General features: G+C 46.9%; 3 protein-coding genes and 1 long non-coding RNA gene across 4 annotated transcripts in view; 2 read left to right on the plus strand and 2 right to left on the minus strand.

Moving 5' to 3' along the window:
* Positions 1 to 27331: 27331 nt before the first annotated feature.
* LOC140393478 (coiled-coil domain-containing protein 154-like) lies at positions 27332 to 135634 on the plus strand. Its single transcript, XM_072479803.1, has 14 exons — positions 27332 to 27363; positions 31781 to 32299; positions 42619 to 42811; positions 48164 to 48246; positions 53420 to 53515; positions 54555 to 54672; positions 68781 to 68882; positions 71344 to 71469; positions 73139 to 73260; positions 77456 to 77579; positions 87514 to 87593; positions 91580 to 91688; positions 125101 to 125267; positions 135346 to 135634. Exons 1-14 carry the CDS (start codon positions 27332 to 27334, stop codon positions 135449 to 135451), a joined length of 1977 nt encoding a protein of 658 aa, XP_072335904.1. The 3' UTR covers positions 135452 to 135634.
* An 8698-nt stretch (positions 135635 to 144332) lies between these two features.
* Positions 144333 to 145573, minus strand: LOC140393586 (protein PERCC1). Its single transcript, XM_072479860.1, has one exon. The coding sequence runs from the start codon at positions 145556 to 145558 to the stop codon at positions 144818 to 144820; it is 741 nt and encodes a 246-aa protein (XP_072335961.1). The 5' UTR covers positions 145559 to 145573; the 3' UTR covers positions 144333 to 144817.
* A 62999-nt stretch (positions 145574 to 208572) lies between these two features.
* On the minus strand, positions 208573 to 218159 carry LOC140394254 (uncharacterized). Its single transcript, XR_011935840.1, has 3 exons — positions 218094 to 218159; positions 216390 to 216886; positions 208573 to 209238 (listed from the first exon to the last, which is right to left on the minus strand). It is a non-coding gene; the product is annotated as an uncharacterized lncRNA (long non-coding RNA).
* The window catches only part of pgap6 (post-glycosylphosphatidylinositol attachment to proteins 6), a 43494-nt gene continuing 42115 nt past the window's right edge, over positions 217749 to 219127 (plus strand). Inside the window, exon 1 of the mRNA XM_072481294.1 lies at positions 217749 to 217994. Coding sequence (XP_072337395.1) covers positions 217910 to 217994 — 85 coding nt within the window. The 5' untranslated portion in view covers positions 217749 to 217909. The remainder of the gene's footprint in view (positions 217995 to 219127) is intronic.

Below are 219127 nucleotides of genomic sequence, written 5' to 3' on the forward strand. Positions count from 1 at the left end.
AGCAACCCAATTTTATACAGCAGCAAATGACTTTCAACAAAACTTTCAGAACCATTTGCTAGTTACACTGGTCAAGTGACTTTCTTTTCTAAATAAATTTAAAACAATTAATATTAAACTTTAAAACATACTTATTATTGTACTTGTACCGAAAAGAACTATTTTAATTTTCCAAGAGCTGCCCCAAATGCCCACAAGTGAAACATTTACTGTAAATTTGCAACGCTGATTAATTCAATCTGGGGTGTGACCATTTGTGTGTGTGGGGCCAACATCGGGAGTGATTGTCTTTGAACTAGTGCAAAAGAGCCCTTTTTTTGTTATGTTTTGCACTGTTTTGGTCAATGTTGGGCACTTTACTGATAACGTCAAAAAACCGAGCGGAAATGCCGTTCACTTTTCCTTTCTATGACCTTTCTCCTCCATCTTTAAGCCATTTAAAAAATATTCCATACATTTATTGCCTCAATGCAGAAACCCTCCCTCTCGCCTGGCACACACCAGTCCATCTATCTCTTGTTATTAAAGTTGCTATATCTTGTTGCAATTTCTCACAGCTACTGTTTAATTTTCAACACATTCTCCTCCTCATTAGTTCTGATGAAGAGTCAAATTGTCTCGAAACTCTGTTTTCTCTCCCTACAGATGCTGCCAGACCGGCTGGGTTTTTCCAGCATTCTCTGTTTTTGTTTCAGATTCCAACATCCACAGTATCTTGCTGACTCTTATCTGAAGCCCAGCCAGTGATTTTATAAAGGTTTAGCGTAACTTGTTTGCATTATGTTCTATGCTTCTATTCATAAAAGGTAAGATTCACATAAGACTTTCCACAACCTTAAGGCAGCTCAAAGAACTTACAGCCAATTCAGCATTTCTCATGTATCGTCACTGGTGTCATTCAGGATATGAGGCAGGCAATTTGTTCGTGGTAAGATCCCACAAACAGCAAGGTGATACTTGCCAATCTTGTTTATTATGATTATACATAATGCTCATCATTGGCCGAGACAATGGGAAGAACTTGTCTGCTGCCCTTCGAAATATTGTGAACAAGGGCCTCCATTTTAACAGAAGTCTATTGAATGCATTCAGACTGAACCAGACTGTTCATAACCCCAGTGTTCCTGTTTGACCATAAACTTGAACTTCTGATCCCTTATTCCTTAGATCACAAAGACAGCATCCTTCCAGTTCCATGACATCACTGCTTTCGATACCAACCTGTTGATTCCCAAATTTCTTTATCCGTCAGTCTGGCCTCAATAAAAGTCGAGATGGATTTGCAAGTAAAAAGAAGTTATTTTATTCAGCTTGCAAGCTACCTAATCCACAGTGATACAGATAACATGTTGCTTTCTGCAGCCCCGGGAACTAAGTGAAGGTCCCAGACAAAGAGATCAGTACTTATACATTCAAATGGCATCAAGTTTCACATATTCGACACCCATAGGTCATCCTATGTCCCTCCTGACTTGTTTGATCTATTCTGATTGGCTCACTTCCAATCCCTTTCTCCGGCCCCTATCAATGCAGCATCACTCTCATAGACACACCTCTTCCTGCTTTTTCCATGCGGTCTAAAATCCTTTGTCTCTACTTGCCAGAATCAAAGTGGCTTATTTCTACATTATATTAACTAATATCTCTAAAGTAACTATTTTATATCACATTCGTCATTCCCTCCTTTTATCATTCCATGATAACCAAACTATCCAATCCATAGCTACGGTTCCTCATCTAAAAAGATCCGTCGCTGCATTTCCAATTCCTGTCTTAGCCCCCCTTCATCTGCTTCACCCTCATGGATTTTAACAGTTAAATTTTTTTTTTTGGTTAAATTTTACCCATCACACATTTAAGGATGGCCAGGCCCACAAAGATGCAGCCGATAGCTACCACTAGATACATGGCCATATTTATCAACCAGTCCTTCCAACCTCCAAATCCCCAGTTACCCCAAGAGCCAGGATCCTGCATTCTGTCCAGGTGATCCCGTATGTGATCCATAAATTTAGTGATGTTAGCGGTCAAGTCCTGAACTCCCATGATACACTTGCCCTGCACTAGGGTGCATACCCCACCCTCATGGGCCAGAAGATAGTCAAGAGCATACCGGTTCTGCATTGCAAACAACCGTAGCTGAGACAATTCCTTGGTTATTGCCCCGAGGGCTCCCAAGGTTTACTACCCGGGTTTTCCTCAGTTTGGCCTTTAACTAACTTAAGTGTATCTCCCGGTAACCTACGTTCTAGCTGTACTTCCCTTCTCATACGCCCCGTCCTCTCTCTAGTCCCTTTCACTTTCTCATAGCCTCTTCCTACGCTCTTCTGACAGCCTGATATTACCTTTATTGCACCACTCTTAACACATCCAAAATCGAATTTACATGTATTCCAAAAACAAGGCAATGTCCATATAATATTCCCTTCCCATCGCCGGGACCGGTGCAACTGCTTCCTGACTCCTGCATTCTCCTTAACTTTGATGACCTTCCATGAGTCGATACCATGTCCTCGTATATGGGGGCAGCGAAGAACATCACCTTTGCAGAGGTGATGTAACCTTGTAGATTGGTTGGGGCTACACAGATACATAATATTTCCCTTTTCCATGTCCATCGCCAATAACACGCCAAGCGAAGTGAGGCCAAATATTAGACAGACGATGCGTAGCCACTCCATCATGCTCCACATCTGTAAAATAGCACTGGAGAAGGGAGGCAGGTTAGTATCCGACCTTTTACAGTAGTGGAGATGGACTCAATTTACAGTGATGTAGGTGGACCCAAGCACTTCGCCCCTCCACTTTAACTGCTGTGGGGGTGGTAAGGAGAACTTGGAAGGGCCTGTCCCATCGCGGCTCCGACCCCTTCCTAGTCCAATTTTTGACCATGACATAACTACCGGGCTGGACTGAAAGTGAGCTAGGTACTGGGGGCAATGGCTGGTGAGCCGCGCGGACCTGGCCATGGAGTTCCTTGAGCACTTGCGTGAGGGCTAGAACATAGGTGGTCATCTCTTCAGTCATCTGATGAAACTGAACCAGTCTGGGGACCTGCAGGCTCCAGGGAGTTCTAAGAGGCCTGCCATAAAGAATCTCGGCGGGAGAGAGCCGGGCCGGTCCCGCAGGTGTAACCCGCAGCTGGAAGAGGGCAACGGGGAGCAACTTAAGCCATGTCAGTCCCGTGTCTGCTCTTAATGTAGCCAATTTAGTTTTGAGGATCTGATTGTGTCTCTCAACCAACCCGGCCGCCTGCGGTCTATAAGCACAGTGTAACTGCTGGCGTATGCCCAACTGGGAGCAAAACTTGTTAATTTGTCCAATAAAATGAGGCCCATTATCAGAACTTAACTGAGCTGGTATACCGTACCGGGGAATGATTTCCCTCATCAAGACTTTAACCACAGTAGCAGCTTTATTATCGATAGACGGATACGCCTCAACCCATCTGCTGAACACATCCACAATGACCAAAACATATTTATAACATTGACACATTTCCAACTCAATGTAATCCATTTGGAGCGTCTCAAAGGGACCACTGGGCAACGGGGTTTGCCCCATCCCACAAGGGATACCTTTTCCGGTGTTATATTGCTGACAAATCAACCACCGATTACTGATACTTTGGGCCAACCCCTGCATTTTAGGGTGCCACCAAGTGTCCAGCAACAAATCACTAGTCCCTCGAGCCCCACAATGAGTTGCAAAGTGTACACATTCGATGACCCATAAAGCCAGTACATCAGACATACAAGTCTGATGTGCAGGCGTGGTCCATAAAGAGGAAACAGAATCATATGTACAACCTAACCGTTTCCACATTTATTTATCACTCTCAGGAGCGTCCTCCTGTAACCTTATGACGTCTTGGATAGTTGGCATTGACTTGTCAGAAGCAGACATATTTATAGTAGATCGTTTAGTCTGACTTAACATCTTAGGCACCATCACTTGCTGAATTTGGGCGGCTGTTCGCGCTGCACAATCTGCTCGTTCATTACCAACGTCAACTGGGGTTGTACCATTCGTGTGGGCAGCGCATTTAATAACGGAAATCTGCGCGGGCATAAGGAGGGCCTGCAGTAGGTCATTAACTAAACCCCGGTGGGATATTTGACCACACATAATCATGTCAGGTTGTTCTGACGAAATGTCACTCAATTCGCCCCTTATTGTGGTAGTTTCCTGAATCAAGGCTAAACAGTCGTGGCCAGGTGCATCTTCATGGACAGGGGGAACCACTAAGAAAACAGGCTGGATTGATAGTGGTACAGTATTTAAATGTCAGACGTGGATTGTTCAAAAGGTATATCTCATACCTATTCTGACGAGCTGCGGTATGATGCTGAGTCTGCAGTTGCCTCAGTAGTGCGATGACCGAGTGGGAGCTATACACCGTAATATCCTGTTGGAGGGTGAGAGCATGTAACGGCTATGCGATGGCATTGATTGAATGTAAATCCTGTACTAATCGGTACTGGTCTGGTTTGGCTGGTTTAGGCACAGCAAGTATGGGGGTGTTACATTCTGATTGGCAAGGGACCAAAATACCCTGTTTCAACAGCTCTTGAATTAATTTATCTATTGATGGAGCAGCTTGAGATTTCAGGGGGTATTGTCGAATGGAAGGTAGCTTTACATGATCCTTAATCATCACCTTAATAGGTGTAACATTTGTCTTTCCCACTTGTGATGGGTATTCCGCCCAGACCTGTGGATTGACATATTCCAACACATCATGTCCCCTGTGATGCTGCAGTCGAGTGTTAATCGTTTCAGGGACCTCAAAATATTTTATGGTAGTGCCGTCCGGCATGACTTGAAGTGCGTAGTCTGTTGGATCTGAATGATCCACTGCCCTCCTTACCATTCGCCCCATATCCCTGGCATGGTACTGGTCATGGACCTGACGTGTAATATGAGGGCTTACCGAAGCTGACTGTGGCCATTAATGTGGTGATATTGTAACAAAATCGGCTGTACCTTCTTTTCCTGTGACTGTGGCTGTAACCTTGACTAGCCATTCGGTCTCAAGTAATGGCCGGTGTTTGTCCTCCAACTCCCTGTTTCGTCCAGTTCTGTCATAGGCCAGGGTAACGTGATGCAGTGACTGTTCAATGTCTAACGTCCACCACTGGGGGGGGGGGGGGTGATAGAAATATAGCACTGTTGTCTCATCCTCCATGGTGTAACCGTTACCCCCTCATCTCTGCATTCTAGCTGGAGCTGGAAGATACACAGTAAATCTCGGGCCAACAAGTTACAGTCCAATCTGGTAGTCACTACAACCTGATGCTCTGCAGACTTATTCTCGTAAGTGACTGTCACAGGTTCAGAAATAGGATACTCACACACCTGTCCTTGGAACCCTGACAATTGCTGCGTGTGGTCGGATAATGGTAATTTAAGTGCTGATTGCACAGAAGACATGGCTGCCCCGTCCTCCTCTTCCAGTAGACCAATGGCCCCTCAGAGGGGGCTGCGGTTGTAGAGCTATTGATTCATTTGGTGGACCATAAAAAGGGGGTGAGGGTCCCTGTGGGTGGGTTTGGTAACCTCCTCTTCGCTGATTCACCCACCCAAAGTCACTATATTGGGGCTCCTGCTGGTAAACTACCATTTCTGCCGCTTGTTGGGGTCGCAGATCATCCTTTTTCATTACATACTCAGTCTTAACCTTTGTAACTGAGCCTCCTTCTTGGCCTACACCCTCCTTCCAATAAAATCTGACTGCCCTTGCCATCTGGGAAGGGTCGTTCTCTGTCCAATTCATGTTACTACATTTCACAGCAGTAACCACAGAAGGTGGTAGGCAATGCATTAACATAGCACAATATTGAGGGGAATTCTGACCATTTTGATACAGCAAATCGCCTGACTGCCCCCGGTAGATTTCATGAAAACGCTCCAGAAATTCCTCTGGCTCTTCAGTCTTCTTAGGTTTTAGGTCTAAGATAACAGAAAGATTTATGGGCCTTTGAAATGTGCTATTCAACGCATTCAAGATCTGTGTCCTTCTATCGTCGTCTAACGCATAGGCCTGCTGAAGTGCGGCATGACTAGCATAATTCAGGTGGTTAAGATAATTGCGGTACTCTGCTGGGGTTAAAATCTGCTGGACTAGGGCCCAGAGGTCCCTTAAATCAGCTTGATAAATTGAGATGGTAGTTCTCAAGGAATCCATGAAGGCAGCAGGAGATTTTTTCTATCTGGGATTGTAGACATAATAGCCATCATCTCACTGGGTGTCCATGGGAAGTAAACGTCTATCGTGGGGTTCGCTCCCACAGTCACTGCGTCGGGGTTTCGCATCTTCCTAATCGGTAACTGTCTCCGAATGTCACTAGGGGGCACTCTAGCTATTTCCCCTGGTTGTTCCAAGACTTCAACGTCTCTCCCTGTCACTAGGGGGAGTTCTTTCTCTTCAAAAGAAGTTGTTTCAGCTTCCTTTGTTCCCGAATCTTGTGGTTTCTCCTTAGTTTGGGGAGACTTAGGTGATATGCTTAATTGTTTCTGGTGAGCGTCAAGCCCCTCTCTCGCTGTCCGAGATCTTGTCCTAGAGCTAACTGGGCTTGTGGGACAGAGTTCCTTTTGCTCTTCCGGTTGTGAAGTTGGTAAATCAGGACCCACACTATCATCCAAAAGGGCTTGAGTTTCTGGCATATTTGAAATCTGGGGAGTAATGACTGGGTATATATTATTGTACTCTGGTGGTTCTGGAATGAGCGCAGACCATGCTATGGGTGCAGATGGAACTTTTACTGACTTTTCCAAATTATTGAATTTTTCTTCTTCTGTCAATTCAAGGCCAGCCATTGAACTACGTAGCTCATCTCTTGTGTGACCCGTGTCCTTCCTCTACTTGCGCTTTTTTAAAAGAAACTTAATAATGTTTGAAAATTCAAATTGAATTACTGCAACTTGCAAGCTTAGCTCTGATCTCAACTCAGAACTAAATTTACAATTTGCTTAACACAAACTTGTACAACATTTACAACTTAATTATTTCTTTATCTTAACAATTTTTCTTTTAACAAGTTTTTTTTCTTTTACATACACATAAGTATTAGCAAAATCAACTATCATCTCCAGATTTACACTTTTTAAAATGGTGTCCATGATCTTCTTTAAGTTTCTATTAATCTCCAGATAAAATGAGATAAACCTTATTTCAAGTAAGTAAAACTTAAGATTCTGGCAATTTCAATCAATTGCTTTCGAAAATAATAACTTTTATCAAAGAGGTGGCGAAACCCACTGGTTTCCTTTAATTAATTCAAAACGTAACTTTGCTGGTGTTCACTGACTCAAAGGAAAGGTATCCGATTACACTACAGACTGGTGCTGTTATCTCAAGGCCTGAGTGAGAAGCACTGTCTGTCTTTAACTTTGCCTGCTGCTGTTAACCCTTTGAGAGACTTCTGCTTCAACCAATATGCAGCATTCCCCACAATCTCAACTAGTCCTCGGAACTGCGTTTTTCGCCAATACAGTCCAAGGAGACAATTTTAGCTTAATCAACTATATTTTTAACACACACACACATAGAGGTGAACCATTTTCAATTTCAAATGTCGCATCGACCTCCCATAACGTAACCCAACCGAATTAACTCACAAATGAAGTTGAACCATTTATATTTTAAATGTCACATCAACAATACAGCCTACCCCAGCCGAATTAACTCACAAATTAAGTTGAACCATTTATATTTTAAATGTCACGTCAACAATACAGCCTACCCCAGCCGAATTAACTCACAAATTAAGTTGAACCATTTATATTTTAAATGTCACATCAACAATACAGCCTACCCCAGCCGAATTAACAATATGAAATCCCATCAATTAAAATGCGAATCCCCAGACTGACCTGTGATTTCGTCGAGGCGGTCTTTCTGTGCTAACCGCGAGTGACTAGACTAATCAGACGATAAGAAGAGGGGAACAATCAATGCGCGGTCATTTTCCAGTTCTACATTGAGGGCCCTCGTTCCCCATCCTCCTGTTCATAATCAGTCTAATTCTGATTTCGCAGTTGGACCAGGATCGCCCTGAGAAATCCCAGTTTTCGGCACCAAATGTTGATTCCCAAATTTCTTTATTCGTCAGTCTGGCCTCAATAAAAGTCGAGATGGATTTGCAAGTAAAAAGAAGTTATTTTATTCAGCTTGCAAGCTACCTAGTCCACAGTGATACAGATAACATGTTGCTTTCTGCAGCCCCGGGAACTAAGTGAAGGTCCCAGACAAAGAGATCAGTACTCATACATTCAAATGGCATCAAGTTTCACATACTCGACACCCATAGGTCATCCTATGTCCCTCCTGACTTGTTTGATCTATTCTGATTGGCTCACTTCCAATCCCTTTCTCCGGCCCCTATCAATGCAGCATCACTCTCATAGACACACCTCTTCCTGCTTTTTCCATGCGGTCTAAAATCCTTTGTCTCTACTTGCCAGAATCAAAGTGGCTTATTTCTACATTACATTAACTAATATCTCTAAAGTAACTATTTTATATCACATTCGTCAAACCATGATCCATCTGCTGTTTGGGCTGAATTAATCCACAGTTCTCCTGTCCTTAACCTATTCCACACTCAGTCCCAGTGGCTCATCACATTGTTCTCACTGACCTACATTGGCCATATTGCTCAGTTGAAACTTTCAGCCTCGTCTTTATAACTGCCCTTTCCTATCTATGCAACATCCGCCAGCACTGCATTCTCCTCCACTACTGGCTCAAATATTCCTCTCTGTGCAATCCCTTGTGCATTTGTTTTCCTTGGCACAATCTTTAACCACCATGTCTGCAGTAGCCGATAAGCTATGCCATGGATTTCCCTACCCAAACATCACCACCTATCCTCTCATGTCAGGAAACCCACCCGCCAGAATCATCCCATTCCCCCACACTGGAAAAATCCATCCACGAGGGTGTGACTGCAGAATGGCGTGAAGCCCAACTGGTCTCCAAAGGCATGCATCTGGTGAGCACATCTCCCAAGGGAGTTCAGGCAATTGCAGCGCTAAGGGGGTAGAGCGCCGTACCCATGTTCAGCCGTGGGTGGGGGGTGGGGGGGGGGGGTCCAGGGTTAACCGATTTTGGTGGCCTGACGTGCATATGTTTTAATGCAAGAAGTATTACGGGTAAGGCAGATGAATTTGAGCTTGGATTAGTACTTGGAACTATGATGTTGTTGCCATTACAGAGACCTGGTTGAGGGAAGGGCAGGATTGGCAGCTAAACGTTCCAGGATTTAGATGTTTCAGGCGGGATAGAGGGGGATGTAAAAGGGGAGGCGGAGTTGCGCTACTGGTTCGGGAGAATATCACAGCTGTACTGCGAGAGGACACCTCCGAGGGCAGTGAGGCTATATGGGTAGAGATCAGGAATAAGAAGGGTGCAGTCACAATGTTGGGGGTTTACTACAGGCCTCCCAATAGCCAGCGGGAGATAGAGGAGCAGATAGGTAGACAGATTTTGAAAAAGAGTAAAAACAACAGGGTTGTGGTGATGGGAGACTTCAACTTCCCCAATATTGACTGGGACTCACTTAGTGCCAGGGGCTTAGACGGGGCGGAGTTTGTAAGGAGCATCCAGGAGGGCTTCTTAAAACAATATGTAGACAGTCCAACTAGGGAAGGGGCGGTACTGGACCTGGTATTGGGGAATGAGCCCGGCCAGGTGATAGATGTTTCAGTAGGGGAGCATTTCGGTAACAGTGACCACAATTCAGTAAGTTTTAAAGTACTGGTGGACAAGGATAAGAGTGGTCCTAGGATGAATGTGCTAAATTGGGGGAAGGCTAATTATAACAATATTAGGCGGGAACTGAAGAACATAGATTGGGGGCAGATGTTTGAGGGCAAATCAACATCTGACATGTGGGAAGCTTTCAAGTGGCAGTTGAAAGGAATTCAGGACCGGCATGTTCCTGTGAGGAAGAAGGATAAATACGGCAATTTTCGGGAACCTTGGATGACGAGAGATATTGTAGGCCTCGTCAAAAAGAAAAAGGAGGCATTTGTCAGGGCTAAAAGGCTGGGAACAGACTAAGCCTGGGTGGAATATAAGGAAAGTAGGAAGGAACTTAAGCAAGGAGTCAGGAGGGCTAGAAGGGGTCACGAAAAGTCATTGGCAAATAGGGTTAAGGAAAATCCCAAGGCTTTTTACACGTACATAAAAAGCAAGAGGGTAGCCAGGGAAAGGGTTGGCCCACTGAAGGATAGGCAAGGGAATCTATGTGTGGAGCCAGAGGAAATGGGCGAGGTACTAAATGAATACTTTGCATCAGTATTCACCAAAGAGAAGAAATTGGTAGGTGTTGAGTCTGGAGAAGGGTGTGTAGATAGCCTGGGTCACATTGAGATCCAAAAAGACGAGGTGTTGGGTGTCTTAAAAAATATTAAGGTAGATAAGTCCCCAGGGCCTGATGGGATCTACCCCAGAATACTGAAGGAGGCTGGAGAGGAAATTGCTGAGGCCTTGACAGAAATCTTTGGATCCTCACTGTCTTCAGGTGATGTAGCGGAGGACTGGAGAATAGCCAATGTTGTTCCTCTGTTTAAGAAGGGTAGCAAGGATAATCCCGGGAACTACAGGCCGGTGAGCCTTACTTCAGTGGTAGGGAAATTACTGGAGAGAATTATTCGAGACAGGATCTACTCCCATTTGGAAGCAAATGGACGTATTAGTGAGAGGCAGCACGGTTTTGTGAAGGGGAGGTTGTGTCTCACTAACTTGATAGAGTTTTTCGAGGAGGTCACTCAGATGATTGATGCAGGTAGGGCAGTGGATGTTGTCTATATGGACTTCAGTAAGGCCTTTGACAAGGTCCCTCATGGTAGACTAGTACAAAAGGTGAAGTCACACGGGATCAGGGGTGAGCTGGCAAGGTGGATACAGAACTGGCTAGGCCATAGAAGGCAGAGAGTAGCAATGGAAGGATGCTTTTCTCATTGGAGGGCTGTGACCAGTGGTGTTCCACAGGGATCAGTGCTGGGACCTTTGCTCTTTGTAGTATATATAAATGATTTGGAGGAAAATGTAACTGGTCTGATTAGTAAGTTTGCAGACGACACAAAGGTTGGTGGAATTGCGGATAGCGATGAGGACTGTCGGAGGATACAGCAGGATTTAGATTGTTTGGAGACTTGGGCGGAGAGATGGCAGATGGAGTTTAATCCGGACAAATGTGAGGTAATGCATTTTGGAAGGTCTAATGCAGGTAGGGAATATACAGTGACTGGTAAAACCCTCAAGAGTATTGAAAGTCAAAGAGATCTAGGAGTACAGGTCCACAGGTCAATGAAAGGGGCAACACAGGTGGAGAAGGTAGTCAAGAAGGCATACGGCATGCTTGCCTTCATTGGCCGGGGCATTGAGTATAAGAATTGGCAAGTCATGTTGCAGCTGTATAGAACCTTAGTTAGGCCACACTTGGAGTATAGTGTTCAATTCTGGTCGCCACACTACCAGAAGGATGTGGAGGCTTTAGAGAGGGTGCAGAAGAGATTTACCAGAATGTTGCCTGGTATGGAGGGCATTAGCTATGAGGAGCGGTTGAATAAACTCGGTTTGTTCTCACTGGAACGAAGGAGGTTGAGGGGAGACCTGATAGAGGTATACAAAATTATGAGGGGCATAGACAGAGTGGATAGTCAGAGGCTTTTCCCCAGGGTAGAGGGGTCAATTACTAGGGGGCATAGGTTTAAGGTGAGAGGGGCAAGGTTTAGAGTAGATGTACGAGGCAAGTTTTTTACGTAGAGGGTAGTGGGTGCCTGGAACTCGCTACCGGAGGAGGTGGTGGAAGCAGGGACGATAGTGACATTTAAGGGGCATCTTGACAAATACATGAATAGGATGGGAATAGAGGGATACGGACCCAGTAAGTGTAGAAGATTGTAGTTTAGTCGGGCAGCATGGTCGGCACGGGCTTGGAGGGCCGAAGGGCCTGTTCCTGTGCTGTACATTTCTTTGTTCTTTGTTCTTTGTTTGATTTTGTTGCTGTGCGCTGGCGTGACTTTTTGTGGTAGTATGTATTGGGGGTCATGTGGGACTGGAAGCCCTAATGTCATTGGCTGACAGATCCCGGGTCCTGGTTGGCCGTTGACCTCATGCTCCGCCCTGAAGGTGAAGTATAAGAAGCCGGTGCCTTCCCCCGCAGGCCAGTTTACTATCGGGCTGCTGGGGAACAGACACGCTTAATAAAGCCTCATCGACTTCACTCTATTCGTCTCACGGAGTCTTTGTGCGCTACAATTTATTAAGCGTGCCTAAAAAGGACTATGGAGCTCAGGATCATTCCAGAATGCCTGAGGATCAGCCCCCATGCAGTGAATGCGGCAGCAGCCTTCAAACACTGGCAGACTTGCTTCGAGGCCTACATCAGATCGACCACAGGCCGAGTCTCAGACGAACAAAAACTGCAGGTCCTGCACTCGAGGGTGAGCACGGAGATTTTCACCCTCATTGAAGACACCGACGATTTCCAGATGGCGTTCACAGCACTGAGAAGTCTCTACGTTCGCCCAGTTAACCAAATCTACGCTCGCTACCAGCTCGCGACAAGACGGCAAGCTCCCGGAGAATCGATGGACGAGTTCTACGCCGCGCTGCTGATTTTGGGAAGAGCCTGCAGCTGCCCGTCGGTGAATGCAAACGAACATACGGACATGTTAATGCGCGACGCTTTTGTGGCAGGTATGCAATCCTCCCAAATCCGCCAAAGACTTCTAGAAAAAGAGTCGCTAGGACTCTCAGAGGCACGGGCCCTGGCAGCCTCACTGGACGTAGCCGCGCGTAATACCCGCGCCTACGGCCCCGACCGCGCGGCAGGCCATTGGGCCCCGTACGTACCCGTCGCGGCAAACCCCCTACCCCCCCCCCCCCCCGGACACCCCACAGGCTTGCGCAGTCCAAACGCCGAGTCGCACTGGGGGCGCCCGCTGTTATTTCTGCGGCCAGGCGAAGCACCCCCGACAACGCTGTCCGGCCCGCGCAGCCATCTGCAAAAGCTGCGGGAAAAAGGGCCACTATGCGGTGGTGTGCCGATCCCGCGAGGTCGCCGCCGTCCCGGGGCCACAGGGAGCCCTACAGGCAGTCTATGCCTCCCAACCCCCCCAGCATGCCATGTGCGACCCGCAGACGCCGCCATTTTGGGTCCCGACCACCGCGGTCCCGGGAGAACTAGGAGCCCTGCACGCCGCCTACGCTCCCCAACCCCCCTCCCCGCAGTCCATGTACGACCCGCCGCCGGCGCTCCCGATTTGGGTGCCGGCCAACACTCTCCACGGAGAGGAGGGTTTTTTTCGCATCCCTAACGCCACCCTCACCCCCGTCCCGCGCCCCACGCCTGACCCACCGGCGCAACCTACCTGGACCCCGACCACCGCTGTCCCCGGCGAGGGAGCTCCGCACGGTCCCAGCGCTCGCGGCCCCACGACTGACCCGCCGGCGCCACCGACCTGGGCCCTCACCCCCGTCCCGCGCCCCACGCCTGACCCGCCGGCGCAACCTACCTGGACCCCGACCACCGCTGTCCCCGGCGAGGGAGCTCCGCACGGTCCCAGCGCTCGCGGCCCCACGACTGACCCGCCGGCGCCGCCGACCTGGGCCCCGACCACCGCTGTCCCCGGCGAGGGAGCTCCGCGTGGTCCTAGCGCCCGCGGCCCTGGCGCTCGCAGTGAAGGAACTCCGCGCGGTCCTAGCGCCCGCGGCCCTGGCGCTCGCAGTGCAGGAACTCCGCGCGGTCCTAGCGCTCCCCAGACCCCCCAGCACACCATGTGCGACCCGCAAACGCCGCCATTTTGGGTCCCGACCACCACGAGGGGAGGAGGGGCGCCGCCATCTTGGACCACCCCCGACCTGTACGACGCATGGGGGCGGCCATTTTGTCCACCCCCGACGCCATCGTGTGACCCCTCAGCCACGTGCGATGTATGGGTGTGGCCATTTTGTCCATCCCCGACGCTATCTTGGATGGCAACAACGGACCCCACCGCACTACTACAACCACGGCTCGCTTCGGTTACGCTCGATCAGGCTCGGCCCCGGACTCTCCAGACGACGACGACAACGGTCCTAATTAACGGCCACGAGACGCCATGCCTAGTCGACTCCGGGAGCACGGAAAGTTTTATACATCCCGACACGGTAAGACGCTGTTCCTTAACTACCTACCCCAGCGCACAAAAGATTTGCCTAGCTACAGGATCCCACTCCGTACAGATCCAGGGATTCTGCATAGTTACCCTAACGGTACAGGGGAGGGAATTCAAAAACTACAAACTTAACGTCCTTCCCCAACTCTGTGCCCCCACCTTGCTGGGCTTAGATTTTCAATGTAACCTACAGAGCCTTAAGTTTAAATTCGGCGGCCCCATACCCCACTCACTATCTGCGGCCTCGCCACCCTCAAGGTGCAACCCCCGTCCTTGTTTGCGAACCTCACCCCGGATTGCAAACCCGTCGCCACTAGGAGCAGACGGTACAGCGCCCAGGACCGGACCTTCATTCGCTCCGAGGTCCAGCAGCTACTAAAGGAGGGCATAATCCAGGCCAGCAATAGTCCCTGGAGAGCGCAGGTGGTAGTAGTTAAGACAGGGGCGAAACAAAGGATGGTCATTGACTATAGCCAGACCATCAACAGGTACACACAACTAGACGCGTACCCTCTCCCCCGCATATCCGACATGGTCAATCGGATTGCCCAGTATAAAGTCTTCTCCACCGTGGACCTCAAGTCCGCCTACCATCAGCTCCCCACCCGCCCAAGTGACCGCAAGTACACAGCCTTCGAGGCAGACGGGCGATTATACCATTTCCTACGGGTCCCTTTTGGCGTCACAAACGGGGTCTCGGTCTTCCAACGGGAGATGGACCGAATGGTTGATCAACATAGGTTACGGGCCACGTTCCCGTACCTCGACAATGTAACCATCTGTGGCCACGATCAGCAGGACCACGACGCCAACCTCCAAAAATTCCTCCAGACCGCCAAAGCCTTGAACCTCACGTACAACGAGGACAAGTGCGTTTTTAGCACCGATCGGCTAGCCATTCTGGGCTACATAGTGCGCAATGGGATAATAGGCCCCGACCCCGAACGTATGCGCGCACTCATGGAATTTCCCCTCCCGCACTGCCCAAAAGCCCTGAAACGCTGCCTGGGGTTCTTTTCGTACTACGCCCAGTGGGTCCCCCAGTACGCAGACAAGGCCCGCCCCCTAATACAGACCACGACTTTCCCTCTGTCGACAGAGGCTTGCCAGGCCTTCAGCCGCATCAAAGCGGACATCGCAAAGGCCACGATGCGCGCCATCAACGAGTCCCTCCCCTTCCAGGTCGAGAGCGACGCCTCTGACATAGCTCTAGCGGCTACCCTTAACCAAGCGGGCAGACCCGTGGCCTTCTTCTCACGAACCCTCCACGCCTCAGAAATCCACCACTCCTCAGTGGAAAAGGAAGCCCAAGCCATAGTGGAAGCTGTGCGACATTGGAGGCATTACCTGGCCGGCAGGAGATTCACTCTCCTCACTGACCAACGGTCGGTAGCCTTCATGTTCGATAATGCACAGCGGGGCAAGATCAAGAACGACAAGATCTTGCGGTGGAGGATCGAACTCTCCACCTTCAACTATGAGATCTTGTACCGGCCCGGAAAGCTGAACGAGCCGTCCGATGCCCTATCCCGCGGCACATGTGCCAACGCACAAATTGACCGCCTCCAAGCCCTCCACGAGGACCTCTGCCACCCGGGGGTCACTCGGTTTTACCACTTCATCAAGTCCCGCAATCTCCCATACTCCTTAGAGGAGGTCCGTACAGTCACAAGGGACTGCCACATCTGCGCAGAATGCAAACCGCATTTTTTCAGGCCAGATGGAGCGCACCTGATTAAGGCTTCCCGCCCCTTTGAATGCCTCAGTCTCGATTTCAAAGGGCCCCTCCCCTCCACCAACCGCAACGCGTATTTCCTTAATGTAGTGGACGAATACTCCCGCTTCCCTTTTGCCATTCCCTGCTCCGACATGACCGCGGCCACAGTCATTAAAGCCCTGAACAGCATCTTCACGCTGTTCGGTTACCCCGCATACGTCCACAGCGACAGGGGGTCCTCTTTCATGAGTGATGAGCTGCGCCAGTTCCTGCTCAGCAAGGGCATAGCTTCAAGCAGGACGACCCCCGGGGGAACGGGCAAGTAGAAAGGGAGAACGGCACGGTCTGGAAGGCCGTCCTACTGGCCCTACGGTCCAGGGATCTCCCAGTTTCACGGTGGCAGGAGGTCCTCCCGGACGCTCTCCATTCCATCCGGTCGTTATTATGTACAAGCACTAATCAAACACCTCACGAGCGTCTCCTTGTCTTCCCTAGGAGGTCCTCCTCTGGAACATCGCTGCCGACCTGGCTGGCGGCTCCAGGACCCATCCTGCTCCGAAAGCACGTGCGGGCACATAAGGCGGACCCGTTGGTCGAAAGGGTTCACCTCCTCCACGCAAACCCCCAGTACGCCTACGTGGAGTACCCCGACGGCCGACAGGACACGGTCTCCCTGCGGGATCTGGCGCCCGCCGGCACCACGCACACCCCCCCGACACCATCAACCCAACCGTCCCCCTTCCTGCCACCGCCGCACCCCGCGACCGCCCCCTTCCCAGGAGGATCAGTACCCCTCCCCTTTGCACCGACAGCTGAAACCGTGCGGCTCCCGGAGGCGACAACGCTGGTACAAGCACCACCACCACCGCCGGGGCCGAGGCGATCGACACGGACGACCAGACCGCCCGACCGACTCGTGGCGTCGATGTAAAACAAAGATGGACTGTCCAATGAACATTTTGTTTTTCCTATACCCTCTGTAAATAGTTGTAACAGGACGATACTGTCCAATACTGTACTACCATGTAACTGTTCTATCCTCCCAGGACCAGCCCTGTAAACCCTTACCACCATACGAAGCATCACCCCGCCGGGTTCATTTTTGACAAGGGGTGAATGTGGTAGTATGTATTGGGGGTCATGTGGGACTGGAAGCCCTAATGTCATTGGCTGACAGATCCCGGGTCCTGGTTGGCCGTTGACCTCATGCTCCGCCCTGAAGGCAAAGTATAAGAAGCCGGTGCCTTCCCCCGCAGGCCAGTTTACTATCGGGCTGCTGGGGAACAGACGCGCTTGATAAAGCCTCATCGACTTCACTCTATTCGTCTCACGGAGTCTTTGTGCGCTACACTTTTGAAAATGGTTGCTGGTATGTTGGGCGAATCAGAGATCACTCCACCAGGGATATGTCGCGGGACCCGTCACTGCCCAAAGCATTTACTGATATTGCAGCATTCTTTTGATGAGTCATGTATTTGTGCGAGTTTCAGTGAAGGCAACTCAAAGCTAATTTTGGGTATTTATGTCCAATATTTGAATGGCAGGTCATTTGAAAAGATGTAGTTTCTGGGGTTAAATAAAGTAACAGATGTGTAAACATATTAGAAAGTCGTCATAGAATCCCTACAGTGCAGGAGGCCATTTGCCCCATTGAGTCTGCACTGTCCCTCTGAAAGAGCACCCTACTGAGGCCCAATCTCTCACCCTATCCCCATAACCCCAACTAGGGGCAATTTAGCATGGCCAGTCCACCTAACCTGCACATCTTTGGACTGTGGGAGGAAACCGGAGCACCCAGAGGAAACACACGCAGACACAAGAAGAATGTGCAAACTCCACACAGACTCACCTGAGGTCGGAATCGAACCCGGGTCTCGTGCTGTAAGGCAGTAGTGCTAACCAATGTGCCACCCTATTGTAGCTGAATGGAGGAATGTAGCACAGTGTTGCTTCATTCACATACCAAGGATATTGAGTAAATGAAAGAAGCAATTGTTATCTATTTGAAAATAATTAAGAGATGATCAGGCAGGTCTGTCAATATGGCCATGTGAGACCTAGGCACATAATCATCCCAATGTGTGCAAATCAGCTATGGGAAAGGCAAAGTTTGGAAAACACATACTTCCTCTCCGATCCCTAAAAGGTAATTATACAAGTTACAGAAAATCCTGGTGACTAAAAGACTCATCCCTCATACCCAAACACCTTCTTTGCATAGTTATATCAGAATCATTCCTCATTTAGCTCCGTATCCATTTATATTTGATAAACCCCTGTGAAGCACTTTTCTTCCTACATTCAAAAATGAAATGTGAGTTGTTGTAACAATATTTTTTTTTTTTTTTCATCTACCATGCTGTGAGGATATGAAAGAGAAGAAAATGTGACTCAAATTTTCAAATTGCGAATTTTGGAAACAAATATTCCAATTGTACTTTTATGCCATATTAGATTATCTGAGTTCTCATCATGTTGATTTTAATGGGAAATATAATATTAGTCTTGTGGAACCTTTCTGTCAACTTAATCCGTAGCAAATAGCACTACCTGGTGGTCAACATTGTTACAGAATGACTAGAAAAAACATCCTGGGTGGATTCTCTGATTTTGAGGCTATGTCCAGAGGATGTATATGGTTTTATGATGAAAAGGCTGATGCTGCCCCGCACCGATGATCCGATTAAGGTAGCCGTGCCACGTAAAACACACGGCCTACCCGATATAAACGGCTGGAGAATTGCCGGTTCAGTGGCCGCGCATGCGCATGCCGATGACCTGCAGCGGTCGCGCCGCACAACATGGCGCTGGCTGCGTGTGGGCCCAACCTGTCAGATAGTGCCCACCTGGACACATCCTTGCCACCCCAGCGAACCCCTCACCAGTCCCCCCAGCCCTCGTCAAAGCCCCCCCCACCGGCAGCAGCACGGCTACCCTCCGCCCTGACTGTGGCGGTGCTGGATACAGTCCACAGCCGCCGCACCTTGTTCCCGAAAAGCACATGTCCCTTGCGCCATCGGGAACTCGGCCCATCGGGGGGAGGGCCTTTAGGTAATGTCCTGAGGCCGCCCCAATGGCGTGCGCCGTACTCCTCGATGATGCCATTTTGGAGTGGGTGGAGTATCCAAAAACAGGCGCTGCCCCGATTCGGTCATAAACCGGGATTCTCCACCCAATTACGATATCGGGCAATGGAGAATCCCACCCCTTTTACTTACAGATGCCTACGAATTTAATGTGTATTTCCAGCCCTTGTTTTTGTTCTTTGCTGGTAACATGCAACGTTTTTTTTTTACAGTTGATTTATGGATTAATGTAATGAAACTGAATTTGATTGAAGCCTTCAAATGTCAAAATTCAATCGTTAGAAAATCATGGACTTATTTTATCCCTGCTTTGATATTAAAAGTTAGGCCCTATATATTGACCTTGATGGCAGGATGAGCTGTAGATTTTCTTTTTTTTAAAAACCCAAATCATTTTGATAATGGATTGAAAGAAAAAGTAATTGTATGCTTATCTATTTGTTGCTTGATCTACTTTTCATGATCCTGCTGTCCATCTGAATATATAATAATTCCAGAGAATAATTTGGAGCTGCTGTGAAGCAGAGTTCATATGCATATGGGCCGGGATTCTCTGATCTGAATTCACTCCTCCTACCACTGCTTGCGAGAATTTACTGCAGTGGGAGTGGAGAATCCCACTCATGGTCAATCGTCACCTAAGGTGCTGAGAAAATACGATATTTTGAAAACTGAGGAACACTTTTGTCTCTGAAACTACTAATTTACTTACTCATTCACTTATACCGGGAGATATACACACCGTGGCAGATAAGTTGACTCCTGAAAAATGACTGCCATGGCTACAAATATGCCCACATTTAATTTGAAAATGCATCGTAGTAATAAGGAATTAGCCCATATATTACGATGGGAAGAATCAGTCACTAAATTTTCCAAGAGCTTAATCAAATATTTATCTTGGATATTGTTGGGCTCCTATGATACTGAAAGAGCCAATACTATTATTAAAAAATTATCCTTGTTCCTATTTTATTTTAAACTGGACTTTTTCTGCTAAACAAAGAACATTAAGACGGCTGCCACAAGTCACGTGATCACAAGGTTGAGTTTCTGTTACGGTGTTATCCCCAAGAGTTTCAAGGATAAAATTATTTGTTTCTCAGTTTCTGGAATGTCGTGCCTCATTATGCCCAGAAAGCTACCAACAAATTCATCGCACCTAGAACTGTTCAGGCCAATTTCAAAGTGAAGGATAAGGATGGCATTTACATTTGATAAGCCAACCTTGCTAGCAGAGTCATTGGGTGTGTTTGAGACAATGGCTTTCCCAAACGACAGGCCTTCAACAGAGATGACATCCCTTTCAGCAATCAATGACTGAGAAATTATCAGTCCTGAAACCAAAGATAATTCAAGATGCTGGATAAACATCCCTTTTGAAGTCATTGTGGAGAAGGAATGTGGGCAGCACGGTAGCATTGTGGATAGCACAATTGCTTCACAGCTCCAGGGTCCCAGGTTCGATTCTGGCTTGGGTCGCTGTCTGTGCGGAGTCTGCACATCCTCCCCGTGTGTGAGTGGGTTTCCTCCGGGTTCTCCGGTTTCCTCCCACAGTCCAAAGATGTGCAGGTTAGGTGGATTGGCCATGATAAATTGCCCTTAGTGTCCAAAATTGGCCTTAGTATTGGGTGGGGTTACTGGGTTATGGGGATAGGGTGGAGGTGTTGACCTTGGGTAGGGTACTTTTCCGGGGGCCGGTGTAGACTCGATGGGCCGAATGGCCTCCTGCACTGTAAATTATATGATATAACTATGAAAGTCACATAACCCAGCCTATGGTCTTTCAGTCTTTTTAACATTACATCTCGTCTTCACAGCCAGACCACTGGGTTGGGTAAGCATCCCCAATTCTTCAAAGTCCATTTGATTTTTACAAGTCTCTGACCAACCTCTGCCAAGCAGTCCACACAGAAAAGTTATTGGAGCAGTAGAATCATTTATTTTGAGGATTACCGTATAGTTTGACCATCCAGAAACTCATCGGAATTGAACCCCACCATGAATGAAACACCCTTGACTCTGACTTTGGATTCAGGAATTCACTTGAACTAATATTCATGTGTTTGTGGTCTTTATACTGTAAAACTCCTCCCCCCCCGGCCCCCCGTTTCTTACTGTATGTGTGTGGAGTGTGAAGCGACGAACACTCTTTGTGTTTTGAATGTGTAAACTAAACTAACCTAAGTTAACCCTGACTAGTTTGTTGTGGATTATGAATAAAAGTTAACCACAAAAATGGAACGATTAGGAAAACATGTCCTGGCCGTTTAAAAACAAATTCAGATCATCATCTGCCTATGGTGCAAGAGTCCTTCCTGTTTGTGCCTTTTTATTCCCTTATTTTCCTTTTCTTTTGTTCTTCCCATTACATTTTTGATCCATGGATGATTTATGGACATGTGCCTTTAAGGAAGGTGGCCATTGCCCTTAATTCAAGCAGAAGCCTGTGTTGGTTTGGACTGGTGTGGTGGACTGACCAGCACCAATGACAGAGATTGGTTGAGTCTTGGTTTGATTGATTTAGCTGATGACCAATGAATTGGCCCTAAAGGCTGTGTTCTGCCCAGTAACAGGCGGTGATTGAATCTGTTCCCACTGAAATATTTCAGAGACCGAAGGAGCTTTCAGTTACGTATCTGGCAGTTGAGAAAGAGAACCTACTCTTTCCACTCCGTTTTCCTCTAGAAAGACTGTTTCTGAACTGGAAGAAAGCCTGGATGAACCTGTGTACAGATCCATTACAAGTGGTGCAGGAAAGGTTTAGAATCTGATACATTTCTCCAGAGAAAATGAACCACGAACTGAGAGCAAGGTTTGATGAACAAGGGACTCTGTCTATCCAGGCAAAATTATGAGTACAAGCTGCAAAACAAGAACAGATTCCCAAGCTTACTTGGAGAAAGTCTGCAAGGAGCATCATCTAAAGAAGGGCTTTTCAAAGTCAGAGTCACAACCCGTGGGTGGATCTTGGATGGGTGTCAGGAAGGCTGTGGGAGTGGTAGGTTCCTCCATTCACATGGTGGTCCTGATTGGGGAGAAGTGCCGTACAGCCACTACTGGCTTTTACATGGAGAGTTGCGGCTGCTGCTATCTTTAAAAAAATAAATTTTAGAGTACCCAGTTCATTTTTTCCAATTAAGGGCAATTTTGTGTGTCCAATCCACCTATCCTGCACATCTTTTGGGTTGTGGGGGTGAAACCCACGCAGACATGGGGAGAATGTGCAAGCTCCACATGGACAGTGACCCTGAGCTGGGATCGATCCTGGGACCTCGGCGCCGTGAGACAAACATGCTAACCACTTGCGCCATCGTGCTGTCTTTTAAATGGCAAAACAGATTAGGCTGCATGGGGTCCTCCGGCCAGAAGCAGTAGCAGGTGCCCTGCATATAGAATTGACATGAAACATCGTCCAGTGTCGTGCTTTTGGCACCAGAGCAGAGTTGCTTTGATTTAGCAGCTGCTGGCAAGCAAGACAAGTGAACTGTGAAGATTGATGTTTTTTTTTTAATAATAGACAGCCAGAGACACAAATAGTCAGTTTATCTAAAGAAGAAGATCTCGCAACAAAATCTGCTGGAGAGAGCTGCCCAGGAGAGTCCAGAGCAGGACATAGCAGTGGTAGTGTTAAGAACCCCAGGGATTCTGATTAACGGCCCTGAAAAAAGAAACATAATTCGGAACAAAGAGGTATAAAAATGATTTCTTGAGGTATGGTTTTGTCAATTGTGACAAGGCAAATAAGGAGGCAGAGCCCATGTGTGTTACATGCAGGGAAGTACTGGAAAATGAGAGAAGTTTCAGAATTTGAAGAGAAGTGGTGTGTGAAAAATTCCTTTTCAGGTTGAGACCCCAGAGTCAGTTATTAACTTAGAGCGGACTCCAAATTAAAAGACAACGCTACTGCAGCTTACCTGTAATGTCACATTTAAAAACATACCAAAATAAGGCAGTCAGCATTCTGGTGTAGCATCTCGCAGGAGTATCCAGTGCTGAGTAAAATGCACATTTCATTGCTACTGCACTTCACGATGACCTTTGTGTGAGGTTGGAATTTACATGTTCATAAAGATGAAGACAGCGCAAAGAAACTGGCTGAAGTTTACACCTGATATGCGCATTGGCCTCTGCTCCTTTGATCCGGATTCAAGTGAGTGTGAGGACAAAGCAGTCTCCCCTTTCATATTAAAAGGTAAGTAAACATGGCATGGGTTGCGAAGGTTGGCCAGTTGCCAAAAGTGGGTCCCGGGAAAAAGTTTGAAAAACACTAATCTAAAGCAAAGACCGGTTTCTCTATCATTTACATTTATTTCCTTTTTTCCCTCCCCTCCCTGCGTCTTTGTGTCGTCTCTGTATGTGCATATGTATGTATATATGTATAAAGGGTGTGGGGGGGGGGGGGGGGAGGGAAGCTACAGTACTTAATATTAAGAGGTTAAGTATTTAATATTTTACCAACTATCTGCTGCGTTCTTCACCATTAATCTTGTAAATAAATAGTAATTGTGTTTCAACTTACAAACCTGTTGACTGTAATTATTGAGCAGCCAAAGATTTCAGAAATTTTTATAAGAATCATTGGTTAGTTCACTTGTGTTGTGACTCCGGGACACGTGGGGCTGGAATTGACCACACGTTTGCTCGGGGTGGCAGGACAATGGACAGATGGGTCAGAGGAAATTACGGCTGTTTTAACTATCCCTTCTCCATAACATTACTGTCAAAAGCCATTCTTTTAACCCTGGGGATTAAGGATCTTAGAAATGTTTAGTGCTAACCATGAGGTCAGTGCTGAAGTTTCTGTCTCGCAATTAATTTCCTTGTTATATGTACATGTAACTTGTTCAATTTATGCAACACAGTTCCCTCCACAGTTTCCTGGGGAGTTCATTTCACATCTTTGCCAATCTCTGTAAAGTAATTAATTCCAAATTGTTCGCTTTCCTTCTCCTGAACTTCAGTCAGTGCTCCTGTGTAAAGCTCCTCTAATTTAAGCATGCTATGAGCTAGCATGCTGAGAGGTGACCTCAGTCGATGGTTTCTGCAAGGGCATGTCCAACTATTTTGATGGAGAACAATTAAACTAAAATAAACTGAAGGACAAAGTAAAAAGGTCAGCACCTTAAAATGATACTGCCTTAAACAAAAACAAAGAGCAAATGAAACTTTAAACATCAAACCAAAATGTGATTAAAAGATCAATAAAGCTTATGATCAAGTGGAATGTGAGTAGATGGCACAGAAATAGGACTGTCGCTAGTTGCAAAGAGAAACATATGCAACAGTTTAGTAAGTTAAGCAGTTACATATCAGATGAAATCCATTGGAGGAAACGTAAGGTCATGGATAATAATGGTAAAACTTTATAAGTAGCTTTGACAAATAGTCACCCAGGCTCGAAAAGGTAGCTCCCTCCTCTCTCCACCAAAGCTGTCAGACATGCTGAGATTGTCCAGTATTTTCTGTTTTTGTTTCAGGTTTCAGCATCTGCAGTAATTGATTTTTATTTCAATAAGTCTTACAACACCAGGTTAAAGTCCAACAGGTTTGTTTCAAATCACTCAGCTGAGGAAGACTTCTTACTGTGCTCACCCCAGTCCAACGCCAGCATCTCCACATCATGGTTTTTATTTCAAAGTAGAGAGTTGGAGTTCAGGCATATAAATTGATACGCTGGGTATGGATAAGTTGGGTTAATGAGTGGGTAACAGGACAATTCTAAACTCGTTACAATACACCCAAAGGTTGTCGAATTTTGTCTCATGCAGGGTGTTAAGATAAGGCTGTGGAATGGTGAAAACAGAATTCATATCAGGGTTACAGGATAAGGGCATTCGGTGAATTGCTCATGGGCCCAGAGCCTCCTTTCTGTTCTGTGACAATTGTGAGATTTTTTTCAGAAAGGGGAATTGAATGATTCTGTGAAAACACAAGAACGGTCAAAGGGAGTAGAGAGTAAGCAGAGAGTTCACTCAAAGGCAGCAATAGGCCTGCAAAGGCCACGAGAGCCAGCCTGGGGGGATTGTTACAAGACGCTTGCACGTGATACTCACCTGTGCTCGCTCCGAATCTCCAGGAGCTGATTGTGACGTCAGCCCAGCACAGGTAACAGCTGCAAGAAGGGGGCGCCATGAAAGTTCATAGGTGAGCGGCAGCCTTGTTTGCTCCTTGGTGGAAGGGAGTTGCCGGTTGCTGTGGCAATTTTGCGTTTCAGCCCTTTAGTAAATAGCACCCGTCTTTTCAATGAATGAAATTCCGTGTTTCGATCGCAGTGAATCCCGTTACCGACCCTCCGACCCTCTGCAATACAGTGAGCATGAGGCAGAATTATGGGTTCCTGTTCTGGGGGGGGGGGGGGGGGGGGGGACTTTTATACGTGATTTTTGAAGTCACAATATCTCAAGTGCTTGTAAATCTTGTTGTAGCACATTGGAAGATTGTGCCACTGACAATGAAACGTTGAACAAGTCGCCTTCTGAAGTGGCAATTAATCTTTCAGTGAATTTCTGACACCCAAGAGGATTCAAAACCAGTTTAAAGAACGGATTCAGAGGAAACCCGTTTCATTTCTAAGCAATAGAGATGAGCAATCATCAAAAAGTAGTTCTAATTCAGATTATTTTCTAGCTTTAGGAAGATGAGAATTTAATTCATCCTCAGTTTTAAAAGTTAAGTACATTGTTTAGAGCGAAGCCTTTTTAATTTTTTTAGTTTCCACTTTAAAATAAAACTAATATACATATGAAGCCACAGAATTACAAAAGTCAATTATTCAACATATTCTCATAACCAACACCTTAATTAAGTGTCCTGATAAAATGTTGATCCTTGTGTGTGGTAGTCACCACTAGCAGTATTATATGTATTACGGTAAGGCACATATAGTAGAGGTACATGGGTAAATCACTGCCTGCTGGCTCCGCCCAGTAGGCGGCGTATAAATGTATGTGCTCGCCGGTGCTGCAGCCATTCTGGTTCCAGCTACAGGAGGCACAACGAGCGGGATTCTCCGCTCATGCGACTAAGTGCCCATGCTGTCGTGAACACCGTTCGAGTTCCACGACGGCGCGAAACAGCCCCGATCTCGACCGATTCAGGGCCCGAAAATCGGCTAGGATCGGGGCCGCGAGAAACTCGGGGGCGTGTTGCTAAAGCAGCGTCGTCAGCGCGCGCCGGGCATTGGCGGCACATAAAGGCGGTGCTGTGTCATCCGCCACCTAACTGGCGCCAACCCGCGCATGTGTGGTTGCCGTACTCCCCAAGGCCGCCCCGCAAGAAGATGTCGGATGGATCTTGTGGGGCGCGGAGGAAAGGAGGTCCTCCTTCAGAGAGGCCGACCCGCCGATCGGTGGCCACTGATCGCGGGCCAGACCCCTTTTGAGTGCAACCCCGGTGAAAGAACCCCCCTCGCCCCCCACCCCCAAACAGGCCCCCCCCCCCCCCCCCCAGCGTTCCGGCAGCGACCAGGTGTGGATGGTGCCGGTGGGAAGCCGTCGTTTTGGGCAGGCCGCTCGGCCCATCCGGGCCGGAGAATAGCGGGTGTAGCATCGCTATTTTGGGTGTCCCGGGCGATTCTCCGGCCTGTGCCGCGTAGAACTTGATGGGGCCATTCCTGCTGCTTGTGTGATTCGCACAAGGGCGTTGGACCGGCGTCGCGGGGAAAAATGGTGCGCCAGGCGATTCTCCAAAGCGGTGCGGGAGCGGAGAATCACGCCCAACATCTTTGCTCAATAAAGCCTCAATTATTCCACTACTCTCGTCTTTGTGGTAATTGATAGCGCATCATTGTAGAACATATAGAAGTGGATGCACTTCTAATTACATGTATGATTCAACAATGTCTGTTCAGTATTGCATCTCCATTATCAATTTTCATGAAGCTGCAGTTCACTGGGACCGCGACCTATGTTTGTCTATGGATTTCAAAACTGGATTTCAAAATTATTGTCATGTTAGTCATAACACATTGTAAAGTATATAGTAGCCCATAGTTAAAAATGAATTATGTTCTCATTTAAAAGAAATAGATTGATTCCAATTTATTGAAGGCAAAAGGCTTGTATTGATTTGGAGTTTGACGTTCAAATGAAATAATGATCGCAATATATCTGCATTTGACCAAGTATTCAAAAAAAATGCTTTTACTTTATTTAGTTTGGATTGTGGAAAATTGTATTCTTAATGGTCAAATGCATGATTGTGATGCAAAGTCACAGCAATTGAATCATATACCTAAGAAAGGTTCCTGAATCATATTGTTGCATGTTAAGTAGCATTTCTTTGACGTACTTTTCCCTGAACTATTTAATATTTGGGCCTAGTTTTTGCACTGAGAAAGACTGTGAGACTAACAATGTTGTCCATTATTGCAAAGTACATCAGATTGTAATTTTTGAAGTCTGCACATGTGCAGTTGAATTGTGCAGAGGGAAGTAAGAGACTGCTGTGTGCTCTGTTTCACAGAGACATGGCTCACCCCTGCCTCACCGGACTGTGCCATACAACCTGAAGGCTTCTCAATTCACCGGGCGGACCGCACGGCATCATCAGGCAAAGCGAATGGTGGAGGGGTTTGCCTCCTCATCAACTCCTCCTGGTGCTTGGATGTGGCGACTCTGGCGACCTACTGCTCCCCAGACCTGGAATACCTGACCGTGAAGTGCCGCCCATATTATCTTCCACGTGAGTTCACTTCAGCCATTAACACAACGGTCTACATCCCATCCCAGGCAGTAGTGAGGAAGGCGCTGGACGAACTATACACAGTAATAAACAACTACGAAACAGAACACCCGGAGGCCTTGTTCATCGTGGCCGGAGACTTCAACAAGGCCAACCTCAAGAGTGTACTGCCAAAATTCCACCAGCACATCTCCTGTCCCACCAGGGGCGACAACACTCTTGACCACTGCTACTCAAAAATCAAGGGCGCCTACCGTTCCATCCCCCGACCGCACTTTGGGAAATCAGACCATAAGACGGTGCTCCTTCTCCCGGCATACAAGCAGAAACTCAAGCGGGAGAATCCAGCTAAGAAGGTTGTGCAGTGCTGGTCCGAGGAGACAGAAGAGCTCTTATGTGACTGCTTAGAGACAGTGGACTGGTCCATATTTAAGAACTCAGCGACCAACTTAAACGAGTATGCCACCACCGTCACAGACTTCATCAGCAAATGTGTGGACGACTGCGTGCCAAAGAAAGCAGTACGTGCGTTCCCCAACCAGAAACCATGGCTCAATCGCGAGATTGACTCCCTACTGAAGGACAGATCTGAGGCATTCAAGGCAGATGACCCTGACCTATATAAGAAGTCCAGGTACGACCTCCGCAAAGCCATCTGGAATGCCAAGAGAGAATATCAAACCAAGCTAGAGTCACAGACAGACTCTCGGCGGTTGTGGCAAGGACTAAACAACATAACGGGCTACAAAGCGAAGCCGAACTGTATCTCTGGCAGCAGCGCACCCCTCCCCGATGAACTCAATGCATTCTATGCTCGGTTCGAGCAGGTAACCAACAATCCGCTGGCGAGTGCCCCAGCAGCCCATAATTCACCCATACCCACCATCACAGCTTCCGAAGTCAGATTGGCCTTCCTGAAAGTGAACCCTCGGAAGGCGACGGGCCCAGACGGGATCCCTGGTCGTGCACTCAGAGCCTGCGCGGACCAGCTGGCAGAGGTATTCACGGACATCTTTAACCTGTCCCTACTCCACTCCGAGGTCCCCACCTGCTTCAAGAAGACCACCATCATACCGGTACCAAAGAAGAACCAGGCAACGTGCCTCAATGACTACCGACCAGTGGCCCTGACTTCAGTCGTAATGAAGTGCTTCGAGAGGTTGATCATGAAGCGCATCACCTCCATACTCCCAGAACGCCTTGAGCCACTGCAATTCGCATACCGCTGCAACCAGTCCACATCAGACACCATTTCCCTGGCCCTACACTCATCCCTAGAGCATCTCGAAAACAAGGGCTCCTACATTAGACTCCTATTTATTGACTACAGCTCCGCCTTCAACACCATAACCCCAGCCAAGCTCATATCAAAGCTCCAAAACCTAGGACTTGGCTCCCCACTCTGCAACTGGATCCTCGATTTTCTGACCAACAGACCACAATTAGTAAGAATGAACAACAACACCTCCTCCACAATAGTCCTCAACACTGGCGCCTCGCAAGGCTGCATACTTAGCCCCCTTTTCTACTCCCTGTACACACACGACTGCGTGGCAAAACTTGGTTACAACTCCATCTACCAGTTTGCTGACAATACAACCATAGTGGGCCGGATCTCGAATAACGATGAGTCCGAATACAGGAGGGAAATAGAGAACCTAGTGGAGTGGTGTAGCGACAACAATCTCTCCCTCAATGCCAGCAAAACTAAAGAGCCGGTAATTGACTTCAGGAAGCAAAGTACTGTACACACTCCTGTCAGCATCAACGGGGCCAAGGTGGAGATAGTTAGCAGTTTCAAATTCCTAGGGGTGCACATCTCCAAAAATCTGTCCTGGTCCACCCACGTCGACGCTACCACCAAGAAAGCACAACAGCGCCTATACTTCCTCAGGAAACTAAGGAAATTCGGCATGTCCACATTGACTCTTACCAACTTTTACAGATGCACCATAGAAAGCATCCTATCAGGCTGCATCACAGCCTGGTATGGCAACTGCTCGGCCCAGGACCGGAAGAAACTTCAGAGAGTCGTGAACACCGCCCAGTCCATCACACAAACCCGCCTCACATCCAGCTACACCTCCCGCTGCCTGGGGAAAGCGGGCAGTATAATCAAAGATCCCTCCCACCCGGCTTACTCACTCTTCCAACTTCTTCCATCGGGCAGGAGATACAGAAGTCTGAGAACACGCACGAACAGACTCAAAAACAGCTTCTTCCCCACTGTCACCAGACTCCTAAATGACCCTCTTATGGACTGATTTCATTAACACTACACCCTGTATGCTTCATCCGATGCCAGTGCTTATGTGGTTACATTGTATATGTTGTGTTGCCCTATTATGTATTTTCTTTTATTCCCTTTTCTTCTCATGTACTTAATGATCTATTGAGCTGCTCGCAGAAAAATACTTTTCACTGTACCTCGGTACACGTGACAATAAACAAATCCAATCCAATTGGAAGTTGCAGTATGAGATCCTCCACAGGTTGAGCTATAACAGTTCCTTGCAGATGGACTTGGCATTGAAATCCTTGCAAAGGTGTAAAGTTGTAATAGTTTTACATGTTGGGGCTTCTGCCCAGTATACTAGCAACCATTGGGGTCTGGTCCAGAATTGTAATTCAGCCAATAAAGATATGAGCAAGTTGCAAGATCATCAAGGTTTTGAATGCAAAATTCACAAATCTCAAACAACATATCAGATTTTATTCCCTCAAGTACATATTGGATATTTATAATATCTTGATGAAGAAAGTTAATTTATTACAGGTTCCCCTTTGATTGAAACATATAAAATTTTGAATAGGCTGGACAGACTAGCTGCAGAGAGTTTTCAATCATCGGGGAACCTAGAACGAGGGGATAGTCTCAGGATATGTTGTAGACCATTTAGGACTGAGATGAGGAACGTGTTGGGAACCAATGGAATTCTCTACCATAGAAGGCTGTGGCGGCCAAGCCACTGAATATATTCAAGAAAGAGATAGATAATCTTTCAGATTTTAATGGCATCAAGGAGGTTGGGGAGAAAGTGGGAAGAAAAAGTGGGAATCATAGAATCACAGAATTTACAGTGCAAAATGAGGCCATTCGGTCCATCGAGTCTGCACCAGCTCTTGAAAAGAGCACCCCACTTAAGCCCACATACCCCTATTGGCCAGTAAACCCACCTAACCTAAGGACAATTTAGCATGGCCAATCCACCTAACCTGCACATCTTTGGACTGTGGGATGAAACCCACGCAGACACGGGGAGAACATGCAGACTCCGCACAGACAGTGACCCAAGCCGGGAATCGAACCTGGGACCCTGGAGCTGTGAAGCAACTGTGCTAACCACTGTGCCGCCCATGTGCCATTGACATAGAGGTTCAGACATGACCTTATTGAATAGTGGAACAGACTCGAAGGGCCGAATGGCCTACTCGTGCTCCTAGTTTCTATTACATTAGAAACTGTATTTTGGTGTTTAGCTCTCACTCACAGAAACTAATTATCTTCCTTGTTTCCACCTTAGCCTTTTAAGATTTCCAATGAATAATGATTTCAGTTAATTTGCTGCTAGGAGTTTTAAATATTTTGTTTTTAAAACATTTTATGATGGTCACTTAATGATTTGGAAGGAAGGATGTAGAGATACAAGATAACATAATTAGATGAATTGGACATCCTGAATTCTCCCTCAGTGTACCCGAACAGGCGGTGAAGTGTGGCGACTAGGGGATTTTCACAGTAACTTCATTGCACTGTTAATGTAAGCCTACTTGTGGCACTAATAAAGATTATTATTATAACAGCACCAGTCAAAAATAAGTTTAGCAAGTTCACTGAAAATATGCTTGGATAATCCATGTTTCTGCACATTTAATAACTACAGGTACAAATTAGAGTGTTTTGTAAATTACAGCCTGCATCACGATACCTTATACTTACAATACCAAAAGAATTCATTCTTGAGTATACTTTAATTAATCTAATCTTGGAAAACCTATGGATCAACCAAAACCAGAAAGTTAGGAATACAATTTGTGAGTGATAAAAGTTCTTTGCGTGTTCAGAAAATGAAAAACATTTTCTCAAAGATAATTCTGATTTTTAAATTACATTTTTTAGATCAACTAGTAAAGCTGTCCCTCGGGGTGGCATCCTCCCGCATCTCTATGTGTCAGATCCCAATAAAGCGAGACAATATGGTGCAGGTAGACGGGGCCAGCACTTACAGGACAGCGATTATAACAGAGAAAAGCTACCGTCCCTTGAGACTGAAACTCCAGACAGTGTTGATGAAAGTTCAAAGATATCTTTGTTAGAATCCAGAGTGAAATCAGTAGAAGATGCAAATTATTCCTTACGCGAGGAGGTTATACAACTTCAAAATGAACTCAAACAAATTGGAACCAACGGTATTAATTTCCAAGACCAGCATAGCCCATGGTCAACTATTATGGACAGTATTGGAACCAGTAATAACATGATTTCAAAGATTGTGTCTCGTTTAAAGGAAGCAGAAGGGATGCTTTACTTTGAGAAAAGGACAGTTGATATGATATTAGATCATATGAGTCAACTGGATCAAGTTATCAATGATCAGCAGGAAGATATGAAAAGACAAAAGAGTAATCTTGAGGACAGGTGAGAATAATTGCCATTAATCCAACTTGTCTTAAAGGTGCAATGCAGAATCCTACATTTGGGTTGATTGTAATTGTATTCATTTGTTCACAGATCCTAGTGAGTCCTAGTGAGTTTTTAATAATGTTCCAATCACGGTAGGGGAAGATAACTTTTAAAAGGAGAGTTGAATACCCAGTAACTGACTCAAAGGACCACGCAATAAGATGTCCCATTTTAAGATTTTTACTGTAACAAACATACTTAAGAACAACATCGACTAAACATAACATTGACTAAACATTACTAAGTAGGCAACTAACACATTAAACTACAGAAAATATATTCTCCATAACTTCCCAACACAACAAAGAGTCCTATACAACATTTATACATTACAATTCTTCAGAGTGTGATGTAGACCTTATAGGAATCTGGCCAAAGTTGCTCCCAGCTTCCAACATGTTTACTTCTTCCTATTTCCTGAAACCATAACACTCATTGTCTATCGAAAGTCGTTCACATAGAAACATACATAGAAAATAGAAGCAGGAAGAGGCCATTCGATCCTTCGAGCTTGCTCCACCGTTCATTATTATCATGGCTGATCATCAAGTTCAATACCCTGTTACCGCCTTGCCCCCATATCCCTTGATTCCTTTAGCCCCAAGAGCTATACCTAATTCCCTCTTGAAATTGCACAATGTTTTTGCTTCAACTAATTTCTGTGGTAGTGAATTCCACAGATTCACCACTCTCCGGGTGAAGAAATTTGTCCTCCGCTAAAAGATTTCCCTTAGACATCTGAGACATTCCTCAACAAACTGCAGAGGAGATACACTAGGTTAATCCCAGAGCTGAAGGGGTTGGATTACGAGGAGAGTTTGAGTGGACTGGGACTGTACTCTTTGGAATTTAGAAGGATGTGGGGGGATATTATAGAAACATATAAAATTATGAAGGGAATAGATAGGATAGATGCGGGCAGGTTGTTTCCACTGGCGGGTGAAAGCAGAACTAGGGGGCATAGCCTCAAAATAAGGGGAAGTAGATTTAGGACTGAGCTTAGGAGGAACTTCTTCACCCAAAGGGTTGCGAATCTATGGAATTCCTTGCCCAGTGAAGCAGTAGAGGCTCTTTCATTAAATGTTTTTAAGATAAAGATAGATAGTTTTTTGAAGAATAAAGGTATTAAGGGTTATGGTGTTCGGGCCGGAAAGTGGTGCTGGGTCCCAAAAAGATCAGCCATGATCTCATTGAATGGCGGAGCAGGCTCGAGGGGCCAGATGGCCTACTCCTGCTCCTAGTTCTTATGTAAAAGTACTTTATTGTCTTGTAAAGTGCTTCGAGGCATCCAGTGGATGTGATAAGTGCTGTATAAATGCAGTTTTTAAACACTCATCATCCCAATGCACTTCACAGGAGATTTATAAAACAAAATATGACAACAAGCCACCTGAGGAGCTAGGTCAGATTATCTTCATCAAAGAGATAGTTTTTAAGGAGTGTCTTAGAGCAGGGTTTTTCAAACTCAGGGTCGTGACCCGTGGGTGGGTCGCGAGCGGGTGTTGGGAGGGTCGGGGAACAATCGGCCATGAACAGCTTTGAAGTTGAGAATGCTGGCCGTGACCGGCCTTTAAATACAAACTGTGGTGATATGCATCACTGTAGATACACAAGGGGTTAATGTAGATACACTAGGACTGAGTAAACACTAGAGGGCGCACCAGAGACATCATGACACACAGACATTCAACCAATAGGTCAGTAAGATAGGACACGACCAATGGGCAGTGTAGACATACCCAGAGGTGACACGACCACAAGGGGGCTACCCATATAAAAGGACAGGACACACATGCTCTTCCTCTTTCCACAGGCGACACTCAGAGAGACAGGGGCAGATCAGGAAACATCACATCCACCGCATGGATTAGAGCAGACTGGTTAGTTAGATTGAGTTACTATAGTAAGATCAGCAGGAGAGTCGAACTCAAGTAGGAGAATTGTTAACTGTTCAATAAATGTGTTAAACTTATCTCCAAGTCTGAACCTTCCTTTGTCAGAACATCAAGGAAGCAGCTTATGCTACATGAAGAGGCATAACACAACACAAACTATGGACCCTTCCCACCAGAAGTGGTGGTAGAGAGCAGGTCATGCACCCGGCACGTAGACTGATGTCAAGCGTCCTGTACGTCCGTGCTTTGACACAAAATCACAGAGAAGAAATTCCTCCATTTTGTAGCTGCCAGCAAGTAAGTAACAGAACTGCGCGACGAACTGAACATGGGTCATTTTGTAATAAAGAAGAGAGGGCCAGAGACACAAACAGGCCAGGATCTCACAACTGAATGTGCTGGAGAGAGCTTACCAGGAGAGTCCACAGCAGGACAAAGCAGTGTTGGTGTGAGCTGTAAGCAGAGCTCCAGGGTCTCCGGTGAACAACTTGGTGGTGCAGTGTGCATCTGGAAGATGACCATCATTGAGAATGTTATTCTGGATGAAGATCTCAGCTCTGTGGTGCAGGTCTTCAGGGCTTACTTTGAAGATTTGTGAGCTATCCTTGGAAGAATGGTTGAGGCGCATGAGAGAGTTCTTTCATTTGGAAAAGCACTTTCCATGGTAATAGCCCACCTTCGAGACATTGATATCCTGCTGCATGGTGTGTCGTTTATCCTGACGGGTTCAGGAGGTAGGGGCCAGGAAAGGTAAGTCAGTGAGCTTGGTCCCTGGAGAGAAGTGGGGTCTAGTCCACCCCCCCCCCAACCCCCCCCTCCATCCCTCAAAGCCGGGTCCTAGGCTGTGAGTTGCTTGGGCGCTGGAGTCGTTCATTGGAATCCTTGAGAGATCCTGAGGAGCGTTCATTGATCCAGTCTTGGCGCCAACCTTCTCGAGCAACATAGATGGTGTCACTATCCTGCAATTCTTCCATAATCTTGGATGTTACTCCTTATGTTGTCGATTATTACTGTCTTTTCTCCTGCAGGAGCGTGCGAGATGTGAGCATGAGGGTGATTGCTGTCTGTTATCTTGTTCTCGCAAAAATCCCCCCCCCCCCCCCCCCCCCCCCCCCAGCCGTATCAGGTTTTTATTTTGGCCTTTTGTCATTTTGAATTTAAGAATCCATGCCTTTCTCCTTCGATGGTCTGGGCAGATTGTGTATCCTGGGAAGAACTGAGATGAGAGACTGGGTTCGTTCTGACTCTTTCTCAAGGTTGGAATTTTCCCCCCAGGTCTTTTCTTTGTAGAGCTAATTAGAATGGGAGGATATGAGTGGCGGCGCACGGGGAGGTAGGTTTGGTTAATACCTGGCTGGTCTGTTGAAGAGAGAGCTTGTTCTTTGTGTCTGTGGTGGCACGAGGCAATACCAAGTAGATGATAGCAATGAAGAATGAAGTGTTTATTGACAACTGACAAGGGTAACTTATGTATTGGCACAGAGTCTATAATGTAAACGTTAACACTCTGGCTCCTAGGTTCACTTTGACCAGATTCCCGCTCAATGGGACCCACACTGATCCCTTATTGGCCAGGGTTTGGGCACACCTGCACAATAGGCCTCGAGCCAGTAACATGTGTGGTGTTGGGTGCTCTGGTGCACAGATGAGCCAACACAGTTGTATGTGGTACAACTCTATTTTATTTTAACTCTTATAATACAGTTCGTTCTGGATACTCTGCACGTGCTGTCTCCCTGAGTGTGTTTGGTGGCAGATGTGTCCTGGTCCTCCTCTGCAGCTAATACTGACCACCGGGGGTCGTGTCTGTGCTTTTATATCTTTCTGTCATTGGTTGTGGTGTTGTGTGTTCTGATTTGTCTGTTGGTGTGTCTATCATGATGTGTGTGTTTGAATATCATGACATCCCCCCTTTTTACAAAGATATGTGCCTACGTGGTTATAAATATAATTGTGTCGTGAGTGCATCTAAGAGTGTGTGTGTGTGTTGTGTACAGCGTGTGTATATGACGTAACTATTTACATGGGGCGATGTCGGGTGCGTCACACTAACAAGGTTGTACCATAACAAAACTTGGATGCGAGAGAAAAAAAAAAAAAACTTGAACATTGGTCCGGTCAGACGATATCTGGAACAATAAACAACAACAGGTTATAATACAGAAGTGTTTGACTTTTTGAACGTATGAACAGCGTTATAAGTCCAGTCTAATGGGTGACCGCCTCAAGAGTGGGCTGGTCCTCAAGCCGGTTCAGCTGTGGAGATTTGGGGTCACACTGGTTCACCTTGGACTGTTGGAGGTGATGCTGTTGCCGAAGTCTCTACTTTACCATTTGTTGTACTTCGTCCAGTGCTTGGTTTTTTCATTCGTGCAAATATAACATTCAACATCTTTGTTAGTGGTGCCTTGGCTGTGGTTTGGTTCTGGTGGCGATGGAAGGGGCATGATCCGTGGCATCTCCACGAAGTCATCCTTGGGAACCAGTGGAGGATCCGGCGTGTGCGTACGGTTCAGTTGCGAGCGTGGAAGGCGGCGCAAAGCTCGCTGATTGCGCCTACGCACCAATCCATCCGCCCTGCATGCCAGGAACAAGGTGGAGTCTTTTTTCTTTTTATGTTTGTGGTGGACGGCATCTTGTAGCCGATGGGTCGTTGCCATCGAAGTAGCACCATCACTAATATCATGCAAGGCGATGACTGTGCCAGATGTGGAAGTTGGCCGAGACCGTGCACGCTGGTTCCGGCCACCTGCTGTGCCGGAAGGGCGACTCCGCAGAGAAACGTCGAAGCATGTCGCCTTGGAGAGAGAATTGTTGCTCGCATCAACGTCTGGCGATGGCGCGAATTGGTGTGTCCATCTTGGACCGCCGGTGCTGGTTGCCACTGCCGACCCAGTGGGACTGCCACGCGATCCATTCCCTGTCGCCGTGGCATCCGCCGTCACCCTGAGCGTGCCATCACCGAGGCCGCGACACCGCCCGTCCGGAGCAAGGTCTGGCGTGCGCAAATCAGAGTCGGCGCTTGGCTGCTCCCCATCTGGAGTCCGGTCTGCCTTCCGTCGATGCCCCCCGTCCGGAGTCCCAACAGGTTCACTGGAGGCAGCCGAGATTCCCTGAAGCTGCACTTCTGGAGTCGGAACATGCAGGAATGCACCAACCAGTGGAGAGGCTCGAGCCATCGAGGGTGGAAGCGGTGCGCCGCCACCGCAGTCGTCAGTGGTCCCACCGTGATCGTCGAGTGCCTCGGTACGCACTCGGCGAGGTCTGTCACCTTGCACCTTTTGCATGGGAAGTGGGATGCTGTCGTCACTCGTCTCACATCCCGTGGATAGATCCTCATTAGCAGCTTGCTGTTCACTAGGGTTGGATAAATTGTCAGAGTTTTCATCTGGTGGTGCACACCATGTCGGTGGACTGTCATTGTCTTGCCGTTGTCCTTCATTTGGGCTTTTCTTCTTTGGAATTTTAAATCTTCCCCCAGACATTGCAGAACCTTGTTTATTACCCCCAAATTCTCCCATACGTATGGTCTCGAATATAGGATCCAATGTTTCTATCGACATTGTACTATTTTCCAAAGAACATTCCGTTTCACTTTTCTTCTCAGGTGCCTCATATGTATCTTTGTCTAATGTACATGCCTTCATGGTCTCTGGGTCTGATTTTGCTGGGACTGGCATGGTCACAGTCTCTCTTTTACTGTTCTCAATTGCCCACATTATACTCCCCATACATAACTGCTTAATCACTGGGGTTAGTGTGGTACAATGGATAATCGGGTCGAGCTTATCTGCATCTTCACCATTAGTGGAAAGCACACTTGGTTCACTTGAAACTGCTGTGGGTTTTAAATTCGTTATCTGGCTACTCGATGTCGGTGTCCTCAGGATTCTTGCTCCAATGTTCTGCTCATTTATCAGTGGAGTGTGTATAGGTTCAATGCAATTAATGTTCCCCTCAAGGTTTGAAGAGTCATTACTGACTAACTGCTGGTCTCCGAAGTTGGGATTTTGCGGCGTTGTGTTGAAGGGAGACATTTGTCCCTGCTGTAGATATGATTCAGGTTGTGTTATTTCCATTACCTGAGGATCAATGTCTTGTCCATTTTTTCGATCCGTACTAAAACACTGGCAATTCTCAGTCTGCTCCTTGCAAGTTAAACATTCAATAAATTTCTTTAGCAAATCCTCAGCATCCTTCTGTGGCCGTGCAGCATTATTAATCTCTGTTCGGCTATAATGATCCTGAAGGTCAGCGCATAAACCTTTTTTCTTCGGGCTTGGACGAGGCGATTCCTTTGGCTTGTCTTCAGTTGGGCTTGAACAGTCATCAGCGCTGTGCCCTTCATTGTAGCATGAGAGACCTTCATGGTCATGCTGCTGTGTAGTGGAGCATGGTAGGCTGTTATAGCCTTCTTGCTGTTCACGTGAGCATGGCAGACTTGCATCATCTGCCGCTGGTTGGTCAGGAGAGGTTGCTAGACCCTCATGGTCTTGTTCCTGCAAGGACTGCACATTGGAGTCTTGCGTTGCTTCTATCGTGGAGGCTGTCCACGAGCTCTCTGTGGAGGCTTGTGACACTGGAGTCACTTCTTGTTCGTGCAAGGACTGCGCTCTGGAGTCTTGCGTTGCTTCTATCGTGGAGGCTGTCCACGAGCTCTCTGTGGAGGCTTGTGACACTGGAGTCACTTCTTGTTCGTGCAAGGACTGCGCTCTGGAGTCTTGCGTTGCTTCTATCGTGGAGGCTGTCCACGAGCTCTCTGTGGAGGCTTGTGACACTGGAGTCACTTCTTGTCCGTGCAAGGACTGCGCTCTGGAGTCTTGCATTTCTGCAATTGTGGAGTCTGTCCACGAGCTTGCTGTGGAGGCTTGTGACACTGGAGTCACTTCTGGTTCATGCGAGGACTGCGCTCTGGAGTCTTGCATGTCTTCTTTCATAGAGTCGGGAACGTTGAGCGGGACGTGGACCACGCTCTGTGTGGCAGCAGGGCGCTCTCCGTGTGCTTGCACCGCTCCCTGTCTGTTAATGTCAGGCTGCAGCATCATCCGGTACTGATAAGTTGGAACGTCATATCTGCTGGATTGAAGATCCTCAAATCCGAAAAATGAATCCGCATCTGCGTCGGATTCAATGTGGGGGCCGCCAATGTGCAACACGAAAGGTTCGTCCGAGTCATAGTCGTATAGGACCACGGAGCTATCATTGGGCTCGCGAGGTCCGGAAACACTGTAAAGATTGTCATCGAAGTATTCGAGGTCGGAATCATCGGCTTGTGCGTAGGTAACTGCTTGTCGGAGGGTTCTTCGGAGGTCAAATTCATCTCCTGGGTCAATTTGCGGCACTGTGCTGTCATTCCAGGTGAGGGAAGGTTGTTTTACAGCTTTAACAGATTTTTGTTTTTTTGATTTGGGACGTTTCCCTTTTAAATTGGATTTGGGACATTTCCCCTTTAAATTGGTGCAGTCTGGGGCCTCTGACATCCTGACGCTCGGTATGTAGCACGTAGGAAGCGACTGCGCATGCTCAGATCGCTCTTCCTTTACCGATGGCCGTTTTCTTGACTGCGCATGCGCAGCATCTCGCGCATGCGCAAACGAAACTTCCGGTTCTGCGCACTGCTCGCGCAACTGTGCTAGCGTGATACCTTTAGCAAGATGGCCGCCGACCTCGACCCAGCCCTCTCTCAGGCCCGGGATTTCGGCCTCTGGGAATTCGGGCTCCGGGATCCCAGCCACGAGGTGAGTACTGCCGCTTTTCTTACCTTTACTTGCCGATTGGATTGCGTTTTCTTCACAGTACTTGGAGAATTTGTCCAGGACTGCCTGGTAATCGTACCTTTGCTGCCTCCTGAAGAACCTGAACCTTCTGAATATTTCTCTTGCCCTTGCACCGGCGATGGTGAGGAGAAATTCAATTTTTTCGCTATCATCCAGGTCTTGGAGTTCAGCTGCCACCAGGAACAATTCGAACCATTGCCGGAATCGCCGCCAGTTTTCGCGGAGGTCGCCGTGGCACTGGAGCGGCTGCGGAACCGGGAGCTCTATCATTTTGCCTGGGCACTGCTGGTTGTCTGTGTACACTGAGGTATGCCGGCAGGTATCGATCCACTCCTGTACCATGTGGTGTTGGGTGCTCTGGTGCACAGATGAGCCAACACAGTTGTATGTGGTACAATTCTATTTTATTTTAACTCTTATAATACAGTTCGTTCTGGATACTCTGCACGTGCTGTCTCCCTGAGTGTGTTTGGTGGCAGATGTGTCCTGGTCCTCCTCTGCAGCTAATACTGACCACCGGGGGTCGTGTCTGTGCTTTTATATCTTTCTGTCATTGGTTGTGGTGTTGTGTGTTCTGATTTGTCTGTTGGTGTGTCTATCATGATGTGTGTGTTTGAATATCATGACAACATGGACTGTGAGGGCATGCCCCTTAAAGGGGCCAGTCTATCACACCCACGCCCTTTAAGTCCTTTATTGGCACATTGGCACAAACAGACTACATACAATATAAGACTGAGAAATAAAAGGGAACAGAGTCCAAAAATCCATCAGTGCATTCATTGATCAGGAGATTCCTGAGGCTCATGGGCCGTCTTAATCCCCAACTGGCTCCTCCAACTTGCAGGTCGGAATATAGGAATTGGGAGCAGAAGTAGGCAATTCAGCCCTTAGAGCCTGTTCCACCATTCAATCAGATCATAGCTGATCTCTTCTTGGTCTCAAATCCACCTCCCCACCTGTTCCCCATATCCCTTTAACCTTTTTTTAAAATCAGAAATCTATCTACCTATATCCTTCTTGAAACCATTTAATGACTCGGATTCCACAGCATTATGGAGCAGCGAGTTCCACAAATTCACCACCCTCTGCCTGATCTCAGTTCTAAACCTTCCGCCTCTCAAACTATATCTGTGACCTCTAGTTCTAGATTGCCCTACAAGGGTGAACATTTGGTCTGCGTTTAGGTTACGTTATTCATCGGGCAGTTTCAAAACATTCCTTGCAGCATGTCGTTAGCAGACTTCAGTTAAACAGTGGCTGACTTAACCTGGGCCAGAATTTGTGTATATACTTGAGGCGTTTGCCCGATCTGGAAGCGTGTAACATCAATCGTGCGAAAAGATGTCGGCCGCGTGTCCCAACGTCATCATGCGTTTTTGGCCAGCAGGTGTTCGCATGAGTAGGAAGCTTATTCACCAACAATCAGGAAATCAATCTAAATTATTTAAACGGCAATTGACTGGGATTTTACATTGCCCGAGAGCCTTTACAGTTGGCAGGTGGGAAGATTGGCCTGGCATTTTACAACAGGGCAGCACGGTAGCATTGTGGATAGCACAATTGTTTCACAGCTCCAGGGTCCCAGGTTCGATTCCGGCTTGGGTCACTGTCTGTGTGGAGTCTGCACATCCTCCCCGGGTGTGCATGGGTTTCCTCCGGGTGCTCCGGTTTCCTCCCACAGTCCAAAGATATGCAGGTTAGGTGGATTGGCCATGATAAATTGCCCTTAGTGTCCAAAAATTGCCCTTAGTGTTGGGTGGGGTTACTGGGTTATGGGGATAGGGTGGAGGTGTTGACCTTGGGTAGGGTGCTCTTTCCAAGAGCTGGTGCAGACTCGATGGGCCAAATGGCCTCCTTCAGCACTGTAAATTCTATGATAATCTATGATTGAAGCTGCAACCTCACTCCAGGGCCGGATGAAAGGTCAGGGCTCAAATAAAATTAACAGGTCTGGGGTCTAAAGATGATTTACTGCCGAGACACCCATAGTTTTAACATTGATATTTATTTTTCCCGGGTCAGCAGCTCCCTGAGCCAATTCTGCCCCGGCTGTCCCCCTGAGGGAGCACATTGGAAGGGCCAGCCCACATGTTGCCTTTGCTCGCCACCCTCCCTCCCTCTTCCTGCGTTCCACGACAGTGCTCAGCCTTTCACAGAGCACGTTTCATGCTGGGTGGCTGTTAATTGGAACACATTTAACACCCACTTTTGGGCCCACCGAGTGTGCACTCCCGAGCGTCGAAAAACCAGGCCTTGGTAAGATTTTACTATGTCCCGATAACAGTTTCTGTTTCATAGTATTTGCCAATTTTTAATTTCGCTACAGTTGCAGTAGCTTCAATATTTGCTGTGATACTTTTAGCCCTGTCGATTACTTTTTTGTTATCCTTTCAATTACATAAAATTGTTCTATATTAAGAGTTGCATTCCATTTTTTAAATTATCGGTGACAAAACCTGTGACTATTTACTGTGCCAATTCGATTACGTTTCACGATATTTGAACATATTAATATTGTATGCAAAGTAACTCATTATGTTACTTCCAAAGCCAAGACATCTCTAAATTTTACCGTATAAAGTGAGTTGTGTTTTTGTAGGATGGGAGAACTACAGACTGCAGTGCGTGAGATTGAAGACCAGAGAAACCAGACCAAGCCAATGGTTTCAACTTTGCTCAATGACCTCGGGCAGGAAAAGAATAAAATGGAATGGCAAAACTCTGAAATTAAACTAATCAGAGCAGAGATGGAAAAAGTTTCTAAAAGAATGGTAAATGATATCAACATTATTGTAAGTATTGTTGAAAATATGTTTTAAATTTTAGGATTAGATTAAACACTTTAGACCAGACAGTCCTCATGATTTTCAAGGATGTATAAATTCACAGACTAAATATTTTTCAAAAAATCCAGTGGTTCAGATTTAGCTTATCTCCCTTTCTCACATGAAAATGGCTTGCCTAAGGTTTCCATAAGCAAACTATTTTCTTACCGGCTGAAATCTGCATATTTTCCTTCCGGCTGTACTGATTTAGCATAGGTCTTAATGAGGAGACCTCCAATGCTACTGTACTCAAAGGACATCAGAGAGGTTAGACGACTCTGGAGGAGGCTTGCAACTCTCAGCTGTGCGGGTATCTAAAAACAGCCCTTGCCATCGCCCATCAGGTGAGGAACTGGTGGGGAAAATGCAATAGCAATTTGGAAGAGGAAGGACAGCTACAATGTCCTCTTTTTGCCCTGGCTCTACATAATTAAATAATTAATGACTGATGCCAGTAACATCAGCCACGCCTCCTCATCCACCAACAGTTCCACACTTTTTTTTCCCCTTCATCTGATGGCCCTCTTTCATTCAACCTGAAATTAAAACCCACCAGAAAATGCACATTCCAATACATATTTATAAATTCAATCATAATATAATTCATGCAGAAAACTACTAATCACCCTTGTGCATGGGCTTTCCAGTTTTCTTTGTGTTTTTGCCTTCTGCTGCTATGAGGTGCTTCCTCAGTCGCTGCAAGGTGGGAGATGAAAGATTGCTGACCTCCAATTGAGGAAACTGCAGATTTTTTTGTACGTCAACTTTGAGCAACTCTGGGCCTATAAGGAGAGCTTCAGACTGCACTATGGCTGTCTGGGTTGGCCAGCTGATGGACAATAAGGTCATTGACTGAGTAGCAGAAGTGGGAACACAAGTGCTGGCCTATTAAGAAAGGAAAGTGGTTTGACCTCCACAGACACTCTCCCAGGTGTGTGTTGGGAGTGTTGCAGCTGAGTAATCGTATTCGCAAATGCATGAACTGAACTGTGTGTGTAAGCTTTGAAATGTTGTTAAGTGAATGTGGGTAAAGTAAAGCATCTCAACTGTAAGATTGAGTTCTGATTGTTTAATCTTCCAACAATTTCTATCAATGTGGCTGTAATGAACAGAGCACTGAATGAAGCAGTTGGTAGGATAGGCCATTTTAAGATAATGTCATGACCATGGTCAACTCAAGATTGTTAGTTTCCTGCGCAGATTTCATATTTTTGGAGCACTGGTATTTTTGCCTTTGACCAACTGAGAATTGGTCTGGAAGCCAATCACCATCTTGATTGTTTGAGCAACACGTTTAATAAACCTCGCATCATGTTTTACAAGTATCCAGAGTGTAGGCACCTCCATACCTTTTCTCTTTGCGGCATCATCATAAAACGTTGCTGTATGCTTTCTGTGCAAATGCTCCCTCCACATCTTGCAGCCACAAGGAACTTCCCCTTTAAGAGGAGCAGGCTACCTTTAAATAGCACTAGCCACTCGCACTATACATGTCATTTTCACCAAATTTATTGTTATGCTTGTGTTATGGACAGGAGGATGGTTAAACTAAATAGCTCTAACTTCTCCGCTCACCACCCGCCCCTAAACAAAAATGTATTTTAATTTGTTTCCCTCTACATGTTCACATAGTTCTCAACCCTTAGAACATAGAACATAGAACATAGAACAATACAGCGCAGTACAGGCCCTTCGGCCCACGATGTTGCACCGAAACAAAAGCCATCTAACCTACACTATGCCATTATCATCCATATGTTTATCCAATAAACTTTTAAATGCCCTCAATGTTGGCGAGTTCACTACTGTAGCAGGTAGGGCATTCCACGGCCTCACTACTCTTTTCGTAAAGAACCTACCTCTGACCTCTGTCCTATATCTATTACCCCTCAGTTTAAAGTTATGTCCCCTCGTGCCAGCCATATCCATCCGCGGGAGAAGGCTCTCACTGTCCACCCTATCCAACCCCCTGATCATTTTGTATGCCTCTATTAAGTCTCCTCTTAACCTTCTTCTCTCCAACGAAAACAACCTCAAGTCCATCAGCCTTTCCTCATAAGATTTTCCCTCCATACCAGGCAACATCCTGGTAAATCTCCTCTGCACCCGCTCCAAAGCCTCCACGTCCTTCCTATAATGCGGTGACCAGAACTGTACGCAATACTCCAAATGCGGCCGTACCAGAGTTCTGTACAGCTGCAACATGACCTCCCGACTCCAGAACTCAATCCCTCTACCAATAAAGGCCAACACTCCATAGGCCTTCTTCACAACCCTATCAACCTGGGTGGCAACTTTCAGGGATCTATGTACATGGACACCTAGATCCCTCTGCTCATCCACACTTTCAAGAACTTTACCATTAGCCAAATATTCCGCATTCCTGTTATTCCTTCCAAAGTGAATCACCTCACACTTCTCTACATTAAACTCCATTTGCCACCTCTCAGCCCAGCTCTGCAGCTTATCTATATCCCTCTGTAACCTGCTACATCCTTCCATACTATCGACAACACCACCGACTTTAGTATCGTCTGCAAATTTACTCACCCACCCTTCTGCGCCTTCCTCTAGGTCATTGATAAAAATGACAAACAGCAACGGCCCCAGAACAGATCCTTGTGGTACTCCACTTGTGACTGTACTCCATTCTGAACATTTCCCATCAACCACTACCCTCTGTCTTCTTTCAGCTAGCCAATTTCTGATCCACATCTCTAAATCACCCTCAATCCCCAGCCTCCGTATTTTTTGCAATAGCCTACCGTGGGGAACCTTATCAAACGCTTTGCTGAAATCCATATACACCACATCAACTGCTCTACCCTCGTCTACCTGTTCAGTCACCTTCTCAAAGAACTCAATAAGGTTTGTGAGGCATGACCTACCCTTCACAAAGCCATGCTGACTATCCCTGATCATATTATTCCTATCTAGATGATTATAAATCTTGTCTCTTATAAACCCTTCTGTTTTGATGTAATGCCATTTTCTATTAATAACCCCATAGCAAACTCAAGATGGATACACTCCGAGTTAATTTATTTGCATATGCAAAAAGAAGGTTCGAAATGCCCTCCTCACATTCAGATAGTAAAGAGAGAGAGAAAGAAAATAAATATTTACAGTAAAGGCCATAGAGAAAAGAAAAATTGTTACATGTGGTTCCAGAGACTAGAATCAACGTCCAATAAAGTACTCCTTCATGGAGATTTGTGTGTTGAAAATCGATGCTGGATAATTCACTTTTCTGATGGTGTTGACTTCACACGATGTTCAACAAGGCAATATTATTGGTTCCACAAGCCAGAGGCCCATGTCACATGGTTTCCATAAATATGCTCATTGTTATTTCTAAAATATATATATATTTGATGTATATTATAAAAGCACACAGTGTGTGGTCTCAGTCCCTCACACATGCAAATTGTGATGAATGTAGGAATTTCAGATACATTGTATTATATGTACAGTGTGTGACTGCTGCAGTGGTGTTTTTAAAAATCCTGGTTTGTAAGACAACTTAGCTTTTTGGGAGCCAGAGGTGCAATTAAGGCATCACAAAAGCTTGGGCTAATGGATTTTTGTTTGGATTAAGAGGGTTTCCTGTGAAGTATTTAATTAGGGACATTGTGGTCAGATGATGTCGTTAATGGGAGGAGCCAAGGGCTGAAGCAGTCAGATGTTTTTTTTTAAATTTAGAGTAACCAACATTCTTTTCCAATTAAGGGGCAATTTAGCGTGTTCAATCCACCTACCCTGCACATCTTTGGGTTTGTGGGGGTGAGACCCATGCAGGCATGGGGAGAATGTGCAAACTCCACACGGACAGTGACCTGGGGCTGGGATCAAACCCGGTTCCTCGGTGCCATGAAGCAGCACTGCACCACCATGTCACCCTGAAGCAGTCAGATGTTGAGGTTACAGTTTAGGTTTTAGATTGTGATGTGAACAGAAGTCAAGCATCTGCTCTCAATGCAGTTCAGTTAAAGATTTGTCTGTAGACAGACTAGCAGATTCTTTCCAAACAATTCAGAGTTTTAGTTGGGCTATGCAAATCGAGCTATGAAGACAGTTTCTGCATTGCTCTGACAGGATCAGGTCTCTTTCTTTAAAGCAGACAAAAGATTTCCCTTTCTTTAAATCACTCAAAAGATCTCGCTTTCTCAAAGTGGAGTATCCCGACATCTCTGTACAGCAAGTACATTAAAAATGGATTAGAATCTGAGATGGTTCTGTTGTTTGAATGGAAATAAAGATAGCAGTTAAGGGTTGTTCTGTCATTGTATTGATTAGCATTGTTTAAGAGGTAAATGTAAGCTATTTTTGTGTGTGATGCTAAAGATATTTTAATACTGAGTTAGTAAAAATGTTGGTTTAAATATGCCATATTCCTATTTTGCAAATGGTGTTTTGGCATTCATTGCTGCTAGAGTAGAGTATAAAAGTAGGGGGTGCTGTTGCAACTGTATAAGACATTGGTGAGACCGCACTTGGAGTACTGTGCACAGTTTTAGTCCCTTTACTTGAGGAAGGATGTAAATGTATTAGAGGCGGCTCAGAGAAGGTTCACTAGATTGATTCCAGGGATGAAGGACTTATCTTATGAAGAGAAATTGAGCAGTTTAGGCCGTTACTCACTGGAGTTAAGACAAATGAGAGGAGATGTAATGGAGATAAACAAGATGCTAAAGGAGATTGACAGGGTAGACATAGAGCGGATGTTTTCCCTTGCTGGACATTCTAGAATGAGAGGCCATAGTTTTAGGCTTAAGGGTGGCAGATTTAAAACAAATGAGGAGGAATTACTTCACTCAAAGGGTTGTGCATCTGTGGAGTTCTCTACCCAGAGTGCAGTGGATGCCAGAACACTAAACAAATTTAAGGAGGAGATAACTAGGCTTTTAATTAGTAGCGGGATGAAGGGTTATGGGGAGCAGGCAGAAAGGTGGACATGAGGCCGAGATGAGATCAGCCATGATCGTATTGAATGGGGGAGTGGGCTTGAGGAACTGAATTTCCTACTCCTGCTCTTAGTTCTTATGTTCTTATATCGATTGTGTGCCTTGCCCTGGTCACTCATTTCCACTGAAATATTTATTATAAGTTCACCTTAAAATGTTATGTTAGTGCTAATGCCTAATATGGAAGTGACAAGAAAATATTTGTACTTTTAGTGGAACATGAGTGAAATGTTTATAATATTTATAATTTGATCTTGTCACAAAATTATAAACCATGCCAGAAAAAGATTAATTCTGAATTTTCATATGGACTTCCTCTGGCAGGAATTTAAGAATGTATTCATATGTATTACAGCTGTCCAGTATGCAAAAACAAAACGAAATTCAAAGACAAGCTGAACTGTCAGTTATGCAAATAAAAACCACCTTCGAACAGAGGTACCTATATTATTGATGTATGATTATGTGGTTCATAGGCAAAAATATTAGACAGAGCCTACAAAATCTGTGATACTGCCCAATTATTTATTTTGGCTTTGCGTTCCCCATGCCAAAATATTTGAAGTTTTTTCTTCTCCCAATATTGAACTAGGGGCTGGTTTAGCACACTGGGCTAAATCGCTGACTTTTAAAGCAGACCAAGCAGGCCAGCAGCACGGTTCAATTCCCGTACCAGTCTCCCCGGACAGGCGCCGGAATGTGGCGACTAGGGGCTTTTCACAGTAACTTCATTGAAGCCTACTTGTGACAATAAGCGATTTTCATTTTCATTTCATTCATTTCATTTCATTTCATTTCATTCATTTCATTTCATTTCATTTCATTCATTCACGTGCTTAGTTTTAAAAGGAACCCAGCGACCATTCTTTCTTGCTCATTTCCCTTGTTTCAAACTAGGCTTATTTTCTAGCTGACTTGTCTTTGTATTTGTGGCTATGATTGTAAAGTATCTATCCGTGTCCCTGAACACTATGCATTTTAGATGAATTCTCTTTAAGGTTTTCATTAACAAAATCAATGTCTCCACTTCTTTCATATCAGAGAGAAAATTACCTGAGCCACCATAGCCAAATGTTTGTGAGGTCAGGTTCGTGTCCATTGGCTTCCATTTGTATTACACCACCTCAGAATATTGGCTGGCCAGTCAAAGCTCAAAGAAAATTTGGGCAGGTTCACCCAAAGTTGGAGATGCTCATGCCCAGGGTTGTGTTTGATGCACTATCAGTTACCACTGTAGTGGAATAATCAAGGCTTTATTGAGCAAAGATGTTGTGCCTCCTGTAGCTGGAACCAGAATGGCTGCAGCACCGGCGAGCACACACATTTATACGCCGCCTACTGGGCGGAGCCAGCAGGCAGGGATTTACCCATGTAGCTCTACTATACGGGGAGTGCCATAATACATGTAATACAACTAGTGGTGACTGCCACAGTGTTTGTTTGCAGGTGGGTTGGGGGCAAGTGTTGAAGCGGGGATGGGGGGCGCAGAATGGTTGTTGGTGGAGTATTTGAAAGATAGAATGATACTTTTTCCTAAGTAAAATCACATTCTGAGAAATAAGTTTCCAAAATGTTATTAGATATTTGGTCCATTCTTACTGGGAAGAATGTGTTTTGCACAGTGTATTTAAGAGGAACTTTTGGTGTAGGGAGTAACAATATGATTAGTGAGATAAGTAAAGTGGAAAAGATTAACAAGTAAAAGACTTACTGCACATATTTATCGTTTAGGAAAACAAAAGTTGGCATGGTGATGCCAAACACTGAGTCCAAAGTGGCTATTGCACATGTATAAGTATTAAATGGGTGAAGGTTTCTCACATTAGTGTAGCACGCTCTGTAGTTGTTAGTGGGTTGAAAATGAGAAAATAGCAGATGATGTATGATTACTTCAGTACTATTTTTTATTAATTTGGTTAGGCCAAATTATTCATTGAAAATAAACAGTAAAATTGGAGGAAATTGAATATTGGTGCAGTAAAATTATATAGTTATGCTTGATTTATATGCTGTCTTTTGGACAAAGCTCTTGATTAAATATGTACACTGAAGATTAATGAATCGGTATACCATATACCCATATCTGATAATCTATCAGAATTCATTTAGTATCTTTAGTTCTGTGGTGCAGGATTTATATTAGCTGCTGACAATTCCTCTTGGACCTATAAAGAAAGTGGAGATTTTGTTTTGTATGAGAACTCTGACACAGAGTTGGGTGATCGGGGGTTTGTCTTATCGCGAAAGGCTGAGTAAATTGGGCCGAGATTCTCTGGAGTTTAGAAGAATGAGAGGCTGTCTGATTGAATCCTACAGGATTCTGAGGGAGCTTGATAGACTTGTTTCCGCTGGTTGGGGAGTCTAAAACACGGGGGTACAGTCTCAAGAAAAGAAGCCAATCATTTAGGATTGAGATGAGGAGAAATCACTTCACTCAAAGGGTTGTGATTCTTTGGAATTCTGTACCCCAAAGGATTGCGGATGCTCTATTATTGAATACGTTTAAGGCTGGAAGAGAAAGATTTTTGTTCACAGAGGGAATTAGGGAGACAGAAAGCAGGAGGAAAATGTTGAAGCCCAAGATTAGCCATGAACGTATTGAATGACGAAGCGGACTCGACTGGTCTACTCATGCTCCACTGGTGTTTGGCAACAAATTCACCAATCCCTCAAATTCTCCAGTGTGATAAAGGTTATGCTGCCTCTCCTACTACCTTTTTTGAAAAATTGTTGTATGAGTGTGAATATTCCTTGCATTTACAAACATACAGATAATGTAGTATGAACTGTTTACAATGACTGAATTTTCATGTATATCAAATGCATGTTATTTTTGCATCATCATACAGTATGGCACAGTGCATTGTCTGCTGAGATGGACAGATACCTAATTAACTAACAATATATTTATAGTAAACCCCAAAATAATGTTATAGAGTTGAAAATACTATTTTTCAATAACTTTGAAATTAAAATGTATCATTAGTCTTTGTAGCAATTAAATAGCCGCTTATTATAATTGATATAGAATTTACAGTGCAGAAGGAGGCCATTCGGCCCATCGAGTCTGCACCGGCTCTTGGAAACCCAAGAGCCACACCTCCACCCTATCCCCATAACCCAGTACCCCACCCAACACTAAGGACAATTTGGCATGACCAATCCACCTAACCTGTACATCTTTGGACTGTGGGAGGAAACCGGAGCACCCGGAGGAAACCCACGCACACACGGGGAGAACTCCACATAGACAGTGACCCAAGCCGGGAATCGAACCTGGGACCCTGAAGCTGTGAAGCAACTGTGCTAACCACGATGCTACCGTGATACCAGTATCTTACTTGATTTTATATTTGGACATCAATAAGACACCTGAGTTGGATTTTAAAATAAAAACCTCTTTTCATATATTTCTATTATGAATTTGTCTAAACAATGATTGCATCTTTAAAAGTAGTTGTTAGTGAATTATGTTGATTCAGTATGTTATAAATTAATAATAAAAAATTTCTAATGGGCCATAACTTCATTGGAGTGGAAATCAACGTTGGATTGCCATTCTGTACCCATTTTCCAAATCTTGTCCGAGCCTGTCTCGCCTGACCCTCCTGATTCATGCCGGAGGCGATCCTAGCAGTGCAGCAGGCCAGCGGCTCCAGCACAGAATCTAAAAGAATCTGAGAAAAGTTGGCAATGCTCCCATTTTACAGCACTAGCTGGGATGGGAGAGAGGGTGCCTCGAACATGGTTGTGGTCAGACATCGGGGGGGGGGTTTGGAAATTGTGGAGATGGTCGGACATCAGGGGGGGGTGAAATACCTTGGAGGGGATACTTTTTAAAAAAAAATATTTTTATTCTCCTCCTTTTTCACATTTTCTCCCAAATTTATACCCACCAACAACAAACAATAATCAGCAAATATGTCAATCACCATAACAATAACAACGATCCCATCCTCCCACCAACCCCTAAACATTAGTCCCCATGTTTACATAAACAAATGACAAAAAGGAATCGGGGATTACCCATAGTCACCCTTAATACACACAGCCCCCCTCCCCCCCCCAACCCTCCCACCCATCCACCCCAACTAATGTTCGATGTTATCCAGTTCTTGAAAGTGCATAATGAATAATGCCCATGAATTGTAGAACCCCTCCGTCCTTCCCCTCAGTTCAAACTTAACCTTCTCAAGAGTCAAGAATTCCAACAGATCCCCCCACCATGCCAGGGCACAGGGTGGAGAGGCTGCTCTACATCCCAACAGGATCCGCCTTCGGGCGATCAATGAGGCGAAGGCTACGATATCTGCCTCCGCCCCCGTTTCCAACCCTGGCTGGTCCGACACCACGAATATGGCCTCCCGGGGACCCAGGTCCAGTTTCACATGCACCACCTTGGAAATTACCCTAAAAACCTCCTTCCAGTAATCCTCTAGCTTTGGACAGGACCAAAACATATGAACGTGATTAGCGGGGGCCCCCCCACAACGCTCACACACATCTTCTACTCCTTCAAAGAATCGGCTCATCCTCGCCCTCGTGAGGTGTGCTCTGTATACCACCTTCAGCTGTATCAGCCCCAACCTCGCACATGAGGTGGAGGCATTTACTCTCCGGAGCACCTCATACCAGACCACCTCCTCTATAACCTCTCCCAACTCTTCCTCCCACTTTGCTTTGATCCCTTCGAGTGGTGCCTTATCCTCTTCCAAAATAGCTCCATACACCGCTGACACTACCTCCTCCAGCAATGTGGAGGCTGGTTCCTCTGGGAAACTCTGTATCTCCTTTCTGGCAAAATCTCGAACCTGCACGTATCTAACAGTTCTCCCTGCTCCAGCCCATACTTCGCTTCCAGCTCCTTCAATCCTGCAAACCAACCCCTAAGAAACAAATCTTTTAGCGTCCTAACCCCCTTCTCTTCCCATTTCCGAAAATTTCCATCCCACCTCCCTGGCTCAAATCTGTGGTTCCCCTGAATCGGCATTTCCCTTGACCCTGCCCCCAACCTGAAGTGTTGGCGAAACTGCCTCCAAATTTTCAATGAAGCTATTATTACCGGGCTCCCTGAGTATTTCCCCGGTGCTATCGGGAGCGGTGCTGTTGCTAGTGCCTTCAGTCCCGACCCCCTGCACAAACTCTCCTCCATTCTGACCCATTGGGAATCAACCCCTCTGACCCAGCTCCACACCTTCTCCACATTTTTGGAGGGGGGGATATTTAATGGGAGTTGGGATTGCGAGGCGAAGCCCCTTGTGGGTGTCCGTCTGGGTATTGAAAATAGTTAGATTAGTTGAAGTTCAAAGTGGTTTTATTTCTTCTAACTTTTTCAGAGTAATATTACAGATATTAGTAATATCTGTCAGAAATATCCAAAGTTGGCAATTGAAATTGCTTTGTCAGATGATTCCCAGTGTCGCGTAATTGCCCAGCGGATGTTAGCGCTTAAATTATATATTTGGTCAGAATGGGACTTTATTTTGGTGTCCAGCAGTTATACTATTTTAATATTTAATTAATTGACTTAGATATCTTGATGTATCTGAAGCTAATACTAAGATATCTTGATGTATCTGAAGCTAATACTAAGATCTACTTAAAATTGTAGACTACTGCAAATTGAAGATGCATTCTCCTACATCATGAATAAGCAAACTGATCTTGAATCAGAAGGAAAAACTCTTCAACAAAAGATGAATGCGCGGTAACCTCATTTCTATTTACCTATGACTGACTGAAATAATCTAACTGTATCTAAAAAAATGGGTTCCACATTCCTTTCAGAAAGCTCATTAGTATGTTAGTGTGTAATCTTTCGAGTCCTAGATTGCCAAAATAGGTTTTGAATTAGTCGACTATATCAACTTGTATAGAACTACTAAGTAGTCAGAGAAAGAACTGATACAAAACCACCATATGCTCAGAAAAAGAAACAAACATTTTGAATGAAAGTTTGAGACATACTCCATCTCTTGAGGTATAGTTATTCAAAGAGGCAACTGACTTTTACATGGAAGGTTTAAAACTCAACATTTGAGTCTGGAAAGAAATGTTTTATCATAAGGTATAATAACAGGAATAGACCATTTGACCCCTTGAGCCTCCTCTGCCACCCAAGGTGCCCGAGTGGCATGGCAAAGCCAGCAGGAGCACTGCCAAGGTACCAGGATGGCAGTGCCATGGTGCCCGGGTGCAAGGATGGCACTGCCAAGCGTCAGGGCCGGGGAGCCTTGCCCATAAAAGGAGAGTGGAGGGGGGTTGTGATGGGTTGGGGGGGGGAGTGCAGGGCAAGTATGAAGGTGCCTCTGGAAGGTTCCCCCAATCTTGGGGGGGTGGGAAAGTGGGTATAGGAAGGCCAGTAAAGGGGGCCCCTCAATGATCCCATAGCGGCGTGCCATCACTTGGGGATGTGTGGGGTAATGTCCATAGTGTGTGGGGAGTGACATTGCCCATGGATGTGGGGTGTAAGTCCTCTCGGGTCACCCTTTCAAAATGGCGGCCCGATCTCTGAGGAGCTGGTCTGGCCAGCGAGTTCAGCTCTCCAGTGATGAAAATAATTCTAAATGTGGGCATGACTGGGTAGAAACTCCCCAGGGCCCAAAAATGTGACACTTGAGCTTATGTTCATTGGTTTGCATGAAATCGTGAGCCCAATTTCACCTCAGCCAGACAGGTGCAGTGCCACATGTATTTTGGACGTAATTTGCTGATTGTACCTTTGAAGGAAACCCTTTTTGTTCAAGGCTTAATGAGTTGACAGCTACAGTAGCTCAGCAAGACCACAAGAGGGAGGACGACCTGTATCAATTGCACCAAAAAGAAATGGATAGGAGCTATTTCCCAGAAAGTATTTACCCCCAGGTAAGTTGATCTGTGTTGTTTTCATATCATTTATAGTAATTTCTTTTGATTGCTTTTCCTGAAATTATTGCTTTGTTTTTTGAAAACAGTGCATGTAGAGAAATAAATCAGTGGCCCTTAAAACTAAATATAGAGTCACGACACAGTACCCATTACTGGAATTGGAATGCATTTTCTGTAAATGAGCTGCTGTGCTTTGTGCAATATATTTTAAACAGCAACATACAACATCATATCATGTGGAGTGCAGTTCTTTGGGGAACTGACTTGTGCCAAAGAATGGTATTCCGATTTCGTTCCCAACTCTGTGCAACAATATTGCTGTGGAAATGGTGATTCCTCATAAGGGAACAAAGAAAACCAGGAAGTTGTCTATTGTCTGCTATCATGCACCTCCATGCAGCACTGTTTCTGTGAAACATCTGAGGAGCTGTCTGTCTGCCCTCTTCCCCCACGGCAAGTGTGTGACCCAAGAAGACTAGGGTGAAATAATAAGCACCATTCACTTTTTTTAAACAAAAAGTAAAGAATAATATCAAAGTACAGATTATTAATTGCTGGGATAACTCAGCTACCAAGTATCAATGGTGTCTTTGTGTCATTAGCTGCACTTTTGTAATAAACATGATAATTACTGATTGAGAGAAAGTGAAATGTAATCATATTTCAGTAGGTATATTAGAAATAGCTGCTTAAATATATGTATTTTAAATCTTGAAATGTAAGTATAAAGTATTTATTTAGTCTTGGTTGCTACACAATAATTTAGTATTAATGGAAAATATAATTTTATGGGAGTTGTGGAAAAAAAATTTTGTGTTCCATATGTTGATGGACATTTCATTTTAAAATGTTGGTTTATTGCGATAAACGTCGTGCCAGTAAATGCACTAAAGAATGTTATTTTTAGATCCAAATATGTGATAGATGGAGGGCAAATAGATCAGAGGGCCTCTTTGATCCTGCAAGAGATCAGTCTAATTCTTGGGACTGATGCGACCATCAATTCACTCGAAGACACGTGGAGAAGTAAACCGTGGTTTTAATCAGCTTAGAACTGAGCCAGCCCGTGACCGGTACAACACCGAAGGTGGCCCCGCAGGTCAGCAGCTCTTATACTTCCTGTAAAGGGGGTGGAGCCATGGGCGGAGCCCGTACATGCCCTAACATATCCCCTGTGGGCGAAGCCACACAATGGCCCATAGGTAGAGCCCACAGGATTAATAACATAACACAGTGCACTGGTGAATTATCAGTAATTATACATTCACCACATTCACCCCCTGTTTAAAAATGAAGTCCGGCGGGGGTGAAGGGCTGATAGATTCATTTGGTCTGGTGCCCGGATCGTATGTTGCGACCGCCGAAGCACTGGTGTTGCAGCCGCTTCGGGTGGCTGTGGAAGTGGGTCCGGAGCAGGCACAGGCGTGGACTCCGGGAGCGGCTCTTCCGGAGCTTCATTCCTGTGGACCGGTGCGGCGGGTGGGAGGGAGCGCGGGAACCATATTGGGGTGGGGACGCTGAAAATGGGAGGTTGGACGGGACATAGTGTGGGGGGATGCAGTAGTGGGAGTGGTGTTGGATCCTGCGGGCGCCAGGTCCCGGAGGGAGACGGTATCTTGCCGGTCATCGGGGTGTTCGACGTACGCATAGTGTGGGTTGGAGTGCAGGAGCTGGACCCTCTCTACCAGGGGGTTGGTCTTATGGTTCCGAACATGTTTTCGGAGGAGGACTGGACCCGGTCATGAGCCAGGGCGGAAGCGAGGCCCCTGTGGTAGCCCCTTAGTGAAAACAAACAAACGGTCATGAGGAGTCTGGTTTGTGGCTGTGCAAAGGAGGGACCTAATAGAGTGGAGCGCATCGGGGAGGACCTCCTGCTAGTGAGAAACTGGGAGATTCCTGGACCGCAGGGTCAGTAGGACGGTCTTCCAGACCGTCGCGTTCTCCCTCTCCACCTGCCCGTTTCCCTTGGGGTTATAACTGGTAGTCCTGCTGGTGGTATGCAGACTTCAGATCCACCATGGAGAACATGTGGTAGTGCGCGATCTGATTTACCATGCCTGCAATCCGGGGAAGGGGGTACGCATCGAGTTGCATAAACCAGTTGATGGTCTGGCTGTAATCAACCACCATCTGGAACTTTTCCCCGGTCTTGACGACCACCACCTGAGCTCTCCAGGGGCTATTGCTGGCCTTTATGACCCCCTCCCACAAGAGACACTGGGCCTCGGACCTAATGAACGTCCTGTCCTGCATGCTATACCGCCTGCTTCTGGTGGCTACTGGTTTGCAATCAGCGGTGAGGTTTGCGAAGGGGGGGGGGGTCGGTTTTTAGGATCGCGAGGCTGCATATGGTGAGCGAGGGCAGGCGCCCCCCGAACTTAGGCTCCTGAGGTTGCACTGGAAGTCGAGTCCCAAAAGGGGAGGATCGCAGAGGTCTGGGAGCACATATAGTTGAAAATTAGCGTATTCAGCGCCCTGTATCGCTAGGGTTGCAGTAGTGCACCCTTGGATTTGCACCGAGTGCGACCCAGAGGCGAGGGATCTAGTTTGTTGCGTCGGGAATATTGGGAGCGAGCAGTGTCTTACCATGTCCGGGTGAATGAAGCTCTCTGTGCTCCCGGAGTCGAAAAGGCAAGGTGTCTCGTACCCGTTAACCCGGACGGCCATCATTGAGCTCCAAAGGTGCTTAGGTCGCGACTGGTCCAGGGTGACCGCGCTGAGGTGTGGGTAGCCAGCGGCGTGATTGGAGGTGCTGGGGTGGCCCCGCGATGGCTGTCCATGTAGGTCGTACGCATCGAGCAGCGTAGCAGATGGCGGCCAAGATTGTGGCCCCCGTTGCTCTAGCGTGGCGGGCGGTGAAGAAGATTGCGTCCAAGATGGCGGCCCCATGGATTGCACTTGGACGGCCACGTGGGGAAGGATGATCAAGATGGCGGCCCCCATGAGTCGCACATGTTATGCGGAGGCGGAGTCGGCAGACACGCTGCCACCTTGCGGGGTCTGCGGGCCTGTGAGTCTGTGGATCGGGTCTGTGAGTTTGATTTCTTAGACCTGGCCAGGCAGACCTTGGCGAAATGTCCTTTTTGCCCGCAGCTGCTGCAGTTCGCGTTGCGGGCTGGGCAGTGCAGTCGGGGGTGTTGGGACTGGCCGCAAAAGTAGCAGGGTAGCCCCCCATGATGGGCGGGCGGCCGCGCGGCACAGGCCTGGGGTAGTCTCGGGTCGGGGGCCCACGAGGGGGTCGCGTGATCGTCCGGGAACGCAGTAAGGCTCTGAAAAGCGGCCTCCAGAGAGGTAGCCAGTTTTACCGTGTCATCCAGGTCCTGGGCCCCTTTTTTGAGCAGACGCTGCCTCAAATAGTTTGATCGGACTCCCGCCACGTAAACATCTTGGATGGCGAGCTCCATGTGCTGAGTGGCCGTAACGGCCTGGTAGTTACAGTTGCGCGCGAGGGCTTTGAGGTCATGTAGGTAATCATCTAGCGACTCCCCGGGGTGCTGGCGGTGAGTGCTGAAGACGTGTTGCGCGTATACCTCGTTCACAGGCCGCACATAGAGGCGTTCGAGTAGTGCGAGGGCCTCTGTATAGGAAGCGGCTTCGTCGAGCTGGACAGAAATGCAATGGCTCACCCATGCGTGGAGGAGGCTCAGCTTCTGTTCGTCAGTGACGGATGGCGTAGACGACGCGGCGAGATAGGCCTTGAAGCATCAAAGCCAATGTGAAAAAATGTATTTTGCCTCCGCGGCCTGTGGATCGAGTTCCAGTCTGTCAGGTTTGAGGGCTGATTCCATAGTAGTATTTTAAGCTGATTAAATGCGACCATCAATTCACTCAAAGACACGTGGAGAAGTAAACCGTGGTTTTAATCAGCTTAGAACTGAGCCTGCCTGTGACCGGTACAACACCGAAGGCGGCCCCGCAGGTCAGCAGCTCTTATACTTCCTGTAAAGGGGCTGGAGCCATGGGTGTGGTGTTGGGTGTTCTGACACACAGATGAGCCAACACAGTTGCATATGGTACAACGCTTCTTTATTTAAACTCACTATTTACAACTTGGTCTTTGCACTCTGCACGTGGGGGGCTCCCTGCTTGTGGTGTTTCAACAGCTCTTTCTTGTTTCCTTCTCCCCAGACCTACCGACCTCCAGGTGTCGTGCTCGTGCTTTTTATGTGGTTGGTGTTCTTGTCTGTGATTGGTTGTGGTGTTGTGTACTCTGATTTGCCTGTTAGTGTGTCCATCATGATGTGTGTGTTTGAATATCATGACATCCCCCCTTTTTACAAAGATATGTGCCTACGTGGTAATAAATATGATCGTGACGTGAGTGCATCTAAGAGTGTGTGTGTGTCGTGTGCAGCATGTGTCTATGACGGAACTATGTACATGGGCCGATGTCGAGTGCGTCACATGAATCCAGTTGTACCATAACATAACAGAAATGCGAACGAGAGAAGAAGAAAAAAAATTTGAACAGTTGTCCAGTCAGACGACATCTGGAACGATAAACAACAACAGGTTATCATGTAAAATTGTCCAACTTATTAAACATATGAACTGTATTATAAGTCCATTCTAATGGGTTTGCGACGAATTCGGGTTGACCGCCTCAAGGGTGGATCAAGAACCACCGGCTGCTGTGCAGGCATGGCCATGGGTGGCGATGGAAAGGGCGTGATGTGCGGCAGCTCCACAAAGTCATCCTCGGAAGCCTGTTGAGGATCTGGCGTGTTGTGTGGCTGTGAGCGTGGAAGTCGGCGAAGGGCGCGCCGATTGCGGCGACGCACGGAACCATCCGGCATGCGAACCAGGAACGAGCGGGGAGCCACTTGTCGGAGGACTTCGGCCGGTGCTGACCAGCCACCATACGGTTGATGGACGCGTACTTTGTCTCCGGAGGACAGGGGGGGCAGGTCCGTCGCTCGTGTGTCGTACCGACCTTTCTGGCGATCACGCTGCAGTTGCATGTTCCGAAGAACCGCCTCATTGTCTGTTGTCGGTGCCAGGACGGAAGGTACCGTCGTCCTGAGGGAGCGACCCATTAGTAGCTGCGCTGGCGAGAGGCCCGTGGATAACGGGGCCGATCGATAGGCCAGCAAGGCAAGGTTAAAGTCCGATCCGGCATCAGCCGCCTTGCACAGGAGCCGCTTTGCGATGTGGACACCCTTTTCAGCCTTCCCGTTCGATTGTGGATGCAGAGGGCTGGATGTCACATGAGTGAAACCATATGCTGCGGCAAAGGACGACCATTCACGGCTGGCAAAACAAGGTCCATTGTCTGACATGACAGTCCTTGGAATGCCATGGCGAGCAAACGTTTCCTTGCAGGCCCCAATGACTGCGGACGACGTCAGATCATGGAGAGGCATGACTTCCGGGTAGTTTGAGAAGTAGTCTATAATAACAATGTGATCTTTGCCGAGCGCGTGAAATAGGTCCACACCCACCTTCACCCAGGGGGACGTCACCATCTCGTGTGGTAGAAGTGTTTCCGGAGGTTGCGCCGGCTGAAACCTCTGACAGGTTGTGCAGTTGAGCACCATGTTGGCTATGTCTCCATTAATACCCGGCCAATATACCGCCTCCCGGGCCCTTCGTCTGCATTTTTCGACGCCCAAGTGGCCTTCGTGTAGTTGACGAAGAATCATCTGGCGCACACTGTGTGGAATAACGATTCTATGCGATTTCATAAGGACCCCGTCTATATTGGTGAGATCATCTCGCACATTATAAAACTGGGGGCACTGCCCTTTTAGCCACCCTTCCGTCATGTGGCGCATCACTCGCTGCAGCAGAGGGTCAGTCGCCGTCTCTGCGCGTATGTGGGCCAGACTAGGATCATCAGCTGGCATATTTGCTGCTGTCAGAGTCACGTGTGCCTCAATTTGACGCACGAACCCCTCTGCATCTGGTGGTGTGCTCACTGCTCGGGAAAGAGTGTCCGCCACGATGAGTTCCTTCCCCGGAGTGTAGATCAGTTCAAAATCGTACCTCCTGAGTTTGAGTAAGATGCGCTGGAGGCGAGGAGTCATGTCGTTCAGGTCTTTGTTAATGATGTTGACCAGGGGGCGGTGGTCAGTTTCGACCGTGAATCGTGGCAGGCCATACACATAGTCGTGGAACTTGTCCAGTCCAGTTAACAAGCCCAGGCATTCTTTTTCGATTTGCGCGTAGCGCTGTTCGGTAGGGGTCATGGCTCGTGAGGCATACGCAACCGGGGCCCATGATGACGTGCTGTCTTTTTGCAGGAGTACCGCTCCAATACCAGATTGGCTGGCGTCTGTTGAGATCTTTGTAGGGCGAGTCGTGTCAAAGAAGGCCAGCACTGGTGCCGTGACCAGTTTGTGCTTGAGCTCCTCCCATTCCCGCTGATGCGATTGGTGCCAGTTGAATTCCGTCGATTTTTTTACGAGATGGCGCATGTTTGTTGTATGAGAAGCCAGGTTGGGAATGAACTTTCCAAGGAAGTTGACCATGCCCAGGAATCTTAAGACAGCCTTCTTGTCAGCCGGTCGTGGCATGGCTGTGATGGCGCTAACCTTGTCTGCATCGGGACGGACCCCGGACCTTGAGATGTGGTCCCCGAGGAATTTCAGCTCCGTCTGGCCGAAAGCACACTTCGCACGGTTGAGACGCAGGCCATTTTGCCGTATGCGGGTAAAGACACGTCGAAGACGATGCATGTGTTCCTGCGGAGTGGTGGACCAAATGATGATATCGTCCACATATACACGTACCCCTTCGATGCCTTCCATCATCTGCTCCATAATGCGGTGGAATACTTCAGATGCCGAAATGATGCCGAATGGCATCCGGTTGTAGCAGAATCTGCCAAAAGGGGTGTTGAATGTGCATAGTCTTCGGCTGGCCGGGTCCAGTTTGATCTGCCAGAATCCTTTGGACGCATCCAATTTAGTGAATATGTTGGCTCGCGCCATCTCGCTGGTGAGGTCTTCTCGTTTCGGGATGGGATAGTGTTCCCGCATGATGTTGTTGTTCAGATCTTTTGGATCTATACATATACGGAGCTCGCCAGAGGGCTTCTTTACACAGACCATGGAGCTGACCCATGGCGTGGGCTCCGTGACCTTGGATAGGACCCCTTGGTCCTGAAGAATCTGCAGTTGTGCCTTGAGGCGGTCTTTGAGAGGCGCAGGAACCCTGCGAGGTGCGTGAACGACAGGGATGGCGTCCGGTCTGAGTCGAATCTTGTACGTGTGTGGCAATGTCCCCATGCCTTCAAAAACCTCCTGGTTGTGAGCGAGGAGGGAATGGAGATTCGCGTGGAACTCAGCATCCGGGAAGTCGGATATCTCATCTGGAGAGAGAGACATGATGCGCTGTACCAGGTGAAGGACCTTACACGCTTGTGCGCCCAGTAACGAGTCCTTTGATGAGCCCACAACTTCGAAGGGGAGTGTGGCCGTGTACCTCTTGTGAGTCACCTGTAGCTGGCAAGATCCTATGGACGGGATAACGTTCCCGTTATAGTCAACCATCTTAAGCCGGGATGGTGTGATGGGTGGTTTGACCTTCATGGCCTGGACTGCAGAGTAAGCAATCAGGTTGGCGGATGCGCCGGTGTCCAGACGGAAGGCGACGGGCGATCGGTTGACCGTCAGGGTGGCACACCACTCATCGTCTGGATTGATGGCATTGACCTTGTTGACATCAATGACGGCAACTCGGAAGTCATCCTGGTCATCTGCATCACTTAACTGGAAGTCTTGATGCGTGGGCTGGACGGTCCTGACTCGTGTGCGAGGTTGTCGAGGATGCGCCGGATCCATGGGTTGAGCCGCACGACAGCGGGCTGCGTAGTGGCCTATCATGGCACATCTGTTGCACTGTCGGTTTTTTGCAGGACATTGCCCTTTTAAGTGTAGACCTCCACAATTGCTGCACGTCATGACGTCACGGCGTTCGTTGCGCCACTGCGCATGCGCAGTGCGATCTTGCGGTGGGCGCGCCTGCGCAGTGCGTCCCTCGTTGTGGCCGTTATTTTTGGCGCGCACCTGCGCGGGAGACCGCGAAAAGCGCGGGAAGCGGCCGCTGTCGTCCGGGCCGTGGGGCGGGAAGAAATCGACGGCCTGGATGCGTTCAACGTCGTGGGCGGCCTGGCTTGCCGATTCGACGGCTGGGGACCCCCTCCGTGCCAACTCGGACGCCTGAAATCGGGCAAAACGGCAGGTAGCATTTTCATGGAGGACACAGGCTTCCACAGCAGACGCTAAGGTGAGGCTTTTCATTTTAAGAAGCTGCTGGCGTAGGCCACTAGAGGCAACGCCAAAAACAATCTGGTCCCTGATCATGGACTCTGTAGTGGTGCCGTAACCGCAGGACTGCGCTAGAATCCGGAGGTGCGTCAAAAAGGGTTGAAAAAGTTCCTCCTTACCTTGCAGGCGTTGCTGAAAGATGTATCTTTCGAAACTTTCGTTTACTTCAGCTTGAAAGTGCTGGTCCAGTTTGAGGATGACCGTGTCATATTTGGCCTGGTTTTCGCCTTCTTCGAACACCAGTGAATTAAAGACATCGTTTGGGTGGGGGCCTGCGTAGAAGAGGAGCATTGCAATCTTCGAATCATCCGAGGCATTCTGTTTTTCGGTGGCACGGATGTACAGGTCAAATCGCTGCCTGTAGAGCTTCCAGTTGGTGCCTAGGTTCCCCGTGACTTGCATCGGCTGCGGTTTGCCGGTGTGGTCCATGTCCAGAATGGCAGGTTAGTAGGCAGGTATCGATCCACTCCTGTACCATGTGGTGTTGGGTGTTCTGACACACAGATGAGCCAACACAGTTGCATATGGTACAACGCTTCTTTATTTAAACTCACTATTTACAACTTGGTCTTTGCACTCTGCACGTGGGGGGCTCCCTGCTTGTGGTGTTTCAACAGCTCTTTCTTGTTTCCTTCTCCCCAGACCTACCGACCTCCAGGTGTCGTGCTCGTGCTTTTTATGTGGTTGGTGTTCTTGTCTGTGATTGGTTGTGGTGTTGTGTACTCTGATTTGCCTGTTAGTGTGTCCATCATGATGTGTGTGTTTGAATATCATGACAATGGGTGGAGCCCGTACATGCCCCAACATATCCCCTGTGGGTGAAGCCACACAATGGCCCATAGGTAGAGCCCACAGGGTTAATAACATAACACAGTGCACTGGTGAATTATCAGTAATTATGCATTCACCACTGGAACTTTATTTATCTTTTAGTAAATTGGATTGAAGGCATGATCTTAGTTTGCAGATTGCTCTGAAGTTGGTGACAGAACCATCAATATGAAAAATGCAACAGGATTGGAAAATTGAGCCATCAGCAGTTTAATGGGTTGAGGTAAAACAATTAGTTTGGAACAAGGAACCAATGCTGACTATTGGTGGACCATAGTGGATAAGTGGTAGACTAGACAAAGTAAGGTTTTGTTTATCGCTGTGGTAGAATACAAAATGATCAAGGGGTTGGATAGGGTGGACAGTGAGAGCCTTCTCCCGCGGATGGAAATGGCTGGCACAAGGGGACATAACTTTAAACTGAGGGGTAATAAATATAGGACAGAGGTCAGAGGTAGGTTCTTTACGCAAAGAGTAGTGAGGCCGTGGAATGCCCTACCTGCTACAGTAGTGAACTCGCCAACATTGAGGGCATTTAAAAGTTTATTGGATAAACATATGGATGATAATGGCATAGTGTAGGTTAGATGGCTTTTGTTTCGGTGCAACATCATGGGCCGAAGGGCCTGTACTGCGCTGTATTGTTCTATGTTCTATGTTCTATAATAGTTGGAACCATCAAATTGGTATGCAGTAGCAATACACAGCTAATAGTGCTGAACTGGTTAGCAACAAGGGAAGAGAGTAAAGAGGAGCCAGAGAAAGATAAGGATGAAGAATATTTACTCTGCCTTGTGAACTCCTGCAACTTATTTAATGTATAAGTCTGAACCAGACAATTTTCAAATGAATGTAATGCCTTGCCTACGTGACTTATAATGTATAAATATTGCCTGATTTCTCAACCGAGCAGAGTCGGCTCCAGAGATCCTACTCTGCGGTTGTACTCTCCCCACACATTGGCTAATAAACGATTGTTCTGTACCTGGGTCTCCTGAGATTATTTTGTATAATAACCTGCTCCACAGCAGTAAGGATTCACAAAAGAGTTGCATTTAAATGTTAGGGTTTTAAAGCAAACTGTATGCACACAGTTTGTCTCTCTCAAAGAAAATGTTGAAGGTGGTTTAAAATGCCCTGGGGTTGGCCATTGACGGTGTTTCTCCAAAGACTAAAAACAACAAATACTAAGACTATCTCAATAATAGAGAAGCACCTTGCAACCTTTTTTTTTTGTGGGGGGGGGAACCCTCTGTTTATAGGAGATAAAATACAGCCAAAACACAGATTAACATGTCTGGATCCGAGAAATTGTGAGGACAGGCTTTGTCCCAGATTTCGAAGCATAAGAAGCAGGAGGATATGCAGAAGTTATGTTATACCAAGTAAAGCAGGATGTCCCACTGATTTCTTTATGAAATCAGGGTTCAAGAGTCCAAACTCGGGAGCAAGGCCAAGGAAGCTGGTCTTGTTTTCATTGGAGAAGAGAACACTTCAAAGCAGTCTAATAGGATTTTCAGAATTATAAAGGGGATTAATAAAGTTCACCTTGAATTATTCAAAGTAATGAATAGTTCAAATTGAGGTTGGGTAGGATTCTCCATTTGTTCTCTCGTCGGAGTTCAATTGCACCATATTTGCACTCGCACTGGGAGTGCAAATCAAGAAGTGAATCCCAATCCTTTGACATGCAAATATTTGCATGGCAAGAATTACAAGGGATTCCCTGGGGAATCCCGCTATCGGGCTGCTATTTTGAGTGGGTGATCCAATAAGGAGGTCTGGTGGCTAAGCTCCCTTCCTCCCGAACCACTCCGCCGCAACAAAATCCAGCACTCCAGGAGTTTCTTGGTCCCACCCTCCAAGTATGATGGTGACCTGACCCTCCACCACCCCCACCAGAGGACCCCTAATTAGAGAGACCCCTATCACAGCCCCTCACAAGAGAGACTCCTACTGGGAAGCCACCCAGGAGAGACCCCTGCCTGGAAGTTAGAGAGCAGTCCAGACAGAGGCGGTGAAAAAAAAAACTCTGCTTTAAATCTCACCTGTGCAATACACCTGCTGGCTCAGGCAGAGGAAGCAGCATTTGTCAATTACTGGAAAGGTAAAACTAGTCAGCTGGGTTTAAACCCCCTCAGATCTTTGATCTGCAATCCTTTACTTCTTTTCTCTGTGAAATTGTTTTCACTAGGCTGTGATTGACAGCTTACACACACACCCATTTGTCTGCATGGTTTTATTCACTCCCTTCATGCTTGATAGTTTTGAAGTACCAAGCTGTGAAATTGACCAGTTTTTGTTTTTCCTGCTTGAAACTCTTAACTGTCCTTGATATGGTCCAGGAGCTGTCAATCATAGCTATGGACTATGAAGTACCCAGTTGTGAAACTAACAGCAATGTTTACAAACATCTACAGGTATACCACCTGATTCCTGACCCAAAAGGACGAGAGAAGCATGCAGGCCTGGTCTGTAAGGAGCTCGGCCCATTAATAGGATGCAAATGGGTCTTAATGACCCATTTTCATCCTCCTGCTGGCATGGGGCGTGAACTTCAAGAATAAATGTGAGGAAGAGTTGGTGGAAGTAGGTTAAGGACTGTAGTGCGAGGCAATATGGTGGGTGAACTCAACCTCCTCCTGCGCGAGGATGAGCTTGATTTAGTTCAAGGAGGTGCATGGGGTACGCATGACTCGGGCGAGGATGAGTGGATTCTTCCAGGGGTGGCCGTTGGGTGCGAGAAGTGTGGACGGGGACTGTCGAATCATGCGCATGTTCTGGGGTTGCGAGAAGCTGGAGGGATACTGGGAATTGGTGCTTGGGACGCTACCTACGGTGGCGATTTTTGGGGCAGCGGAAGTGCTGGAGCTTTTGGAGGGGAAGGGGGCTGATGTTGTGGCCTTCACCTCTCTAATTACCCGACGAAGGATCCTCTTAAATTAGAGTTCAGATATGTCGCTCGGAGTGGCGGCATGGCTGGGGGATTTGTATTACTTTCTCCGGTTGGAGAAGATTAAGTTCAAGTTGAGGGGGTCAGTGGAGGGCTTCAGGTTGTGGTGGGTTTGTTCATGATGCAATTTGAGGAATTATTCATCGAGGGCGAGGGAGTGGGAGGGGAGGGGATGAAAGGGGAAACTGTGGACTGTGGTTGTATGGAGTGTGTATTTTATATTTTGCTGTTGTCATATGTGTTTGGAATAAAATACCTTTTCTTAAAAAAAATAATGTTTGTTCAGAACCTTTGGCTATAAGTCCAAACAAATTGCTCTAACTCGATGTTACAACAGTGGTTGGCTCAGTTCGATTCTGACCACGAGTGACTGCCTGTCTGGAGTCTGCACATTCTCCCCTTGTCGGTGTGGGTTTCCTCCGGGTGCTCTGGTTTCCTCCCACAGTCCAAAGATATGCAGGTTAGGTAGATTGGCTGTGCTAACTTGGTCCTAGGTGGGGTACGGGGATACTGTGGGGTTTGGGCCTAGGGAGGATGCTGTTTCAGAGGGCAGGGACAGACTTGATGGGCCAAATGGTCTCCTTCTGCACTGTAAGGATTCTATGATTCTATTTTATGATTCTATGACGCTTCATCATTAATGAGGTCCTATTTGTAATAAGCTAGGCAATTTTACTTTATATAGATAGGGTTTATGGACCCCAACATGGTTTAGAGCTATAGGTGATAAAACTTGAAGAGGTGACTGTATTTTTCATTGGAAAAAATAAAATAAAAGTGATATTGTGATCAAGTTTAATCTGGATTGTTTAGATTGGAGGCTACAGGGATGGGTGGAGAGTGAACTGGTTGGGATATTTTTAAGGTAATTGTTCCTATAATGCTGTACTTGATTAACCTGAGGATCAGGGAATTTTTCTCATCGCTGATCGAAGTTAAAGTTTAAATCAGATTCTTTTAATTCTATATTCATATCTTTACCTGAACTTATTGTTCAAAGACCTACATCATTCTTCCTGTACTCTCCGAACCTTGGACTCCATTTTACATGGGTAAGGGTCGGTTGGCTTGTACCCCCCACCCCCCCGGAAGGTAACCTGACTTTGTGCAAGCCTGCCCCGCAACCATAACACACTGAAAGTGGGATAACTTGGCTTACAGTGGGACATCTGTCCGTCACTGCTGAGGATATCCTGCCCTCGGGAGAGGCCGGCAATCTGATTGGTGGGCAGGTCCTAGAGCTCAGTGGAGGCTGCCTCCAGGACTTCAACGAGTCCCAAGAAGGCCAAATGGATCCTGGGGTGAGGTAAGCCAGGTGTGTTGGGCGGGAAGGGTTAGGCCACCTAAAGGAGGGGGATGGAAGTGCAGGATTTGGAGAGCTGGTGAGTTAGAAGGAAGATAGTAACTACCCTTTCCACCCTTTTAAAAATCAAGCCTTTCACCTGTCATAATATGCACCCATGCACATCATGAGGTAAAAGCAGGCAGTGACAGACACCCAGGTGAGCCAATCAACATTCAGAACAGAACACGACCAATCACCAGACAGAACACCAGAGGGGGGCTTCCAACTATAAAACACACAAGGCATCAGCACTCTGTCCTTTCCACTGGTTACAACTGTAGTGACAGTCAAGGTGTACAAATCATTCAACACCTTCTACACGTGGATCAGAGCTAGCCTGGTCTAGAAAGTTAATGTTAGTTTACTTAGAGTAGTAGAGTCAACCCACAGGCAGCTATGTGCTTTGTTACAGAAGTTCAATAAATCTTATTGAACCAATGCCTACGTTTGGTGTATGCTTGATCATTTAACTGCATCGTTTTGCAGTCCGTGTTACCCCAGGGTGAATAACACGACATCACCGACAAAACATTTAACTCTGTCAGTCTCCCCTTGTAAGTCAAACCTGATCAGAACCATCCTAGGGCCAAGTATGTTTTATATGCAATGTAGGAAGAGAAATCTCATTTTGCTAAAAGTTAACCTTTTCCGAGTCTTTGCTTTTTTATTGTTATTGTTTTGTTGAGGATTTGGAATGTTGTTGCAGGGCAAAATGCATCAACTTCTGGAAGATCTCAGCAACAAACTATTTCAGAAGGAAATTCAGCTTCGTGAAGAGATACAGAGGAAATTTTTAGATCTTGAAAAGGTGAGCCTTCAAGAAGTACTGGTAAAATACTGATATCATTTGCACTTTTATTTTGGCTTCGAGTTTCTTAAAAAATATGTTCTCTGGTTGTGAGTGAAGGTAGCAAGGCCATATTTAATGGCCATTGCCAGTTGCCCAGACAAGATTTAGGTGGGTCTGAATAAATCCTTACAACAGGAGGTGCTGCATTTGCAACATGGCCAATGTTTTCTTTGTCCTCTGTGGGATGTCAATGATATATAATGCGTACCCTCATCTCAGTGAGGTTGGTTATCTCAGTAAGTAGCCAAGATGAAACCTGGCCCCTCCCTAGTCTGTATGAGTGCCACACTCCATCTGCGAAATTAAAAGAACAAAATAATTTGCACCTCGATAAGCAGGTAAAAAACCTATTTTTTCCCATATTATGTCATGAAAAACATTTTGCTAAAGAAGTGTTCATTTTCAAAATTAAATTAAGCAATGCCACACCATGGAGATGCTACTCTTTAAAATACGCAGAATCCATTTAAATGATTACAGTCACTGCCAATTCGAAATGTGTTTTTGCTATAACGGAAGCAAAAATACGCAATACTCAGCAAGTCAGACAACATTGAAGGAGAGAGAAACAGAGTTAACCTTTCATCAGAACTAGGAAAAGTTACAGATGTAATGAGTTAAATGAAGAAGGGTTAAAAAAGGGACAAAGGGCAGGACTGTGACAGGTGGAAAACAGGAGAGACTGATTGATAGAGCTGGTACTGCATGAATAGAGGGAGTTAATGAGACAAGTAAAGGAAAATGGAAGTGACTAGAGGAAGCATGAATGGCAAAATGAACAACAGCCATTCCTAAAATTAAATGAGAAAAAACAAGAGCTTTGTAAGGGGCAATGGAAGGCGTCCACGCCGAGTAGTCAAAGAAACAAAACTTATTTAACAAAGTTAACTATATACACAACTTCAGTAGTTCCTTACTGGGTCTTCTCTAGTCGGTGCCGACTCTACTTATACAAATGCACGGCACATTCGGGAACTCGTATTCTGTAAGTTCCATGAGGTAGTGAACCCTCCCTACCCCGTGAGTCCCCTGTGGGTCATAACAGAGAGTAAACACAAAGAAAAGGGAAACAAAATGGGGCAGAGATTATTATCTGAAATTGTTGAGCTCCATGTCAAGTTTGTGTTGTCGAAAAATGAGGTGCTCTTCTTCGAACTCGTGTTGAGCTTCATTAGAACACTTCAGCAGGCTGACATTAGAGAGGTCGCTGTGAGAACAATTAAAATAACACGTGACTAGAAGTGAGGGGTAATGCTTGCCGACTGAATAAAGGTGTTCAGCAAAGTGCTGACCCAAACTGCATTTGCTCACCTGAGTGTAGGGCAGACTGCATAGTGAGCAATGAATATAGTACATTAAATAGAAGGAAGTGCGTGCAAATATTGGAAGGAGTATTTGGGGCTTTGGATGGTGAGGGGAGATGAGCTGAAAGGGTAGATGTTGCAACTCGTACACTTGCAAAGTATTTTGCTGATTAATGTAATTTTTAATATTAATGACGTTCACCTTGTTTAATCTCAGAGGCAATATTGCTTCTTTGCCTTTTTAAGAGCCAAACCTACAGATGTAGTCCAATAGTTTAGTAGTTATATCATTGGATCAGCAGTACAGAGGCCTGGACTAATAATCCAGAACATGAGTTGAAATCCCACCATTGGTGCTGTGAGAATTTGAACTCTGGAAATAAAAATCAGTACAAGTTACCACTGAACTGTTAGTGAACCAGTTTACACAAATCTAATGTCCCTTAGGGTGAGAAACTTGCTGCTCTTACCTGGCCTCATCTGCAACTTCAGTCACACCATATAACACAGCGTTTATAACACAGAAGGAGGCGACTCAGCCCATCACTTTTATGCTGTTCGTGAAGAAGGCCCGCCAACATCTTCTCAACACATTACGCAAGGGCAAGAAATTCTGGCTTTGCCATTCAAGAATGAATAAAGCAAACACTTTTTTTCACTGCTGAAACACCCAAAACTGGCCCAGGCCAATACCACACCACAAAAGAACATAATTGAACTCTACTTGTAGACTGATCAATTGTCACAGAAGAACTGACGATCATCAAAATGTGTCCGACAGAGATTATCTGATGGTTGATAAATCACCTTAAATTTACATTGTGATAAATTCTGGTTGCCTGCAAGAGTCCGCAATTTCCTTGCACTAACGTAAGGATGAGCAAGCAATAAATATTGTTGTTCGGCTTTTGGCCCTTGCCTAGTTCTCAGATGTGAGTATTTACCAGCTCCAGTAAATAGAAATATATGGTTTGAAAACTAGTGGTCGGCCGAATACGACCTAAGTGCATGATGCAATGGCATAGCATTATATATTTGTGTTAATAGCATTGAGCTTTAAATTATGCTACACTTTTGTTCTTAAAGGAAATGGTACTTTTTCTTTTGTTCTGAAGAATCTGCGCAGATTAGAGAATGTGAGAGATGAGCATGAAAAGGTCCTCAGGGAAGAAAACGAGAAAAATCTATCTTCTCTTCAGCAGTTACATGTGGAAGAAATCGAAGCACTCAAGGACAAGCAGGTATACGGTATAATATAATTCATTATCTTTTTGTTTTATTGTTTATTTGCATTATTTGGGAACATATCATTAATCTGGATTTGCATGATGAACAAGTCAAAATGTTACAATACTGGGCTTTCCAGAATTCTTTTTCATGGTGTTTCATTTTACCCACCTCCTTGCTTTTACATCTCGAGAGCCAGAAGGCCGACCTTGCATCAAAAAGCTGAAGTCTACTTAGCATTGGAAAAATCCAGATTCCAGTAAGGCACTCGGGGAATTGTCAGAAGCCTTCTTATTTGCTTGATACAGTCTCGTGATTCAGATAGATACTACGGATTCCAGGATGCTTTGTGAAGTGAGTCCCTCAATCAACAAAACACAAACAAAGTGATGGTCATTCATCTCATTGTCATTTGCAGTGCCTTGCTGTGCAGAAAATAGCAGAAACAGTCTCAGCATTTCTAAAGTAATTCATTTTACATGAAGTGATTGGGATAGTTCTGAAAATGGTGATTGTCATGATATTCAAACACACATCACAACACACACATCATGATAGACAGACCAACAGACCAATTAGCACACATAACACGACAGCCAATCACAGACAAGAGCAGATACAGTATAAGACAAGAAACACGACACCTCCTGGTCAGTCCATCTGGAGACAGGACAAGGCCAGGACCTCATTAACAAGACACTCACACAGTCACCACGTGCTGAGTACCAAGTCAGATGTGTAAATAACTAGTTGGAATAAAACTGCATTGTACCAATCGCAACCGTGTTGGTTCTTCTGTACCTCAGAGCACCGAACACCACAGTGATGAGGTGCTAATTAGCAGGAAATCCAGAACTGATGCATTAATTTGTTTGAGCAGTATTTTTAGCAATATTACAATACTCCCCTGGCTGGCCTCCTACTTCTTCAAGCTTAGCTCACTTAAATTCTGCTGGCTGTATGTATCCTCTCCTGCTGGCTCTATGTAGTCTTTTCCTCCCACTGAGCACTTCTCCTTGCTACACTAGAGTGGTTTCCAGTCCAACAATGCCTCCAATATCAAATTCTCTTTCTCAAGTTTGAGTTCTTTTGTTTCCTGCCTCATCCTGAACCCCCCTAATCTCCTCCAGCCTTACCACCTCCTTAAGTTCTCTGTTCACTGACTCTGGCCGTTTATGAAATCCTCTTCGATCCCACAATTCGCAGCCAGACTTTCACCTATTTAGGACACGTTCGAGAGATTACTCCTGAAATCTCTCCATCTCCCTTCAACCGCCTTAAAGCCAAACTCTTTGAAGCATTTGAAAATCCCTCTTAGTACCTCATTTTCTGGCACAGTGTCCATGTTGTGACATTCTCTTCTGTGTGAATGCAAGCTGCTGCCATTCATAGATTCTTGGCTACCTAGCATTTTAATAGTTTTAAAGCACATCAAAGGCATGCTGTTAGGTAACTTGGACATTCTGAATTCTCCCTCTTTGTACCCAAACAGGCGCCGGACTGTGGCAATTAAGGGCTTTTCACTGTAACTTCATTGCAGTGTTAATGTAAGCGTACTTCTGACAATAAAGATTATTATTATTATATTGTCTTTGAGTCTAATAAAACATATAGTTGCCATATTAGATTTATTTGCAACTATTAAAAAGCTGACTGTTTAGTCTAAAAAAAATTTCTTTGAAGTCAAGACACAGACCGTCAGAACACTACGTGAAGACAGATGAGGATGTTAAGAAGTTAGCCGATACGTTTGCCTATGATTTCAGTTGGATACAACGAGTCCTCAAAGCAGAAATACAGGAACGGTTAGGAAGCATGTTTTTTTTCTCCAAATTGCAGGTTTTTAAAAAAGATTTCTGTATATTTTCTTATAAATTCTCTCAATAAAGCATGGACTAAAGTACATAATTACGGTTATAACGAATGACTCATTTTAGGGTAAGGTGCAGGTTGAAATATTTTTGCTTTAATCCCATTAACTTACAAATGTATTTTTGTTACATTAGAATACAGAAACATATGCCAGAGAAGGAAGCCATTCAGTCCATCGTTCTGTGCTAACTCTCTGAGGGGGCTAATAATTAATCCCACATCCCCTAATAGCCCTGTAAATGTTCACTTTTTTAAGCATGGGTGCGACCCTCTGGCCACGCTGCACCGGCAAAGCAGCTCGCCACAGCGCAGAATGGCCGTTCAAAGCCGGGAGACCTGCTTCCGTGATCGACCAGGCTCACAATGCCTCGCGAGATTCAACATAATCGCACGAGACATTGCAAGGTGAATCTCACCTATAATGGGCGGGATCATCTTTTGGCAAATCTGCATATTGGAGCAAGGCAGTAAGCCTATATCTCAAATTCCCTTTGAAGGTTATGATTTAACCTGCTTCGCTACTCTTTCAGGCAGCGCATTCCTACTTGTAACAGCTCACTGAGTAAAAGATTTCTTCTCCCAGCCCCAGCCCCTGGCTTTTTCCAATTATTTTAAATCTGTGTCCTCCTGGTTATTAACCCTTCTGACAGTGGAAACCAATTCTTTCTGTCTACTCTATTAAAACACCTTTTACTTTTGAATACCTCTATTAACCTGTCGTTTAACCAATTTTTCTCGAAGGGGAGCTATCCCAAGTACATTTATTGCTCCAGATATCTGCAACCCCCCATTCCTGGTACAACTCTAGTAACCTCTGCATCCTCTCCAAGGCCTTGAATTTCATTTGAACATGTAACACAATGATGATTAAAGCTTTAAAAGGCAGTTTTTGCATGCAGATATCTAATATTTTGCTTGTGCTTTGGTTTTCATGGGTTGATTTTGATTGAAATTTATTTTTGTGAACATTCCAATTACTGAAAGCTAATTTGTTGTTGAAGCAAAAACTTTGGTGGGAAGGGCTTCAGAGTTTAGTTAAATCACAAAGGTTTGATACTGTGATAGAGGTGAACCAGGATACATGCAATTAGATTTCACACAAACGAGATGGTACATGGGCTTCATGATTTTAAAAAGCGATGTAGCCACATGAAAGTCTCAAACAAGATAATTAAATTCAATATATTGCAGGATCTGTTAGTACCATTGCTGGAAAAGAGTGATAATGTAAAAGTGTCAGAAATTTGGCCTGAGAAACCTGTGGTGCCACAATCAATTTTGGGGTGTTAAGCTGGCAATAAAGCATGCAATAGAATGGCTGGCATGTACGCTCCAAGCTGTGTGTAGCCATTTCAGACAGCAAGAATTTTAAAGAGATAATCCACTGCTTTCAAGCTAGTTGCTGGTTTATCCGTGTGGTTTGCTGGTTAACTCTTGGCATGTTTTTCTCACTTCTATTACTGAATTCTGATTTCTGGTACAAGGTTTTACAGGGCTCTATGCTGCTCTTGTCTATCCTGGAAACTGTTTCATTGTAGTTACGGGTGATCTGTCTTGGGTTGGAGGACCTAGGGGGAATAAAGATGGAAGAGTACAGGATCTCACCCCCTGCATTCAATTCAGTTTTGCAATCTGCAGCCTTTTCTTTTCCTGTCTCCATACTGCCTCCAAAGGGAAAGGTTATTATGCAGTAGGATTATTGTGCTATGCATCCAGATCATTTCTCCCTCATGCTTTCGTGTCTTGAAGGAGGGGAGAAAACAGTGGGTCTGGGGGATGGAGAAGGGGATTGGGTGATGAAAGAGGGGAACATTCTTCTGTCTCATTCCTTGGTTTTAGGATCTTTATTCGGTTCTTTCATTTGGGGCCCCGCTCTCTGCACTCTCCCTTTATGTTGCTGCCATTTTCAACAGTTTCTGTGGATTGGTGTTTTTCTTCTAGGTCACCTTGTTACAGCTGAACTCAAAAACTACCTTTGCTCTCTCTGTGGACCTCTGGTTGCTAGGCAGCAGTATATTGTTTCATACCCTGTGTTTGTTTTAAAGTTGTAAAATGCAGGCATTTTTAAAGTTATACGCAAACTGATGTTCTTCCCCTTTCTTAACCCACAAATTCAGAAACACAAATTAAACTTAAAACTATACCTTATTCCTAACACATGCAAATACAAATATAAACTACTTAAACTATATCTATTCCCTAACACATTGCTTTAAAAGGTACAGCGTTCCAGAAAGATGAAGTTGACTTTTGCCAAATAGAACAAGGATGTCCAGTCAGTGGCAAGTATGGGTTCTATGGGCTGTGGGTTATTTTTGTTCTCAAGAACTCTTATTCATCCTGTCATGGGAGTGTTCCTTTAAAAAGGGGGTTTTGTCTTATCACATGGCTTCAATGATATGGCTTCAATGATGTAATTTTTGTGGGTGGAGCTGAGCTGTGGTTGTGAGCTGCTTTGGTTTCGTTTTCCGATTTGACTGCTGTGGACTCAGACAGAGAACTGGCCTGTGTCTCTCTAGTTTCATTTTAAATATCTGTTCCAGTAAAAATCACCTTGGTGGTGGCTTTTAAGATATAGTTTGCTTTCTGGAAGGGTTTAAACCTGCTGGTGAGACGGGGTCAGAATCTCAGGAAAAGCCAGTCTTATTCAAATGAGAATGATAAGTGCTGGGCTATGCCCTTGAAAAGGGGTTTTAGTTTATGGAATTTTGTGTTTGAATTGGAACAGTTAAGGGGGAATTCATTAAGTGTTATACATATATTACTGTAGCTGTGGGGTATCTGTATGTTTGTAATTGATAAAGTTCTTGCTGTTTGGTTATATATAAATTGTATCTAAGTTCTTAGAATAAAGCTTATTTTGATTAAAATCATGATGTGGAGATGCCGGCGTTGGTCTAGGGTGAGCACAGTAAGAAGTCTTACAACACCAGGTTAAAGTCCAACAGGTTTGTTTCGAATCACTAGCTTTCGGAGCACTGCTCCTTCCTCAGGTGAATTCAAAACAAACCTGTTGGACTTTAACCTGGTATTGTAAGACTTCTTACTTTGATGAAAGTGTCTACGAAGGCTGTTGAATAACACCTGAAGGGTAGGCTCTTGTGCTCATCCTAGCCAAATTCAACAAAAGGTTATAGGTCAGCTGAAGCCCACAATATACTTCGGAATTTTAAAACCCTGGCCCATAACAAAATGTAATAAAAATGAAAGAAGATGAAAGCACTCAGAAGGTCAGGCAGCACCTGTAGCGAAAAACACAGCTAACTTTTCAGGTCAAGGATCCATCTTGTTCGTCCACCAATTTATGTAGCCATTTTTGCTATTATTAGTTTTGACACAATTGATTACATGATTAAAAGCCAAATAAGAAAGTCTGAAATTTCTTTTGATTAGAAATGGTTGGGAAAACCATTACTTTTTTCAGCAGCTATTCAATTACACTGTTTCCTGCAAATAGAGGATGGCCATTGATGTGCACCTGCACATATGCAGAATGCCAATGACTTGACTTTGCTGTGCCGAACTCTGCCAGAAAGCTTTAGATAGAAATGTAACACTGCAATGCTGATGACCCTTTAATACCTTGTTACTTGAACAGTGTATGGACTTGATGTATTTAACCATGAAGCAGATTGTTAACAGTGGCATCCTCTGAGAAGTAGCAACTGGGAATTATTCACTTAAAGCTTTCCCGATTCATTGCCTGTGTTTATGTAGCATCTATTAGTCTGCAACCTTAATTCTGAGCTGGGAGAAACTGATTTATTGCCCTGATGTCATTGTGTATCCCAGTGAGTTTGTTGTCATTATTTTGCACTCATGAGTGGAGACATTGATTGTAGGTCCAATCCGTAAAGTCAGGAACCCTGTAGCTCACAATGACGTCACCCGAGTATAACAGTACAACCGTGCCTGCATGCTATTGACAGAAAATGCAGCTATTCAATTAATCGTCTGTGTAATTAGTATTTGGGAATGCATAATTCTGTAAGTTTCAGTCTGCCATATTTATGTTACTGGTGATCTTCAAATGAGAAATTAACCATTCTGCTGAAGATATAGTGACTGTATTGCTTTAATAGCTGCTTCTGAATGCAAAATGGACTTAATGCAACTTTCCCACAACAGAATGAAACAAGGAACCCAACTGGGAAAGAAAATTGATGATTTACATGAACGTTTGAGCCTTGCCTTAGTAACTCTTCAGAAAGCAGTAGCCATCTTGCAAGAAGACCTTAATAAGATAAAAAAGGTAAAGGTTTTTGAACATACCTGCTTGCAGTTATTCTACTATGAACCCATTAGGGAAACATTTCGAACTCTCTTACTTTAATTTTGGCTAAAAATTCACTGATCGATTACTTTGTGGTGGATAAGACTCTGTTGGTTGACTTGGGGTACTCCGCGGCTGTGGTTTCTGACCACGTGCCGCACCAGGTGGACTTGCAAGTGGATCGGGGAGGGGTTGGGGGTGCTGATCACCTGCACCTGCACTGGAGATTAGACGTGAGATTGTTAGCAGACGAGGAGGTCTGCAAGCAGATGAGGGCTGCCATTCGGGATATGTGGAGATGAATGACACGAGGGAGGTATAGGCTGCCACGCTACGGGAGGCGCTTAAGGCAGTGGTCAGGGGGAGCTGATATCGATTTGGGCATACAGGGACAGGATGAAGCGGGCAGAGATAGCAAGGCTGGTGAAGAGGATTCTGCAGGTAGAGAGGAGATATTTAGAGGCCCCGGAGGCTGGGTTATTGAAGGATCGGCAGAATCTCCAGATGGAGTGTGAGTTGGTGTCCAAGGGGAAGGCAGTGGGGCAGCTGCGGAGGGCCAAGGGGGCAGTGTTTGAACATGGGGAAAAGGCAAGCAGGATGTTGGCTCACCAAGTTAGGAAGCACGATGTGGCGAGGGAGATCGGAAAGTTGAAGAATGGGAGGGGAAGGGTGGTCCTCGACCCGGTGGAGGTGAATGGGGAATTTGAGGAATTTTATAGGTGGCCTATATGAATCGGAGCCTCCGGTGTGGTGGTTGTGGGGGGGGGGGGGGGGGGGGGGGGGGAATGCGATGCTTTTTGAATGGGCTGGAATTCCCCAAAGTGGAGGAGGATTTGGTACAGGGGTTGGGGACACCCAGTGGACTGGTGGAGGTGCTGGAGGGTATGGGAACGATGCAGGCAGGGAAGGCCCTAGGTCCAGATGGGTTCCCGTTGGAATTTTCTAAGAAGTTATCAGGGGACCTGGGGCCCGTGCTGGAAAGCACAAATGATGAGGCGAGAGAGAAGGGAGGCTTCTCCCTATGCTATCGCAGGCCTCGATCCACTTTATTCTGACGAAGGATAAGGACCCGGAGCACTGTGAGTCTTATTACTCGATCTCGCTGCTGAATGTGCACGGCAAACTGCTCGCAAAGATCTTGGCCTCGCTGATCAAAGACTGTGTGCCGGGGCTGATAGGGGAGGATCAGTTGGGATTTATTGGCGAAAGTCAGGCGCTTATTGAATGTGATAATGATGTCCCCGGTGGGACAGGAGGCAGAGATGGCGGTAGTTATGGATGCGGAGAAAGCCTTTGATTGGGTAGAATGGGAATATTTGGGAAGTTCTGGGATGGTTTGGGTTTGGGCAGGTGCTTGTGGATTAGGCACCAGTAGCAAGTGTAAGGACAAAGCGGGTGAGTTCGGGGTATTTTGGATCACATCGTAGGGCAAGGCAGGATTGCCCACTCTCCCCATTACTATTTGACCTGATGATAGAGTCACTGGCAATGGCACTTAGAGCATCGAGGAGTTCGAAAGCGATAGTGCAGGATTGGGTTGGAGCATAGAGTTTTGTTATATGCAGACGACTTGCTACTTTACATTTCAGACCCATTGGGTGGCATTAAGGGGATTATGAACATTTTGGAGGAATTTGGCTGATTTTCCAGGTATAAATTAAACATGGGGAAGAGTGAGGTTTTCCCGATTCAAGCCAGGGGACAGGTGGGGAGGCTGGGAATCTGATGTTTAAAGTGGTGTAGATGAACTTTAGATACTTGGGTATTCAGGTGGTGTGGGGATGGGAACATTTGCACAAACTGAACCTGGCACAGCTGGTTGAGCAGATGAAGGGGGGATTTTAAGAGGTGGGATGTGCTCCCATTGTCACTTGCGGGGCAGGTACAAACCGTGAAACTGACGGTGCTCCCGAGGTTCCTATTCGTTTTTCAGAACCTCCCGATTTTTATCCCAAAGGCCTTTTTCTCAGAATGTTAATGCCCTGATTTCAGGGTTTGTTTGGGTGGCGATGTCACTCCCGGGTAAGGAAGGTGCTGCTGGAGCGGGGATGTTGGAGTGGGGGAGAGGGGTGGGGTGTGCTGGCCCTGCCAAATTTAAAGGACTACTACTGGACAGCAAATATAGCCATGGTTAGGAAGTGGGTATTGGGGGAGGGGTCGATGTGCGAGTGCACAGAGGCAGCTTCTTGTAAGGGCAGTAGCCTAGAGGCACTGTTGACGGCATCTCTGCCGTTCTTGCTGGCCAGGTATTCCATGAGCCCGCTGGTAGTGGTGGCCTAAGGGTGGAGGGACAGTGGCGGCAGCACCTGGGGTTGGAGGGTGCCTCGGTTTGGGCACCGATTTGTGGGAACCACAGGTTTGCTCCTGGGGGGGGGTCTGGATGTGGGGTTCTGGGGGTGGTGGGGATTGAACGGTTTCGGGACCTAATTTGTGGGGGGCAGCTTTCCAAGCTTAAAGCAACTGGAAGAGGAGTATGAGCTGCCCAAGGGGAAAGGGTTCCGGTACTTGCAAGTACGGGATTATGTTAGGAAGAAGATGTTGTCCTTTCCCGATCGACCACGCCCATGGCTGCAGGACAAGGTGGTGTCGAAAATAGGTTGGTGAGGGTTAGGGTGTCGAAGATTTATAAGAAATTGATGGACTGGGATGGTTCCCCAACAGGGGAAGTTAAATGGAAGTGGGAGGAAGAGTTTTTTTGGGGGGGAGGGTGGAGATGGGGATGTGGATTATGGGAGGAGACTGTGAGGCGAGTGAACGCATCCTCTTCGTGAGCTAGGCTTGGCCACATTCAATTTAAAGTAGTCCATAGGGCGCATATGGCGGTGGCCAGAATGAGCAGGTTCTTTGAGAGAGTGGAGGATAGGTGTGGGCGGTGCACGTGGAGGCTCGCGAACCAGGCCCACATGTTCTGGGTTTGTCCGGAACTGGAGGGATTCTGGCGGGGGTTTGCTGACATTATGTCTGAGGTCCCGAATCCAGAAGTGCCGACTTTCAGAGTGTCGGAAGACCCGGGAGTCCAGTGGGGAGACAGGTCACCGTCTTAACCTTTGCCTCGCTGATAGCCCGGAGATGGATCTTGGTGGAATGGAGGGACTCAGGGCCACCAAAACCGGAGGTGTGGATAAGTGACCTCGTGGAATTCCTGAATCTGGAAAAGATTATGTTTGCCTTGAGAGGGTCTGTGGAGGGGTTTGTCCAGAGCTGGAAGCCGTTTGTTGACTTCTTCAAGGATAGTTAAGATGCCAGCCGTGGGTGGGGCGGGGGGAGGGGGGGGGGGCGGGGGGGGGGGGGTGGGGGGCGGTTATAGGGGTTAAAAACTGGGGAAGCTAGGTGGGTGGATGGGAACGGCAGGGAGTGTGAGATGGCGGGGTGTTATTTATTGGCTATGTGATTTCCTGTTTGTTCTTTTTTTCTTGGTTTTGGATTGTGTTTTATGTATATATTTATAAATGCCTCAATAAAAATATTTTTAAAAATTTACAAAAGATGTGGATAAAATTAAATTGTTCTAATTAAGGGGGAACGAAAGTAAAGGAAAATATATGAATCAATGTTTTGATGGAGCCTCACTCGGCAACTACAATAATCATAAAACAAAACTTTGATTTATGGTCACATGTTAACCGTATTGCTGCCATTTATGTCCCTCATGATGCAACGTGCCAATATTGATATAGTAATTTTGCAACTATAGGCAGATATCACTAATGCATAACTAGCACTGTTTACAGAAATTAACAAAGCATGTCTTTCATTTGGGTAGTGTATATATATTTTTAAAACACACACAGGAGTAGAGTTTCACTTTCACCACCTGTAATCTGACAAAGTTGATCTCCTACCCCCCCAACACTTTATGGAACCAGACAGCTTTTCTCCCATGGGGTTCCATGTGAATAAATGGCTCGTTAAAACTGAAAGCTGGCACATCCCTGCTGTACAGACATGACTCAGTGAAAACATATCAGCCTCTATGGTGATGGGGTTACGATTCACTCCAGGGATTTCAGTGGGACCTGTGTACAAATTTCATAGAATTTTTGTTACAATGCAGAAGGAAGCCATTCGGCCCGTCAAGTCTGCACGGCCCTTGGAAGGAGCACCCTACTTAAGCCTACACTTTCACACCAGCCCCGTGACCCAGTATCCCCACCTAACTTTTTGGACACTAAGGGACACTTTAGCATGGCCATTACACCTAACCTGCACATCTTTGGAATGTGGGAAGAAACCTGAGCACCCGGAGGAAACCCACGCAGACATGGGGAGGACATGCAAACTCCACATAGACAGTCACCCAAGGACGGATTGAACCCGGGTTACTGGAACTGTGAGGCAGCATTGCTAACCATTGTGCCACCGTGCTACCCCAATTGGCTGCTGCTTTCTCTACATTTAAAAACACTTGCCTTTTTCATCTTTTGCTTCCTGAAGAGTTACTAAAACTAGACTCTCGCATTCCTGTAAATCGTCCATTTTGTGTTTTAGTTGGGTCCCTTGTTCGACCCTTATGAGGGAGTTGCACAATGTCCTTTTTGTACTGGGAAGCAGCTTTTTAAAGCTATATAGCTGCCGTATCTTCCGTGAATGGTACAACTTCAAAATTATTTAATACTCTTAGGGACCTCCTGACGTTGTGATAGGTGCTATATAAGTGCAAGTTTGTTCTTTTTTTTCTTTGCTGTTGCTTTTGACACTCCAACGAAGAAGCTCCAGACCACTTCAGTTTGAAAATATTTAAGCATGACACTCATAATTAAATTTGTGTGTTTAAACTGTAATTGTTGTCCTTAATCCCTGCCTTGATTGTGAGGGAATACTTAGATGCTACCATTAGCATGGTCAGAGTTTACTGGACCAATTGTACCTTTGTCAGTTCTTTGAAAGAGCTATTCAATTAGTGCCGCTACTCTGCTCTTTCCCCAGGGCCCTGCAAATCTTTCCTTTCCAAGGGCGTATTATACTTAAGGCAAAGGCCACACCAACAGATTGGGTGGGGGGTGGGGGAGATTTTGAGAGGAAGAGAATGAACATAGAACATAGAACATTACAGCGCAGGCCCTCGATGTTGCGCCGACCGGTGAAACCACTCTAAAGCCCATCTACACTATTCCCTTATCGTCCATATGTCTATCCAATGACCATTTGAACACCCTAAGTGTTGGCGAGTCCACTACTGTTGCACGCAGGGCATTCCACGCCCTTACTACTCTCTGAGTAAAGAACCTACCTCTGACATCTGTCCTATATCTATCTCCCCTCAGTTTAAAGTTATGTCCCCTTGTGCTAGACATTACCATCCGAGGAAAAAGGCTCTCACTGTCCACCCTATCTAATCCTCTGATCATCTTGTATGCCTCAATTAAATCACCTCTTAACCTTCTCTCTAACGAAAACAGCCTCAAGTCCCTCAGCCTTCCCTCATAAGATCTTCCCTCCATACCAGGCAACATTCTGGTAAATCTCCTCTGCACCCTTTCCAATGCTTCCACATCCTTCCTATAATGCGGCGACCAGAATTGCACGCAATACTCCAAATGCGGCCGCACCAGAGTTTTGTACAGCTGCAACATGACCTCATGGCTCCGAAACTCAATCCCTCTACCAATAAAAGCTAACACACCGTACGCCTTCTTAACAACCCTCTCAACCTGGAATGGAACTAGAGAAAATAAATTGAAAACTAAAGCAAAGGGCTGATGCTAAGTAAAAAGACCATGGGCTGGATTCTTAAGCCGCGCCCGGCACAAAATCACCATGGACGGGAAGGGGACCTTGTAAAGGCCCATTGACCTCGGACGGCAATATCATGTCGCCGGGCAGGCGTGGACGAATAATCCCACTCTATGAAGGAGAAAATGTCAAATGGGAAAATTAAGAGGTTGGGAAAGAAGTTAGAAAAACAATTAGAAAGGCAAAGAAGAGCAACATTAGCTTATCGAGGAATATCAAAAGAAACAACTAAGTGATCTTCTGGCTCCTCCTTCAGATACCATGCCCGAAGAGAGCATTTGCAACCATAGACGTTCACTGGATTGGTCCCTGATTATACTTGGCAACATACTGCATTGTCATTGCCTTCTGCAGTATTGCTGACCAGGAAGCTCTCCCCCGTTTGCTATGCCTTTTTTAAGGATTTAGAGGCTGAAAATCAATCTTTTTGTCGTATAGTGAACACACCTTGCATGGCCATCGCGCCTTGAAGTGGGAACTGATACGGAGCTTCTGGCCCAGAGATGGGGTTGCTACCCACTGTGGCAGAAAACCTTCAAAGTGTTCTACAGACACTTAAATAACAAAAAGGAAAATCAGAATAGGGTAGAGCCATCAAGGAATGTACAAGATAAACCTGTAGGTAATGACTGTGAAATGGCAGAAATATTCAGAGAATCAAAGAACCCTACAGTGACATTCGGCCCATCGAGTCTGCACCGGCCCTCTGAAAGAACACCCTACCTAGGTTCACTCCCCCACAAAGTCAAAACCATACATAAGCTAATGGGCAATTTAACATGGCCAATTCACCTAACCTGCACATCTTTGAACAATTACTTTGCCTCATTATTTACCAGAGAGACTAACAGAGTGGACAATTACATGAGGAGAAAAGATTAAAAGAAGAGATAAAGTCATCTAATTGATTTAACATCAGTGGTATGAAAAATAATAGAATTTTTATTGAAAATTACTTAATACTGTGGCACAGTGGTGCATGGTTAGCCCTGCTGCCTCATGGCGCTGTGGACCTGAGTCTGATCCCGGCTCCGGTTCACTGTCGGTGAGTAGTTTGCACATTCTCGCTTTGTCTGCATGGGTCTCACCCCACAACCTAAAGATGTGCAGGGTAGGTGAATTGGCCACCCTAAATTGCCCCTTAATTGGAAAAAAAAGAATTGGGAACTCTAAATTTCAAAAAAAGAAGAAAAAAAAATCTTTTTAGATCCAATATGCTTTTTTTTAATGAAGAATAGTCAGTACTGATTTCAAAAGAGATCATGCTTCACCAAACTTATTGAAATCTTTGAAGGAAAAACAGAAGGGGTAAAGAAGAGTAATATAGTGAATGTAATATATATGGATTTTCAAATAGCCTTTGGTAAGGTGCCACTTAGTTGGCTCATGACTACAATCAGAGTATGTGGAATCAGAAAACAAGTAGCAGAATGGGTTACAAGCTGACACTAAAACAGGAAAGCTCAAGTAGGGGTTAAGGGTATCTACCTGAACTAGTAAAATATGGAAGTGGTGTTCTAAATGCTGTGGTTGGACTACAGTTTGTAATTCGCATAAACAATATGGACCTGAGAATTAGAAGCACAATTTCTAACGTTGTCAGAAACCTGCCTCTGATGGGAAACTGATAAAAGTTTGGATTTCATTGGGGGTGAGCTCTTAATTGATATGGATATAGGTTTCCTATTTGCTTAGAGACGGTGAGGCCAGAAATTGAATCATGTGAGTCTCGTTTAGCCATTCCATGGCATCCATCACTGAGATTGCTGTTTGTCCAGAGGGAGAGATCTACGGTTGGTGCCAACGTCCTCCATGGGACCAGAGAGAAGTGCAGCGTGACAGCTGTAGGAGGCTAGACTCTTGCTTCATCTCTGTCAGCCTGGATCTAATGCTGGAGGCCTTGAGGGACAGAAGGGGGGTCTTTCTGGAGGATGGGAAATGGAGCATTTTGCAGCATGGGCAGCACTCTGTTCAACATTATCGCTCTACCTCCAATTATTCTTCCTCTATTACCTTCTGCTTTTATTTGTGCTTTCCCCACCTGATGAGCTATCTCCTTCAAGGGTTCACCCATCCTGCAGGTTCACACCACTCTGGAGAGCCATGTTATGGAAAGCACAGCAGGCCATCACAATGACTAAGATGCTTGCAGGAGAGTATTGGAGGATACCATCAAACTGGCACTGCAATCCAATCTTTAGATGCCTAATGGCCCGCTTAATGGTCGTCCTGTTGAACAGGTGGCATTGGTTTCATTACCTCTGTGCCTCTGCCTGGCGCACCCATAAGAGGGTCAGTAGCTATCTCTTCAAGGGATTTACTTTGTCCTTTGGATCTATCCATCCATTTTGGGGGTTGGAGTGAATCTGAGATAACTTGAATTGGCAGAGGAGGAAAGAGCCATGGCAGCTTCAAGAAACTGATTGCATACATGGAAGAATCTCTTGTTGTGGAAGACCATCAGACATTGAAAAAGTGGAAACCCTGCTGATGGATCTCACTGGGCAGTTGTTTGGTGTCTTTGGTGACCACATGGGTGCAATCGGCAATGCCCTGCATCTGGGGAAATTAGGCAATGGAGGTGAAATTCAGTGCCCTCCAATCCTACAAGGTCACATCTGTCGTTAAAGTGTTTGCTGCCCAATTATGAAAATGAGGGCATCAGTAACCACCGAAATACAGTGATGTGCAACAGTTTTTGAGATGGCGCTGAGGTCTCCAGCTAATCTTTGGAAGAAGCCAGAAGCAAAGGTGCTCAAGGCCACAATTACTTTGATGATCACATGATGACCAGTGCTGTGACGAGGCTGCAGATGTCTTTGGCCATCTGCCTGCAGATTTTTCAGTCTCCTACATCACTGGTTTTTAGTTATCTCCAGGTACTTTGATCTTCTGTAGCTGATCCTGTGTTGTGGGTTTGATTTCTGTTGCTTTCTTGCCTTCCTCTTCTTTCCTCTCGTGTGACCTCCTAATGCATTGGGTTCTGCCCTTCCCGCAGAGGCTTTTGCCACTGGGACCAAAACCAGACAGTCATGCCCTAATTATCAGCTAAAGCCTTCCTTCTGGCAAAGTGGCTGCCCAGTTGTCCTTGGCAACCCTGACATTGTTCATCATGTTGCCATTCAGATGTCAACCCCATTCAAAGCTTGAGTACCCTCTTACCAAGTCATTTCCCTGCTAACCCTGTTATGGAAGCAGTCTGATCCTCTAGGACTGCCATAACTGGCTCCCCACTCTTTATCTGGCAGTCTACAGCTGGTCAGTTTCTGAAGGCGCAGGTAACTTGTCCATCCCTTTAAAAATGTAATCACAAATCACCCCGCTTTATATAGAGATTGTTGAATTTGAATTCTGATTACCAAACTAATGGACTTGTAAAAGTCCAAAGTACCTCAACATAACCTAATGATTAGATTTTTTTCTTAAAGTAGCATATGTAAGGAATAGAAATGAAATGAAAATTGCTTATTGTCACAAGTAGGCTTCAAATGAAGTTACTATGAAAAGCCCCAAGTCGCCTGTTCGGGGAGGCTGGTACGGGAATTGAACCGCGCTGCTGGTCTGCCTTGGTCTGCTTTCAAAGCCAGCGATTTAGCCCTGTGCAAAACCAGTCCTTAAGTCATGGCAAAAGGTGTTCTGTGGCAAATAATTCCTTTTCTACAAAAAAAAGCTGTATTAATTTCTGTTTAAGAATGGAATTGATGAGGAAGAATTGGGTTTTCGATGATCTGATACTCACTGGGTGAAATTCTTTATGTAAAGCTTCTTCCTCCTAGTCCCCACTCATATTGGGTAGGAGAAACACTTTTGAATTTTAAAGATCAAAATGAAATGCAAGAGTCTGGTGAAGTGGTTCTCCTGGTGAAATGGTTATCCATTGAGCGTTCATGTGTACTATTGCATTTCAATCTCTTCCCTGTGAAACTCCCTCCATTCCTTCTGGAAATAGGGAAATGCCTGTTGCAGACTGTAATTGATATAGGAATAAATTATTTGGTTGTCATCCAGATAAATGGCTAAAGAGGAGGAATAAAATGTTAAAGTGAAAAAGTTGAATGAAAAAGGTATCCACGAATATTTGTTCTCTTTAAAGTTAGAAAATTACAAGATTTGCAAGAGACATAGAAGGAAATTAAAATATGCCTTGTTCAGTGAGGATTAATTCTTAACTTTTGCACAGGAGCCTGAAGCACTGCAATCAAAATATGCTGAGTCAAAAGCCGAACCAAATGCGAAGACTAAGGAAGATTTTCAAGACAGGTAATCAGACTAGATCTGTTTTGGTAATCTTTTAAAAAAGGATTTTTTAAAATCTACATAGTTAAATAAATGCTATAAACTTCCACGTTGAGACATTAATCTGAATCTAGAGAGAAAGAACAAATGTCAAACTCTAACTTCAATTCACAAGGTTTCAAGGTTGAAATGTTAGGTTGTCAACAGCCACCACTATCAATTTTCATAGTTCATCAGTTACATAGTACATTGTATTTAGAGATTGCTCTCGGAATATTGTGGACAGTTGGTCTCCAAATTATGAAAAGGATAGGGAGGCACCGAGAAGGTACAAGAATGATTAGCTTGGAGATACCTCGCAGAAGCAGACAACCAGATCATGTTGGTATTTACATCCCTCCCTCTTACTCTTCATCTAACCTCATCAACATTGTCATGATATTTAGATCAGCATATCATGGTGCAATCACACACACACTGATGGACATGCAGTAGGACCAACCAACACACACACAACATCGCAGCCAATCACCAGTGAGAGCACACGCACTATAAAAACGGGACACTACAGTTCCCGCTCATTCCAGCAGCAGCCAGCTCAGAGCACCGAGCTCAGAGCCTGCCCCTCAGACATTCACCATGTGCTGAGTGCCTCACCCAGATAGTGATAGGACAGGGTCCACAGATTAGCTGGTAATGCACGTACCCAAGTTAGCAGTGTGCTGTTACAGTTGATTAGTTAATAAAATTGAGTTACACCATCTCCAGCCGTGTTGGATCGTTTGTACATCAGAACACCCAACACGACAAACGTGTCTTACCCTTCCTCATGTATTTATCTAGTTTCACCTTAAATGCATCTGAGCTAGTAACCTGAATTGATTCTAAGTTCCAGATTCTAACCACTCTGAGTAAAGAAGATCCTCCCGAACTTCCTACTGGATTTATTAATATCTATCTTGTATTTATAGTTCCCAATTCTTGTCTCATCGGAAGTAGAAACATAATTTTTAAGCCTACATTATCAAACCCTTTAAAACCTGACATCTATTTTGCTATCCCGAATATTGGGCGCGATTCTCCGACCCCCACCGGGTCGGAGAATTGCCGGTGGCCGGCGTGAATCCCGCCCCCGCCCTGTCCTGAATTCTCCGCCACCGGAGATTCGGCGGGGGCGGGAATCGTGCCGCGCCGGTCAGCGGGCCCACCCCCGGCGATTCTCCGGTCCGCGATGGGCCGAAGTCCCGCCGCTGTCAACCCACGCCAGCCGGCGTGGATTGAACCACCTTTCGAACAATGGGACAAGGCGGCGCGGGTGGGCTCCGGGGTCCTGGGGGGGGCGCGGGGCGATCTGGCCCCGGGGGGTGCCCCCACAGTGGCCTGGCCCGTGATCGGGGCCCACCGATCCGCGGGCGGGCCTGTGCCGTGGGGGCACTCTTTTCCTTCCGCCTTCGCCATGTTCTTCACTATGGCGGAGGTGGAAGAGACCCCCTCCACTGCGCATGCGCGGGGATGCCGTGAGCGGCCGCTGACGCTCCCGCGCATGCGCCGCACGGCAAAGTCAGTTTTGCGCCAGCTGGCGGGGCACCAAAGGCCTTTCCCACCAGCCGGCGGGGCAGAAATCAGTCCGGCGCGGGCCTATCCCCTCAAGGTGAGGGTTCGGCCCCTCAAGATGCGGAGAATTCCGCACCTTTGGGACGGCGTGATGCCGGACTGATTCGCGCCATTTTTGGCGCTGGTCGGCAGACATCGCGCCGATTGCGGAGAATCCCGCCCATTGTTTCCAATTCAGTCTTTCGTGCTAGGTATAACCTTTCAGCTCTGGTATCTCCTAGTGAATCATTCTTGCACCTTCCCCAGTGCCTCCATATCCTGTTCGTAATTTGGAGACCGACGGTCCATTTCTTTTTCTTAGAAAATATTTTATTGAGGCATTTATAATTTTAACAATTTTCAACATCAAAATGTCAACAAAAACAAAAACACAACAATATAACCAAGAAATCCCAGCCAACATGGCTTACACAAACAGTGCCACCTTCCCCAGCCACCCCTCCATTGGTTCTCCTGTCCTCACTCGCCTCTCCCATGCCTCCCCTTTTCACCCTCTCTCCCCCCCCCCCCTACTGACAGCTTAATTTTTCTCAAAGAAGTCGATGAACGGCTGCCACCTCTGAGCAAACCCCTGCAATGATCCCATCAAGGCGAATGTAATTTTCTCAAGTCCAGGAATCATTAAAAATATCCATTAGGCTTGTCCTTTTACACATGAGCATGGTTGAAATATGGATGCTCGGTTTTGCAATGCCATAATTAATCCTTCTGTAGCCACGGTGTCCGCCTGTCTTTTAAACCAGGATTTAAAAAAACCTATCACTGCAGCAGATGCATACATACACAATAACCCAGGCTTTTTAGCCACTACTGCACCAGATATAAATAATACAATATATATAAGAAATTGCCACATTCATCACATCATGTTTTTGGAAGTGTGGAGGATAATGGGCAGCACGGTAGCATAGTGGTTAGCACAATTGCTTCACAGCTCCAGGGTCCCAGGTTTGATTCCCGGTTGGGTCACTGTCTGTGCGAAGTCTTCACTTTCTCCCTGTGTCTGCGTGGGTTTCCTCCGGGTGCTCCGGTTTCCTCCCACAATCCAAAGATGTGCGGATTAGGTGGATTGTCCATGCTAAATTGCCCTTGGTGCCTAAAAAATGTTAAGTAGGGGTTATTGGGTTACAGGGATAGGGTAGACACTTGGGCTTCAGTAGGGTGCTCTTTGTAAGGGCCGGTGCAGACCCGATGGGCCGAATGGCCTCCTTCTGCACTATAAATTCTATGATTCTATGATCATGATCCCAACACTCTTATGCTTAAATACTTCCCACCTTTTTATCTTCAGCACTATCTCTAAATTGGCTACAAAAGCAAAAATGAAGTCTGTCTTATTAAAGTTTTTATTCCTGTTTTGGCAAAATACTTTTACTGACATAATCTTAATTTAATCTAAATTCAATTCATAGTTACGTTAATTAAATGAAAGATTATGGGCCTTAACTTTTGCTTTTTTTTTGTTTGCTTCCTTCAAGAGATATTAAATTCCCTCCAAGTGTTTGTTATCTGAATTCATTATTAATATAAATGCTGAAGAATACTTTCACTAATCCTTCAAATTTTTGCAGTATATTAATTTTGCTGAAAGTGGGCGAGTTATTTTGCTGAGTAAAGTCTGTGCACCTACTTAATAATGCTTAACACACATTCTTGTTGTTTCTTTTGTGTTTTCATGAGATTCTTTTTGCATTATTTATATTGGGTTAATTGTAGCAATATCATGTAGAATGATGCAAAAGTATTAAAGTAGTCATGTTTTCCTGCCAATTTTGGAAAAATAAAGTTTGTGGAATTATATGTTCAGAATCTATTTAACACTCTAAAAGTTCATTGGGCAGGGCAGAATTGAGATAAAAGTATTTGTAGTAGGTTCTCAGTGACAGATTTCTTGTAAATAAAGGAAAGGTCAAACTTCTCCTTGATCAACTCAGCCACAGTTATCTTGAAGCAGATGTCAATACTGTTTATATAAGGAGTTTAGCGTGATTACTTCCCGACATTTTGCTAATTGTCTGTTTCAATCTTTGTCTTCTTTGTCTAAGCCACATTTTAGCTTACATCGTGACATTCAGGTTTTTATTCTCCACGCATGAAGACTTCAAAATTTTGATTTCACTTTTCTTATAGTAGTACAGGTCAATGAAAATTAAATCATATGCAAATATTTTGTATCTTATGAACAATGTGAAAACCACATTTTTATTTAGATGACTGCTATCTTACTATTTATCTTTTGCTCATAGATTGTTAAGGATTTTTAAGGTAACGCTTATTAACTTTGATAATTTTGTGCACTTTATTGGACAGTATAAAATGCTTTACTGGACAGATGAATCCAGTAACTCTAATGCATAAATGGAATAAAAAATGTTAATGCAGACCTGTATACTTAGGGATGTTGAGTCATTGAGCCGGACCATGGGAACATTGTTGGCTGATATCTATCGAGTTATAGAGGAAACACCAGGAGAAATTGCAAAGATCAAAGAAAATTTGATGGTTGTAAGTTCAACATCTAATTATATGTACTTTGCTTAACCATAAGTTCATACGTTCGTAAGATATAGGAGCAGAATTAGGCCATTCGGCCCATCGAGTCTGCTCTGCCATTCTATCATGGCTGATATGTTCCTCATCAGTTACCTCCAATGCTACAGACCAAGAGCTGGATTGCATAATCAGCCAGAGCATCTCCTCCCTAGAACACATGATCTAGGAGTCGGCAATTTAGTCTTCCGAGCCAAACACCTTCAATGTGATCATGGATGATCCCATCCTGGCCTCAACTCCACTGTCCTGCCCGTTCTCCATATCCCTTCAAACCATTACCAATTCAAAATCTGTCTAACTCCTCCTTAAATTTACTCACTGTCCCTGTAACCACTGCACTCTGGGGTAGCGAATTCCACAGATTCACAACCCTTTTGGGAGAAGTAGTTTTTCCTCAAATCTGTTTTAAATTTGCTGCATCTTATTCCAAGATTGTGACCTCTCATTTTAGAATGCCCACAAGAGGAAGCATCTGCTCCATGTCTACTTTATCCATACCTTTTAGCATCTTGTATATATTGATTTGATCTCCCAATTCTTCTAAACTCTAGAGAGTATAGGCCTAAACTGTTCAATCTCTCCTCATATGACAAACCCCTCATCTCTGGAATCAATCTAGTGAACCTCCTCTGAACTGCCTCCAATGCCACTACATCTTTCCTCAAATAAGGGGAACAGACAGTACTCCAGGGGCGGTATTACCAATGCCTTATATATAGTTGCAACAACACTTCCTTACCTTTACACTCAATTACTTTAGCTATAAATGCCAACATTCTATTTGCTTTCCTTATTATCTGCTGCACCTGCATGCTCATTTCCTGTGGCTCATACACGAGGACACCCAGATCCCTCTGCATCGTAGCCCCCCAAAGTCTCTCCCCATTTAGATAATAAGTTGCCTTTCCATTTTTTCGACCAAAATGCATGACGTCACATTTACTGTCTACCACAGTTAGATTCAATTTTGTAACTGATTTTTGTATAATTATGAGTTTTGTCTGCCCTTAAGTAGTTTATATGCATCAGACTAATAGCGACATTATTAAGTGTATTTTTCACTGTGGCAGTTAGTGAATTGGTTCCTTTCTCTGACAGAAACAATTTGGACAGAAGTTTTGTGATATAAGTGTAGTTATACTGGTAAGTTCAGGATCGTGGTATGTAGATGAGACCACGTGAAGGAGTTTTTTTCACAATGCTTTCGCTTCTCGCCGTACAACAGTGCAAAGTTTAAGCTTTAAAAGACTGTACGTAGCTTCCTAAATGGCACTTACACATTTGGCAACTGGATTTTTACTGGCAGTAAAATTGTCTAGAGTCTCAGATTCAAGCAGTATCTCCGGGCCCTGATAGGACGAGCGGCCGTCGGTTTCTGGACAGTCCCGCCAGCGTGGATTGGACATGGTCCCAGACAGAGGGACATGGCAGGTAAGTTGGCTGGTGCGGTCCTCGGGGGGGGGGCGCGGGGGGGGATCCAACCCCAGATGTTGATCAGTCTTGCACCAAAAGCAGATTCGAGCAGAAGACGGTGATGTCGTTCATGTACTAGGAAGCTTTGACCCGACACTGACTGCCATTGTCGCTCTCCTTATGCCCAAACCCTTCCTGATGGATTCAGCAAAGCGTTCTATGCAACATACAATCAAGACAGGAGAGAGCGGGCGGTCCTGCCTGATTTCAAATTTAATTGGAAAGCTTTCTGATTGTGATTCATTCATTGGAACTACATTGCCATTGTTTGTGTAGAGTAGTTGAATCCAATTGCGGATTCCCTCCCTAAACCCCATTTTGGAGAGCATGACCATCATGTTGGTGTGTGATATTTTGTCAAAGGCCTTTTCCTGGTCCAGGCTGATGAGGCAGGTGTCCATACCCCTGTCCTGCATAAAATTGCCTATCAGAGTTCCTCCTGCCGGGTGTAGCACAGATCTGGTCAGGGTGGATTAAAGCAGACCTGAATAATAACTGAAAGTAACTTCAATAACTCAGTACAAGATAGGGTTTTGACATAAATAATATCCCAGATAAACATTATAGAACCACAGTACAAAAGCTTGTCACTTAGTAATCTTAAACCTGCAACATGTTTTGCAACATTAATGGTGTCATAGCTAATAATCTTGACAGACACTTGTCTGCTTATGGCTTTGAAAACTATTCTTCAGAAAATCAGTCAAAATTTGAATTGTGCATGGTAATCTTTCATTGGCCCTGAAACAGTCAGTGCATAAGAAAGTTGCTGGTGAGTAAATTCATGAGACAGTGCACTGTAGTTGAACCACAAAAATAACAGAATCAGGTTATCTTGTGTAAAAATGTTATCTTAAGCTTTAAAACAAACAGTTTAAATGGAAGTCAACATGATAATTGAAATGTGTACTGCACCTTATGAGATTTATAAAACTTAAAAAGACACCGACAAGAAACAACTGTAAATAGTCTCACAGGTAAATTTGCTCCAGTATTAAGCCAGTTGAGATGTAAAAGAAAACCCCAAGTGTGCATCTAATCGACTATTCAAACTGAACAATTAAAAATTGCTGTAAGTGCAGACTTCAAGCAACATTGCGTAAAAGCCAGCCAGCTGCTATATCATTGGTTTGTGTGTTCAAATTAAATAGCTAGGTATGATTTATTACAAATCATGATGCTTTTGATCTTTAGAATCTAAAATTGTCATTGAAATTTCTTCATTTGAAAGGATATAATTTAACTATATGCTGTAATAAATTTATAATTAAACATTATTTGACGTAAAATGTTTGTGTTTAATGGATATAGTTTCCTTCGAAACATTTTCATATGAAAACTGCACAACCTCTGTTCTAAAATCATTGATTAATTAATTTGAAAAGATTTTATTGCTGAATGGAGCTCTAAATGGTTAGGAATGCGACTGATGTTTCAGAAAAGAGTTCAGACACGTGATGGCTCATTTGGTCCTGAAATTCTGATTGATGTTACTGTCATGATATTCAAACACACACATCATGATGGACACACTAACAGGCAAATCAGAGTACACAACACCACAACCAATCACAGACAAGAACACCAACCACATAAAAAGCACGAGCACGACACCTGGAGGGCAGTAGGTCTGGGGAGAAGGAAACAAGAAAGAGCTGTTGAAACACCACAAGCAGGGAGCCCCCCACGTGCAGAGTGCAAAGACCAAGTTGTAAATAGTGAGTTTAAATAAAGAAGCGTTGTACCATATGCAACTGTGTTGGCTCTTCTGTGTGTCAGAACACCCAACACCACATGGTACCAGGAGTGGGGTCGATACCTGCCTACCAACCTGCCATTCTGGACATGGACCACACCGGCAAACCGCAGCCGATGCAAGTCACGGGGAACCTAGGCACCAACTGGAAGCTCTACAGGCAACGATTTGACCTGTACATCCGTGCCACCGAAAAACAGAATGTCTCGGATGATTCGAAGATTGCAATGCTCCTCTTCTACGCAGGCCCCCACCCAAACGATGTCTTTAATTCACTGGTGTTCGAGGAAGGCGAAAACCAGGCCAAATATGACACGGTCATCCTTAAAATGGACCAGCACTTTCAAACTGAAGTAAACGAAACTTTCGAAAGATACATCTTTCAGCAACGCCTGCAAGGTAAGGAGGAGCTTTTTCAACCCTTTTTGACGCACCTCCGGATTCTAGCGCAGTCCTGCGGTTACGGCACCACCACAGAGTCCATGATCAGGGACCAGATTGTTTTTGGCGTTGCCTCTAGTGGCCTACGCCAGCAGCTTCTTAAAATAAAGAGCCTCACCTTAGCGTCTGCTGTGGAAGCCTGTGTCCTCCATGAAAATGCTGCCTGCCGTTTTGCCCGATTTCAGGCGTCCGAGTTGGCACGGAGGGGGTCCCCAGCCGTCGAATCGGCAAGCCAGGCCGCCCACGACGTTGAACGCATCCAGGCCGTCGATTTCTTCCCGCCCCACGGCCCGGACGACAGCGGCCGCTTCCCGCGCTTTTCGCGGTCTCCCGCGCAGGTGCGCGCCAAAAATAACTGCCACAACGAGGGACGCACTGCGCAGGCGCGCCCACCGCAAGATCGCACTGCGCATGCGCAGTGGCGCAACGAACGTCGTGACGTCATGACGTGCAGCAAGTGTGGAGGTCTACACTTAAAAGGGCAATGTCCTGCAAAATACCGACAGTGCAACAGATGTGCCATGATGGGCCACTACGCAGCCCGCTGTCGTGCGGCTCAACCCATGGATCCGGCGCATCCTCGACAACCTCGCGCACGAGTCAGGACCGTCCAGCCCACGCATCACGACTTCCAGTTAAGTGATGCAGATGACCAGGATGACTTCCGAGTTGCCGTCATTGATGTCAACAAGGTCAATGCCATCAATCCAGACGATGAGTGGTGTGCCACCCTGACGGTCAACCGATCGCGCGTCGCCTTCCGTCTGGACACCGGCGCATCCGCCAACCTGATTGCTTACTCTGCAGTCCAGGCCATGAAGGTCAAACCACTCATCACACCATCCCGGCTTAAGATGGTTGACTATAACGGGAACGTTATCCCGTCCGTAGGATCTTGCCAGCTACAGGTGACTCACAAGAGGTACACGGCCACACTCCCCTTCGAAGTTGTGGGCTCATCAAAGGACTCGTTACTGGGCGCACAAGCGTGTAAGGTCCTTCACCTGGTACAGCGCATCATGTCTCTCTCTCCAGATGAGATATCCGACTTCCCGGATGCTGAGTTCCACGCGAATCTCCATTCCCTCCTTGCTCACAACCAGGAGGTTTTTGAAGGCATGGGGACATTGCCTCACACGTACAAGATTCGACTCAGACCGGACGCCATCCCTGTCGTTCACGCACCTCGCAGGGTTCCTGCGCCTCTCAAAGACCGCCTCAAGGCACAACTGCAGATTCTTCAGGACCAAGGGGTCCTATCCAAGGTCACGGAGCCCACGCCATGGGTCAGCTCCATGGTCTGTGTAAAGAAGCCCTCTGGCGAGCTCCGTATATGTATAGATCCAAAAGATCTGAACAACAACATCATGCGGGAACACTATCCCATTCCGAAACGAGAAGACCTCACCAGCGAGATGGCGCGAGCCAACATATTCACTAAATTGGATGCGTCCAAAGGATTCTGGCAGATCAAACTGGACCCGGCCAGCCGAAGACTATGCACATTCAACACCCCTTTTGGCAGATTCTGCTACAACCGGATGCCATTCGGCATCATTTCGGCATCTGAAGTATTCCACCGCATTATGGAGCAGATGATGGAAGGCATCGAAGGGGTACGTGTATATGTGGACGATATCATCATTTGGTCCACCACTCCGCAGGAACACATGCATCGTCTTCGACGTGTCTTCACCCGCATACGGCAAAATGGCCTGCGTCTCAACCGTGCGAAGTGTGCTTTCGGCCAGACGGAGCTGAAATTCCTCGGGGACCACATCTCAAGGTCCGGGGTCCGTCCCGATGCAGACAAGGTTAGCGCCATCACAGCCATGCCACGACCGGCTGACAAGAAGGCTGTCTTAAGATTCCTGGGCATGGTCAACTTCCTTGGGAAGTTCATTCCCAACCTGGCTTCTCATACAACAAACATGCGCCATCTCGTAAAAAAATCGACGGAATTCAACTGGCACCAGTCGCATCAGCGGGAATGGGAGGAGCTCAAGCACAAACTGGTCACGGCACCAGTGCTGGCCTTCTTTGACACGACTCGCCCTACAAAGATCTCAACAGACGCCAGCCAATCTGGTATTGGAGCGGTACTCCTGCAAAAAGACAGCACGTCATCATGGGCCCCGGTTGCGTATGCCTCACGAGCCATGACCCCTACCGAACAGCGCTACGCGCAAATCGAAAAAGAATGCCTGGGCTTGTTAACTGGACTGGACAAGTTCCACGACTATGTGTATGGCCTGCCACGATTCACGGTCGAAACTGACCACCGCCCCCTGGTCAACATCATTAACAAAGACCTGAACGACATGACTCCTCGCCTCCAGCGCATCTTACTTAAACTCAGGAGGTACGATTTTGAACTGATCTACACTCCGGGGAAGGAACTCATAGTGGCGGACACTCTTTCCCGAGCAGTGAGCACACCACCAGATGCGGAGGGGTTCGTGCGTCAAATTGAGGCACACGTGACTCTGACAGCAGCAAATATGCCAGCTGATGATCCTTGTCTGGCCCACATACGCGCAGAGACGGCGACTGACCCTCTGCTGCAGCGAGTGATGCGCCACATGACGGAAGGGTGGCTAAAAGGGCAGTGCCCCCAGTTTTATAATGTGCGAGATGATCTCACCAATATAGACGGGGTCCTTATGAAATCGCATAGGATCGTCATTCCACACAGTGTGCGCCAGATGATTCTTCGTCAACTACACGAAGGCCACTTGGGCGTCGAAAAATGCAGACGAAGGGCCCGGGAGGCGGTATATTGGCCGGGTATTAATGAAGACATAGCCAACATGGTGCTCAACTGCACAACCTGTCAGAGGTTTCAGCCAGCGCAACCTCCGGAAACACTTCTACCACACGAGATGGTGACGTCCCCCTGGGCGAAGGTGGGTGTTGACCTATTTCACGCGCTCGGCAGAGATTACATTGTTATTATAGACTACTTCTCAAACTACCCGGAAGTCATGCCTCTCCATGATCTGACGTCGTCCGCAGTCATTGGGGCCTGCAAGGAAACGTTTGCTCGCCACGGCATTCCAAGGACTGTCATGTCAGACAATGGACCTTGTTTTGCCAGCCGTGAATGGTCGTCCTTTGCCGCAGCATATGGTTTCACTCATGTGACATCCAGCCCTCTGCATCCACAATCGAACGGGAAGGCTGAAAAGGGTGTCCACATCGCAAAGCGGCTCCTGTGCAAGGCGGCTGATGACGGATCGGACTTTAACCTTGCCTTGCTGGCCTATCGATCGGCCCCGTTGTCCACGGGCCTCTCGCCAGCGCAGCTACTAATGGGTCGCTCCCTCAGGACGACGGTACCTTCCGTCCTGGCACCGACAACAGACCATGAGGCGGTTCTTCGGAACATGCAACTGCAGCGTGATCGCCAGAAAGGTCGGTACGACACACGAGCGACGGACCTGCCCCCCCTGTCCTCCGGAGACAAAGTACGCGTCCATCAACCGTATGGTGGCTGGTCAGCACCGGCCGAAGTCCTCCGACAAGTGGCTCCCCGCTCGTTCCTGGTTCGCATGCCGGATGGTTCCGTGCGTCGCCGCAATCGGCGCGCCCTTCGCCGACTTCCACGCTCACAGCCACACAACATGCCAGATCCTCAACAGGCTTCCGAGGATGACTTTGTGGAGCTGCCGCACATCACGCCCTTTCCATCGCCACCCATGGCCATGCCTGCACAGCAGCCGGTGGTTCTTGATCCACCCTTAAGGCGGTCAACCCGAATTCGTCGCAAACCCATTAGAATGGACTTATAATACAGTTCATATGTTTAATAAGTTGGACAATTTTACATGATAACCTGTTGTTGTTTATCGTTCCAGATGTCGTCTGACTGGACAACTGTTCAAATTTTTTTTCTTCTTCTCTCGTTCGCATTTCTGTTATGTTATGGTACAACTGGATTCATGTGACGCACTCGACATCGCCCCATGTACATAGTTCCGTCATAGACACATGCTGCACACGACACACACACACTCTTAGATGCACTCACGTCACGATCATATTTATTACCACGTAGGCACATATCTTTGTAAAAAGGGGGATGTCATGATATTCAAACACACACATCATGATGGACACACTAACAGGCAAATCAGAGTACACAACACCACAACCAATCACAGACAAGAACACCAACCACATAAAAAGCACGAGCACGACACCTGGAGGGCAGTAGGTCTGGGGAGAAGGAAACAAGAAAGAGCTGTTGAAACACCACAAGCAGGGAGCCCCCCACGTGCAGAGTGCAAAGACCAAGTTGTAAATAGTGAGTTTAAATAAAGAAGCGTTGTACCATATGCAACTGTGTTGGCTCTTCTGTGTGTCAGAACACCCAACACCACAGTTACCTTCAGAAGATGTACGTGAGGTTAAATAATGGATGCTGTTATGGTAGAATTGCTTAAGGTCAGGGAGATAGTTCATGTAGATGATTGGTTCTGTTTGTTTCTATTTCTACTGGGTGCTTGACTAGTTTAGTTCATTTAGTTCAGGAGATCAAGTTGTCAATACTCAGATAGTCAGGCGGTGAAGGATAGAACACTGGAGCCCAGTCTTTATTCATTTGCAGGCCTGTCTTTACAGAAAGACACATTCCATTCCAAGGAACTCCAATGCAAAAACCCATTTTTTGCCAGCTCCTCTATGTATGTGCATACTTGAGTCTACAATTAATATCCTGGCTACAATTAACATCTAATTGATATGCAATTGAACCAAATTAGTTGGACAAACTCCATGGGAGTGAATTTCCTCAATTTCTCCTACTCCGCCACAGTAACTTTTGAAGAAAATTTTATTTTAGAGTACCCAATTATTTTTTTTTTCAATTAAGGGGCAATTGTGCACAATTGTGTTTTATCTGCAAATGTGTTGCATATGTTCGATGTTACAGACAGGAAAGGGGCGGCGCGGTAAATTTAAATAATTTCTCCACTTGCCACCTATCTGTAAACATAAAGGTATTTTGATTTGTTTATTTCTTTACAAATGATGCTGTATTTTCCAACCTGTATTTCTCAGACTCCCATTTATTGACTACAGCTCCGCCTCAGACTCCTATTTACTGATGACAGCTCCGCCTTCAAAATCATAATCCCAGCCAAGCTCATATCTGTTGCTAACTTGCTGTTGTTTCTTAACTTGGCTCTGTTCAATTACGTTTGCTCAAGAGTCGCCAGGTATCTTTCGATACCGCCACAAGGTTCGAAACCGAATACTGATCAAAGACTCGATACACCAGTTAGTAAGTTCAAAAGCAATGCTCATTTATTTACACACAGTCAAATCTACTCATGCATAAAACTCTACAACCTAAACTATCACTATTATTAAAAGCCTATACTTAACTTTGGGTGCCCACTCAGTCAGAGGAACATGGCCGTTGCTCGGTTCTGAGGCTGCTGGGTCGAGCTGTTTACAGGATAGCAACTAGGAGCGTCTATCTCGTAGCATGCGTTGACTTGGAACTTACTTGGTCTGGAGCAGCTTTGGCGGGTCTCTCCTCGCTGAGAGCCAAGGCCAAGAGAGAGATTCGCTCTTGGGGATTCCTTTTTATACCCAAAAGGGCTTCACGTGCTTTTGGGCGGGCCTTGAACTTAGCTCCAATGAATTGGGCCGTTTCCCAATCGTCCTTATCGATTTTCCTCCAATAGAAGGGTGGGTTCCCTGGTTGCTGGGCGTGTCCTAGGTGGCCGTTGGTCTGCTTTGTTTTAGGCTCCTCTGGTGCCGGGGTGTCTGTCTTAGCATTGTTTACCTAAATGTTGCCTTTTTTCCCTGGGGATGGCTCATTAGTATGTAGGTGGTTCTGCAGTACCAGTCCTGTCTGAGAGCTACAGCTCTAATCAACAGACAGACCTTGCACCTGCTTGCATTTTCGATATTGTCCAATTTTCCCTGCATTCTTTGCAAGTGTCCATTTTGTAATCAGGACGTGGCCATCCCAGATGGCTACATATCAAAGCTCCAAAACCTATGACTTGGTTCCTCACTCCGCAACTGGATCCTAGACTTTCTGACCCACAGACCACAATCAGTAAGAATAAACAACAACAACACCTCCTACACAATAGTCCTCAATACCGGGGGCCCGCAAGGCTGTGTACTGAGCCCCCCACTGTACTCCCTGTACATACATGACTGCGTGGCAAAATTTGGTTCCAACTCAATCTACAAGTTTGCTGACAATACAACCATAGTGGGCCGGATCTCGAATAATGACGGGTCAGAATACAGGAGGGAGATTGAGAACCTAGTGGAGTGGTGCAGCGACAACAATCTATCCCTCAGTGCCAGCAAAACTAAAGAACTGGCAATTGACTTCAAGAAGCAAAGTACTGTACACACCCTTGTCAGCATCAACAGAGCTGAGGTGGAGATGGTTAACAGCTTCAAATTCCTAGGGGTACACATCTCCAAAAATCTGTCCTGGTCCACCCACGTCGAGGCTACTACCAAGAAAGCGCAGCAGCGCTCAGGAAACTAAGGAAATTTGGCATGTCCACATTAATCCTTACCAACTTTTACAGGTGCGCCATAGAAAGCATCCTATCTGGCTGCATCACAGCCTGGTATGGCAACTGCTCGGCCCAAGACCGCAAGAAACGTCAGAGTTATGAACACAGCCCAGTCCATCACACAAACCTGTCTTCCATCCATTGACTCCATCTACACCTCCCGCTGCCTAGGGAAAGCGGGCAGCATAATCAAGGACCCCACCCACTCGGCTTACTCACTCTTCCAACTTCTTCCATTGGGCAGGAGATACAAAAGTCTGAGAACATGCAGAAATAGACTCAAAAACAGCTTCTTCCCCGTTGTTACCAGACTCCTAAACGACCCTCTTATGGACTGACCTGATTAACACTACACCCCTGTATGCTTCACCCGTTGCCAGTGTTCATGTAGTTACATTGAGTACCTTGTGTTGCCCTATTATGTATTTTATTTCTTTTCTTTTCATGTACTTAATTATCTGTTGAACTGCTCGCAGAAACATAATTTTCACTGTACCTCGGTACACGTGACAATAAATAAAATTCAATCCAATCCAACCCCTAAGTTTTCAGGCAATCCAATTTTCTATCAATAACTCCACAGCAAATTCGAGATAGGATGAACTCAAAGGGTTAGTTAATTTGCACACGCAGAAAGCTTGAATGAGGGTTTGCAACTTCCCCCTCGTATTCAGATAGTAAAGAGAGAGGGAGAGAAAATAAATATTTACCGAGAAAAGAAGAATTTTTTAACGTTGGTTCCAGAAACCAGACTCAAAGTCCAATGAGATATTCCTTCATGCAGTTTGCTAGGTTGAAAACCAATGCTGGATAAACTACTTTTCTGGTGGTGTTGACATCACAGGATGTGATAGGCATGCAGCGATGAATCAGTCTTGTGGGATGTGGTGCAGAAATTCCAGCAGAAGTAGTGTTAATGGAGCCAGGTATCCAACCTAGGCCAGATCTCCTTTGGTGTAGAGTTCTAATTAGATGTTAAACAGAATGAAAAGGAAGGTTACAGGGCCCTTTGTTTTCGCAGACAAGCAGACTCCTGTTGACCAGCCTAGGTTATAAATTGCAGTTGGCCTTTGTATAGCACTTTTTGAATTTGGATTGTACAGCCCATTAGGGTGTCTTGTTGGCTCCTATAGAAAATGATATTGCTGTTTCCCTCATAGTGCCGGGCAGTTCCTTCTGTTCCCGGGTCACGGACAGACATAGATTCAACTATTTTAAGGATCCTCGTTCAGTTGTTAAAATTTTAGAAATGGTCATGAGGCAATATATATCAATTATATAAAAATATATAGTGTGAGTCTTAGTACCTCACTATGCTCGTGGTCTTGGAGAAAGAAAATTAATTCTATTTCATTTTTTTCTATGTGGCGTTATAATTATCATAGAATTTACAGTGCAGAAGGAGGCCATTCGGCCCATCGAGTCTGCACCGGCTCTTGGAAAGAGCACCCTACCCAAGGTCAACACCTCCACCCTATCCCCATAACCCAGTAACCCCACCCAACACTAAGGGCAATTTTGGACACTAAGGGCAATTTATCATGGCCAATCCACCTAACCTGCACATCTTTGGACTGTGGGAGGAAGCCGGAGCACCCGGAGGAAACCCGTGCACACACTGGGAGGATGTGCAGACTCCGCACAGACAGTGACCCAAGCTGGAATCGAACCTGGGACCCTGGAGCTGTGAAGCAATTGTGCTATCCACAATGCTACCGTGCTGCCCATTATGTGACCTTGAAAGATCCAGATGTCTTTATGGGAAGTCTCATCGGGGTTGGATCTCTGAATTTTTCTCCATCGGGATCAGGCCGAGGCAAAGCCATTGATTTCAGAACTAACCGTCCAACTCCCTATTAAGTGTCCTCTGAAGGATCTGGGGGGGTTGACAGAGTGGTTAGCGCATAGGGAGTGAGTAATGGTCAAGTTGATCAGAGCAATATGCAGAAGAATGTCGTATATCTCACTCTGTGAGTGCCAGGTCCTTTGATCATATGGTTGAGCAGCTCTGGTCTAGTGTAGCTCCTCCCTGTCCACGTCCACCTTAATTTGTGAATTTCAGCTGTTCAAATCCAGGGACTATGGTGAGGCTGGTTGTCAGGAGACTGGGGTGTTTCAATGGGACTTTGGCCTCTTTCAGGGATTCCAGTTGTGTTCTGGCTCAGGCGCTAGCATCACATGGGCATTCCAGTTACTGTTGCTAGATGTTATGGGGTTGGCCCAGCAACAGGCAGGCAATCTGGGTCAGCCTTTCTGGGCCCAGATGACAAGAATACTGTCTTCAGTAAGGGGCCTTTCCTGCATTCATACAGGTTAAGTCTACAGTGTGGCAGCCTGGTAGGTTGTTACGGTTCATTATAAATGCAGTCCAGTTGCCTTGCAATTCTGCACTAAGGTGGGTGGGATCCAAGGATCCAATGTGGGTGCAACTTCTCTGCTGGTCGGCTGCGTGTTAAACTCCAGGTCTCTTGGAAGACTACTGCCTTTTGGTGGATGATCAGCTCTCGCTGTAGCTCATGGTAACTTTTCAAATAAGTGAGGCATCACCCTCTCTTCCTGGGCCAATTTTGGAAAATTCCTGGTCCCCATTTAGATTTGCCATAAAGCTGCCAGCCAGACCAATCAATGGCTTCTTTGCCAGGGCCATTGAATTGGGAGGGGACGTTCTTCTAACTTGTCCCATGTCCCCTGGAACACCACTTCCCTCAAGTGGGGGTGCAGCTCCTGTGGCTTTTCGACTGGGGGAGGCTCCATATCGCTAAAAGAGATCTTCCTTTGTCTCTATTTAATATCAGAAAGGAGGTTTCTACCAACCATACTTCCAGCAATTCCTTAACCTTTGCCTTTCCCGGTTAAATAGTTCCCCTTCCTTCAGACTCTTCAACTATGTGGAGCATCCCACTCACTAGCCCTTTCCCTCTCGGACATCTCTAATCCCTGTTGAATTTGGGATATTTTGTGGCGCTATTTCTTCTTTGAACTTTACTGGCCTGGCTTCGGCTTTGCTATATTTGGGCGGCTCTCACTCAGTGTTTGTTGGTGCCAATTCACCCTCTAGGGCCTCTGGACCTTCCCCAGCTCCCTCCAGATTTTTGCTGGCAGATGTGAGCCTCTTTTCTTTCAGAGGTGGCTAACACCTTGCTGCCAGCCAAATCTTTTCCAAGAAGTAAATTATTTCCAGCCACTGTGGTAGTTCAGGGACAGTTTCTACCATGGCAGTCTAGGTGGTCCTTTATGGAGGGGTGCAAACACAGACCCTCCTCCCCTCTACCGCTCAGGACTTTGACTTTCAGGGATGACTCGGGGACCACAGACCTGGTGCCATCATTGGATATCACATCTTGACCTGGCATTTAACAGCCATTCACATTGAACTGATGTCACCACTAACTGTGATGTCATGAGATGCACAATGTTAATTTTAACCCTTTTCCTATGTTAGCACCAATTTATATCTTTAGTCTTCCAAAGGCCCCTCAAGGCTGACAAATGAGCTTCCTGCCTCCAGCTTTGCTGAATTAAGCCACAGGGATTACACCACATAAGGTAATAAAAAACAGTTGCAAAAGACTTTCTTTTGTTCAGGAGGAGTCACTTGGGTTTGCATTGCAATGTTTATGGCGTTATGTTAACGATAATTTCAATGGGTGAAAGAGTTTATTTGAATCCACATTCTCCTGGCCTCTATTTTGTTGCATCTCTCATTTTCCCCAGACAGTTCCCATCGGGTGAATGGTATGTTGGAATGGCTTTGATGAGGAGGAAAGAGAACGTGCTGATTGGATTATTGACTGTTGGAATGAATTGTATTGGTCAAGGGGTTGTGGGGACCACAGGATTTCTACCAACACTGTTCCATTCCCTGAGACTATATCCAGTTATTATGGGGTTCTCTGGAAGTCAGGTAAGCACCGTGGCTACATCTGGTTCTTCTTCCTCCTTCTGGTCGGGCTGCACATTCCCCTTTCTGCCGCTCAACCTTTCTCTGCAGTGCAATGTTGTGAAGGGACAGCAGACCACAACCATTCTGGACATCATTGATGGAAATTACTGAAGTGCTAACTGGATCTTCGGAAGGACCTGAAGTGTATCTTGAGCAAAGCAATGGCTATCTCCGTCATGGCCCATGTGATGATGTGGCTCCTGTTGTATCTCACCTCTGTTCAGGAACCATTTAGTAAGGTCATTTAACTTCAAGGAATCAGTCACTGAGTCTGTGTGGAGAAGTAAAAACCTGCAGGAGGTGTGACTGCCAAAGAATAATTGAATCACAGCAGCTCCCAGGACACCTTGTTCAACCAAGTATGATAACCTGCTAGTCACAAACTATCTGAAAATAGAAGGAGTGGAATTCCCTGTGACTACTGAAGACTCTGGTTGATCAGAGGGCACCTTGATTACCCATGGGAATTCAGTCAATGCAGCAAAACCAATACTCCTCTGTATTTGACTGACCTTAACCAAATTAATGTGGACATAAACGGTAACATGGCAATCATGGCATATTTCACAGGAAATCCACTTATGGCAACAGATTGTGCAATCATGCAGATGTCACCATCTGATCCTTGGAAGAAGCCAGAGGTAAAGAAATTTAGGGCTGTTGTTACCTTGATGGCCCCTTGGGAGGGGGGCTTTGTTCCCAAGACACTGCAGACGCCAAAGACGCCCTGCCATGAAAGGCCGACTCTCCTGAGGCAGTTACTCTGTCAAGTTGAGGAGGTCCATCCTCTGTATACTCTGTGTATTATCTCCTTCAAGTTGGAGCTGTGTCTAACCCCTCTCCTGTGGAGCAAAATGTGATCAAAACAAAGGTAGCTGCTGCTGGTGTTGTTGACGCTGTGGCTCCTGATGCTGCAATTGTTGGTGTAGCTGCTCCCCTTGGACCTCGATTATTAGAGTTCCAAGCTACTTCTGCACAAAATGGCCCACTGCTGCAGCGAAGGCTGATATTAAGACCCAGGAAGCTGAGCGGTAAGGTGAACATTGCTTTATTACGGTCTCAGAAAGCAAATATATTTAGAGTTTAGTCCCGTTGGGACAACCAGCATGCTGGTCCCTGTCTGGGCAGGCCTTTATACTGAGTTCTTACGAGCCCCAGGTGGACGGGCCTCCGTCCCCTCTCGCGGGGAAGCTCATAAATGAAGGTATCCCTGTGGACCTCATGGGTGTTATTACAGCTGACAATAGGGAAGTTGTGATTGAGATGAGTAAACTCCAACGTAGGCGAACCTACTTCCAGATAATTGGATACGATCTTCAAAGCAATGAATCGAGGCTCTCTGAGCTAATCCTGTGAGCACAGCCCTTTCACCAAGGCTTAGCCGCTACCTTTGCAATTTCATTTTAAAGCAAGCCTTTTGGCGTTGGGGGAGCCATATTTGCATATTTTCCACACTTAAGGGTCTGATGAGCAAATGTCAGAAAGATAAGGATTGGCACAACAATAAACTGGATTTTTAAAAAGTTGACGTTTTAAGAAAAGCGGCAATTGCTAAGCAAAAGTACAGCAATATCATAGCAAGAACTGGTTATGTTTAAAAAATGTAATAAAAATAAGCAGCATGTCAGGTCTGTCTGTGCATGGGAGTGAGTTTGAATGGGTGCATATGTTTGAGTGGATGCATATGTACGTGTTGGTGTGTGGTCATATGAATGAATGAGATACCTGAGACTGGGCTTAAGACAGACCCACACTCTCCCCTCACTCATTCACTCAGCCACTCCCCGCACACACACTCAGCTAATCGCACACAGCCCCTCACTCAGCCACTCAGTCCCAGTCCCAACATTCACTCAGTTGCTTGTACAGAGTCCCCGCAATCTCGCTCCCACCCACTCACACACACCCACTTTCGATCCGACTCTCGCTACCATCCACGCTCGCTCCAAACCACCCTCATTCCCAACCACCCTCGTTCCCACCCACCTTACACACACGTGCTTGCACCCACTCACGCTCGCACCCACCCGCGCTTGCATCCACTCTCACAGACCTACACTCACTCTCACCCGCATTTAATCCTCGCTCATTCAATCAGCCACTCACATCGGGATCGGAGCTGAGTGGGAGAAATCCAGAGTGCAGTCTGGGAAGGTAAGTGGTATGAAAACTTACCTGAGGGATCTGCGGCCTTCACATCGTGAGCGGAGCTGAGCGGGAGAAATCTGGAGTGCAATCTGGGAAGGTAAGTGGTATAAAACAACTTACCTCGGGGATCTGCAGCCTTCACATCACGAGCGGAGCTAAGCGGGAGAAATCAAGAGTGCAGATTGGGAAGGTAAGTGGTACTCTGTGTCTCTAACTGCATTTTCAAATTTTGGGGGGAAGAAACTGGGAAGTCTGATTGGCTGGTGGGAATCTGTGTTAAATTTGAAAATAAATACATTGGAAAAACTAATTAAAACTAATTAATTAACTATGTAGAGGAGTAACTAATCCTGAGGCTGGAGATTAGTATTTAGCATTTAATTTTAAGTAGAAATCTAGCGCCAGGGACCATATAGTTAATTGTAACTTAATCTAATAACAATTTAATAAGTATTTATTTTAAATTAATTAACTAGTGCTTAAATGTCACTCAGCGGGGTGCAGTGCTCTAACTGTGAGATGTGGAAGATCCGTGATGCTTCCAGCGTTTCAGTCAACTATATCAACTTACTTACCTTGCAGGTCAGCTGTTTAGTTCGGGAGTGAGAGAGAGCCGGGACCTTAGAAACAGCGCGGGAATTTGAAAAAGCGCGGGAGCTGCGAGGCAGAGGGGACCGTTTAAAAGGTCGCTGCCTGGGTGAGGTAAGTACTGATTAACAACTTACTTACCTTGCAGGTCAGCTGTTTAGTTCGGGAGTGAGAGAGAGCCGGGACCTTAGAAACAGCGCGGGAATTTGAAAAAGCGCGGGAGCTGCGAGGCAGAGGGGACCGTTTAAAAGGTCGCTGCCTGGGTGAGGTAAGTACTGATTAACAACTTACTTACCTTGCAGGTCAGCTGTTTAGTTCGGGAGTGAGAGAGAGCCGGGACCTTAGAAACAGCGCGGGAATTTGAAAAAGCGCGGGAGCTGCGAGGCAGAGGGGACCGTTTAAAAGGTCGCTGCCTGGGTGAGGTAAGTAGAGATTAACAACTTACTTACCTTGCAGGTCAGCTGTTTAGTTCGGGAGTGAGAGAGATTCGGGACCTGAGAAACAGCGCGGGAATTTGAAAAAGCGCGGGAGCTGCGAGGCAGAGGGGACCGTTTAAAAGGTCGCTGCCTGGGTGAGGTAAGTACTGATTAACAACTTACTTACCTTGCAGGCCCAGTCGATTTCAGCAGGAGCGGAGAAGGCTAGTCCATTTCAGCGGGGGCAGTGCGGAAGTGATTTCTGGGAGGTAAGTCTCTCCTTTAAATTTTTTAAAAAAATTTTAGTGTTTAAGGTGGGAACAGGAAGTCGACCCGCGGACTTCTGGGACGACCCTCACCAATAAATTCTGGTGGAGAGGAAACCCGAGACACTACACGTGTAGTGTCTCCCACCCGCCCTCCTCCTCTAACCTAATAATAAAACCCATTGGTGTGAGGTAAGTACCATATTTTATTATTGTTATTAATATTTTTTTAAATAAAAAATTTAATTTAGTTGTTAGCCAGATCTTGGTAGAAAGTTAGAGGGATGGCAGGGAAGGGAGTGCAATGTTCCTCCTGCAGGATGTTTGAGGTGAGGGATGCCGTTAGTGTCCCTGCTGATTTTACCTGCAGGAAGTGCTGCCATCTCCAGCTCCTCCAAGACCGAGTTAGGGAACTGGAGCTGGAGTTGGAAGAACTTCGGATCATTCGGGAGGCAGAGGGGGTCATAGATAGCAGCTTCAGGGAATTAGTTACACCAAAGATTGGAGATAGATGGGTAACTGTAAGAGGGACTGGGAAAAAGCAGTCAGTGCAGGGATCCCCTGCGGTCGTTCCCCTGAGAAACAAGTATACCGCTTTGGATACTTGTGGGGGGGGGCGACTTACCAGGGGTAAGCCATGGGGTTCGGGCCTCTGGCACGGAGTCTGTCCCTGTTGCTCAGAAGGGAAGGGGGGAGAGGAGCAGAGCATTAGTAATTGGGGACTCGATAGTCAGGGGCACAGACAGGAGATTTTGTGGGAGCGTGAGAGACTCACGTTTGGTATGTTGCCTCCTAGGTGCAAGGGTACGTAATGCCTCGGATCGTGTTTTCCGGTCCTTAAGGGGGAGGCGGAGCAGCCCCAAGTCGTGGTCCACATTGGCACTAACGACATAGGTAGGAAAGGGGATAAGGATGTCAGGCAGGCTTTCAGGGAGCTAGGATGGAAGCTCAGAACTAGAACAAACAGAGTTGTTATCTCTGGGTTGTTGCCCGTGCCACGTGATAGTGAGATGAGGAATAGGGAGAGAGAGGAATTAAACACGTGGCTACAGGGATGGTGCAGATGGGAGGGATTCAGATTTCTGGATAACTGGGGCTCTTTCTGGGGAAGGTGGGACCGCTACAGACAGGATGGTCTACATCTGAACCTGAGGGGCACAAATATCCTGGGGGGGAGATTTGTTAGTGCTCTTTGGGGGGGTTTAAACTAATGCAGCATGGGCATGAGAACCTAGATTGTAGTTTTAGGGTAAGGGAGAATGAGAGTATAGAGGTCAGGAGCTCAGATTTGACGTCGCAGGAGGGGGCCAGTGTTCAGGTAGGTGGTTTGAAGTGTGTCTACTTCAATGCCAGGAGTATACGAAATAAGGTAGGGGAACTGGCAGCATGGGTTTGTACCTGGGACTTCGATGTTGTGGCCATTTCGGAGACATGGATAGAGCAGGGACAGGAATGGATGTTGCAGGTTCCGGGGTTTAGGTGTTTTAGTAAGCTCAGAGAAGGAGGCAAAAGAGGGGGAGGTGTGGCGCTGCTAGTCAAGAGCAGTATTACGGTGACGGAGAGGATGCTAGATGGGGACTCATCTTCCGAGGTAGTATGGGCTGAGGTTAGAAATATGAAAGGAGAGGTCACACTGTTGGGAGTCTTCTATAGGCCTCCAAATAGTTCTGGGGATGTAGAGGAAAGGATGGCGAGGATGATCCTGGATAAGAGCGAAAGTAACAGGGTAGTTATTATGGGAGACTTTAACTTTCCAAATATTGACTGGAAAAGATATAGTTCGAGTACATTAGATGGGTCGTTTTTTGTACAGTGTGTGCAGGAGGGTTTCCTGACACAGTTTGTTGACAGGCCAACAAGAGGCGAGGCCACATTGGATTTGGTTTTGGGTAATGAACCAGGCCAGGTGTTGGATTTGGAGGTAGGTGAGCACTTTGGGGACAGTGACCACAATTCGGTGACGTTTACGTTAAGGATGGAAAGGGATAAGTATACACCGCAGGGCAAGAGTTATAGCTGGGGGAAGGGAAATTATGATGCCATTAGACGTGACTTGGGGGGGATAAGGTGGAGAAGTAGGCTGCAAGTGTTGGACACACTGGATAAGTGGAGCTTGTTCAAGGATCAGCTACTGCGTGTTCTTGATAAGTATGTACCGGTCAGGCAGGGAGGAAGGTGCCGAGCGAGGGAACCGTGGTTTACCAAAGAAGTGGAATCTCTTGTTAAGAGGAAGAAGGAGGCCTATGTGAAGATGAGGTGTGAAGTTTCAGTTGGGGCGATGGATAGTTACAAGGTAGCGAGGAAGGATCTAAAGAGAGAGCTAAGACGAGCAAGGAGGGGACATGAGAAGTATTTGGCAGGAAGGATCAAGGAAAACCCAAAAGCTTTCTATAGGTATGTCAGGAATAAGCGAATGACTAGGGAAAGAGTAGGACCAGTCAAGGACAGGGATGGGAAGTTGTGTGTAGAGTCTGAAGAGATAGGCGAGATACTAAATGAATATTTTTCGTCAGTATTCACTCAGGATAAAGATAATGTTGTGGAGGAGAATGCTGAGCTCCAGGTAAATAGATTAGATGGCATTGAGGTACGTAGGGAAGAGGTGTTGGCAATTCTGGACAGGCTGAAAATAGATAAGTCCCCGGGACCTGATGGGATTTATCCTAGGATTCTCTGGGAGGCCAGGGAAGAGATTGCTGGACCATTGGCTTTGATTTTTATGTCATCATTGGCTACAGGAATAGCCAATGGACTGGAGGATAGCAAATGTGGTCCCTTTGTTCAAAAAGGGGAGCAGAGACAACCCCGGCAACTATAGACCGGTGAGCCGCACGTCTGTAGTGGGTAAAGTCTTGGAGGGGATTATAAGAGACAAGATTTATAATCATCTAGATAGGAATAATATGATCAGGGATAGTCAGCATGGCTTTGTGAAGGGTAGGTCATGCCTCACAAACCTTATCGAGTTCTTTGAGAAGGTGACTGAACAGGTAGATGAGGGTAGAGCAGTTGATGTGGTGTATATGGATTTCAGCAAAGCGTTTGATAAGGTTCCCCACGGTAGGCTATTGCAGAAAATACGGAGGCTGGGGATTGAGGGTGATTTAGAGATGTGGATCAGAAATTGGCTAGCGAAAAGAAGACAGAGGGTGGTGGTTGATGGGAAATGTTCAGAATGGAGTTCAGTCACAAGTGGAGTACCACAAGGATCTGTTCTGGGGCCGTTGCTGTTTGTCATTTTTATCAATGACCTAGAGGAAGGCGCAGAAGGGTGGGTGAGTAAATTTGCAGACGATACTAAAGTCGGTGGTGTTGTCGATAGTGTGGAAGGATGTAGCAGGTTACAGAGGGATATAGATAAGCTGCAGAGCTGGGCTGAGAGGTGGCAAATGGAGTTTAATGTAGAGAAGTGTGAGGTGATTCACTTTGGAAGGAATAACAGGAATGTGGAATATTTGGCTAATGGTAAAGTTCTTGAAAGTGTGGATGAGCAGAGGGATCTAGGTGTCCATGTACATAGATCCCTGAAAGTTGCCACCCAGGTTGATAGGGTTGTGAAGAAGGCCTATGGAGTGTTGGCCTTTATTGGTAGAGGGATTGAGTTCCGGAGTCAGGAGGTCATGTTGCAGCTGTACAGAACTCTGGTACGGCCGCTTTTGGAGTATTGCGTACAGTTCTGGTCACCGCATTATAGGAAGGACGTGGAGGCTTTGGAGCGGGTGCAGAGGAGATTTACCAGGATGTTGCCTGGTATGGAGGGAAAATCTTATGAGGAAAGGCTGATGGACTTGAGGTTGTTTTCGTTGGAGAGAAGAAGGTTAAGAGGAGACTTAATAGAGGCATACAAAATGATCAGGGGGTTGGATAGGGTGGACAGTGAGAGCCTTCTCCCGCGGATGGAAATGGCTGGCACGAGGGGACATAGCTTTAAACTGAGGGGTAATAGATATAGGACAGAGGTCAGAGGTAGGTTCTTTACGCAAAGAGTAGTGAGGCCGTGGAATGCCCTACCTGCTACAGTAGTGAACTCGCCAACATTGAGGGCATTTAAAAGTTTATTGGATAAACATATGGATGATAATGGTATAGTGTAGGTTAGATGGCTTTTGTTTCGGTGCAACATCGTGGGCCGAAGGGCCTGTACTGCGCTGTATTGTTCTATGTTCTATATTCTAAGTGCAACCAATGGCAGCTCCTCACAGACCACGTGGTGTGGTTGAAGCAGCAATTGGATACACTTAGGAGCATGCAGGTGGCAGAAAGCATTATGGTTAGGAGTTATAGAGACATGGTGACACCCAAGGTGCAGGCAGATAGATGGGTGACCGCTGGAAAGGGCAGGCAGTCAGTGCAGGAATCACCTGTGGCTGTCCCCCTCTCAATCAAGTATACCATTTTGGATACTGTTGTGGGGGAAGACTTATCAGGGGAAAACAACAGCAGCCAGAACAGTAGCACCACAACTGGCTCTGTTGCTCAGCAGGGCAGAGCAAAGTGCAGGAGAAAAATAGTTATAGGGGACTCCATAGTAAAGGGCACAGATAGGCGCTTCTGTGGACTTGAAAGAGACTCCAAGATGGTATGTTGCCTCCCTGGTGCCAGGGTCAAGGATGTCTCTGAACAAACACAGGACACCCTTAAGGGGGAGGGTGAACAGCCAGAGGTTATAGCACTCATAGCTACTAACGACATAGGAAGAGCGATGAGGCCCTGCAGAAGTAGTTCAGGCAGTTAGGCAGTAAGGTAAAAAGATTGTAATCTTGGGATTACGCCCTGTGCCACATGCCAGTGAGGCTAAAAATAGGAGGATAGTGCAGCTAAATACGTGGCTAAATTGGTGGTGTAGGAGGGAGGGTTTCAGATTTCTGGACCATTGGGAACTCTTCCAGGGCAGGTGGAACCTGTACAAGAAGGACCGGTTGCATCTAATATCCTTGGTCAGTGGTACTCTGAGGGGCACCCATATCCTTGGTGGGAGGTTTGCTAGAGTCACTCGGGAGGATTTAAACTAGTATGGAAGTGGGGTGGGAACCAGAGCATTAGCTTAGAAGGTGTAATAATTGAAGGGAAAATAGAGAACAAAAATAAGAGAACAACAACATCACCCTGTCTGCTCAAACACAGTGGTCTGAAGTGCATTTGTGTCAACGGCAGAAGTACAGCAGGTAACACAGATGAATTTAGAGTACTGATTAGTACTTGGAGCTATGATGTTGTGGCTATCACAGAAATGTGGTTAAAGGAAGGTCAGGATTGGCAGCCGAACCTTGGAGGATATAGATGCTTTAGGAGAGATTGAGGGGCATGTAAAAGGGGTAGGGGAGTAGCATTACTGGTTAAGGAGAATATTATGGCCGTACTGCGGGAGGACACCTTGGAGGGCTCAAACAATGAGGCAATCTGGGTAGAGCTTAGGAACAGGAAGGGGGCAATCACAATGTTGGGCGTTTATTACAGGCGCCCCAACTGCCAGCGAGAGATAGAGGAGCAGATAGGTGGAGAGATTTTGGATTGGTGCAAAAGTAACAGGGTTGTTGTGGTAGGGGATTTTAATTTCCCCTTTAGTGACTCACTTAGTGCTAGGGGCTTGGATGGGGCAGAGTTTGTCAGGTGTGTTCAGGAAGGCTTCTTGATGCAATATGTAGATAGTCCAACTAGGGAAGGAGCTGTACTGAACCTGGTATTGGTGAATGAGTCTGGACAGGTGGTTGAGATTTCATTAGGGGAACATTTTGGGAGCAGTGACCACAATTCCGTATGTTTCAGGGTACTTCTGGATCGGGATGAGGGTAACGCTTGGGTTAAGCTGCTAAACTGGGGAAAGGCGAATTAGGATAACATTAGACAGGAATTGAAGAATTTGGATTGGGTCCGACTGTTGAAGGGTAAATCATACTTCAGACATGTGGGATCTTTCAATCAGTTGATTAGGATTCAGGAAAGTCACATTCCTGAGAGAATTAAGGATAAGTATGGGAAGTTTAGGGAGCTTTGGATAACTATTGTGAACCTTGTCAAAAAGATAAAGGAGGCTTTGTACAGATTAGAAGGGTAGGGGCAGTCAAAACCCTTGAGGAGTATAAAGAAAGTAGGAAAGTACATAAGTGGGAAATTAGGAGGGTTCAGAGGGGTCATGTAAAGACCTTGGCAAGTGGGATTAAGGCGAATCCCAAAGTTTTTTATTCATATGTAAAAAGCAAGAGCGTTGCCAGGGAAAGGTATGGATCACTTAAGGACAGTGGGGGGAATCTATGTGTTCTTGGGTAGGGCATGTGGATAGCCTGGGTCATGTTAACATTGAAAAGGAGGAGGTAGTGGGTCATTTAAAATACATTAAGGTAGATAAGTCTCCTGGGCCAGATGGGATTTATCCCAGAAGTCTGAGTGAATCAAGGGAGGAAATTGCTGGGGCCTTGACTGACATCATTGTATCCTCATTGGCTACAGGTGAAGTTCCAGAGAACTGGAGAATAGCTAATGTGGTACCGCTGTTTAAGAAAGGTAGCAGAGATAATCCAGGAAACTATAGGCTGGTGAGCCTCACGTCGGTAGTCGGTAAATTATTGGAGAGAATTCTCAGGGACAGGAGTTATACCCATTTGGAAACAAATGGACTCATTAGCAATACAGCACGGTTTTGTGAAGGGGAGGTGGTTGATGAGGGGAGGGCGGTGGATATTGTTTACATGGACTTCAGTAAAGCATTTGAAAGGGTGTCTCATGGCAGACTGATACAAAAGATGAAGTCACATGGGATCAGAGGTGAGGTGGCAAGATGCACACAGAACTGGCTCATTCAGAGAAGGCAGAGGGTACGAGTAGAAGGGTGTTTTTCTGAATGGAAGGTTGTGACTAGTGGTGTTCCACAGGGATTAATGCTGGGGTTTCTGTTGTTTGTAGTATACATAAATGATTTGGAGGAAAATGTAGCTGGTCTTATTAGTAAGTTTACGGATGACACCAAGGTTGGTGGAGTGGCAGATAGTGTTGAGGATTGTCAGAGGATACAGCAGGACATAGTTAGGTTGGAGACTTGGGCAGAGAAATGGCAAATGCAGTTTAATCCAGACAAATGTGAGGTAATGCATTTTGGTAAGTCTGACATGGAGGGGAAATATACATTAAATGGCAAAACTCTTCGGAATATAGAAAGTCAGAGAGATCTGGATGTACATGTCCACAGATCTTTGAAAGTGGCAACACAAGTAGACAACGTAGTGAAGAAAGAATATGGATTGCTTGCCTTCATTGGACCGGGCATCAAGTATAAAAATTGGCAAGTCGTGCTACAGTTGTGTAGAATGTTGGTCCCTTTCCTGGGATGGGAGGAACCTATATGGGGTAGGGTCTGTGGAGGGGGTTCCTTTAGGCAGGGGTATTTGTGGGGGGTCCCCCTATTAAAGGGGACCCTGGTTGGGATCCCCCATATTTGGTGGTGGGGGGGCACCCAGGTAATTCGGTGTTGGGGGGAGGGGGGGGAGCCGTCCGTTTGGGGGGGTGTTGGGGCCGATTTGTGGTGCGGGATAGGAGGAGGGTGGGTGGCTGCGGGACTCGCTATCGGGTCAGCCGCTCAAGATGGCGGCCTGATAGCGGGATTTCTTGAGAATCCCTCGTATTCCACGGCATGTATAAATTTGCATGGTGTTGAACGCTGAATTGCATCCCGCTTTTGACCGCAAGGAGGTTGTAAAACTGATGCATTTCAGCTCCGGCGGGAGAACATAGGCCGGAATTCTCCATACCCCGATGCCGAAATCGGGAACGGCAATTGGGCGGAGAATGGCTCCTGACGCTGGAATCAGGGCACAGGGCAGGTGCCAATTTGATGTCGGGTCACGGTGTCTTGCCCCCTCGAAATCGGCGTCATCGGGATGTGCGCAGTTGCAAAGCCATTGGTACGTCATCAGATGACCCACACGCAATGCTCCACCTCCGATGGGCCGAGTTCCCGACGGCACGGGCCACCTGTGGCCCCAACGGTCGGGAGCCTGGCATGCCAGCCGCGGGGAGAAAGAGAGGGCGTGTCCAGTGCTTCCACACTCAGCCGAGATCTGTGCCACTGGCTTGGGGGCTTCTGCCAGGGCTGGGGGGAGTGGTGGAGGGTGGCCAGAAGGTGGGCTGTGGGGTCGGGGTGAGCGGGTACACAGTCCAGCGCGGCCGGTGCCATTTTTCCGCCGCGACCGGTGCGGGTGTAGGCGTCCGCGGCTGCAGCTTGTCAGGCCTGCGCATGTGCAGCATGGGACCCGGCGATTCTCCAACTGTTTTGTGCGTGTTCCGCCGGTGTTTCTCACGGCGCTGGTGCCCGCCCCTGACCGGTACTGAAATCGGTGAGGGCTTTGCGCCGATCTTTCTGTTTTGAAGCGCCACGGACCCTCTGTTGGCGTCGATACTTAGCCTCAGGAACGGAGAATCAAGCCTATTATGATTAGCTTTGTAAGCTGATGCAGTTAATGGGAGAAGCTAGGGGTTGAAGCTGTTAGGTGTTGAGAATCAGAGTTAGTTTTGGGCTGGAGGTTTCTGAAGAAATACAGCCAGAGATTCAGCATTATTATGACAAGGGGTCTGGTCTCTTTTAGTCGCACAGTCTCAAAAGATTTATCTTTCTCAACGTGAAGTATTCAAGACATCTTTGTACAGCAAGTGTCCCTGAGTGCTCACTGTATTTAAAAGTGGATTGGGATCTGAGATGGTTTTGTTGTTTGAGTGTGGGTAAAGTTAGCAGTTAAAGGTTATTGTGTCACTGTATTGATTAGTATTTGCGAAATCCTACCAAGTGTCCTGGCTTGAGACAATTCACACCTCTTTAACCTGCTCCACCTGTAGCTGTAAAGTCTTAATTACCTGTAAAGACCCGCATTCAAAGTATTGTCTTGCATTTTTAACTTTGTCTATATATATATATATATGTATGTTTCTGGAACCACTTCTTCATTCACCTGAGGAAGGAGCATTGCTCCAAAAGCTAGTGATTCAAAACAAACCTGTTGGACATTAACCTGGTGTTGTAAGACTTCTTACTTGATTAGTATTGTTTAAGGGGTAATTTTTCTTGTGTGATGTTAAAGATATTTACATCCTGTGTTAGTAATAAAGTTTGTTTTAAAATACCATGTCCCTATTTCCTGAAATCACTCCTGGAGTGAGGTATCCTTTCCTCACAGTGTTACAAAATTAAAATAAAATATTGGGATTTCTGTCCAGTATCCTAGTCACTGTTGGGGACTGGTCCGGGATCGCAATATTGACTCGCACCCACTCACCCATACTCACACCAACAAGTTGCAGTTTAGACCATATAAAGAAGAAAGAACAATACAGCAAAGCAACAGGCCCTTCGGCCCTCCAAGCCTGTTCTGGTTATGATACCAACCTTTGCCAAAACCCTCAGGACTTTCTTGTTCCTCTATAGCCATCCCATACATGTGTTTGTCAAAATGCCTTTTGAACGCCGTTAATGTATCTGCTTCCTCAACCCCCCCTAGCCTTACCAAGGTTCCATACATCTGTAGCATGACTTGCCAGTTTTTATACTCGATGCCCCGTCCAATGAAGGCAAGCATTCCGTATGCTTTCTTGACTACCTTGCTCACTTGTGTTGTCAACTTCAAAGATCTGTGGACCTGCATGCCCTGATCTCCCAGATTTTCTATGTTCCTAAAAATTTTGCCACTTTCTGTATATTTCCCCTCTATGTTAGACCTACCAAAATGTATTACCTCACATTTGTCCGGATTAAACATCATTTGCCATTTCTCTGCCCAAGTCTCCAACCTATCTATGTCCTGCTGTATCCTCTGGCAATCCTCTACACTATCTGCCACTCCACCAACCTTGGTGCCATCTGCGAACTTACTAATCAGACCAGCTACGGTTTCCTCCAAATCATTTATATATACGATAAACAACAGAAGCCCTAGCACAGATCCCTGTGGAACACCACTAGTCATAACCTTCCATTCAGAAAAACACCCTTCTACTGTTGCCCTTTGCCTCCTTTGACTGAGCCAGTTCTGTATCCATCTTACCATCTCATCGCTGATCCCGTGAGACTTCACCTTTTGTTCAAGTCTGCATAAGACACCTTGTCAAAGGCTTTTATGAAGTCCATGTAAACAACATCCACCACCCTCCCCATATCAATCATCTTTGTCAACTCCTCAAAAAACTCGATCACGTTAGTGAGGCATGACCTCTCCTTCACAAAACCATGCTGTCTATCGCTAATGAGTCCATTTGTTTCCAAATGGGCATAATTCATGTCCCTGAGAATTCTCTCCAATAATTTACCGACTACCGACATGAGGCTCCCAGCCTATAGTTTCCAGAATTATCCCTGCTACCTTTCTTAAACAGTGGTACCACGTTAGCTATTCTCCAGTTCTCTAGAACCTCACCTGTAGCCAATGAGGATACAAAGATGTCAAAACCCCAGCAATTTCCTCCCTTGATTCCCTCAGTATTCTGGGGTGAATCACATCCGGCCCAGGAGACGTATCTACCTTAATGACTTTTAAAAGACCCAATACCTCCTCCTTTTCGATGTTAACATGATCCAGATTGTCCACACACCCTACCCAAGAGTCATCTTCCACAAAGTCCCTTTCTTGGGTGAACACTGATGCAAAGTATTCATTTAGTACCTCACCCGTTTCCTCTGGCTCAACACATAGATTCCTCCCCACTGTCCTTAAGTGGTCCAATCCTTTCCCTGGCCACCTTCTTGCTTTTTAAGTATGAATAAAAAGTTTTAGGATTCACTTAATCATACATGCCAAGGACTTTTCATGAACCCTCCGAGCCCTCCTAATTTCCCGCTTAAGTATCTTCCTACTTTCTTTATGCGCCTCAAGGGTTTTTACTGTCCCCATTATTCTAGCCCATACAAATGCCTCCTTTTACTTTTTGACGAGATTCACAATATCCCTCGTTATCCAAGGCTCTCTAAACTTCCCATACTTATCCTTCATTCTCTCAGGAATGTGATTTCCTGAATCCTAATCTTGCTTGAAAGACTTCCACATATAAGGGGCGTCATTCTCCGACCCCCCGCCGGGTCGGAGAATGGCCGTTGGCCGCCGTGAATCCCGCCCCCGTCCCGCCGAAGTCTCCGCTCCCGGAGATTGGGCGGGGGTGGGAATCCGGCCGCGCCGGTTGGCGGGACCCCCCGCTGGATTCTCCGGCCCGGATGGGCCGAAGTCCCGCCCAGAAATTGCCTGTCCCGCCGGCGTAAATCAAACCTGGTATTTACCGGCGGGACCAGGCGGCGTGGGCGGGCTCCGGGGTCCTGGGGGGGGGCGCGGGGCGATCTGGCCCCGGGGGGTGCCCCCACGGTGGCCTGGCCCGCGATCGGGGCCCACCGATCCGCGGGCGGGCCTGTGCCGTGGGGGCACTCTTTCCCTTCCGCCTCTGCCACGGTCTCCACCATGGCGGAGGCGGAAGTGACTCTCCCCACTGCGCATGCGCGGGAAACTGACAGCGGCCGCTGACGCTCCCGCGCATGCGCCGCATTTCCGCGCCAGCTGGCGGGGCAACAAACGCCATTTCCGCCAGCTGGCGGGGCGGAAATCCCTCCGGCGTCGGCCTAGCCCCTCAATCTTGGGGCTAGGCCGCCAAAGATGCGGAGACTTCCGCACCTTTTTGCCGGCGCGATGCCCGTCTGATTTGCGCCGGCTTTGGCGCCAGTCGGCGGGCATCCCGCCGTTGGGGGAGAATTTCGCCCCTGATGTTGATTTATCATCCAACAGCCGCACCCAATCCAAATTCTTCAATTCCTGTGTAATGTTATCGTAATTTGCCTTTCCCCAGTTTAGCACCTTAACGCAAGGGTTACCCTCATCTCGATCCAAAAGTACCCTAAAACCTATGGAATTGTGGTCACTACTTTAAAAGTGTTCCCCTACTGAAACCTCAGCCACTGTCCAAGCTCATTCCCCAAGACCAGATCCAGTACTACCCCTTCCCTAGTTGGACTATCTACATATTGCATCAAGATGCCTTCCTGGATACACCTTACAAACTCTGCCCCATCTAATCCCCTAGCACTAAGTGAGTCCCAGTCAATATAGGGGAAATTAAAATCCCCTACCACAACAACCCTGTTACTTTTGCACCAATCCAAAATCTCTCTACCTATCTGCTCCTCTATATACTGCTGGCAGTAGGGGGGCCTGTAATGAATGCCTACCCTTGTGATTGCCCCCAACATTGGCTCGAATCCACCCATGCTCACTACCTTCCGCCCACGCTCACTACCTTCCGCCCACATCCCCTGCCACCCACACCATCTCCCGCCAACACCCTCTCCCGCCCACACCCTCTCCCGCCCACACCATCTCCCGCCCACACCATCTCTCGCCCACACCATCTCCCACCCACATCATCTCCCGCCCACACCATCTCCCGCCCACACCATCTCCCGCCCACACCATCTCCAGCCCACACCATCTCCCACCCACACCATCGCCCACTCGCACCATCGCCCACCCACACCATCTCCCGCCCACACCATCTCCCACCCACACCATCTCCCGCCCACATCATCTCCCACCCACACTATCTCCCGCCACACCTCCCACCCACACCATCTCACACCCACACCATCTCACACCCACACCATCGCCCACCCACACCATCTCCCGCCCACACCATCGCCCACCCACACCATCTCCCGCCACAACTCCCACCCACACCATCTCCCACCCACACCATCGCCCACCCACACCATCTCCCGCCCACACCATCGCCCACCCACACAATCTCCCACCCACACCATCTCCCGCCCACACCATCTCCCGCCCACACCATCTACCACCCACACCATCTCCTGCCCACACCTCCCACCCACACCATCTCCTGCCCACACCTCCCGCCCACACCATCTCCTGCCTACACCACCTCCCGCCCACACCATTTCCCGCCTACACCATCTCCCACCCACTCCATCTCCCACCCACACCATCTCCCACCCACACCTCCCACCCACACCATCTCCCGCCCACACCATCTCCCGCCCACACCATCTCCCGCCTACACCATCTCCCGCCCACACCATCTCCCGCCCACACCATCTCCCGCCCACACCATCTGCCGCCCACACCATCTCCCGCCCACACCATCTCCCTCCCACACCATCTCCCACCCACACCATCTCCCAGCCACACCATCTCCCACCCACACCATCTCCCACCCACACCATCTCCCAGCCACACCATCTCCAACACACACCATCTCCCGCTCACACCTCCCGCCCACACCATATCCTGCCCACACCATATCCCGCCTACACCATCTCCCACCCACACCATCTCCCACCCACACCATCTCCCACCCACACCATCTCCCACCCACACCATCTCCCACCCACACCATCTCCCACCCACACCATCTCCTGCCCACACCATCTCCCGCCCACACCATCTCCAACACACACCATCTCCCGCTCACACCTCCCGCCCACACCATCTCCCGCCCACACCATCTCCCGCCCACACCATCTCCCACCCACACCATCTCCCAGCCACACCATCTCCAACACACACCATCTCCCGCTCACACCTCCCGCCCACACCATATCCCGCCCACACCATATCCCACCTACACCATCTCCCACCCACACCATCTCCCGCCCACACCATATCCCGCCCACACCATCTCCCGCCCACACCATCTCCCGCCCACACCATCTCCCGCCCACATCATCTCCCGCCCACACCATCTCCCGCCCACACCATCTCCTGCCCACACCATCTCCCGCTCACACCATCTCCCGCCCACACCTCCCACCCACACCATCTCCCACCCACACCTCACGCCCACACCTCCCACCCACACCATCTCCCACCCACACCATCTCCCACCCACACCATCTCCCACCCACACCATCTCCCACCCACACCATCTCCCAGCCACACCATCTCCCAGCCACACCATCTCCCACCCACACCATCTCCCGCCCACACCATCTCCCGCCCACACCATCTCCAACACACACCATCTCCCGCTCACACCTCCCGCCCACACCATCTCCCGCCCACACCATCTCCCGCCCACACGATCTCCCGCCCACACCATCTCCCACCTACACCATCTCCCACCCACACCATCTCCCACCCACACCATCTCCCACCCACACCATCTCCCACCCACACCATCTCCCACCCACACCATCTCCCACCCACACCATCTCCCGCCCACACCATCTCCCGCCCACACCTCCCACCCACACCATCTCCCGCCCACACCATCTCCCACCGACACCATCTCCCGCCCACACCATCTCCCGCCCACACCATCTCCCGCCCACACCATCGCCCACCCACACCATCTCCCACCCACACCTCCCGCCCACACCATCGCCCACCCACACCATCTCCCGCCCACACCATCTCCCGCCCACACCATCGCCCACCCACACCATCTCCCGCCCACACCATCTCCCGCCCACACCATCTCCCGCCCACACCATCTCCCGCCCACACCATCTCCCGCCCACACCATCGCCCGCCCACACCATCTCCCGCCCACACCATCTCCCGCCCACACCATCTCCCGCCCACACCATCGCCCGCCCACACCATCTCCCGCCCACACCATCTCCCGCGCACACCATCTCCCGCCCACACCATCTCCCGCCCACACCATCTCCCGCCCACACCATCTCCCGCCCACACCATCTCCCGCCCACACCATCTCCCGCCCACACCATCTCCCGCCCACACCATCTCCCGCCCACACCATCTCCCGCCCACACCATCTCCCGCCCACACCATCTCCCGCCCCACCTCCCACCCACACCATCTCCCGCCTGCACCGTCTCCCGCCCGCACACACTCGCTCTCATCCACACACACTCGCTCCCACTCTCACACACTCGCTCCCACTCTCACACACTCGCTCTCATCCACACGCACTCAGTCCCACCCTGACACACTCACTCTCTCCCTCACACACTCACCCCCACCCACACACACTCGCTCCCACCCACACACACTCACTCTTACCCATACTCACTCGCTCTCACCCATACACACTCGCTGCCACCCACATACACTCACTTCCACCCACACACACTCACTCTTAACCATACACACTCACTCTCACCCACACACATTCACTATCACCCCCACACACTCACACTCACCCACACATACTCGCTCCTACCCACACAAACTCTCTATCACCAACATACCCATTCACCCCTGCCCACGTTAACCCTGCAAGTTAGCTGGATCTTATTGACACAAGGTTTTGGTCTTTCAATGATCCTAGTCCCTCCTCCCTGAATCCACCTCTCCTGCTGTTGAATTTCTGTCTGGTATTTCCATTTGTTTTAAATTTGTTTACCCGTTTACCTTTATATCTATAAAGTGAAAATAAATGATCATAAAAGTTTGGTACAGTGAGACTGATGTAAATAGGTTTATAGGACCACAGTAGACTGGCCCCATCATACCAAGGAAAGCCACACGACTGTGACACATCTCAGTTACTCGAATTCTATGAAAGGTGAGGGATGAAGTTGTCTGATGTTATTCCTAATTCAGTACCAACAATAGATAAGATTGGAAATTCTTTGTTGGCTTTAATGTAGATGGAAATTCTTCTTTAAACATAAAGAAGGAGTTGATTTATCCTCAGATTCCAAAGTTGTTTATCCATTTACAGTATTTCTATCATCTCTTGTTTCCCGTCTGCTTCTTTTTATATCCATTTATATCCCCATCACCTTTCTCTCTTCCTTGTTTTTTTTTGTTCTCTTTATTTTACCATTTGTTCCTCAGTCCATTGAAGAAATTAAAAAGCTAAGGAGTGACTTAATCAAGCTGAAGACTGGAACAAACCTGGAGCAGGAAAATGACACAGTTTCAACAGATCACCTGTTTATTAAAGAACACAATGGTGGTGACGACAAAGAGATTAACAGATGGGGCGTGTATCAAGCCACCAGGTACGGAGAGATTGCCAAAAAAGTGTAAATAAATATATCTTTTAGCAGACAAATGTAAAGATGTGTTCTAACATTATCTGTCCCTCTGCTAATGTATACTGCAAACTAGCAGTTGGTTGGCAGAGGCCTAAGTTATTGTAGCAGGAGAACTGACTTGTTTATCTTTCAGGCTGAGTGCTGCCTATGGTTTAAAGTTCACCACAGTTGTTTCAGAGCACAGGAAATGCACTGAGATATTTTTGGATGTTCTTATTAGGGAACAATTGATGTGTGTGTATGTATGTCTGTTTGTGTGGTTGTGCGATAATAATTAGACAAATCTTTTACTGATGTTGCTTGCAGATGGCTGTGTTTTCAATATGTTTCACGAAACTAAGTAATATTGATTCTAAAAGGCATTACTTTATTGATTTTTTTGTCTGCCGATACGTTACCTGTAGACGCCTGACAATTGTTATAAATCAGTGGACCATTCACCTCCTTTTCTCCTTTGTAGGTGCACTTCTCCCACAACTTACCTTTGCCGTGCTTACTTTTACGTTGCATGAAACAGGCATATAATCTATTTTAAGACCACCAGCTTTCTTTTATAAGTTATATGCTGAACACAATTCCAATGGATCAGATTTTTCAAAAGAAAAATACATAATAATGGTGTACTATGACTGCCCAGGGACATTCAGCAGCCCAGATTTGTAGCAAGCTCATTACAAAAGAAAACTGGCCACAGCACTTTATAATATCTTTCTTTCAGAGCATTACAAGTCACAAGCGATATCCGATGTGACAGTGACAAAGACAAATAATCTCTCATCAACCAATCTGCAGCCTTTGACATGGTTGGTCACCAATTCGCCTCCAGTTGTCTCTCCACTGTGGGACTGCATTCATCTAGTTCCAGCTACAGTCAGAGAATCACTTTCAGTGGCTTCTCTTGCTGCTTCCACATCATTACCTCTTGCCTGTTGTATTTGGTCCTTTGTACTTCACAAAGGAACTCACCAAACACGTTGACTTGTCCAAACCTAAATCTTTTATAGAGTCTTGTGTGGTAAGATAGCAATCTGATGCAGTGCATGTTATCATGGAGTCTGCTAACTACTCCTCTGGAACTTGCACTAGCACTGACCATTCACATGTATGCCTTATTACCCTCTCAATCTTTTCCAGTGCTGGAGTAAATACTCCAATCAAAAGATACATACGCTGCCATTTGGTATAATTCACAGTCACACTCAATTTCAAAAGTTAACTTCCTTCCTCTCATAAAATCAAAGAAGTTATTGCAGTAAATTCACATGAGTGGAGTGCCCAGTGAGTCCAAATTCAATCTCAGTGGCACCATCTGCAGGATTTTGTTCTTTGACCTGAAGAGACTTTCTAAAGGCCAGCCTTGGATCAATGGTGGTTAGAACTATCAGTATGTGACCAGCTGCATCCATTGTATTAGACCAGCAATGGTCCATTTTGAAAAACAGAATATAGAAGATGGACCGATTTTAAAGATTTTCTTACTTCACCCCTTGTTGACATGATAACTTAGATAGCTTTTCTTCTATACCTTTTCTTCACAAAATCATCAATTGCATTACCATAGATAAAATCTTGTAAAGACACACTTTCAATCGTAAATATTGCAAAACTTGTCAAATGTTTCTGACTCATCGTACTTTGCAAATAATTTCAATACCGAGAAAGAACTTTTACCGGAAACAGTTATCACTGGTACAAATCGGCTGGTGATCTTGAAGAACAGAGCTCATCATTATCGATGAAATGAAAGAATTGCTTCACTTCATCTTCAAAAGGATTTGTGTCTATGTCCTCCCAGTAGAATTCACTTAATCTCTTCCAGCAGTGGGTTTTACCATTCTCACCCAAACTTCTGTCAAAAAACATGCTAAATAAATCAATGGTTTTCTTCAGAAATTCACTTCTACTCTGCAATTGCACCATTATCGCGTCACAAATACCAGACAGTCTCAACGATGATCTTCTCTTTCTCACTTAAAATTATTTTATTGTCTCTAATTTCAGCGAAAAATAACTTCCTGCGTCTTGTACACCTCATCATCAGAGAAACCTGTATTCTTTGCTAATGTTAGTGCCTCTGCTTCCACCAAGCTATAGCCATTTTGAACTTCCATGACAAAACCTTTAACTGAGGCTCACAATTATGCAGAATTCAATAAATTTGTATCAGCATTTTGCAGCAATTTGCATTAATTCTTTGAAGTTAACAGTTCCGCAAAACAGTAAAAACAACAATATCATATTTTCAAACCTCTGCTAAGGATTTTGCTTCAACTGTCACACATGTTTTTTCTGAATTTCATGTGGCTATGTCTGATAAGGTTTCCTTAATATCAAAAAAGTTCAGTCTCAAACCAAAACAGCATTTGTATGAGTGGACCACCGGGTCTCTCAAATTCTTTTGACTGTCAAATGTTTTCCATTTGCCTGCTCCAAGCGTGATTGCAATATATTCCATTGATGTGTAGAAACTGAAAAAAAGGCATACACAATGTCAAAATAATATACAGCTCCCTCACAGGATTCAACTGCAGCATTGCAGATTAAAATCAAGGTGTGACAGGAACATGGATGAATAATGCACAGAGGCTTGCAATATATTCCTGCTATATATGTGGCATTACCAAAGCTCTGATCACAATTTTTGATGTCCAAACCTAAATTTGCAATGATTTCCGAAAGAGTTGGCTCCAGATTTTCAGAAGTGTGGGGTTGTAGCTGGACAAAACAAAGAAATCACTCCACAACTTCACCACCGATGGCCACATATCTTAAAATTAACGTCAATTAGTCCACATGACTCATATCTGGTGTTGAATCAACTATTATGGAATAGCATTTGGCATCTTTTACTTCATCAGTGAACTGTTTTCTGAGCTGCTCTGCCATTATAGCGATGAAGTAATCGTAGCTTCTGTATGTCATATAGTTGGTCTTCTCTGAGCTAATTTTTCAAATGCTCTTTGGGAAGCTTATCAAATTCACTGAGATATTCAAGGCTAAATAATTGCCTTTTCAAGTTGAAAATGAAGACTCATCATTTCCTCTGAGAGGTAGTCCCAGGGAAGACAGCAGTTTCACTGTGGCAACTACACATCTCAGCACTTTGCTCCAATAAGAATATTCCTTTTCAAACTGAACTGATACCACAGAATCAACTCTTCCAGATAATTTACACCTTTGAACGAATGCACAGGTAGCATTATTATGAACTTTGGAAGCTTTATGATTCGTAACATCTCTGTAGTGATCTGTACATCTGTACATACATCTGCACATACACCAGGGACTGCAGCACAGATGTAACAGTCACAGCACCACGAGAGGGCAGCATCAGAGACAGGTATAAAGGGTCAAGCCCAAGGTAGGATCCGCCTCTTTGAGAAGCACAGAGCTAGGGAGCAGCAGCACACAGAGACAGCTCAGCAAAGACAGTTTACCCTAGTTTCACTGGTCATACCTCTTGACTGTTTTACATCTAGTTGCGCTCTGGAAGCAGAACAAACCTTTAAATAAAGAGCTTGTGTTAACTGTAAGTCTTCAGTCTTCATTCAGACTTAGAGAATAACAAACATATGGTACCAGGTGTGATTTCAGCAAGCCAGCTAGACAACAGCAAGAGAAGAGGACTTAAACCAGACATTCGACCACGGAAGGCCTCGCAGCATTCGGACCCTTCAGATACCAATCGGCACAATGGACCCAATCCAACCTCCACGCCTGCTCCAGACCACTGGTAATATGCATTCCAATTGGAAACTTTTTATACAACAGTTCAAAATATATCTAGAAGCTAAGGATCTAACCTCCGCGTCTGATGCCAGGAAGATAGCCTTGCTCTTATCCCTGGCTGGGCTGCAGGCACTAGAAATATATAATTCCTTTACCTACCTGGCAGGGGAGGACAAGGGCAAGCTGGAAATAATCATCAAAAAATTTGAAACCCACTATCAATCTGAAGTCAATGAGATATTTGAAAGATTCAAGTTCACCAGGCGTTTGCAAAAACCGGGAGAATCTTTCAGCAGTTTTGTAACTGATTTAAAATTACTAGCTCAATCCTGCAACTTTGAAAACCTCCATGACTCCCTCATCAGAGACCAGATAGTCAATGGTATATCTGATGAGGGACTTAGAAAATCCTTACTTAAATGAAAAGACCTAACCCTAGAAACAGCCCTGCAAAGATGCTCTACTTATGAAAAAAGTAAAGAAGAATATGAGGAGTTTACTTACCAGGACCAAGGCCTTCACCACGAGGTCGAGCCCGTCAAAATGATGGCCCAGGCATCCAGAAGGCGCTCCTCTAGCGGCAATCCCCCGTGCGCCAACCTGGATGCAGGCCACACGCATGCGCAGTTCTCCCGAAGATTTGACACAGAAGAAAGGCTTACTGCGCATGCGCGAGCGTGGAGGGACAACGTCATGACGTGTCCCTGCTGCGGACACGCCCACTTAAAAGGGCAATGTCCAGTCCAGCTTCTTGAAAACAACGTTTAAAGTGTGGCAAATGCAATCACTTTGCCTCACAGTGCAGAGCTGCACTGCTAATGAAGACAAATAGATAGAAACACATGAACTTCAATGTAAAAAGCATAGATTCAACGGAGCACAAAAAACCCAATGATGAGTATTCGTGACAACTCGTGGGTTGTGGACACAATCGAGGAACATGACGCAACAATCACCATGCCTCACCCGGTCAACAGCATTGATTCCAGCAGTGAGTGGACTGCGACTGTGCAAGTCAATGACTTTCCATTAGTCTTCAAGCTTGACACTGGGGCCTCAGCTAATCTCCTCACTAGCAAGGATCTCCATTTTATTCCAGGGGACCATGAAATAATACCCGCTGCATTTCGGCTGAAGGACTACAATGGCAATCAGATCGCCTCAAAGGGATCGTGCCATCTCCGGGTGGACAGCAAGACGATACGCAAGCAGCTACGATTCGAGATTGTAGACGACAACAAATCATCACTGTTAGGCGCTCAGGCCTGCAAAGACCTGCGGCTTGTGCAACACATTTACATGCACACCCAGGATCCATCAAGCCTGGAAGCTAAAATCCACAGCATGCTACAAGAATACCCCAACGTATTTAAAGGCATGGGCACCTTACCCTGCCAATACAAAATCATGCTGAAGACAGACGCAAACCCGTCATTCAGCTGCCCAGGAGGATTCCAACTCCACTGCGGGAGAAGTTGAAAGCGGAACTCAACAGACTGCAGTCACAAGGCGTCATATCGTGAGTCACACAGCCGACTGACTGGGTTAGCGCCATTATCTGTGTTAAGAAACCTTCTGGAGATCTTTGCATATGCATAGACCCGAAGGACCTGAACCAGAACATTCGCCGGGAACACTACCCCATCCCCAAGCGTGAAGAGGTCACGTCTGAGATGGCGAAGGCTCGTATCTTCACCAAGCTCGACGCCTCGCATGGGTTTTGGCAGATACAGCTCGATGATTCGAGCAGATTAATGTGCACATTCAACACGCCATTTGGACGTTTCTGCTTCAATCGCATGCCCTTTGGCATTATCTCTGCGTCAGAGATTTTCTACAGGATAATAGAGCAAATGACCGAGGGCATCGAGGGTGTCAGAGTTTATGTGGATGACATCATCGTATGGCCCACCACTGAAGAAGAAACCTCTGTCGTCGGAAGGTGTTTCAGATAATTCATAAATACGGTTTGAAACTGAACCAGGCAAAATGCACATTTGCGAAGGAGTCTGTAACCTTTTTGGGTGATACCATATCATCTCAGGGTGTCAGACCTGATGAGGTGAAAATCGCTGCAATATGGACCATGAAGACGCCACATGACAAGCAGGCAGTGCTACGATTTCTGGGCTTCGTCAACTTCCTCGGCAGGTTCATCCCAAACCTGTCGCACGGACGGGAGCTTTACGCAATCTCCTATGAAAGACCACTGCGTTTGAGTGGACACAACGTCACCAAAAGGAATGGGTGGATCTCAAACAGCAACTAACAAGGGCACCAACTCTTGCTTTCTTTGATGCAACCAGACCCACCAAGATCTCCACTGACGCCAGCCAGGACGGGATTGGCGCCGTTTTCCTCCAACAGGACAACCAGTCTGACTGGGTCCCGGTGGCATACGCGTCCAGGGCCATGACCCCAACTGAGTGCAGATATGCACAGATCGAAAAAGAATGTCTCGGACTCCTCACTGGGATTCTGAAGTTCCATGACTATGTGTACGGCCTGCCCACGTTCATAGTGGAAACCGACCACAGACCGTTGGTCCATATGATAGACAAGGATCTAAATGACATGACACCTCATCTGCAGCGCATCATGATGAAGCTGCGAAGGTATGATTTCGCCCTAATATACACCCCGGGACGAGACCTTGCCATTGCCGATGAACTGGCCCGATCCATTGGCACTGACAATGCACCATCAGCCCATGTCAGAGAAATCGAGGCCCAAACACAGTTATGCATGGAGAATTTGCCTGCTTCGGATGAGAAGCTTTGCCTAATCCGACAGGAATGCAGAAAGATGCAACCTTACGAAGGGTGCTGCACCTACTCCAGCACGGTTGGACGAGGGGACAATGTCCACAATTTCAGAATATCAAGTCAGACCTGATTGAAGTTGACGGCCTGCTGCTACGCAATGCGAAGATTGTGATTCCGGCCACACTCCGCACCGAGATGCTACGTAAGATTCATGAAGGCCACCTAGGCATTGAGAAATGCAAAAGGCGAGCACGACGGGCTGTGTACTGGCCCGGCATGAATCAAGACATAACAGACATGGTCATGACATGTGACACCTGTCAAAGACATCAACCCGCAGGGTGTAAAGAACCACTGCAGCAACACAAACTCACAATGGCGCCATGGACAAAAGTGGGCATTGACCTATTTCATGCCACAGGGCGTGATTACGTCTTGATCATGGACTATTATTCAAACTATCCGGAGGTAATGAAACTCCATGATCTCACGTCTTCATCTGTCAACAAGGCGTGCCAGGAGACATTCGCACGACATGGAATCTCGCGTGAGGTAATGTCAGATAATGGTCCCTGCTTCGCGAGCTGGAAGTGGAAAGAGTTTTCAGACCGATACAGCTTTTGGCATGTAACGTCCAGTCCACGCTACCCACAGTCAAATGGGAAAGTGGAAAAGGGTGTCCACATCGTTAAACGGCTTATTAGCAAGGCAACAGATTCTCGCTCGGACATCAACCTAGCACTGTTATCCTACCGAGCAACCCCATTGAGCTCAGTACTGTCGCCAGCCCAGATGCTCTTTGGCAGGAACATCCGGACACCCATACCGGCGATTCAATTCGGAGACCCCGATAACGCTCTGGTACTCGACAAAATGCGGGTACTACGGTCCAAACAAAAACAATACTACGATCAACATGTGATCCCACTCAAGCCACTGAACATGGGCAACATCATCAGGATCAGGGACCCAGAAGGCGGATGGTCTGAGCCAGCCACGGTGATCAGGCAGGAAGCACCGCGGTCCTACATTGTCAAGTCGTCGGTACGCGTACTCTTTCGCCGCAACCGCCAGGATCTGTTAATACATCGGCTTACGACGCCGGTGTTTCCCACACTGGACTTGACCAAGTCCATTAGTCCACAGGACGTTCCTAGCCAGCCAACACCAGACAGTACTCTTGATGACATCAAACTGTCATCCCCACCTCCACCGTTACGACGCTCCAGCAGAAGCCGTAAGGCACCCAACCGGCTGGATTGGTAACAACACTTCAACACACCCACAAGACGAATATGAACATTTCCAATGATGGACTCATAATACTGTTAATTGTTTCTGTATTACTTTATCATTTTCGCAGTGTGCAGATTTGCTTATTCTCACCACTTGTTCTGTACAGTTTTCTTGCGGTCAGTTTAGGAAACAAATCAACTCAAAAGGGGGGGGGGATGTAGTGATCTGTACATCTGTACATACATCTGCACATACACCAGGGACTGCAGCACAGATGTAACAGTCACAGCACCACTAGAGGGCAGCATCAGAGACTGGAATAAAGGGTCGAGCCCAAGGTAGGATCTGCCTCTTTGAGAACCACAGAGCGAGGGAGCAGCAGCACACAGAGACAGCACAGCAAAGGCAGTTTACCTTAGTTTCACTAGTCATATATCTTGACTGTTTTACATCTAGTTGAGCTCTGGAAGCAGAACGAACCCTTTGAATAAAGAGCTTGTGTTAACTTTAAGTCTTCATTCAGACTTGGAGAATAACATAATCTCTTCCAACATTTCTCCAGTTAGAGTACCCACTGATGAATGCTTATTTCAATTTGGTCGGGTTAGGGAATAATTTACAAGCATAACAGTAGACCGCCTTAGAGGTTTCCGGAAAAAATCAATCAGTTTCATATTTCCGTCATCCCATTTCTCTTCACTCTCAGAGAATGGGACTTGTGAAGACTTCTAATCTGCTTTCGGCCTTCAAGCTCAAACTCTTTTCGCAAATTTTCCATATTGACTGTTTTCTGATTTATTTAGTACAAAATATTTTATTATACCCAGTGGAACAGATTTTGGCCATAAGACAATGTCTTCAGGGTAGGTTTCTTCCCTCTCGTCAACATAAGAAATATCTTGTAGATCCACTGCCATTTCAGATTCCACTTCTTGTTCAACTTTTTCAGGTGATAAGTCTAAGTAATCAGATAATTCACCCATAATTTTGGTGAATGAGGATGAATGTGCAGTTTAAGCATTGTTCAATACTTCATATACTTTTGCCTAGCTTCATTCTTTTGCCTTGCCTTCAATTTTCTGCGTTTTGACTGCCAGATTTATTGTATTACTTCATGATTTTAATGAATATGAATCTACTGAAAGATACCGAGGGGGACTTTTTTTTTTGGGGTTGAGTCGCCTCTGCTCCCTTCGCTGCATGACAATGGCTACCTCGAGTCCTGACCAGCTGACTGGCTCGCTCACCGCCCTCCTTGTGGTTTTTTCACCGATCGGCACCTCACCTCGCCGGCCTCGCCTAGCTGCTGGCTCAGCTGTTTGGCTATAGCCTGTCCAGCCTTCCTCATCCCTGGCCCTGGGGAGGGTCACGTCCCCCCAACTCCTCTCGACGATGGTTTGCTTCCGCGTTCCGGCCAGCTGGCTGGTTCACCAACTCCCTCCCTTGTGGCTTTTATCGCCAATTTCCCCCCAAAAGTTAGTTAAATAGATAATAATAAGTTACTGTGAAAAGCCCCTAGTCACCACATTCTGGTGCCAGTTTGGGGAGGCTGTTAGGGGAATTGAACCCGTGCTGCTGCCTGGTTCTGCATTACAAGTCAGCTGCTTAGCCCACTGTGCTAAACCAGCCCCTCAGCTTCGCTTTGACTGCTCCCTCCTGGTCACTTCAACGTTCACTGGCATTTTCCCGCTCTAAGGGGACTTGACAAATCAGAGTCTGATGTCGTTCTGCATTGCCTGCTGATAAAAATGAGCCTATCAGCAAATGCAGAGCCATCAGGCTGTGATTGGTACCCGGCTGACATCCTGCCACCCCGGCCCCCCCCCCCCCCCCCCCTCACACACACACACTTGTGCTTAGGCGTGTGTTTCATTGCAAGTCCACCTCTGATACTGCAGGCATTTTAAATTTTAATTATTGCATGGGGAACGGGAGAAAAAAATTATGAAAGCAGAACTCACACGCTTCTGGTGTCTCTATTGGAAACGGCGGTGCCGCGGATGAAATTACTCCGCCCTATGTCTCTCCCTAGCTGGTATCTGATCTGCTGAGTACTTCCAGCATTTTCTGTTTTTTATTTCCGATTACCAGCATCCACAGTGTGTTGCAGTTTAAAAAGTTATTTTTATTTTACAGTATGGTGTTTCTCTGTGTGAAAACGGCTTGAGTAATGACATTTTATTAATTGCAATTGATTCATATTGCTAATGTATTCAGTGGGGCAAAATAAATGGTAAAAATAAATCACCAGTAAATCACAGGATTTATTTAAAGTAATGTTGTTAAAGATATATTTATATCTGTGTTTTTAGATGGATGCAGTGGAAGAATGCTCTAAGAAATGTGATGCAGGCATCAAAGTTAAAGAATCAAAGGAATGAGTCATTTTCTGACAAAAAAGACAATGGAGAGATTTGAAAGAGGAAACATAAGGAGCAAAATTTGTCTGCAGGCTACTCAGTTCTTCTTCCCCCACAGTGCCATAGGAATACTTCATAGATCAGGGTGATGGGCAGTACTTGATCGTGAATGAGTGACCAAATAACACTGGTGTCAAATAAGCCATTGTAGCTGTTTCTATAAACATGCTGCTGTTACAAAGCTGTGACTGATTTGCTTATTTTGAGTGAGCAGTGTACTTTAGGTATCAAAGGGGCATGAGACTTTATGCCAAAGCCTACCTTACGTCGTAACTGTTAATCTTTCCACAGTGAAAAATGCCTGTTTTACATACATATGTGCATCCAGCGAATCAGGGGTCACTATGGCAATTAGAGGCAACCAAGCTGCTTCAATAATTAGAAAGAAAAATACAAGCCAAAGCAACCTGAGCTAATAAATGCCTTTTGTTAATTTATGAATGTGCTAGATAGACGAAGATAACTTGCATATTTCCAATAGGCTAAATAGTCCTTGTAATGATCTGCTGCACAGCATCAATTGCTGACCAAGTAGTGACTTGGATGATGCTCAATAGTTTTTAAACGTGACACAATAGGATTTATAATGTGCATTGACTTTTAAACGTCCCACATTGTATACTATATTATAACCATTCTTATATTAAATCTCTCTTATCACCCACCCTTTCCCATGCAACTGAAATTTCTGCCTTTTAATGTAAATTTTATAACTAACATTGGTCCTAATTGAGAAAGGAATAGTAAAAATGCTCTGTGTTAGCATGATTAGATTAGAGTAGATTAGATTTGTATTTATTGTCATGTGTACCGAGGTACAGTGAAAAGTGTTTTTCAGCGTACAGTCCAGGCAGATCGCTCCACACGTGAAAACATAGAACATACAATAAATACATGAGAGTGCATAATGAAAATACATAAAGATAGACAGCGGGTGAAATATACGGTATAACAAGTGCTACAACTGTAGAGAAGATGGGAGAAAGATCATTTCATCAGAAAGATCAGTCCATAATATCAGGAGTCTGGCAACAGCAGGAAAGAAGCTGTTTTTGAATCTATTGGTGCGTGTTCTCAAACTTTTGTATCTTCTGCCCAATGGAAGAGGTTGGAAGAGAGAATAACCCAGGTGGGAGGGGTCTTTGATTATGCTGTCCTCTTTCCCAAGGCAGTGGGCGGTGTAGACAGAGTCAGTGGGTGGAAGGTGGGATCGCGTGATGGACAGGCTATGTTCACAATTCTCTGTAATTTCTTACGATTTTGGGCCGAGCAGCTGCCATACCAAGCTGTGACGCAGGTAGTTCAGTAAACTGTTGAGAAAGGTCAATGGGGCAATCATAGGACCGTTATTCTAGCAATGTAGGTATAAAAGCTGTCTAGCCTGGTGAAGGTCCAAGGCTTTTGGAGGTAGATTTTAATTGACAGTCTGCAAGGCCACCTGTGGTACAACTGATGGTCAATATAACTTCACTTTTTCTCTCTCCACTGGTGTAGCCACCTGAGTTGGCCACTTCCTGACTTAAAATGAAGAACCGCAAAGGCTATAGGGAAATTCAGCCAACACAGGCAAAAACTAGCAGGCGCAAGTTACTGTGTATTAGACTCTGCAAAAATCCAGATAGCATCAATACAAGCAGCCATCTGCATAGTAATGTAGCAGCTACCTACATAGTAATGAGCGATCCCCGGGAACAATCGAAACATTTTAAGGTCAACAAAGCCAAGCCAGACTCCTCGGCACCAGCAGGAACCAACACAAAAGAGGTTAACAGACACTTAAAGACCGCCCAACGATCAGGGAACCGCTCCAGCATTGGTGAAATCGAACCAAGCGATTGGAACGAAGTCCAATCACTTGGAACCAGGTATGGGGTCCGCCCCGAAAGGCGGGAAGCCCCTGGGGACTATAAAGTAAAGCCCCCAAGTTCATATCGTCCTTCTTGACAGGGTCACTCACCAACACGAAGCAACCCTTGACAGTGACCTGTCCGGCGGCCTCCAAAGAAGCAAGTCTCAAGTCAACGCTCGCTACGAGATAGGCGCTCCTAGCTACCAGTCTGTACCAGCTTTTGAATCCTGCAGTTTCAGAACCCGAATGAAAGGCCATTTGTTCCCCTGACCTGGTGGGCCAGTCCGAAGCTAAGTATAGGCCTGTTACTTATAGAAATAGCCTAGAAAGTAGAGTTTATGCATGAGTAGCGATTTACTGTGTGTAATAAATGTGTATTGATTTGAATCTTACTAATTGGTGTGTTGAGTTATTGATCATTACTTGAACTTGAACCTCGTGGCGGTATCATAAAGATACCTGGTGACTCGAGAGCAAAGGTTATAAAACAGAGCCAATTGAACCAACCAAAGGTTAGCAACACTGGTGTTTCTTTTTTGCAAAGGAAAGTATGACTGTTAGCAGATAACATATGTGACATGTAAAAGTATCTTGCTTTGACTGAAGCTAATGAATAAAACAACAAAGCTTGTTTGACCCTAGCAATTTGATGTTTGAAATTGAATATCTATTTCACTACAGTTTTTTTAAAAAACCTGTTCTGTGCATAATGTTGGCTCCTGTATTGTTAACACAGGATATAATGTAATACAATTTATCCTTTCAATCAAGCCTGGTGCTGCATCTGGACCTGATAATGAGAAGTGAACCCAATTATACCTTGAGATTTGAGCAAAACGATCACGATCCCCCATGACAACAATCATCTGAAACGGCTTGCATTTTAGAAATTCATTTGAAATTGTAAAACAAATTTACAAATTATACTGATAATATTCAGTGGATCCACAAAATGTACACATACGATGTAGATAATGCAGGACATTTGTAATTAAGGGATTAAAACATTCTTTTTAATTGGTGATTATTTTCTCAGATGAGGCTCAAATAGGAACTGGACAAATCATGCCATATGTTTGAGACAGTGCTCGGAAGAGTAAATAATGGATGTTAAGGTAGTGCCGAAGCCTGACTGTGTGGGTCGCACCCCCACAACGCAAAGATGTGCAGAGTAGGTGAACTGGCCACGCTAAATTGTCCCTTAATTGGAAATTGCTTTTCAAAAAACAAGGTAGTGCTGAAGGCGGTACTTTCCAGCTCGTCTCCAAGAGCAAAAGCACAAATGAATTGTATCAAGGAATATGTTTTAATTCTGCAGTAAATGCTGCTTGCTAACACAAAGAAAATAACCTTGTGACTTCTGATAATGTGTTCCTGAGCTGCTGCTGTTGGAATGCATTCCCATATCACCCTGGTAAACATGGTGCCGATTTTGCGGCATGCATAGATTGGAAGATAACTATGGATGAGGAAAACTCTTCTTGATTCATCCAAGCAGGGAAATCCTAACCACCTCTGTAGAATTAAATTGTTTTTAAATGATTCTGGGGGTTTTGATCATGGCTCGATAGAAGTATATTCCAAATGCTGCTCACACTGTGTCTGAAAATGAATTTTCTGATATCTGTCCTAAGGATAACCTTTTCTAGTTTGAACACGTGACCCTAATTCATCTACTGTCATTTAATTTAAATATGCCAGATAAACATTTATCATTCCTATACCAATCTTGTATATCTCCCTAAGATCATCTATTAGTTGCTACTTTTCCAGGCTTAAATATCCACGTTTTGCGTGTGTTCCTTTTTTATACATAGATACTTTTATTGGTTTCGTATCTTTTTACAGATACACATTTTCAGAACAAAACTGGTAAAGTACAGATCAAATATTTCTACAAACATAAAAATAGAGTAATACAGTATAAATTTACAACGACAATCCTTAACAACTAGTGTCTCCATTTACAGAGCAGATCAATCAGAAAATTGGGGAGGGGGGTGCAGTGGGGGAGGGGGAAAGGATAAGGCTAAATAAACATGATAGGATAACATATCAAGGTGTACACCTTTATGTGTAGCAAGATTGCGACTTGCAATATGGCTCATGGGAAACCTTTCAGGATCAGGTCAGACAAAGCGGAGCCTAGAAATCTGAGATGGGGGTCCCACACTTTACGGAATTGTAAGATCCAGGAAAAGTGACTACGAGGGGAACGATGATGGATATGAACTCTATACATTCTCTACACCCCAAAGGGTCTCCCATGCCCTGCCCATTCTCGGGCTGGAGTATTTATGTCCCAGGGTACCCCAGGTTAAGGGTGAAGCCCCACCCCCCTCATCGGGGGATATCATACTCAGGTGAAGCCAGGGAGAACCTGATGGTACAGACCCCGTGGCCTTGGGTCGGGTTATAACAGGACAGTATCAGACTTCAACCGGAGCACAGACGTCAGGAATTCCATAGGAATACAATCCATAACTATTTTATGCCAATTTTGAATCGAAGGATGCTTTTCACTCACCCAGGAGCAGAGGATATTTTTCCAAGTTTCAAAAATTGATACGTTGTACAGCCTTTTAAAATTAATGTCAATAATTCTCCTATTTGGAAGACCCAGAATTAGGAACAAAGGATTAAATTCTAAGGCCCTTCCAAATATCCTCTCAAGCTCCTTAACCAATAAAGACCAATAGGATTGAATCTTGACACAGATCCATAAACAATATATATAATCACCATCAACTACCAGGTACTTTAGGCACATCGGGGTTCTAGCAGGATCAAACCTGTGTCTCAAACTCGACGTGATGTACAAGTAGTGCAGAACCTTGAACTCCGTCTCCCTCATTGTTGCACACCAAAGTTTTATTGCCATATTCCCATAGACTGTCCCACATCTCCTCATCAATTATTAGTTGCCAAGTCTTTTTCCCAAGACTGCAAAGTATCCAATGTACTAACACAGAATCTAGAACACAAGGTACCATAAAACCTGCTAATTAACTGTCTATGCTCTGCAGAAATCAGGATCTTTTCCAACAGGGAAACGGGAGAATCAAGATGCAAAATTGTCTCGTTAAGGATAAAGTCCCTAAGTTGCAGATGCTTAAAAAATTAGTGTCTCAGAATGTCAAATTGTTGGCATAGCTGCTTAAAGGAGCACCACTGAATATATCTCCCAGCCTACAAATGCCTCTATCCTCCAGATATTGAATCCATGGTCAATAAGACCCAACGGGGTGCCAATTTTCCTGTCAAAGGCATTTTTTAGAGAGATTGAAGGAATGATTACCTTGTTCATATGGGGAGGGAAGATGGCCAGAGTTAGAAAAGTGCTGCTACAGAGGGGAAGGCAGGCAGGGTTTGGGTCTTCCGAATCTGATGTGTTATTACTGGGTGGCGAATGTGGAGAAGATGCGGAGCTCCAGTGGGTCAGAATGGGGGAGAGTTTTTGTAGGGGGTTGGGATTGAAGGCGCTAGCAACAGCCCCGCTCCCGACGGCCCTGGGGAAATACTCGGAGTCCGGTAATAAAAGCTTCATTGAGAATTTGGAGGCAGTTTCACCAACACTTCGGGTTGGGGGCAGGGCCAAGGAAAATGCCCATTTGGGGGAACCACAGATTTGAGTCAGGGAAGTGGGACAGAAGTTTTCGGAAATGTGAGGAGAAGGGGATTAAGGCACTAAAAGATTTGTTTCTTGGGGTCGGTTTGCAGGATTGAAGGAGCTGGGAGTGAAGTATGGGCTGGAGCAGGGGTAAATGTTTAGATACATGCAGGTTCGAGATTTTGCCAGGAAGGAGATACAGAGCTTCCCAGTGGAGCTGGCCTCCACATTGCTGGAGAAGGTGCTGACGACAGGGGGACTGGAGAAGGGTGTGGTGTCAGCAGTTTACGGGGCTATTTTGGAAGAGGAGGAGGCACCATTGGAAGGGATCAAAACAAAGTGGGAGGAAGAGTTGGGAGAGGGTATGGAGGAGGGGTTCTGGTGTGAGGTGCTCTGGAGAGTGAACGCCTCCACCTCGTGCGCGAGGTTGGGGCCGATACAGCTGAAGGAGTTATATAGTGCACACCTCACAAGGGCGAGGATGAGCCGGCTCTTTGAGGAGGTAGACGATGTGTGTGAACGTTGGGGGGGGGGGGGGGGGGGGGGGGGCGCAAACCACATTCATATGTTTAATGAATGCAAAATATGGCAAATCCTGGAAATCGGAAACAAAAATAAAATGCTGGAAAATCTCAGTGGGCTAGATTATCCGTTTCAGAGACTAAGTGCTGACAGCGGGACTGAATTGGTGGTGTTCTACGACCACGGAAGTGGCGCCGGGTCCCGGAGCAATTCAGGATCTGTTAATGGGCTAGCACCAGCGCCACGTGAAACTAGAGCTATTCCAATGAAAAACGGTGTCTGATTTTCAGGGGTCAAGATTGGCACTCGAAAGGCTGACAAGCTGCAGCCGCATTTAAGCACTCCACTCCCCATACACACTCATTCCAGCCAACAAGATGGCAACCCAGGGGCACCCATTTTGCAGAGGTGGAGCTAGAGATCCTGTTGGATGCCATAGAGGAGAGGCGGGGCACCCTGTTCCCTGGGATGGGAAGAAAGCTGCCACCTGCCGCCGTACATCGGGCCTGGTTGCAGGTGGCAGAAGCCATGAGCGCTGTGGGCCGTACCGCCAGGACCGGCCAACAGTGCCATAAAAAGCTGCACAACCTTCTCAGGGCTGCCAGGGTGATTAGCCAGCACCATGCCCCTGGCACCAACGCTAATCTTCTCTCTCTCCCCCCCACCCCCCCCCCCCCCCCCCCCCCCCCCCCCCCGGACCCCTCACCAGGTGAAGGCAGCAAATCAACGCAGAGAGAGAAGACTGGAGGGGGCTCACCGGACCTGTGGCCCCTCACCATCACACGTTCCTGCCATGTCTGCATGGGTTTCCTGCGGGTGCTCCGGTTTCCTCCCACAGTCCAAAGATGTGAAGGTTATGTGGATTACCCTCACTAAATTGCCCCTTGACATCCAAAGGTTAGGTGGGGTTGCAGTGATAGGGGGGGGGGAGTGGGCCTAGGTATGGTGCTCTTTCGGAGGGTCGGTGCAGACTCTATGGGCTGAATGGCCTCCTTCTGCACTGTAGGGATTCTATGCAATCCCTCACTGATGCTCGAGTGTCATAAACTAGCCGAGAGCCATCATGTAAACTTCTGTAATCAACCCCTGATGAAACATTATTTTGGATAAATAACAAATATTTAAACAGTTATGTGTTTAGATTAAAATTAAAATAATTAATTGATCCCTCCATCATAAAATCTTTTGTCATTTCCAGTCTGGAGTTCATTAAACATTTGAGACAGACTGAGAATATTGAAGATCTAAAGTGCATAACTTTTTTAAATGCCCAAATACCTTATGCTGCATAAACAAATTGGTAATTAGCACTGAATTATTGGAGCCAACAATTCCGCTGCTAAAATTGCTTCAAACAAAAAAGATGTTTGATTTTCAGCAGTGCATGCAGGTCTTGAGCTGAAATGGTGGTTCAGCTCATATTTAGTACAAGATGCTATCTTGGCAAAGGATTTGAGGCACACTCCAGAAACGGCCGCCTGGAGGTTTATTAAGGATATGATTGTCAAATGTCTGCTAGTTACTCATTATAGGGGCTGCACAGCTTTGGTGGCTAGAACTTTTCATAATGCTCTTTCCTAACAGTGATCAACTGTTTGGGAATAAATGTGGCATTCAGGTCAATTCCATGCACCTCTCTGGCACATTTTGTCAAGACTTTACCAATGCTCAAACAATGGTTATTCTGAAAGTTTTTTGAGGACTTCACCTAAAAGAGCATATGCTCATGGGAGTCACCAGGGGAAAGAGGCCAGCCAGAGAAGCACCAGCTGCTGGGGGGAGAGAGGGACTGGATGGGGAGGTGACACCACATTGGTTCAGGACATCCCTCCTCCCTTGGTCCTCCTCCACCAGGAATGCTAGTGCTGCATCTAGGAACCTTTGCACTTTTTCTGCCAGCCAATGAATCATCTTTGACCATGTTGCCATATTGCAGCCGGCCCATCCCACATCCATATGGAAGAGCTCACATCGGCTACACTCTGAAATTACATTTAATCAGCACTTGGATGCTAATCTGCAGGTTTCTGGTTTCACGCTTCCAGGCAGATTCAATTCTGATAATCAGCAAATAGGACCAGAATTGTGTGCAAAAACCAGGTTTTCACATATTATTAACCTTATTAACACTGCACCCATTTTTTCTCATCCTGCAGCCAAGATAATGCCAAAGTACCTAGCGTCTGATGTTTAGTTAAGAATGTAAGTTTAAAATAATGTAAAATAATTTATAAAAGAGTAGATGATGTATTAAAACCAACATTCCGCAGATGCAGGAAATCTGAAACAATAATGTTTTGGGTATTGAACACAGTTCTGAGGAACATGAAACGTTACACTTGTGTTCTGTCAGCAGATGCTGCTTGAGCTGCTGAGTGTTTCCAGTATTTTCTGGGCTCCATTATTCTTACATGACAGACTCTCTCAAGTGATTAGAGCTCTTCAATACTGAAAAAACCATAGCAATTTAAAAATATGATTGAATCACAAAATAAACCAAATAATTAAATATGTATATATACATAATAATAGCTTATTGTCACAAGTAGGCTTCAATGAAGTTACTGTGAAAAGCCCCTAGTCGCCACATTCTGGCGCCTGTTCAGGGAGGCCGGTACGGGAATTGAACCCGCACTGCTGGCCTTACAAGCCAGCTATTTAGCCGACTGTGCTAAACCAGCCCCATACAAACAGATTATTGAAAGATACCACAATTATGATCAGTGTTTTATTGAATGTAACACTACATGTAATTAAACATCAGCAACTTATAATTTTGTGCTTTTGTCAGGATCTGAATATATAAAGCACAAACTAAGATTTTCAAAATTTGGAACCTAAAATATCAAAGCTAATCTTAGACGAATTTCAATGGAATAATCTCAAATGTTCTATAATGTCAAAGGTATGTATTTTCAGAACACGCATTTGATAAATTCTTGAAAACGAAATCTACAATTATTTTGTACGTTAACAAAAACAAACATTTTAGGAAATATTTTGATTGATAGAGATGTGTATGTTTATGATCTTAAAGGATGGCAGGATGATTCAGCATTCAATGGGTTAACAGCCGATCTTTTGTGAAATACAGGCTGGAATTCTCTGGCCATTGGGATTTTGTTCTCCCCGGCAGTGCATCCCCGCTCGTGGCTTTCCCAGGGGCGTCCGGTGGTTTCAATGGGAAATCCCATTAACAAGTGTCGGGAGTAGATTATCCTGCTGCCAGAGACCAGCGTGCCATTTAGAAACATGCAGTGGGGGGATTGGAGAATCCAGCCCACTATTTCATTATACAACCTGATAAGATTCTGATTCCAATGACTGTCTATTAATTTCAGTTGAGATTTCTCTTGCAACTTGTTGGAGCTCTGATTCTGAAGTCAGCTTGATTCAGAAGTCCAGTTGGCTAAAAGATCACTGAAGTCAGGTGTGCTGGTATGAAGGATACAGCCTGGCATGGGAGAAACAGGCTCTCTCCAAAAAGACAAAGGAAGCCTTCGTCTGTGCATTGGGATTATATTGCCATATTTTCTGTCCAGCTTTTGTCTCTTGCTATCTCTCCGGTTCAAGACTGTTTGTTTCATGTACTTGTGCAAACCATATTCAAAAAGTTCTGCCAAGGGTCCTAATTTTCTATTGCTTTCCCTGTCACAAATTAACTTCAATGTCTGAATATCTATTTCTCTGGAGGGTGTGAAAGACACGTGAGATTCCTCCTCTTCTTGATCTCCATCTTGTGCAATTCTTATCAGATCTGCATAGTACAGCTCTCTGCCTGATTTACCAGAAGAAAACCTGTCTTCATAAATATTGCAAGCATCAGGATCATCGTCCTTGTTTTTTCTACCAAAGTACTTCTGGATATCATTGTTGATTAACTCGGTAAACCTGAGTAGCTGCAATGTGCTGTCTGCACTGCTTGTTACAGGATCGAATGACTGGCGCGCATCAGTCCAGTTTTTACGTTCCATGCATTTGGTGACAGATCCTGGTTCTCGCTCTCCGCTGTCATCTTCCAAATCTTCCTCTTCCTCAGATGTTTCCTGGAAATCCATGTCCTGGTAAACAGTGAGATTTAGAATGGGAAGCTGAAAAGTAGGAACTAGCTTAAAATCTGACATGTTCTTGATCACACCTGCTGCCATGGCTTTCTTAGCTTGCTTCTGGTTCTTGCTTGTATCAGCCCCTGAACACAATAAAAAAATTATTTGGGTATTTTGACTATTCGAATACCATTAATATTGTTTCAATGCAGAACAGTTGATTATCAATAAACTAGAATCAATAATCTGGTCATTGTTATAATAAATCAGTTGCTTCTGTGTTCTATTAATAACAGTTGAGTAGTTTAAAATAGTAAAAACTTTTCTTAAAAGAATAACGAGTCGAATGGCCTCCTTCTTCACTGTAAATTCTATGATTCTATGAAGGTAATCTCAAAAATAGACAAATGCAATTTTTCAAAAATATATAAGAATTTAAACAGGCCTGTATTTTCAAATCCATTAACCCATTGAGACGTTCATCTTTTAATGGATTCTCCTTTAATACTTATCACTTGAGTTTATAAAGTCCATACCCCCCAAACAACTAGGCAAGGCTTTTTAATTCAACTTCCAGAAATTAGCAATTTTCATGATGTTTATCTCCCTCCTTAATGTTACTGCTAACACTTAAGTTTAAAGCAACAGTGTTTTATTGAGAGCTTTACTTTAGTCTTAATGATTTTGGAAATCTTGTTTAAAAATAGTAAAAAAGTTGATAGCTGTTCCAAAGCTCTTACCTGAATGATATACTCAGTCTGGAAAAGCACGTCAAAGAGCTACCCTACTACAGCAGTTCCACACCTGTGATTAATGCATTTATAGTTTTGCATGGACTGACTTTTGACAAATATTTGGTGGGAGTATTGTAATAGTAGACTTTGTAAATAGAGCTTTGGTTTGTTTTAGCACCCAGCAACCAGAGAGTGTTGAAGAAAGCAAATCAGAGGGGCGGAAGATAGGCTTTTGCTTAATGGCCTGCTTGCCAGGGAATTTTCAAGTGCTGTTCCTGTAAATTCAGCGATTAAATCTCCAAGTCACAGATGTAAAACTGGCCTGCAAAGGGCCTTTATCTACTCTTCTGATTCATGCTCAAATTGGGGTGAGTCAAAAAGGCGTAAAATTGAATTTCATGGTATTTTGACTTGTTGAGTAGGCACATTTAAGAAACATAATTGTCATCACACAATCGGTGTTTAAAGAGGATGGGTGGTAATAATTTTGCAAACGTCTACATGATCAAATGCTCTGCAATGTCATCTGGGAATCATGCATCAATCCAGACAAAAAGAGCAAACCAAATTGTTTTTTAAATTAAATTAAATGTCAATTAATTAACTTCATATTTTAAAATTATGTATTCTTTTTGACAAAAATATGCTGCACCTTTATATTCCAACAAAACCAGTAGACATTATGCATTTCTGTTTAGATTTGCATTTTCACTTCACATGCTGTTTAATTATCAAACATATTAATTGCATAAGTATGAAATAATATCAAAGCAGAACAAAACGTTAATAGTAAACATTATGGGATGTCGAACACGACAAGAGGGATCCCAGGACTGTGGAGGTCTAAGGACACTTGCTCTTCTTGGTCCTCCAGAAATCTGAAACGACGCAAGCTTTTTAAAGTTAGCTTGGCTTCTGCCTCTGGACATAAAGTTAAAGTTATATCACGGCACAGATGATATCAGGGGCAGATTACATTTGAATGAGATTTGGAACCTGACCTTTCATCTGTATATGCTGCCATTCAGCATTATAACCAAAAACACAATGTCAAGTTCTACACATTGTGCTGATAGCCAGATGTATCCTCACACACTTCCTTGACCCCATCATTGACTTTGATAAGTCACGCTATTTGTCCAATATCCATTATTGGAAGAGCAGAAATGTCCTCAAATTAAAGACTGGGAAGTCAGGTCGCCACGATGGTGCAGTAGTTAGCACTGCTGCCTCACGGTGCCAAGGTCCCGGGTTCGATCCCGGCCCCGGGTCACTGTCCATGTGGAATTTGCACATTTCCCCCGTGTCTGCGTGGGTCTCACCCCCCACAACCCAAAGATGTGCAGGGTAGGTGGATTGGCCATGCTAAGTTACTCCTTAATTAAGATAAATAAATAAATACTGGGAAGTCCATAGAACCATTGGGCGCGATTTAACTAAATGGGAACAAAGTCCCATAGCGAGCACATTTAGCCGCGTGTTTCCCGGCACTCCTAGCGCCAAGAAACACAAGGCTATTAAATGTCACTCGGGTTAGATAGGGGGCCTCAGTGGGGAATGCACAGCTAAGGCCATACATAGTCCCGTTTTCTGCACTGAGGAGCTTTGCTAGCCGGAACTCCTCAGTGTAGCGAGAGATTGGGATGCCATTGGGAGCCCTGACGTGACCCCTGACGCTCCCGAAGGCCCAACTCACGATGAGGAGTCCCGAGCCCCTCTGCACTCCCCAGCACCTGTGCTGGGCACCCTGGTCCGATCGCCGCCACCTGCAAAAAAGGCCAGCTTGGTACCTTGGCGGTTCTAACCTGGTACCCTGACAGTGCCACCTAGGCACAGGCAGAGTGCCCAGGTGGCACCAGCAGTGCCAGGGTACCACCCTGCCCAAAGTGCATGCTCCTGGGAGCTTCCAATCCCCTGGAAGACCCCATGAGTGCCATTCAATCTGGTGCCCATTTGTGGAGAGCAATGCTGAACGGCCCTCGCCAAGGTCGCAACACCTCGGGTGCCTTGGGAAACTACATGTTACAGTGAGACTAGCTGTCTTGCTCTAATATGCATTTTTGCCAAAATGTAAAATCGTGTTAGATCTCACGTGGCATTGCGAGCCGGATAGATCCCGTGAGCGGGTTTTCCCATCCTCTATCGGCCATGTTGCACCGCAGCATGTTGCATTTTGGCACCGCATGCCCATTCGATCGCATCCATTGTTTTCACTCCCGGCCACAAACTCTATTCCCTAGCTGCTTATTCTATTGCTCATCTTGACTATTGCATGAAGCTGAACCAGGTGATTCAGAGGCTTGAGCTCCAATTTGACCTTGAGTTGAACCACCGACCTTACATTTTCTTCATTACTATGATCGCCGAATTCTACCTCTGTAACATTGCCCGGCTCTACCACACCTCAGTGTGAATCCCTGCTGAAACCCTAAACTATGGGTGCGATTCGCCAGCCGCGTTACGCTCTCCCTTGAGTGCGGTGTGGTCAGTGAATGCCGGGAGAGCCCTCTCGCTGGCTTCCTGGCACTCTTTGCGCCTCGCGGGATTCGTCCCAAGTCCCGAGAAGCGTCTGAGTCTGAAACACACTCACAAGGAGTGTGACCAAACCGGCTTAGCGAACTTACCCGGTATCCACCGGCAGTGCGGGATCCACTGGCCTTCCCAGCAAGGCTACAGTCGGGTGCCGATCAGTGATCATCGACACAAACGTGGACAAGGCGAAACAGCTCTGGGGAGTGTCCCGGGCCATCGGAGATCCCAGGGCGGTCAGAGTAAGTGCAGGGTGGTTCGCCGGTCCTCCCCCTGGAAAGCGGGCATATTGGCACTGCCCAGCTGGCAACTTGGCACTGCCACGGTGCCCAGATGGCATTCCCAAACCTGCAGGAACACTGCCTGGGTGCCAGTGCAAGGGTGCCCAAGTGCCAGGGTGGCACTGCCAAGGGTCAGGTAGGCCACGCCCTTGAAAGGAGGGTGGAAGGGGGTTTTGCAGGGCAGGTAAGTAGGGGCCTCAGGGAGGTTGGAGCTATTGGTGGGGATCCTGTAAGGGTGGGGGTGCTGTAAGGGGGCTTGGGGGGCCTGAAGAGAGGGGACCCCCAGGGACCCCATAGTGTTGTGTCCTCACCTGGGGGGTGCAGTAGTGCCCATATCTGTGGGGGGTAACATTGCCAATGGGTGGGGGGGTGACCCACACACACTCACTTAGAGATCGGGACACCCTTTCAAAATGGCAGCCTGATCCCTGCATTTAGCTCCCAAGTGATAAGAAAATTATTTGGGCGTGAGTCTCCGCTTCTGAGACTAATTGTTGATGCCAATGCAGAATCCGTGGACCTTTGCAACAGAAAAACCGGCATTTACAACCTCCTCCAGCCAGACAACCCTCCAAGATCCCTGGGATCATCCAAATCTAGCCCCTTGTGCATTCCTAATTTTAATCATTCCACCTGTCATAATATACACCAGTATATCATGGTGCAGACACACACTGATGGACACACAGTGGGACCAATCAACATACACAACACCGCAGCCAATCACCAGTGAGAGCACATGCACTATAAAGACAGGGGGCATCAGAGTTCCCGCTCATTCGAGTAGCAGCTAGCTAGGAGCACAGAGCTCACAACCTGCAACACAGACATTCACCATGTGCTGAGTGCATCAACTGGTTAGGACAAGGCAAAGGTTTATAGTTAAAGCTGGTATCTTATTTACCCACAGTTCAAGTATGTTTAAATAGTTAACCTTTTAATAAAATAGTGTTGCACTACTTCAAGTGTTGGTAACCTGTATGTGATCCAGAACACCCAACACATCACCACCATTGGCAGCTATGGCTTCATTTGCCTCGGTCTAAAGCTCTGGAATTATCTGCCGAAACCTTTTTACCCCTCTACCTCTCTCTCCTCCTTTAGGACTCACCCTAAGCCCTAACTCTTTGCCGGAGTCTAATACTTCTTTGTGTGGCTAGGTGTCAAATTTTATGCAATGCTATTCCTGTTAAAGATATCCACTATGTTAAGAGTGCTCTGTAAGTTCATGCAATTCAGGGGCCCCACGAGTCTTTAGCAGGAAAACTTGCTGATTACATGGGTTGCTGTTGAGAACATGGCAGGTTGGAAATTGGAGTTAGATTTTTAAAATTTTAAACCTACCCAAGCATCATTTCATGGGATGAGCGGGTTTCAAATTTCTCCAAAATGTTTGCATTCTGGGGAGGCACAATGACGCAGTGGTTAGCACTGCTGCCTCACGGTGCCGAGGTCCCAGGTTCGATCACGGCCCCGGGTCACTGTCCGTGAGGAGTTTGCACATTCTCCCCGTGTCTGCATGGGTCTCACCCCCACAACCCAAAGATGTGCAGGGCAGGTGAATTGGCCACTCTCCATTGCCCCTTAATTGGAAAAATAGAATTGGGTGCTTAAAATTTTTTTTTTTTTAATGTGTGCACTCTTAAATTACACATTATATGTGGTAACTTGACCACAACATGGTAGTCAGATGCATTGTGAAATTTCAATCTTCTTTACTTATAAAAATATTAAAATAACAGTACAGCATAGATTCAAAAACTTCCTGTACACAACAATACACAGGCTCTTCGTGGCAATACTAAAACGCAGTGTTAGCCCATGCTACCAATGCCGTCACTCGGCATGCTGACACTTACTAAAGACATCCGTATACGTAACCAAATAGGAAGATGCTTGCTATAACACTCGATAACATTATCAATCATTAATTCTATTTAGGAATGAGTTACAATGCGCTAATTGCGTTTGAATTTGTTTTTGCAGTTTTATGAATGTTATATTCATCATAACTCAGTTTTCTACAATGCAATCCTGTAAGCATGCAATTTTAAAAAAAATAATCTTTTTTGTCACAAGTAGGCTTACATTAACACTGCAGTGAAGTTACTGTGAAAAGCCCCTCATCGCCACATTCCGGCGCCTGTTCTGGTACACGGAGGGAGACTTCAGTGTCCAATTCACTTAACAGCACATCTTTCAGGATTTCTGGGAGGAAACCGGAGCACCTGGAGGAAACCCACGCAGACACGGGGAGAACATGTCGACTCCGCACAAACAGTGACCCAAGCCGGGAATCGAACCTGGGACCCTGGCGCTGTGAAGCAACAGTGCTACCCACTGTGCTCCCGTATATCCACATTCGTTCTGGTGGTGCCAATGTTAGGTTTAAACAAATTCAGAGTGATTGATGTAAAACGAAATGTGAGCAGATTGCAAATTGTTAATTTGAAAATTTGAAATTCAATATTGGACTGATGCCATATAATGGAATGAACCCAAACAGTGCCATAGGGCAAAAGAACCATTTCTCTATCTTCTGCCACCCATACCCTTCCCCAAACCCCACATGGTCAGGATTTCTAACTTGCAAATAACTCATCAAAAAAAAACTATTGAAGTATTACCATAGTTCCATTTCCCATTAATAGATTTAACTGTGTTATCGCTACTTTTGCAGTGTCATGGGTAACATGAGTTTTCTCACCACTGAGGTGGAGTTTTTAATGTTATTGTGGGGCAATTGTACTGAATCTTCTCTTCCTTTTACATGCTTTTTACAATAGATTTATTTGGCTTGATACAGATTCAGACCCAATTATTATTGGTCCTTGGTTTAGAAAGTATCTTATCAACTGAGTGATAGGCTGGAACTAGTTACCAATAAATTAGGGTTAGAACATAGATTGCCGAAGGAGGCCATTCGGCCCATTGAGTCCGCACCGACACTTAAGCCCTCACTTCCACCCCATCCCTGCAACCCAATAACCCCTCCTAACCTTTTTGGTCACGAAGGGCAATTTATCATGGCCAATCCACCTAACCTGCACGTCTTTGGACTGTGGGAGGAAACCGGAGCACTCGGAGGAAACCCACGCAGACACGGGGAGAACGTGCAGACTCCGCACAGACAGTGACCCAGCGGGGAATTGAACCTGGGACCCTGGTGCTGTGAAGACACAGTGCTATCCACTTGTGCTACTGTGCTTCCCGGCTAGGGTCAGTGTGGAAAGTGATTTTGGCATTCAATACGTAGAAAAATCCTTTACATTAGAGCTTTAGACTGAAGGATCTGTTAACTTCATCTGATTGATGTTTACTAATATCTATTTAGGATCATTTCAGTAAGGTTCATTATTTACATCAGCCATTCCATTCAGTACTGCAAACAAATCAAGGAAATCCATATAAAGACATTGTTCTCATATGATACGCTTCTCAAATTCATGAGCTGACAGTCAATGCCCTTTCAATTTCAACACATTAATTGTTCCAACTGTTGCAGCGAAAGATTAATTATGGAGAATGGACATCAAAATTAAGAATGTTTGAGGTTAGTAACTTTTGGAGGAAAGGGAAATAGCGGGGAAAGGATGGGAAAACCAACATATAGAAACCAGGCAACAAAATGACATAACACAAATGTAAGATATTACTGAGGTTCAGAATACGTTAACACCTCTGCACATTTATGAGTTTAAAAGTAGAATATTACCTCTACATTAATGTTAATTTCCAATATGCACAGTTAACCCATTTACCTTTAGAAATTAATGCCATTTGTTTCCATTATTTGCTAAGTTTCTGTACTTTTATAATGCATCATAATACACATTTTCTTTCATATAATGTGATTTATTTGTATTTATGATTTGAAGTTTCACCTTGTTTTATTTGGGTATATTGCTACATGTATAGCTGTAGTCATTGACTGAATATTTGACCATCTGCTGACTATAAAGCCACTAATGATCCAACAGCATAGTATGTACTTGCTGGAGCATATGTCCCAGCAGATGCTGCCCTGGATGTGCTCTCCAATACCTGGTATTTATAACAAAATGAGACACTTGAGCCACATGTTTTATCTTTGTTTCAGATTGTAGCTCCTACTTTGCCTTCTATATACCTTTGTCTAAAGACAGAGTGTTGCCATGTCTCCATTTGTACTTCACTACGTTCTCGTGGACTAATTTCACTGTTTTCACCAAGTGTGTGGTTGTTTTATCATAAAGGGTGTGAATTCTGCAGATGCAAAAATCAAGCTTTTTTTTTTGCCTAAAGTTATGAATGTTCTATTGTCTACTTAATCCTCTGCCTTCCTGGGTCACAAACCATTTGTAGCTAAAATGTCAGGTGGGTGATCGACTTCCGGTGTCCTTGCAGTGTAACTGAGTTGACCACAAGGAGGCCTATATTGGCATAGGAACATACTATGCTGTTGGATCATTAGAGGCATAGGAACAATTCTTCCCTCTTAACATTATTTCCACTTGTATCTCCTCACGGGAGTGTGGCTGAGGTCAGAAACACAGCAGAGTGAAAATCTGATCCTTTTGCTTTGCTACACCTATTTCATAACATAGCTATCAATGGTTGAAATTTTCACAAAATAATGCTTCTTTCTGTTCTCTCTGTATAATCTCCCTTACTTTGACTAATTTTTCAAAACTGAAAAAGATGTCACTAGCATCCGAAACTTTTTTATGATTTTCTCCCCTGAATGTTATGTGTTGTTTGCAGAATTACACCCCCCCCCCCCCCGCCCCACCCCACAACCCCGCTTTATCTCCTGAGATGAAAATCAATAGTGACAATATGTCAGAACCCTGGAGCAACAGTAAATTACACAATCCATTCAAAGCACAAGCCTTGCTACAAGCTCCATACCTTCGCCACAAGATTTCCATTTCAGATGAAAAGTGTCTACTCCATATACAATTATGAACGATCTACTAGGTATAATTGGGACCAATGTCAATGTTTACACACATTAAATAAATGTATAGCAAATGCTAAAGGTATCAGTAATTTTTATTGAGCACCAGATTTCTTGTTATAATAGTATTAAAGTCCATCATTGTGCCAATTTAAGTCTAAAAAATCCACTAAGATATGATTGAAATGCAAGTGTCCCACACTGTTCGATCTAATGGTGATGGAACTATTTTGCTTTTGGCAACATTATTAGGACGTTAAAATGATTAATTCAATAGCCTTCAATATTTGTATAACTGGAAATCAAAAAATGGAATGTTTATTCATATTTTATTTTCCTTGATTATCATTTATATTTTCCTCAATTATGCCTGGAATCAAATTGCACCATGCAGCCTTGCTGACTGGAGCACAAGTTTTGCCTTGAAATCAGACACTTTGATGACTTAACATCAATTACTATTTCAATAGTTTACAACTGAGCAACAAAGAGAGAAAATGCATTCCTAATATTCCTTATGCTGATGGAAGCATAAGGGCCGGGATTCTCCAAAATCCAGGATAAGTGTTGACGCCGGCGTAAACACCATAGTGTTTCACGCCGGCATCAACGGGCCTCTTGGCCCAGCGATCCAGTGTCCCACAGGGGGCCAGCACAGCGCTGGAGTGCTCCACGCAGCTCCGGCGCTGATACGCGGCCCTGCACTGCCAGCGCGGGCCTGCTCATGAGCGCAGCAGCCATTTCCGCACTGACGCATGCGCCTGGTGGCCATTTCGCACCGGTGCTGCGCAACATGGCGTAGCGACACAGCGGGCCCGCGCGGAAGAAGGTAGGCCCCCACAGATCGCACGCGCCCGCCGATCGGTAGCCCCTGATCACGGGACTGGCCGTCGTGGAGGCTCCCCCTGGAGTCTGATGCCCCCGTCCACCAGGACGTCCACCGCGGATGCGGGTCCGAGCTCCTGCCGGGTGGTACCATATGTGAACCACGCTGGCGGAACTCGCGGGAACTCGGCCAGTTGACCGAGGAGAATCGCCACGGGGGCCTCTTTCAGCGGCCCCCGACCGGCGTGCGCGACTGCCGGCGATCCTCCGCTCGCCCGAGAATCGCGTCCCGGCGTCGGAGCGGCGTGGCAGGAATTTTCGACGTCAACAGCGATTCGCCCACCCAGGCGGGCTCGGAGAATCCCGGCCCAGGTTTTCATCTTTTCCTAGCATGAATGTCTATAATGGATTGCTTGGTTTTCAACCATGATTGAAAGTTTAGTCTGCTTTCTCAAAAAGAAAGCTATTCCCTTACCGGCTTACCCAAACAGGCGCCGGAATGTGGCGACTAGGGGCTTTTCGCAGCAACTTCATACTTGGGACAATAAAAGATTATTATTATTATTATTAACTTACCGCTATTCTGACCAGATGATTAAAGTGCATTTTTGTTGGCTTTGTGCAATAGCATAAAACGGGTGATAGCAAGTTGTTAACCTATTTTATATCTTTCCTTCATCATTGGAAATAAAAATCAGAAGAGATGTACGATAGGTTGCCGACTTGCTACCACTTGCTAATCACTACTGCACAAGGTTAAGATCTAACCGTCGAGTTCTCAAATCAGCCTGGCATCTTCATTTGCTTTGATTATCTCTTCCAAGCAGTGGCAACAGTGAGTGATATGCAATCTGGAAAGATGAGGACTTGGTGAATGCTTTAATTCTTTGCTTAATAATCAATCATTGAGTTATATAAGATGGATCTAAATATAGACTACAGTTTCAGTCCAATTGAGGCGTGAGATTCTATTTAAACAGCACCTCACACTCATCTGAAAGTGAATCAAGCTCATCAGTTAGATCTCAGGTTTATAATATATAACTCAAAAATTGACATTATAGCACACAATCAATCGTTATGCTGGGCCAAATCCAGTTATTGCACCACTTGTAGCACATACATGCCTGCTGCTTTTTTTATACGTATGGATATTGAGGGGTCCAACTGTCGCACTGTGGAGATGCAAAATAGTTGATCCGGAGTACACCCGGTGCACGTGGGAGAAGTATGAAAAATCCTTCACCCTCAGTCTCCCGAACCTGGAGGCGTCTACCCCCCCCATGTGCTCCATAAACCCCTTCAGCTCCTTCGCCATTGCCGACACCTTAACCAATCTCGAGCTCGACCAGTCCAAACTCGCTCTATAACCGTATTAAAATCCCCCCCCCCCCCCTCCCCCCATGATCAACCGGTGCGAGTCCAGGTCAGGAATCTTCCCCAGCACCCACCACATGAAATCTACATCATCCCAATTTGGGGCATAAACATTTACCAGGATCACCAGCAACCCCTCCAGCTTCCCAGATACCATCACGAACCTCTCTCCTGAATCTGCCACAATATTCCCCATCCCGGCTTCCGGGTGCGGCGATGCTCAGCTAAGCCGCGCGTTTTGGCGGCTCCAGCTCCGACGGACTTTTGGGCTCTTTTTGAGAGCCCCAACGGGAATTTTCTTTTGACAAAACCCGGTGTGGGGTGAAGAAATTAGGAGTCCCCCCCCCCCCAGTGTGCAGGAAAAAGATCGGTGGCGGTGGCCAGATCACGAAGGATCCTCGAGGGCAGCGGCAGAGGAGAGAAAAGAAGGAAGCAAGATGGCGTCGGAGGGAGGCCGGGCGACATGGGGACCAGATCAGGAGGAATTCCTCAGAAGGTGTGTGGAGGAGTTAAAAAAGGAAGTGCTGGCCCCGATGTTGCTGGCAATCGATGGGCTCATAGAAACACAAAAGGCCCAGGTGATAGAGCTCCGTGTGGTGAAGGAGAAGGTAACTGAAAACGAGGATGAGATCCTGGGCCTAGCAGTCAAAATGGAGATGCACGAGACGCTACAGCAGAAGTGCATCGAAAGAATTGAAGTCCTGGAAAATAGATCAAGGAGAAAGAACCTCCGGATCCTGGGTCTCCCCGAGGGAGTGGAGGGAGCTGACGGCGGGGCTTACGTGAGCACGATGCTACATTCGCTAATGGGAGCTGAGGCCCCCTCGGGCCCCTTGGAGGTGGAAGGGGCGCACCGGGTCCCTGCGACGAGGCCAAAGGCTGGAGAACCACCAAGGGCGATGGTCGTGAGATTTCACCGCTTCAATGACAGAGAGGTTGTTTTGAGTGGGCCAAGAAGGTACAGAGTAGCAGATGGGAGAATGCGGTGATACGAGTGTATCAGGACTGGAGCGGGGAGGTGGCGAGAAGGAGAGCGAGTTTCAATCGAGCCAAGGAGGTGCTGCATAAGAAGAAAGTAAAGTTCGGGATGCTGCAGCCGGCGCGATTATGGGTCACGTACCACGATAGACACTATTATTTTGAAATGTCGGAAGAAGCATGGACCTTCATCCAAAAAGAGAAACTGGACCAGAACTGAGGGACTGATGTTGGGGGGGAAACAACAATGTTGATGTAGAGAAATGTAAATTGGGGAAAGGGAGGTTCACTGTATCGGGACGGTCTTTGACGGGGGGACGACACTGAGAAATGTGGGCACCGGTGGGGAAAAAAGGGACATAGGTGGGGGATGGGGAATGGGAACGGGGCTGTAGGTGGAGCTGCGCCAGAGGGGGCGGGACGATTCTAGGAAAGCGCGGGTCTTTTCCCGCGCTAGAGAGATGATGGCTGCGAGACAGGCGCATGGAAGATGGGAGTTCCACACACGGGGGGGGGGGGGGGGGGGGGGGGTGCGGGGGGTCAAGGAGAGAGCGGGAGAAGCCGGAGTCAGTTGATGTCAGCTGACTTTCGGAACCAATATGGGGGGAGTAACCATGCTAGATGGGGATCTAGAGGGGGGGGGAGGGGGGGGATAACTGGATAACTGGGTTGCTGCTGCTGGGTTCGAGAGGGAGCTGGTAAGAGAAGAGGTGGTCGGGGCGGGAATGCGCCGCCTGGGGGACTGGTGGGTGCGCGGGACCTGGACGTGGGACTGGCCCAGAGTGGGTGATGGCTAGTCGACCGGGGGGGTGGGGGGGCTGATCACGTGGGACGTGAGAGGCCTAAATGGGCCGATTAAGAGTGCCCAAGTGTTCGCGCACTTAAAAGGACTGAAGGCAGACGTGGCCATGCTTCAGGAGACGCATCTGAAGGTGGCGGATCAGGTTAGGTTAAGGAAAGGATGGGTGGGACAGGTGTTCCACTCAGGGCTGGACGCAAAGAATAGAAGGGTGGCCATATTGGTGGGGAAACGGGTGTCGTTCGAGGCTAGGAATATAATAGTGGACAACGGTGGCAGATATGTGATGGTGAGTGGTAGATTGCAGGGAATGGAGGTCGTGCTGGTCAATGTATATGCCCCGAACTGGGACGATGCGGGATTTATGAAGCGGATGCTGGGACGTATCCCGGACCTGGAGGTAGGAAACGTGGTAATGGGGGGGGGGATTTCAATACCGTGCTGGACCCAGGGTTAGATAGATCTAGATCCAGGACCGGAAGAAGGCCGGCAGCGGCCAAGGTGCTCAGGGGGTTTATGGACCAAATGGGGGGAGTGGATCTGTGGAGATTTGCTAGGCCGCTGGCCAAAGAGTTCTCCTTTTTCTCCCATGTCCATAAGGTATACTCCCTGGATAGATTTCTTTGTTTTGGGTAGGTCATTGATTTCGAGGGTGGAAGGAACGGAGTACTCGGCCATCGCTGTTTCAGACCATGCCCCGCACTGGGTGGATCTGGAACTAGGAGAGGAGAGGGAACAGCGCCCACTCTGGCGACTGGATGTGGGATTATTGGCGGATGAGGGAGTCTGTGGAAGGGTGCGGGGATGTATCGAAAGGTACCTGGAGGCCAATGATGATGGGGAGGTCCGAGTGGGGGTAGTATGGGAAGCGCTGAAGGCGGTGGTGAGGGGAGAGTTGATCTCCATCAGGGCTTACAAGGGGAAAACAGAGGCCAAAGAGAGGGAGAGATTACTGGGGGAGATTTTGAGTGTGGATAAAAGATAAGCGGAGGCCCCGGACGAAGGACTATATAGGGAGAGGCGAAGACTCCAGACGGAGTTTGACCTGCTGACCACAGGGAAGGCAGAGGCACAGTGGAGGAAGGCACAGGGGATGAGATATGAGTATGGGAAAAAGGCGAGTCAGCTGCTGGACCACCAGCTTCGTAAGAGTACAGCGGCGATGGAAATAGGGGGAGTTAGGGATGAAACAGGAACTACGGTGCGGAGTGTAGGGAAGGTAAATGAGGTGTTTAAGACCTTTTATGAGAGGTTATATAGGTCCCAACCCCTGGAGGGAAAAGAGGGGATGCAGCAGTTTCTGGACCAACTAAGGTTCCCGAGGGTGGAGGAGCAGGAGGTGGCAGGCCTGGGGGCGCCAATTGGGGTGGATGAGGTGACTAAAGGGCTGGGGAACATGCAGGCAGGGAAGGCCCCGGGACCAGACGGGTTCCCGGTGGAATTTTCTAGGAAATATGTGGACTTGCTGGCCCCGCTGCTGGCAAGAACCTTTAATGAGGCCAGAGAAGGGGGGACTCTACCCCCGACAATGTCGGAGGCGACGATATCATTAATCCTGAAGCGAGATAATGATCCGCTGCAATGCGGGTCTTATAGGCCTATCTTGCTCCTGAATGTGGACGCCAAAGTGCTGACAATGAGGATAGAGGATTGTGTCCCGGGGGTGGTGCATGAAGACCAGACAGGGTTTGTAAAGGGGAGACAATTGAATGTCAACGTGCGACGGCTATTGGGGGTGATAATGATGCCCCCAGCAGAGGGGGAGGCAGAGATAGTGGCGGCAATGGATGCAGAGAAGGCATTTGATAGGGTAGAGGGGGAGTATTTATGGGAGGTGCTGAGGAGGTTTGGGTTCGGGGGGGGGTTTGTCAGCTGGGTTAAACTCCTCTATGGGTCCCCAGTGGCAAGTGTAGTCACAAATTGGCAAAGGTCGGAGTATTTTCGGTTACATAGGGGAACAAGACAGGGGTGCCCTCTGTCCCCATTACTGTTCGCGTTGGCAATTGAACTACTGGCTATAGCGCTGAGAGACTCTAGGAAATGGAGGGGGGTGGTTAGAGGGGGAGAGGAACACCGAGTGTCACTCTATGCAGATGACCTACTGCTGTATGTGGCGGATCCAGTGGGGGGGATGACAGAGGTTATGCAGATATTGAGGGAGTTTGGAGACTTTTCGGGATATAGGCTTAACATGGGAAAGAGTGAGCTTTTCGTAATACACCCTGGGGACCAGAGTAGAGGGATAGATGGCCTGCCGCTAAGGAAGGCGGAAAGAAACTTCCGATATTTGGGGATTCAGATAGCCAGGAGCTGGGGAACTTTACACAAACTCAATCTGACTCGGCTGGTGGAGCAGATGGAAGAGGATTTCAAAAGGTGGGATATGCTGCCGCTCTCACTGGCGGGCAGAGTGCAGGTGATTAAGATGATGGTCCTCCCGAGGTTTCTATTTGCGTTTCAATGTCTCCCCATCTTGATCACTAAGGCCTTTTTTAAGAAAATAGATAGGAGCATTATGAGCTTCGTGTGGGCAGGGAAGGCCCCGAGGGTAAGGAGGGGGTTCCTGCAACGTAGCAGGGACAGAGGGGGACTGGCGTTGCCGAATTTAGGCGACTATTACTGGGCCGCCAATGTGGCGATGATCCGCAAGTGAATGAGGGAGGGAGAGGGGGCGGCGTGGAAGAGGCTGGAGATGGCGTCCTATAAAGGAACAAGCTTAAAAGCGCTGGTGACGGCGCCACTACCGCTCTCCCCGAAAAGGTTTACCACGAACCCAGTGGTGGCGGCAACATTAAGTATCTGGGGGCAATGGAGGCGACAGAAGGGTGTGTTGGGAGCCTCGGTGTGGTCCCCGATCAGGAACAACCAGAGGTTTGCCCCAGGAAGGTTGGACGGAGGGTTCCAGAGCTGGCACTGGGCAGGAATTAGGAGAGTGGGAGACTTATTTATAGATGGGACGTTTGCGAGCTTGGGAGCCCTAGAGGAAAAGTATGAGCTGCCTCCGGGGAATATCTTTAGGTATATGCAGGTGAGGGCGTTCACTAGACAACAGGTGAGGGAATTTCCGCTGCTCCCGACACAGGGGATCCAGGATAGAGTGCTTTCGGGGGTGTGGGTCAGGGAGGGCAAAGTGTCCGAAATATACCGGGACATGAGTGAAGAGGGGGAGGAGCTGGTAGAAGAGCTGAAAGGAAAATGGGAAGAAGAGCTCGGGGAGGAGATTGAGGAGGGTTTGTGGGCTGATGCCCTAAGTAGGGTAAATTCCTCTTCCTCGTGTGCCAGGCTTAGCCTGATCCAATTTAAGGTGCTACATAGAGCACATATAACGGGAGCGAGGTTGAGCAGGTTCTTCGGAGTGGAGGACAGGTGCGGGAGGTGCGGGGGAAGCCTGGCGAACCACACACATATGTTTTGGTCGTGTCCAGCACTGGAGGAGTATTGGAGGGGAGTGGGAAGAGTGATCTCGAAGGTGGTGAAGGTCCGGGTCAAGCCAGGCTGGGGGTTAGCTATATTTGGGGTAGCGGATGAGCCGGGAGTGCAGGAGGCGAAAGAGGCCGATATTGCGGCCTTTGCATCCCTGGTAGCCCGGCGAAGGATTTTATTCATGTGGAAGGAAGCGAAACCCCCCGGCGTGGAGGCCTGGATAAACGATATGGCAGGGTTCATAAAACTGGAGCGGATGAAGTTTGCGCTGAGAGGATCGGCTCAGGGGTTCTCCAGGCAGTGGCAACCGGTCCTTGACTATCTAGCGCAACGTTAGGGGAAAATAGATAGCCAGCAGCAGCCCAGAAAGGGGGGGGGGGGGAGGGAGGGCAGGCGGGGAGGGGGGGGGGGGGCAACTTGTTTTTGTTCTAGTTGGGAGGGAGGGGGGGGGAGCATCATTTCTTGTTACTTTGTTAGTTCACTACTTTACTTAAACAATGTTATCTATTAGTTATTGTGTTACCGCTTTTGTTGATTTGTAAGGGGGAAAAATTGTGTTTGAAAACTTTAATAAAATATATATTTTTTAAATATTCCCCACCCCGAATGTCACCCGTTTATTCACCAACACTGCCACCCACATCGCCTTCATATCTAGTCCCGAGTGGAACACCTGGCCCACCCATCCTTTCCTCATCCTTGTCTGGTCCGCCTTCAGACTCTCAGGTGCATGCACATTTGTAACCGTTTGACCGGCCCATTCAGCCGCCTCATGTTCCATGTGACCAGCCTACACTGCCCTGCCAATCAGCCATATCTTTTTTTGTGCCAGCCCCCGGCCCATGTCACGCGACGTTCCAGGCCCACCCTCGGATGTCCATCGTCATCGATCCTTTTCCAACTGCGCCACACCAACTACACCCTCGTCAGCAACCCTTAAACGTAACATCAGCCCCCATCTTTCCCCCTCCCTGCACCTACCTCCTGACAACCCCCCACTTCACTCCCATTGACCAGCCCGCCCAGCTAGCATGGCGGCCCCTCCCAAAGCCTCCAACTTCCCTGCCACTCCTAATTCCCCTCCCCTCCAATGAGCAACAAAACGTACACTCATCCTCGATGTTCCTCCATGAAACATGACATCAAAAACTTCAAAAAAATATTTTCCACAAAACAAACACACACACAAACTCCTCCAAAGTTTAAGGCCCTCACTCTCCTCCCAGTCCATTGTCCCTCCTGAACTCCATCGCCTCTTCTGGCGTGCCCTAATAGTACTCACGCTTCTGGAAAGTTGCCCAGAGATGGGCCGGGTACAATATTCCGAACTTCACCACCTTTCTATTGAGGGCAGTCTTGACCCGGTTAAACCCAGCCCCCCTCTTTGCCAGTTCAGCCCCCAGATCCTGATACACCCGCAGCTTGTTCCCTTCCAAGGGTACATTTCCTAGTCTGCCTCACCCATCGGAGAATCTTCTCCTTATCCAGAAAGCGGTGCAACCCCATCACCATCGCCCGTGGTGGCTCGCCCACCTGTGGTCTCCTCATCAGCGCCCTGTGCGCTCGGTCCACCTCCAGGGGCCGGTCAAAGGCCCCCTTCCCCATCAGTTTCCCCAACATTTTGGCCATGTACGTGCCGGCCTCTGCATTTCGATGCCTTCGGGCATCCCCACAATCCTCAGCTTTTGCCTTCTGGAGCGATTCGCCAGATCCTCCACCTTCTCCTGCAACATCTTTTGGGTCTCCCATATCACCCCCACCTCGGCCACCAATGAGGCCAACAGCTCCTCGTGCTCCCCCACTGCCTCCTCCACTTTCTGGATCGCCGGGCTCTGGGACTCCAGCCTCTGCTCCGCTCTCTGGATCCCCGACTTAATCGGTTCCACCATCTTGGCCAGGTCTGCCAGGGCCTCCATCCTCTGCTGACAGAACTTTGCATTTAGGAACTCTATTAGCTACTCCTTTGACCACTGGGTGGGCAACCTCCTTGCCTTCCTCTATCTTATCCTGTACCACACCACGAAGACTCTTCTGTTCCAGCAGCTCTTTTCTTCTCACCCCACTCCTAGTTCGTGGATCCATCCACCAGCCACACCAGAGGAGCAAAACCTTCCACAGGCACTCCTGCATCGCCTGCCGTCAAATACTTTGCCCTTTGGGTGGGGAAATGACCAAAAAATACCTCCCTAGCGGGAGCCACCAAATGTGCAACCGCTCACTCCATGGCCATCACCGGGTGTCCTTCCATCACTTTGCTGTTGATCAAGAGTAGCCTGATGGGGCAGTAATTAGCTGGGTTGGATTTGTCCTGCTCTTTGTGTATAGGACATATCTGAGCAATTTTCTACACTGCCGGGTAACTGCCAGTGCTGTAAATGTACTGGAATAGCTTGGCTAGGGGCTTGGCAAGCTCTGGAGCACAAGTCTTCAGTACTATTGCCGGAATATTGTCAAGGCCCATAGCCTTTGCAGTATTTAGTGCCTTCAGCTCCTCCTAGGTCTCACATGGAGTGAATTGAATTGGCTGAAAGCTGGCATCTGTGATGTCGGAAACCTCCAAAGGAGGCAAATGGATCAGCACTTCTGGCTGAAGGTTGTGCAAATGCTTCAGCCATGTCTTTTGCACCGATATGCAGGGCTCCCCCATCATTGAGGATGGAGATACTCCTCTTCCAGTGAGTTGTTTAATTGTCCACCATATTCACACCTGGATGTGGCAGGACTGCAGGGGTTCGATCTGATCCATTGGCTCTGGGATCGCTTAGCTCGGTCTATTGTTTGCAGCTTATGTTGATAGGCACACAAGTAGTCCTGTATTGTAGCTTCACCAGGCTGACAGTTTATTTTGCGGACTGCCTAGTGGGTCCTCCTGCACTCATTGGACTAGGGTTGATCCCCTGGCTTGGTGACAATGGTAGAGTGGGGAATATGCTGAGCCATGAGGTTACAGATTGTAGTTGAGTACAATTCTGCTGCCGATGATGGCCCATAGCGCCTTAAGGTTGCCCAGTCTTGAGTTGCTAGAACTGTTTGAAATCTATCCCATATAGCATGGTGGTAATGCCACACAACAAGATGGAGGGTATCCTCAATGTGAAGATAGAACTTTGTCTCCACAAGGAGTGTGCAGTGGTCACTCCCATCAATACTGTCATGGACAGATGCATCTGTGGCAGGCAGTTTGGTGAGGATGAGGTCATGTAGGAGGCAGGTTGGTCAAGTATGTTTTTCCCTCTTGTTGGTTCCCTTACTAGCTGCCAGTCTAGCTGTTTCCTTTAGGACTCAATCTGGTCTGGGGTGGTGCTACCAAGCCACTCGTGGTGATGCACGTTGAAGTCCCGCCCGGAGAATATTCTGTGCTTTTGACACCCTCAGTATTTCCTCCAAGTGGTGTTCAACATGGAGGAGTACAGATTCATCAAGTGAGGGGGGTGGTGTGGAGGGGTGCGCGAGAGGTGGTGTGGTATGTAGTAATCAGCAGGAACTTTCTTTGCCCATGTTTGATGATGCCATGAGACTTCAGGACTCCCAGGGCAACACCCTCCAGGCTGTATACCACTGTGCCGTCGCCGTCTCTGCTGGTCTGTTCTACCGGTGTGACAAGACATACCCAAGGATGGTGATGGTGGTTTCCGGGACATTATCTGTAAGGCATGATTCCATGAGTATGACTATATCAGGCTGTTGCTTGAATAGTCTATGAGGCAGCTCTCCTAACATTGGCACAAGCCCCAGATGTTATTAAGGAGGACTTTGCAGGATCAACAGGGGTTTGCTGTTATCGTTTCCAGTGCCTAGGTTGATGCAGGGTGGTCTGGTTGGTTTCACTTCTCATTTACTTTCTAGCGGTTGGAGACAACTGAGTGGCATGCAAGGCCATTTCAGAGGGCATTTAAGAGCCAAACCCATTGCCTTGGATCTGAAGCTGATTTCCTTCCCTAAAGGGACATTAGTGAACCAGATGGGTTTTTACCACAATCAATAATGGTTTCATTGTCATCATTAGATCTTTTATTTCCAGATCTTTATTTACTGAATTCAAATTCCACCATCTGCTGTGGTGGGATTCAAACCCATGTTCCCAGATCAATACCCGGGGTCTGTGCATTACTAGGCCGAGAACAGTACCACAATGCTATTGCCTCCTCCAAATGGTCCCTTAAGCCTTTAGCTCGTCCCTACCTAACACCCCTCTCCACTAGCAATCATGACAGCTATCATCACTCCTGCAAAACTCCCACCAACCTCCTTCCACCACTTATCCCCCTGGCCGCAATGTGTAAACTCCCTTCTATTACCAGCCTAATCCCTCACTCACTGATCTTCCCTCCTGATTATTGAGCCAAAAAGGGCAATCTAGAAATGTGTTATTCATTTGTACAGTAGACAGAATGGGCTGAATTCACCGCCGTCAGGATTCTCCATTTTGCCGTCAGCCCAGGGGTTTCCCAATGGCTTGGGGCTGCCCCACAATGGGAAACCCCATTGACCAGCCGGCAAAATGGAGAAACCCGCCCATTGTCTTTTTGGTTTGACGGTAGCAAATATACAAATTTCAGTGTCAGTGTGAGACCATTATGTAGGTCTTATACCCCAATGACTGACAGATTGTATCAAATAGCACATCACTTTGGCTCTTTGCAATAGGCAGAGTACTGACCATGTTCAACCAACCCATGCTTGCAAAAATCAGAAGATAATGGCTAACACTAAATGTGATTCCATAATTGGACATCACTTTCTGAACAATCCCGATTGTGCTAAGAATTACACTAACGATTAATTTAAGACTATCAGTCGGGTTCACAATGTAGCTTGTTTACACTTGCTGGAAGCAACATATTTTTATTGACAGGGATCTATCCTCTGCAAGCAAAAGGAACATGTCCAGGCATTGCACATTATTTGATTTAAACAAAAGCATGGGGACAATAGATCCCTGGTGTATTCACCAAGTCAACATCCTGACCAATCATAATTAAATCATGTAGTACAAATAGTTGCTCCCTTCAAATGTTGCATTCTTGGATCTGTCTGATGAGTGCAAGATGAAAAGCTTCAACTGCATGTCTCATTTATCAGAAATATTTGAAAAGTGCTTAATTGGCTATAAAACAATTTGGGACATGCTGAGTGTCATGAGAATGTCACTGTAAGAAATGTTTGTCTGCTCATGTTACTGCAGCGATGTCAGACTGTGCTTAAAGACAGTGAGGGGTGAGCATATTGCGGTAGCTTTTCAGGTGTGGTATTCCAGTTTAAGTGGGGAGTGTGTTGTGGACAATGGCTCTTTCAGAGGCACTGAAGTTTTTGGGGGTGGAGACGGTCACACGCATTACCTTATGGACAGAGACTAAAAGCAGACTGTGAGATTTGTCAAAAACATTGCAGTTAACATTACCTGACAAAATGCGAAAAGCACATTTGAGGTCATTATGGCGGTGGCTAAGCATTTAAAGTTGCCTGAGATAGTTTGACTCATTGGAAATGGCACAAATTCAGTTACAAATTAAACAAATGGAACATGAGAAAGAATTAAAGTGGTTTGAATACGAAAGAGAGAGAGAGGAATAAGAAAAGGAGAGAGAAGAAAGGAGAAAAGAAAGAATAGCCTAGCAGAACAAAAAGAAAGAAAAAGGGAGATACAGATCAGGGAAAAAGATAAAGGGAGAGAGTTTGAACTTCAGAAAATGGCCATGAAACATGACAGTCAGTTAAAATTGGCAGACGTAAAGGGAAACGTACAGTTGGATGATAGTGATGAGGATAGTGAGAAAGAGCGTCATAGTCGAAGACTTGGTGGCGATCTATTTGAATATGTCCAAGCATTGCCAAGGTTTGACGAGAAGAAGGTGGAAGCCTTTTTCATTTCAGTTGAAAAGGTAGCTAAACAAATGAAATTGCAACAGGACATGAGTGTATTACTGATTCACACAAAGCTGGGAGGTAGGGTTAGTGAAGTGTTTGCATCACGACGGGAGGAGGTATCTGGGACATATGAGGAGGTGAAAAAATCCATCGTAGGTGCATATGAACTAGTGCCTGAAGATTACAGACAAAGGTTTAGAAATTTAAGGAAATCATTTTGTCAAACATACATGGAGTTTGAAAGGATCAAGCAGAGTAATTTTGATAGGTGGACAAGGGCTTTGAAAATAGACCAAATATATGAAGCTCTCGGAGAAATTATATTTTTGGAGGAGTTTAAAAGTTCAATTCCTGATGCAGTGAGAACTCATGTGGAAGAGCAGAGGGTTAAAACTGCAGGATTAGCAGCAGAAATGGCAGATGATTATGAATTAGTTCAGAAATCAAAGCTTGGTTTCCAACATCAGTTTCAGCATGTCAGGGATAGAAACTGGGGACATGAGAAATACTCAAGTGGTAGAGGCAAAGGTGATCTGATGGGAGATAATAAGGAGTGTACCTCAGATTAAAAAAGAAATTCAGGAGGGTGGAAAAGAAATGAAAAGTTTCAAATGTTTTCATTGTAATAAACTAGGCCATGTAAAGTCATAGTGTTGGTGGTTGAAGAAAAGCATTGGGAAGGCTGATGTGGTAAAACAGGATAAGACAGTGGGGTTTGTTAAAGTGGTAAAGGAAAGCCCAAGTGAAGCGAAGGAGGTGCAAAAGATTGTACAGCCTGATCAAGAGGTGATTGATAAGAAGGTGCCAGATCTCTTGAAATAATTTACTTGTGTGGGTAAGGTTTACTCATGTGTATCAGGAGGAGCAGGTAAAGAAGTCACAATTTTAAGAGATAGAGGAGCTAGTCAATCTTTAATGGTAAGAGATGAGGAGTTAGGTAGTTTGGGAAGAACATTGCCAGAAAAGGTGGTAGCATGTGGAATTCAGGTTGAGAGGAGTAGTGTTCCATTATATAAGGTAAGATTGGAAAGTACAGTGAAGAGTGGTGAAGTGGTAGTAGGAGTAATAGAGAAACTATCTTGTCCAGGAATACAGTTTATCTTGGGTAATGATATAGCTGGATCGCAGGTGGGAGTGATGCCTACTGTGGTTGATAAGCCAGTGGAAAATCAGACAACTGAAGTGTTGAAGGATGAATATCCGGGGATTTTTCCAGATTGTGTAGTAACAAGGTTGCAAAGTCACAGATTAAGACAAGAGGAGAAATCAGAGAGTGAAGATAAAGGTGAAGTGCAATTATCAGAAACGATTTTTGAACAGATGTTTGAAAAAGAACAACAGGTGGAGGATGAGGCGGATATTTTTAGTTCAGGAAAATTGACGGAGTTACAACAGAAAGATGTAGTGTCATGAGAATGTCGCTTTAAGAAATGTTTGGCTGCTCATGTTACTGCAGTGATGTCAGAGTGTGGGTGGAGCTGAGCTCTGGCTCTGCTTTTTAGTTTCACTTTGAGAAAAGCTTGGGTGCGTCTGTGTCTTTTTGATTTCGTTTTCTGTGTTGTAGCTGAAGCCAGACCAAGCAGGGTACTGCTGTTCTCTCTGCCATCAAAAGACTATCTCTTGATCATTTGGTGAATTCCGAATTATACATGTTTTCAGTAGTGACTTTAACCTGATGTGCTTATGTTAAAGATTATGTTTTTTGTAAGTCTTCTGGATGTTAAAAGGACAGCGTAAGCATTACTTAGTGTTGTACTCTTTGGGGGTTGTATTTGAATTAATGGTTGCTAAGATGTTCACTGATTGTTTGAAAAAGGTTAACTTGAGTTCGTAGAATAAACATTGTTTTGCTTTAAAAAATACTTTTCCATTTCTGCTGTACCACTACTGTAGAGTGGGCCCTGTGTTCCCCATACCACAATCTATTAAAAGTTGTGGGTCAGGTGAACTCCATGATACACTTCGGGGTTCTCTAAACCCTGGCCCAAACAAATTGGGGGCTCGTCCGGGATAAACGTCTATCTATTGGATTGGCTTAGTTAACTTAAAGACAGAGAGGGGTGAGCATATTGTGGTTGCTTTTCAGGTCTGGTATTCTAGTTTAAGTAGCGAGTGTGTTGTGGACAATGGCTTTTTCAGAGGCTCTGAAGACTTTGGGGGTTGAGACAGTCACAGTCAGTACCTTACGGACAGAGACGAGAAGCAGACTGTTAGATTTGGCAAAAACATTGCTGTTAACATTAACAGACAAAATGCGAAAAGGTGAGGTAATTATGGTGGTGGCTAAGCATTTAAAGTTGCCTGAGGTACAGTTTGACTCATTGGAAATGGCAAAAATTCAGTTGCAAATTAAACAAATGGAACATGAGAAAGAATTAAAGCAGCTTGAATACGAAAGAGATAGAGAAGAAAAGGCAAGAGAAAGGGAGATACAGATCAGGGAAAAAGATAAAGAGAGAGAGTTTGAACTTCAGAAAATGGCCATGAAACATGACAGTCAGTTAAAATTGGCAGATGTAAAGGGAAACCTACAATTGGATGATAGTGATGAGGATAGTGAGAAAGAGCGTCACAGTCGAAGGCTTGGTGGGGATCTATTTAAATTTGTCCAATCATTGCCAAGGTTTGACGAGAAGGAAGTGGAAGCCTTTTCCATTTCATTTGAGAAGGTAGAAAAACAAATAAAATGGCCACAGGACATGTGGGTATTACTGATTCAAACAAAGCTGATAGGTAGGGCTAGTGAAGTGTTTGCATCACTACCGGAGGAGGAATCTGGGACGTATGAGGAGGTGAAAAAATCCATCTTAGGTGCATATGAACTAGTGCTTGAAGCCTACAGACAAAGGTTTAGAAATTTAAGGAAAGAATTTGGTCAAATATACATGGAGTTTGAATGAATCAAACAGAGTAATTTTGATAGGTGGATAAGGGCTTTGAAAATGGACTAAACATATGAAGCTCTCAGAGAAACTATACTTTTGGAGGAGTTTAAAAGTTCAATTCCTGATGTAGTGAGAACTCATGTGGAAGAGCAAAAGAGTTAAAACTGTGAGATTAGCAGCAGAAATGGCTGATGATTCTGAATTAGTTCATAAATCAAAGTTTGGTTTCTGACATCAATTTCAGCCGGTGAGGGATAGAAACTGGGGACATGAGAAATACTCAAGTGGTAAAGGTAACGGTGATCTGATGGGAGATAATAAGGAGAGTGTACCTCAGATTAAAAAAGAAATCCAGGAGGGTGGAAAAGAAATGAAAAGTTTCAAATGTTTTCACTGTAATAAACTAGGCCATGTAAAGTCACAGTGTTGGTGGTTGAAGAAAAGCACTGGGAAGGCTGATGTGGTAAAATAGGATAAGACAGTGGGGTTTGTTAAAGTGGTAAAATAAAGCCCAAGTGAAGTGAAGGAGGTGCAAAAGATTATACAGCCTGATCAAGATAAGAAGGTGCCAGATCTTTTTAAAGAATTTACTTGTGTGGGTAAAGTTTACTCATGTGTATCAGGAGGAGCAGTTAAAAAAGTCACAATTTTAAGAGATACGGGAGCTAGTCAATCTCTAATGGTAAGAGATGAGGAGTTATGTAGTTTGGGAAGAATGTTGCCAGAAAAGGTGGTAATATGTGGAATTCAGGTTGAGAGGAGTAGTGTTCCATTATATAAGGTAAGGTTGGAAAATTCATTGAAGAGTCGTGAAGTGGTAGTAGGAGTAATAGAGAAACTATCTTGTCCAGGAATACAGTTTATCTTGGGCAATGGTATAGCTGGATCGCAGGTGGGAGTGATGCCTACTGTGGTTGATAGACCAGAGGAAAATCAGACAACTGAAGTGTTGAAGGACGAATATCCTGGGATTTTTCCGGATTGTGTAGTAACAAGGTCGCTAAGTCACAGGTTAAGACAAGAGAAGACATCAAAGAGTGAAGATGACGTTGATGCGCAATTATCAGAAACTATGTTTGATCAGATGGTTGAAAAAGAACAAGAACAGGTGGAGGATGAGCCGGATATTTTTAGTTCAGGAACATTGGTGGAGTTACAACAGAAAAGTTAGAAATAAAACAGATGTATCAGAAACATACCCGGAAGAGGAATCTGCGTGTATGCCAGAGTGTTATTACGGTAAAAGTGATGTCTTGATGAAAAAATTGAGACCTTTACATATACAGGCAGATGAAAAGTGGGCAGAAGTTCATCAAGTAGTATTGCCCGTAGGGTATAGAAAGGAGGTGTTGCAAGTTGCACATGAGGTACCAGTGGGCGGTCATTTGGGATAAGGAAAACTCAAGCTAAAATCCAGAAACATTTCTATTGGCCTGGACTACATAAAGATGTAGTTAAATTTTGTCAATCATGTCACACATGTAAAGTGATAGGGAAACCTCAAGCAGTGATAAAACCAGCGCCCTTAATACCCATTCCAGCATTTGAGGAACCTTTTACAAGTGTCCTAATTGATTGCGTAGGACCGCTTCCTAAAATGAAAAGCGGGAATCAATATCTTTTGACGATAATGGATGTGTCTACTAGGTTTCCAGAGGCCATTCCAGTACGTAATATTACAGCTAAAAAGATTGTGGAGGATTTACTTAAATTCTTTACTAGATATGGACTACCCACATAAATACAATCGGATCAAGGATCATATTTTACCTCCAGGTTATTTAAAGAAGTTATGGATAGCTTAGGAATAAAACAATTTAAATCAACTGCGTACCATCCAGAATTGCAGGGAGCATTAGAAAGGTGGCATCAGACATTAAATACAATGTTGAGGGCGTATTGTCAAGATTATCCAGAGGATTGGTAGAAAGGAATTCCATTCGTACTGTTTGCAATTAGGGATGCACCTAATGAGTCAACCAAATTTAGTCCTTTTGAACTAATTTTTGGTCATGAGGTAAGAGGACCACTTAAATTGATTAAGGAAAAATTGGTGAGTGAGAAATCGGAAATTACATTATTGGATTACGTGTCAAATTTTAGGGAACGATTAAATAGAGCTGGTGAATTGGCTAGACAACTTTTAAAAGTTGCACAAAATGTGATGAAACGGGTAGCGGACAAGAAATCCAAAGTTTGTAGTTTTGCCAGTGGAGATAAAGTTTTAGTGTTGTTACCAGTGGTCGGTGAACCTTTGAAAGCAAAGTTTTTTGGACCTTATCAGATTAAAAGGAAATTAATTGAGGTGAATTATGTGGTAAAAACTCCAGATAGAAGGAAGACTCACTGAGTGTGTCATGTGAATATGCTTAAAAGGTACTTTGAAAGGGAAGGAAAGGAAAAGGAGGAGGTTTTAATGATTCTACCTCAAAGTGACAAACCAAATCCAGATGACCGTAAATTTGACATATCTCAAATTAAATTGGAAAATGAGGATGTTCTTAAAAATTGGGATAAATTGTTGAGTTATCTTCCAAAGGGAAAACAAACTGACCTGAAGGAGTTATTGATATTGTCATGTGAGAGTAACTTTAAGAAATGGATGCTTTAGCAATGTACCTTTAAGAAATGGAGCTGATCATATTACTGAAGTGATGTCAGAGGGTGGGGGGAGCTGAGCTCACTTCTGCTTTTGGTTTCAGTTTGAGGAGGCAGCTGGGAGTGTCTGTGTGTTTTGCTGAGAACTGCAGGAAGAAACATAGAGCTGGTCTGTTGATGTCTGCAAATCCAAAGACTATAAATATATTGAATGTAACCTCATGTCTGGTTTTGAAGGTTTGAAGTCTTTTGGATGTTTAAAGGAACAATTTGAGGGATTATTTAGTGTTGTAATCTTTTGGGGTTATCTTTGAAGTAATGGGTGTTAAGATATTCAATGTTTGTTTTTAAAAGGTTAACTTGAGTACATAGAATAAACGTTGTTTTGTTTTATAAACCATTTGTCCATAATTGCTGTATCACACCTGGAGAGAACGCCCTGTGCTTCCCACACCACAATCTATCAAAAGTTGTGGGTCAGTTGAACTCCATGAAAGACTTTGGGGTTCTGTAAACCCGGACCCATAACAATATCACATGGACAAGTTTGTGGAAATAAATTGGGAAGTACTAAAATGGCTTAACATGATGTAGATGTGGGAAATGCTGTTCCAATCAAACAACATCCATACAGACTTAGCCCTTTAAAATTGGCACAGGTTAACAAAGAGATTGAGAGTATGCTTTAAAATGGCATAATTGAAGTGGGTTGCAGCCAATGGAGCTCACCCATAGTGATGGTACCTAAACCAGCCGGTAACCAATGGGTGTGTGTGGACTATAAAAAGGTTAGTGCAGTTACAAGAACGGACTCTTATCCCATCCCACGTTTGGAGGATTGCATTGAGAAAGTGGGACAATCAGCTTTTATTTCCAAACTGGATTTACTTACAGGTTACTGGCAGGTACCTTTATCCGAAAGGGCGAAGGAGATTTCAGCTTTTGTGAGTCCAGATGGTATATACCAATTCAAGGTTATGCCATTTGGCATGAAATACGCCCCAGCCACATTTCAACGGTTAACTGACAATGTTATTTCAGGATTATCCAATTGTGCGGTATAGATCGACGATCTGGTAATTTTCCGCCTGGCATGGAAAGAACATTTAAAACATCTGGTGGAGTTATGCGATCGACTTCAGGAGACGGGTTTGGTGATAAACCTAGCCAAAAGTGAATTTGGAAAAGCCCAAGTCACTTTTCTGGAGGAGTTTCTGATACCCTCAAGACGAAGGGAGACAATGCGATTTCTTGGCATGAATGGATTTTATCGAATATTTGTGCAAAAGATTTGTAGCCTGGTTGCTCCACTGATGGACTTGCTGAGGAAACGTCGAAAATTTCAATGGACAACGGAGTTTTAACAGGCATTTGACTGCCTGAAAGCTGTGATAACCCAATGCTCCTGTGTTGGAGAATTACAAGGGACTCTGTGATCAGATTGAACTAAAGTATCTGACTTTAAAGAGAAATGCCGAGGCATAGAGAAATGGACGGATCATGCAGATATCTTCTTGTTCAAAGAGACTGTCAATCGAGAAGGATTTCGGTTGGAGGAAGAAGAACAAAGAAAAATGGACTATATTATTATACCTGTTTGCATGTGTTGTTTTTTTTTTAAAACAAAAAGGTTATTTACTGTGTACATTTCTTGGTGGATGGTGCAAAAGTGAAAAATGAAACCATCTTGAAGTTGATGGGTTTTTTTTTCTTGGGGGGGGGAGGGGAGGTGTCATGCAAGAGTGCCTTTAAGAAATGGAGGTGTAAGCAATGTACCTTTAAGAAAACAGTGATGTCATAGAGTGGGTGGAGCTCAGCTCAGTTCAGCCATTTTGTTTGACTTTGCAGTTTTGAAAAGTGCCTGGCTGGTTTTGCTGAGAGCAGTTTAAAAGTGTCTGGCTGTTTTGCTGTGAGCTGGTTAAAAGGAGAAAGCCAGTTTGAGACAGCAGCTTCAGAAGTTCTGGTTTGCTGTGATCTGATTAAAAGGAGAAAGCCAGTTTGAGACCGCAGCTTGGGTGTTTCTGTGTGTTTCCAGAGAGCTGCAAGACGAAAACAGGGTGCTGGAGCTGAAGTCACCCAAGCTAATATATCTCTGCCATTCTACAGAAACTATATATATCCTTTAACCTGATGTGATACTGTTTAAAGGTGTTAAGTCTCTTTGAAGCTTGAAGGAACATTTTAAGGAAGTATTTACTGTTGCAAAAACAAAAAATGGACTATATTATTATACCTGTTTGCGTGTATTGTTTTTTGAATCTAAAAAGTATATTTACTGTGTGCATTGCTTAAAGGATAGTGAAAAGGTGAAAAATGAAACCATCTTGAAGTTGATGGTTTATTTATTTTTTCTTGGGGGAGGTGTCATGAGAATGTCGCTTTAAGAAATGTTTGGTAGCTCATATTACTGCAGTGATGTCAGAGTGTGGGTGGAGCTGGGCTGTCTGTCAGCTTTTTACTTTCATTTTAAGCTGTTTGCTGCAGGGTATGTTTTAGTTTCATTTTCAGTGTTGGAGCTGAAGCCAGACTAAGCAGGTGTACTGCTGTTCTCTCTGCCATCAAAAGACTATCTCTGGATCATTTGGTGAATTCAGAATTATAAATGTTTTCAGTAGTGAATGTAACCCTAATGTGCTTCTGTTAAAAGGTGTTTATTAAGTCTTCTGGATGTTAAAAGGACAGCTTATGGATTACTTAGTGTTGTATTCTTTGGGGGTTGTATTTGAATTAATGGGTGCTAAGTTGTTCACTATATGTTTTAAAAAGGTTAACTTGAATTCATAGAATAAACATTGTTTTGTTTTAAAAACATACTTTTCCATTTCTGCTGTACCACACCTGTAGAGTGGGCCGTGTGCTCCCCAAAGCACAATCTATTAAAAGTTGTGGGTCAGGTGAACTCCATGATACACTTTGGGGTTCTCTAAATCCTGGCCCACAACAGTAGAAATAAAACGGATGTATCAGAAAGCATATACTGAAGATGAATCTGAGTGTACACCAGAGTGTTATTTATGTAAAGTGATGTCTTGATGAGAAAATGGAGATCTTTACATATGCAGGCGGTTGAAAAGTGGGCAGAAGTTCATCAAGCAGTATTGCCTGGTTTTCGGGGTGGCACAGGGCAGGGATACGAAAGTTGGGGGACCTGTTTGTGGACAGGAAGTTCGCGAGCTTGGGTGAGCTGGAGAAGAAGTACGGGCTCCCCCCCGGGGAACACCTTCAGGTACTTACAGGTAAGGGCGTTTGCCAGACGGCAGGTGGTGGAATTCCCACGGTTACTGCCATGCACAGTACAGGACAGGGTGCTCTCGGGGGGGGGTGGGTGGGAATGCGGAAGATCTTGGAAACTTACCAGGTGATGCAGGAGGAGGAGGCGGCCTCGGTGGTGGAGTTGAAAGGTAAGTGGGAGGAGGAGTTGGGAGAGGAGATCGAAGAGGGGACGTGGGCAGATGCCCTCGGGAGGGTGAATTCTTCCTCTTTGTGCGCAAAGCTCAGCCTCATACAGTTTAAGGTGCTGCACAGGGCACACATGACCGGGACAAGGATGAGCCGGTTCTTTGGGGGTGAAGACAGGTGTGTTAGGTGCTCAGGGAGCCCAGCAAATCACACCCATATGTTCTGGGCATGCCCAGCGCTGGAGGAATTTTGGAAGGGCATAGCGAGGACGGTGTCAAGGGTGGTAGGATCCAGGGTCAGACCGGGCTGGAAGCTCGCAATATTTGGGGTGGCAGAGGAGCCGGGAGTGCAGGAGGCGAAAGAGGCCGGAATTCTGGCCTTTGTGTCCCTGGTAGCCCGGCGAAGGATTCTCCTTCAGTAGAAAGATGCGAGGCCCCCAAGCGTGGAATCCTGGATCAGCGATATGGCAGGGTTCATTAAATTGGAGAGGGTGAAATTCGCCTTGAGAGGGTCGGTACAAGGGTTCTTTAGGCGGTGGCAACCGTTCTTAGACTTTCTGGCAGAACGATAGACATTGGTCAATGGCAGCAGCAGCTCAAGGGGGGGGGGGAGGGGGGGGGGTTTACTTTATTTTTGTTTATGCTATTTACACTGGAGGGTCTGAGGGGGTGTATACACCTGTTGTGTTAAGTCGGGGTGTTAATGTTAATTATTTATGTACAGCGGGGGAGGGGTTTTGGGGGGTTGCTTTTTTAGATTGTGTTTTGTACTTAACCCTGTTGGGTTCTTTTTTCTTTCTCATTTTGTTATTGATATTTTATGAAAACCTTTAATAAAAATTATTTTTAAAAAAAAACGTAGTATTGCCGGTAGGGTGTAGAAAGGACGTGTTGCGCGTTGCACATGAGGTACCAGTGGGAGGTCATTTGGGAATAAGGAAAACTCAAGCTAAAATCCAAAAACATTTTTATTGGCCTGGACAACATAAAGATGTAGTAAAATTTTGTCAATCGTGTCACACATGTCAATTGATAGGGAAACCTCAAGCAGTGATAAACCAGCGCCCTTAATACCTATTCCAGCATTTGAGGAACCTTTTACAAGGGCCTTAATTGATTGCGTAGGACCACTTCCTAAAACGAAAAGTGGGAATCAATATCTTTTGACGATAATGGATGTGTTTACTAGGTTTCCAGAGACCATTCCAGTACGTAGTATTACAGCTAAAAAGATTGTGGAAGAGTTACTTAAATTCTTTACCAGATATGGACTACCCACACAAATACAATCGGATCAAGGATCAAATTTTACCTCAAGGTTATTTAAAGAAGTTATGGATAGCTTAGGAATAAAACAATTTAAATCAACTGCGTACCATCCAGAATTGCAGGGAGCATTAGAAAGGTGGCATCAGACATTAAAGACAATGTTGAGGGCTTATTGTCATGATTATCCAGAGGATTAGGATAAAGGAATTCCATTCGTACTGTTTGCAATTACGGATGCACCTAATGAGTCAATCAAATTTAGTCCTTTTGAACTAATTTTTGATCATGAGGTAAGAGGACCACTTAAATTGATTAAGGAAAAATTGGTGAGTGAGCAGTCAGAAATTACATTATTGGATTACGTGTCAAATTTAAGGGAACGATTAAAAAGAGCAGGTGAATTGGCTGGACAACATTTAAAAGTTGCACAAAATGTGATGAAACGGGTAGCGGACAAGAAATCCAAAGTTCGTAGTTTTGCCAGTGGAGATAAAGTTTTAGTATTGTTACCAGTGGTACGTGAGCCTTTAAAAGCAAGGTTTTGTGGGCCTTATCAGATTGAAAGGAAATTAAGTGATGTGAATTATGTGGTAAAAACTCCAGTTAGAAGGAAGACTCACCGAGTGTGTCATGTGAATATGCTTAAAAGGTACTTTGAAAGGAAAGGAGAGAAAAAGGAGGAGGTTTTAATGATTCTAACTCAAAGTAACGAACCAAATCCAGATGACTGTGAATTTGACATACCTCAAATTAAATTGGAAAATGAGGATGTTCTTAAAAATTGGGATAAATTGTTGAGTTACCTTCCAGAGTAAAAACGGACTGACCTGAAAGAGTTATTGATATCACATGGGCAGGTTTGTGGAGATAAATTGTTAAGTACTAAAATGGCTATACATGATGTAGATGTGGGAAATGCTGTTCCAATCAAACAACATCCATATAGACTTAACCCTTTAAAATTGGCACAGGTTGACAAAGAGATTGAGAGTATGCTTAAAAATGGCATAATTGAAGAGGGTTGCAGTAAATGGAGCTCACCTATAGTGATGGTACCTAAACCAGCCGGTACCCAACGGTTGTGTGTGGACTATAGAAAGGTTAATGCAGTTACAAGAACGGACTCTTATCCTTTCCCACGTTTGGAGGATTGTATTGAGAAAGTGGGACAATCAGCTTTTATTTCCAAACTGGATTTACTTAAAGGTTACTGGCAGGTACCTTTATCCGAAACGGCGAAGGAGATTTCAGCTTTTGTGACTCCAGATGGTATATACCAATTCAAAGTTATGCCATTTGGCATGAAAAACGCCCCAGCCACATTTCAACAGTTAATTAACAAAGTCATTTGAGGATTACCCAATTGTGCAGTATACATCGACGATCTGATAATTTTCAGCCAGACATGGAAAGAACATTAAAATATCTGATGAAGTTATTCGATCGACTTCAGGAGGCTGGTTTGGTGATAAACCTATCCAAAAGTGAATCTGGAAAAGCTGAAGTCACTTTCCTTGGTCATACAATTGGACAGGTTCGAATGGTCCCACGGGATGTGAAATCAAAAGTTATTGGGGAGTTTCCAATACCCTCGACACGACGGGAAATAATGCGATTTCTTGGTATGAGTGGATTTTACCGGAAATTTGGACCGAATTTTAGCAGTGTGGTCGCTCCACTGACGGACTTGCTCAAGAAGCGTAACAGATTCCAGTGGACAGCGGATTGTCAACAGACATTTGACGGCCTGAAGGCTGTGTTAACCACTGCTCCTGTGTTAGGCATCCTAAATTATACGAAACCATTCAAACTGGCGGTTGATGCGAGTGATGTGGGTGTAGGTGCGGTGCTTCTACAAGACGACGACGAAGGGATAGAGCGGCCTATTGATTATTTTTCAAAGAAATTGAATTCTCACCAGAAAAAACATTCAACAATTGAGAAGGAGACTTTGAGTTTGGTGCTGGCTTTGCAACATTTTCACATTTATGTGACCAGCAATCCGTCTGACACCATTATGTATACTGATCATAATCCGTTGACGTTTTTGGAGCGATTCCGGAATAACAATGCAAGGCTGTTTCGCTGGAGTTTATTGTTACAACCATTTCATTTAAAAATAGTACATAGAACATACAGTGCAGAAGGGGGCCATTCAGCCCATCGTGTCTGCACCGACCCACTTAAGCCCTCACTTCCACACTATCCCCGTAACCCAACAACCCCTCCTAACCTTTTTTTTTGGTCACTAAGGGCAATTTATCATGGCCAATCCACCTAACCAGTACATGTGGCAGGATGAGAAAACATGATAGCCAATGCTTTGTCACGAATATGATGAACGGAAGCAGGTTCAGTTGGAGGAAGAAGTACAAAAAAAAGGACTATATTATTATACCTGTTTGCGTGTGTTGTTTTTTGAAACGAAAACGTATATTTACTGTGTGCATTTCTTCGCAGATAGTGAAAAGGTGAAAAATGAAACCATCTTAAAGTCGATGGTTTATTTTTTTATTTCTTGTGGGGAGGTGTCGTGAGAATGTCACTTTAAGAAATGTTTGTCTGCTCATGATACTGCAGCGATGTCAGAGTGTGGGTGGAGCTGAGCTCTGGCTCTGCTTTTTAGTTTCACTTTGAGAAAAGCTTGGGTGTGTCTGTGTGTTTTTTGGTTTTGTTTCATTGTTGGAACTGAAGCCAGACAAAGCAGGTGTACTGTTGTTCTCTCTGCCATGAAAAGATTATCTCTTGATCATTTGGTGAATTCAGAATTATAAATGTTCTCCGTAGTGAATTTAAACTACTGTTCTGTTAAAAGGTGTTTCTTTTTTCTTCTGGATGTTGTTTGGAAATTTATTGAGGATTACTTAGTGTTGTATTCTTTGGGGGTTGTATTTGAATTAATGGTTGCTAAGATGTTCACTGTATGTTTTAAAAAGGTTAACTTGAATTCATAGAATAAACATTGTTTTGCTTTAAAAAATACTTTTCGATTTCTGCTGTACCACACCTGTAGAGTGGGCCGTGTGCTCCCCATACCACAATCTATTAAAAGTTGTGGGTCAGGTGAACTCCATGATACACTTTGGGGTTCTCTGAACCCTGGCCCATAACATGAAGTTGTGAAAGGTACTACGAGTCTTTCTTTTGAGTTGGTATAGGAAAGACCTCATCTTCTATTTGAACTGACAGGCAGCATTAATAAAGAACATACCTGCAGCTATCTGCATCACACATGGCCATTGTGGACATTACTAGGTATTAGATTGAACAATCTAACTGAATGAAGTTCCATGGGACAAGAGAAGCTGAGATATAATTAGTTTGACTAGATGGTCAATCTTTGAAGAAAATCTGAAAAGTTTATATTTACTTTTAAGTATTTTGTTCATTCTCCCCAAATTGTTTTGAACAGAAATTGTATATTATTGATTCCAAAACTGTTCAGCTTGTTAAAGCCAAACTTTTCTCTGACTAAAACCATCAAAGAAAGATTCTTCTAAAATGCAAGGAGTTGCTCATAGACATTTTCACCCTATTATTTCACCAGAATTCAGGGAAAAATCAAAATCTTGAAAGCCATTAAATCATCTCAAAATTAGATATTTTTTGCCACCCAGTGGAGAGGAAAATTGGTAATGATGGACTTTAATTTTCAATGTTTTTCCAATGAATTGTTTTATAAAGATTTTTTAAATAAATGTTTTCATTAAGGATTTTCAAGTTATACAAAACAAAGGCAATTGTGAACATACATTGTGAACAGAAAAGAAAAAAAATAAAAATATATACGGTGTCTTTTGTTATTTACATTGGTTGTGACATCTTGTTTTGCATTCTCCATGGGTGCTTATTCCCACCGGGTCCCCAACCTTCCTCACACCTTTACTTCCTGACCCCCGTCCCCTTCTAATCGTCTGGCATGCCCTCTTCCCTCTTCAGTCCCTATATATTGTTCCTGATTGGTTGGCGTGCCTCCATGTATTTTGTTATTTTCTGAGCCTGGTTGGGCTCCATATTTCTTTGCCTTCCCTCCAACACCCTTTCATTGGTTCTCTCTGGTTTACTGGCTGCAAACAGGTCTTGGAACAACTGAGTGAATGGCTCCCACGTTTTGTGGAAGCCTTTTTCCAACCCCATTTGGAGAAATTCCGATAGGTCTGCAGCTTTGGGTGGTGCTGCTGATCGCCAGCCAAGCACAATTCTCCGGCGGGCGATTAGGGAGGCAAAGGCAAGGGCGTCGACCCTCCTCCCCATGAAGAGATCTGGCTGTTCTGAGGCCACTTTCGGGCACGGCTCCACCCTCATCCACAACCTTGGACATTGCCTCGAAGAAGGCCGTCCAGAATGCACCGAGTCTAGTCTATGGTAAGACCAGAACATGTGGGCGTGGTTGGCCGGGCTTCCTTGGCACTGTTCGCATTTAGCCTCCAACTCCGTGAAGAACCTGTTCATTCAGGTTCTAGTTAAGTGGGCTCTGTGTACCACTTTCAGCTGCTTAGCTGCTTAGGCTTAGCCTTGCGCAAGTGGAGGTGGAGTTGACCCTATGCAGTACTTCAGTCCAGAGTCCCCACCCTATTTCAAACCATAAGTCCTCCACCCATTTTTCTCTTGTCTTGTCCAGTTATATGTTTGTGTACAGTTGCAACATCTTTTTTGGGATCCTTGCATTTCCCCCCGCGTCCCCCCCCACACAAATGCCATGATCAGTTTTTCTAATGAGTTGAAGAAGGCCTTGGGGATGTAGATCGGTATGGATATGATCAGGAAGAGGAACCCGGGCAGTACGTTGATCTTGATTGCCTGCACTCTCCCTGCCAGGGAGAGTGGGAGTGTGTCCCATCTCTGCAGGGCCTTTTTTTACTTCCTCCACCAGACTGGTCAGGTTCCATTTGTGAGTGAGCACAGAGCAAGAGCTGAGGGGGAGTGACTGAACACTGTTACGCCACCCTGGGCACGTGTGCGGTCAATTCTAGCCCCACCTGTCCCAGAGTCACACCACAAGTGAATTAACCTATAATTCTTATAAAAATTCCCAAAGTCTTTGGCCCCTGTCTGTCCAATAATTACAGTCACAGAATCACAGAATAATAAATACAGTTCAGAAGAGGCACTTTGGCCTATCAAATCTGCAACAACGCATGAAAAACACCTAACTTGCCTACATAATCCCATTTGCCAGCACCTGGCCCATTGCTTTGAAAGTTATGACGTGCCAAGTGCTCATTTTAAAGAATGTGAGCCAACCCACCTCTACGACCCTCCCAGACAGTGCATTGAAGACCGTCATCACCCTCTGGGTAAAAAGGTTTTTCCTCAAATCCCCCCGAAACCTCACACCCCTCATCTTGAACCTGTGTCCCCTCGTAACTGACCCTTCAACTAAGGGGAACAGCTGCTCCCTATCCACCCTGTTCATGCCCCTCATAATCCTGTATACCACAATCAGGTCACCCTCAGTCTTCTCTGCTCCAGTGAAAACAACCCAAGCCTATCTCACCTCTCTTCATAACTTAAATGTTCCATCCCAGGCAACATCCTGGTGAATCACCTCTGCACCCCCTCCACTGCAATCACATCCTTCCTATAATGTGGCGACCAGAATTGCACACAGTACTCCAGCTGTGGCCTCATCAAATTTCTATACAACTCCAACATGACCTCCTTGATAAAGGCACGTGTCCCATGTGCCTTTTTAACCGGCCCGTCTGCCTTCAGAGATCTATGGACAAATTCTCCAAGGTCCCTTTGTTCCTCGGAACTTCCCAGTGTCAGGCCATTCGTTGAGTATTTCCTTGCCAACCCCCGGGAAATGCCTTTAGATATATGCAGGTGAGGGCTTTTGTGAGGCGACAGGTGAGGGAATTCCCGTTGCTCCCGGCACAAGAAGTTCAAGATAGGGTGATCTCGGGTGTATGGGTCGGGGAGGGCAAGGTGTCGGAAATACACCAGGAGTTGAAAGAAGAGGGGGAAGCGCTGGTAGAAGAGTTGAAGGGTAAATGGGAGGAGGAGCTTGGGGAGGAGATCGAGGAAGGTCTGTGGGCTGATGCCCTAGGTAGGGTTAATTCTCATGTGCCAGGCTCAGCCTGATACAATTTAAGGTGGTCCACAGAGCGCACTTGACGGGGGCGAGGTTGAGTAGGTTCTTTGGGGTAGAGGACAGATGTGGAAGGTGCTTAGGGAACCATGTCCATATATTTTGGTCATGCCCGGCACTGGAGGGGTTCTGGAGAGGAGTGGCGGGAGCAATATCTCAGGTGTGAAAGTCCGGGTCAAGCCAAGCTGGGGGCTAGCGATATTTGGAGTAGTGGACGAACCGGGAGTGCAGGAGGCGAAAGAGGCCGGCATTCTGGCCTTTGCGTCCCTAGTAGCCCGGCGAAGGATCTTGCTAATATGGAAGGAGGCGAAGCCCCCCAGCCTGGAGGCCTGGATAAATGATATGGCTGGGTTCATAAAGTTGGAGAGGATTAAGTTCGCCTTGAGAGGGTCTGCGCAGGGGTTCTACAGGCGGTGGCAACCGTTCCTAGACTATCTCACGGAGCGTTAGAGGAAGGTCGGTCAGCAGCAGCAGCAACCTGGGGGGGGGGGGTTGGAGGGGACGTCCTGGGAGGGGGGGGGAGGGGTGGGGGGGAGGGGGGGGGGGAGGGGGGACTGCCTGGGATGGTGGATGAGCAAGAGATAACATGAAGGGTTGGGGAAACTGGCACGTACGGGAGAGGGCCAGTGTACAAAGCTGTGTAAATATATCATTTTGCCATGTATATATCTCGCTCTGCGCGATTTCTTGTTTTTTTTTGTTACGGGGGGGGGGGGGGGGGGTTATTGTTTGTAAGGGAGAAAAATTGTGTTAAAAAACTTTAATAAATATATTTAAATAAATAAAAAAAGAATATTTCCTTGCCAACTTACTCCTTCCAAAGTGTATCAACTCACATTTTGCAGGGTTAATTTTCATCTGCCACTTTTCTGCCCATTTGACCATCCCGTTTATATCTTCCTGTAACCCAAGACACTCAACCTCACTGTTAACCACACGGCCAATCTTTGTGTCATCCGCAAACTTACTGATCCCACCCCTCACATAATCATCTATGTCGTTTACATAAATGACAAACAATAGGGGACCCAGCACAGATCCCTGTGGTATGTCACTGGACACTGGCTCCCAGTCACTAAAGCAGCCATCTCCCCTCACCCTCTGTCTTCTGCAGCTAAGCTAATTTTGAATCCACCTTATCAAGTTACCCTCTGTCCCATGTGCATTTTCCTTCTTTATAAGTCTCCCATGTGGGACCTTGTCAAAGGCTTTGCTGAAATCCATCTAACCTACATCAACTGCACCATCCTCATCTACACACCCGGTTAAATGCTAAAAAAATTCAATCAAATTTGCAAGGCATAACCTCCGTCTGATAAAGTTGACTATCCCCGATCAAACCTGCGTTTCCAAGTGAATATAGATTCTCTCCTTCAGAATTTTCTCCACTAGTTTCCCTACCACTGACATGAGACTCACTGGTCTGTAGTTCCCTGGCTTATCTCTACAACCATCCTTAAATAGTGGGACCACATTAGCTGTTCTCCAGTCATCTGGCACCAGGTTTGTAAGTTGAAACACAATTACTGTTTATTTGTAAATAAAATAAATCTTTATTATTGTCACAAATAAGCTTACATTAACACCGTAATGTAGTTACTGTGAAAATTCCCTAGTTGCCACACTCCAGCGCCTGTTCGGGTACACAGAGGGAGAATTCGGAATGTCCAATTCACCTAACAGCATGTCTTTCGGGACCCGGAGGAAACCCACGCAGACACAGGGAGAATGTGCAGACTCTGCACACACAGTGACCCAGGCCGGGAATCGAACCTGGGACCCGGCGCAGTGAAGCAACAGTGCTAACCACTATACTAAACAAGAATAATGATGAAAATGCAGCAGATACAGTTGGTTAAATATTAAGATCTTAACTTGCCTCCCCACCCACAATACACACACACACACAAGACATCCTGGGCGGGATTCTCCCATCTGAAGGCAGAGTGTTGACGCCGTCATAAAAACTGGAGGTTTTAATAATGGCGGCGTCATTGGACCGCTATGTGTAGCGATCCTCTGCCCTAGAGGGGGCCAGCATGGCACTGGAGCGACCCACGCCACTCCGGCTGCTGATATCGGCGTCAAATGGGCGCCGCGGGTCTGCGCATGCGCGCTGCTACCGGCGCAAATGCGCGCATGCGCGGTAGCTCCCTTCACGCGCCGGTCCCGATGCAACATGGCGGGGGCTACAGGGGCCGGCGTGGAGCAAAAGTGGCCCCACCACGAGACACCGGCCTGCCGATCGGTAGGCCCCAATCGGGGGCCAGGCCATGGTGGAGTTCCCCCTAGGGGTTGGATGCCCCCCTCCCCTCCCCCCACCAGGCTGCCCCAGACAGGATTGATGCCAAGGTCCCGCCGGGTAAGACCAGATGTGAACGGCGCCGGCGGGACTTGGGCTTCTTTTGGGTGGCCATCCCGGACGGAGAATCGCCGGGGGGCCATGTAGAGCAGCCCGAGACCGGCGTCACGCTGACCGCGCCGGAGAATCAGCGGACTGGCATTGGGGTGTCGTCGCGCGAATCGAGCCCGGCCCGGCGATTCTCCGACCCCGCGTGGCCTGAGAGGATCCCGCCCAAAAACACAGGCGGGGGAGGGGGGATGGAAAAAACGTAATTGAAAGAGAATAGAATATTTGCTTCAGATGATGATTTCTTGCAGGCTTTCCCCATATTAAGCTTGTAAATCACAGTTCGTATTTTACAACCTGTACTCACAATTTCCCTGGAGAGACAGAGTACCTGTTTCATCAGACTTTGCTCTCAGTTCATGGCTTGCCTTCGGCCTGGATTTCAGGAATCCAACACCCACAGGCTTATTGGAGAGGATTTAGCTGGATCTTTTACCTCCGTGCTGCCAAAATCAAAAGTGAAAGCAAAATGGAAACTCGTGGCTCTGGAAAACATTTAAGTGCGATAATATCCAATCACAACCTGTTACCGGGCAGAGCAGGGCCCTCTGGATCAATTCATTTGCCAGCAGCCAAATTAATCAAACCAGGCCATTCCTGATGCTGGCCAGTTGGCAATCACCAGTCCAAAACTACACAGCCCTCTGTTTGAATTAAAGGCACAGACCACTGCTACCTTCTGCTTGAATTAAAGATTTAGGCTTAAAGACACATGTCCATATATCATCCATGAATCAAAAATGCAATGGCAAAAACAAAAGCAAGGGGAAACAAGGGAACAAATAAGGAATAAAAAGGAGCAAACAGGAAGGATCCTTACAGCACAGGGGAGGAGATAAGGGGAAATGAGTGAGCACAGTTGAGGAGGTGAGAGGGAGTGATCGAGCACAGTGGAGGAGTTAAGAGGGAGTGATCGAGCACAGTGGAAGAGTTAAGAGGGAGTGATCGAGCACAGTGGAAGAGTTAAGAGGGAGTGAGCAAACACAGTGGAAGAATTAAGAGGGAGTGATTGAGCACAGTGGAAGAGTGCATAGGGCAAGATGGTAGCACAGTGGTTAGCACTGTGACTTCACAGCACAAGGGTCCCAGGTTCGATTCCTGGCTGCGTTACTGTCTATGCAGAGTCTGCACGTTCTCCCCGTGTCTGTGTGTGTTTCCTCCCACAAGTCCCGAAAGATGTGCTGTTAGGTGAATTGGACATTCTGAATTCTTCTTCAGTGTACCCGAACAGGCGCCAGAGTGTGGAGATTAGGACATTTTCACAGTAACTTCATTGCAATGTGAAATGAAATGAAATGAAAATCGCTTATTGTCACAAGTAGGCTTCAAATGAAGTTACTGTGAAGAGTTAAGAGGGAGTAATTGAGCACAGTGGAAGAGTTAAGAGGGATTGATTGAGCACAGAGGAAGAGTTAAGAGAGAATGATTGAGCACAGTGGAAGAGTTAAGAGGGAGTCATTGAGTTCAAAGGAAAAGTTAAGAGGGAGTGATTGAGTACAGAGGAAGAGTTAAGAGGGAGTAATCAAGCACAGTGGAAGAGTTAAGAGGGAGTGATTGAGCACAAAGGAAGAGTTAAGAGGGAGTGATTGAACACAGAGGGAGAGCTAAGAGGGAGTGATTGAGCACAGTGGAAGAGTTAAGAGGGATTGATTGAGCACAGCGGAAGAGTTAAGAGGATTTGATTGAGCACAGAGGAAGAGTTAAGAGGGATTGATTGAGCACAGGGGAAGCATTAAGAGGGATTGATTGAACACAGAGGAAGAGTTCAGAGGGATTGATTGAGCACAGAGGAAGCGTTAAGAGGGAGTGATCGAGCACAGAGGAAGAGTTAAGAGGGAGTGATTGAGTACAGTGGAAGAGGCGGCGATGTGGTGTGTGAGCATGAAGAGGAGGAGGGGTCGAAGTGAGTGAGCATGAGGAGGAGGCGAGGGTGTGTGTGAGCACGAAGAGGACGTGAGGGGAAGAGAGCACAGAGGAGGTGGTGAGGGGGAAGTGAGCGAGCACGAGGAAGAGGCGAGGGGGTGTGTGAGCATGAAGAGACGGCGAGGGTGAGTGTGAGCACGAGGAGGAGGTGCGGGGGCAGTGAGTGAGCATGAGGAGGAGATGAGGGGGTGCGTGAGGCCGAAGAGGAGGTGAGGCGGAAATGAGCACAGGGAAGGTGGTGAGGGGGAGTGAGTGAGCAAGATGAGGAGGTGAGGGTGTGTGTGTGCACGAGGAGGAGGTGAGAGATAGTGAGAGCATGAGGAGGAGGTGAGGGGGAGTGAGTGAGCCTGAGGAGGATTGTGATGGGTGGAGTGAGTGAGTATGAGGAGAAGGTCAGGGGAGTGAGTGAGTATGAGGAGGAGGTGAGGGGGAGTGAGTGAGCACAAAGAGGAGGTGAGGGGGGTGAGTCAGCACGAGGAGGAGCTGAGGGGGTGCGAGCGAGCACGAAGAGGAGGTGAGGGGGAGTGAGTGAGAATGAGGAAGAGGTGATGGGTGTAGTGAGTGAGAACGAGGAGGAGGTGATGGGTGGAGTGAGTGAGTCTGAGGAGAAGGTCAGAGGAGTGAGTGAGAACGAGGAGGAGGTGATGGGTGGAGTGAGTGAGTATGAGGAGAAGGTCAGGGGAGAGAGTGAGTATGAGGAGGATGTGAGGGGGAGTGAGTGAGCACGAGGAGGAGGTGAGGGGGAGTGAGAGTATGAGGAGGAGGTGAGGGGGAGTGAGTGAGTATGAGGAGGAGGTGAGGGGGAGTGATTGAGCACGAAGAGGAGGTGAGGGGGAGTGAGTGAGCACGAGGAGGAGGTGAGGGGGTGTGAGAGCACGAGGAGGAGGTGAGGGTGTGTGAGTAAGCACGAGGATGAGATGAGGGGGAGTGAGTGAGCACGATGAGGAAGTGAGGGGGAACTGAGTGAGCACGAGGCGGAGGTGAGGGGGAGTAAGTGAGTACGAGGAGGAGGTGAGGGGGAGTGAGTGAGCACGAGGAGGAGATGAGGGGTTGTGAGTGAGCACGAGGAGGAGGTGAGGGGTGTGAGAGCACGAGGAGGAGGTGAGGGTGTGTGAGTGAGCACGAGGAGGCGATGAAGGGGGAGTGAGTGAGCACGAGGAGGAGGTGAGGGGGAACTGAGTGAGCACGAGGAGGAGGTGAGGGGGAGTGTGTGTGCACGAGGAGGAGGTGAGGGCGAGTGTGTGAGCACGAGGAGGAGGTGAGGGGGAGTGAGTGAGGACGAAGAGGAGGTGAGAGGGAGTGAGTGAGCACGAGGAGGAGGTGTGGGGGAGTGAGTGAGCACGGAGAGGAGGTGAGGGGGAGTGAGTGAGCACGAGGAGGAGGTGTGGGGGAGTGAGTGAGCACGGAGAGGAGGTGAGGGGGAGTGAGTGAGCACGAGGAGGAGGTGAGCGGGAATGAGTGAGGACGAAGAGGAGGTGAGGGGGAGTGAGTGAGCACGGAGAGGAGGTCAGGGGAAGTGAGTGATCACGAGGAGGAGGTGAGGGGGAGTGAGTGAGTATGAGGAGGAGGTGAGCGGGAGTGAGTGAGCACGAAGAGGAGGTGAGGGGGAGTGAGTGAGCACAAGGAGGAGGTGAGGGGGAGTGAGTGAGCACAGAGGAGGAGGTGAAGGGGAGTGAGTGAGTATGAGGAGAAGGTGAGGGGGAGTGAGTGAGCACGAGGAGGCGATGAGGGGGTGTGAGTGAGCACGAGGAGGTGGTGAGGGGGTGTGAGAGCACGAGGAGAAGGTGAGGGAGTGTGAGTGAGCACGAGAAAGTGAGGGGGAATTGAGTGAGCACGAGGACGAGGTGAGGGTGTGTGTTTAAGCACGAGGAGGTGAGGGTGTGTGAGTGAGCACGGGGAGGAGGTGAGGGGGTGTGAGTGAGCACGAGGAGGAGGTGAGGGGGTGTGAGTGAGCACGAGGAGGTGGTGAGGGGAAGTGAGTGAGCTTGAGGGGGAGTGAGCACAGAGGAGGAGGTGAGGGTGATGTGAGTATGAGGAGGAGGTGAGGGTGTGTGAGTGAGCACATAGGAGGAGGTGAGGGTGGAGTGAGTGAGTATGAGGAGGAGGTGAGGGGGAGTGAGTGAGCTTGAGGGGGGAGTGAGCACAGAGGAGGAGGTGAGGGGTTGTGAGTGAGCACGAGGAGGAGGTGAGGGGTTGTGAATGAGCACGAGGAGGAGGTGAGGGTGCGTGAGTGAGCACGAGGAGGAGGTGAGGGTGTGTGAGTGAGCATGAGGAGGAGGTGAGGGTGTGTGAGTGAGCACGAGGAGGAGGTGAGGAGGTGTGAGTGGGCACGAGGAGGAGATGAGGGGGAGTGAGTGAATATGAGGAGGAGGTGAGGGGGAAGTCAGCACAGAGGATGTGGTGAGGGGGAAGTGAGTGAGCACAAGGAGGAGGTGAGGGTGTGTGTGAGCACGAAGAGGCGGCGAGGGGGTGTGTGAGCTCGAAGAGGCGGCGAGGGTGTGTGTGAGCACAAGGGAGAGGTGCCGGGGCAGTGAGTGAGCATGAGGAGATGAGGGGGTGCATGAGCACGAAGAGGAGGTGAGGGGGAAGTGAGCACAGGGAGGGTGGTGAGGGGGAGTGAGTGAGCAAGATGAGGAGGTGAGGGGTGTGTGCGCACGTGGAGGATGTGAGGGTAGTGAGTGACCATGAGGAGGAGGTGAGGGGAAGTGAGTGAGCATGAGGAGGAGGTGAGGAGTGGAGTGAGTGAGTATGAGGAGGAGGTCTGGTGAGTGAGTGAGTATGAGGAGGAGGTGAGGATGAGTGAGTATGAGGAGGAGGTGAGGGGGAGTGAGTATGAGGAGGAGGTGAGGGGGAGTGAGTGAGGACGAAGAGGAGGTGAGGGGAGTGAGTGAGCAACTGGAGGAGGTGAGGGGGAGTGAGTGAGTATGAGGAGGAGGTGAGGGGGAGTGAGTGAGCACAAGGAGGAGGTGAGGGGGACTGAGTGAGCACGAGGAGGAAGTGAGGGGGAGTGAGTATGAGGAGGAGGTGAAGGGGAGGGAGTGAGTATGAGGAGGAGGTGAGGGGGAGTGAGTGAGCACGAAGAGGAGGTGAGCGGGAGTGAGTGAGCACGAGGAGGAGGTGAGGGGGAGTGAGTGAGTATGAGGAGGAGGTGAGTGGGAGTGAGTGAGTATGAGGAGGTGAGGGGGAGTGAGTGAGCACGAAGAGGAAGTAAGGGGGAGTGAGTGAGCACGAGGACGAGGTGAGGGGGAGTGAGTGAGCACGGAGAGGAGGTGAGGGGGAGTGAGTGAGCACGAGGAGGAGGTGAGGGGGAGTGAGTGAGTACGAGGAGGAGGTGAGCGGGAGTGAGTGAGTACGAGGAGGAGGTGAGGGGGAGTGAGTGAGCACGAGGAGGAGGTGAGGGGGAGTGAGTGAGTATGAGGAGGAGGTGAGGGGGAGTGAGTGAGTATGAGGAGGTGAGGGGGAGTGAGTGAGCACGAAGAGGAAGTAAGGGGGAGTGAGTGAGCACGAGGACGAGGTGAGGGGGAGTGAGTGAGCACGGAGAGGAGGTGAGGGGGAGTGAGTGAGCAGGAGGAGGAGGTGAGGGGGAGTGACTGAGTACGAGGAGGAGGTGAGGGGGAGTGAGTACGAGGAGGAGGTGAGGGGGAGTGAGTGAGTATGAGGGGGAGGTGAGGGGGAGTGAGTGAGCACGAGGATGAGGTGAGGGGGAGTGAGTGAGCATGTGGAGGAGGTGAGGGGGAGTGAGTGAGCACGGAAAGGAGGTGAGGGGGAGTGAGTGAGCACGAGGAGGAGGTGAGGGGGAGTGAGTTAGTACGAGGAGGAGGTGAGGGGGAGTGAGTGAGTATGAGGAGGAGGTGAGGGGCAGTGAGTGAGTATGAGGAGGAGGTGAGGGGGAGTGAGTGAGTATGAGGAGGTGAGGGGGAGTGAGTGAGCACGAAGAGGAAGTAAGGGGGAGTGAGTGAGCACGAGGACGAGGTGAGGGGGAGTGAGTGAGTACGGAGAGGAGGTGAGGGGGAGTGAGTGAGCAGGAGGAGGAGGTGAGGGGGAGTGAGTGAGTACGAGGAGGAGGTGAGGGGGAGTGAGTACGAGGAGGAGGTGAGGGGGAGTGAGTGAGCACGAGGGGGAGGTGAGGGGGAGTGATTGAGCACGAGGATGAGGTGAGGGGGAGTGAGTGAGCATGTAGAGGTGGTGAGGGGGAGTGAGTGAGCACGGAAAGGAGGTGAGTGGGAGTGAGTGAGCACGAGGAGGAGGTGAGGGGGAGTGAGTTAGTACGAGGAGGAGGTGAGGGGGAGTGAGTGAGTATGAGGAGGAGGTGAGGGGGAGTGAGTGAGTACGGGGAGGTGAGGGTGAATGAGTGAGCTCGAGGAGGAGGTGAGGGGGAGTGAGTGAGTACGAGGAGGAGGTGAGGGAGTGAGTGAGCACGAGGAGGAGGTGAGGGGGAGTGAGTGAGTCGACGAGGAAGTGAGGGGGAATGAGTGAGCATGAGGAGGAGGTGAGGGGGTGTGAGTGAGCACGAGGAGGTGGTGAGGGGAAGTGAGTGAGCTTGAGGGGGAGTGAGCACAGAGGAGGAGGTGAGGGTGATGTGAGTATGAGGAGGAGGTGAGGGTGTGTGAGTGAGCACATAGGAGGAGGTGAGGGTGGAGTGAGTGAGTATGAGGAGGAGGTGAGGGGGAGTGAGTGAGCTTGAGGGGGGAGTGAGCACAGAGGAGGAGGTGAGGGGTTGTGAGTGAGCACGAGGAGGAGGTGAGGGGTTGTGAATGAGCACGAGGAGGAGGTGAGGGTGCGTGAGTGAGCACGAGGAGGAGGTGAGGGTGTGTGAGTGAGCATGAGGAGGAGGTGAGGGTGTGTGAGTGAGCACGAGGAGGAGGTGAGGAGGTGTGAGTGGGCACGAGGAGGAGATGAGGGGGAGTGAGTGAATATGAGGAGGAGGTGAGGGGGAAGTCAGCACAGAGGATGTGGTGAGGGGGAAGTGAGTGAGCACAAGGAGGAGGTGAGGGTGTGTGTGAGCACGAAGAGGCGGCGAGGGGGTGTGTGAGCTCGAAGAGGCGGCGAGGGTGTGTGTGAGCACAAGGGAGAGGTGCCGGGGCAGTGAGTGAGCATGAGGAGATGAGGGGGTGCATGAGCACGAAGAGGAGGTGAGGGGGAAGTGAGCACAGGGAGGGTGGTGAGGGGGAGTGAGTGAGCAAGATGAGGAGGTGAGGGGTGTGTGCGCACGTGGAGGATGTGAGGGTAGTGAGTGACCATGAGGAGGAGGTGAGGGGAAGTGAGTGAGCATGAGGAGGAGGTGAGGAGTGGAGTGAGTGAGTATGAGGAGGAGGTCTGGTGAGTGAGTGAGTATGAGGAGGAGGTGAGGATGAGTGAGTATGAGGAGGAGGTGAGGGGGAGTGAGTATGAGGAGGAGGTGAGGGGGAGTGAGTGAGGACGAAGAGGAGGTGAGGGGAGTGAGTGAGCAACTGGAGGAGGTGAGGGGGAGTGAGTGAGTATGAGGAGGAGGTGAGGGGGAGTGAGTGAGCACAAGGAGGAGGTGAGGGGGACTGAGTGAGCACGAGGAGGAAGTGAGGGGGAGTGAGTATGAGGAGGAGGTGAAGGGGAGGGAGTGAGTATGAGGAGGAGGTGAGGGGGAGTGAGTGAGCACGAAGAGGAGGTGAGCGGGAGTGAGTGAGCACGAGGAGGAGGTGAGGGGGAGTGAGTGAGTATGAGGAGGAGGTGAGTGGGAGTGAGTGAGTATGAGGAGGTGAGGGGGAGTGAGTGAGCACGAAGAGGAAGTAAGGGGGAGTGAGTGAGCACGAGGACGAGGTGAGGGGGAGTGAGTGAGCACGGAGAGGAGGTGAGGGGGAGTGAGTGAGCACGAGGAGGAGGTGAGGGGGAGTGAGTGAGTACGAGGAGGAGGTGAGCGGGAGTGAGTGAGTACGAGGAGGAGGTGAGGGGGAGTGAGTGAGCACGAGGAGGAGGTGAGGGGGAGTGAGTGAGTATGAGGAGGAGGTGAGGGGGAGTGAGTGAGTATGAGGAGGTGAGGGGGAGTGAGTGAGCACGAAGAGGAAGTAAGGGGGAGTGAGTGAGCACGAGGACGAGGTGAGGGGGAGTGAGTGAGCACGGAGAGGAGGTGAGGGGGAGTGAGTGAGCAGGAGGAGGAGGTGAGGGGGAGTGACTGAGTACGAGGAGGAGGTGAGGGGGAGTGAGTACGAGGAGGAGGTGAGGGGGAGTGAGTGAGTATGAGGGGGAGGTGAGGGGGAGTGAGTGAGCACGAGGATGAGGTGAGGGGGAGTGAGTGAGCATGTGGAGGAGGTGAGGGGGAGTGAGTGAGCACGGAAAGGAGGTGAGGGGGAGTGAGTGAGCACGAGGAGGAGGTGAGGGGGAGTGAGTTAGTACGAGGAGGAGGTGAGGGGGAGTGAGTGAGTATGAGGAGGAGGTGAGGGGCAGTGAGTGAGTATGAGGAGGAGGTGAGGGGGAGTGAGTGAGTATGAGGAGGTGAGGGGGAGTGAGTGAGCACGAAGAGGAAGTAAGGGGGAGTGAGTGAGCACGAGGACGAGGTGAGGGGGAGTGAGTGAGTACGGAGAGGAGGTGAGGGGGAGTGAGTGAGCAGGAGGAGGAGGTGAGGGGGAGTGAGTGAGTACGAGGAGGAGGTGAGGGGGAGTGAGTACGAGGAGGAGGTGAGGGGGAGTGAGTGAGCACGAGGGGGAGGTGAGGGGGAGTGATTGAGCACGAGGATGCGGTGAGGGGGAGTGAGTGAGCATGTAGAGGTGGTGAGGGGGAGTGAGTGAGCACGGAAAGGAGGTGAGTGGGAGTGAGTGAGCACGAGGAGGAGGTGAGGGGGAGTGAGTTAGTACGAGGAGGAGGTGAGGGGGAGTGAGTGAGTATGAGGAGGAGGTGAGGGGGAGTGAGTGAGTACGGGGAGGTGAGGGTGAATGAGTGAGCTCGAGGAGGAGGTGAGGGGGAGTGAGTGAGTACGAGGAGGAGGTGAGGGAGTGAGTGAGCACGAGGAGGAGGTGAGGGGGAGTGAGTGAGTCGACGAGGAAGTGAGGGGGAATGAGTGAGCATGAGGAGGAGGTGAGGGGAAGTGAGTGAGTATGAGGAAGTGAGGGGGGTGAGTGAGCACGAGGAGGAGGTGAGTGGAAGTGAGTGCGTATGAGGAGGTGGGGGGAGTGAGTGAGTCGAGGAGGAGGTGAGGGAGAATGAGTGAGCATGAGGAGGAGGTGGGGGGAGTGAGTGAGTCGAGGAGGAGGTGAGGGGGAATGAGTGAGCATGAGGAGGAGGTGAGGGAGCGAGTGAGCACGAGGAGGTGGTGAGGGGGAGTGAGTGAGCTTGAGGGGGGTTGAGCACAGAGGAGGTGGTGAGGGTGGAGTGAGGGAGTATGAGGAGGAGGTGAGGGTATGTGTGGGCACGAGATGAGGGGGGGTGAGTGAGCACGAGGAGGAGGTGAGGGGGTGTGAGTGTGCACGAGGAGGAGGTGAGGGGGTGTGAGTGAACACGAGGAGGTGAGGGTGTGTGAGTAAGCACGAGGAGGAGGTGAGGGGGTGTGAGTGAGCATGAGGAGGAGGTGATGGGGTGTGAGTGAGCATGAGGAGGAGGTGAGGGGGTGTGAGTGAGCACGAGGAGGAGGTGAGGGTGTGTGAGTGAGCATGAGGAGGAGGTGAGGGGGTGTGAGTGAGCACGAGGAGGAGGTGAGGGGGAGCGAGTGAGCACGGAGTGGTGAGGGGGAGTGAGTGAGCATGAGGAGGAGGTGAGGGGGAGTGAGTGAGCATGAAGAGCAGGTGAGCGGGAGTGAGTGAGCATGAGGAGGAGGTGAGGGGGTGTGAGTGAGCATGAGGAGGAGGTGAAGGGGTGTGAGTGAGCACAAGGAGGAGGTGAGGGGGTGTGAGTGAGCATGAGGAGGAGGTGAGGGGGTGTGAGTGAACACGAGGAGGAGGTGAGGGGGAGCGAGTGAGCACGGAGGGGTGAGTGGGAGTGAGTGAGCATGAGGAGGAGGTGAGGGGGTGTGAGTGAGCACGAGGAGGAGGTGAGGGGGTGTGAGAGCACGAGATGAGGGGGGGTGAGTGAGCACGAGGAGGAGGTGAGGGGGTGTGAGTGAGCACGAGGAGGAGGTGAGGGTGTGTGTGAGCACGAGATGAGGGGGTGTGAGTGAGCACGAGGAGGAGGTGAGGGGGTGTGAGTGAGCACGAGGAGGAGGTGAGGGTATGTTAGTGAGCACGAGAGGAGGTGGGGGGTGTGAGTGAGCATGAGGAGGTGGTGAGGGGGTGTGAGTGAGAATGAGGAAGAGGTGAGGGGGTGCGAGTGAGCATGAGGAGGAGGTGAGGGGGAGTGAGTGAGCATGAGGAGGAGGTGAGGGGGTGCGAGTGAGCACGAGGAGGAGGTGAGGGTATGTTAGTGAGCACGAGAGGAGGTGGGGGGGTGTGAGTGAGCATGAGGAGGTGGTGAGGGGGTGTGAGTGAGCATGAGGAGGAGGTGAGGGGCTGCGAGTGAGCATGAGGAGGAGGTGAGGGGATGCTCCACAGTGTCCACATCTGAGACTCCAGCTCAGCAATTTGGAGCTGAGGCTGCCTAAACTGCAGGCACTTTCTGCAGATATTCTCGTCTGGGATTGTGGTGCATTCCACACATTCCAATGTACTGCAGTCATAGTACACCACCAGCCCTGTCATTTTCATCTCATCTTATTCAGTTAATTAGTCAAATAGTTAATAATTTACACAGATAAAGTAATAGAAAGTTGCACCCACCTAGCTTGGAGACAAGGGAACTGACTCAACAAACACAGGAGGCTGAAAAAAAGTAGAAACAAAGAGCACCTCTTTGCCTCCCTGCACTGAATCCCAAATGAACCAAATCCTCAACTCTTCACTCAATCTATGTATGGATTCTCCGATCACATCCGTGGCGTAACACGTTGCGAGTGAGAACAGAAAATCTGGCGTTCCAGCCAAAACTACAGTGACTTTCAGCGGCACTGAGAAATCCCGAGCCGGGAATGAGAATGGGACATTTCAGCTCATGGCTCATTTGGGCGCTGTCTTGTGTCTGCGCGCCTCTTCTTGCATTTCCCCACAAATTTACTTCACCCTATGGGAGAAATACTTGATGACATCTCTCAGAATAACAGCCTCCCTTGTCACCTGCTCAACCAATGCTTTCGCTGGTATCATTCAGCCAGCCAGCTTCCATGCTGAGATGTTGCAGTCAACAACCAAGCCCCCGAGGCCCAGAACTGCTCAATGGCATCCTCCAGGGCTATCTGAGGTGACTTCAATAGAAGCTCAGCACATTTCCACATCAAAGGCTCTAACCACTGGTGAAGCACCTCACAGGAACACCAGGATAGGAAAACACAAGACTTGCATTAAGGTCTTCCACAAGGATTATTAGTCAGTTATATTTCAAGGCTAATGTGATTTCTTGGATAAATCTGATTTTTAAATTGAATTTGGTGTTGGTATTTGAATTTATGATGAATTTATGATGAATCAAAATATTTCAATTGAAGGAAATCTTAAGGTGGTTGTAAGAAGAATTCTAAAGATTGTGGGACACATTAGTGAATGGGTAAGGAGCAGGCTGACTCAGATGAAACACATCTTGGTGACCTTTTCTCTTTGGGCAGATAAGGAAGAATAAAAAAGCATATTTTTTAAATGGTGAGAGATTGAGAACTTGGAGGGATCCAGGTGTCCGAGTGCATTAATTGAAATGAAAATCGCTTATTGTCACAAGTCGGCTTCAAATGAATTTACTGTGAAAAGCCCCTAGTCGCCTCATTCCGGCGCCTGTTCGAGGAGGCTGGTATGGGAATTGAACTGTGCTGCTGGCCTGCCTTAGTCTGCTTTAAAAGCCAGCTATTTAGCCCAGTGTGCTAACCCAGCCCCTGCTGATTGCAAAAGGTTAATACGCTGATTCAGCAAGCAATTCAGAAAGGTAAGAGAATATTATCATTTATTGTGAGGGGAAATGAATACAAGATAGATTATGCTTCAGTTGTACAGGGCATTGGTGACCCTACATCTGGAGTACTGTTTAGAGTATTGGTCTCCTAATTAAAGGAAACATGGAAATGCACTGGAATCAGTTCAGAGTAGGTTACTGGACTAATACCTACATTGAGTGGGTTGTTTTATGAGGAAAGGTTGGAACAGGCTAGGCCTATATCTGCTGGAGTTTAGAAGAGTAAGAGACAATTTGATTGAAACATGTAAGATCCTGAGGGGTCTTGACAGGGTAGATGTGGAAAGGATGTTTCCTATTGTGGAAGAATCTAGATCTAGGAGCCATTGTCTAAAAATAAGGGGTTATTTAAGGAGTCATTTAAGACAGAGATCAGGAGAATTTATTTTCTCAGAGGACAGTGAGTCTTTGGAAATCTGTTCCTCAAAAGGCAGTGGAAGCAGAGTTTTTGACTATTTTAAAGACAGAGTTAGATAGGTCCTTAATAAGCAAGGGGTGAAAGGGTACTAGCCATAGATGGTAATATGGAATTGAGGTTGGGAATGTGGAGTTGAGGTTACAATCAGATCAATCATGCTCTTATTCAATGGTGCAGCAGGTTCGAGGGTCAAATGGCCAACCCTTGCTCCTAATTTGTATGTTTGTATGCATGGTTGTGGTCACTTCCTCTTCTATTCCTCTTCCTCTACATGTAGCTGTCCAAATGGTGGTAAGGGCTTGTTGCTCTTGATTGCAATGTGGTACATGCGACAGATGATGGCAAGTCTTCATAGCCGCTTGGATGTACTGCAAAGGCCTCAAATACGTCAGGCCATGGAGGTTCAGCTTAAGCATATTAATTGTTAGCTCCAAGATCATCCTTGTGGAATCCCCTTGTCACGTGTTGAATGTCCAGTGCACTTTTTTGATGTACTAGATCATCTTTGTACACTGCACAAAAAAAGAATTGTGGACCTGAGGGCTGAAGGCTTGATTCTAAAAACCCTCAGCCACAGCTCATATTAAAAGTCAATAATATATCTGACCATAGTGAACTGTGAAATTGCTCCTGTGAGAATAATCATCAAAATAAATAATATAGAAGTTTAACATTTTTTTCTTCATATATATCATGCAAATAATTCACTAGGAAAACACTCCACATTTTAGTCAATGCTTATTAATTAATATGAGAGAATATTTGTCTACAGCAACCTGTCATGTCTTACAGACACAATGCAATCCAGCAGAGTAATTGACATTTATCTCTGTGGTTCTATTGAGCTGCTGTAGTCAGGATGAAAATCCCTACTTCTAAACAGTTCTTTTACATTTGATGATTCCTTTATCCAAATGGATGAAATTATTCTTTGGTGAATACTGATACAAAGTACTCATTTAGTACCACGCCCATTTCCTCTGGCCCCACGCATAGATTCCCTCTCCTGTCCTTCAGTGGGCCAACTCTCTCTGGCTACCCTCTTGCTCTTTATATACATGTAAAAAGCCTTGGGATTTTCCTCAATCCTATTTGCCAATGACTTTTCGTGACCACCTTTAGCCCTCCTGACTCCTTGCATAAGTTCCTTCCTACTTTCCTTATATTCCTCACGGGCTTTGTCTATTCCCAGCCTTTAACCCTTACAGATGCTTCCTTTTTCTTTTGGACTAGGCTCACAATATCCCTCATTATCTAAGGTTCCAGAAACTTGCCATATTTATCCTTCTTCCTCACAGGAACATGCCGGTCCTGAATTCCTATCAGCTGACATTTGAAAGCCTCCCACATGCCAAATGTTGATTATCCCTCAAACATCCGTCCCCAACCTAGATTCTTCAGTTCCTGCCTAATATTGTTATAATTAACCTTCCCCCAATTTAACACCTTCACCCGAGGACTACTCATCTTTATCCAGCAGTACCTTAAAACTTACTGAATTATGGCCACTGTTCCTGAAATGATCCCCTACTGAAACTTCATCCATCTGGCGGGCTCATTTCCCAATATCAGGTCCAGGACGGCCCCTTCCCGAGTTGGACTATCTGCATATTGTTACAAGAAGCCCTCATGGATGCTCCTCACAAACTCTTCCCCATCCAAGCCCCTAGCACTAAGTGAGTCCCAGACAATATAGGGAAAGTTACAATCACCCACCACAACAACCCTGTTGCTTTTACACCTTTCCAAAATCTGCCTACATATCTGCTCCTCTATCTCCTGCTGGCTACTGGGAGGCCTGAAGTAAATCCCCAACATTATGACTGCACCTTTCCTATTCCTGAGCTCTACCCATATTGCCTCACTGCATGAGCCCCCTGAGGTGTCCTGCAGTATAGCTGTGATATTCTCCTTAACCAGTAGTACAACTCCCCCACCCCTTTTCAGATGTACTTTGTACTCCGTGTTAATCCTAAAACTTGTTTGTAATTGTTAAACTAAGGAGGTGGTTGGCAGGGGTGGGTATGGTAGTGGATCCAATTTTTTCATGTTTACTAAATTATTTTTTCCTGTTAAAACTAATTAGGTGTTCCATGACTCGGTTCCTGCACGTTTTACTAAAAAAAGTAAAAGTTACTTTGAGCCAGGGATCTTCCCGTCCAGTTATAACATCAACTGGGGTGGGGTGGGGGGGGGGAGTGGGGGAAGGTAGAGGTGACCACCCTAACATTTTACCTACCTGCCCCATATCCATTGCTCATGAGGGTTTGAGTAGGTGATCGACATTGTGTAAGCTAGCAGTCCCCAGAAACAATGTACATTAGTAAGTGCTCAGGGACAGGGAGCGGTGCTGGGAGATGGCAGTCACCTTCTCCAGATGGAAGAGGCAGATGAGGAGGAGAAAGTGGAGGGAATATTCACTAACACTTCGATTAAAGACCAGAATGCTGCTATCACAAACTACTGAGATCAACACACTCTGTACCAACCATACATTTGTCCTCTGGGATCAGTAAACCACTCTCAACTTTTGCAGGTCGTAGACATTTTCTGTCTAATTAGTTAATGCATTTTCTCTGAATTGTTGCTTCCTAAAAAACTAGCTTAAAATTGCTGACTGCCTATCTTCGGTATCTCTGGTCTCTGAATCCAAAATCCTACAAGAGGCAACAGCCCATATCAAGAATATAAATTTAGGGGTGGGACTGTGAGAGTATTTGGGGAAGGATAAAGAATCCCGGGGTTATGGCACAAAATGGGAAAGGGAGGCCTGGAGACGGCCAGCAATCTAACATTAAAGCAGAAAACGTCTATACATTTTTGAAGGAAGTGCAAAACTAATTTACAAGCAGAAAAAGAGGGGAGTTGGAGTTGGGGGGATGAGCTAAGAAATTCAGAGAACGGTCACTATCCGTGGAGAGTTTGCACATTCTTCCCGTGTCTGCGTGGGTTTCATCCTCACAACCCAAAGATGTGCAGGGTCGGTGGATTGGCAACGTTAAATTGCCCCTTAATTGGAAAAAAATAATTGGGTACTCTAAATTTATATTAAAAAAAATATTCAGAGAACCACTTCCCAGCTTGAATCTCCAATAAAATCAGTAGAAAATTGGCAGCAGGCTTTGATACTATTTTAACATTGTGGATATTGAGGTAAATATGTTACCCAAAATTAAAATTACAAGAAGTATGTGCAAGATATGTATTGTCTACTTCGCAAACCTCCTCTTGCATTGACAAGTCACAGGAAAAGATGGACATGGAGTTAATTATTTATGGTAAATTAAAGGACATGAGATGTTGGAGGGATTATGGTTCTATGATAGTTTGGGAGGTGGCACAGGGGTAATTTAGGAAGGTGAAGAAATTAGGAGAACAGTCAGTTGGTGGGTAATGTGCAGGAAAGTATTGAAGGTTCCCTGGCTGAGGGGAAGCTTAGGGGAGACCTGATTGAGGTCTACAAAATTGCGAGAGGTATAGACAGGGTGAATAGTCAGAAGCTTTTTCCCAGCGTGGAAGACTCAATTACAAGGGGGCACAGGTTCAAGGTGAGAGGGGGAAAGTTTAGGGGAGTTGTGCAGGGAAAGTTTTTCAAGCAGACGGTGGTGAGTGCCCGGAACGTGTTGCCAGTGGAGGTGGTGGAGGCAGGCATGATAGCAACGTTTAAGATGTATCTTGATAGACACATGAACAGACGGAGAATGGAGGGATGCAGATTGTTTGGGCAATAAGTAGTAGTAGTTCTAAATAAGGAATCGGGATCAGCGCAGGCTTTGTGGGCCAAAGAGCCTGTTCCTGTGCTGTAATGGTCTTTGTTCTTTGTTTGTGGGACACGTGGTGTGGAACTGGTCGATTGAAAATGAGTCATGAAGAACTGGAGTAGTTGAGAGAGGAAGCAATCCATAGTAATGAGTAATAGAGGTGGTTCGAGTATGTATACAATCAAATTAAACTGTATGACATAGTGATTTGGGGTGTTAATATTTGTGGAAAGAGTGGCTGGTATGGGAATGAATGTGTGGTTGAGCAGGCTGAGTACTCGGAGAAAGAGAAGGTGAGAGTGAGTAAGTGTTTTGGACCAGTGTTGTCCAATTTATTCACCACTTTCTGTCGTGTTGGGTGTTCTGGTTCACAAACAAGCCAACAATGCGGGAAGTGGTGTAATGCTATTTTATTAACTGTTCAACTATGCTAACATACTGTAAACGTGGGTATAAGCAATACCAGCTTAACTGTGGACCCTTTCCTATCACTAGCTATGGTGAGGCACTCAGCACATGGTGAATGTCTGTGATGCAGGCTGTGAGCTCTGTGCTCTGAGCTGGCTGCTGCTAGAATGAGCGGGAACCCTCCTGTCCCCTGTCTTTATAGTGCTTGTGCTCTCACTGGTGATTGGCTGCGGTGTTATGTATGCTGGTTGGTCCTACTGCATGTCCATCAGTGTGTGTATATGATTACACCATAATGTACTGATGTATATTATGACAGCCCCCTTTTTTACAAAGAACATGTGCCTATGTGAGAATAAATAATGTATAATGAGTGTATCTGACCATGTGTGTGCAGTATTTACATAACTATGTACATGAGGCTAGTCTATATACACGGGAAGGTGCCTGGTGTAGAGAAAAGAAAAACAAGGTGTTACACCAACAACAAAACTAATAACGAATGCTATAAACAAACTAGTGAAATGCTGAAACAGGATGAAAGAACAAAACATTGAGTCCAATATTGTAAGGCTCATAAATCAAGTCTGTGAGGTGGGTGACGAATTTGGGTTGACCGCCTCAAGGGTGGGTCAGGAGCCACCAGCTGAGGATCGGGCTGGGCCCCGGCCAAGTGAGGAGGATGCAGAGTATCCGGAAGCTCCACATAGTCCAGGTCGGGGACAACAGGAGGCCGTGGCATCGGTGGAGGATCGCGTAGCGAGCGTGGAACCAGACGAAGGGCACGCCGATTGCGGCGGCGAATGGAGCCATCAGGCAGACAAACCAGGAATGAGAGTGGAACCACCAGCCGAAGAACCACAGCAGTCGCAGACCAGCCACCCTCCGGAAGATGGATTCGGACGTTGCCACCTGGCGCCAGAGCAGGAAGATCAGTCGCTCGAGCGTCATGCGCCGCCTTGTCCTGCGTGCGAGACTGTTGCATCCGCTGAAGGACCGGAGTATGGTCGAGGTCTGGGACGTGAATGGGCGGTACAGTGGTCCTGAGGGTGCGACCCATCAGCAGCTGGGCTGGTGACAGGCCCGTGGACAGTGGAGCCGATCGATAGGCCAGCAAGGCGAGGCAGAAGTCGGATCCTGCATCAGCAGTCTTGCAGAGGAGCTTCTTTACGATGTGGACGCCCTTTTCTGCTTTGCCATTTGACTGGGGGTGCAGGGGACTGGACGTCACGTGTACAAAGTTGTACCTGCTGGCGAAGTTAGACCATTCCTGGCTCGCGAAGCAGGGGCCATTATCCAACATCACAGTGAGTGGGATGCCGCGACGAGCAAAGGTCTCTTTGCAGCCGATGACGTGATGTCGTGCAGGCGTACAACCTCGGGATAGCTGGAAAATAATCAACTATGAGAACATAGTCCCTTCCGACGCATGGAACAGGTCCACGCCTGCCTTAGACCAAGGGGACGTGACCAATTCATGGGGCTGAAGGGTCTCCCGAGGTTGGGCCGGCTGGAACCGCTGACAGGAGGGGCAATTGAGCACAGTGTTGGCAATGTCCTCATTTATGCCAGGCCAGTAGACACACTCTTGGGCCCTCCGTCGGCACTTCTCTACGCTGAGATGGCCCTCGTGCAGCTACTCTAAAACCAGGTGATTCATGCTGTGTGGGATCACGATGCAGTCCAGCTTCAGGAGGACACCACCAACGACTGCCAGATCATCTCAAATATTATAGAACTGCGGGCATTGTCTCTTGAGCCATCCGTCAGTAATGTGGCGCATCACACATTGTAGCAGGGGGTCAGCCGCAGTCTCACGGCGAATGTGGGTTTGGCGTTCATCCGTGGCCGGCAGATTGGCGGCCATGAAGGACACATGGGCATCGACTTGGCAAACGAACCCCTCTGGGCGGACGGAGTGGTGACTGCCCTGGACAGAGCATCGGCTATGATCAGGTCCTTACCCGGTGTGTACACGAGCTGGAAATCGTATCTCCGGAGCTTGAGCAGAATGCGTTGAAGGCGAGGGGTCATGTCATTGAGGTATTTTTGGATGATGCCGACCAGCGGGCGATGGTCGGTCTCCACAGTGAACTGGGGAAGGCCATACACGTAGTCATGGAACTCGTCGACACCAGTCAACAGGCCTAGGCACTCCTTCTCGATTTGTGCATAGCGCTGCTCTGTGGGGGTCATGGCCCGTGACGCATAGGCAACAGGGGCCCATGACGAGGCGTCATCTCGTTGCAGGAGCACCGCCCCTATGCCAGATTGGCTAGCGTCCATTGATATTTTTGTCTCCCTTGCAGGATCGAAAAATGCCAATACCGGGGCAGTGGTCAGCTTGACCTTGAGCTCCTCCCATTCACGCTGGTGGGCGGGAAGCCACTGGAAGTCCGTCGTCTTCCGAACTAGGTTGCGGAGAGCCGTGGTGTGGGAAGCGAGGTTAGGGATGAACTTTCCTAGGAAGTTAACCATTCCTAAGAACCGGAGAACCGTCTTCTTATCCGCCGGCTTCTGCATGGCCGTGATGGCTACCACCTTGTCTGCATCCGGCCACACACCCAACCGGGAGATGTGGTCTCCTATAAATTTGAGTTCGGTCTGGCCGAAAAAACATTTGGCTCTTTTGAGGCGCAGGCCTTGGTCCCGTATTAGCTTAAAAACGCATTGGAGGCGACTGATATGCTCCTGCGGGGTGGTGGACCAGATGATGATGTCGTCCACATAAAAACGCACACCCTCAATGCCCTCCATCATCTGCACCATGATGCTGATATGATTCCAAATGGCATTCTATTGTAGCAGTACCTGCCAAATGGGGTGTCGAAAGTACACAGCTTTCTGCTGGACTTGTCCAATTGAATCTGCCAGAAGCCCTTTGATGCATCCAGCTTGGTGAATATGTTGGCTCGAGCCATCTCGCTCGTGATCTCCTCACACTTGTGAGGATAGGGTAATGCTCCCGTATGATGTTACGATTTAAATCCTTCGGGCCGATACAGATCCGGAGCTCGCCGGAAGGCTTCTTGACATACACCATGAATTGACCCAGTCGGTTGGTTCCATCACTCTGGAAAGCACTCCTTGGTCCTGGAGGTCCTGCAGCTGCTGCTTGAGGCTGTCCTTGAGGGGTGCTGGGACTCTGCGAGGTGCATGAACCACAGGCGTGGCGTCCTGTTTGAGCAGGATTTTGTATGTGTAGGGAAGTGTGCCCATGCCTTCGAAGACATCTCGGTGATGAGTGATGATGGCACTTAGTTGCGCCCTGAAGTCCGCATCTTGGAAGTCAGACGTGTCCTCTGGAGAGAGGGAATGTACGCGCTGCATGAGGTTGAGGAGCTTGCACGCCTGTGCGCCTCGCAGAGAGTCCTTTGAGGAGCCCACGATCTCGAAGAGTAGGGTGACTTTTCACGAGTTGTGCGTCACCTCGAGTTGGCATGACTCGGTGGCGGGGATGGCGTTACCATTATAGTCGACCAGTTGGCAATTGGATGGAAGAATTGTTGGTTTGACCCCCAGGGTTTGAAATGCTGACCATGTGAGGAGATTGGCGGAAGCACCAGTGTCCAGATGGATTCTGATCTGGGATCGGTTGACCATAAGGGTGGGACACCACTCGTCGTCCGGATCAATGCTGTGCACCAACAGCGGCTGGTGCTTTCGATTCGGGGACAGTTTGCTCTTGCTTATGACAGCAACTCAAAAAGTGTCCCTGTCCTCGGTGTCACTGGTCTGCATGAGGTCAGGATCGGACTCGGTGAAGGTGGGTTGGATTGCCCGAACATTCCTGCGAGGCTGGTTAAATCGTTGTGAGTTGGTAGGCTGGGCTGCTCGACAGCAGGCAGCATAGTGGCTAAGCCTGCCACAGCGTAGGCACTGTCGGGATTTTGCAGGGCATTGCCGCTTTAAGTGGGCGGAGCTACAATTGCCACATGTCGTGACGTCAGTGCGTTCATTGCGCCACAGCGCATGCGCGGTACGGTCTTGCATGGTGTGGGCCTGCGCATCGCGTTCCTCCACGTCACCGTCCCCTCGTTTGGCGCGTACAAGTGTGGGAGGCCTCGGAAAGCGGGCAAAATGGCCGCCCTTCTCCAGACTGCGGCGTTCAATCGTTTGGACCCGGTCCGCCTCATGGGGCCCTTGCCACGCCGTTTCAGCTGCCTGTATGTAGGAGTACCGGCTGGTGGCATTCTCATGCAGGACACAGGTCTCGATGGCAGTCGCTAGGGTTAGTTGCTTAACTTTAAGGAGCTGCTGACGCAGGGTGTCCGACATGACCCCCAAAACAATCTGGTCACGTATCATGGAGTCGGAGGTGGGCCCGTAGCCGCAGGATTGCGCGAGGATGTGGAGGGGTGTTAAATAGGATTGGAAAGCCTCGTCCTTACCCTGCAAGCGCTGCTGGAACAGGTACCGTTCGAAGCTTTCGTTGACTTCAACACTGAAGTGTGTGTCGAATTTGAGGAGCACCGTCTTGTACTTGGTCTTGTCCTCGTCGTCCGCGAATGTCATGGAGTGAAAGATGTGGATGGCATGTTGCCCAGTCGTGGAGAGAAGAAGGGCTATCTTCCTGGTGTCCGATGCATTCTCCCTGGCCTCGAGTAAGAGCTGGAAGCGCTGTTTAAATATCTTCCAATTTACCCCGAGATTGCCAGCGATGCGGAGCGGCGGCGACGGGTTGATGTTCTCCATGCTGTAGGATGCCGGAATGCTGAGAAGTTGCAGGTAGGTCTCACAAGTGCTAGATTGCGGCCACTCCTTGTACCATGTCGTGTTGGGTGTTCTGGTTCACAAACAAGTCAACAATGCTGGAAGTGGTGTAACGCTAACATACTGTAAACGTGTGTATAACCAATACCAGCTTAACTGTAGACCCTTTCCTATCACTAGCTATGGTGAGGCACTCAGCACATGGTGAATGTCTGTGATGCAGGCTGTGAGCTTTGTGCTGGCTGCTGCTAGAATGAGCGGGAACCCTCCTGTCCCCTGTCTTTATAGTGCTTGTGCTCTCACTGGTGATTGGCTGCGGTGTTATGTATGCTGGTTGGCCCTACTGCATGTCCATCAGTGTGTGTATGTGATTGCACCATAATGTACTGATGTATATTATGACATTCGCCACGTGTCGTAAATCAGCCACAGACATGTGGCGTATTGATGCTGTTCAATCTTAGAGCCACGCAATACCGAGTTTTGTTGAAGTTTCAGGGATGGGTACAAGTATGGATGTCACTCACTAGACTGCTATTTGTCAACTGTCCTATCATGGGTGGGATTCTCCGACCCCCCATTGCGGGCCCTCCCCCGGCGTTTCTCCGGCCCGAAGTCCCAGTGATTCTATGCCAGTCCCGCCGGCGTAAACTGAACCAGGTCCCTTACCGGCGGTCCTGGGGGTGGGGGGCGCGGGGAGATCCGGCACCGGGGGGTGCCCCCATGGTGGCCTGGCCCGCAATCAGGGCCCACCGATCTGCGGGCGGGCCTGTGCTGTTGGGGCACTCTTTTCCTACGTGCCGACCATCAGCCTCCGCATGGCCGACGCGTAGGTGAACCCCCCTGCGCATGCGCGGGGATGACGTCAGCAGCCGCTGATGCTCCTGCGCATGCGCGGACTCGCGCCAGCCGGCGGAGTCCCTTCGGCCCTGGCTGGCGCGGCGCCAAAGGCCTTCCACGCCAGCCGGCGGGGCGCCAACCATTCCGGGGCGGGCCTAGCCACTAAAGGTGCTTTACCTTTGGGACAGCCCGACGCCGGAGTGGTTCACGCCACTCCGTCCCAGCCGGGACCCCCCGCCCCGCCGGGTAGGGGAGAATCCCGCCCCAGAAGTCCAATTGCTCTCCATGTTTTCTTTAGAAAACCTGTGACACAGGAGATGCTAATTGAAGAACTTGCTGGTAATGGCAGTCTTTGCAAATCAGTTGATGTGCATGAGCACGGCATTGCTGCCTATGAGATTTGAAATATGCAATTTTGCTAAGCTGGAGCAGTGCAGCATCCAGATGTGTTCACCCTTCATCTCAATGGATCTGTTGAAATTAATGATTGAAAGGAATACGGTCCCAGACCAGACTCTATAACAGTTGCTAGGATGCCGGACAGAAACTCCAATAGTTTATTTAACTTTTAAGGAAAGGATACTTCGCTCCAGGAGTGATTTCAGGCACAAATAGGGATATGGTATATTAAAACAAACTTTATTACTAACACAGTATTAATAACTTTAATATTGTAAAGACGATTGCTTACAGTTATCAATTAAACAATGCTTAACAATGAAATCAAACACTAAATTATAACTGCTCTCTTTTATCTCCACTCAAGCAAAACCCATCTCCGGTCAAAATCTACTTTTAAATACAGTTAGCAAACACAGGATTACATGTCAAACATTGGATGGAGATCTTTTGAGACTGTTTGAAGAGAGAAACCTGAACCCCTGTCAGAATAATGCAGAATCTCTGGCTGTATTATTCAGAAACTGCTCTTCAGCTCGCCTTCCAATCAAAAGCTAAACTCTGCCTGTCTGCGAGAGACCTGGTACAGCCCCAGCTCCTCCCATTAGTTCCATCATCCTTATCCCACTCAAATCCCATGAACTGATTATTTAAGTTTTAAACACAATGTCTACAATGATCTGCTCCTTAGGGAACCTTCTTTATATAAACAAAATTCCATTTACGATGCTTTAATTATCCCTTGTAGCCAAAGTGTCTGTCTTTTAAACCAGTGCAGCATGGTAGCACAGTGGTTAGCACAGTTGCTTCACAGCTCCAGTTGATTCCCGACTTGGGTCACTGTCCGTGCGGAGTCTGCACGTTCTCCCCGTGTCTGCGTGGGTTTCCTCTGGGTGCTCCGGTTTCCACCCACAGTCCAAAGATGTGCAGGTTAGATGGCTTGGCCATGAGAAATTGCCCTTAGTATCCAAAAGAAAGAAGGTTAGGTGGGATGACAGGATAGGGTGGAGGTGTGGGTATACGGTGGAGGTATGGAATTAGGTAGGGTGCTCTGTCCAAGGGACGGTGCAAACTCGATGGGCCGAATGGCCTCCTTCTGCACTTTAATTCTATGACTTTTAAAAAAGATCACTGCAGCAGTCACACACACACTAACCGAGGATTTTAACCATTACTGCACCAAGTACATATAATACAATATATCTGAAATTCCTACATTTATCACAGCACTATTGCCATTAAAGGAGAAATTGCAACAGGTTGGTCATAAATCAAGGTTCACTAAAGGTCCAGACGCTGCCTTAGGAAATGACAGGTGACAGAGCTTAAGCAAGGTGTGAGTCAGGAGTCCAGAAGCCAATAAGTAGAGGTTTGCAAATTCTTTTCCCTCCCAGAGTTTCCTAATATATCAATTCTGATATATAGAGATGATTTGCTTTCTTGAAGAAATTACTTTTTTGAAATATTGCATATATTTTGTACCATGCGGCAAATATGATGAGATCATCACCATATTTCCACCTCCTCTATACCTGTCATCTTCTCTTGTCCCATTATCACCTCCTTTTGCCTCCCATCATCAGCCCTCAATTACTCCCACTTTTAACTCTGTCTCAGTCCTTGCCTTTTGCTCTCCCTCACCACCCCACCCCCACCCCAGCACCTTTAAAATCTGTTACATCTCCCATTTTTCCCAGTTCCCTCCATATCTGCTTCCTGACTTGCTGAGCATTTTCTGCTTATGTTTCAGATTCTCAGCATCTGCCGTGTTTTGCTTTTGTAATCCAGGCCTGACAGCAATTACCTCAAAGCTTTACTACCTGATTGGAAAATGCTCTGCAGTATAAAAGTTCATATAAGTATGAATTCTGATTTTAGAGGTGAGTTTAAATTGAGACTATTAAAAAGAAAACACAGAAAGTGCACCAGGCCGACACCAACCAAAGGTTTGGTGGTAGCTGATGAACATTTCCAGTTGTTAATGGCACATTTTAATCATTCAAAACTTTCCTTTTTACTTCTTATGGATCTAAGCAGTTTAGCACCTTGCCCATCGCTCCATCATGGGGCAGATTATTTGTTTGCTTGCAGATTGACTACTTGGAGGATCACGGCACAGTCAACAGAGGTCACCGCCCCCATCTCTGACGCAGGTGTCCAAACATTGGGTGTGCCAGATGGCAGTGGCCCCATGGTGACGCAATAGCCCATGATATCAATCCCAGCCGCACGGTGGCGCAATAGCCTGTGACATCAGTCCCAGCCGCGCGGTGGCACAATAGCCCGGTGACATCAGTCATAGAATTCCTGCAGTGCAGAAAGAGGCCATTTGGCCCATCAAGTCTGCACCTGCTCTTGGAAAGAGCACAGTACCTAGGCCCACACTCCACCCTATCCCTGAAACCAGGTAACCACACCTAACCTTTTGGACACTAAGGGGCAATTTAGCATGGCCAATCCACCTAACCTGCACATCTTTGGACTGTGGCAGGTGTTATGGGCCAGGGTTTAGAGACTCCCAAAGTGTATCATGGAGTTCCCCTGACCCACAACTTTTAATAGATTGTGGTATGGGGAGCACACGGCCCACGCTATTTTAAAAAATATATATTTTATTCAAGATTTTTTGGCCAAACATAACAGTACATAGTTTTTCTATTAAACAACAATAAAGCAATATAAATAACAGTGGCCAGTTTTAAACAAATAAATAATATATAAACAAAAACAAAAACTAAATGGCAACTGCCTTATCAAAAATAGTTACTCTCCAAAGATACAATCCAACAGTCCAATATACATTACCTATAACAAATGCCTATACATATACAATGACATCCCTGAGAGCCCGCCCGAGTCCTCCCTCCCCACCCTCCCCCCTGGGTTGCTGCTGTTGCCTTCTTTCTTTTCCATTCCCACTATCGTTCTGTGAGGTAGTTGACGAACGGTTGCCACCACCTGGTGAACCCTTGAGCCGAACCCCTTAATACGAACTTGATCCGTTCTAACTTTATAAACCCTGCCATGTCGTTTATCCAGGTCTCCACGCCGGGGGTTTGGCTTCCTTCCACATAAGCAATATCCTGCGCCGGGCTACTAGGGACGCAAAGGCCAAAACATCAGCCTCTCTCGCCTCCTGCACTCCCGGCTCTTCTGCAACCCCGAATATAGCCAACCCCCAGCTTGGCTCGACCCGGACCCCCACCACCTTCGAAAGCACCTTCGCCACCCCCACCCAGAACCCCTGTAGTGCCGGACATGACCAGAACATGTGGGTGTGGTTCGCTGGGCTTCTCGAGCATCTCCCACACCTATCCTCTACCCCGAAAAATTTACTGAGCCGTGCTCCAGTCATATGCGCCCGGTGTAAAACCTTAAATTGTATCAAGCTTAGCCTGGCACACGAGGACGACGAGTTTACCCTACGTAGGGCATCAACCCATAGCCCCTCTTCGATCTCTTCCGCCAACTCTTCCTCCCATTTCCCTTTCAGCTCCTCTGTCATGGTCTCCCCCTCGTCCCTCATTTCCCTATATATGTCCGACACCCTACCATCCTCCACCCATGTCTCTGAGATCACTCTATCTTGCACCTCCTGCGTCGGAGCTGTGGGAATTCCCTCACCTGTTGCCTCGCAAACGCCCTCAGTTGCATATACCTAAACGCATTCCCTTGGGGCAACCCATACTTTTCCGTCAGCGCTCCCATGCTTGCAAACGTCCCCTCCAAGAACAGATCTCTCAGTTGTGTTACCCCAGCTCTTTGCCATACTCCAAATCCCCCATCCATTCTCCCCGGAACAAACCTATGGTTATTTCTTCTCGGGGACCGCACCGGGGCTCCCGTTCCTCCCCTATGCCGTCTCCACTGCCCCCAAATTTTTAGTGTCGCGACCACCACTGGGCTTGTGGTGTATTTCTTCGGTGAGAACGGCAGCAGTGCCGTCACCAATGCTTGTAGGCTGGTCCCCTTGCAGGACGCCCTCTCCAATCTCTTCCACGCCGCTCCCTCCCCTTCTCCCATCCACTTACACACCATTGAAATATTGGCGGCCCAGTAATAATCGTTTAGGCTCGGTAGTGCCAGCCCCCCCCTATCTCTACTACTCTGCAAGAACCCCCTCCTCACTCTCGGGGTCTTCCCGGCCCACACAAAACTCATAATACTTTTTTCGATTCTCTTAAAAAAAGCCTTCGTGACCATCACCGGGAGGCACTGAAACACAAAGAGGAATCTCGGGAGAACCACCATTTTAACCGCCTGCACCCTGCCTGCCAGTGACATTGACACCATGTCCCATCTCTTGAAATCCTCCTCCATCTGTTCCACCAATCGTATTAAATTAAGCCGGTGTAAGGTTCCCCAATTCTTAGCCATCTGAATCCCCAAGTACCGAAAGTCTCTTGTTACCTTCCTCAGCGGTAAATCCTCTATTTCCCTGCTCAGCTCCCCCGGATGCACCACAAACAGCTCACTTTTCCCCATGTTCAATTTATACCCCGAAAAATCCCCAAACTCCCCAAGTATCCGCATTATCTCTGGCATCCCCTCCACCGGGTCCGCAACATACAACAACAAATCATCCGCATACAAAGATACCCGGTGTTCTTCTCCTCCCCTAAACACTCCCCTCCACTTCCTGGAACTCCTCAGTGCTATGGCCAGGGGCTCAATTGCCAGTGCGAACAATAACGGAGACAGGGGACACCCCTGCCTCGTCCCTCTATAAAGCCGGAAATAATCAGACCCCCGTCCATTCGTAACCACACTCTCCATTGGTGCCCTATACAGCAACTGTACCCATCTTATATACCCATCTCCAAAGCCAAATCTCCTCAGCACCTCCCACAGATAATCCCACTCCACTCTATCAAATGCTTTCTCGGCATCCATCGCCACCACTATCTCCGCTTCCCCCTCTGGCGGGGACATCATCATTACCCCTAGCAACCTCCGTATGTTCGTGTTTAGCTGTCTCCCCTTCACAAACCCAGTTTGGTCCTCATGAACCACCCCCGGGACACAGTCCTCTATCCTCATCGCCATCACCTTGGCCAGAACCTTAGCATCCACGTTTAAAAGGGAAATAGGCCTATAGGACCCGCATTGCAGCGGGTCTTTTTCCTTCTTTAGGAGGAGCGATATCGTTGCCTCTGACATAGTCGGGGGCAGCTGCCCCCTTTCCCTAGCCTCATTAAAGGTTCTCGTCAGGAGCGGGGCCAGCAAGTCCATATATTTCCTATAAAATTCCACCGGGAATCCGTCTGGTCCCGGGGCCTTCCCCGCCTGCATGCTCCCAATCCCTTTCACTACTTCCTCCATCTCAATCTGTGCTCCCAGTCCCGCCCTCTCCTGCTCCTCCACCTTAGGGAATTCCAGCTGATCCAAAAAGCACATCATTCTCTCCTTCCCTTCCGGGGGCTGAGCTTTGTATAATCTTTCACAGAATGCCTTGAACACCCCATTTACTTTCTCCGCTCCCCGCTCCATCTCTCCCTCTTCATCTCTCACCCCCCCCTAGCTCCCTCGCTGCTCCCCTCTTCCTCAGTTGGTGGGCCAGCAACCGGCTCGCCTTCTCTCCATATTCGTACTGTACACCCTGTGCCCTCCTCCATTGTGCCTCTGCAGTACCCGTAGTCAACAAGTCAAATTCTACTTGTAGCCTTTGCCTTTCCCTGTACTGTCCCTCCTCCGGTGCCTCCGCATATTGTCTGTCCACCCTCAAAGGTTCTTTCAGCAACCGCTCCCTTTCCCTACCCTCCTGTTTTCCTTTATGTACCCTGATAGATATCAGCTCCCCTCTAACCACTGCCTTCAACGCCTCCCAGACCATTCCCACCTGAACCTCCCCATTGTCATTAAGCTCCAAGTACCTTTCAATACACCCCCTCACCCTTAAACATACCCCCTCATCCGCCAATAATTCCATGTCCATTCTCCAGGGTAGGTGCTGTTCTTTTTCCTCCCCTATCTCCAGGTCCACCCAATGTGGAGCGTGGTCCGAGATAGCTATAGCCGTGTACTCCGTCCCTGTCACCTTCGGGATCAATGCCCTTCCCAAAACAAAAAAGTCTATCCGTGAATATACTTTATGGACATAGGAGAAAAACGAGAACTCCCTACTCCTAGGCCTGCTAAATCTCCAGGGGTCTACTCCTCCCATCTGCTCCATAAAGTCCTTGAGCACCCTAGCTGCAGCCAGCCTTCTCCCGGTCCTGGACCTCGATCTATCCAGCCCTGGGTCCAGCACCGTATTGAAGTCTCCCCCCATTACCAACTTTCCCGCCTCTAGGTCCGGGATACGTCCCAACATACGCCTCATAAAATTTGCATCATCCCAGTTCGGGGCATATACATTCACTAGAACCACCGCCTCCCCTTGCAGTCTGCCACTCACCATCACGTATCTACCCCCACTGTCCGCCACTATGGTCTTTGCCTCAAACAGTACCCGTTTCCCCACTAATATTGCCACCCCCCTGTTCTTTGCATCTAAACCCGAATGAAACACCTGCCCCACCCATCCTTTGCGGAGTCTGACCTGGTCTATCAGTTTCAAATGCGTCTCCTGCAACATAACCACATCTGCCTTTAATTTCTTTAGGTGTGCGAGTACCCGTGCCCTTTTAATCAGCCCGTTCAGCCCTCTCACATTCCACGTGATCAGCCGGTTTGGGGGGCACTTTACCCCCCCCCCCCCCTTGTCGACTAGCCATCCCCTTTTTTAATCCAGCTCCTCACCCGGTTCCCATGTAGCCATATCTCCCCCCGACGGCGTCCTCCCGCCTCGACCACCCCACCCCGTACCAGCTCCCCCTTCTCCCCAACAGCAGCAACCCAGTTAACCCCCCCCCCCCCCCTCCCCTCCCCGCTAGATCCCTTTCTAACGTATTTGCACCCCCCATGTTGCTCCCAGAAGTCAGCAAACTCTGGCTGACCTCGGCATCCCCCCGTGACCTCGGCCCCCACTATGCGAGGCCCCCTCCTTCCTGCTTCCCTGTTACCGCCATGATTACCATAGCGCGGGAACAAAGCCCGCGTTTCCCACTTGGCCCCACCCCTAATGGCCGGCGCCCACAGTTCCTCATCCTCCCTCCCCCACAACATGGGGAAGAGAGAAAAGTTAGAGTCGCAAGATTAACAACTTGAAAGATCATCCCTTCCCCCTTTTCCCCCCCTTCACCCCACGTAATCACCCCACCACTTTGTCCCACACGTTCTTTTTCTTGCCCGCCTATTCCAGCTTCTCCTCCACAATAAAAGTTCATGCCTCTTCTGCCGTCTCAAAGTAGTGGTGCTTCCCTTGGTGTGTGACCCACAGTCTTGCCGGCTGCAACATTCCGAATTTGATCCTCCTTTTGTGAAGCACCGCCTTAGCCCGATTAAAACTTGCCCTCCTTCTCGCAACCTCCGCACTCCAATCTTGATATACGCGGATCACCGCGTTCTCCCACCTACTGCTCCGAGTTTTCTTCGGCCATCTGAGGACCATCTCTCTGTCATTATAGCGGAGAAATCTCACCACTATGGCTCGAGGTATTTCTCCAGCCCTCGGTCTTCACGTCATAACTCGATAAGCTCCCTCCACCTCCAGCGGGCCCGTCGGGACCTCCGATCCCATTAACGAGTGAAGCATCGTGCTCACATATGCCCCGACGCCCGCCCCTTCTGCGCCTTCGGGAAGACCAAGAATCCTTAAGTTCTTCCTCCTCGCATTATCATCATAGAATTTACGGTGCAGAAGGAGGCCATTCGGCCCATCGAGTCTGCACCGGCTCTTGGAAAGAGCACCCTACCCAAGGTCAACACCGCCACCCTATCCCCATAACCCCGTAACCCCACCCAACACTAAGGGCAATTTTGGACACTAAGGGCAATTTATCATGGCCAATCCACCTAACCTGCACATCTTTGGACTGTGGGAGGAAACCGGAGCACCCGGAGGAAACCCACGCACACACGAGGAGGATGTGCAGACTCCGCACAGACAGTGACCCAAGCCGGAATCGAATCTGGGACCCTGGAGCTGTGAAGCAATTGTGCTATCCACAAGGCTACCGTGCTGCCCATCCCCCCATTATTCTCCAGCACCTCCAGCCTTTCCACCCACCTTTTGTGCTGTGCCTCGTGCGTTTCTGTCTTCACCACCAGGCCCTGTATTTCGTCTTCATTTTCAGCGGCCTTTGCCTTCACGACCCGAAGCTCCTGCTCCTGGGTCTTTTGCTCCTCCTTTAGCCCTTCAATCGCCTGTAATATCGGGGCCAGCAGCTCCTTCTTCATCTCCTTTTTTAGTTCTTCCACACAGCGCCGCAGGAACTCTTGTTGGTCAGGGCCCCATACTAAACGGCCACCTTCCGATGCCATCTTGCTTTGTGCTTGCCTTCCTTGCCGCTGCTATCGAGGATCCTCCGCAATCCGGCCGCTTTCCTCTCCTTTTTCCATCCGTGTCCAGGGGGGATTCCCTTCTGGTTTACCGCACAGTGTTTTTAGCCGTTAAAATTGCCGTTGGGGCTCCTATTAAGAGCCCAAAAGTCCGTTCCACCGGGAGCTGTCGAAATGTGCGACTTAGCTGGTCATCGCCGCACCCGGAAGTCCACACGGCCCACTCTAGTGTGGTACAGCAGAAATAGAAAAGTATTTTTTAAAGCAAAACAATGTTATTCTATGAACTCAAGTTAACCTTTTTAAAACATACAGTAAACATCTTAGCAACCATTAATTCAAATACAACCCCCAAAGACTACACTAAGTAATCCTTTATGCTTTCCTTTTAACTTCCATACGACTTAAAATGCCTTTTACCAGAAGCACATCAGGTTAAAGTCACTACTGTTATTAGTTTTAAATCACCAGGATCGATTTAGTCTTTAGATTACAGAGAGAGATTCATACACCTTCTGGCTGTGACTGCAGCTATCCAGCTCTGAAAACAAAACTAAAACACACCCTGCAGCCTGCTCAAAAAATGAAAGTAAAAAGCTGACAGACAGCCCAGCTCCACCCACTCTCTGACATCACTGTAGTAATAAACACCCATTTCTTAAAGGTACTCTCACTACAGATATTTATATACACACCCATTTATAAACACCCATTTCTTAAAGGTACTCTCACATGACACAGGAAAGCGGAGTACCCAGATTAACCCCCGCAAACACGGGGAGAAAGTGTAAACAGTCATCCGAGGCTGGAATCGAACCCAGGTCCCTGGCGCAGTGAGGCAGCAGCGCTAACCACTGTGCCACACAAGAGGTGACCTCCCCATCTCTGTCGTAGGTGTTCAAACATTGGGGGGGGGGGGGGGGGGGTGCGCCAGGTGGAAGCGACCGCGTGGTGACGCAATAGCCCCGTGAAGTCAGCCCCAGCCACGCGGTGTCGCAATCGTTCAGTTACGTCAGTCCCAGGTGTGCGGTGACGTGAACACACCGGACGTCACACACGTCCCCCCCCCCTCCTCCCTCCCCGCCGCGCGGTGACTCCGTCTCCCAGTGACGTCAGCTCGCCGCTGGCCCGGGTGAGGATGGGAATCTGGTCGAAGGAGGAAGTGAGCCGGCGGCTGACAGAGCGGACCGGTGGAAGCGGCGGTGTGGTGAAGGAAGCCAAGGCCCCGGAGTGACAGTCCCGACAGCAATGATGCTGCTCCCACCGCAGGGCCTGGGCTGGTTCCTCAATCTCCTGCTCCTTGTGCTGGAGTGCGGTTGGGCTCGAGCCGCTGGTAAGGGGGACGGGACGGGACGGGCCAACCTTTAGTGAACAGCGGCGGCCGCGGTTTGAGGCCCCACAGCCGGCCTCTTTGGCCCTGTCGACTCGGTACCTTTCACATCAGTGCAGGCAGCATTTTGTTTGCTGCCGTTGGTTCGACCATCCCAGCCGGCCCGAGAATTCCCAGCTCTGTGAATCCAGTCTAACATCACATTGGGATTGTATTTCCTGTGTAAGCACCCTGTAAGCACAGGGTGTAAACACCCTGTAAACACCCTGGGTGTAAGGTAACCACTGACACACACAGGCTTTGAGAGATGCAAATCAGTAACCATCTAAATGCTCCTGGCCAGCTCCCTATTCTAGATATCTATGGTGACTGATAATAATGAAAGTTCCTGTATCCTTAAGGTGACTGCCTTAATTAACCTTTACAGTTTTAAACTTCGTTTTTCTAAAACTCAGTAATTATGCATTATGCTGCATTGAGCTTCTTTAAGCATCAGTCCTAGTTTTGCTTTAGGTAACTACAGGGTTTCAGCAAAACTTGAATGCAAATTTGCAATTGAATGCAAATTCAAAGAGTTTGCATGTAGTTCATCTTTTTCTCTCAATATTGCGTTACGAGGTGACACAGTTCAAGTTGAGGGACAGGAGGTTTTGGGGGGATTTGAGGAAAAACGTTTTTACCCAGAGGGTGGTGATGGTCAGGAATGCGCTGCCTGGGAGGGTGATAGATGTGGGTTGCCTCACATCCTTCAAAAAGTACCTGGATGAGCACTTGGCACGTCATAACATTCAAGGGGATGGGCCAAGTGCTGGCAAATGTGATTAGGTAGGCAGGTCAGGTGTCTTTCATGCATAGGTGCAGACTCAATGGGCGGAAGGATCTCTTCTGCACTGTATTCTTTGAGTCTGTGAATATTTAAAACATGATTTAATTGTCATGTATTTTGTAATAAATGCTTACATTTGGGGACAGTTGGTCATCTTCCAGGCAGGGATTAATAATAATTGGATGCCTTCGGCGAAACGTAGATTTGAACAAGTGAACTTGTTTCGACTGTGTTCCCAAATCCCATGCCCACCTTTACCGCAATTTCATCTTTGAACCTCTCCAATCTGGGTTTTGTCTCACCACAGCAC

Source organism: Scyliorhinus torazame, chromosome 17, assembly GCF_047496885.1.
Source record: "Scyliorhinus torazame isolate Kashiwa2021f chromosome 17, sScyTor2.1, whole genome shotgun sequence".
In the NCBI taxonomy this organism is placed as follows: Eukaryota; Metazoa; Chordata; class Chondrichthyes; order Carcharhiniformes; family Scyliorhinidae; genus Scyliorhinus; species Scyliorhinus torazame.

What these genes read in the sequence shown, in the direction of transcription:
- LOC140393478 (XM_072479803.1), top strand. Translation starts at nt 27,332, where the DNA reads ATGTTGTCCATTATTGCAAAGTACATCAGATT. An exon ending in AAAACCACCTTCGAACAGAG is followed by an intron (nt 48,247 to 53,419) that starts GTACCTATATTA and finishes TTAAAATTGTAG; the next exon opens with ACTACTGCAAATTGAAGATG. An exon ending in CAGAAAGTATTTACCCCCAG is followed by an intron (nt 54,673 to 68,780) that starts GTAAGTTGATCT and finishes ATGTTGTTGCAG; the next exon opens with GGCAAAATGCATCAACTTCT.
- LOC140393586 (XM_072479860.1), bottom strand. Translation starts at nt 145,558, where the DNA reads ATGTCAGATTTTAAGCTAGTTCCTACTTTTCAGCTTCCCATTCTAAAT.